Source organism: Dipodomys merriami, unplaced genomic scaffold (genome assembly GCF_024711535.1).
Source record: "Dipodomys merriami isolate MVZ:Mamm:240054 unplaced genomic scaffold, mDipMer1.0.p SCAF_36, whole genome shotgun sequence".
In the NCBI taxonomy this organism is placed as follows: Eukaryota; Metazoa; Chordata; class Mammalia; order Rodentia; family Heteromyidae; genus Dipodomys; species Dipodomys merriami.
This window is the reverse complement of record NW_027205159.1, coordinates 7,401,156-7,689,513: the sequence shown is the minus strand read 5'-3', so window position 1 is coordinate 7,689,513 and position 288,358 is coordinate 7,401,156. Positions and strand designations below refer to the sequence as shown.

The 288,358-nt window shown below is 41.8% G+C and overlaps 1 protein-coding gene across 5 annotated transcripts; it reads right to left on the bottom strand.

The window, feature by feature from the left end:
* Positions 1-114,273: 114,273 nt before the first annotated feature.
* On the bottom strand, positions 114,274-267,964 carry Nck2 (NCK adaptor protein 2). Of its 5 annotated transcripts, none has more exons than XM_069988626.1 (6): positions 267,703-267,963; positions 220,403-220,513; positions 184,056-184,226; positions 155,939-156,180; positions 126,367-127,088; positions 114,274-115,578 (listed from the first exon to the last, which is right to left on the bottom strand). In XM_069988626.1, exons 4-6 carry the CDS (start codon positions 156,162-156,164, stop codon positions 115,384-115,386), a joined length of 1,143 nt encoding a protein of 380 aa, XP_069844727.1. In that variant the 5' UTR covers positions 156,165-156,180; positions 184,056-184,226; positions 220,403-220,513; positions 267,703-267,963; the 3' UTR covers positions 114,274-115,383. The 5 variants fall into 5 exon arrangements, with proteins under 5 accessions (XP_069844727.1, XP_069844726.1, XP_069844729.1 ...); XM_069988625.1 differs by lacking the exon at positions 267,703-267,963 and adding an exon at positions 225,586-225,787; XM_069988628.1 differs by lacking the exon at positions 220,403-220,513 and having other exon boundaries at positions 155,939-156,177; positions 267,703-267,964.
* Between the last annotated feature and the right edge of the window lie 20,394 nt (positions 267,965-288,358).

Here is a 288,358-nt window from a genome sequence, read left to right as displayed (position 1 = left end):
ATAAAGTATGTGTGGGTGCACACATGTGTGTGCACATGCACATACAAGTCCTGGTGCCTGGGCACTGTGCCTGAGCTTTTTATGCTCACAGCTCTACCACTTGAGCCACAGATCCATTTCCAGCTTTTTTGGTGTTTAATTGGAGACAAGAGTCTCACAGACTCTCCTGCCAGCACTGGTTTCAATCTGTGATCCTCAAATCTCAGACTTCTGAGTAGCTAGCATTACAAGTGTGAGCCACCAACCAACATCAGGCAATAAATGAATTTTTTAAACCCTGAATTCATTGTTGTAAGGAAACTGTCACAAGAAACAGACGTGCCACCCACCACTTAAGAGGCTAGTGGATTCTTGTCACAAAGACCAGCAACCTCAAACGCAGCTAGAACAAAGCTTATATAAGCCATGACCACTTAAGGTGTGTGGAATTAATTCTAATAAAACTGTTATACATAAATAAGCAAAGCAAACCAGATGAGGACACTTAAACCTAATAGAAGTGTTAAATAAAACCAAACCATCTAGGGAAATCTAGGGAATAAGGGGAAATCAAGGGCCAATTATCTGTGGGAAGCATAGATCTAGTCTCCCAGTCTCCTTACTTCAACATGAAAGTTTACTCTCTGTGTTGTAAGATTCCATGTGTTTTAATAAAAACATTTGAGTTGTATCTCTACCACTACAGTATTATATGAAACAGTTTCACAGCTCTGGAGAAATTCCTGTGACTTCTCTATTCACTCTCTTCCATCCCAAGGCCCTGCAGGACACTAATCTAGTTTGCTTTCTAAATGGCACATAAATCTACTTCTCTGGTTTGGAAATTATGGGTAAGCTCATAATAATACGCATGTTCATGTAAATGGACTTATGTGGACATATTTTGGTAAATATCTCACAATGCAAAATTGTTGGGTTGTATGGGGAGAGCAGTTCTAGCTTTGTAGAAACAATGACTGTCTTTCAACGTGATTTTGCATTACCACCAGCAAGACAAGAGTCTCTGTTGCTGCAAATCCTTGCCAGAACACATTATTGTCAGATTTTTGGATTTCAGCCATTCCAACAGGTATGTACTCAAGCCCATTGTTACCTGATTCATTTTTATACTCTTATTGGAGCACGGCCAATTTGGAACGTGGAATAGTTTTTCACTAGATAGACCTGGATTTTACATTGTGTTTTAAAGATATGACTTTGGCGAGGTCAAAGGCTGTGGAGAAGCAGCAGTTCTAGAAGTTGTGGAATTTGTTATGGCATTTCCAGAAACATCAGCTCATTAATAAACTGTAAGAGGGGTCTGACACTTAGGTCAGAAAAAGTACAGCGCTCAGAGAATGAAGCAGAATACAAGATCAGCTTTTGTTGCATCAAGGAAAAAGAATTTTTAAATACTTCATTATGATAATGACAGATGAGAAAAATGGAGCTGGGTGCCGGTGTCTCATATCTGTAATCCTGGCTATTTAGGAGGCTGGCGCCTATGGACTGCAGTTCAGGGCCAGCTCATGCAAAAAAGTGCATGAGGCCCTTATCTAAAAAGAAAAAAAGCTATACGTGAAGCTGTGGCTCAAGTGGTGGCCTGCTTGATTTGAGCAAAAGAGCCCAGGGACAGCACTCAGGCCCCAAGTTCAAGCCCCAGGACTGGCACAAAAAGAAAAAGAAAAGGAAAAATGCAGGTAAAGAGGCAAAACATGAAGGCTGATGGGAATATATTAGGATATGCCATTTGATTATGAATAACAATCCAACAGCTAAGATGTCTACCCTCTATCTTTCAGGAAATAGCTCACAATTCTGATGTTGCCTATAAATGCTTGGATGCTGGGAGCAGCTGGTCACAGGGTGGGATGACAGTGGGCACTAGGAGGCACAGACAAAGCTCATGCTGTGCCCATACTCATGCACTAATGATAAGCCCCTCACCCATCTGGGCTTCAGCTTTAACCAGTTTTCCCATCAGCCCATGAAGCACAATTATTATTGACAGCTGCTATTGTCTTTCCTCTGACCCATGCCACCCATTTTCAAGGTTATTTAGGGGAGCACTTAGGCCTGTTAAATACACATATTCAGCACTTGGCCCAGGATAGGTACAGTGACATTGCAGGTGGCCATGGCACGGTGCCAGGAGGGCTCTTGTTCTCAGGTTGTCAGTTTCGCCTGATGAGTTCTCAAGGAGTTCCAGACTGTAGGCCTGCGGCTCCTATTTCAGGCAAGCCTTCCTGTTCTCCAGCAGGCTCTGGCATACTCAGCCCCCGCCCTCCTTCCATACGTTCCAAGCACAGATCTGTTTATACGACTGTGCCTCATCTGCACAGAACACCCTATACCCAAAAATTCAAAGGGAGAGCACATGGCCCTCCCCTCCTTTTGCTTTCCTGACTCACCTTCCCACTCTTTACCCCTTCCTCTTGCTTTGCCTCGGTGTTAATGCTATCTTTGCCTTAGCAACAGAAACACATTCTGTAGCTTGTCTTATGATCATGATCACAGGCCCTTAGCTCACCTAGAAACTCTCTGCTTTCCAAAGAACATCATGCATCCATGTCTGAAAGCTAATAACAACGTTCTGTTCCAAAATGATGAATTTCAAGCCTAACATTCATTGCTGAGGCCTGTAATCCTAGCTGTTCAAGAGGCTGAGACATGAAGGTAATAGTTTGAAGCTAGACTACACAGGAAAGTGTGAGAGACCTTTATCTTCAATTACTAATCAAAAAGCCAGAAATGGGAATATGGTTCAAGTGGTAAAGCACTGGCCTTGATCAAAAAAGCTTAAGGGACAGCACCCAGACTTTGAATTCAAGCCGCCATATTGGCACCAAAAACAAAACATATGAAACAAAAACAGCTAAGCAAGAAGAAAAGTCCCTGAGTTCAAGCTTCAGAAGCCCTGAATTCAAGTTCCAGTACCAGTGCATGTGCACACGCGCATGCGCGCGCGCACACACACACATTATGAATTTCAGCTTTTAAAGATTACCTTTAATGACATGAATAAAAATATTTCATGTTACTATCATCTCCTCATCCATGGGAAATCCTTTTCAAGATCCCTGGTGGGATCCGAAACAGAACAGATCAAATCCTATGTGTATGATGTTTTTTCTATACATTCATCCCTATGATAGAAGTTCATTTTCACACTAGGTCTACAGCAAAAGACTAATGGTAACAACTACTAATCATAAAATAGAACAATCATAATTATACGGTATAATAAAATTACCAGTATCCATACTCTTGCGATTTGGGGGTGGTTATTAAATAAAATAATTCAAGTGGTTACCTGAATCTAAGCCTGTGCAATGACCAGTGGATGAAGATGACCATTAATTGGGTAACATGCAGATAATGTATACAGGGCAGATGCACTCAACAAAAAGATATTCAGGTGGGAAGGAGCAGGACAGCTCAAGAGGTCATTAAATCACTCAGAGCAAAGTTCAACTTAAAACTTATGAAGTCTTAATTTTTTTCTTTTTAGGGTAGCAGGATTTGAACTCAGGGCTTCTTGCTTGACTTTCTTACTGCTTGTGTTCTGCCACGTGAGACATGCCTACAACCCTTCTTTCTGCTGGTTATTTTTTTGGAGGCAGCATCCCATTGACTTTTCTGCCCACGCTAGCTTCAAATCTTGATCTTCTTGAGGAAGCAGAACTCCAGGCTAAATTGTTTATTTCTAAAATTTTATATTTGGTATTTTTGGATCACGGTCAATCATGAGTAACTAAAACCATGGAAATTAAAACTATGGGGAAGGGAAGATCTCTGTGTAGGAAAGAAGCCAATAAAAAGGTACTTTGTCTGATTCTATTGTGTGTGAAGTTCCAGAACAGGAAGAGCTAAACTACATTAGAATAGTAGTTATGTTTTCAGGGTTACTGACTAAGAAAATCACAAAGAAACTTTCTGGATATAAGAATTTTTCTCTCATGACCAGGGTGCTCTGTATGTGTTATTATCTATGTAAAAAGTGCTGAAGCTGTACATTTTATAGTAGGTACTCTATATAATTCAGAGGAAAACAGCTCCCAAAATGAATGGATGAAACTGTGAACGCTGAGTGCACAAAATTAGAATTCTCAGAGCCTTTCATGTAACAAAAGCTCAGAGAGGTTAAGTGGCTTGCTTTTAGACACAAAGCAGGTTAGGGACAGACTGTTTCAAAGGCAGAAGGACATGCTCCTACTTGTTCATAGGTTTGAATGATTTTTCCTAAGTAGAGCTTCCAGAAATTGTCCCAGACCACCCAAACCATAGCTTCTCCCTTGATTTCCTCAGAGTCACACAGCCTTCTTGGTCCCAAGAGGCATGTGAGGGCTCAGGTCTGGCGAGTCTATCTCAGCAGGGTCCATTTGCCCTGAGTCTGAATATCAAACACAATTACATGTGTAGATTCCCTTGGGCCAAGCAACTCCACTTCCAGGAAATAAAAATAGAATAACATATTTGCATGGTTATTCATTATGAGAGCAGAATATTAATAATGACTGAAATATGATGGAATGGTTCCAGTACATCCAGACAAAGGTACACGAACAGCTATAAGTAATGAATGCCAGGGAGCTCTTTTGGACTAATATACAATGATTTTTAAATAGAAGTAAAAAGTAGCCAAGTAAGAAATACCTTGTAGGAAATAAGGGAAAATAAGTCAATAGTTATGTTTTTCATCCCTCCTCCACTTCGTTCTTCTCCTTCTCTTCCTTCTTTCCAAAAAGAATTCCAGCAAGATAAAACCAGTGTGCTAAGTTTGATCCTGAAGTGTCTCCCAAGAGCTGAGCTAAAGGTTTAGTCCTCAGTTTGGTCCTCTTGGAAGGCAGTGGAGCCTTTAAGGTTTGGTCCTCATGGAAGGGAGTTAAGTCATTAGAGGGGTTCCCTTAAAGGAGTTACTGGGATACTGACCCCTTCCTATTACTCTTTTTTTTTTTTTTTTTTTTTTTTGTCGGTTGTGGGGCTTGAACTCTGGGCCTGGGCGCTGTCCCTCAGCTCTTCAGCTCAAGGCGAGCGCTCTACCACTTGAGCTACAGCGCCACTTCCGGTTTTCTGGTGGTTTATTGGAGATAGGAGTCTCACGGTCTTTCCTGCCCGGGCTGGCTTTGAACCGCGATCCTCAGATCTCAGCCTCCTGAGTACCTATTACTCTTTTATCTGGTTGGGCACTATGATGAGCAGCCTCCTCTGCCATGTGGTCCCACCAGGATGGACTGTGCCATCCCAGTTCTGCAGCCAAAACAGACCCTTTTTCTTATCATTAAGTGGAATTCACAATGTCTAAAATATATCCTTTAGCCGTGTCCACTGAGGACGAAGTAAGCAATGAGCACCCTTACTCTTTGATCTTAGTTTCTAGTGTATCATTCACCATCAAAAAGAATGAATATTCCTAAGCATAAAATATGGATGATGGCTGAGCACTGTTGGCTCAAGCCTGTAACCCTAATTACTTAGGTGGCTGAGATCTGAGGATCAGGGTCCAAACCAGCCTATGTGAGATTGTTACTGCAAATGAACTACCAAAAAGCCACAAGAAGAGCAGTGGCTCAAGTGATAGAGTGTTAACCTTGAGCCAGAAACTCAAGGAGAGAGTTTAGGCCCTGAATTCAAGCCCCAGTACTCACACACACACACACACACACACACACACACACACACACTCAGAACACACACACACTCACACACTCTCTCTCTCTCTCACACACAAATACACCTAAAATATATATGGTGATCCAAGAAATGTCCCAAGATCATTGTGATTTGCAAAGTTTCCCAGATAAGAAACAGTCCTAGAAGGAATGGAACCCAGGTCTTTAAATGTCAAATCAGCAATTCTTTTTGTTCCACTTTCCCACCATAAAATTTTTTCTCTGCTTTATAGCATGCATACTTTGTATGTTGGAATTGTGTCAAGATCAAAGTGGGACCTTTTCAATTAAATTTTCTTCTCCTTCAATATGAATAAAGCTTTTATTAAGCCAACCATTTGTTTGCCAGCTTCCAAAACACATCCCCTCTGTATGAGTCCAAGGCCACATAGGCCACTGTGCCACTGTAGGACATGTGTCCTACATCCTGTCCTCCTGTGGATATTTTTCTTTACCTAAGTGACTTTCAGTTTTCTGGAGAAGAGACAATCGAGAAAAGCAACAAGAGGGAGGAGGAGGAGGAGGAGGAGGAGGAGGAGGAGGAGGAGGAGGGGGGGGGAGGAAGAGGGGGGGGAGGAGGAGGAGGAGGAGGAGGAGGAGGAGGAGGAGGAGGAGGAGGAGGAGGAGGAGGAGGGGGGGGAGAGGGAAGGAGAAGACAAAGAGAGGAAAGGAGGAGGAGGAGGAGGAAAACCACATGGATTTCAATGCATATTGATTCAGAGCTTTTGGCAGTATAAATTCAACTGCATCTCTAGAACAGGCCAGAGCAGCTTCTTAATATGCCCCAAGTGCACCAAACCTATCCATGTTACCTCCTACCTTCCTTTCCATCCATAAGATCCTCCCTCAGCCACACCAACAGTTTTCAGTAGGCTGTTTTCTCCACACAGTTACTGTGCAGTGCATTAAAATTTGTTACTACCACACCATTAATTTCCACACACATCTGCTTGAGGATTTTGCCCAGTCTCCATGGCAAATCCATCTCCATCTAATCCACGTTTTATTGCCCTTGTCTTAATGTTAGCAAGTGTGATCAAGTACTATAAGCATTTGGGAGCTGTGCCAAGCAGCCAGCAGGTCCTCAGTCCCACCCCCCTGTGAATTGAAGCTCTGCTTGCAGCCTTAATTTCCAGCCTGCTCCAATTCAGGACCACTGTCGGCCTGAACTGAAACAACGCATTCACTTCCAGACAGCAGCTCCTTGGCAGCTCATGATTTACCAAGTTGAGTGCAATTGGAAGTGACTTCATTGGCTCATGTTGCAAACACCCTGGGTCATTGATTGGGCATATCTGCCCTAGAGGATGGCTGCTCCTATTTGCCAGGGGGACTTGGCAGGGCTCCCAGAAGCAATTTCTCAACCAGACATGGAGGCCCTGAGAACTTCTGCTATGAAAAGTTGCCTGGTGGTAATGGGGGGTATGATTCCAAATATGCCAACTAGTACTTCTCAAATGTGAGAAGTACACAAATCCTTGGGGATTGAACTTAGGGCCTGGGAATTGTCCTTTAGTTTTATGTTTGTTTGTTTGTTTGTTGATTAAGGCTGGTGCTCTACCATTTGAACCAAAGCTCTACTTCTAGCTCTTTGCTGATTAGGTAGAGATTAAGAGTCTGTCAGAGATTTGTCTGCCCAGGCTGGCTTCAAACCATGATCCTCAGACCTCAGCCTCCTGAATAGCTAGGACTACAAGTGTGAGCCACCAGCGCCTGTATGCCAAGACTAATTGAAAGGAGAGCAATTACAAAAGGGGTTGCTTTCCTGATCTCAGCTTCCCTCTTCGCATGATTGGCCGTATTGTATATATGTTTATCTGAATTAGGGAAGGGAAGGAGAACAACAAAATAAACAAAGGACAAAGAGTGAACCAATGAAATGGCGAACCAATGCAACAGCAATATTCACAAGACAATATATTGGAAATGAACTGTGCAACTTGGGAGAGGGGGAACTAAGGGGGAGAGAAAGGGGGAGCAAACTGAGGGAGGGGTAGATAACAAGTTTAACAAGAAATGTACTCATTACCTTATGTATGTAACTATAACCCCTCTGTACATCATCTTGACAAAATTAAATTTAAAAAAAGGAAGAGAAAGGAAGTCTGCACAATTGAGAACTGAACTAAAAAAACTAACATTTTGTTCCATGCAAATATTCTCTACTTTGTAAATCAGTACTGCAGAAGAAATCTGCCTGTAAAACTGGTATAATTTAGAATGAGCCCACCACCCCAGGGCAGCTTGGGAATGAAAAATCTAAATCTTATTTTTAGAATTGTTCTGCAAGGAATCACACACTTCCCTTCTCATTGCACTCCACTTCCTCTTGACTCTAATATTTCATTAAAAACCCTGTGCCCACGTTTCTTTGACCCCCCCAGGGGTCCTGGGAGTCCTGCAGGACTCCTGGGATTCTCAGGAGAGGAGAGAGCTTGACCTAAGTCACAGCAATGATAGCTCTAAGGCTGGACCACAGACATTGCTGTGAGCCAGGTCAGACATGGCTACCCATCATGGAAACTGTCAGATGGTTCCGAATCTGATACGTCTGACTTTCTGTGGAATCATTTTTTCCATTGTGCAGTGATAATTCTAAAACAAAATTAGTTTTGTTAAATAACTCACAGGACACCTTGGGAATAAATTTACAGTTGGGCCTCAGAACCTATGGGTTCTACATCATGGCTTCAACCAACCATAGATTTAAAAAAAATTAGAAAAATACCCTTGCATCAGTATCAAACACATATAGCCTTTTTGCCATTATTCACCAAAGCAAACAGGATAACTACTATCTACATGCTGTTTACATTGTATTAGGTACTTCACCGTGTGCAGGAAGATGTGTATGAGTTCTGTGCTCCAGAAAAGGGTCCTCCCTTCTTTGCCCCGTTGGGCACAGATGTTCATGAAGGAACAGCCAGGTGGCTGTTGTAGAAACTCCATAAAGTACAACATCTTAAACAGATTGGAAGTTTGTTTTTTTTTCCATGAGTTGTTTGGGTGACTGTGCCATTCTCAAAGGATACTCTCAACTCTGAGTCCCAAGCAGTCACATCAACTGTCTCATCTCGTAGACATCTGACCCAAGGAGGAGATAACACTCTTTTTCTTTGATGTGATGACCCTGAATTCATACATGCTCTGGAGCAGGTCAGAGTCTAGTGAAAGTACTAGAACTGTGAGCAAAGAGTGATGAGAAAATGTGAAATACGCTAGAAAATATAATAGAATTGAAATGTGTGTGCATGCCCAGTTACCAAAATGTGATCTGTTCTGTGCTAGAGAGCCTAGATACAAATCAAGGCTCCACAAGGCCCAGCCTCCTCCTAGTCATACACTCAACCAAAGACTTCTGGTCCAGAAACCAAACATATATTTCAAGCACTCAACTACTTTCAGTCCTTCCATTTTAAAAAAAAAAATGCCAGTTGCTCAGCTTGCTTACCTTGCCCGTGCTCTAACACCTGAATCACATCCCCAGCCCTGCTTTTTTCTGGTTATTTGAAGGTGGTGTTTCCTGGACTTTTATGCTTAGACTGGCTTCAAAGAAATGATCCTTCCTATCTTAGCCTCCTGAGTAGATAGATAGTAGAATGATCATCAGAATCCAGCTGTCTCATTCTACAACTTTAACAAGAGGTGCAGTGGATTCTTCCCAGTCATAATGTCTTCTCTTCTACAGTTTTCCCAATTCCTGATCTGTACCAGTGCCCTCATGCCCTCAGGTTCTCACTACTGTCCTGCTCTAAGAACTATATATGCTTCCCTTGCCTTCTATATGACCTAGTCCTGTCTAGAATGAGCACTAGGCCTTCCTCTGCTGGAATCAAGCTGCTGTCAGGCAGCTTCCAACCGTCATGAGGTCTGGATACAATATTATATGTGTTTGTCCCAGTAGTTCATGTGTTAAAAACTGGCTCCCCACTCTGAAGTCATAACAGGATGGAAATGTAATGTCTTCATGGTGTTTATAGGAAAATTGGGAGGTCAACAGGATTATGATCAGGAGCCCCTATGTTTGAGTCCTGAGGGTGTTCTGAGAGGAGAGAGAGACCAACACACACACACACACACACACACACACACACACACACACACACACACACACACACACACACACACACACACACACACACTATCTCTTGCCATATAATACCCTGCATGGCTTTGGGTCACTGCCAGTAAGAAGGTCCATGCCAGATGTCGGATTCTGGACATCTGGAACTGGGAGTTAAATACATACATCTCTTTTCATTTTCAGTTACTCAGGCTCAGATATTTCATCATAGTTATGAGACGCAGACTAATAACGACAGTATAAAGATCTAGAAGAGTCAAATGGCATGATTCCTTTTAGGCAAGATTCTCCACATAGCTATAAAGTATCTACAAAATCCCCTTTCTCTAATGTATTTCTACTCTAAAAGAGAGGCAACAAATATAGAAGCCTTTTAGGGCTGACAATTTTTGTGAAATTGATATATAATTTTCTGCGGATATTCGTGGTGGGCAGAGCCCACACTGCTCCTTTTGCTTACCACCTGGCAGAGACCACTAGGATTACAGCCTTGTAGAAGGCAACCTCTGCTTAGTGCTGCATTGCTGTAGCCTCCTCAGGTTTGGGTCTCTGGAGTTCAAGAATGAACTTTAGGCCAACAGATGCTAAGTGTAAACAACTTTATTCAGAAGTCCCTAACTCTACTGCTACTGTCCATTCTCTTTTCTTCAGCTAATTGTCTCTTTCTCTTTATCTCCATCTCCTTCCCTGTCCCTCCCTCCCTCCCTCTCCCTCTCCCTCCCTCCCTCCCTCTCCCTCTCCCCCCCTCTCTCTCTCTCTCTTTCTCTCTCTCTTTACCTGTGGTGACTCTCAGTCTAGGGGGTTCGTACATCCTGGGAAGTCCTCTGATTGGTTCTTTTGTTGTAATTAGGTGTTTTGGAAGGCATCATTTATTGGTCAAGTTGCATAACACTCTGATTGGTTGTTAATTCCTAATCAGGTACCTTATGCAAACGCTCTCCCTAGGGTCACTGGAAGGTTATTGAAACTAGTAGGGAATAAGGAAGGACAGAGGTAATATATTCTAAAACAATGTCTCTTTTGTATCTTGTTTCAGCTTTCCAGACCAGGTTTCTGTGCAGGACCCTGAGTCCAAACTAGTAACTCCTCTTTCAATACGTTAGTATAAGGAGCATATGGAGATCAAAGACCAGTGCTCATGGGGACTTCTGATTAGAGCTTACCTCTGGGGAGTCAATGGGTAATGCCATATCACTTTGCCGATCATTCCCAGCTAAAGTAGCTTTATTTGCTTCCATCTAGCTCTTCCATCTAGCTTCCATCCTAGCTCTTTGTTGGTCATGGTTACACACTCCTGTCTCGACACAAGTACCAGGTCCCACTCATTAGCCAAACAAACATTAAGTACACTAACTCTCTGATTGGCCAGAATCAAATATTGTTCATTCAGCCCATTGAAAATAGCCTGTCTAACCTGTGCTCCCATAGTTATTGGAACCAGAGGAGGAGGCTACAATGCTTGATAAGAAATGTACTCATTATCTTGCCCATGTAATTGTAACCCCTCTGTACAGTATTTTCACAATAAAAAAAAAAGATAGGGAACCAGCCTGTCTGTCAATGGATGGATGTGACTGATAAACAGAAGTATACACATATGCAAAGTGTTACTGGAGCCTAATAAAAAGGAGGAGATCTTGCCATTCATAATAACCTGTTAAACTAAGCGAATAAGGCAGACACAGAAAGACAAATATTGCCTCCTCCCACATCTGGGTGAAATAGAAGGATCTAAGTACACAGAACAGGAAATAGAAATGGGCTGGATGTGAAGGGATGCTGGTCCAAAGGTACAAAAATTTAGTTATAAAATGAATTGTTCTGGAAGTTGGCTCTACAACATGGTGACCACAGATAGCAAGAATGTAGTATAAATTAGAACTCTGCTAAGATATTAGATCTTATGCATTCTCAGAAATACACAAAACTAACTGTGAAATAAAGAATATGTAATTAGCTTGATTATAATATGATTTCATAAAGTATACATATATCAAACTGAGGGACTGTCAGAAAAGAATTAGGCAGATAGGGACAGACAGTATCTTGCTAGAGACAATGGCTCTTCTTCCTCCTGAAGAGCCTAGAAGACAGAGATAAAAGTCCCTGGTGGAGAGAACATAGCTGACGAGCCTAGAGCAGACTCACAGGGCACAGGTGCTTCTCCCCTTGAGGTAAGGTGGGCAATAACCAACCATATGTAAGAAAACTTGAGATTTGATCAAAGAGATACAAAGGGGGGACGGACCCCAACAGCACTGCAAGCAAACTATTGACTTTCAGAACCCTTTTTCATTTTCTTGCCTTGAGTAGCCTGTGCTCTCCTCTTCTTCCTCCTTGCCTAAGAAGTGGATAGACAAAACCTCACATGATAAAAGGCATCCCTCCCAGCTGAGAGGCCTATTTGGGGGCATATACCAACCCTTGGGTAGCCAAGAGGCCACCCTCATATTTCCTGATACTTTATTCTCACTTTCAGATAAGCTTTGCCTCTGCTCCCACTTTTCCTGCCTCATGATTCTTTATTTGGTGGAGAGAAACCTCTAGATGATATCAAAATCATTATGTTGTGGAAGTGGCACTGTGGCTCAAGTGGTAGAGTGTTAGCCTTGAGCTTAAGAGTTCAGGGACAGTGCCTAGGCCCAGAGTTCAAGCCCCACAACTGACAAAAAAAATCATTATGTTGTATATTTTTAATGCATATAATTTTGCCAAGAATGCCTCAATAAAACTGAAAGGTAATTAAAAATTAAGTTTTAAAAAGTAAACAGCCGCATGGCTTACACCCATAATCCTAGCTACTCAGGAGGCTGAGATCTGAGGATCCCAGTTCAAAGCCAGCCAGGGCAGGAAAGTCTGTGAGACTCTTATTTCCAATAAACCACCAGAAAACTGGAAGTTACGCTGTGGCTCAAGCAGTAGAGTGCTCACCTTGAGCTGAAGAGCACAGGGACAGCACTCAAGCCCAGAGTTCAAGCACCATGACCGACCAAAAAAAAAAAAAAAGTTAAAAAAATAAACAAAAAAGAAAATGGCCTACCTATATGCATTTTATGCTAAGGTGCAGGTTTCTTTTGTTCAAAATACCACATTGCAACACAGTGATGTTTGCAATAAATGGCTGGATGACAGAGCAGATTCTAAACTGCTTTTTGCAATTTAATTATTTTTAATTGTTTTATCTTGAAGTAGTTGTGCAAAGAGGTTACCATTCAACATGTCACTCTATGAGTACAAGGCATCTTAATCAAAATCTTCCCTTGCATCATTCTCCCACATCCCTCTTCAACCATCTCTTCAATTTGCCTAGTTTCATAGGATATGCATTGAATATTATAACTGTATTCTCCTTCACTTCCTTTCTTCATTCATCTATCCTCCCCCCCATGGCCCTCACCCACATTTCAAGTATCAGCTTGGATATCAACTGTGAGTTAATTGTTCTAAGGAGTCAAACCATTTGAATTCTCCCCCCTGCACATGTCATACTTCAATACATTTATTTACATGTGCATACAATCCTGTGCCTATTTATTTGCATATTCACACATTATCTCTAACTCATACACAGGAGAGAGAATACATGTTTGTTTTTTCTGTCTCTCTGGGTCTGACTTCACTCAACATAATTTTTTCCAAGTCCATCCATTTCTTGCAAATGATATAATGTCGTTATTCTTAACTGATCAGTAAAATTCCATTGTGTGTGTGTGTGTGTGTGTGTGTGTGTGTGTGTGTGTATGTGTGTGTGTGTATTGCATTTTCTTCATCCATTTGTCCCTTGAAGGGAATCTGAAGTACTTTTTAAAATTTTTCTGTTCTATCAGTTTTGATGACAATGTGTTACTGAGAAGTTCTTTTCTGATCTTGGTCATTTGGGAATTCTAAAAGCTTCTTATGTGGACAACGTTTCCAAGTCCTGCTGCTAATTCTTCTGAGTGGCTTTTACCTTATCCTTACTAAATAAACTCTAAACCTGAAAAAAGCCCCTTGTAACTAGATGGACTTTTCTTTTTCAAGATCTAGGACATTTTCTGCTATTATCCTGTTAAGTATACTTCCTATACCTTTAGCTATCTGATCTTCTTCCTCAGTATCTATCAGCTGCAAATTTAGTCTTTTGAGTTGTGAAGTTCTCACAGACTCATTTCTTGGATTTTTTTGTTGTTGGTGGTGGTATGTTAATTTCGTTTTTTAAAGATTGTCTTTTACTATTTTTTAACAACTTAGCAAACTTCGTATTTGTAGTTCCTTTTTTATTGTTATTATTAAGGTGATACAGAGAGGGGCTGGATTGCAGTTACCTAAATTAGATAAAGAATACATTTATTTTTTGAACAATGTCATCCCTTTCCTCACTCTCTCCCAGTTTTTCCCTCCCATCCCTATCCACAAGATGGATAGCTCATTTTCACTATAGTATCTAGTAAGTTCTACTGCTGCATTTATTTGTCATTTATCCCTCCATTTCTGTGATCCCCATTCCCCTCCCAAAGACAGATAAATGAACAAATAACAAGACAAAAAGAAAAGAAATAAAAGCAAGAAAGGAAAAGCCTCTTGTTTCCATTTCCTGGAGTTCATTTTGATAAATATTATTTTATATAATCATATACATAGGTAGTATACCTTTGTGTTCCTCTCATAAGAATATCCTCCTGTAGTCTCCTTTAGTGTGTGAATGCCTGGAGTTGTATAATTTATCATGTCCTAGTTTGCTTTTTTTTTTTTTTTTTACCATCCAGTGTATTTACTTGTAGATTTATAAGCACATTCTATCACAAATGATGGAAACCATGCAGCCTATTTTTCTCTAGGTCTGGATTACTTTGCTTAATATAATTTTTTCAAAGCCTTGTCATTTCCTTAGGAATGGTACAATATCATTCTTTCTATTCAATGTGTAGAATTCCATTGTGTATATGTGCCACATTTTCTTGATCATCAATTGAGTGGAATCTGGGCTGAAACTTTCTAAGATCAAAAAATCACCACAAATCAGAGACTGGATAAATGGGATTGCATCAAACTTAAAAAGTTTCTGCATGGCAAACGACATAGGTAGCAAACTCATTAGAAAACTAACAGAATAGGCATTTTTTTTACTAGATATGCATCAGAATTAGAGCTAAAAAATTAGCCTCCCCCCAAATAAAACCTCAAAGGAATAATCCAATTAATAAATGGGCTAATGACTTAGAAAATTCTCAGAGGGAGAAGTGACAATGGCCAATAGATGCATGAAGAAATGTTCAACATCTCTGGCTGTAAATCTAATGCAAATCAAAATAACATTGAGATTCCACCTCACCCACGTTAGAATGGCCATTATCAAGGAACTAACATTAACAAATGCTGGTGGGGATGTAGCCAAAAGGGAACTCTATTACACGGTTGGTAGGAATATAAAATTATTCAATCACTCTGGAAAGCAGTTGGAGGTTCCTCAAAAGACTAAGCATAGAGCTACCATATGACCCAGTAATTCCATTCCTGGGTATTTATCTAATACACCACAAAGAAGGCCACACTAAAGCTACCAACACAAGTTGGTTCATTGCAGCATTATTTTCTATAGCCTTGGTATGTTTACTTCTTATCTCTCTGTCACATAGTGGGTTTAACTAAAAGTTAAAAAAAGAGAAGCCAGAAGGTGGAAAAGAGGACAAGAAATGAGAAGAAAAAACAAAAAAAAGAAAGCAAGAAAAAGTAGAGATAATGCAGTCAAATTTCAATGCATACCCTACAAAATTAAAGAGAAATGAGGGAAGGGGTAGGTTAGGAGAGATGGATGTGGATGTTGAAAGGATTACATCAATCAATATTCATTGTATTCATAAACTTCTTTGTTGAATGGAAACTCCCTTACAACATTTACTAAATATAGTAAAAATAAAAAGTTTAAAATACTGAAAAAGTGTTTTAAAGAGGAAAAAAGTTGAAGTAAGTCTCAACCTTTAAACACGATGAAAACAAACCAAACCAAATAGTGATATTCATACACTTAAATACTCATATCCTCTTTAAGGAGAAGAGTCAGGGGAGTGGGGAGGGAGTCCCCAACTCAGCCAGGATTCTGTCTTTGTAGAGGTTTTGAGGTTGTTTCCCACTAAATCCCCCTTTCAAAATAATGTATGCTCCAAGTCTGAGGACTGGTGCCAGGGACTGGCTTGGATGGATTGTAATCCCTCAGCCTTAGATGTTGGCAGAAGTCTGCAGTCCTTCTTTCTGGCTCTGCAGAGCTTGTGAGTGAGGCACTCACCCACCTTAGCTGGCTGAATTCAGCTCAGGCCAGGAGCCAGTGCTCTGCATTTAGGGAGGGTTACTAAGATTGTTGCAGATCTTCTTGCTGCTTGTGTGGAGCTCAGGAATGATTGCTCATCCATTCTAGATGTTAGATTCCTCTTGTGGAGTAGCTTTTCTATGGTATAGACTGGCTCATGCAGTCACAATGAATTTAATTTGTTTCCTGCTTCCCTGGAACCCTCAGAGAATGGCAGCCACCACCTGCATCATTATTTCTGTCCTTTTCCAAGCCTATAAGCCTTCAGACAGGAGTTTTGTTCCCTTCCACAGCTCCAGTAGGTATGTGGGATTGGGCAGCAAAAAGAAGAAAGAGAAAAAAATTTATAAAGAAGATAACCACAGATTCAGGTCGACTGTTTGGCATTTCTGTTGAGCCATGGGTCTGTTTAGGTAGTTTTCTTTTTAATTACTTTTTCTCCTCCTTTGAAAACATAAGATTTGATACGTCTTGATTGGCACTAAACTCTGACTGCTTATTATTTACCTAGTATCCTTTCTTAAGCTGTATTTCCCTGGTGAAGCCCTGTACCTGGAAATGATCAGAGGAAGCACTGACTTTGTGGTCAAAACATATTGACTCCTTACTTGGGCCCACAAATAAACTAAAAGCAGGATAAAGGCTAGGCATGCCAGCATTTTTGTGCCCATGTCCTTTGTCCTGAGCCATTCTCTTCTGCAGTCACTTTGCAACCATCTTGGAATCCAGAAAGAGCAAGGCCAACCTGCCAGGCATCAGTGAGCGAGATCCCACCTGAGCATTCCTGAGACAGTAGATTGCCTGACCACCTGTCAGCCTCTGACCATCTCTGAACACACCAGTGGCTTGGGACTGCATTAACTATTCATTCCTTTCTTACCCTTGTCCCTAAACTTTCTGTTTAACAGCTAGCCAGTATCTGTATACCCACCCCCAACCCAGGCAGCTGAAAACAGCTGAAGCTGTACTGAAGTGCTGTCTCCTTGTGGCTACCACATAATAAATCTTTCTCTGCCTTTCACCAGATCTGTTTACTTGGCATAGGTTGAATGAATGAGCCTCACATGTGAAACTCCTGGAGATTCAGCCTAGTGCTCTAAAATCCCTGAATTTATAGTTTGTCTATTTTTTTGTGTAATAAATTTTTTTCTTACAAGGTAATGGCATGGTTCTAAGACATTTCTCTAATTAGATCAATGCTTGTTCATTTTGCTTTGCAAGAAGGAATTTGAGATCCAGCAGATGGGTCCTGGTGGGGACGAAGTGCTACACTTTGAGTCAGCATTAGAGGATGTGAGTGGGTAACTGGTAAGGAAGGATTACATGACCCATACTGTTTGGCTCAGGGCCTAGAAGAAGCACTTTTATGTCGGTTTTCTATTTAAGGTTATAGTTATTTTCTTATATGCGATATTTCCATGGGAAAATGGCATTCAGATCATTATAAAGACTTGCAGGGATCATCTCTGTGGTTGTTTATTTTCTTACCTGAAGTGATCATTGCTCCTGTGACATCGTCCTTCCTGCTGCAGAACTGATTTTCCCGTCACCAGCAGAGGATGAAGCCTTCAGGTAAGGGGGAAGCAGCAGGAGCAGATGAGCCCCGGGAAATCACAATTCCCCTTCATGCAAATGTCAGCGTGAGTAAAGATGACAGGAGGAAAGGCTGGTGATTTGAGCTTCACAGAGGAGCTGTTATCCTTACCAAATGGACTCACAATATTCTCCACAAGCTGCAAACTGGTTTTTAATTTCCTCCAACCTAAAAATTGAGTATTAATTAAACAATAGAACACCACACATGTCTTCATTTTCCTTTTACATGGGGAAACAAAGCATGAAGGACAGGATGACATCACTTATGCTTGGCTACCTGGTAGTGGGAAACAAGCCTGGGAAAGACATGACTTTTTAAAACTAATATTCATTTTTTAAACAGACGTATAATCAGCTATATTTAATTTAGGGGATGATTTATAGGGTACCCACTCCCATTCTCTGATCCTCTCATCCACTATATTTAACAGCATTTTTTCTAGACATAAGGAAAGTTTTAAATATTTACTTGAGAGCAATTTTACTAATTACGCTCCTTTCTGAATCATGAAATACAGCACCTATGTTTCTCTTCCTTTGTGTTTATATATTGTTGAAGTCATGGCATATAAAATAAAACTCAGTAATGCAAAGTCAAGCTATGGATTGTAATTAATGAAACATGCCGGCCAGCTGAAAATGAAAATGAAAACACTGATGTTCACTGTGCTGTGGAATATATTTTTAGAAACTGAATTTTACTGCAACTGTCCTTTAGATTAGGCTGAAAGTATTGTTTTCTGCTTGAAAGGTTAGATTGTTAGTAGCTGCAGGAAAGACATAAGACTTGTGAGTGTCACCAAGCTATGGAAAGTACTGTATCAAATGGAGCTAGGGTATGCTAGCCTCTTTTGTGAGACTGTAGATTTTGTAATAGTCCCATTTTCTTTCCTTCACTTTCCAGCAGCTTCTGAAAAGAATTTTACTATTGCCCTTTACACAACTCCTATTCAAAATAAGATTCACAATGTGGTGACTCAAAATTCAGGGGCTTAACATTTAAAGGAATGTATTTTGCCGGGTGCCCATGGCTCATGACTTAGTCCTAGCAACTCAGGAGGTTGAGAGATGAGGTGGTTCAAAGCTAGCCCTGGAAGAAATGTCTGTGAAACTCCTTTTTCAAATTAGCCACCAAAAAGCCAGAAGTATATCTGTGGCTCAAGAAGTAGAGCACCGGCCTTGAGCAAAAAAGCTATGCCTTGAGTTCTAACCCTAGCACCAGCATACACACACACACACACACACACACAGCGGCATGCACACATGTACATGCATAAAAACAAAATCCTATATTGCTCTCTCAAAGTCTCCCATAGATAGCTGTTGTCATTAAAGGACTTCAGGCTTCAGACTTTGTCAAACTCACGTTTTCATGAATCTAAGTCAGAAAAACAACAAAAACAACATACTCAGTCCCTAACTTACATACCATGTCTGTTACATACTAACATACCAAATGCATTTCCAGAAACTTAGTACGGCTAAGTTTGGGTCCTTGGGTCCTTGCATCAGGCAAGAGGAGAATTCAGGCAAGATTCAAACCTAAGTAAAGATGATAAGAGAGTTTATTAGAAGAGAAATATGACTAAGAAACAACATGTGGGCGTAGACATGCCACAGGAAAACAATACTTCAGCCCCATCTCGGCCATCTTATGCCATCCTCCTTGTAACACAGCTTGGCCTTGGGTTAAATAGGGAGAGTTGGAATCCTTGATGATGGATTTCTGACTGATGGGTCACCTTTTCATTTCCTATTAGGTTGTGACACCAAAGATTCACTGCCCACCCTTATTTCCCCATTCTTCAGTCCTTCCTACTTCTTCATTCTTTGTAGCCACCTGCCTCCGTTTCTTTGTCAGGCAGGTTTTGGCTTATCAGCTTATCATGACATCCCAGATTCTATAGTCTACAATTCCCTGACCACTTACTTTTCTACTAATTGATATCAAAACTAGTAGCTCTGCCATGTTCACTCAAGGTCATTATTTTCACCATCAGAGTAGGGAAAGAGATGGGAGAAAAGCCCATGGGCCCATCACGGTGAAGCTCATCCTTCTGCACTGTGCCAGATGTGGCCACATGCTCACAAGGACTCCACATAACCAGTAAATGTACTTTCACGTGTTCGGCTGGAGGAAGAATGTTCCTATCAGGCTTTTGAAGAAAAGGCCTTTTATTGAGGGGGATGGGAACTTGAGAAGCAGAATACTCTACAGGACAAGGTCAAAGACTGCTCTTCAGTCCACCTGTGTAAAGCTATATGTGTGTACCTCAGACAGGCTTTCTGGGGTGGGAACCAAGGAATCTGTATTTTTCCAGCCAGGTCTTCTGTAATTAAACCTTGAAAAATATGATGTTAGATGCTCCTGAAGAAAAGGGGGTTTCCACTGCTAAAGATATTTCATTTTTTTTTTTGGGTCCGGTCGTGGGGCCTGAACTCTGGGCCTGGGCACTGTCCCTCAGCTCTTCAGCTCAAGGCTAGCGCTCTACCACTTGAGCCACAGCGCCACTTCCGGCTTTTTTCTTTTTGCTTATGTGGTGCTGAGGAATCGAACCCAGGGCCTCAGGCATGCAAGGCAAGTGCTCTACCACTGAGCCACCTTCCCAGATATTTCAAAGCACTGCACTTTCAACTTGGTGATTTACAAAATATTTTGATATACTAAGGGTCTGAACAAGGATCCGCAGAGGGACCTCTCATAATGGTACATGAAAAGTCAATTCCTGTCTGGAAAAAAAAAGCATAAAATTAGTCAGCATGTGACTAGTCGTAGTGCTTAAAAGCAAACTAAAACAAATTAAGAAGCATTCTTGGGGGAAAATAATCATTACGAGCTGCGAGCAAGAGTCTGTGATCTTGTGGCTTAGGCTGTTTCATTTTCCCTCACCCACATCTCTGTTGGCAAAAATGGCAGGATGATTAGTAGAAGGCTGACTGGGAGCATTTCTACCAGAGTGGACACTCATTTGGGGGCTGGGATTAAGATGAGTCCCCCTGGTGACTTTGTCATTGAAAGTACTAGAAAAAAAAGTTAGAAAGGAAGAAGGTGATCAAGGCCTTCTCCTTGGCCACTGCGGTCAGGCCGGTCTCATTACCGGGTCTTGTCCTCAGGCCTGAGCATCTCAATTAAGCAAAAATCCTACTAGTCCATTTATAAGGATTCCCCTAACCTCAGTATCTGCTTATCTATATATTTGATCAAATTCTTCAACTTTGTGTGCCACAGATGAGCTCTGGCCACTCTGGCCTGCTTCGGCAAGAATTCTGTTACGTCAGTTTAGCAAGAATTTTCCCTACCATGAATGTCCTCTTTAGTAAATTTCCACTGGCCAATCTGCTTCTGGGATAAAAATCTCCACTTATTTTTCTAGATTTGGAATTGAGCCCAGTTCTATACTAAGGTCTCTTGTCTCCTATTGCAATAGTTCCTGAAGAAAATCTGTTGTTACCTCTTTGACTAAGTTCCAGCTCTGTTTTCTTGAACAAGGAAGAAAAGAAAGCCTGCAGCTCCACGACTCTGTGATTAGTGCTCTGATTAAGGCAAGTAATGGGCCAGCCAGAAAGTTAACAAGGAAATCCAAGGAATGAGAGAACCAGAGAAGGACTAAGTCAGCCCTTCACTTACACCTGGAGCACTGGAAAGCTATTCAGTGCGGGTGGGGAGGAGACTCAAGAGAGCCTGACATAATGTGAAAGCCAGGGAAACTTGTGATGTGGCTTCAAGTTACTAAGCATTCTCCAATTGGCACAGCTAATAGAAGGTTAGAGACCTCAGAAGCCAGGTATTGGAGCTTTGCCTAAAACAGGGCTGATGTGAGGCTGTGCAGAGATATAGGGCAGCCTTTAGGAAAGACAGTGCACAAAACAGGAAAGTAAAAACTTCATCAGAGACATATACCTCATACTACAAAGAGACAGACCCAAGAGTTTAAATTCAGGCAATGATGGACAATAATAATCACCCAAGAAAAATAAAACAGAATCTAGAGTTAGTACAATATGGTACACAGGTTGACTGTCCCTTACCTGAAATGCTTGGGACAAGAGGTCCTCTAGATTTCAGACTTTCCAGATTTGGGAATATGCACATAAACTTTGTCAGTGACTAACCCCTAATCCAAAATTTCCCAAATACAAAATGTCCTGAAATCTTTTTAAGGTTTTTTTCAGATCATCAGATTTTGGATTTCCAGATTTTTTTGTTTTGTTTTGTTTTTGTTGTTTTTTAAAAGCTAGTTTTAGTATAAATTTGCTAGCCAAAAAATTACACAGGACAGTATGACTCATATCCAGCAAAAAAAACTCAGTATATACTGACTTTGAAGAGCCTAGATTTTAGATTTAATAGAGATTTCAAAGAACTTATTATGAATATCTTCAAAGAATTAAAGGAAAACATGAAAATGACTCTGCAGAGAACCTCAAAAATGAGATAGAAAAAGATGAAAGTTACATTAATTCCAAATTTGAAAATAACCAAAAGAAAAATATAGCCAATGGTGAGTGCACAGCAAATTTCAGGTAACAGAAGAAACAATAAGTTGAACATTTGATCAATAGAAACTATCCAATCTGAAGAATGAAGAGAAACAAACCACTGGGTGAAAAATGAACTGGGATTTGAAGTTCTATAAAACAACATCCATTCAGCACGCCAAGGGAAAATGAATAGAAAAATATTTTATTTTATTTTATTTTATTTTATTTGTGAACATACTGTACAGAGGAGTTACAATTACATGGGCAGGATAATGCGTACATTTCTTATCAAGCATTGCAGCCTCCTCCTGTGTTTACCCTTCACATCCCTTCCCAGCCTCCCCCCTCCCCCCAATCCCAATCCTTCTCCTTCCCCCCCTTCCCCCCCCCGCACCGACCTTGTAAAGCTCGTTTTGGACATGACAACTTGTACTTCTCATTGTTGCAACAGGTCCACCTGTATCCTTAAACAACTGGTTTTTCCCCATCTCCTCCTCAAGTTATACTGACATCAAATATAGTGAAAGCAGGGGTTATACTGTGGGGGAGGGACATACAAAGCAACAAAGAAATAATCTTATAAATGCGTTAGAAACACATGCATGAAAGAAAAAAACATTAAAATACACATCTAAGGGTTCATTTTCCTGATATCACATTATCTGACCTTTTCCGCTTGACTCATACATATACTAGATATTACAAATAAGGGAAACCATGGGACCTATGTTTCTTTGGGCCTGGCTTACTTCACTTAATATAATTTTTAGAAAAATATTTGAAAAGTCAATTGTGAAAAAATTTAAAAGTTTGATGAGCTAAGAAGTTTAATAGCTCTGAGCTCTGAGGAAAAGTAAAACATGATCCCACCCAGATACACTACCATCCAGGTGTAAGCAAAAGAAAATAGGGAAAAAAATAAAAGAAGGTAAAAAAAAGTTTCCTCACATATAATGTGTTATTTATTGTCCCATCAGAAATAACGAAGAGCAGAAAGTCTTGCTAGTGCATATACTAAGAGCTACAAGTCAGAGTTCAGCATCCCAGGAAATGTAGATGAAAGCAGGACATTCCCAGGTAACCTCAAACTCAAATAATTTATTTAATAAATATAAGATTATTTGGAGTCATAATTTAAAACATTTTGTTATTGAAAATAGCTAAGAAAGGAGAGATGGCATAGACTCTCACTACAGCAGTTTTGCTTTTATTACTGAAATTTAATCTGTTAGAAACCTGAAGATAATTGTGCTACACTGAAGATGCAGGCCACCACAACCTGATCTTAAGTATCTTCCTTGGGTCCATGTGGTAACAACTTACTTCAGCAGGGCAGTCCTATTTCAAGGTGGCAAAGCCTTTAGAAGGTGGGGCCTACAAGGTGGTCTTTCGGTCATTGGGAGTGTGCACTTGTCCTGGAACTGTGTGACTCTCTTCTCCTTTCTTCTCCCTTTCTTTCCCTTTCCTTCCCCTCTCCTCCCATCTTCTCCTCTCCAACTAGAAAACTATCCAATGTTGTAGAAGACTCAAGAGCCTGAGAAAAAGTGAAAGTCTAAGGACTTAAGATTCTTTCTATTTATCTTTACTCTCTTGTCCCTCCTGCTTCTCCTCCTTCCTCTTCTCACTCATTCTCTCTCTCTCTTTGAATGAGGTGAGTAGTTTTCCTCTATCATGTACTTCTACCATGGTCATGATTTTGAGTTTTATCACAGTCAAACAACACAGAAAACTGATCCTACACTGAAACCTCTAAAACTACCCAAAGTAAAACTGTCTCCTTATAAGCTTGCCATCTCCTGTATTAACTTACAGTCACTGAAGATGAATACCTATATTATAATTCTAAGGCTAACTACCATAAATGAATGTGACCAAAAATATAGCTAAAAATAGAACTACAATGGTGCAACTATAAATATGTGACCTGAAAGAGAACATTAAAAGAAACAAATAAATACTCTTTATTCTCTTTGCACCTTTTCTGAATAGTTCTGTATATTCTATTCTAACATGCACACAAAGTTTATGCTAAAAGAAGTGAAAATAATATTAGACGTGTAGAAAGTAGCAAAATATGGTGTTAAATCAAACTCCAACATTAAAACATGCAATGTTCATGGACTAAACACCCTTATCACAACAGAACTTGGCACAATGAGGCTTAAAAAACTTAATGATCAACCATCTTCCAGAGGTATATTCTGTACCTACAAATACATATATGGAAGAAAAGGAATAGAAAATGGCATATAATAAAGACAGTAACCATAAGAGAGTTGGAGAACCTGTATAAACACCAAACAAGGTTGAATTTAAAAAAATGAATACTGGCCAGGCGCAAGTGGCTCCTGCCTGTGAGCTACTCAGAAGGCTGATATCTGAGGATCACAGTTCAAAGCCAGCCAGGGCAAGAAAGTCCATGAGACTCTTATCTCCAATAAAAACCACTAGAAAACCAGAAGTAGCACTTTGGCTCAAATGGTAGAGTGCTCACCTTGAGCTGAAGAGTGTAGGGACGGTGCTCAAGCCCAGAGTTCAAGCCCCATGACCAACCAAAAAAAACAAAAGAACAAAAAAGCAAGAATACTGCTGGAGCCAAAGAAGAACATGTTATAACGATTCAAGAATCAGCACATCAAGAAGACAAGGCAATGGCAAAAGTATACGCATTTGACAAGAGGTCCTGAAATTGTATGAATCAAAATCTAAATGAAATATGAAAGCAATTCAACATTTATGGTTGAGGAATCCAACACTTCTTTCTCAGTAATTGATAGAACAAACAAATTTAAATATTAGTAAAGATTAAGACAACTTGATACTATAAACACAATAGGCCTATCATGTAAATAATAATACACTGAGTCAGAAGAATACACATTTGTCTCTAGTGTGCATATCTTCTAAATGATAGTCTATATTTAAAAAGTACTTAAGGAAACTCAAAAGGACTGAAATTATATAGTGTATGTCCTTAAGGATTTAAAAGGACCTATGGCTGGTATCTCATGTCTGTGATCCTAGCTATTGAAGAGGCTAAGATCTGAGGATTGTGGTTCAAAGCCAGTCCATGCAGAAAAGTCTATGAGACTCTATTTCTAATAAATCAGCAAAATGCCAGACTATGTTGTAGAGCACTAAATGTGAGCAAGAAAGCTGAGTCAGAGTATGAGCCCGTATGTTATTCCTAACATAGGCACACATACATGCATGCACACACACACACACACACACACACACACACACACACACACACACACACACACACACAAACAGTTTCACTGGGTCATCAAACATTTAGAAATTTTTTAAAAAGCTTTAAAATAATCCATGAGCTAGGCATAACTTACCAGGGACATTGAAAATCTTGAAAATAGACAAACACTTGAGCAAAATTGTAAGATACAAGATGAAGGTACAAAAGGTAAGTTTTAGTTCTATGTACTAGCAAGTACTAATATCAAATTAAGAAATAAATTTTATTTAAAATAGCATAATGAAGAGTAAAAGATTTAAGAATAAAACTAAAGAAAAAAGGCTAACATTTTTACACTGGAACCTATGAAAGTTTGAGCAAGGTTAAAAAAATCTAACTAATGAAGGGTTACATGCTTAGAAATTAGAAGTCTTTATATCATTAAGATGATGGTATGGCTGTGCACTTATGCCTCATTCCTGCAATCCTAGCTACTCTAGATGCTAAGATCTGAGAAGGTTCGAAGCTAACTCAGGCAGGAAAGTCTGTGAGATTCTTATCTCCAATTAACCATCAAAAAAGCAAAAGTGAAGCTGTGACTCAGTGGTAAAGTGCTATCCTTAACCACAAATTCTCAGGAACAGTACCCAGGCCTTGACTTTAAGCCCTGTGACCAGTACACACACACACACACACACACACACACACACACACACACACACACACAGAGTGTTATGCCTTGAATTTTAAATGTTTCTCAAAGGCATTGTACTGAAGACTTGGTCTTATGCCTATGGCACAAGTGGAAAGTTAGGTCATTGAGTTTATGCCTTGGGAAAGTCACTGAGGCCTGACCCCATTCCTACCTTTCTATCCTTGCTTTCTGTACACCATATGGTGAACAGGGAGGCAAACAGTCTCTTCTACCACATGTCCCTGTCATGATATACTGCCTCACCATGGCCCTAAAACATAAAAGCCAACCAGAGATGGACTGAAACATCTGAAGCATGATCCTTTATATACCTTGTTTATGATGGGTATTTTATCAAAGCACCAGAAAGCTGATGATCACAGACAGCAATATCTCCTAAACTGACCTACAAATTCAATGCAATCTCTATCAAAATCCTCATCTTGCAGAAATTGCTAAGCTGATCCTGAACTTAACATGGACATTCAAAAGACCTCATTCAAATGAGGTATTCTTGAAAATGAAGGAAAAGAATGGAGAAGTCAGGACAATTTTGAATCCTGTTACAAAGCTATCATAGTCCTGCATGCTATGAGAAGCCATTAAAGGTTATAAAAATAAAATTGAGACTTCAGAAACAAATGTGAAAATTTATAGTCTACTGATTGCAACTAAGATGCCAAGACAACTCAATGGAGAAAGCATAGTATTTTAAAATGACCCAGGGGTATCTACACACAAACAAATGAAGTTGATCCCTTCACTTCTTACACAAAAAAATCAACTCAAAATGTATCATTAAACTTAAAATAAAAGTTAAAATTGTAAAACTATGAGAAAAGACTGGAATGAATCTCGATGACTCTGTGTTAGCAAAGCCTTCTCCAAAAGATGAATGGCAAAAGAAAAAGTAGAAAAATTGTACTTCTTCCAATTAAAGCTTTGGAACTTCAATAAATCCCACTGAAAAACTAAAAAGACAACACATTGAATAGGAGAAAATAGGAAATACAATAGAAAAAAATTAATCAATAGTGAAAAAGAACCAAGTTTTTCTTTAAAAGAGGACAAAGATCCTAATAGGTATGTCTCCACAGAAAATATATGGATGGCCAAAATAACAAGAAAAGGATCAACATCATCAGCCAGCAGGAAACTGTAAATCCAAGTCTCATCTAAATATTACTGCATACCTACTAGGGTAGCCCTAATCAAAAAGAGAAGTAAGGCCAGGTATTGGAGGCCATACCTGCAATCCTAGCTACTCAGAAGACTGAGCTCTGAGAATCAACATTTGAAACAAGCTCAGACATGAAAGTCTGTGAAAACTCTTATCACCAATTTACCAGCAAAAAATCAATAGTGTAGGTGTGGTTCAAGTGGTAAGAGTGCCAGACCTTGAGTTGAAGCATCAGTATGGGCAAAACCCAAAACAAAACAAACCCTCAAATTTCTCCCATTTGGAGAGCAAAGAGATGCTCAGCCCAGATCATACTCCTGGATGTTATTTCAACTGGCAAGTCTAAAAATGGAAAATAAGCACAATTCCACATGATTTCCTTACTTGGCTTCCCTTTAACTTTATACAGCCTTAGACTAGGATGTAGTTCAAAATCCTCCTGATTATCTCTACCAACTACAGGTTAACTCAGCTTTCCTGGTACTCAAATGTCACAGACTGGCAGTCATCTGTGCCCAGGTGTAGACAATTATATTTCCAGCCCCTGGGAGGATCTTGGCTTCATGATGCTGTTGCCTTATGTATTTTCCAGATTGCACGCGCTATAAATTTCCATCCGCGTGGAGCAGGCTCCAGTCCTCTCTGCAAGCTGCTGATGCATTGCTAAAACTGCCGCCATCCTTTTCCTGCCTTGTAAATGTGCCAGCCTACCCTGCCGCTCACTAGGCCACACGGAAGGCACAACTGCTCCCAGACATGGCCTGGGGCCTTGCACCCATAGTCAGGTGGCCACAGTGGGGTTCAAGCTATTTGTCTTGCCCAAATCAGTTCCTCATCTTGGCTAATTCATGACAGAAGGAGATGTGAGGGCGGCTTGCTCAGACCCTCCCCTAGTCCAAGTCAAGTCTTCAACAACAACCCCCGCCCCTACATATTTATCTCCCCTGAGTTGTCTCTCTGTAGCTTTCTGTATGGGGAGGAGACACTGGAGTTTGAACTTGGGGCCTTATGCTTGCTAGGAAGGCACTCTACATAAGCTAAGTCCCCAGCAATGTTTGTTTTTTAGGTTCTTTTTCCTGCACATTTTTTTTTGCCTGGGTCCAACTTCATACCATGATCCTAATATCTCTGCTTTCCACTATAGTTGGGATGACTGGCAGGTTCTACTATACATGGCTTATTAATTGGAATGGGGTTTGTCTATATTTTTTGCCTAGGCTATCTTGAAGTTTGATCCTCTCAATTTCCACTTCTTGAGTAGCTGGGATTCCATACATGAACAACAGCGCCCAGCTTCCCACAGATATCTTTTTAAAAAAATTAATGTTGTTGTAAAGGGGTTACAGTTATATACATAAGGTAATGAGTACATTTCTTTTCGAACCCACAGATCTTTTATCTCGCCATCAGCAACTCACACTCTCACTAGCCAGAGACTCATAAACAGATTAAACTTCTTCCTGCTATCTTTTCTAGACTAAGAAGGCAAACCAATAGCCAAAAGAACTGTACCAAGAATGAGCCCCTGGTCCATCCCCAACATTACCCCCACCCCTACTCTCTCTCTCATTCACTCACTATTTGCCACATTCTCAGCCATAGGTAATCCTCACCTTCTGTTACTGAAGATGACCTGGCCAGGTGCAGAGGGCCGGGTCAAGTACTCAACCTAGAACAGCAATGAAGGGGGCTGGCGTGAATGAAAAAAATCACTTTTCCAGACAGGGAAGACATAGAGTCCTTTGAAAATAAGACCTTCCTGCCCCTGGTTCTGGAAAGTTCAAAGCTTTTGCATAACACAAGGACTCAATTCCCCAGGTGCTCAAGCAAAGCAAATCTAACTTTCTCACTAGGAGTTCCATTAACAAATTATTTGTATGGCCCTATGGTGGTCCATTGGTCTTTTTTTTAATTTAATTTTATTTTATTTGTGAACATACTGTACAGAGGGGTTACAATTACATGGGCAGGATAATGCGTACATTTCTTACCAAGCATTGCAGCCTCCTCCTTGGTCCGTTGGTCTTTTGAAGAGGTTACTTCTGTTCTTCTCTAAAATGCAGACATAACTGTTCAGTAAACCACATGGGTTGGAGAATGCTGTTAATTCAGTAATTTGGGCCTTTTCCATGGGAAATTGTTCTTAGCTAACAGGTGTAGATGAATTATGGGGTTGGGATTTCATTTGGCAACACTATCAATTACAAAGTGCAGGGGACTAAAAGGGTAAATCTTTCTTGTGAGAACAGATAGTCATGGACTTTCTAGAAGACCAGACCACCTCATGTGCCCAGAATTCCCTTGGCTAAATAGAGGTACCTGTGTCTCAGTGTTTTCTGTGTGTTTCCCTAACTGGACAAGGAAAATCAGTTCAAATCCTGGAAATTAGGGCACTGATGTTTAAGGACAAAAAATGTCCAGACCCAAGATGAGATGATAATTAATTCCTACTTTATTGTGTGTTTTAAAAATATGATTTAACAAGAATCTCTTGAATGCTTTTAGATTCAACTGGCTTAAGTAATACACATATAAAAGAAGTCCTCATCCAAACTTTGAAAGCCAAGCCACTCCAAAATCCAAAATGTTTTTGAGAGTCAATATGACCCCACAGATGGAAAGTCCACACCTGACCTCAGGTGACAGGTTGGTGTCAAATTGTTCATGCCCTAAAAATCTTAGGCAATGCATATAAAGTGACTATGAAGCAGACACAATTTGCTTTTGCATTTTTTTCCCATTCATAAGATATTTCATGATGTATATGTAAATATCCCCAAATGTGACATTTCTGGTCTTAAGTACTTTAGATGAGGTAATTGAACTTATACAAGAAAAACAAATACATGGTAAGCAAACTGGAAATAAAACACGTTATCACTTAGAGATTCTGAAACTGTAAACTTTTTTTTAAAATATTTTATTTTATTTTATTTGAGAACATACTGTACAGAGGGGTTACAATTACTTGGGCGGGATAATGCATACATTTCTTACCAAGCATTGCAGCCTCTTCCTTTGTTTACCCTTCACCTCCCTTCCCAGCCTCCCCCTCCCCCCACCCAATCATACCCCCCTCCCCCCCCAAACTGTAAACTTTTAATTGAACACAAAATCAATTTTCTAGGGCTCTGCTATAGTTTAGATATGCAATGTCCCCTCAGGAGGTTTAAGCATTGAAGGCTTGGCATCCAGCCGGCCGCACTGGAAGGTGTTCTCTTCAGGTTCTACCAGGAGAGTGTTCATGCCATGAATAGGTTAATCCACCGATTTACATGAAGGGGCTCCAAGGAGGTGAGATCTGATTGGAGGAATTCAATCACGGGGGCGTGACTTTGATGGAAATGTCTTGTTCCTGGTCCCTTTCCTCTCATGATGCATCTTGTTTCTCATCCTTAATTGCTTTGTATTAAGGTGAGAGAAAAGAATCTAGTTCCAGTCTTCCCTATATCTACTCAGTTTTCCCAACACCATTTTTTGAAGAGGTTGACTGTTCTCTGACATGTATTTCAGGCACCACTGTTCAGTATTAAATGGTGTAGCTGTATGAGATTATTTCTGGGTTCTTAATTCTGTCCCATTGATCTATCTGGGTGGTGTTGAAGACATAAGGAACATGTGCTTAAGTTCCCCTCCCCCCCAAAAAACCCAACTTCTCCTTAGACAGAGATAAAGGCTTGTATTGCTGGCCATCTAAAGCCTTTGAAGGCCCAAGGCCTAGGCACTGGGCTGGCAGAACCAGAGGCTACCAGTTCCAGACTCTGAGAGGTAGGGGCTCATTTTTCCTGGCTGTAGAAGCTGGACATTGATGGCTCTAAGCACTTGACTTGAAAGCTTATTACTCCTAAGGTTTAACCATCCATGGCCATGACTCTTGGCAGCTGTTATAGTACTTGACTTCCAGTAACAGCAGTAGCAGCAGTGCTGTCAGCTTTGAAACCGGCCCCAGATGCTGGTACCCTAGGCCCTACAGCAACAGATACTAGATGAATCTTGAGGAGCTAGTGTTACAGTCCTCAAGCTAGAGTACTGGGCCATTCACCTCTGACAGAGGCTGGTATTAAGGCTCTTGGGTCTCTAGGGTATCTGAGCCTCTCGGCGCTTAAGGCTTTGCAACAACCACAACCCACGCCTTTTGTTCTTCAGCTTCTCACAGGCTTTACTGTTGTGTCTCCCCTGATCACTCTCTGGAGCTCTTCAGTCACCTTCTCATCACTGATGCTGTTCTTAACTGCTGTCACTTCTGATGACACTTCCAACTGCCTTCTCTTCGTGTAACAATCAGCTTGCTGTATAATGAGAAAGTTCAAAACTAACAAAAAGACCACTCAAGACAAGTGTTTCAAAACAAAAAAAAGATAACTGTTTCATTGCACCTAATATTCTAACACCAGGGGGCAGCACACAAGTTAACCAAGAGCCTGCTTATATAGCCAGAAAGAGGATGCCACAGGAGCCGTTGCACCAATTAAAGGATTGTATTTGAGCAAGTCATAAGCCTTCCTCTGGGCCAGTAAGGGAAGGGCTTTCTCTCTGGCTTTGATTAGAAAAAAAAAAGTGGTTGCAGGGTCATCTAGAGTTCACTGAGACGTATGGCACAAGCTCTTTGAAACAATCGAGACTGGGCTAGTGCCTTCGAGTCTACAATTGTACAGGGGAGCAAAAAGTTGTCGTCTCTCTGTCCACAAACTGCTCAAAATCTCTGGCACTGGCATGGGGGCAGTGAGTTATTTCACTGATATGTCTTTGCTTGAGGCAGCTAGGACATCAGGGAAGGCTAAGAACTGCCAAGTAGTCAGCTGCTGACATTTTAATTAGGGAAAATAAACATTAAAAGGGTTGGTGACATGAGGTTAGAGTGTGGCTCAGTTGATAGACTGCTAGCCAATGAGTATAAGTGGCCACATGTACCCAGTTCCAGGCCCAGTCCCACACCTAGGGGAAAAAGAAAAGAAAAGAAATAACAAGGCAGGTACTGGTGGCTCATGTCTGTAATCCTACCTACTCACAAGGCTGAAATCTGAGGATTGCAGTTCAAAGTCAGCCAGGGAAGGAATGTCCATAAGATTCTTATCTCAAATTTTAACCACCAGAAAAAATGGAAATGGAATTGGTGCCGAGGCTCAAAGTGGTAGAGTATCAGTCTTGAGCAAAAGAGCTCAGTGACAGCACCCATGCCCCGAGTTCAAGTTCCACAACTGATTTTAAAAAAAGAGTTGGTTACAATAAATACTTATCATTAAGATTTACAGTGGTTTAGCAGTATTTATCAGTGGCTCTAGGACAGGTACATGTCTGTAATTCCAGATATTTGGGAGGCTGAGGCAAGAGGATCATAAGGTAAAGGCTAATAACTAACTATAAGTATAGCTATCTTGGCTACAGAGCAAGTTCAAAGCCAGCCTAGGAACTGTGTTTCAAAGTAACAAACTCAAGAGGGCTAGGAATATTTCTCAGTGGTAGAGCACTCGGCTAGCATATGCAAGGCCTTAGGCTTAATCAACGATACAACATAAAGTGCTCTAATGATGCCTAACTCCCAGCTCAGTGCCACAGGTAAGGTAAGTCCCTCTCATGTCTCAGAAAGATCTCCGTGTCTCTTAACTTTCTCAGTGCTCAGTTCTTCCCTTTAACTCATCCTTTCTTTTCCCTCACAGGACTTATGAATCGTTTTTTGCTTTAAAAAGACAAGGAGTCCAAAGGCCTTTTTTCTTTGTGAATCATCTGTGTCAATCCAAGCTGGTGGTGTCTTAAGGGACAGCGTTAAAACACTGTAGGCCTCACAAGCAACTGCTTTGTTAGACAAAAGCCATGCTCATCACTCTCTTCACCTTAGATTTCTGCAGAGCAAACAGTCCCCTGGGCATCTTAAGAGCCCTGTTGCATGATTGAAAAGATCAGTGGGGGATACTTGTAAACCTCTAGAGGCTTTTGTGTCTCACTATATGGTACTTAGAGGCAACATATTTGATCTATTTAAAGTCTCAACAAAGGATTTTTACAATCACACCTCTATGACCTATGCTTCATCTATGGACTATGCCTGAGAGAGTTCTGAATTTGGTCTTTGCTCAGAAGCCATTTCTTGATTTTAGCATCAGTTATCTGAAGAGTTGGAGAGTCATCCAAAACACCGAGTCCCCCTTTCTCAATGTCTCTCTCCTGTCATATTTTACTGTAAAGAAGAAGCCAGCCGGGTACAGGTGGCTCATGCCTGAAATCCTAGCTACTGAGGAGGCTGAGATCTGAGGATCACGGTTCAAAGCCAGCCCAGGCAGGAAAGTCCGTGAGACTCTTATCTCTAATAAACCACTAGAAAACTGGATGTGGCGCTGTGGCTCAGGTGGTAGAACACGCCTTGTGCTGAAGAGCGCAGGGATAGCGCCCAAGCCCAGAGTTCAAGCCCATGACCGACAAAAAGAAAAAGAAAAAGAAAAGAAAAGAAAAGAAGCCAGGAATCTTGTGTCTCCCTGTGACAACCACCTTGGTAGGTCAACCTGTTCATTAAATGTATTTTTTAAAATTTTATTGTTATTATAAAGGTGACATACAGAGGGGTTACAATTACATAAGCCAAGTAAAGAGTACATTCCTTTTTGGACAATATCACCCTTTCCCTAGCTCTCTCCCAGTTTTTCCCTACCATCCCACTCACAAGTTGTATAGTTCATTTTCAGTTTTTATTAAATTTTTGTTTATTTATTAATATATTTTTATTATAAAGATACTGTACAAAGGGGTTACAGTTACATGAGCAAGGTAATGAGTCCATTTCCTATTGAGCATTGTTACACTTTCCTTTATATTTCCCCTACCAATCTTTTCTTCCCCACCTCCCCAACTTCTCCTTCTCCTTTCCAATCTCCTCCCCACCCCAAAGTTGTAAAGCTCATTTTCAACATACTGTCTCATGCATCTCATTGTTATTTCCCTTCCCTTCCCCAAATTAGAAAAATGTCTATACAAGATATAGGGCAGAAGAATCAAATACAGGGGTACCATTGGGAAAGAGCATACAAAAGAAACAAAAAATCACACAGTGCATTATAAGTGCATTAAAAACAACAGCAACAAAGATAAAATTCCTTGTGTCCCTGTCTTGGGGTTCATTTTGCTTAGCATCAGGTTATATGGTCATATGTACATAGCTTTTGACTTCTTCTGCTTGTCCTAGACTTATATTAGTTATTTCAGATAAGGGAAACCCCGGGACCTATGTTCCTTTGAGACTGGCCTACTTACTTAATATAATTTTTTCCAAGTCTTTCCATTTCCTAACAAATGGGGTGATATCATTCTTTCTAATGGAGGCATAGAATTCCATTATATATATATATATATATATATATATATATATATATATATATATATATATATACCACATTTTCTTGATCCATTCATCTACTGAGGGGCATCTGGGTTGGTTCCATATCTTAGCTATGGTAAATAATCCTGCATTAAACATAGTTGTGCTAGTAGCTTTAGTGTGGTCTTGTTTGTGATAATTAGAGTAAATGCCCAAAACTGGGATTGCTGGGTCATAGGGGAGCTCTATGTAGAGTCTTTTGAGGAGCCTCCATACTGCTTTCCAAAGTGGTTGACCAAGTTTACACTCCTACCAACAATGCAGTAGGGTACCCTTCTGTCCACATCCCCTCCAGCATCTGTTATTAGATTTCTTGATTATAGCGATTCTAACTGGGGTTATATTTTTGGGGTGTTGTTTTGATTTGCATTTATTTTATGGCTAGAGAAGATGAGCCTTTCTTCATGTGTCTATTTCCTCTTCAGAGAAGTTTCTCTTTAAGTCTTTAGCCTACTTATTAATCTGGCAGTTGTTTCTTTGAGGATTTATTGTTCGGGATTTAATTTTTTGAGTTCTAAGTATATTTTAGATATGAGACCCTTGTCCGTTGTATGACTAGTGAAGACCTTCTCCCAATCTCTGGGCCTTTTATTCATCTTGCTTGTTTTGTCCCTTGCCATGCAGAAAAACTCTGCAGCTTTGTGGTATCCCATTTGTCCAACCTTTCTTTGATTTGTTGTGTTTCTGGGTCTTTACTGAGAAAATTTTGGCCTGTGCCAGGAAGCCCTAGAGTTTCTCTTATTCTTTCTTGTTATGTTTTCAGGGTGTCTGTTTTGATTTCAAGGTCTTTGATCCCTTTGGAGTTGATTCTGGTGCAGGGTGATATATGGGGTCTAGCTTTAGTTTTCTACAGGTATTTATCAAATTTTGCCAGCATCATTTACTGAAGAGGCTGTCTTTCTTCCATTCTATTTTTTAGCTCCCTTATCGAAGATTAGATGGCTATAGGTCTGTAGGTTCATTTCTGGGTTTTCAAGTCTATTCCATTGGTCCTGAGGTCTGTTCTTGTGCCAGTACCAAGCTGTTTTGATTACTATGGCTTTATAGTAGAGTTTGAAATTTGGTATTGATATTCCTCCAGCACTGTTCTTTCTGCTCAGGATTGTTTTTGCTTTTTGAGGTCTTTTATTGTTCCATATGAATGTGTGGATTGCTTGTTCTATTTCCTTGAAGAATGAGGTTGGGATATTCATAGATATTGCATTGAATTTGTAGATAGCTTTTGGTGAAGTATTGGCATTATCATGATGTTGATCCTCCAAATCCAGGAGCATGGGAGGTTTTTCCACTTCCTTAATTCTGCTTTAATTTTCTTTCTCATGATTTTAAAGTTTTCATCATAGAGGGCCATCACTTATTTAGTTAAGTTAATTCCTAGCTATTTTATTTTTTGTGGGACTATTACAAAAGGAGTTGCTTTCCTGATTTCAGCCTCATACATCTCATTATAGGCATACAGGAATGCCATTGATTTTTGAGGGCTAATTTTGTATCCTCTTAATTTGCCAAAGTTTTGAATCAGCTCTAATAACTTGGGAGTGGAGTCCATGGTGTTCTTTAAATACAAGATCATGTCATCTGCAAAGAGGAAGAGTTTTATGTCATCTTTCCCTATTTGGATCCTTTTTATGCTTGTATCTTGTCTTATTGCTCTTGCTAGGCATTTTAATACTAAATTGAAGAGAAGTGTGTAGAATAGACATCCTTATCTCATTCCTGAGTTTAGAGGAAATAGCTTTAGCTTTTTGCCATTAAATAATGCTAGTTGTAGGTTTGTCATACACAGACTTTATTATATTGAGGAATGTTCCATGGATTCCCAGTTTTTCCAGAGCTTTCGTCATAAAGCTGTGTTGGATCTTGTTGAATGCTTTTTCTGCATCTGTTGAGATAATCATGTGGTTCTTATCCTGATAGGCTAGCACCTGAGAGACTCAATCAGCCCAGCTTGGAGCCAATCTCAGGATTTATGTGTAACAAGTTTGCAATTGCTCAAGGGCTGGAGTTGCTTCTGTGCAGATGCTGGTAGGGTAGCCTCTGGCTCTGTTACGCACAAACGAGAGTCTGCCCTGCCTACATGGAGCTGGCTCCGTGTATATAATACTGTTGCTTAACTTTGTCACTTCACAAAACAGCCCTCCCTTTTTTGTACAGCATTCATTAAGGCTTTCTCCACTTTTGCTTAAGCTCAATCCAACAGCTTTCTCAACTCCAAGTTCTACTATGAGTCTCCTCAGCACCACATAGGCTACCACTACTGCTTCCCTCCCTCCTTTGGCCCACTGCTTGATCCTAAAGATCCTCTTGTTTTCCTGTGTTTTAAGAATCAGCTATGGCAATGCTTGCTTCCATTTACCAAAATATGCAGAAGTGAACAATTGGTATAGAACCATAAAGCTCAGCTGTTGCAGAGGATAGCTTACAGAGTTTCTGAGGTTTGGGAATCTGGGAGGGACTTAGCTGGATAGTGCTGGCTCAGCATCTCCCACAGAGGTGCAGGCAAGCTGTCAGAGGGGCTGCAGCATATGGATGCTTAACTGGGCCAAAACAACATGTCCTTGGTGGCTGAGGACTTCCATTTCCTGCCATGTGGCTACTGCCACACTGTAGTGGTCCATAGACCAACACCAGTACATGTGGGAGATGACACATAAAAACACCACAGCAACTGAGATCCTTGGTGGCCACGTGGCTGTCCACTGACACCTAGTCTTCCAGGAAACCTATTTTAGCAGGCCTGCTTGTTTCAGATATGCTGATAAGGGGCAATGTCCAGCTAGGGGCCACTTCCTGCTGAGCACACCACCTGAGAAGTTTTTGTGTATGTACCAGTACTGGTGCTTGAACTCCACCTGGATGCTTGTCCCTTAGCTTTTTTTGGTCTGAGAACAGGACATGAACTTGGTACCTGACACTTTCATTCATTGGCTGGCACTCTACCAACTGAGCCTCACCTTCCACCCCATCCATTAGCTTTTTTGTTTGAGGCTAGTGCTCTACTATCTGAGCCACAGCTCTATGTCCAGCTTTTTGTGGTTAATTGGGGATAAGAGTCTCATGGACTTTGCTGCCCCAGCTGGCTTTGAAGCAAATCTTTGGGTGTGTGCCTTCTCAGTAGGTAGGATTATAGGTGTGGGCCACTGGCATTCAGCTCACCTGAGATCTTAGTGTACCATCTCAGCCTCTGAACATTGCCATAAGCTGATTTTCCACTTCTCTGGAGAGGTCCATGTCCATGTTCTCTGGGAAGTTGTCAAGGCCAGGTAGTAGCTACCTAAGAGACTCCCATGGCAGAAGCAAACTGAAACTCTTCAGTCCATCTTGTGCTTCTGACAGCTGCATTAAGACTGGCTTGCTGTGGGGAAGAAGCCTGTGGCACTGGGTACACTTGGCATTTCTGAGTGCAGAACTGCTGGTTGCTCTTCGATTGAAGCCTTGCACAGGAACTGGCAAATAGACAAAAGAAGCTTCCAGGAGCCCTAGCCAAGCCCACCTGAATCTTCATGGCATTAATATCCTTAGATACTAGGATTGCTCCAGGAAATGTGTAGACAGACATGCTGCTCCTGCCTCAAACTCTCCCCAAACTCCTGGCTAACCTTGCACTCCTCGGAGCCCAGCTTTCCTTCTGACAGCCACAAGCTATGTACTTCCTAAAGAGATCTACCTGGATCCTGCCTCCTAGCCAGGTATCCCAGGAAGTCACTTCCTGACATGAAAGGAAGACTTCAGGTGCAGTCCCAGTCCTGCTGAAATGTGTCACCTAAACTGTACCAATGGACTGATCACTCTGCCTACTTCAGGACTGTAGTGAGGTCAGATGAGATCAAGGCAGAATTTGGAACCCTCTGGAACTCACAGATACAGGAGCCCCCACTGGGTCACTCAGGTCCAGGTCATCAGCAGCCCTTGCCCAGCACCCCAGTCACCTCTGGCTGCCCACCTGTGGGGCCACCAGCAAGCTCTCTTACCTCTGTATAACCCAAATGGACCTTCTCGCAGTCTATTCAGGATCCAATGTCTTCCCCCACTTGCTATGTATTTGGATGGGGACTCCAAGAAGCAGATTTTTTTCAATTCAAAATCTTTTCATTTAAATCAATTCTAATTTCTTTAAACTGAAATTTCTGCCAGGCAAGGCTTAGGAAAAATCAAACAGAGATAGGGCAGGTGAACTCAGGCACCTTGTAAGCCAGAGGCTACCAGCTCTGGCTGCACACTGGCATCTTCTGAGAAGGTTTTGTTTGCCCAGGCTAGCCTCAAACCACAATCCTTCCCATCACCACCTCTTTCCTGAGAAGTTTGGGTTATGGACCTGAGTCATTTCACCTAGCCCCCAAATAAGCTAAGCATGGTGCTACATGTCTATAATCCCAAGTACTCATTTTAGTGGGGTTTTTTTTGCCAACATTGGAGTTTAAACTCAGTGCCTTATGCTTGCTAGAGAAGCACTCTATCATTTAAGCCACATCTTCCCTCCTGGAAAGCTTTAAAACCACTGATATACCACTGGAAGTATCATGAGGTATACACACTGTGCCCTGCTGACAATGACTAACCATGGTGAGATTTTCTTGGATGGAACTCAGGTTCCCCCAGGCCATTCCAGTGCTGGTCAACCACTCTTGACCATGGAGGAATGTCGGTTTACCTGGCCAGACTCAATGTTGGCCAGGACTCCTCCACTTCTAGCAAGACACAGGCCCAAATTCTTCCAGTCCCTGAAGTTCTGGTGGCACCAGCCACCCCTAACACTTGTCCTCAGGGTTGATTTTTTCTTTTTAAAGTATGATTTATTGTTATTATTAAGATGATGTACATAGGTGTTACTATTTCATAAGCTAGGTAATGAGAATAATTCTTTTGGTCAATGTCACCACTTCCTTTGCTTTCTTGCATTTTCCCCCTACCATCCATGCCCACAAGTTGCGTGGTTCATTTTCCACAAAGCATCGACTGAGTACCATGACTGCATTTGTTCGTGCTTTCTCCTTCCCTTTCTATGCCCCTTTGCCTCTCCCTTAAAAACCCCCAAACAAAAATAAACACCAATACTCCTACCACCAACAACAAAACTCCCCATGTTTCCATTTGTGGAGTTCGTTTGGATAAGCAGTATTTTAAATGCTAGGAGGAGTTAAGGCTTTGGATTCTTTCTCTTCCTCTACTTGCCTGCCAGGACATCTGCATGTTAGCACCGAGGAAGCCAAAGGACCTGTGTCTGTGGTCCCTCTGGTTCTAGGTACAGAAACTGGCTCAAAGTCATGAAGAGACTAAAGCAGGGACTCAATAGGGTATTGGCCTGTTTACCCACACTGAACTTCTGCATCCATAGATAGGTTCCTTATCAACAGGTTTAACCAACTATAGATAAATCAACTAGAAGAACATTCCAGAGATGTCAAAAAAGCAAACTTTGCATTTTCCATGCACTAAGGACTATAAAAACCAAGTGACTTATGGCATCATTCCATTGTGGTTTTATCAGTGTGAAGTTTGCATGTTTGTGTACAAGGTAGTTGGGCTTATGATGCTTGGGTCTCTGCTGACACATACAGATGTTTCTCTTGTCATCATTCCTAAACAATACAGTATAACAATTCATCATATGGCATTTGAATGTACCTGGTTTATATGCAAATATTATGTCATGTCATATAAGGGATTTGAGCATCTAAGGAGAGACCTGGAACCCATCCACTGTTGATACCAAAAGCCAACTCTGCTGCAACCTTTCCAGAACAAACTTGAAAGCCAAAGGTACAAATCTGAGACTCTCTTGAAGGTAGACTTTGGTAGATCTTTCTCTCTGCTCATAAGCACATCCAGTGGTCGACACCATAATGTCTCTGGGATAACATTGCTACAGGACATTGCTATAACAACGGATGACAAAATCCAAACTGAAAAACATTAGAGGCTATACCGGAAGCCCCTTTAGTATGCCATATAAACACAAAATCCTGAAGAGAATGAAATTAAGTTAGACATGTCCATAAGAAAGCTGTAAGTGTTTGCAAGCCTGGGGAGAGCTGCTTAAGCTACTGTCATACTTATGATATTGCTGGGGTTTTTCCTTCCCTCTCTCCTCTTTGGTCCCTTGGTCTCTTGATCCTTCCCACCTTCCTTCTCTTCCTTCCTTCTTTCCTCCTTCCCTCCCTCTATCCATCTTTCCTTTCCTTCTTTCCATCCATCCATCAGTTGAAAACCAACACCTAAATGTGTGGCATTCTGCCAGTGGCATCTAACAATGAACAGGGGAACCAGAACCAACATCAAAGATGCACAGGGAGAAACTCGAGAATGTATGTAGGGAAAGTACAGAACATTGGCAGCAAGTCAAATATAAGGGAACAAAGAACAGGGCATATCATTTGCTAAAGCAGGTATCTCATAGGAGATGCTATATGAACTGAGTTTTAAGAAGTTCGTTGGTTGCCATGGAGATGAGGCTGGTAGGTGAGAGAGCAGAGCATGGAATTTAAAGAGAACTCCAGTGTTTTCAGTACCTTACTTAGTGCTTCACATTAGGAATCAGGGCATTAATTAGCTGCCGCCACATTAAACTTAGTTGTTTTCGTGGTACCCTTTCTGCAAAAGCAGCTAAGAGGCAGGGTCAGGCACTTAGCTAAGGAACTTTTGCTCAGTTCTGTGTATATGTCCTGAGAGCAAATTGTAGTGATCACTGTCAAAAGCCCTAATATTTTCATAGGCTCCTCTTGTCAATATCATCAGGAAGAAGCAAAAGTCAAAAGTGAATTTACAACATTCATTTTTTCCCTATGGTAGCCTTCAGCACTGAAACCTTAGCCGGCTGGGGCCCACAGATCTCTCCGAGCCTACAACAGTGCAGTCTTCCAGTTACAAGAATGTCTTACCCAAGCCAGGCTTAGCCAAGCACAGCACAGCAAAGGTCAAGGACCTTTACGAACTGTTTATATTTTGAATTATTTTTAATCATGCACAGAAGATTCAGGGCTGGAGCTAGAGTGACAGCACAAAGTTGTATGCTGTGATTTTTCCCCCTCTATCATTTTTTCTTCCTTTTTATTCTGAAATATAGACTCAAAGAAAACTGGGAATGCAGTACAAAAAGACATAGGTGCCCCATGCCAGCATCCTCAGTCCGAACTTACATTTACGTAACTACAGACAGCATCAGACCTAGAAGACATCAATACAAACAATAAACTTCACTACAGATCTAGTTCTGGTCTCATCAGTTTTTACATGCACCTGTGTGTATGTGTGTGTGTGTGTGTGTGTGTGTGTGTGTGTGTGTGTGTGTGTATGTGTGTGTGTGTGTGTGTGTGTGTGTGTGTGTGTGTGTGTGTGTGATTCTATGCTACCACAAAGATTGGTGTTCACATATTTTAAAAAAATTTATAGTAAGAATGTATTTGTTTCCTAATAAAGAATAAAGTTTTGTTTTAGACTGTTTTTTGGAAATCTCTTCCAGAAAAAAATCCTAAATATGCAAATGACTAGGCACAAAAACTACTTATTGCTAAATAACTTACCATATGAAAATTTTTATATCACTCAAGTGTACTATTAGCAGTAGTACAGTAGGGTAACTAGAAGAATCCATCTGCTTAAGGGACTATTTTGTAAGTATTTGAAGTATGTCTGAAAAAGTGAGGGGGGACACAGGAAATGCTATGGTGAGTTAAGTGGAAACACTATAAAACTGTACAAAGATGGGAGGGGCACTGGGTAAAAGCAACTTCATGCAAGGGGGGAAAAAGAGGCTAACACTCCTCACTGTCCTTCTCTTAGATATTCCAAAACTGTGGAGAATGGCTTCTCAAGTTTCAATGTGCATTACTGGGTGAACTCATCAATATACCAATTCTGAGGCATGAGGTCCAACACTGAACATTTCTAATGCTTCCAGGTGATGTGGACATTACAGTTCTACAAGCCACATTATTTTTAAACTAAGGTGGTAAGAAATAGACTTTGGACAACAATGAAGCACTTAAGATGCATTCCACTCACAAACTAATTTGTTAATTAGTAACTCCTTTGTTCAATTAAAGATAATAAAATATAATGTAAAATACACTATAAAATAAAATATAATATTGTAAAAGTATTTTATAAAAATCAATTATAAAAATATAATACAAAAAACTACCTTCAAATGCACAGTTTATGAAAGAAAGTCTAATGAATGCCCCTTCTTTCTTGGGTTTTCCAAGCAATGGCAATGGAGTTTTAGTTTTGTCAAGCTGCTCTGGATAGTGAGATATTTTCTTTTATTCTGAGTTATTTTCTTTGGTCAAAGCACGTGATTTCCCAGTGGTTGCTACTAGTAGTCTTCAGTGCAAAGTTGGCAAAGCACGTGATTTCCCAGTGGTTGCTACTAGTAGTCTTCAGTGCAAAGTTGAGGCTTGGACACTCATTGCTCTTCTTAGGAGGCCTGGCTGTTCCCACTGTAGCTCTTCTGATGGGAAGGAACCTACCTAGAGCACATAAATGAGGAAGAGCATCTATTAGGTGCTCTGAGTTGCATAGCCCAGATGATGCTTAGCTACCACCTACTTACGTAGTAAAGTGATGCTAGAAGCTGCACACTTTGTTTGTCTCTTTCTTGGCAGCTGGAACTGTGAAATACTTTATTCTTCTTTTCATCTTTCTTCAGGGGAAGTTTCCATTCTAGCTTTCCCAAGTACATGGCAGCAAAAAATTTGTATTTTTCAAAAACCAAGATGTGTCCTTCTGAACCAGTCAAACAATGCACTACTGCTTTCAGTTCTCTGGTAATGACTAGATATCAGTGCTCTTCTTCAGCAGTTTGATTTTTATGGCATCTTTCTTATTTAAAAAGTAATGCTATTAAATCAGAATTAAATGAATTAGAATCCAAAAAAAATATAGAAAGAATCAACAAAACAAAGAGTTGGTTCTTCAAAAAACTTAACAAAATTGACAGACCATTAGCAAACCTTATCAGAAAAAGGAGAGAACACACCCAAATTAATAAACTCAGAGATGAGAATGGAAACATCACCACGGAAACAACCAAGATTCAGAACATTATAAGGGAATACTTCTCAAAACTTTATGCTATTAAGTTTGAGAACTTGACAGAAATGGACCTTTTCCTAGCAAATATTGACATGCCAAAACTAAACCAAGATGAGTTAAACCAGCTTAACAGGCCCATATCAAGCATTGAAATAGAAACAGCAATAAGAGACCTCCCAGCTAAGAAAAGTCCAGGACCAGATGGTTTTACAGCAGAATTTTACAAGGCCTTCAAAGCAGAGTTCACACCAATACTCCTCCAACTCTTCAATGAAATTGAAAGAGAAAGCTCACTACCGAACACATTCTATGAAGCCATCATAACCCTCATCCCAAAACCAGGCAGGGACTCATCAAAGAGAGAGAACTATAGACCCATTTCTTTGATGAACATTGATGCAAAACTTCTCAACAAAATTTTGGCCAATCGACTTCAACAATTCATCCAAAAAATCATACACCATGATCAAACAGGATTCATTTCAGGGATGCAAAGCTGGTTCAATATACGCAAATCAATTAATATTATTCATCACATCAACAGGAGCAAGAATAAGAACCACATGGTTATCTCAACAGATGCAGAAAAAGCATTTGACAAGATCCAACACCCCTTTATGATGAAGGTTTTGGAAAAATTAGGAATCCATGGAACATTCCTCAATACAATAAAGGCTGTATATGACAAACCTACAGCCAGCATTATACTCAATGGTGAAAAACTAAAGCCATTTCCTCTTAACTCAGGAACAAGACAAGGATGCCCACTCTCTCCACTTCTCTTCAATCTAGTATTAGAATGCCTAGCTACAGCAATAAGACAAGATGCAGACATAAAGGGGATCCAAATAGAGAAAGAAGAAATAAAATTCTCCCTCTTTGCAGATGACATGATCTTGTACTTAAAGAATCCCATAGACTCCACTCCCAAATCACTCAAGCTGATTCAAAACTTTGGCAAAGTAGCAGGTTATAAAATTAACCCCCCAAAATCAATGGCTTTTCTGTATGCCAACAATGAGAAAAGTGTGGCTGAAATTAGGAAAGCAACTCCATTTGTAATAGCCCCACAAAAAATAAAATACCTAGGAATTAACTTAACTAAAGAAGTGAAGGACCTCTATGATGAAAACTTTAAAATCTTGAAAAAGGAAATCAACACAGAACTTAAAAAATGGCAAAACCTCCCATGCTCCTGGATTGGCAAGATTAACATCGTGAAAATGGCAATACTTCCCAAGGCTATCTACAAATTCAACTCAATACCTATCAAAATTCCACCCTCATTCTTCAAGGAAATAGAAGAGGCAATCCAAAAATTCATATGGAACAATAAAAGACCCCGAATAGCAAAAACGCTCCTCAACGGAAAGAACACTCCTGGAGGAATATCAATACCAAATTTCAAACTCTACTATAAAGCCATAGTAATCAAAACAGCTTGGTATTGGCATAAGAACAGACCTCAGGACCAATGGAATAGAATTGAAAACCCAGAAATGAACCTACAGACCTATAGCCATCTAATCTTCGATAAGGAAGCTAAAACAATAGAATGGAAGAAAGACAGCCTCTTCAGTAAATGGTGCTGGCAAAATTGGTTAACTACATGTAGAAAACTAAAGCTAGATCCTTATATATCACCCTGCACCAGAATCAACTCCAAATGGATCAAAGACCTTGAACTCAAAGCAGACACTCTGAAAACATTATAGGATGGAATAGGAGAAACCCTAGGTCTCCTTGGCTCAGGCTGAAATTTTCTGAATAGAGACCCAGAAACACAACAAATCAAAGAAAGGTTGGACAAATGGGATTGCATAAGGTTGCAGAGCTTCTGCAGGGCAAATGACATAGCTAGCAAGATCAATAGAAAGCCCACCGATTGGGAGAAGATCTTTACTAGCCATACAACGGACAAGGGCCTCATATCTAAAATATACTTGGAACTCAAAAAATTAAACCACCCAACAACAAATCCTCAAAGAAACAACTGCCCAATAAATAAGTGGGCGAAAGACTTAAAGAGAAGCTTCTCTGAAGAAGAAAGAAGGATGGCCAATAGACACATGAAGAAATGTTCAACATCCCTAGCCATAAAAGAAATGCAAATCAAACAACATTGAGATATCACCTCACTCCAGTTAGAACAGCAAAAATCAAGAACTCTAACAACAACAGATGCTGGAGGGGATGTGGACAGAAAGGAACCTTACTTCATTGTTGGTGGGAATGTAAACTTGTTCAACCACTTTGGAAAGCAGTATGGAGGTTCCTCAAAAGACTTCACATAGATCTCCCCTATGATCCAGCAATCCCACTTTTGGGCATTTACCCAAATGTTTACAAACAAGACCACACTAAAGCTACCAGCACAACTATGTTTATTGCAGCATTATTTACCATAGCTAAGATATGGAACCAACCCAGATGCCCCTCAGTAGATGAATGGATCAAGAAAATGTGGTATATATACACAATGGAATTCTATGCCTCCATCAGAAAGAATGACATTGCCCCATTTGTTAGGAAATGGAAAGGTTTGGAAAAAATTATATTAAGTGAAGTAAGCCAGGCCCAAAGAAGCATAGGTCCCATGGTTTCCCTTATTTGCAATATCTAGTATAGGTATGAGTCAAGCGGAAAAGGTCAGATAATGTGATGTTAGGAAAATGAACCCTTAAATATGTATTTTAATGTTTTCGTTTCTTTCATGCATGTGTTTCTAACGCATTTATAAGATTATTTCTTTGTTGCTGTGTATGTCCCTCCCCCACAGTTTAACCCCCGCTTTCACTATATTTGATGTCAGTATAACATGTGGAGGAGATGGGGACAAACAAGTCGTTTAAGGATTCAGGTGGACCTGTTGCAACAATGAGAAGTACAAAATGTCATGTCAAAACCAGCTTTACAATGTTGGTGTGAGGGGGAGGGACGGGGGTATGATTGGGTGGGGGGGGGAGGGGGGAGGCTGGGAAGGGAGGTGAAGGGTAAACAAAGGAGGAGGCTGCAATGCTTGGTAAGAAATGTATGCATTATCCTGCCCATGTAATTGTAACCCCTCTGTACAGTATGTTCTCAAATAAAATAAAAAAAAAAGTAATGCTAACTGGATGCTGGTGGCTTATATCTATAATCTTAGCTATTCAAGAGGCTGAGATCTGAGGAGCCAGTCTTGAAGCCAGCCTGGGCAGACAAAACCTTGAGACTCTTATTTCTAATTTTCTAACAAAAAGCCAGAACTGGAAACATGGCATGGTAGGACACCAGCCATGATAAAAAAAAAGAAGGTTAGTGAGAGGGTCTAGCAGACACACACACACACACACACACGTAATGCTACCTGGGCATGATGGTTCATGCCTGTAATCCCAACACTTGGGAGTTTGAGGCAGGACCATTAGTTCCAGGACAGCCTGAACTAAACAATGAGTCCCTGTAGATAGGAAGGAAGGAAGAAGGAAGGAAGGGAGGGAGGGAAGGAGGGAGGGAACAAGATCCCTTGTAGTTTCCCTTACCCCTAAATAGAATACACTTGAATCTATTGTTTATGAAGTTGTCATAGTACTACATTAACAGTTGTGTAATGTCTTCTTTGTCTTATTTGTACCTCAGAGTAACTCTGTAGGGAGGAAAGTAGTTATTACTGGTTCCAATTCACTGGAATCAGTTCATCCATGTTAACATTCCACGATGATTCTTATTAACAGTAGAAATCTTTTCCTAGTTTGCACTCCCACATCATTGCCAATGGTTGCTAGTTTAGAACTGGAATGTCCCCAAATGTCCATGTGGTAAAGGCTTGGTCCTCAGCTTGGCAATATTGTGAGGAGGTGGAACCTTTAAAAGGTAGGGCCTAATGCCGGGCGCTGGTGGCTCACGCCTGTAATCCTAGCTACTCAGGAGGCTGAGATCTGAGGATCGCGGTTCAAAGCCAGCCTGGGCAGGAAAGACCGTGAGACTCCTATCTCCAATAAACCACCAGAAAACCGGAAGTGGTGCTGTAGCTCAAGTGGTAGAGCACTCGCCTGGAGCTGAAGAGCTGAGGGACAGCGCCCAGGCCCAGAGTTCAAGCCCCATGACCAACAAAAAAAATAAATTAAAAAAAAAATAATAAAAGGTAGGGCCTAGTGGGAGGTCTTAGCTCATGGAGGGTATACCTTTGAAGGGAAGAAGGGCACTTGTCTCTTCCCTTCTCTTTTCACCTGCTGGCCACTAGAAGTGAACAGCTCTACCGGAGCTCCTGCCATGTCTTACCATGGACTCAGAAGCAATGGGGCCAAGCAACTTACAAGACCCTGTCTCTTCTTCCTTCCTTCCTTCCTTCCTTCCTTCCTTCCTTCCTTCCTTCCTTCCTTTCTTTCTTTCTTTCTTTCTTTCTTCCTCCTTTCTTCCTTTCTTTCTCCTTTCTTTCTTTCTCTTTCTTTCTTTCTCTCTTTCTTTTTTTCTTTCTCTCTTTCTCCTTTCTTCCTCCCTTTTTTCCCTTCTCTTCCCTTTCATTTCCTTCCCTTTCCTTTCCTTCCTTTTCCTTCTTTCTTTTACTTTCTGGCGCTGATACCAAGGCTTGAATTTATGGCTCCATACTCTTGCTTGACTTTGTTGCTCACAGCTGTGAGCCAACCCTCCAGTTAATTAATTGAAACGGAGTCATGCAGACTTTCTTGCCTGGGCTGTCTTTGAACTGAAATCCTACAAGTCTCAATTTTCTGAGTAGTTAGGTTTAGTTTTGAGTGGCTAGTGCCCATCTCCTTTTCTCTTTCCAAGTCACTTGTCTCAAGAATTTTGTTATAATAATATAAATATGACTAATGCAATAGTGAAGGTCAATTCTAGCCTCAGCTGTTCTACCAACCTATTTGTATGAAATAGATACATAGAAGTGAAAGGAAAACTGAGTCATTAAATGGAACAGAATTGTGGAGGGATCCCATCTTTAAGGAGGTAGCTTCAGTGTATTTATATACTGTACTATACAGATGTAGTTTACTCTATTTGTTTTCTGTCCTGTCTAGAAAATAACACAAACTATAAGTGTGTATTAAAACCAATTCACCATGATCTAAGAGGAGCTAATGTTCTATAATGCTGTGCATAATACAGGTGAGTGGATGAAAGGCACAATAAATACTGGGGAAAAATCCAGGCACAACACTTACAGAGGCAGGATTACCTTCATATAGGTGCAAAGACAGGACCAGAACTTCTAGTAGGGCAGTAGTTACTCTGGTATGACATGACAGATAAAGGGCTTTAGGCCCACGACATATGCACTTTCTGGATCTGAATGGACCATGTATGTTCAGTTTGAGAAACCTTTGAGCTGTATGTACATTTACCATACCTTTTTAGAAGCCTCTTGGTTAATGGTGGAGTGATGAGTGTGACTACTTCTGCAGCTCCACCAGAATCTGTCCGTTGGCTTTTTTTAAAGAGCAGGGCTCAGGGGTTGGGAAGGTGGCTCAGTGGTAAAGTGCTTGCCTTGCATGCATTAGGACCTGGGTTCGATTCCTCAGCACCACATAAATAGATGAAGCTGGAAGTGGCACTGTGGCTCAAGTGGTTGAGCACTAGCCTTGAGCTGAAGAGCTGAGGGACAGCGCCCAGGCACAGGGTTCCGGTCACACGACCGACAAAAAAAAAAAAAAAAAAAAAAAAGGCAAGGGCTCATTCTCCTGTTTTTTATTTTTTCAAGATTCAAACCCACTTGTCTATCTAGGTAGGACTGACCTAACAGGAGAGCAAATCCTGTTCAAGAGGCTCCCCTGCCTCCCATCTGGATAGCATCAGACCACTGGCTGCTTTGATGGATTACCACTCAGAAGGAAAGAAAGCTATGGCTTTCAAGTTTCCTCCAGATCCCAAAACACCCATCGCCACCTGTCCTCCATTAGTAAGAAAAAAAATACCCCTGCTCTTTGATTTGTTGAAGACAGCTCTGGGATTTTGGAACCAGTTGAAAAAATCTGAAGGAAGCTGTGGGGAAGCAAAGGTCAGTAGAAAAGATTCTCTGAGTGAGGACCTTGACTCCAGCCATCAGCTGTTTTTAAACAATGAGGATGACTAAAATAGTCCCAGCGTTTCTGTTAAAATGCACTGTTCTCACTGGTGACAGCCGAACCAAACGGACCTGGGAAAGAGGCCAAGCTCAGCCCCCAAACCAGCTGCATGATTGGAGGCAACTCCCTCCCCTGTGAGCCTGTTTCTACAACTCTTAAAATGGGGATAAGAAATGCTATTTGAAGTGATTCAAGAAGACAGGGTCTGCTATGGAGACTGGCAGACAGTGAGCCACTCAGAAATATCCTTAGAAGTAATGTTTACCTGGGTTGTCCATCATACCGTCACTATGCATAATCCAGGCACCCCATTTGGCACTGTGGTTGCAGAGGATAGAGTGATGGGGAGATGGAAGATGCCCTGCCTCTGGAGCTTACATTAGAATGAGGGTAGGCAGCAAATCAGGACCCAAATATTTAACTACAATCCTCCAGAATGCAATGAGGAGTGGTGACTTGATCAAGAACAACATGGGTGAGGGTAACAAGGAGGCCTCTCTGGGAGGTTAGGAGGTGAGCATGACCTGAAATATACAGACAGGAATACACAGGTCACATGAAATATGAGGGGCTGGAGGTACATGCAAATATAAGAAAAGATGGACAGAATGGTCTGTGTGGCTGGAGTATATAGGGAGGGAGGGAGAAGGTGAGGAGGTGGGCACAAGCCAATTTATGTGGCAACGGGAGAAGTCTGTCAGGCTATTAAAAGGCAGAGAGCAAAGGGAAGCTTCTGATGACTCTCAGCTGCTGGATATGACTTGAATTTTAGAATCTTCACATTAGAGAGCAGAAGCAGAACAGATTATGGAGGGCAAGAGGGAGGGAAAGCAACATGTTGATTGTAAATCTCCAGGTAGATTTGTTGGTGCCATGGTCTAAGGATGGTGGTAATGAAGGGATAGAAACAGGTGAAACAGATATCTTGCTGGCAAAAGAATCAGGAGAGAAGGATAAAAAAGATAGTTTCTGGATTTGGGAGTAGCCAGGAGGCAGGCATTGATGATGTCTGTAATGTGAAAGACAAGCAGGCTTGGGGTGATGGTGAACTAATGGGAATGTAGGTTACACAGCAAGTCTGGGATACTGGTTTGGATCTCTTCTGGGGAGAAAGTAGAGGAACAAGGCCTCTCTGGTGTTTAGAGTCCAGTCAAAGAGACTAAGAATGATGGCCTACGCAGGGGAAAGAGAGGACATGAGAAGTCTCTAGAGCTGGAGGGAGAATTTCCAAAGGAAGGAGAGTGAATGGAGCTGGGAGCCAGAGCAAATGAGAGCAACATGCCTATGTCATTGGGTAACTTGCTTTGAGGGTAACTTGACATGTGCTTTCAGTAGGTAGTAGGCACACAGTTCCTATTGAGGTGGTGAAAGACTGAGCTAGGATGAGGCAGGATACTAAAGACCATACTTGTTAAACTAAATATTCAAATTCTTTAGAAGAGTGTGGCTAAGCCAGGCACCACAGAATCACGCCTGTAATCCGAAAACTACTCAAGAGGTCGATATCTGAGTATCCAGGTTGAATCTCTAACCAGAAAATAAGGCATATGAGGAAGTGTGACTCAAGTGGCAGAGTACTAGCCTTGAGTGGAAAAAGCCAAGTGAGGGAAAGGCCCCAAATTCAAGCCCAGTACGGGACAAGGAGGGAGGAAAAAGCGAATGAAACTATCAGGTGTCACATGGTCTCCCAGATTTCTTGCAAGTGGCATCCGAATACACACAGTTTTATATAGGGATCATTGCTTCAGGGAGCCCATATGGGATTCTAGCCCCTAGACAACTAGGGAATAGAGAACCACTGTTTTCTTCTTGCCTTGTGCCCATTCCCACCCTGGTCATAGCAAAACAGGACAACACAGTGCAGAAGTTGATGTTCTGGGTGCTAAAGGTTTGTAGCTACATTCAGGTTTAGAGAACATCGACCCCCTGCTGGCATAGTGGTAGCCAGGATACTGAGTCGCACAGAGCTGCTATTAACTGGGGTGGGGTGTGTACCAAAAGCTAGCCTTTCCCTTTTGACTATAGCCAAAGGGAAAACTTTCCAGAAGTCATGAATCCTTTGAGTGGATGTGAAAAAAGGGAGGATGTGACTTGAAGCAAGTTTTTCCAGGTGATGGGAAAGAGTTGGGCCTGGAAGAGAAAGCAGAAAAGAAAAGGCAGTGTTATAATGTAACAGGATATGTTTGCCACTGCAGTTGTTTTTATTCATTAGGTGGAAAGTGGAGCAAATGAATGTGAAGGTGTCTTCCAACCTTAACATCTAGTGTTTGCAGACTCTGTGCTTCCAAGTAAGACAAAACACAGAAGTTTCGAAGCACAAAGGCTTACTTATTCAATGAGCTTCACAGAAGACTTTTAATGTAGAAGAAAAACTTAAAGTAAGTGAATAATATTGTAAAGTTTAAAGATATAGTTGATAAATATAAAATCATAATAAACTTTTTGAGAAGGATTAAGGAATGACACGCAGAGAAGCCAGAGTTGTGGCCACAGTTTTCTCCCTCTATACCATGGCTTTGCTTTCTGTAGCTCCATTTATCCATGGTCAAGCACCATCTGAAAATATTAAATGGAAAATTCCAGAAACAAACAAGTCATAGCTTTTAAGTTGCATGCTCTTCTAAGCAACATGATGAAACCTCAAGCCATCCCACTCTGTTCTGGTAGGACATAAATCATCAATTTGTCTACTGTATACACACTGTATATGCTATATACCTGCTACTCACTTAGTTACCACCTAGATTACCAGGTCAATTGTCATGGTATTACAGTGTTGGGTTCAAGTAACAGTTATTTTAGTTGATAATGGTCTCAGAGTACAAAAATAACACCATAAAGAAGGTCCCAGGGCATGTACCACAGAAGGACAGATTAACTCCAATACTATGTGGCAATAGCACAGAACATATATACCAAAAAATAATAGTTTATATGGGATTCAGTACTATGTGAGGTTTTGCTGGGAACCTTGGAACTTGTCTTCCTTAGATACAGGAATCCTATGTAGTAGTATTCCTATGAGCTATACACAAACAAGAACCCTAAGACGTCGCCTAAATGTTACAGAACTTGATCTCTCACACATTAAAAATGTTTGAAGAATGCGAGCCAGTTGAAATATTTTGTGACTCTGAAATTGCCAAAGATTCTGTCATACTCAGGCCTCTGGCCATCTTCATTACTCAGGATAGAACTTGAATCACTTTGACCAGTAGAGAGAGAGAATGGCAGACTGGCTCCCATTGTAAGTCACAGGCATTTCTAAGTGCATCTTAAAAGTTAGAACACCTACCACTGTCACTTGTAGCTGTAAGGGAAGTGAGGCATATCTTTGGGTTGCACAGTAATGTGGATGTGGCTATTCTGAGGGAGTGGTCGACCATGAAGTCTCATATAAAAATCAAAATAGAGTCCAGAGGAAGATGGTGGAGGAGAAGCTGGGGGCTAAACAAGCTCTCGTGCAGAAACCAGTTTTAGTGTTCTAGTGAAAAGTCCAAGGCTAGAGAGTCACACCAAGTATGTCATCATAGTACAGAGAGTTTGGCCAGAGAGGAAAAATTCAGACAGCTTGCTTAAGGAGACAGATTTGAGTACTTGCCAGCGTTCACAGCGGTGGCAGTGGCAGCAGTGGTGGTTGCTGCCACAGCCACCATATCAACAGAGAGAACCTGGGACATAGGTGCCACAGGCGGTGTGTGAGTGGATTCTATTAACTGCCAGTAAGAACTGACAAGAAGTGAAAATCTTCATCCTGCTGACCACTGACAGTCACAGACCATGGACAGCCTGGAACCCAAGGGAAAGGTGTGAGTTCCACACAAGACATCCTCACTCCTCTTCACAGAGCAGCAGTGAGAAGGTAGCTCCTCCCCAACCACTGGAGAAGAACTCCATTTTTGATACTAACAAAGACCTGCCCAGAGCAGCTAGCAAGTAACTTAGGCCTGGATGGGAAGGGGAAACAAAGGAGGAAGCTACAATGCTTGATAAAAAATGTACTCATTATCTTGCCCATGTAATTGTAACCCCTGTGTACAGTATTTTCACAATAAAAAATAAATAAAAATTTAAAAAAAGAAAAAGACAATAGGAGTCATTCAACAGGTCAAAGGAATCTGATCTACATGGCTCAGCATCACCCCAGGGGAAAGTTGCCCTTCCCAGGCAGAAGGAGGTCTGCCCAAGGAGGAGTGACATTCTTCACTGAATAAACAGAGCCAGAGGCTACCCTACCCCACTGTAGCACAGGCAGCAGACCCAGCTGAAGGAGGATGAAAGAAAACAATTGGAAACTCAGTAAACATAAATACTGAAAGCGGCTCCAGGCTGGGCTCTGTGAGTGTCTCAGAGGCTAGCCCCTCAGGGAAAAGCTACTGATTGCTGACAGGCCTCAACCCTACCCACAACCTAGCCCTAGCACAGCAATTCAAAGCTAGAGGAAACAGCCATCTCCCTCTTTTGTGATAATCAAAGCAGATCACCCTCCCACTGAACTAGCCTGGGGGGAGGGTCATTAGGTACCTGGTAAGGCAGAGCATCCTTCTGCCTACTCAATCAAACTCATTTAAGAAAGCAATCAATACACAGGAAACCAAACACCACAAGCAAACAAGAGACTCCACCAAGAGACTAGTTATGGATACAGGGGAGACACAAGATCCTTTCCCCCCTTTTCTTTTCTACATAATTTTTTTATAAAATTGTTTTCTATGTTTTTCATCATTTTTATTTTAGGGTTTTAAAAAAATTCTCTTTTTACTCTTCTCCCTTTTGGTCATTTTTTTTGCTTCACTTAATTGCTGTTCTGTTCATCCCAAAATATATAGCTGTCTTCGATTATTGGACCTTATCCTTCATTGTGTGCATATGTAATTCAGATTTCGATTACTTAATTTACAAACTCTCGGCCTTAACTCCTTTAATTGTAGTATTATTTATTTATACTTATATAATTTTAAATGTTTCATTTTAAAATTTTTTATTTTTCAGTTTTCCCTTTTCTTTATCTCTCTTCTTTCTTTCTATCCTTTTCCTCTCTCTGAATTAAGGCCTTCATTATATTCCCTCTCTCCCTTTCCCACCCCACAATACTCTAATATTACTTTCTTCTCACAATTCTCCCTAAACCTATTAATTTCTGGTCTGCTGCCCCTTCTTTGATCTTCTTAGTCCATTGATCCCTTGTTATTTGTTGTTGAACTAGATTGTATCTGTTGAACTAGATTGTACATGTACTCATTTTGACTGCACCAATCTGTGCAACTACATAGTTCTGGTTAATGATTGCCTTAAATTAGTATTCTAGCACAGAATTGGTTTTGCTTTCATACCCAAATGAGCAGAACAAGCCACAGAAACACAAGAAAAATGGCAAGACCAGGTATCTCAACTCCTGCTCATGATTATCAGGCATTAGAGCAATTATGAATAATCCAGAGGAGAGTTCCCAAAATGCTCTACAAACACTACTGGTAAACATGCTGGATCAAAAGACTGAAAGCATAAGACTCTGTGTGAGCATGATAGGGAAATCTGTGAGTGGGATGAGGCTAAACAAAGATTAATACAGGAATTTTGCCAGCATGAGGAGGCTAATCAAAGATTAATAGAGGAATTGTATGAGCAGGATGAGAGGCATTCATGGAATCTACAAACAGAAAGCTGGAGGAATCAAGAGACCACAAAGAGAATGCTGAATGAAGCCCAACAGAAGGAAAGAGAACCTAATAAAACTATACCCAAATAACTAAAGGATTTGAGTATGAACACTGAAAACCAAATCAAGGAGGTGAAGAAGTCCATACAAATGGGGCAATGTCATGCTTTCTGATGGAGGCATAGAATTCCATTGTGTATATATAACACATTTTCTTGATCCGATCTAAAATAAAGCTCCAATAAAGAATCTGAAGCCATTAAATCTGACCAATTAGAAGGAAAGAAAAATAAGAAACAAAGTAGAAAGTCTTGACAGTAGGTTAGATCATGCAGAAGATTGAATCTCTGGGATTGAAGACAGACAAGCATCTTAACAGAGAACTTCACAAACATGCAAAAAGATAGGCCCATTCAGATAAAAGAATCCTTTAGAACCCCAAATATACCAGACCAGAACAGGACATCCCACCATCACATTGTAATCCACACAGGAACAATGCAGACCAAGGAGAAGATCCTTAAAGCTGTGAGGGAGAGAATATCAATCACTTATACAGAGAAACCAATCAGAATAACTTCTGATTTCTCAGCAGAGAAAATGAAAGCAAGAAGAGCCTGGAATGATGTATGCCATGCCCTAAAGACAAACAACTATCAACCAAGAGTATTGTACCCAGCTAAACTCCCCTTCATAATGGAAGGCCAAATAAAAACCTTCCACAGCAAAGAAAAACTGAAACAATATATCTCCACCAGACCATCTCTACAAAAGATACTTAAAGATGTCCTATACATAGAAAACCAACAAGAGCACAATTAAGGCCAAGAAACAGCCCCCAAACAGAAAATCCAAGAAGCATAGGAAGAACCCAGTTGGCATAGCCCACAAGAAGGTGGATTGGATAACATGGCAGAAACTACCAAACACCTTTCAGTCCTAACTCAATATTAATGGACTTAACTCTCCAATTCAGTGACATAGATTGTCTAGTTGGATCAAAAAGTAAGATTCTTCTATCTTCTGCCTTCAAGAGACACACCTTGCCCACATAAACAAACATATTCTGAAAGTGAAAAGCTGGAATGAAATCTACCAAGTAAATGGCCCCCATAAATAGGCAGGAGTTGCAATTCTAATATCAGATAAAGTAGACTTCAAATTAAAATTAGTGAGCAGAGATAAAGAAGGTCATTACATACTAATTAAGGGGTCTCTCCTTATGGAGAATATTACAATTCTAAATATCAATTCACTAAATAATGGAGCACCCAAATTTATCCAAGAAACACTACTTTCCCTCACATCTCACATAAATCCAAAGCCATTAACTGTTGGAGACTTTAACTCACCACTATCCCCACTGGATAGGTCAACTCGGCAAAAACTCAACAGAGAAACCTTGGATCTAAACAACTGCATAGATCAACTAGACGTAACAGACATCTACCAAATATTTCACCCAGCAGCATCAGAATACACATTCTTCTCAGCAGCATACAGAACAGTCTCCAAAATAGATCACATTTTAGGCCACAAATCAAATTTGTCCATATTCAGAAACATTGAAATTATGGTCTGCATTCTCTCAGACCACAAGGGAATAAAAGTAGAATTCAACATCAAAAGCCATCAAAGAAAATCCTATAACACTTGGAGGCTGAACAACACATTGTTGAAGCACCAGGGGGTGATGGAAGAGATTAGAAAGAAAATTCAAATGTTCATGACACTTAACAAAAATGAACACACAAATCACCAGCTCCTCTGGGACATAAAAGGCAGTACTCAGAGGCAAGTTTATAGCTCTGAGTTCCTACATCAACAAATTGGAGAGATTTGAAACCAACAATTTAACAAGGCATCTGAAGCTCCTTGATATAAAGCAACAAGCTAAATCTCTATCCATTAAACAGAAACAAATATTTAAAATTAAATTAGAATTAAATGAATTAGAGTCCAAAAAAAACACAGAAAGAATCAACAAAACAAATAGTTGGTTCTTTGAAAATATTAACAAAATTGACAGACCCTTAGCAAATCTTATCAGAAAAAGAACACACCCAAATAAACTAACTCAGAAATAAGAATGGAAACATCACCACAGAAACAATCAAGATTCAGAACATTATAAGGGAACACTTCTCAAAATTTTATGCTAATAAATTTAAGAACCTGGAAGAAATGGATGAATTTCTAGCAAATATTGACATGCCCAAACTAAATCAAGATGAGGTAAACCAAATTAACTGACCTATAACAAGCACTGAAATAGAAACAGCAATAAGAGACCTCCCACCCAAGAAAAGCCCAGATGAATTATACAAGGCCTTCAAAGCAGAACTCACACCAATACTCCTCCAACTCTTCAATGAAATTGAAAGTGAAAATTCACTACCAAACTCTTTCTATGAAGCCATCATAACCCTCATCCCCAAATCAGGGGGATTCATTAAAGAAAGAGAATTATAGACCCATTTCTTTGATGAACATCGATACAAAACTTCTCAACAAAAGAAATCATACACCATGATCAAACAGTATTAATTTCAGGGATTCAAAGCTCTTCAATGTGTGCAAGTCAATTAATTCATCACATTAACAAGAGCAAGGATAAGAACCACATGATTTTCTCAATTGATGCAGAAAAAGCATTCGACAAGATCCAACACCCTTTTAATTTGAAGGCTCTGGAAAAACTAGGAATCCATGGAACATTCATCAATACAAAAAAGGCTGTATATGACAAATCTACAGCCAGCATCATACTTAATGGTGAAAACTAAAGCCATTTACTCTAAATTCAAGAATGAGACAAGGATGTCCCCTCCCTCCACTCTTCAATTTAGTATTAGAATGCCTAGCTAGAGCTATAAGACAAGATGCAAACATAAACGGGATCCAAGTAGGGAAAGATGAAGTAAAACTCTCCCTCTTTGGAGATAACATGATGTTGTATTTAAAGCACTCCATGGACTCCACTCCCAAGTTACCTGAGCTGATTTGAATCTTTGGCAAAGTAACAGGGTATAAAATCAGCCCTCAAAAATCAATCGCTTTTCTGTATACCAATAATGAGAAGAGCACACCTGAAATCAGAAAAGCAACTCCTTCTGTAATAGCCTTTGTACAGTATCTTTATATTAAAAATATATTAAAAATCAAAATATACAAGAAGGTGATGATTCACTTTACAAGCGACTTTTCTTTTACCTTCAGAGCAAAAAATACATCTATTGCTTAGAATTTTAGTCCTTTAGCTGAATGCCTTAATGTACCTCTCCCAACTTTGCCCCTCATCCATACCAAAAATCCTTGCTAATTTTTCATTCTGTGTCTATGCTTACATTGTTCAGACTTTAATTCCAATTCATGCACAAAGGACTAGGTACAATCATTATGATAAAATGAATGGGCAGGGTAGGAGCAGTTCCTACAAGGAAAGAGTATACACAGCACACAACACATGCACAAAAATGAATCTATGCTGTGATTTGGAAAGGATTATCATCTGGCACTGGTCCCTTACCACTGGTTAGTGGTAAGGCCTTGAACAGGTGGGCTGTAGTGGGAGGTGACTAGGTCATTGGGTCTCCTGCCATTGGACAGAATCAATGTACTTCTCATTGGCTTTTATTGAGAGATTATCCTTGTCTTTTGTATATTTGTTTCCTTGCCACTGCTATGCCCTGTTTGATGCCCAATGGGACCCCTACCAGAGGCTAAGTATATCTCCTGTCTGCCTTTGGACTTCAAACTGTAAAACTAAGAGTGAAATATACATGTCTTTTTATAAATTACTCAGCCATGACATTTTGTTATCCCAACAGAAAACAGACTCACCCACTCCACTGGAAAGGGGAGTCTACTGTGCATGAGGTCAGAAATGAGATGAAGAACTGGTAGAATTTGACACACAGGAACATGCCCTTTTCTACAGGGAGGAGGGTTCTCAGAGCTCACTCATCCTGAAGAAGTGGTTCCTAGTCAGCCTCATACACCAGCAGAACATGTGATCTTCTAATTGAACTAGAAAACAGTTCCAACCTCACTTCTTTGTGCATGTATTAACTTCTTTAAAGAGAAATGTATTTCTTTGGTTATGGAAGGCCTGCTTGCTTATACACCTAAAAGGAGCAACTCTCACTCTTAGCAAATGTTATTTTTGGAATATTTATTCTAGATTGTTATCCTAATCCATACTGCTACAGCAGAATACTATAGACTGCATTCTTTATGGAAAAGAAATGTATCTCTCATAGCCTAGAAAGTCCAACATCAAAATCCAGCATCTGTTGCAGGTCTTTACACTATATCATAATGTGGAAGGAAGTAGAAGGACAAGAGAATGAAGGCTCCATCCTTACACAGCAGAAGAATGGAGGAGCAAGTCTATTGTATTTTGCTATTTTATTTTATTACTTTCATTTTCCTATTTGGTGTTAGTATTGAGCCTTACACTCTTGCCTGACTTTTTCACTCTAGGCTAGCACTCTCCCACTTGGGCCATGTCTCCACTTTATCTTTTGGCTGATTAATTGAAGATAAAAGTCTCATCGAGTTTTCTGCCTGGGCTGGCTTCAAACCTTGGTCCTGAGATCTCAGCCTTCCGATTACAAGTATAAGCCATTGATATCTGGCTACCTTGATTTTTAAATTGTGGTTCTCCCCTCTTCTTTCTCATCCTGACCCTTCCTCTTCTGTTTCTCTTCCCTTCTTATTCTGCCTTCTTGCCACTACCTTTGGAAGAGAAGTCATTGAAGAAATTAGGTAGGCGGTGTTTATACAGAGAAGGGGTTAAACAGAGAGCTCATTACACTTCCTCTAGGTCCCATAGTAGGAACTCATTTAAAAAAAAAGAAAAGCTTCAGCTGGGGCATCAGTGAGTTATGTTTGTAATCCTAGCTATTCAGGAGGCTGCGATCTGAGAATCACGGTTTGAAGCCAGCCAATGCAGAAAAGTCAATGAGACTCTTATCTCCATCTGCAAACAAACAAACAAAAAAAGCCAGAAGCAGAGCCATGGCTCAAGTGGTAGATTACTAGCCTTGAACTAAAGAAGCTCAGGGACAGCGCCTAGGCCCTGAGTTCAAGCCCCAGGACCTGCACCAAAAGAACAGAAAGGCTTCAACAAGTATCCTGGGGCATACCTGCAGTTCTAGCACTAGGGAGATTTGAGTAGGAGAATCATGAGCTCCAGATTAATATGAACTACGTGTGTGTGTGTGTGTGTGTGTGTGTGTGTGTGTGTGTGTGTGTGTGTGTGTGTGTGTGTAGGATTACAGGTATGAGCCATGATTGCCCAGCTGGCAATCTATATATTCTACATTTATTTTAAATGACTTCAACATTGGCATTCCCTTTAGTAGGTAATTTAAAACAATATCAATATTTTAGTGCCATTTATACAGCTGGTACTAGCAGCCAGCACCTTTGTCCCAAAGCAGCCAGAGATGATGAAGACACTGCTCTGATTTTCTGGATGAAGAGAACAGATTGTTCCCTGGAGCAGAAATTACTCTTCCAGGGCACAGAGGGGCCATTCAGGGCTCAGAAAGAGCTCAATGGTCCCTGACAGCCCTGCCAAGTTAATGCGACTCCCAGAGCGAGTGACTCCCTTTCATCTCACCAATTCATTCAGCCTCATTACCTCCATCATCAAGCCAGGGCCCTCAGTGTGGCACAGAGAGACTTCATTCTTCTCTGACCAGGAAGGAACAGAGGGAAGCTCCAGGCCAAGACTGGACAGAAAGGAAGACCCTAACTCTTGATCTAAACTAGTCTAAAGCTTTAGTGCTCAATAAATACTCAAGAACAGAAAGGGAAAAGCTGAATGTATGCCCTTCCAGTGATACTGAGCCTGGATCCCTCAGTATATCTTGTTCATTCCCAGGCCTCAAAAGGATGTTTCCAAGTGAGCTTTGCTCAGAAAATTCAGGGCTTTCTGGTAGGTAGCCCCAGATCCTAATGGTGAGCCATAGAGGTGAATGAAATACTGCAGAGGGGTGAACCCCACCCCACCCCTGTTTGGAGAGCACTTCATAGCTGGTCAAAATTATTTTCATTACTCCCTTTTCTCTTTTCCCCATGTAACAATGACACTTCCCATAGCTAACAGTCATGCATTATGCATCTCAAAATAGCTAGAGAGAGGAGTTTGAATGGGCTCACCATAAAACAATGATTGAAGTTGAAGGGGAGGGATGATGCCCTGATTCAATCATTACACCACACACATAAGAGTGGAGACATCCCATTGGATGACCCCATAGCTAGGTAAAATTGTGTGTGTGTGTGTGTGTGTGTGTGTGTGTGTGTGTGTTGTGTGTTGCTCTGCAACTTGAGCCACACTTCCATTTCTGGCTTGTGTGTGTGTGTGTTTGATGGTTAATTGGAGATAAGAGTTTCACAGACTTTTCTGCCTGGGCTGGCTTTGGGCCTCAATCATCAGACCTCAAGCTCCTGAGTAGCTAGGATAACAGGTGTGAGCTCCTAGCATCCAGCTAACTAGATATAATTTGTATTTCAGTCTTCCAAGGCAGTGTCTAGACCCATAGACCCATAAAAACAGCAAATCATACAGTTGCTGTATACTCCCAAAGATTTCAGTCCAAGCTCTGACGATTGGGTCAGAGGCATACAAATGTCTGGTGGTCCACAATGCATAGATGACACATTCAAACTACAGTGCATAGGCTGACACATATTATGTTTGACTCTGTGCTGGGAGAGGTACGTGAGAATATGAATGACAGCTCCTGCCCTGTATAATATGTCCATAGTAGCCATCATATGGGGTAGAAAGTGGTCGGTGTTAGTGGTATAGAGGAGAGAGAGAGAGAGACAGAGAGAGAGAGACAGAGAGAGAGAGACAGAGAGAGAGAGAGAGAAAGAGAGAGAGAGAGAGAGAGAGAGAGAGAGAGAGAGAGAGAGAGAGAGAGAGAGCACAAACTTTTATCAAGCCATTACCCATGTGGTCCAGGATTAGAGTACAGAATTGAACACATCATAACAATCAACATGCAGTTTCCAAAGAATCAATGTTTATTGCTTGTCCATCATAGACTCCATGAGGAAAGCACAGATGTTGCTTTCCTTTAACATCTGTGGCAGACGTTGTACCCTTGGATCATAGAGTGCCCCGAGGCTAGTGCTTACATTCTTATGAGCTGGATCCACAATTTCAGCCTGAGCAGAGGCAGAAACAGTCCTCAACCAATGTGTGGTGGTGCCACTTAATAAATACCCAAAGTTCTCTCTCCAGGGCAGGAGGACTCAGGATTCTAAGCTGGCCTGTGCAGTTCCAGAGACACTGTTCCTTTCTATCAAACCTTCCCTTCCATCTCCCATTCCATCTGTCTCCCATTTCCATCCACAAATAAACTTGCTTCACTGCAGTTTCCATTTCAAGGTCTGTTTGTGAGACAGCACAAAGCCTTTATTCCTCACTTCTCCTGCCTTGAGCTTGGTACTTCTTGTTCCAGAGAGCCCCCGAGGAAAACTCACTGGGGACAGATGGTGGTTGAAGGACTTTCTCTGCTCCACAAACTCACACAGAAAACCAGGCTGCTATTGTCCATGGCTTCCCCTTTTATTTAACTTTATTATTTTTAAACGTGATGTGGAGGATCAAACTCAGAGTCTTTTCACATGCTGGGCAATTCTGTACCACTACACTATACCTGAAGCCCTTGGATTTTTGAGACAGTGTTTTGCCATGTAGCCCAGCAAAACCCTGAGTATACAATCCTCCTCCCTTAAAAGGATTGTAATTCCTGCCTGTTGGGATTACAGATGTGCACTGGCTGTCCAGTAGCATCTTCTCTTTACCTATTGTGATGGCAAGGAGAACTAGAACCCCAATCTTGATTCCAGAGTGCTGACTGTACCTGTGACAATACTTCTACCTCAACTAATAGACTGTGACATGGGTTGTTTTTATCACATTTCTTTCTCTTTTATTCTTTTTTGGGGGGAAAAAGTTGTGAGACTTGAACTCAGGACCTAGGCCCTGTCCCTGAGCTTTTTTTTTTCTCAACCATTTTAAGCCACAGTTCCACTTCTGGCTTTAGGTGGTTAATTGGAGATAAGTCTCATGGCCTTTCCTACCTGAGCTGACTTTGAACCACAACCCTCATATCTCAGCTAGGATTACAGGTATGAGACACCAGTGCCTGGCTATATCCAATTTCTTTAACTCCCATATGTATCTGGCCAGAAAGCTTCCACCAAAACCAGTCTATCTTCCCTGTAGAAGAAATGACTGCAATTTCCCATTTGGAAAGGCATTTTGTTAAATTTCCTTTTTTAGAGAGCCTAAAAGCCCTACTGTATCCAAAAAGGGCTCTGCAGAGGGAGGCTGCGACTCAGATGTCTTCTTCTAAATTGACGGGCTCATTATTTTTAAATTACTTCAAGCCCTGCCAAGATTAGAATTCTTCAGAAGGCTGCACCAATGCCAAAAGATGTTGTCTCTGAAGTTACAAGACCCTCATCATCTCTCATTCTGCAGGGGCCCTGGGAGCCTCTAGTTAGCTGAACATCAGCTGCCTGACCTACTTGGATTTTGGACCAGTGCAAAATCGAGCATAGTCTTGTAGAGATGGATTTTGATAAAATTAATAGTCACTGCTGAAGATTGGGGCCCTTTTGCTGTAGCTGCCACAAAGGCAAGTGGCTTAAATTTTGTCTGAGAACAATGGCACCAGGGAACCACAAGGTGTCACAAAATGGAGACACAAAATGGGGCTATTTGTGGAAAAAAAGCAAAGAAAAAGATGAAGAGGCGGTCAGAGAGGAATACTGTATGGAAAGCAAGATTGTAAGAGCAGCTGCCAGAGGTCAGTGCTGGGCTTCTCTGCAGTGTCCCTCTGGCCTGAGATCCTGTCTACACTGGCAAAGCTGAGCCTGCTGGAATGATCAGGATCACAAGAGTATCACAGTTCTGCCTGATGGCTCTGAAATCCCCTCAGAGCAGGATTAGTATGGCTTTTGTCTCCTTGCAGAAACAAACCCCGTGGTTTCTAATCCTGGGTGCTTACTGCTTCCTATACATCCTAAAATATAAGCAAGAATTAATGCATTTTATTTAGTCTTCCTTTGGCTTGCAATGATGTAATCACACATGGAAATGTATGCATATTTCTATAGTCACATGGTTCCCCAGAGAAAGACACTCAATAGGATGGAGATTATAAATATAATATGCAATATACATTTATATACATGCATATATACATATACACTACATATATACATACACACTATATACATACACAATTGTATATATTTATAAACCTATATATATACACTAATACTAGTTCATAAGTACCAATATATAGTATATAGAGAGCATATATTATACATGATGCTATAACAGTTGCTGCTGTATATATCCTAAAGTATACATGCATGGATAGATAGATAGATAGATAGATAGATAGATAGATAGATAGATAGATAGATAGATAGATAGATAGATAGATAGATATAAATGTGAGAGAGAATAAAGAACTAACTTGCCTGATTGTGGTGGTGGAGAAGTCCCATAGTCCAAAGATGGCCAGGAGAACTGATGGAACAGCTCCATGTCAGATCTAACTCAAAGGCAGAAAAAGACAACTGTCTACCTGGAAGATAGTCAGCTGAGAGAACAGTTTCCCTTACTCAACCTTTTTGTTCTATTCAGACCTCTCCCCGCCCCCTCCCCACACACACCCCAGGCCCAGAGTGAGTGAGATCTGTTTCATCAGAGAGGGCAATTCGTTTTACTCAGGTTACGAAATTAAATGACAATGTCCTCCAGAAATATACTACACACATTCCCGGAATAATGTTCAGCCTAATATCTTAGCCACTGCAGAGACTAATGAATCTCCCTCACTTCTCACCCTTACCCCTCATTCTTTCCTTCCTCCTAGTCATTCCTAGCCTGTGATGGGTACAGTGAGGTAAAGCCCAGATTCCACTTCAGGGATGAAGGGTGGTTCTCCCAGATATCTCTGTCCATCAGCCCTTTGGGGGCTACTTTACCTGAAGACAATTCCCTTGCCCAAGTTTCCTTCCCAAATGCATCACCTCCTGCAATCACCCCCTGATAATGGGATTAGGATGCATGACAGCCTGGCCCAACTTTAAAAAAAGTATTGTTATTATAAAGGTGATATACAGTGGGGTTACAGTTACATAAGTCAGGTAAAGAGTTCCTTTCTTTTTGGACAAGGTCACCCTTTCCCTCACTCTCAGTTTTCCCCTCCCATTCCTGCCCTCACCCACAAGTAGTATAGTTTATTCTTAATACAGTGTCTAACGAGTACCACTGCTGCATTTGTTCACCCTTTGTACCTCTTGACCAGCTTTTAATCCCAGGTGGGGTATGCCAGAGATCCATGCTGCTTAGAGCTCCCTGAGACCACCTGGGGTCTTGGGGCATGGCAGCCCAGGTCCTCCTTCCTGGTGGTTTGTTTTCTTCCACAGCTCTGTGTCCTGTTCAGTCGTCTCCAACAAGAATCCAGCCTCCCAACCACAGACTCAGAGCCTCAGCCATTGAGCTGACAGTGTATCATCTCTGCTCTATCCACACTCATGCATGTAAGTTCTCTAGAAGTTGGTCCTGCTCAGTAGAAGCTACAAGTGATAGAATAATATTTGTACAAACAAGTCATTTAGCCATGCTTCTTGTTTTGTTTTGTTTGTTTTTGTCCGTCATGGGGCCTGAACTCTGGGCCTGGGCACTGTCCCTCAGCTCTTCAGCTCAAGGCTAGCGTTCTACCACTTGAGCTACAGCGCCACTTCTAGTTTTCTAGTGGTTTATTGGAGATAAGAGTTTCACAGACTTTCCTGCCCGGGCTGGCTTTGAACCACGATCCTCAGATCTCAGCCTCCTGAGTAGCTAGGATGACAGGCGTGAGCCACCGGCACCCGGCTTAACCATGCTTCTTAAGTACAGAATACTTTTGATTCACTTCTTGTATGCGTGTGTGTGTGTGTGTGTGTGTGTGTGTGTGTGTGTGTGTGTGTGTGTGTGTGTGTGTGTGTGCATGCATGTGCATGCGCTGTTACTGAGACTTGAACTCAAGGATTAGGCTCTGTCTCTTAGCTTTTTCACTCAAGGATGGTGCTCTACCGCTTGAGCCATACTTTACCTCACTTCTCTTTTTTTTGGTGCTTAATTGGCGATAAGTGTCTCACACATATCCCTGCCAAGGCTGGCTTTAAACCAGGGTTCTCAGATCTCAGCCTCCTGGGTAGCTAGGATTATAGACCTGAGCTACTGGTACCCAGCTTGATTTGTATCTTAATCCTGGTTCAGTTGGGCTCTTTCAGATCCTCTGCCATCCAAGATTTTGGCTGTGTCTTGGAAGTCTTCCTTTGATCTTACTTAGAAGCTCCACTTTCTGAGCTGCCAAGAGTTGGCATCATTTCCTGTGTCCCATAACCAATATGGCAGCCTTCTGCTATCAGCTGTCACTCTGGAAATTGAGGCCCTCCCTCTCCCCCTCCCTTTGCCTGTCCTCAACATGTACCATGATGGCAGAATCATGCAGAGGCGGCAACATGTGGCACAGAGAAGCCAACTGTGTCCACATTCCATGTCATGCATTCCTAGCTGTCTCCTCTCCCAACAAGAGAGACGTCTGGGTCCCCTGCAAAGAATAGCCTCCTTGGCAGCAAGCAGATCAGATCTGATACAATTTTTCTCTTTTTACTTCTCTTTAAGAAAGTAATTGCTAAATGAGTTATTATCTCTGTGCATGGCTTCATAGTTGACCTTCTTCCTCCGAAAAATTCATCTTTTATCCATAGAGGGGCAGGCATACCAGAATCAGGGAACATAGTGAACAGCAGGTTTATTGTGAAACCCAACATGATGGGCACTGAGCAAGAGGAAAGGAGTCACGTGTGTGTTGTGTGGTGTGGTGTTTTTGTGGTACTTGGGCATGAATTCATGGTGCTGTGCTTGCCAGCAGGCACTCTACCCCTTGAGTTATGTCCTTTTGGGTCTTTATTTATCTTTTGTTTTTCTTATTTGGTAGGGTCTCATTTTTACCCAGGATTGGCCTGGGACTCAGTTTCTCTAACTTAGGTCACTCTTATAGCTGGAAATTCAAACATGCATCATTACACCCTGTGCATTATTGAGATAGTGTCTTAAGAACTTTTTCCTTCCATGTGCCTTGAACCATAGTCCTTCTGATATCAATCTCCCAAGTAGCCAGCAGGAAAGAAGCCATGATTGGAATCAGGATTACATATGTCAATCATGAAAGAATGGGATCCAACTCAAATCATTCTGCTTACAAGGACCCAGGCCTTTCTGCTCTAAATAAACTGATGCTACCCCAGGATCAGAGAAGTCAAGTGCCCGCCCAGTTTACATAGAGCATTTTTACCCAGGTGTCACTATTTGTGCTCCTCAGCCCCTCATACATTCCCTCAATTATTTGAGACAATTAGACTGACATTAAGAAATGAAAAGAGGGATTGCATGAAACTGCAGAGCTTCTGCATGGCAAAGGACATAGAAAGCAAGATGAATAAAAAGCCCACAGATTGGAAGAAGACCTTCACTAACCATACAACGGACAAGTGTCTCATATCCAAAACATACTTAGAACTCAAAAAATTAGATCGCCCAACAACAAATCCTCAAAGAGATAACTGCCTGATAAATAAGTGGACTAAAGACTTAAAGAGAGACTTCTCTGAAGAGGACATAAGAATGCCCAATGGACACATAAAGAAATGCTCAACTTCTCTAGTCATAAAAGAAATGCAAATCAAAACAACATTGAGATCCCACCTCACCCCAATTAGAATGGCTATAATCAAGAAATCTAATAACAAGATGCTGGAGGGGATGTGGCCAAAGGGACCCCTACTGCATTGTTGATAGGAATGTAAACTTGTTCAATCACTTTGAAAAGCAGTATGGAGGTTCCTCAAAAGACTCCACAAAGAGGGCCCCTATGATCCAGCAATCCCATTTTGGGGCATTTACCCAAAAGATCACAAACAAGACCATACTAAAGCTACCAGCACAGCTATGTATATCACAGCATTATTCATCATAGTTAAGATATGGAACCAACCCAGATGTCCCTCAGTAGATGAATGGATCAAGAAAATGTCACACACACACACACACACAGGAATTCTATGCCTCCATCAGAAAGAATGACATTGCCCCATTTGTTAGGAAATGGAAAAACTTGGAGAAAATTATATTAAGTGAAGTAAGCCAATCCCAAAGAAACATAGGCCCATGGTTTCCCTTATCTGCAATAACTAGTGTATGTCTAGGACAGCAGAAAAGGTGAAAAGCTATGTACATATGACCGTGTAAGATAATGGTAAGTGAAATAAACTCCAAGACAGGGACACAATAAGCTTTATCTTTATTGCTGTTTTTTTTAATGTACTTATAATGTACTATGTGATTTTTTTGTTTCTTTGGTATGTTCCTCCCCCATGGTATAACCCATGTTTTCTCTGTATTTGATTCTGGTGCCCTACAACTTGTATATACAGTTTTTTTAATTTTGAGAGGGGAAGGGAACATTTTTGAAATATTAAAAAATTGTGGTGAATTATACATGATTTAAAATTTACCAATTTAAGCAGGACACTGGTGGCTCATACTTATAATTCTAGATACACAGAGACTGAGATCTGAGGATCACAGTTGGAAGCAGAAAAGTCCTTGACTAGAAAAATGAAAACAAAAAGCAAGCAAGCAAACAAACAAGAGAGAGAGAGAGAGAGAGAGAGAGAGAGAGAGAGAGAGAGAGAGAGAGAGAGAGAGAGAGAGAGAGAGAGAGAGAGAAAGGAAGGAAGAAAGGAAGGAAGGAAGGAAGGAAGGAAGGAAGGAAGGAAGGAAGGAAGGAAGAAAGAAAGAAAGGAAGAAAGGAAGAAAGGAAAGAAGGAAGGAGGGAGGGAGGGAAGGAAGGAAGGAGGGAGGGAAGGAAGGAAGGAAGGAAGGAAGGAAGGAAGGAAGGAAGGAAGGAAGGAAGGAAGGAAGGAAGGAAGGATGAACACAGAAAATAGAGTTTATTGGGACCACCCAAATGGAAGGAGGACAGCAATAAATTCTGAGCTTTATGACAAGGAGCTGGACATTGAGATGTGTCCAGCTTAGAGTCTTAGAAAGGAGCCTGTTCATCAAGTCAACTTACCAAGCCTGCAAACTCAGATAGTTGTGAAGCTGGCCATGTGGAGCTGGGGCAAGACAATAAACCATCACACTGGCTTCTGTGACAATACCAGTGTCCAAATGGAGGCAACATGAGATAGTTACTATAGAACCATACTTGCAGCCAGGGGGGGACAAGGAATTCTAGGACATCACTGAAGTGTCCTGGTGCATTGGCAGTGACAGAAAGGATGCTGGACTTCATGGCTTAGGAAAGTCATGCAAGACCTCCAGGAAAGTGGAATGATTGACAGCTGGAATGGATGAAATCCCTTATAAAGGCCCCAGTTATTTGGTCTTCTCCCTCTGCTTTTGTTCTGGCATCCACCATTTCTGTCTACACCCACACATAGCCACAGGCTTGAGAGAGTTTGATGGAGTAAGGAATCATAACCTCATGCTGAGGCCTGTTTAGAAGAGCTATATCTCATGGAATAATGAATGGAGGCAACAGTGGAGGGCACTGTTAGTGGTGGTGGTAGGTGGTCCAAAAGCACCTCACCCACTGGTCAGTGCTGATATCACCAGGTGTGAGGCTCCTGGATATTATGTGCTTCTCCATGGAACAGAATGTAACACATAGCGCAGACCATGGAGATTCTGAACCTAATTGAGACCATAGCTCTAACTAACACGTTCCTCTAAGTATAGAAGAAAATAAACATATCAATAAACACCAGAGATATGCTATCCACAGGATCCTGAATATGGAAAATGGCATAAATAAGGTGAGTATTAAGCAGCTTAAGCTGCCATAACAAAATGCCACAGGCTGGGTAGCTTAAACTGAAAAAAATGTATTTTCTTATATTTCTCTAGTTCTGGAAGACGAGAGGTCAAGATCAAGGTGCTAGTGCATTCAGTTATGGATTTACTTCCTGTCTTTCAAACCACTGCCTTTTCACTGTGTTCTAAAATGGTGGCTGAGAGGGGAAGGGCTCTGGTGTCTCTTCTTATAAGAACAGTAATCCTATGCCATACCCTTATAATCTCATTTAACTGTAGGCCCTATCTCTGAGTATACAAGAAGCTTTATGTTAAGGCTTTAACATGCTAAGGGGATAGAATTCAGTCCTTAGCATATCATACAAATGACTTTTCGCTCTCACTAAACACAGATCACCTGCATCATGGTGACTGCTTCCACCTCCAGTCCTAATCTTTAGAGGTGAGGCCCTCTGTCCAATCTCTGTTCCCAGCATTTATTCCAAATCTCCATATCAGTGCAAATACCTCCATGTTCCAGACTTGATTTGGGAGCCCTAAGTGCCCATTGCAGAAGTGCCAAAGTGGACACATGCCACCAGGAACAGCCTGGTCTATTAAGAAGGTAAAACATGGAGTTGAATCAGAGTGGAAAAGCATACTGCAATTAAGGGCACAATGACCCATCCTTTGAGGACCATTAAGTACTAATAGAATTACTCTGAGTCTAGGTTATTGTGCTTCTGTATTGTAAGCAATTTTGTGAGCAGATTGGTCAGCATCTATCATTCTCCATAATGCATTTTGAGGAGTGGAAAAGGCTGTAACATAGTGTAATGGGTTATATCCACATTAATACATTTACCAAGTTCACGTTTCTTTCAGCTATTTATAAATCAGATACTGGTAGGTATTGGCCCTTTTTTCTGATACCATTTTCATATTTGGTGATGTCACCACTAATCACCACCACTTTTTTCTTTTTCAATGAAAACTCTTTTCCAGAGCCCAGCTCCCTAAATCTAATGAAAAGAGGGCATTGATGTCTTCAAAGGAGAAACACTGCTAAAGATTTCCAGAGAAATAAACTTGCCTTAATCCATTTTCTGTTACTATGACAAAGCACCCAAGGTGGGTAATTTATTTAAAAAACACAGAAGTTTATCTCTTTCATAGTTGTGTAGTCTAGGAGGCCCAAGAGCATGATGTGGGAATCTGTATAGCATCTGGCGAGGGCTTCATGCTACATTAAATATGGTACATGGCGTTATGTGGGGAAACAGAGCAAGAATGCTACCTCAGACCTCACTTCCTCTTACCATGCGGCCACTAATGCCATCATGGAGGCCCCATCCTCATGATCTCATCGAGCCTTCGCCACTACCCAAAGTCTTCACTTTCTAAAACCATCAATATAAAAAATGATAACTAAGTTTCTAACACATAAATTTTGTAGGAAACTTTCAAACCACAATAGTTCCTAAGTCTAAGGCATTCAGAAATGAAACCAGGTGCTGGAGTCACCTGGTTTTGAATTTCTCCTCTGTCTCTGATACTTTCTCATGGAACTAGAGCTGATGGTGTTATAATTGGGGCATCCCCACACTACTGGAGGCCTGCCTGCTCTAAATCACAGTGCAGTATGGATACGAAAGTTCATGAGAATACACTACTTCTCAGAAACCCTGAAAAGATTACAGGAAGGGACAGGAGAAACTCTAGGGATCTTTGGCACAAGCCAAAATTTTCTTAATAAAGATCCCAAAATACAACAAATCAAAGAAAGATTGGACAAACGGGATTGCATGAAACTGCAGAGCTTCTGCATGGCAAAGGACATAGTTAGCAAGATCAATAGAAAGCCCAGGGATTGGGAGAAGAACGTCACTAGCCATACAATGGACAAGGGTCTCATATCTAAAATATACCTGGAACTCAAAAAATTAAATCCCCCAACAACAAATCCTCAAAGAAACAACTGCCCAATAAATAAGTGGACTAAAGATTTAGAGAGACTTCTCTGAAGAGGACATAAGAATGGCTGAATGGCTAATAGACACATGAAGAAATGCTCAATTTCTCTAGCCATAAAAGAAATGCAAATCAAAACGACATTGAGATTCCACCTTACCCCAGTTAGAATAGTTATAATCAAGAACTCTAATAACAACAGATGCTGGAGGGGATGTGGACAGAAGGGAACCTTACTGCATTGTTGGTGGGAATGTAAACTTGTTCAACCACTTTGGAAAGCAGTATGGAGGGTCCTCAAAAGACTCCACATAGAGTGCCCCTATGACCCAGTAATCCCACTTTTAGGCATTTACCCAAATGATCACAAACAAGGGTATATAAAGCTACCAGCACAGCTATGTTTATTGCAGCATTATTCACCATAGCTGATATGGAACCAACCCAGATGCCCCTCAGTAGATTAATTGATTAAGAAAATGTGATATCTATACATATTCTCTCTCTGTACACACACACACACACACACACACACACACACACACACACACATATAATGGAATTCTATGCCTCCATCAGAAAGAATGACATTGCCCCATTTGTTAGGAAATGGAAAGACTTGGAAAAAATTATATTAACTGAAGTAAGCCAGATCCAAAGAAACATAGGTCCCATGGTTTCCCTTATCTGCAACAAATAGTATATGTCAAGGACAAGCAGAAAAGGTCAAAAGCTATGTACATGTGACCATATAAGCTGATGCTAAGAGAAATGAACCCCAAGATAGGGACACAAGAGATTTTATCTTTCTTGCTGTTCTTTTTAAAGTACTTATAATGTACTATGTAATTTTTTGGTTTCTTTGTATGTTCTTTCCCCATGATATAACCCCTGTTGTCACTGTATTTGATTCTGGTGCCCTGCATCTTGTATATACATTTTTCTAATTTGGGGAGGGGAAGGGAAATAACAAAATGCTGAAATAAGGATACAGAATGTCCCATTGTACAAGACACTGTGTTGAACACGAACTTTACAACTTTGGAGGGGGAGGAGTTCTGGAGGTGGGGAGGAAAGGGATGGTAGGGGGAAAAAAAGGAGGAGGTAAAAACACTTGATAGGAAATGGACGTATTACCTTGCTCATGTAACTATAACCCCTGTGAACAGTATCTTTACAATAAGAAATATATATTTAAAATTAAAACTTAACCCACAAAAATAAGGAGCTTTTCTGTATGTCAACAATGAGAAGAGCAAGACTGAAATCAGGAAAGCAACTCCATTTGAAACAGCCTCAAAAAGAAAATACCTAGGAATTAACCAAAGATGTGAAGGACCTCTATGATGAAAACTTTAAAAGCCTGAAAATGGAAATTAGAGCAGATCTAAGGAAATGGAAAAACCTTCCATGTTCCTAGATTAGAAGGATTAACATCATGAAAATGGCAATATTGCCCAAAGCTATCCACAAATTCATCGCAATATCCATCAAAATACCAACAATGTTCTTCAATGATACAGAAGTAGCAATCCAAAAATTCATATGGAATAATAGAGGACCCTGAATAGCAAATCACAATCCTTAGTAGGAAAAACAGTACTGAAGGAATATCAATGCCAAATTTCAAACTTCAATACAAAACCACAGTAATAAAAACAGCTTGGTACTGGCACAATAATAGGCCTGAGGACCAATGGACTAGAATAGTAGCTGGCTTCACTTAATCTGTAACAACCTGAAGCCTAGAGAATTAAATAACTCAAAGTTGTCCATCCGAAAGTGATAGGCTAGGAAAAATACCTGGCTGAGTTCATTTTCCCTAACCTTGCCTCATCAGTGGAGACTGTGGCTGTTTTGTGGAGCCTTTCGATGTTCGACCAACCCCCTAAACCACACTTCAACTGTGGATACTTGGGAGCCATTGATGGCTGAACAAGGATGCTCAAGGTTTCCAGATGACCCAGTAACCCTCAGCTGGCAGCATCATATAGGGCAGATATCAGTGAACAGAAGCTGGAGGCAGAGACCAGCTCAGATGCCATTAAAAGAGAACTCTAGACATGACCTAGGCACTGACAAGGAACACACAGAGTGACTGTAAGAGAAGTTGCAGGAGAAGGAACAGAAATCAATGACTGGCAGGGAACAGGTGGAAAAACATTGGTGGTGCTGAGCTTCTGTGTGGGCCCTGGAAGACAATGGAGACATGAGGAAGGGGACCCATATCAATGCTAACAGGGAGAAGGTACCTTTACTGCCAGGGTCACAGGACCAACCATCTGGAATCTACATCTCAGCCAAGCTCTTGATCACTGACTCACCCACACATGAAGATGTCCAGGCCACCTTCATTCTTATTCATAGTCAACACAGATGGACAGAGTATGGACTAATTGGAAGATGAGCAATAAAAGCTATATGTTGAAAGGGATATATGTGTACGTGTATAGGTATGGTGTACATGTGAGAATGGATATGTTGAATACAGATGTGAGCATATATGTGAATGTGAGAGGTGAATATGAGTGTGTGATCAGGTATGCATGTTGGGTAAGTGGTTTCAATGTGTAAGAGTCATATGCAAGTTTGTATGAGTTTGCATGTGAACACGTATAAGCTTATCTTTTGGGAAGGCTTGGGCATGTGTGTGTGTGTGTGTGTGTGTGTGTGTGTGTGTGTGTGTGTGTGAATGCTGAGTGCAGTGTCTGAAAAGGGCACTTACTTCAACAGCAAGCATTCCTCAGAAGAGACTGTTCAGAACTAAACATCCCTTTGGTAGCTTAACTTTCCTATTTACAAGGAAAAAGAATGCTAGCATGTGCTGGGACCATAGAGATTTAACTTGGAAGACAGTAGTGAATTAATGATCAGAGAGAGAGCAGGACAAGGAGGTCTGGTTTCCCCACCTTGACTTTCTGCAACTTTCCTGAGCACATGAAATTTGGAGAGTACCGAAGCTGGTGGTGTGCAGTGGGGTATTACAGAAGACTGAAAAGTAGCCCTCAGAGTTTGGATGGTGTCCTCAAAACAGACAGGGAAACCTTAGAAGTTATTTTGAAAAGTTTGCAAATTATATCAAGATCTTAACTATAAATGATTGGGTAGAAATTTTTTTCAGTTTCAAATTCATAGAACTCTTTGGGTTCAAAAGAGCAGATGTATAACCAAGAGTTACACTTAACCATTTTAACTGTCATTTCCTGTGAAATAAACTTATCTGCTTTTAGGTTAGAACTCTGCTACACATTGATTTCAGGAATTAAAATCTGACTCAGATGAGATTCTAAGTTAAAGATCTTTAAGAGATCTAAAGACATTTAAAAATAAGTCCTTCACATCAATTGCCTAAACAACTTCCTAGTTATCCAATTCATTTTGCATAGCCATCTAGCTTTGTACATTTCCAGCCTAATTTAGTTTTTTTTTTAGTCGTTTCTCTTAGCCCCCAAACATCTTTGTTTCTCCAAAGGGGTTTTGTTGGAAGCTGTTCATCCTTGTGGGCTGGCTTCACTTTTGAAACATCTTCAGAGAAACTGTCTCTCTGTGGCTACAAGAACACCTTCACTTACCACCATGTTGATCCTGAAATTGATCTTCCCATCACAAGATTGTACAACTGTGTTCAGTGGGTTTTTCTGTAATAGCAGTTCTCACCACCTGGGCAAAGCACAGTTGTGGTATGAGGAGGCCCAGAACTCACTCACAACTGTTCTTTTTTTTTTTTTTAATATTATTTTATTTTGTTTGAGAACATACTGTACAGAGGGGCTACAATTACATGGGCAGGATAATGCATACATTTCTTACCAAGCATTGCAGCCTCCTCCTTTGTTTACCCTTCACCTCCCTTCCCAGCCTCCCCCCTCCCCCCACCCAATTATACCCCCCTCCCGCCCCCCCCACCGACATTGTAAAGCTGTTTTTGACATGACATTTTGTACTTCTCATTGTTGCAACAGGTCCACCTGAATCCTTTTTTTTTTTTTTTTTTAATTGTATTTTATTTTATTTGAGAACATACTGTACAGAGGGGCTACAATTACATGGGCAGGATAATGCATACATTTCTTACCAAGCATTGCAGCCTCCTCCTTTGTTTACCCTTCACTTCCCTTCCCTGCCTCCCCCCTCCCCCCACCCAATTTTACCCCCCTCCCCCCACCCAATTATACCCCCCTCCCCCCCCACACCGACATTGTAAAGCTGGTTTTGACATGACATTTTGTACTTCTCATTGTTGCAACAGGTCCACCTGAATCCTTAAACGACTTGTTTGTCCCCATCTCCTCCACATGTTATACTGACATCAAATATAGTGAAAGCGGGGGTTACACTGTGGGGGAGGGACATACAAAGCAACAAAGAAATAATCTTATAAATGCGTTAGAAACATATGCATGAAAGAAACGAAAACATTAAAATACATATTTAAGGGTTCATTTTCCTAACATCACATTATCTGACCTTTTCTTCTTGACTCATACCTATACTAGATATTGCAAATAAGGGAAACCATGGGACCTATGCTTCTTTGGGCCTGGCTTACTTCACTTAATATAATTTTTTCCAAGCCTTTCCATTTCCTAACAAATGGGGAAATGTCATTCTTTCTGATGGAGGCATAGAATTCCATTGTGTATATATACCACATTTTCTTGATCCATTCATCTACTGAGGGGCATCTGGGTTGGTTCCATATCTTAGCTATGGTAAATAATGCTGCAATAAACATAGTTGTGCTGGTAGCTTTAGTGTGGTCTTGTTTGTAAACATTTGGGTAAATGCCCAAAAGTGGGATTGCTGGATCATAGGGGAGATCTATGTGAAGTCTTTTGAGGAACCTCCATACTGCTTTCCAAAGTGGTTGAACAAGTTTACATTCCCACCAACAATGAAGTAAGGTTCCTTTCTGTCCACATCCCCTCCAGCATCTGTTCACAACTGTTCTTGAAGGACCTCTGTGCCCTTGAAGATGTCTCCTTAGCTCTAATGTTCCCACATTCTTCTTGGTGCGGCACACCATGGACAAGGTTATCCCTGAGGCCCATCTCTACTGTAAAACTTCCAAAATGCACAGTTAGCACCTACTGAGGTTCTTTGACCCAGTCCTATTACCTTAGGTTTGTGTTGGAGCTTGAACTCAGGACTTCATACTAGTTAGGCAGGAGCTCAATTACTTGTGCCACTATACCAGGCTTTTGTGCATTGGTTATTTTTGAGATAGGATCCCAAAAAGATATGCTTGAGTATGCTTTGACTAAAATTCTCTTATTTGGACTAGGATGGCAAGAGCAAACCAGCCGCAGTATTTCCTCAGTAGCAAGGATAACAAACACGTGCCACCACACTCAACCATTAGTTGAGATGGAGTCTTTTGAACCCTGGTGGCCTCCACTCTCTGTCTCCTGAGGAATAAACTCAGAGCCTAGTATTTGCTAGGCAATCACTCTTCCTCTGAGCTCCATCTCCAATCCCACACCTTTGGTTTTAATGATGGAAAGTTCAGTCCTACAAGGGAACCCCTAGAAGGCAAGACCTGGGGGCCCTCAGGATGATTTCTATATGGAAAAACTATAAATTTATCCTGAGCTATAATTCCTGAATTCATGAAGAATTTGTAAAACAGAAAAGGTTCCATGAGCAAACACAGAGAAGGATGCAATAGAAGCAAAAAATTTGTCCTTTTGCCCCCTTTGCTTTTGCTTCTCTCAGGTCTGGACTGAGATCCAGAGTTTCCAACCAACAGTTCCATGTTGTTCCAAACTGTGACTTCTTCATATTTCTGTCCCCCCTGAAATGTAACTGGGACTCAAAAGTTTTCTACCAGCTTCTTAATGCCAGCTGCCTTGCTCCAAAGGTGCCTTGCCTGGGAATCAAGAACTGCTTCTTTGGGAATTCCCAGAGTCGAGTAGTGAATGTGACACTGACCACCTCTAATCCTAAACTTGGCAAGGGAGGTGCTGAGGTCTTCATGCTTCTGCCATTGCATCCGAGCACCTAGTATCTCACTTACTACATGCCATGCATTCAGTAAGTATCCTAGTATAAGAAATGAAGTCCACTCCTGTTGCAACAATGAGAAGTACAAAATGTCATGTCAAAACCAACTTTACAATGTCGGTGTGGGGGGGGAGGGGGGTATAATTGGGTGGGGGGAGGGGGGAGGCTGGGAAGGGAGGTGAAGGGTAAACAAAGGAGGAGGCTGCAATGCTTGGTAAGAAATGTATGCATTATCCTGCCCATGTAATTGTAGCCCCTCTGTACAGTATGTTCTCAAATAAAATAAAATAAAATTAAAAAAAAAAAAGAAATGAAGTCCACATACTTCTGATGCTCTTCCTTCTCAGACATTTTTCTTTTTCTTTGTGTAGTTGTGATACTGAAGGTTTAAACTCAGGTCCAGGCACTTGCCTTCAGCCCTTTTTGCCTTGTTTTTCTTTTTAATGGAATCCAGACTGGCCTAAATCAATAGCTATCTATTTATGCTTCCCACATCTCTAACCTGACAGGGATACAGCTACTGATTAGATGGGATTTTCCATTTATGCCTAGTCTGGCCTTAAACTGCAATCCACCTGATCTTTACCTCATAGGTGAGTAGGATTACAGGCATGAGCCAGCACCTGGCTCAGACATGGCTCAGACATCTTTCTTCATGTGTGTGTGTGTGTGTGTGTGTGTGTGTGTGTGTGTGTGTGTGTGTGTGTGTGTGTGTGTGTGTGTGCATGCCCACCCACACAATCCTGGGGCATGAACTCAGGGCCTATGCACTGTTCCTGGGCTTTTTTGCTCAAGCCTATTACTGTACCACTTGAGCCTCAGCTCCATTTCAGGATTTTTTAGTGGTTAATTGGAGACAAGAGTCTCACAGACTTTCTGAGCCCAGGCTGGCTTTGAACCACCATCCTCAGATCTCAACCTCCCATATAGCTACTAGTCACATCAGACATCTTTTTAATCTTCATATTATCCAATTCTAAGAATAAAGAAGCTAGTATTTTTGTTGCTATCCAGTGAATCGATCTGTCCTTTCCCCTCATTGTCTGTGCCATCTTGTGTTTTCAAAGTGAGAACGTGGTTCTTTGGTGGCTCTAGAATCTACCTGTCTATATTGAGTCCAGGCAAGGTCAATGTCACACATCTTCTTAATTTCCCCCTGAACAATTCAACCTGGAACAATATTTTTTCATTCTCTTTCAACTTCTTAGAGTCCACTTGACTGTGGCCCCCACGGAACCTCTCATCCTGTACTGACTACCCAGCATTGTTTTTGTCTTCAAAATGCAACGCCTTGAGTTTTCACTTTGTTTTATAGGGTTGGTGACCTTGGCACTACTCTTCAATGACATAATTCCAAAACTTCAGAGATGTACAATTTAGACTGTATACCCCCTTTGGTGACCTCAGTAGTTTGGCTTGTTCTGTGAGATTATCAACTACCATGGATGGCACAGCACCACCCCAAGGAGCAGCATGAAGGAAGACAGGGTGACAGGTGTTAAATCATATACCTGTTCATGGGGAGAGGAACCAAAACACACATTTTTGGCCACATGCTCTTCAAGAACATCAACTTGCGGGAAGAAGGAGGTGGATGTTTGGGGGATATCTGAACAATAAATTGTAGGATCAACCTTTTTACAGGAGAAAGTGACTAGGCTATTATTTTCCACTCTGAGGTTCTAAAAGAAGCTGGATCCCTTAGCCTGTGCACCCTCTTCCTCCTCAAGTCTCCCTCCTCACAGATGAAGACATCTTGAATTATTTTACCTACAAGTCACAAAAACCGCTCCTGGAAGACTCTTTGCATGCCCCAAATTTTGTCTCTATGTCACTATTGGGCCCCGACTTCATCCAAAGCAAAACTAGTGCTTACTGAAAGGAATCCCATATTGCTAAAAAATCTATGTCCTAGTTAAAAAAAAGAAACCATAAAGTCTGGATCACATGCTTGAGGAAACCAGTTTCCTCACAGACAACTGCTTGAAAGTAAGATGATTCACTGGATTAGAAGAAAGGCACAAAATGGCAGCACACATGTTCAGTGCCCTCAGTTCCAACTATGCCTTGCTTCCCACATCCCAGAATCCTGTTCCCAGTCTCCTTCTCCAAGGCCATGATCATGCACAAGTGAGCTGGAGTGCCCCTTCTCAGAGGTCCAGTTTCACTTTACTTCATCTAAGATCACTAGTTCAAAGTAACTTATTAGACATTAATGATAGACTTTTAGCCTGTCAGACAGTATAGGAGTCACTAAGTTTCCGCATCTCTCCCTTTCCTTGCCTTTTTAAAAGGGCATGTGGAATGAATCCTAGGGTCGAGTTGGACCCGATGGGTCTATGTGAGCATCATCTGTTAGCCAGGAACATTCACCTCACTGTAGGGTCATGGACTATAACAGTGGACAAAACAAATCCTCAGTGGGGAAATTGAGGTCTCACAGCAAGTAAAAAGGCAGGCCTTAAGGAAAGCTTGGAACTTTGGGCTCCTAAGCCCTCCTCTTTAGGTTGGTTGAATGTCCAACTTTACCAAGGCAAATATTGTAATTGTTCTATTGTGGATTTCTTCTAGAATCATGGAGAAAGGAGAGTTTGATAGATGTCCTCAGGCCAGACTCCCTTCTTTCTGAGGGTCCATTTTTAAATGCTGTCATATCCCTACATGATGGAAAAATAATTTCTTTTTTTGGGGGGTCGGTCATGGGGCCTGAACTCTGGGCCTGGGCGCTGTCCCTCAGCTCTTCAGCTCAAGGCCAGTGCTCTACCACTTGAGCCACAGCACCACTTCCGGCTTTTTTCTTTTTGCTTATGTGGTGCTGAGGAATCGAACCCAGGGCCTCGTGTATGCAAGGCAAGCGCTCTACCACTGAGCCACCTTCTCAGCCTGGAAAAATAATTTCTTATAGCTGTATCCTCTCACCAAAAAAAATCTGAAGTCTGTAGCAAGCATGCTATCTCATATTTCAAAAGGAAAAGCAGATGAGTTGATTAGAAACTTGATCTTGGAGGAGTTCCCGTCAGGGGAATGAGGGTGAGGAGTGCATCTAGATGCCATGAGGGAAATGGCTGGAAGCTCTGGGTGGTGAGAGGGAGTATGGCTGGGTGACCAAAGCCCCTGAAGGCAATCACAAGGGTCTGCCCAACTTCTCCCCAGACTGCAAGTCCAGCAAACCACACTTGTGTGACCTTCTGTGTGCTAGTCTTTCCCAGACAGGAGGTAGGGTGGGAATACAGAGAAAAGATGAGAGTCAGAACTCCAACAAGCCCACTTTGGAGCCTGTTCAGAGCCCAGCCACAAGCAGCCTCACACTGGTCTATGCCTATAATAGTTTCCCATCTATGTAGATCAAAGTGATTTGGGGGTTAGAGATGCTTTCAGGGGATGTACAAAGCAGAGTTGGGCTGCAAGTAGAATCATGCATTCTTCTCATGAGACTTCTTGAAGACATTGGCATTGCTGGGTAGCTGTGGTTCATGCCTATAACCCTACTTTAGAAGTAGAGATCAGGAAGATCACATTTCAAGGCCAGTACAAGTAGAAAAGTTTAAGAGGCTCCTTACCAACTAATAACTGGAACTGATGATATGTACCTTCATCCCAGCTACATAGGAGGGTAAGATCAGGAGGATTGCAGTTCTTGACTTCAGTCTTGCTGGGCCAAGAGTTCCTCATCTCAACAGGGAAAGCTGGCCATCATGATGCATGCTTGTCATCCCCACTATGATAGGGGGCATTCTAGGATTATGGTCCAGGCTTATTCGTGCAAAAAGTGAGACCCTATCTCAAAGGTAAACAAAACAAAAAGGGCTAGAGGCATGGTTCAAATGGCAGACCACCTGCCTGGCAAACATGAAGTCCAGAGTTCAAACCCTAGTACAACCAATAATAATAATAATAATAATAATAATAATAATAATAATAAATAAAGACACCTGTCAGGTGCCAGTGGCTCATACCTGTAATCCTAGCTACTCAGGAGGCTGAGATCTGAGGATCACAGTTCAAAGACAGCCTGGGTAGGAAAGTCCATGAGATTCTTATCTCCAATTAACAACCAGAAAACCAGAAGTGGCACTGTGGCTCAAGCAGTAGAGCACTCACCTTGAGCTGAAGAGCTGAGAGATAGCTCCCAGGCCCAGAGTTCAAGCCCCACAACTGACAAAAAAACAAAAACAAAAGACACTAGTGTGGGGCTCTCTCAACAGCTATAGTAAAATACCTGAGATAATCAGTTTAAAGAGAAGGAAGGTTTGTTTTTGCTCACAGTTTTGAAGGTTCTACTACACAGCCCAGTGGGTGGTCTTGTTGTTCTAGAAGCTTAAGTAAGGTGGTATATATGATAGAGAGAACTTCTCATTTTATGGTGGCTAGAAAGAAAAGATAAAGAAGAAGGGATTCCAGTCCCAATAATCCTTTCTAAAGCATGCTCCCAATGATCTGACTTCCTCCCAATAAGTCCCACCCCTAAAGGCTCCACCTTTTCCAACAAAAGAAAGCTGAATACTAAGCCTTTAGCACATGACTTTTATGGAACATTCCAGATCCAAATTATAGCAACTGTATGTGTGCTAAGATGCAAGGAATTGATCGAAGAGTAAATTGCCAGCCTACATGGCCATAGACATCATCATAAAATGACTTTTTTGAGTACTCCATCCAAGGATTAATGACAGACTTTATGGTAGCCTCAGGCAGGTCAAAATAGGTTTAATTTACTTAACAAGCCAGTATAACTATGATCTAGAGGTCAAATATTAATTCTGCAAGCCACCTCCGCACTTGGGAAACACTCTTCCCCATTGGTTGTTCCTGGGGAATGACTTAATGTTCCTGAGCCTTTCTCTCCTGCAGTTACTTTGGAGTCCTTTTGGAATCTAGAAAGAATGTTGATTCCAGCCAGACATTGAAGGGTCATGTTGTACCTGACCAATATGACAGTGTTCAGTCACCTCTGAGCCTACCTTTGACTTATGTCTATTTTTAACTATGTGTACCTTCTCACTTCCAACCCCCAATTCTCCCTCTTAATACTAAAGCCAGTCTCTGTAATCTCCCCCTTCAACGCCTACCCTAAAGAGTAAGATGGCTGAGATGGGCTAAAATGCTGTTTTCCTGTGACATGTCTATATCACATATACTCTTTTTCTGCTATATTGCTTTTATAACAAACTTTTCTACCACCTTTACTGTGTTCACTTCTTGCTCGCATACTTCTCTGGCCATACACAAATACCAAGGTCAACTTAGCTGCTATAAATTTCTGGTAACGTTTTGTTAGTGAACTCCTGAAAAGAGTGAGCATAAGATAAAACTTAAGATTAAAAAAAAAACTAAACAAATGAATTTATTTGGTCATCTATGTTTTATTAAAAGCCAATGCTTAGGATCTCATGATAAGTAAGAGTTCTCGTGTTGATTTCCTAGAAGATAGAGGAAAACACAGAAGTAGACCTAATATCTCCATCCAGCAGGGTAAGCCTCTATTAAGGCTCCAAAGACAGTATTTCAAAATATGGAACACCAGGCTAAGCCAAGTACTTCACCTAAAGCCAGGGGTCTCAAAGCCAGGGTCTCTTTTACCTTCTATTCACCATCTCTCACCCTCATCCTGCCCTGAAACTCAAGGAAGAGCTTCCTCTGAAGTTCTCCATCTTTCTAAAGCCCAAATCCTCAGGAGAATTAACTTAAGAGAAATATGATTTGATTTGACTCAATACTCTGATCCCAGATGAACTCTGTCCTAAGCTATTGTATGTGCTATGGCTCCATTCATCTCTCCTAAAAATCACTTAATCTCCTTCTTCAAAACTGCTCCCCCTATAGAAAGAGTTCATGGGCTTCTAAATCTCTTTGAATAACTTTCCTGAAATGCAATCATTTCTAGTTTTTGCCACTTGGAAAACAGCACTTGATGCTGTTATTCAACTGAAAGAGCCATCATTCTCTTGTCTAGATCCAGACCACAGAGAGCTTAGTTGCCCTGTAGATTTGTATGACCATAGGAGATCTCAGTATATTTATTTCTAGAAAAGATGCCTTTTAAAATATATTGACACTTCAAATCCATCAGTATATTTATATAAATACTGGGAATTGAAAAAGGAACTTTATATCAATACCTAACTTTCTTGTGGCTCAGCACTGTAATCTTAGCTACTTAGGAGGCTGAGATCTGGAGGATCTTGGTTTGAACCAGCTTTGGGAGAAAAGTCAAGAGAACCCATTTCTAATCAACCAGCAAAATGCCTAACTAGAGGTGTGTCTCAAGTAGTAGAGTGACAGCCATGCACATGTAAGCGCAAAGCTTGTGCAAGCGCCAAGCCTCAATATTTATACACACCACATACATATACACAAAATTCTCAACAGATGACTTTAGGATTTGCAAGGTGTTAAAAAGCCTTACTTAATAATCAATTTATACCAAGTTCTAGCCATCCCAATGTAAACGTATGTGGGGGGTGGGGAGAGCTTGTCTTTGGTCTGGTATCAGTAAGCAACCAGAAAACTGAGACTGAGTTTAGCTGGAGGGGACCAAGAAACTCATTTGCTTTAATCTGTCTTGCCAGCACTGGCTACTGTTCCATCCCCATCATTTTCCTCCCACTGAATCTCTGAGAGCTATCAAATCACCAATTAAGACTTTAGCTATGCTTACTTCTCTACCACCAGCTCCTGGCTTCAGCTTACTACACCTAGATTTCTGTTAAACACACACACACACACACACACACACACACACACACACACACACACACACACACACACACACACACACACACCATTCAACTATTGGAGGTTGGTCTTGCCAACTAGGCATTGTCTTCCTCTTGTTGACTGTTTCTTCCTAGTACCATCACCAATGATGAATCAGGTGTGGCTTTGCTGTATCAGATTGGGGCTACCTGTGGGCCACTATATGGGTATATACAGTATCCTCCTTATTTGAAGTTTAATTTCCTGAGGTTTCATGGTCAACCACAATCTGAAAAAGCTCAGTAGAAAACTATAGAAATGAACTCTTCATGAGTTTTAATATGTATCTGTTTTGTGTTTTGTTTTGTTTTTTTTGTAGCATGAGACCATCTTAAGCTATGCTGCTGTGTCCCATCTGGGAGGTGAATTGTTCCTTTGTCCAGCAAATCTACACTGTACTATACAAAAAGAATGCATTCTATAAAGAGAGATTAGATACTTCCCATGGTTTCAGACATTCACTGGGCATCTTTGGAAACATTCCACATGGATAAGAGGGGAAAGTGAGGTTTAAAAAGACATTCTGGGCTCGTTTCCTTAAATTCATTATTCCTCTTCATCTTTTGTATTTCATGAGAGCTAAATTAAAGACTGATCCTGACTTGTAGTGGACCACTGCTGCCAACTAGCTGCCTTCAAACCCCACCTCTTTCTTTTCGAATTCACTCTTCATCATCTTTGGAGGAAGGCACTGACCTTTCATGCACTGCATGCCTGCTGTCCTTTAATTACCATATAATTCCCCCATGCCCAGTCCCAAGGCAGCACCTCCTCAGGCTTCTACATCTACGTGTTCAAGCAGGACTAGCATCTTGCAAGAGGCAGCAGAGATTTAGTTTTGGCTGGCCATCTGATACCAAAATGCAGGAAACAAAAAGACAATTCAGTTCTTATGAAAACTTGTCATATTTCCATGCAACCATTTCCTTCTTGAAATCACTTTTTTTCATTTACATCATAGAAAAGAATTCAAAGGAAAATGAATAATTGTTGGCCTACTCAAAATCACTGGTTCCCCACAAGCAGGGTTGTTCAGTGTGAATCTAATAACTTTCATTTCCAGGGCTTTCAAACGTAAAACAAATGTTTGATGTAATCCTCATCAGTACTCTGTGATAATTAAACAGCAAACTACCATCTAAAGGTGCAAAGCACTTCATTGATTGGCAATAAATTTGGGCATTAAGGGATTGCTTTTATGTTTGTTTGACTTATGGGAAAATAGCCACAAGCCTTTTATAAAGTTTTTTTGGTTGCTGCTCTTCTTCAGATTATAATAGTAGTATTGTTATTTCTTGATTGTCTCCAGGTCTCATATCATTGCCCATGAGAATTATGCATGCATGAGTAGGAGATTCCCAATTGTGAAAAAATCTAGTCAATTGGATGAGTATTCCTTGGGCTCTTTGCAACACCAGCATCCTGAGCACAATTTAGGAAGCACCCTGTGTATTTTAAGATCTAGTTGCAGTATTGAAGACAGCTTTCAAATTAAGAGCTCTCATTATTCAAAACATGTCTTGCATCATCCACTTTCCTCTTCTGCAAAATGAGGAAGTTGGGTTCTTTACCCACCCACGTATTGGAAATAGGAGGCTCAGGTGGATTTTTAGCCATATGTCTCCAGCTTGCCCAATTGCCGGGGCTACCGGGTTGCCACATCCAGACAGGTCCTTGCCCCTGATTCTAGAAGCAAGCCTGGAACTGAGGTAGGGGAAAATGGGTTCTCAGTGTTCTACTACCCCAATGGTTAGGCCTCTGAAATTCTACTGTATTTAGGATGTCAAAGTTCCTGCCTGAGTTTTCTGATAAATGTCCCCATGTTGACATTGTAGTCATAATTGATCAATTATTGACAGCAGAATCTACTTGAGCTAGTTTAAGCTGAAAGGAATTTAATCACAGTCCAGAGAATCCTCAGGAAAAATGAAGGAGCCCCCAGAAGCTCTTGCCAATACCATCTTCTTGTTCTGCCATCTAGCAGAATCTGGCTACATTTCCAGCCAAAACATTGTCTGAGAAATCAGCAAATCACCCCAGACCCTTGGCTTCAGAACCAGAACCTGCCTCTGGTCTCTCCACACTGGGAGAAGATCACTTGCCTGGACTACATGTTCTGATGTGCATCAATGCATAACCGTCGGGGATACCTAGAACTTTACTTCCAAGGAACTCAGGGAAATGAAAATCTCATTCTCCCAGCTTCTAGACTAGAAACCCAGATAGGCATTGGCAGAAGGTCTGCTGACTGAGCAGCCCCAAGCTCTGTCGCTATCCCTGCAACCAACATCCTTGCCTGAACCTATCCATTACAAACAAGTCTCTGGAAAAAAAAAAAAAAAAAAAACTATCAACCACAAATTTTATATCTGACAAAAGAATTCTTCAAATGAAGGAAAAATTGAAATATTCTTAGGATAGAAAATCAGATAAAATTTTGGCTAATTTTTTTTTTTACTGTAATCCTAGCTACTCATGAGGCTGAGATCTGAGAATTGCAGTTTGAAGCCAGCCTGGGCCAGGGAAGTTTGTGAGACTCTTATCTCCAATTAACCACCTAAAAACAGGAAGTGGAGCTGTAGTGCAAAGAGGTAGAACATTAGAATTGAGAAAAAAAAAAGCCCAGAGACAGAGCCCAGGCCCTGAGTTCAACTCCCATAACTACCATAACAAAAAATGTTAAAAAAAAAAAAAAAAAAAGAGAAAGAAATGCTAAAAGGCACCACCTGACTAAATAAAAGGGCATTCGAGTTATGAAGAAATAAAGGTCACTGATAGCCTGATATCAGTGGCTCATGCCTGTAATCTCAGCTACTCAGGAGGTTGATATCTGAGATCATGGTTTGATGGCAGCCTGGGCAGAAAAATCCTTGAGACTGTGATCTCCATCTAACCAGCAAAAAACTAGAAACGGACATGTGTGGTTTAATTGGTAGAGTGCCATCCTTGAGTGAAAAAGCAAAGGGAGAGTAAAAGGTCCTGAATTCAAACCCCGGTACTAGCACAATAAAAGAAAACTAGTAAAGGCCACATCATGGATAAACATAAAAGCTTGTCCTATTTTTGGTTGGCTATTCCTCTTTTTATATATATTATTTAAAAGAAGTATATAAAACAATTATAAACTTATGTTAATAGGTACCTGTAAAAACAATGCCATAAAGAAAAGGGATATAGATATGCAGGAGGACAATTTTATACACTATTAAGCTGAGTTGGTATTAATTCAAGCTAGATTGTTTTCCAATTTAAGACATTAATTATGTTCCCAAGGAATAGAATTTAAAACCACACAGAAAAGAAAATTAGCATGGGAAGGTACACAGCAAAAAGCACTTAAACATGAAACAAGTTGTGTTTATTTCAATCGTTTTTTAGCATTCTCTATTTGTCTGTCATTTGCAAATTTGATTATCATATGATATAATATGAATCCTTTGCATTACTGTTTTTAGAGTTTGATACTATTAGAAGCAAAGACACATGTATCTTATGAAAAAAAAAAAGTCTCTATCATCAGCTTAACCATCCAAAGCTCTGAGGACCTATTTTTTTTTCTGTCAGTTGGGGGCCTGAACTTGGCCTGTGGGCTGTCCCTCAGCTCTTCAGCTCAAGGCTAGCACTCTACCATTTGAGCCACAGTGCCACTTCCAGCTTTTTCTGTTTATGTGGTGCTGAGGAATCAAACCAGGGCCTCAGGCATGCAAGGCAAGCGCTCTACCACTGAGCTACCTTCCCAGCCCCTATTTCTACTGGCTGAAAACCCCTACCTGTTAACAAGCTCCAGTCAACATTGTTGGATTTTATTCAGCACATTACTTTTACACAGTTCCTTTTTTTCTCCCACGCACTTTGACACTGATGTTTCTAAGGTTTGGGTTCATTTTCTCTGCTGAATAAACAATTAAAAAGCAGGAAAGTACATGGGCCTGGAAGATTTACACCTGTAATTGTAGCCATTCAGGAGGCTGAGATCTGAGGATCAGGGTTAAATGCCAGCCCAGGTAGCAAAGTTCATAAGGCTTTTATGTTTAATTAACCACCCAAAAGCCTGAAGTGGACATGTGGCTCAGACAGTTAAGTATGTAAAGAATATAGGGAACATTTACTTGAAAGCAAAAGAAAGAGGTAGAAATAGGCAAAAGAACAGCAAATAAAACCACAAAAATTGACTCCTTGTATATGGTGGGGTCCTGGAAACAGGTATCTACAATCTCTTGCCAGGGGGCTGCTATCTATAGGGTAACTTCCTTTTTCCCTCTTCGTGTGTGATCCTGGTCTGATTGGTTGAGGGGCAGACATTGTGATATGGGAGTCTCCTGATTGGTTCCTCCATCTCTGCATGGGTTTTGTTGAGTCACATACACACACACATAGAGGGCACAGCATCTTGCTGGGTCATTTCCTAGCTCTCCAAGTTGGAGCCATCCAGTCTGCCATATTCTACCTAGCCTGTCAGTTACTTTAGTTATTCAGTTACTGCTTTAGTTACTCCCACATGGCCACAACTGACTGAGGGCTACTACATACCCTAGTTAAGCCCATTAGATCTCCTCAACTGGAAGTTAATACAGCTAACTATAACATTCCTTAGTGGCTAAGATTGGGGGGGAAAAGTCTTAGGAGCTTTTAGAAGCCAAGAGTTCTTCTGTTTCAATTGAGCTGTTGACAAAGGAAAGAACCAAGGAAGTTGAAAAACAGACTAAAGAAAGGCTATAGATGGAGAGAGCCACGAAAGCATTTAAAGTCCTAAATTCTAGCCCATCTTCCAGCTCCACATTTCCATTCCTTGTACTGGCCTCTTCTCCTTTTATTTTAGTTTGAGCCATCTTCTTGTTAGTTAAGCTTGGGATGTGGGGATGTCATGCAGGAATAGGGACATCAACTTGAAAAACAACTTGGCAAGCTGAGTTTACTTCTGCAGAAGGATACACCATCAGCTGAAATTCAGCAAGCAAGCACACAGAGCGGGTGGACTAGCCCCTTCCCTTTTTTATCCCTAATTCAGTGAGCCCTACCCCTCTGCACAGATTGGCCAACCTCAGGTTCACAATCTGCACCAAGATGTGACTTAATTAACTGGAGTTCTTAATTAAAATAGTATAAATAAAATACAGTCATCCAGGACCAAGCTACCTACCTGGCCAAAGCAGAAACTTTTCAGAAAAAAAAAACCAACAAAAACAGTTCTCAACAGATTGTCAGAAAAGGAAGTGACACACTCTGATAGAAAAGATGGCTTTCCTTGCATTCTGTAATCTAAAACAAGGATCCCCAAAAGCGTATGTATTCACTGAGTATGTTAAGAGCAATTCTTTGATGGCTTCCCTTTCTTTTGAACTATTCTTACTCTGTTGCCCTGTGATTTCTCCCAATTTTCACACACTTCTCTTGTTCTCATCAGTACTTATGACTTCTGTCTGGCCCTCTTACTCTGCTCCCTTCAAAACAACAACAACAAAGAAAAACCTACCTGTGCTTCTGCATTTCCTCTGCTGTCATTGTCAGTTTTTCACTTATGATAAAATTGACAATTATATTCAGAATGTCAGGCATGGTAGGCCAGAAATCTACTGTTGAGATACCTACCCTTCTCACCTTCTCTTAAGACTCCAGCCAGGATTTTCCTCCCACTCTCCAATGACCTCCCTGTTGCTAAATTCAGTTCTCTCTCTCTCTCTCTCTCTGTCTCCCTCCTTTTCTCTCCCCACCCCCCACTTCTCATAGAAGAAGTTGACCCTGTTGATGGCTCCTAATGGGCTGAGTAACTTTCCTCAGCCATCCTGCCAACATGGCTTCCTTTCCACTTCAGAGTTGTCCTTGACTAGTTTCTCAGTCTTTTCCTGATGCATTCACATCGCTGCTGTTTCTTGGCCTCCTTGGTTTCAACCCCTCTCATCCTTTATCTTCTCTTCTTATCACAAGAGGTTTCATTTCTGGCTTGTGGGAGTTGGCTCTGGCTACATCTGGCCATGTGGAGGTAGCGGTGGCAACAGAAGCCAAGCCCATGTTGGGCAGGCAGAATGCCAACCACTGAAAGCACTGAAAGTTCTGCAAAAGAAAGAGTTTATTCATGAGGTGGCCAAAAATGAGCATGCGGGAATCCCCAGACTCAAAACAGGCATCCCCAGGGTTCAGGCAAATTTACAAGATAAAGAAGTAGGGAAAGGCTGGGCATGGTGGTCTGCATCTGCAATTCCAGCTATATAGTGGACATCAAGAGTATAATGGTCCCAGCCTGGCCCCAGGCAAAAAAAAACTTGAGACATTACTTTAAAGAATAACTAAAACCAAGAGGGTGGGGTCATGGTTCAAGTAGTAGAGCATCTGTCTAGAAAGTGGAAGGCCTGAATTCATATCTCAGTGAAATAAATATACAGATAAATAAATAGAAAAGAAGGAAGCAGAGTGGGAAGGTATTTGGGGAAAGGTGAGTGGAGGTGAGGAAAGATACAGTGTACTGCATGTGTAATGAAACTTCATGCCTCTTTGGGACACGTGTTCAGAAAATGATGGAGTTGGTTGGGCCTAAGGGTGAAGCTTTTGCTCTCTGAAGTCTAAAGGCCTCCCATGAATGCCTGACACGTCCAAGGGTGGGCTTCAACCAATATGAACTAAGCAAAGTCACCTCAAAATCATTAAAAAAAAATTAAAACAATGCATACAGTCACTCCCAAGATGACCATACATCAGCGGTCTTACCATTATAAAGCATATCTACTTTGTTGTTGTTGTTGTTAGTCGTGGGGTCTGAACTCAGCCTGAGCACTGTCCCTCAGTTTCAGCTCCAGGCTAGCACTCTACCCCTTGAGTCACAGCACCACTTCCGGCTTTTTCTGCTTATGTGGTGCTGAGGTATCAAACCCAGGGCCTCATGCAAGAAAGGCACGCACTGTACCACTGAGCCACCTTCCCAGCCTATATCTACTTCTTTATTGCTTAGCGAAATCAGATTTAGTATCAATGGCAAAAGCAAATAACTCAAAGCAAGAGAAGCCAGACAGCTTGTTCAGGTTTTCTCTGGGTTTCTGAATAAAGAATTTCTTTGCTTGGGTTTTAAGCTTTAGGAAAGGAGAATAGCTCAAACCTCTTTCAGAAGAAAACCAAACAGAAACATCTATGGATTCCATTCTGGGGACTTCTTGACAAGGGAGGTTACAGATCCCCTGGAGGGTAATGGCAGCCACAGTAGCCTTTCCTTCTTTCCTCTGAGAAGCCTCATCAGTCTCATTCTGTCAGGTGGACCTAGAGCCTCACCTTACCCCTGCCCCAGATTCCTCCTCCTCTTCCTCCTCCCTCCCTCCCTCCTACCCTCCCTCCCTCCCTCTCTTCCTACCTTCCTACCTTCCTTTCTTCCTCCCTCCCTCCCTCCCTCCATTCCTTCCTTCCTTCCTTCCTTCCTTCCTTCCTTCCTTCCTTCCTTCCTTCCTTCCTTCCTTCCTTCCTTCCTTCTTTCCTTCCTTCCTTCCTTCCTTCCTTCTTCTTTCTCCTTCCCTGTCCTAGAACTTAAACTCAGAGGCTGGTCATGGTCCCTGAGCTTTTATGCTCAAGGCTAACATTCTACCACTTAAGCCACAGCTTAATTAACTGGAGATTGATTAACTGGAGATAAGAGTCTCACTGACTTTCCTGCCCAGGCTGGCTTTGAACCAAGATCCTCAGATCTCAGCCACCAAAGTAGCTAGGATTATAGGTGTGATCCACTACATCTGACAAGCCCTCTTATTTATTCCCAATTTGAAGAATATCTTGTGAAATCTACAAAAAAAATAAACAAGCTATTAGAATTAGTGATTATAATATGGATAATTGCAAATACGTCTTGGTAAAATTTTCAGTAATGGTTTTTCCAATAATACGTTGAGCAAGGAAATAGGCAGTCACAATATCTCAAGGATGAATGCACTCATTGTTGCAAGCGTTACCCTTTAGGAAGATGTGATCACAGCCTCAGAATTGGGTGCAGAAGGCCACCTAACCGTCTGAGCCAAATCCAGTTCAGCCGTGATGCAATTCCATTTTCACACCCACAAGAACAGCACTGCTGTTGTCCTTGCCAAACGTCAGGTTAAATCTTGATTGTCTGATGCAAAAATTAGTATGCAGTCCTTATGCTTCGAGATCAGGATGTCAGTCAGTGTCCACACAAGGACTGTGTGTGGCAGTCTTTCTCAAAGTTCCATCCGCATCACAAATGAGATTTCTCCAGCTCCACCCACATAGTGAGTCAGTAGCTGGAAGTGGGTGGAGATGACAACCCAACATTCTTTATTTCAGGGGATTCTGATGCTGGCTATTACAGATCCAAAATCACTGGTCTGTAGAGCATGACATCTGGAAATACATTCACTTACAATGTCATTTTTCCTGTATGATCTAAGTCTAGTGCCAGAAAGAAAAAGAAAGAGAAAGAAAAGGGAGGGGAAAAACTATTCTTCACTGATCTAAAACTTGAAGTAAAATTAGCAAAATACTCCCCACTTTTAAGATTTTCGACTCCAGATTTTTTGACCCAGGTAATGTTTTCAGTCTGCATATTAAAATCTGGATGGTAACCTATGCTATTCATTTCCAGTAATCAGCAAAGACTTGAGTAGAAATAATAAATGTATTTTTATATGTTAGCACAATTGATTTACTATCAATGAGTGAAATAGATGTACTCACATGTACACACTTGGACTTTTTTTTTTATGGAGAGTGGAAGGAAAGAAGCCAGATGCAAAATAATGCAATACTATTACATAGAAGGTGTTTATACAAAATGTATATGCCAGCTAAACCAAATCATGCTGCTCAGGGACATATATATATGTGCTGAAGCAGGAGAGATTGGAGCAGGACTGTGTTAAAGTTAGAACAATGGTTAGTGCTACAGAGGATTGTGTTATGCAGGAGAAAGAAGAGTTACAGGTGAAGCACCATAAGGAACTGGAATTATGTATTCATCTGGGAGCTACTGAGAAATATGTTAAGTTGTGCACATATGTTTTTATACATATTGTGAAGGTACAAAATATTTCACAATTCAGAATGATGGTTAAAAAAGAGAACGGTAAAGTTGGATTCTGGTGGCTCATGCCTGTAATCCTAGCTACTCAAGAAGCTGAAATCTGATGATTGAGATTCAGCCCAGGCAGGAAAAGTCTGTGAGACTTTTATCTCCAGTTAACCATGTTTTTAAGCCAGAAATGGGGCTGTGGCTCAAGTGGTCATCCTTGAGCAATAACAGGGACAACACCCAGACCTTGAGTTCAAGCTCCAGCACCATCATTGTTAAAAAAGGAAAGAAAGAAAGGAAAGAGAGATGAAAGACAAATTGATATCGCCATACCAACTCAGTTGAAAAATGAGGCGCTTGCACAGTCTAAGGCTGTCTGTCCTCCCCTGCAGACAGCTTCTTTCCTACAACCAAGGTAATTTCTGAATTTATTATTAATCATTTCATTCATTTTGCTTTGGTTGTATACGGGCACATAGATAACCTAATCTAATACAAAGCACTATGCTGTGTAGTTTTAATTTTATATGAATAATTTCAGACCACATATAACTTCTCTGCAAATTTACTTCTCTTCCTCCTCCTCCTCTTCTACTTCCTTCTCTTCCTCCTCTTCTCTTCCCCCTCCCCCTCCTCCTCCCCCTCCCCCTTTCCCCTCCTCCTCTCTCTCCTCTTCCTCCTCCCCCTCCCCCCCTCCTCCTCCCCCCTTCTCCTCCTCCTTCTCCTTCATCTTCCTTCTTCTTTTCTTGATCCTGGAGCACTAGGCATTGTCTCATGGATTTCCCTGCCTGGGCTGGCTTCAAACTGCAATTCTCAGATCTCTGTCTCCTGAATAGCTAGGATTTCTTATTCTAATGGTACATTAGGTACATTTTTATCACTGCAATCATTCACAAAAATAGCTCTGTTGTATGCTTTTGTACAAATGCACCACAATTTTTTGACAACTGTGTTATTGGTGTACATTTTCAGCTTCTGTTATTATAGTTTGCTATGAAAATCCTTTTGTGTTCTGTGTGTCTCTGTTTACAACTATTTGCTGTGCACATACCAGTAAATCCCATCAGTATATGTGGAACACAATACTTTGAATTTCATATATATATATATATGTATGCATATACATATCTATATCTATCTATCTATCTATCTCTCTCTCTATATATATATATTTCAGGTTTGGTCCAGTATCCTCTGGTAGGTAACAAAATCCATGGAGATTCAACTCTCTCATTTATTTTTTTAAATGGTATAGTATTTGCATAAAATCTGCACATCCTACTCTACACTTTAAATCTCCCCTAATACAAATACATATAAATGCTTTGTAAATAGTTGCTAGACTATTTAAAGTGATGGCAATAAAAATAAAGATCTGTATACAAATAAAAGTCTTAAAATATTTTCAATTCATGGTTGACAAAATCTCCATGTGAAATCTATAGGTACAGAGGACGCACTTATTATGGAAGTATGTGTATAGGCATGTGTACATATCTGTTTATCCTCTATCTGTGTTTCTCTCATCTATCTATCTATCTATCTATCTATCCATGGGATTTTCTGATATGTCTAGCTGTGGAGTTCTGCAACATGATGACATTTTACCTGATTACCTATTGCCCATCTGTTACCACCATGCCTACAGTTGTATAATACAAAAGCATAATACCTTTTGAGGAATGGAAATTCTTATATTCCATGGAGTTGTCTTTGTGTATGTTTCCACTGTGGGTTATATATTTTGTGCTTTGCTTATAATTATTTTCTTCTCAAATTTATAAAAAAAATATTGTTCTAAAAGTTTGCCTTTCATCGTCACGTGTTTAGCTCAGGATTGTCTTTCCTGTGGTGTGAAATGGGATTAGAGATCCATGTCTTGGGATAACTAGTCACCCTCCTCTAAGCAGATGTACAATGCCTCTTTCTCCACATATACTGCTTTGAACACTGAATGTTTATTTCCAAACTAGGTATTGAAGGATACAATGATGCTGACATTGCTTAGTTGTTAGGTTGTAGACATTATCTACTGGATTCCTATTATGAGAGATGATGCTCTAGCTTTCTAGCTCTTTCTCTAGCTCTGTATGAAGCCGGTACTTGTGATCATTTCCTTCCCACCATTTTCTCCACTCGTTTTTTTGAAGTTAAGAATTCTTACTAATTGGATTTTTAGTTCTTGTAAGATGCGTTTGTATCTCTTCTCTCCATTGTAGGGACATTTCCTCAAAATTATTTCCTGATCTAGTAAATCTATGAAGGCCACTTTGTTTAAAATTCCCAAGAACTTAATTATATACATACATATATATACACATATATTTACATGTATATACATATATTTCTCTCATTGATGCTGATAACACCCCATTCTTATTTTGGGTATACAATGTTCTGGGCACAATATTTTGTAGAAATCACAGACCCAATGCACAATAGGCAAGCAAACAGCCCAGAGTAGCACTGTCCCATAGAATTATTATGTGATGCAACTATGCCATTTTAGGTTTTCTAGTAGATGTGTTTAAAAGTAAAGTTTAAAAAGTAGATTATGTTGGGCACCAGTGGTTCATATCTCTTTGTACAACTACTTAATGAGAATAAAAGTGGATATCAATATCTCACACCTGTTACCCAGGAGTCTGATACCTGAGAATTGGGGTTTGAAGCCAGCCCAGGCAGGAAAGTCCAGGAGACTTGTTACCTCCAATTAACCACCAAAAAATGCTGTGAGTGGAGCTTTGGCCCAAGTGCTAGAATGCCAGCCTTGAGTGGAAAAAACTAAGACATAGTGCCCAGGCCCTGAGTTCAAGCCCGAGTACCCACACACATAGAAACACATACACAAAGTGCAAGATAACGAAATTAAATTCATACTACATGTAACATTATATATGGTGAAATTTCTAAATAGTTAATACTGGTTTTAATCTACTACAGGTGGCACTATCAGTATTTTGAGAAGGCAGAGGGAGCACTAGCTTGTGTCTGAGAACAGGAAGTTGAAATAATGCACAAGCAGAGATGGAGTGATAAGAACAGCAGAATCAACTTTGTTCAAGACACCAAGCAGCACTGTCTCTTCAAGGGTGCCATCTTTCCATGGGTGCTTTCTAGGTCTTAATGCTTGTCTAACCAAGAGCAATGGGCTTTTGAAACCCTTTCTTGTGTTAAGATACTAAATAACTTCTGTGGTCTCTGTTTTCCTGTGGGCTTCAGGTTGTTACACAAACAAGGAAAAAACTGGATTTTCCAACTTCACCCTTTACCCCAGGTTTCCAGACCCACTTAGGGTCCTACCCAGATACCTCAAAAGATATATGATCAGGTTCACCAGCCCCTTGGTAAACCTCTTGGCCTCTGTGTAGATCCTTTACTCTTCCAGCAAGACCCTTCCCATCAATATGCACAACTTGTCGCATTGCTTATCTAAGGCTGCCATTTTCTTCAGCCTATGTGTCTCCCAGTGGGCTGAGTTGGAGATCTACAACATAAGGGTAGGGACAATTCTCAGAAAGATATGTGGTCTTTAGTTTCTCTCATCTTTCCTATGCCTCCTCTATTTCATTCATTCATGAGGGTCAGGAATTGTCATGCAAATATATTTCTACCTCAGCTCATGTACTCCATTCAGGATAGGTCTGAACCTAAATGACAACTTAAAGATGGGGCCTCTAGTTGTACGTATTGTGTATGAGCCACACAGAAGGAGTTCTGCCAACAGTGTCCATGGAAGCTTTGGAAGTGGTCTTGGAGGAAGAGGTGGAGGGAAGGAATTGAGGGGAAGTGCTTGCTTCCTGTCCCATAACCCAGTGGGTAGGAAGTCTGTCTCTCATCTCAAGCAGAGGAATTTGCCCTTCATAAGGACTATATGAAATCCTAGACATTGTGCATTCTAGAGTTTGGGGACAAGAGGGACTTTGTGATTCCTACTTACTAAGCCTAACAACCACATCATCTCTTTAGTGGGAACAGAATAAGAATAGGTTATTCTGGGAGCAGCATGCTCTCACCTGCAAGGTCATGCAGATACAGTACATTCTGGAAAACTTTATAGAAAAGTCCCACCCTGGGGTCATCTGAGAATATTTCCACCTAGGAGACTGCGAGTTGCTGAGGATGCCTCCACTGAGCAGCTCACAGAATGTGGGTAGAGTCACACAAAACCAGTTGGATGGCAGGGTTGGCTCATGTGACCGGAGAGATCCTTTCCCTGGTGCTCTGGAGGAATAACAGCCAGCAATCAACCATGTCCTGTTAGGACAGAAGCAGTGAGAAAAAGACATTGCTTTTCCATATAGCTCCATTCTTCCCTTTCAGCTCACCATAGTGAGAATGTAGAGGTGGTAAACTGAGGAAGAAGGAGAAGCCACCATTTTGCCCTTTGCCCTGTGGGTCTTTGGATAGTAGCAATCCCAAGCTGAGAAGAGCTATATGCCCCATGCTGTGGTGATCCATTGTGATTATCTATGACCTTCAAAAATGGTCACTTAAAATAATAACAATCATTCATTCTCCTTATGAATATTCAGCTTTCCCAAAGGAGGGCTTGTCTCTGTGCCATGTGGCATCTGTGAATCACTTTGTCAGCAAGTGATCACCAAAGTGGTGTTCTGTTGGGGGAAGGGAATTATGAAAGTTCATCAGACTCAGCTCCTTTCCACCTGAGCCTAGCTTCCTTCTCAGTGTATACAAGACAGTAAGGTAGAGGCTACGTCAGCTTTCTTTTTTACCTTACTTCCAAAGTTAGGTAATATCATTTCTGCATCATTCTACAGTAAAGGTAGTCCCAAAGTCTATCCAGGTTCATCTTTTGGTGGTTGGATGGGATTAGCCAAATTTAGAAAATTCTCTCTCCCATGCAACAACTGTGTGTAGGACAGGAAGAAGGTTGGAACTACAGGCAGTGAGAACTACTGGGAATCTCATTTTGGTGAGAAAGAACAGAAAAGAGAAACAAGCATGTAATTCAGAATCCTTTAGTCTCTGAGAGTCAGAAAGAGAAGCTCAGAAGCTACAGAGCCACCATTGACCATGACCAACCTTACTCAGAATTCTGAACATCTCAGTCCAGGTCCCTGAACTATGCTATATAGAGGGCTCTGGTCTTGGTGCCAACGAGATGTTTTTGCTATCTGTGTATCAGTCACATCAGTCAAAGCCTTTCCCATCATGGTTCTGAGGAAGGCTTGAGTGACCCACCAGAACCTGGCCAATCTTCTGTATTGATGTCATGTACTATGTATGCCATTCCTCCCAGCACTGGGCTCCCCATAGAAACAAATCTTCCTCAGAGACTGCTGCTGAAGGGGAATGTTTGCCTGAGAGAATGACAAGGCCTGATCTACTTTCAAAATGAGTCAACAACAACTGATGTTAGTTGATGAGAAAGGCAGAGAGTCCTCGTTCTGAATGTCTGGCCAGCCATGCAGTTGAGAAGCAAGAGCATTTATAATAACATTCTAGAATATTTCCTTCAAGGCAAGATTGTTCCCTTGAATAAACAGTGGCAACGAATTTGGTGGAACTGTCAGTGGAAGAATGCTGTGGAAGGCAGAGCTTCAGGGTGGTGGACCAGATACTTGGCAGAGCTACTTGACTTCTATTACCAACATATAGTATAAGACAAGAAAGCAGAATAATTTTAAAAGCTGATGTTATCATCCAAAGATAAATAGAAAGCAAGCATTGTATAAGTTTGTGTGTGTGTGTGTGTGTGTGTGTGTGTGTGTGTGTGTGTGTGTGTGTGTGTGTGTGTGTGCATCTGTGCATGTATGGGTATATGTATGAGTTACTGGGGATTGAACTCAGGGCCTGGGCACTGTCCTTTAGTATTTTTTTTGCTCAAGGCTGGTATTCTACCACACTTCCACTTTGAGCTTTTTTCTGGTCAATTGATGATAAGAGTCTCATGGATTTTCTTTCCTTGACTGGTTTAAAACATAATCCTCAGATCTCAGTCTCCTGAGTAGCTAGGATTACAGACATGAGCCACTGATGCCCAGCTTTTATTTTTAAGTAGTTGTATAAGTGGGGTTTCAATCCAACTGGACAGTTTATGAGTATCATGCATCTTGATCAATGTCACCTCTTCCATCAGTCTCCTCCATAACTTCCTAGTCCCACTCATCCCCTCATGTTAATTGGTTCCATTATGGGCAATATGTGCAATGAATATTATGACTGCATTTACCCACCTTTCTATTTCCATTTGTATGCTCCTCTTTCCTTGCCATCATCCCCTCAACACATGTTCCGGCTTCCTGGTATTCATTTTGTTAAACTATAACCTAGTTCCACAAAGAGGTTACACTACTGGAATCTGTTCCAGGTTATACCATACTTTTAATAGTATGTTTCTGACTATATGCACATGACCCTGTAGAAAGTGAACATTTCAAAAACTCTTGTCCTGGCATATTCCTGTGGGTGGATTCCAAGTGTGCATCTAGGTGGCCACACTGGGAAGATTAGTTTGAATAGAAAATTTGAAGCCAGGTACCACACTACTCATCATGGCCCAGGTGACAGGGTAGAGATCTTCAGAGTTCCCCCTGCCATTATAGGCCTAAAGTACTAGAGCCTTCTTGATGCAAGAAGATAGTGGGAGGGTCCACAGACCATGAGGTTCATTCCTTAGGTCACCCTGGGTCTCTGTTTCTTATATTTCCATGGAGAACTCTTCAACTTTCTCTGTGGTATAAGAGGGACAATGTGAAGCTTGGTCTGCTGCTTAGGAAAGTATGAGCAATAAATCTCAGGCCAAAGAGTGCGGATTCTATGGGTTCACAGAGTGTGAGAGCTGAGGAACCATGGCTTTCCTCATCTAGCATTCAAAAACTGTCTCAGACAATGCAAAGGTCTAGATAGAGACTTTATTCAGGGTGAATCCATCCCAGAGAGATCATACTAGGGTAAAACCAAAGAAATTTTTGGGCCAGGGCTACCAAAGTCCCTGTCATGTCAGTATTTAGGTAAGCAGTGGGAAAGGAGTCATCTCCAAGACCCAAGAAATGTAGAGTAGCCAATATGCAGCCCAGGCCTCTGATGGCCACAATTTGGTGAGTTCATGATTGCCAGCAATCTTTGCTGTGCAAAGCATTTGAAGTAGAGCTGTGCAGATTTTGTGGGCACAGCTTTCATCCCAATATCTTCCAAGAATTGATGGGTGGAGTCAACCAAGATCACAATCTTCTTTTCTCTGAAGGCTAGCTTCCTGTTATTTCAGTTACTCATGTTGAAAGATGGCTTGAAAATACAAACTAGAATATGCCAGAAATGAACATTTATGAATTAAAGAGACTATTCAAGATACTTCTTTAAAAAAGAGATTGTTTCCAAATCTAAACTTTCAATGGTCAGAAACTGAAGGGTAGAAAAAAAGTGTAAATTTAATCATGAAAGACGAGAGCTATAATTTAAATGTCCTCAGAACTCATGTTGAAATGGAATCCCAATGATGGTGTATTATGTGGTGGGATATGGTAAGACACTTAAACGTTGATAAGTATTGAGGAATGTTCCATGGATTCCTAATTTTTCCAGAACCTTCATCATAAAGGGGTGTTGGACCTTGTCAAATGCTTTTTCTGCATCTATTGAGATAACCATGTGGTTCTTATCCTTGCTCTTGTTGATGTGATGAATTATATTAATTGATTTGCATATATTGAACCACATTTGCATCCCTGAAATGAATCCTGTTTGATTGTGGGGTATGATTGTTTGGATAAATTGTTGAAGTTGATTGGCCAAAATTTGTTGAGAAGAAATGGGTCTATAGTTCTCCTTCTTTGATGAGTCCCTGCCTGATTTGGGGATGAGGGTTATGATGGCTTCATAGAAAGAGTTTGGTAATGAATTTTCACTTTAAATTTCATTGAAGAGTTGAAGGAGTATTGGTGTGAACTCTGCTTTAAAAAAAAAAAGCCTTGTAGAATTCCGCTGTAAATCCATCTGGTTCTGGGCTTTTCTTAGATTGGAGGTCTCTTATTGCTGTTTCAATTCCAATGCTTGATGTGGCCCTTTTAAGATGACTTAACTCATCTTGGTTTAATTTTGGCATGTCAATATTTGCTAGGGAAAGGTCCATTTCTACCAAGTTCTCAAACTTATTAGCATAAAGGTTTGAGAAATATTCCCTTATAATGTTCTGAATCTTGGTTGTTTCTGTGGTGATGTTTCCATTCTCATCTCTGAGTTGGTTTATTTGGGTGTGTTCACTTCTTTTTCTGATAAGATTTGCAAAGGTTCAGTTTTTTCAAAGAACCAACTCTGTTTTGTTGATTCTTTCTATAGTTTTTTTGGATTCTAATACATTTAATTCTGATTTAATTTTAGTTATTTCTTTCTGTCTACTGGATTGGGGTTTAGCTTGCTGCCATTTTTCAAGGAGGTTCAGGTGTCTCATTAAGTTGTTGGTTTCAGATCTCTCCAATTTGTTGATGTAGGAACTCAGAGCTATAAACTTGCCTCTGAGTACTGTTTTTGCTGTGTCCCAGAGGAGCTAGTAATTTGTGTGTTCATTTTTGTTGAATATCATGAACATTTGAATTTCCTTTTTAATCTCTTCCATGACCCACTGGTGATTCAAAAGTGTGTTGCTCAGTCTCCATGTGTTACAGGGCTTTCTTTGGTGGCTTTTGGTGTTGAGTTCTAATTTTATTCCCTTATGGTCTGAGGATGCAGGGCACAACTTCAATGTTTCTGAATTTGGACAAGTTTGCTTTGTGACATAAAATCTGGTCTATTTTGGAAAATGTTCCTTTGTGCTGCTGAGAAAAACGTGTATTCTGATGCTGCTGGGTGAAATATTCAGTAGATGTTTGTCAAATATAGTTGATTTTTGCAGTTGTTTAGATCTGTGGTTTCTCTGATTAGCTTTTGTTGAGTTGATCTATCTAGTGTGTAAAAGTCCCCAACAATTAATGCCTTTGGATCTGTGTGAGATTTGAGGGAAAGTAATGTTTCTTGGATACATTTGGGTCTCCATTGTTTGGTGAATCGATATTTAGAATTGTAATATCTTCCTGAAGGAGAGATCCCTTAACTAGTATGTAGTGGCCTTCTTTATCTCTTCTCACTAATTTTAATTTGAAGTCTATTTTATTTGATAGTAGAATTGCAACTTCCACCTGTTTATGGGGGCCGTTTGCTTGGTAGATATTATTCCAGCCTTTCACTTTCAGAATATGTTTTTATGGGCAAGGTGTGACTCTTGAAGGCAGCAGATAGAAAGATCTTGCTTTTTAATCCAACTAGAAGGTCTATGTTGCTTAATTGGAGAGTTTAGTCCATTAATGTTGAGAGTTAGGGCTGTGAGGACTGGAAGTTCCTCCCATGTTATCCACCTTCTTTGTGGCTGCAATGGCTGGGTTCTTTCTATGGTTCTTGAGTTCTCAGTTTGGGTGTAGTTTCTTGGCTTTTATTGTGCTCTTGTTGGTTTTCTATGTGTAGGACATTTTTAAGTATCTTTTGTTGGGCTGGTTTTTCTTTGCTAAGGAAGGCTTTTATTTGACCTTCTGTTATGAAGGAGAGTTTAGCTGGGTACAGTATTCTTGGTTGATAGTTGTATTTAGGGCGTGGCATACATAATTACAGGCTATTCTTGCTTAAATTGTCTCTGCTGAGAAATCTGAAGTTATTCCTGTTGGTTTTCCTTTATAGGTGATTGATATTTTCTTCTTGACAGCTTTAAGGATCCTTTCCTTTGTCTGAATTGTTCCTGTGTGGATTATAGTGTGTCAGTGGAATGTCCTATTCTGGTCTGGTCTATTTGGGGTTCTAAAAGCTTCTTGTATCTGAATAGGCCTTTTTTTTGCATGTTTTGGAGGTTCTCTGCTAGGATCCTGTTAAATAAATTTCCTAGACCATTAACTTCTGTCTCTCAGTTCTCCTCTATACCCATTATCCTCAGATTAGGCCTTCTAATGGTGTCTTCCAAATGTTGAATAGATTTATCATATTTCTTGGATTTGTCTTGGATAGTTTATGTTCTTTCTCTATAATATCTAGGCTGTCTTCAATCCCCGAGAGTCAATCTTCTGTATGGTCTAACCTACTGTCAAGACTTTCTACTTTGTTTTTTATTTCCTTTCCTTCTAATTTGTTGGCTTTGATGGCTTCAAATTCTTTGTTGGAGCTTTGTTTTAGATCTTGTATGAACTTCTTTACTTCCTTAATTTGGTGTTCAGTGTTTATTCTCAAATCACTTAGTTGATTAGTTATGGTTTCCTTAGACTCCCTTTCCTTCTGACGGGCTCCATTCAACATTCCCTTTGTGGCCTCCCTGGATTCCTTCAGCTGTCTGTTTATGGATTCCATGAGTGCCTCTATTGATCTTTGTCTATTCTCATCCCGTTCACACAATTCCTGTATTACTTTGATTAGCTTCCTCACACTCACGCAATTCCTGTATTTCTCTTTGACTGTTCTCAGCCTGCTCACACAATTCCCGTTCTTTCTCTTTGTTCTCAGCCTGCTCAGGCAATTTCCGTCTTTCTCTTTGACTGTTCTCAGACTGCTAACGAAATTCCTATATTAATCTTTCAGTACTTTCCTCACGCTCACAAGATTCCTGTAGCAATTTTTGGTTAGCCTCAACATGCTCGTGAAGTTCCTGTATTAATCATTGGTTTGCATCGTCTAGCTCCCTATCATGCTTGCACTGAGTTCTTTGCAGGTTTTCAATCTTTTCATTCACCATGTTTACCAGTATTGTTTGTAGAGCTTTTTGGAAACTCTCTGATTGCTCATTAACTGTTCTGTCACCTGATTAACCTGAGTGGGAGCTGAGACACCTGGACTTGTCATTTAGCAAACACCTTTGAGGTCCAATTAGCTTATTGTTGATGTACAAAGCTTTCAGAGGTAATGGGCCCATGACATGGTGCCCAGGGTGCTAACAGGAGTGACTGCTCAATACCATGGTGATGTCTAGGCACCTGCACACAAAACTCAAGGTAGCTCAAGGTGAGGGATGCAGAATCTGGGCCGGGGTAGTGGGGGGCATCTTCTCTTGTTGAGTGACAACCAAACCTCCCATACCAAGCTCAGAATGCAGCTGTGCTCCCCTAACTGTAGAAGGAACTTTACCTTGCCCACTCCCACCCAGACAATGGGCTCATTTCAGGCCTGGACTTGTGGCCTTGGTCTCTACGCTTATATAATAGTGTGAAAGCTGTATCTCAGATCTTCAGAAGTGCCTTAGGCCCAACAAGACACATTCACAAAAGAAAATCCAGCCGGAATCAGCATTGAAGTCGATGGCAATGCTACCATATGTTCTTTCCTACACCAGCAAGGTTGAGTGTTTAAAACCCCAAGATCTCCTTGCCATGGTAAAAGATGGTCCATCCAGTGACATGTTTGAGGAAGGGCATGGCTGTTCATACTCAGTGCTTCCCATTCACAACCTCTCCTCCTTATAAAAACAAAAGCATGGGTTCAGTCATTTCACAGCTATTGTCTAAGTCAAGATATTCAGGAATGTGCTTCCATACTGTATAGTCACAGCTTTCCAAAAAAGAAAATCAATAGAATATTAAGGTGCATATAAGAAGACAGGGGCTGGGAAGGTGGCTCAGTTGTAGAGCGCTTGCCTTGCATGCATGAGGCCCTGGGTTCGATTCCTCAGCACCACATAAGCAGAAAAAAAAAGCCGGAAGTGGCGCTGTGGCTCAAGTGGTAGAACACTAGCCTTGAGCTGAAGAGCTGAGGGACAGCGCCCAAGCCCTGAGGTCAGGCCCTACGACTGGACCCCCCCCCCAAAAAAAAATAAGAAGAAGACACAAACAATGGAAGTTGGCTTACACAGTTATGGAGGCCAAGATGTTTCATCATTTGCCATCTCTGAATTAGAGAGCTAGGAAAGCTGGTAGTGTAATTCAGTTTTGAGTTTAAAGGCAAGTACACCTGCAAGGGCTGATGGTCTAAGTCCTGGAGGCTAAAGAGCTGAAACCCGATGCTATAATGTGTGAGGACAGAGGATGGACATATCTCCACTCAAGAAGAGACAGAAAATTCAATTCATTCAAGTCTGTCTTTTTGTTATTCGTTCTACTGATTCAAATGCTAATATATACTGGAAACTCTCTGGCTAGTTTTACCAGCTGCATGGGCACCCCAAGGAAGTGGAAGCATAAGATTTATCACCATATACATCTCTCCAGGGAAGCAAAGGGGTAGGGTTTCATGGTGAGTGATCACTGACACGAGTGCAAACCTGTGAAGTAGAATTTTTAAAAGCAAGTCAGCCAAAATTATCCAGATCAATCCAGTTTCTTGCTTTCATTATGCTAATGATACTTTCTTCTCTTCTTCTTGATCACCAACTGCACTACCTCCAAATTTGCATCCGATTTTCCAACCGCAATTGGCCACCTTTCTGGCTTATTTACTTAATCTTTCAATCTTACTAAGACCTCGCAATTCATTGATCCCTGGAATTTCATTTTTCTTTTATCGATTCCCCTTTACTTTTCAGTGATTGTAGGTTTTTGTTGTTGGTGGTGGTGTTTTGGTTTTCATCCACAGTTCCTGGCTTATAACTCCCTATAACAGAAAACTTAATCTTTCAGTCAACCATAAAGACATTCTGTGTCCTACATTGTCTGCCAATGAGTCATAAGACTTTTCTCATTCCCGGTGATCCTGTCCTTACCCCAGAGGAAGAAATGCTGCAATATGAAGGCAGGCCAGACTGGGGTTTTCCATCCTATCTCTAAACCATCATGCAGGTTTCTATATGATGCTTTGCCCAAAGAAGACATGGGAACTCTGCACCACATCCCCAAACTGAAACCTATGCATCCCTTTATCTATACCCTTTATAATGTCTTTTATAATAAACAGTAAATTTGTTCCCCAGTGTTCTCTGAAGTCACTCTAGCAAATCCAAGTCAGGGACATAGGAATGCCAGTTTATAGCCAATTGTTCAGAAGCTCAAGAAAAGAACACCTAGGGCTTACAATTGTCATCTGAAATGAAGTGAGGGAAGTCTGTTGGCTGCATTCCTCCGCAGATGCATAGCATCAGAGGTGAGTTGAATTAGAGGACAACTGCTGGTATATGCTACCAAAATGTCTTGCTTTTTGGTGGGGAGGAATCCATTTTTTTGTGGCCATAGAAACTCTCTGTTGATAGTGTGAAATCAGAAGAAAAACATGTTGTTACTTTTCCTACACACATTTCCCTTTTCTTCAATTTAGGGTCCAGGGTTGATATTTGTAACTACAGTGGTGACTATTTTACCCAATGTAATTTGGTTTGACAATTTAAGTACAAAATAAAATTTACTTCAGTTTGGGAGTTTTAGTTATTTTACTTCATTTTGGGAGTTATGGGGATTAAACTCAAGGCCTGTGTTTGCTGGGCACATGCTCTACCACTTGAGTCACTCCAGCCCTTTCTTCATTGGTTATTTTTGAGGTAGCTTCTCTATGCCCAGGCTGGCCTGGGCTATGATACTCCTACTTGTACTTCTCTGGGTCACTGGGGATGACAAGTATGTGCCACTGTGCCCAGCCACTGTGTCTCCTGTAGCTAAATCATTAATTGAGATGAAGTCTCATGAACTTTTATTTCCAGCTTGCCTTAAACCTAGATCCCTCAATCTCTGCCTCTCAAGTAGCTCAGCTTACAAGCTTGAGACACTGTGTTCAGCTAAATTTGGGAGTTCTAAAAAGGGATCTTATAATTTACAAAATACAAATGAGCATTCACTCGGGAATCTTTTGTTTCCTTGAAGTGCTGGGAATTGAACCCATGGGCTTGTGTGTGCTAGGCAAAAACTCTACCATGGAAGTATATCCCCAGTACATTCACCAGTCTTTTGTTAGACACATGCCTTCCCATTGAAAATGGGTCTGCCAAGTGGAATCCAGCATTGCTCTGCTTGTCTTAAAGCACTAGAATTCCTTTTTACCATTTCCAGTTTAGTTTTCTTTAAAATAGAGTGAACAGCAAATGACATATAAGAACTTGAGTGTAATTATGTCTCACAGCAACATGTAAGCCTGGAGTAGACAGGTGCTAGAACATCTGTAATCACAGAACAAAGCCCTGTTCATATTCCCAAGAAGCAGAGTAGAACCATCTGGTGGTTCCATAAAAGCTCCACGCTTCTGCAAGATGATTCCACAATCTTTCCTTCCCTTGGCTTTCTCAGCCCTTGCCCTCAATTGGTGGTTCTGCCTCTGTGCTTGGAAGGTCCTTAGAACTGGGCAAGGTCACAGAGTTTCAACTTGGTGTTATTTACAAGTGAAATATTTTACTAGGCATTAATGAAATTAAAAAGTATTAAATGCTACGTTCAAAAATAGCTTATAAGTAGATTTCAATGCAAACTTTAAAACTTAATGAAGAACCAGAGTTTGGTAACTGTATCCATCTTTTATTTCCCCTGGGGGACAGAGTCAGGAACTACACCTTCACCTGGTTCCTGTCTACAGGCTAACTATATGCAACATTCCTTCCTTCTTCCAGGTGGCAGCACTCCTGTGCTATAGTGGTTCCATCTTCCAAGTTCTACCCCATCCCACTGGATGTCCTCTTCCAAGATCAGCTCCCCCATCTTGTTTGACATCTCATTAGCATGTGGACAAGCTCTGGGTCTGGTGTCAGTAACTACCCCACATGCCCTTTAGCTGTTCTGTTCCCCAGCTCCAACTCTTCTTCATTCCCTGCTCATTCCTTGGTCTTCTTTGATCCAGATTTCTCCCAGCTCCATTCAAATTGTCCAAGAGGATGTGATATCAAGGACTTCTGCTTGATACCCTAGCCCCCAGGTGGTCTTATTTTACTCAGGATTTCCTCTTTCTCCCTCTGTGCCAGTGATGTAATTTGAACTCAGTGCCTGGGTACTGACCCTTAACTTCGTTGCTCAAGGCTGGCATTCGAGCTGCAGTTCTAACTTTTTACTTGTTAAATGGAAATAAGAGTCTGACAGACATTTCTCCCAGAGCTGGCTTCAAACCAAGATCCTCAGATCTCAGCCTCCTGGTGTAAGGTCCACCCTGGGAAGGCGAAGCAGACTCCTCCCTCCTCTTGGTTAAGTACCTGTGTCACCTAAGTAACCAACACACTTGGAGGCAGTCACATCCTGCCCCCCCCTCCCCCGATCACATCCACATCTGGTGTGGCCACACCTTTTCCTGCCCCTGGCCTTGATAAGTTGTGGCCGGGCTGTGGTTCAACCCTTTTTTATTCCAGCTTCATGGGCCTCCAACTTTACTAGAGGTGGCCTGTAAATAAACTTTTCCCTTGCCTGAATACCTCTTGCTGCTTTCTTTCCTCAGCTACCAATTTAATTTACCTAACACCTGGGTAATAGGATACAGGTGTGAGGTACCAGTGCCTGCCTAGCTCTTTCAACTTCCTCCTGGATAGCAATTTTGGCACAACAATGGCTATTCGTGTCTTAGTCCTCTTAGCTAATTTCTAAGTGTTAGATTCCCTGAGCACTAATTCTTACCTTATTAACTGTATTTAACAAATCTCTTTGATGTTTTTGCATCTTGGATTTATCAAACTCTGGATTTTTTCCTTGCAACTGATTTCTTCTCAGGCTTCAAACCATCCCACCTCATTCCACACATCTGAAGTTCTTCCCCACCTTCTTGAGAGCCCCAGCAGATCATATGCCTGTTTCATGCTACTCTGGTAATAACTGGCCCCTTCTTCCTCTAAGTTTCCACTTACAGGTGAGCTCACCAAAGAAGCCTTTCTTCTTTCAATCACCATGATTAAATTAGGCAAACTCCTCATTTCCCGTCAAAACTTTGCTTACTTTAACAATTCCTTCATCAATCCCAAATTGGCACAAATGTTTCCTGTGTACTGACAGCCACTATTCCTAAAAATGCAAGTTTCCCAGGGGCAGAGATATCCATAGCACTACAGCCCATGATCAGACACTCTGAGCCTGGCATCTAAACCTTAAGGCTTATTTAGATATATGCCTGAAAGTGCCAGGGTATCTGAAGTGTGAGGACACAGGTAAAACCATTCACACTAATCCCAGTGGGGCAGAGTTGCCTGATCCTAATGGATCAAATCTTTCAAAGTCACGTCAAGGGAAGTAGACATATTACTATTATTTTCTAGCATTAACCTTTTTTTTTTTTTTAGAATTCCCAGTTCCATGTTTTTGTTTTTCTATTGTAAACTTTACACACAGATCTTCTAAAGCAGTATTACAGTGCTGCTTTTTTGTTTTTTTGTTTTGCTGGTCCTGGGGCTTGAATTCTGGACATGGGCTCTGTCCCTGAACTTCTTTAGCTCAGGGCAAGCACTCTACTACTTAAGCCACACACACCCCTTTTTTGTAGAGATGAGAGTCTCAGGGACTTTCCTGCCTGGGCTGGCTTCAAACCACAATCCTCAGATCCTACCTCATTTGTAGGTAGGATTACAGGCATGAGCCACTGGCACTGGGCTTCAATGTACTTTTTGTATGTATTGGTACTGAGATTAATAGGCCTTTTATTCTTGGCTTTTTTGCTCACGGCTGGCACTCTATCACTTGAATCACACCTCTACTTCTGGGTTTTTGCTAGTTAATTGGAGATGAATCTTGTGTTTGTCCTTTGTGTTTGTCCTGGGCTGGCTTTGAATCATGATCCTCAGATCTTAGCCTCTTGTGCAGTTGAGTGTACTATTTTTTTTTAATTGGTCATGGGGCCTGAACTCTGGGCCTGGGCACTGTACCTCAGTTCTTCAGCTCAAGGCTAGTGTTCTACCACTTGAGCCACAGCACCACTTCTGGCTTTTTTCTGCTTATGTCATGCTGAGGAATGGAACCCAGGGCCTCATGCATGGAAGGAAAGCGCTCTACCACTGAGCCACCTTCCCAGCCTCTGAGTGTACTTTTTAACATAAAGTTGTGTATGGGTTTAAGACTATGCAGAAACTGAAGTTTGTGGCCCTACATGCAGTTATGGACATAATGAGTTCATGTTTATACTGAATCCTACATACAATGAGAGAATGCAATGTAAAATTTTCCGAGAAAAAACTGGATACATGCATGTATTATATCTAGCCAAATACATATCTTTCCCCCACCAAGGGCAATATAGACTGTTGTTTTATAATAATTCCTAAAGACTTTGTATCAGGGATACCTAAAGGGCACACACCAGAGTAGGGTGGGACCTTGCCCAAGGGTACATTTCAAAAGCACTTTAGCAAAAACAGGATCTCTTGACTCCAACACCTGTAATGACCAGTGATCTGACTGGATGTTTGGATGCTATTTGGACACCTACTCTGGTTGGGCAAATGTTTTAATTGGCGCCATGACTCAGATGAATGGATGTTATGCTTTCCTTTTTGTATCATGGTCTCCTTTTCATGCTAACTCCTTAGCCCCTGTAGAAATAGACTCTGCTGGCATTCATGTGTGACCAGAGAGAAAGTCTTGATAGTACCATCAGCAGATGTAAGTTAGAATATCAAATTACTCATTATCAGCTTCAGATAGGTAACAATTTAGTACATTAACCTTTTTTCATTTTCATTAAGCTTATTTAACAAGCTGAACAAAGATTCTAAACATATTACTTATTAAGTATGTAACAGTTCACCTCATCTAAATGTATAATAATGCCTAACAACTGTGATACCATCTTTAAGTAGCTATAAAATATTCAGCTTGGTGCCAGGGATTTGGAGGCCATGAGGCAGTTTTGGGACTTGCTGGAGGTCAATCCCACAGGGTCTACTGACTTGGCCTTGGGCCAACTGTGGACCAGAATGTAGGCGGGTTCTGCTTCTATGAGAAGCAACTCCTCTGGTACCTAGGAACCAGAGGCTACTGCAGCTACTGACAGGTGACATTGGACCTTAACATCAGTCACATGGCTAGCACCCCTATTTTATTCATGAGCAACCATATCAAGAAAAGCTGGGTCCTTTACTTGAAACCACAGGGCTAGTACTTCCTTTGTGTGGCTCTGGGCAGGTCCTCCAGTGTGTAGATGCCACATTATAGGATAGCAGCTAGCACTCCTCAATATGTTAACATTGAAATAACATTAATAAAACTGGGGAGAGACCTGAGCAAATCACGTGTTAGCGTTGCCACTTTGTCAAAATACCTGTGTGAAAATCAACCTTATTATAAGGAAGGTTTGCTTTGGCTCCTGGTGTCAGAGATTCCAGTCCATGGGTGCTTTGGCCTGAGGGGAGGCAAAACATTAGGGGTAGCGGGGATGTGGCAGAGGAGGACTGTTAACCTTAAGCAGCTGGGAAGCATAGAGATGAGGGTCCCAATATTCCCCTCAAGAGCACACCCCTAATGACTAAACTTCTCCTAAGGTCTCACTTCCAGATCCTACCACTCCCAATAGTGCCATGGACAAAGCTTCAAACACACAGCTTTTGAGGAACATTCAAATATTCTATAAATTCTATATCAAACTATCAGCTCTTAGTTCTTAAGTAAACTTTCTAAACCCATGTACTTTTAGTTACTAGTTTTTAGTTACAACAAACTCCTCTGCATGTGGGCCACAACAGTAACAGTTGATCCAGCTTGATCCACATTAACAGCCCATCAATTAGCCCACACACAATCTAGGCAGGTGGCCGGGGGAGGGGGGGGAGTAAGGCCCCCTCTCCCCATCTCCACAGGCTTGCTTACCTTGTGAATGCTTTTTTTTCAAACAAAATTCAAAGCTAGTGGCCTGTTTCTGTCACTGGTAACCTGCATTGCAGGTAAGACAGACAGACCCAGACGAGTTACATTACATTACAGCATACTGACAGGAAATAAATCTAGGGGAAAGACTAACATGTTTATTTTTAAATGTCATGACATTATATTTTGACACATATAAAATGTATATAATATATAGTATGCATAAGGTATAATTATATAGTGTATATTGTATAATTATACAACATACATATGCATACTATTATATATATATATCTCATGTAATATCCATATAAAATATGGATAGAAATTCAAGCATGGTTGTGTAAGTTCATACCATCCAGTTGCTTGTGGACATACACTATGATGTTCACACAGTTAAACTATCTGACAATTCTTGAAGTGTGTAACTTTCATTAAGTGACACATGACTACCTTATAATGTTTTCCAACTATCCCATAAATCAGTTTTGAACTCTGGGCTTAAATTTTTTGGCATTTTTACATTGAAAAGCAGAGACTGAAGTAAGGAGGTCAGGTCTGGTTGGCACCATATTGGCCACATGGTGGATGATAGGGTCTTCATGTTGGGGAAGGAAACGCCTTGGCCTCCCAGGTGATGGGCGTGCCCAGATCCCTGGAGGCAGGGGCAGGCACTTGGCTGATAGGTTACTGAATCTGTCAGTCCAGTGCCTGGGATTGGGAATTTCCTGTGGACCTGTTCCCTGCGCTGGCCCTACTTAGGCCCAGACCAGTACAGACCCCATTATGCCATGCCACGTGTCTGTGATCATGTCCTGTATGCTGTCTTCTGGCTTGTCTCTGGTCATCACCGCATCCCAATTCAACTGTCCATCAGAGCTGGATTGGTTTGTTGGTATGGTTTTGTTCTTTCTTCCCTCTCTGGCCTGTTTCTTAGCTGCGTTATGTATATTTGGGGGCTGCAGGCCTTTGTAACAACTGGCTGCCTGCAACCTGCTGTGTAATAAAGACTCCAATATTCCATTTTCCAAAATATGGCTTCTGGGATAATTCACCTTACAAGACATAGTTGAATAGTAGATTATGTGCTGGATGCTGGTAGCTCATGCCTGTAATTTTAGCTACTCCTGAGGCTGAGATGCAGAGGATCTCAGTTAAAAGGCAGCCCAGGGGAGAAAAGTTGTGAGATACATCTCTAATCAGCAAAAAGCAGGGCATGAACTGTGGCTCAAGTGGCAGAGCACCAACTAAGAAAACGTGTGAAACCCTGAGTTCATACCTTATCCAAGGAGGAAAAAATTACCAACAACTTAGCACATAGAAGCCTAAACTCAAGTTGTGTCGGCACTATAAATGGTTTGTTGATTCAGTGGGAACCCCTGTAACGCCAAAACACTTTGAATAGCAGTTGGCTGTATGTGACTTGTGAAGGGCTTAGTTATATCACACATAGCAATCCCCCGGGTATCCCAGGGGAGGTTGATGCACAGTGACAACTGTAAATAAGTATTGTGATTACAGGCAGGTATCACCAAGCCTGGCTAACACACACACATACAAAAACAAACAAACAAAAAACCCCCCCTATGTTCCAAGTACCTGTAAAATTATGGTGCTCAGGTCAATGTTCAGAGATTACAGAAGCCACTCTTACCCATAGCCAGTCACCAGTGAGGTTTCTTACACACACATACACACACATACAGAGACACACACATAGTTGTCATAATACTTTTTTTATTACAATATCCAAAAATCTTGAGTATGCAAGTTTAGAGGATCTCAAGACCCCCCTTTTTCAATTGTAGGAATGTGCCATCTCAAGACTCTATATTCAAACTATAAAGAAGTTCAAATGTAAAGAAAAAAGAAAATGCAGTATTTTCATAAACATTCTGTGTCTCTTACTACCAATCACATATTCTTTTGTAAACCCTGAAAAATTTCCCTGTAAAGCAAATAATATATATATAATATACATATATTATATATATATATATAGTGTAGGTATATAAAGTATTGGTAGCTCCCTTTCCCCAAAGATCAGCTGTTTTCCTTAATCATCTGTTATTAGTGTCAACAAAAGGCTACAGATACCTATTACTTTGAGAATTAAATACATAATTGTGAAATTCAAACAAGCCAAAGGGCAAGAGGAAAAAAGCACTATATGGATGGCACATGGTCGAAATCACCAAAACATCTGTCTCTCTGCATCAGGGCTCTCTGTTGCACTCCCATGAAAGTCTTCATTATTGCAATCACAGCCTCAAAGGCACTGGACAGTCTCCTTACTGCCATCTCCCTGTGGTTCCAATATTGCTCTGCAAATGCACCAATTCCCGGTAGGGTCTGGAACCAACTGGGGGCACAGGCCTGGTCCTGGGGGCTGCTGGCCAGCCGGAACCTGTTGTGTGGACACAGGGGAGCCTCAGCCCTCTGATGGGCTTTCTGAGGGGTTGAGGTTCACTCCATTGCTAAGCTAAGTATGGCCTCACGTTTCCAACTGCACCTCTGGCCTTTTACTGGGGATTCTACGACACGAGCAATTTGAGAGGATCACTGACCAATTGTTGTTTCCAACTAAAAAGAAAGTGAACAGGCTCACCTGCCCCTCTACCTGCCACTCTTAGTGGGCGTGCACGAGGCTATAAGGGCCTGGGGTGGCAGATGTGAAACAAACCGAGCTGAATAGAAAGATCAGGCTGTGAGGCTGATCCAGGCTGGACCCTGGATGCTGCAGACCCTCAGTGGGTGGCAGAGCCAGGTGGGCAGCGGCTCTGGTGAGGCCCGGAGCTGGTGTGGCATGGCAAGGTCACTGCACCACTGTCACTGCAGGGCTCTGACGAGGTAGAGCTTCTCCCCATGCTCGCTGGTGAAGATGGGTGCCTTCTTATAGTGCTCCACCAGCTCGTCCATGCTGTGGAATCGCCGCTGCCCAATGCAGTAGACATTGTCCACGAGCTGCACCTTGAAATGCTTGTTCTTCCCTGATGCTTTGAGAGACACGGAGAAGTCGCTGGGCTGGGGAGGAAGCAGAGGGGAGTGAGAACCAGCACCGGCAAGAGAGTGACAAACAGTGCCTTAACTCTGTTGGGGTCAGCAGCCTAGCTCTGCGGCATGGAACCAGACCACCACCTAGCACAGCTCCACTGTCAGTTATTACCCAGAATGCCAAGGAGGCCCAAGGCAGGTCGAGATTCCTGTGCTCTAAGTGTCCTAACTAAGTACATTTTGATCTTTTGACAAGTACAAAGTCGAATAACCGCCCTCACCTGGATATTGAAGAAACTCGAAACTGTCACTTCCCAAACTACTTTTGATAAATTAGGAACAATTCAAAGTGGTTTGCATGAAAGGAGCAGCAGCTACATGTTCCATCTCTTCTTGACTTGTATTAGAAATAGAAAGTGGCAGTTTACAGGTTCTGTTTGGCAGACCTGTTACCTCCCAACTCTTTTGCTGTAGGTGCATTATTAAATAAAGGTTTTGTGAATTTGACACTCAAATTCAAATCTGATGATCTACTAATCAAGATGGTGGTTATTGTGTGGATAGTATATACTGTACAGAGACACTGGACAAAGGGTGACTCATATCCAGCAGGACACAGAGTGGGATAGTGTAAGATTTCACCATGCGATACAGAGCAGTTTGTGATTTAGGATTTAGGACTGTTTATTTCTGCAGTTTTCCATTGAATATGTTTAGACTGTGGTTGACTATGAGTAACCTAAACTGAAGGAAAACTAAGGATTCCACCAAGGGCCATTGTCCCCTGAACAGCCCCAAACCACACTCTTAAGTGATTGAGGGGCTGCACAATTCTGAACCTATCTCTCTTTTGGTAAGATCAAACTACAAGATGGATACAAGTGGGCTCTTTCAAGTTAGTTGTCATTCATGTAGTTTTGAAAGTAAAACACACTGCAAATGAAGCAGTTACTTCTCAGCAGGTTCACCACCAAATATCAAGGCCTGAATATCCACACCATGGTCACTGTGAACAACAGTCACCAATCCTAGCGACTCAGGAGACTCACCAAGGCCAACTGTACAACTGTGTCCAAGTCACAACCCAAAATACCCAACCTTCTTTCTCCCTGGCTTCAGGGATCAGGCTCCTTGTTGTTAATAATATTCATTTCTATGCTAGAAGCAGAGTCTTTAAAAGATAGAGGACAGGCATGGTAGTGAATGACCTTCTAGCTGTGCAGGAAGCATGAAGGATCACATATCTGAGGCCAGCCAGCTCCAGGCAAAAATGGCAGACCCTATCTTAAAAATACAGCAAAAATAATTGAGAGCATGCATCATGTGGTAGGTCACGTGTCTAGCAAGCACAAGGCCCAATACAACCAAGAGAAAAAAATAATGGAGGTGATCGCAGCTTTGCTTACTGTGCTAATTTGATACTCTAATCAGCACACAGACAAAGCAGCCTCATTGTCAGGGAAGGTGAGGAGCAATAAGTAGTAAATGTATGCTATACCTGATGTTAATTAAGTCCAATGATCAGCTGATAATTTTGAGTACAGAAATTTGCTTTTGAGTTTCTTAATTGACCATCTTGAGTTTGTGTGCCTGCATGCGTGCGTGTGTGTGCACACACACACACATGCCACAGTAGTAAAACTATGCAGAAGCTAAGATAATTTTTTAATTCCACAGACTCATGAGCAGAAACTTTAAAATTAAGGGCATAGAACCAACATATGCTGAGCAGAACTGTGGAAAGTTTGGGAGTATTCTTAACTCTGACCAAGTAGACTTTTCATAAGCAATCTCAAAATGAGCAATCTGTACTAGTATACTCCTTTACCTATTATAGGTGGTGGCTATGTCCCATATCCAACATCTGCTTGGGACCAGATGTGTTTTAGATTTGGGATGTTTTGAACTTTTGAACATTTAGCCATTTTGTGGGTCTAAAACACCAAATTCATTTATGATTTTGATTACACAGTTTTTATGTTTATGCTTTTCATTACAGTTTCATGGTATAAACTTTTCTCCTTGTGGCCATACCATAAACACCCCTTCCATGAGCAGCAGGGTCCTGGCAGCATAAAAACTTGCTTGGGGACAACATATTTTGGAAATGTGCAATGAGGACACTGGTGGAGGCTGCAGTCATGGGATGCTCACCAGAACCACGTGAGGTCCGTGTGTGCTGTACAACATGCTGACTGGCTTGTCTCAGGTTGAGTGATTGGAGAGGGAGCAGCTTGAGGCCCATAATGCTGTGTAAGTTACCCACCACTTTTGCCACATTCTACCCATTAGGAGAGAGGATCAAGCTCTACCTTCCAAGAGCAGGACACTGAAGAATATGAGAACATCTTTCTATGTCACCCATAATGTCACACTCATTAGATCTATAGCTGGACTAAGACCTAACTAGGCTCCTTTTTTTTTCTCCTTCCCTTCCTTCCCCCTACCCTTCCCACATCCTCCTCCATTTTAAAATATCCTTCCCGGATTGGGATTGGGGGGAGTGGGGAGGCTGGGAAGGGACGTGAAGGGTAAACAAAGGAGGAGGCTGCAATGCTTGGTAAGAAATGTACGCATTATCCTGCCCACGTAATTGTAACTCCTCTGTACAGTATGTTCACAAATAAAATTAAATTAAATTAAAAAAATAAAATAAAATATCCTTCCCTCTTCAATTCCCTCTTTGGCTTCCTCCACACTGTTCAAGTGTTCTTATTCCTTTCTTCTCCCAATCTAGTTTTGCTAACCACTGGGCTGATTTGTTCATAATCTCTTATGCTAGACCACGTTACTGTCACTTCCTTTTCTGACTACTCCTCGTAAGGAATTAAGTCTGCTATTCTAGTTGCAGTTTTTAAATCAGCAGATCCAAAGAATTAACAATTAATTCACTGATCCTTTTTTTTAGGAAGGCATTTTCCAGGTAGAATCTGAAGATATTTAATGGGTTGGTAGAAAATCAGCCTCTTTGGGGGCCCATGTGATCACAGCTTTGCTGAAGTTTTAAGTCTCCAATTTGAATATAATCCCCTTTAAATCCAAGGGCCTGATTTAATTCCCCACTGGTATCAGGGCTCAAAGTATATGGTGCTGGATAAATGCAATAAGTTAGGAATTCCCAATTTGGGCCACTTTTTTTCTACTATTCATTCTATAAACTTATCTCTGAAGTATATATTCCATAGTCCTAAAGGCAATCCACATATGAAATGATCAAATATTCATTAGTATGAAATAAACAGGAGTATCTTAATAAAGCAAAATTAATCATTAACTAGACAACAATCCTGGCAGTCCCATAAACACATGTCACCTTTCTTATTCTTTTCCAAGTTAGGATATATTCTTCATTTATCCCTTCTCATTCCTTTCTAGTATTATTTTTTAAGTTAAAGGTGCACAGTTCAGTTCAAAGACTCTGAATAATGTCCTTGTAACTTTGTCTTTTCAATATCAATCTGATTGTAACCAAATGACAGCAATTTAGAATAGAATTTTACTGTACATGTAAATACAATGTAATAATGAAAGGGTAAACCAAGTGTATACACCACAACTCAGTGATTCTCAAATTTGAGCAACAGAATCACAGTGTACACACACACACACACACACACACACACATACATGCGCGCGCGTCGCGTGGGAGATTGAAGTTCAACAGGCTGCAGGAAGAGAACTGGTAGTTTGTTCACTGGTGATCTGCCACTCAAGCCATAGTTCCACTTCTGGCTTTTTGTTGGATAACTGGCAATAAGATCCTCCATGGACTTTCTGCTTGGGCTGGTTTCAAACTATGAGTCTCAGATCTTGGCCTTCTGAGTAGCTAGGACTGGAGGCAAGATACTTCTTTTTTTTTTTTTTTTCTTGTATGGTCCTAGGGCTTAAACTCAGGATCTTTTTGCTAAAGCTTTCCCACTTGAGTCCCAGCTCCACTTCTAGATTTTTTTTTTAGTGATTAATTGGAGAGAAGAGTTTCATGGCTGTCCAGGTTGGCTCCAAAACTGTCATCGTCAGATCTCAGCCTCAGATCTGAGTAGTTAGGGCTACAGAGAGACTCCCATTTTAACCAATATAAAGCTGGTAAAGTGGCAAATGCCTGTCATCCCAGCTACATGAGAAGCACAAATAAGAAGACTGCAAGCCAGCCTGGACTAAAGAAAAGCAGCAAGGTACCACTTAAACACAAGGAGAACAAAAAGAAAATTGTAAAAAAAAGCAAAGATGGTTTATTTTATATAAAATATATCTTGATAACAATTTTGTAAATGTTAAGTACTAATCTATAAAGGTTTCTGAAATTCTGATAGAATTTCAGGAAACAAACCCAAATGGCATACTGGGGGAGGAAGCTGTGTTCTTCCTGCCACAGAAGCCTCTGATAGGGCTCATCAGTGTAGTCTATGGCTGGAGGGGATGGAAGCACACAGCAGTGGTGGACTAGGGAGCAGAGTTAGAGGAATGTTCTTGGGCAGCAAGGATCCCTAACTTAGTGAGCACTGAGGCAATCTGGCTGCGGTGTGGGTGCATTCCACTAGAAATCACAGCTTTTCTCCACCAACAAGGACCATACTGCACCTCTGGAGCTGGGAACAAGAAATGTAGAAGCCATCTCTGTGGGGCAACCACCTTCCTACCATGTATCTCAAGATCAAAACAGAAATGTTTCCTGTGGTATTTCTTTGGCAAGTAGCAAAGCACTTTTCAAAGGGCACTCTGGATCTCTCTGCTGGGGGTGGGGGTGGTGTCTGTCACCCAGGGCCACGAAACGCAGGGCTCTCCCACGTTGAGTGTGATGTACAGGCTGGCAGTGGTGGTGGTCTGGGTAGTAGCGGAACCATCTGATAACACACTACCCACTCAAACAGGAAGCACCCCAGAAGGGCCAGGGAGGCCTGCAGCTCCAGAACATCCACTGCATCTGCACGCATGCTTTGCTGAAGAAAAAAATTACTGCTCAAAGAAACCTGAGGCCATTTGATTTCTCCTTATTGCTTATTAAAACTGAGTGATGGTCATATACCTCTTCATAAAATAAGGTGTGACTCTGTTATGTTCTATGGGGGTAGACAAACATATTCATGTTTTCTGTAGCCACAGCCAAGAAGCCAAAACAGAACAAAATCTCCAGAAGGTTTATGTTTATGTTGGTGTTATCCACTTATCAGCCCCATATTTGCTTTGATACCTAAGTGATAAAAGAAGTTAGTGTCAGTGACTCATGCCTATAGTCTTAGCTACTTGGGAGGATTGCAGTTTGAGGCTACTTGGGCAGAAAAGTTAGTGAATGTTTCTCAACTGATGGCTGGGTATAGTTATCCCAGCAATATGGAACATGGTTCCAAGGCCATCCATGAAACACAATAGCCAAAGCAAAAAAGAAGGGCTGAGGGGCACGATTCAGGTGACAAGAGTACTTGCCTAGCAAGCAGGGATGGCAAGGCAAGGTCTCTCTCCAAGAGCTCTGGCTCACCTGAGAATCAGGAGAAGGGAGTCAGGTGATGAAAACTGAATTCTAGGGCTGGGAAGGTGGCTCAGTGGTAGAGTGCTTGCCTTGCAAGCCTGAGGCCTGGGTTCGATTCCTCACCACCACATAAGCAGAAAAAGACAGAAGTGGCACTGTGGACCAAGTGGTAGAGTGCTAGCCTTGAGCTGAAGAGCTGAAGGGCAGTGCCCAGCTCCAGAGTTCAGGCCCCACAACCAACAAAAAACAAACAAAGCAAGCCCTGAATTCTAGGAAAGAGTCCATACTAGACTGTCTTCTAGAGCTTTCTAGGATCAAGAATTAAATAGGATTAAAGTAAGAAATATTATAAAAATCCAGGCTTAAAAGTTCCATTTGGTACTGGGCAAAAAGCCTGGCAATTAAAAGTAACTTATCTTTGAAACAAGACAGATGCACATAGGCACTATTCATGGTAGCCTGCCTTTTCTTAATACTAATGCAGTCAGGAGGAAAGAGGGCAAGCGATGGGAGGAGAGCTGGTCAGTAATCCGTGAAGGCATTCACTCATTCCATTGCTCCTGACCTGGAGGAGTGTGAACTTTGACAAAGAGCTCTTTCCTACTACTCTAGCAGAAACACATGGTTAACTACAGCTTTATTTTTAAACTCAAAAGAGTAAAAACTGTTGACAGCAAAACATTTTAGGAGATGAATGCTAGTTAACAAATGCTAATAGCTTTGTGTAAAATTAAACTTCAGGGTAGAGTTCTAATTTTAATAATAACTGCTGTAAAAATGTATAAAACCGTCAAGAACACATGATAAGGGCTAGGGGTCCAACCCAGTGGGAGGATGTTCTTCTAGGATGTTCTACCTTGAGAGAAGGTCTGAGAAAACTGTGGTTACAGGTGTTTTCTATTATATGTGTGTGTGTGTGTATGCGTGTATGTGTATCACATTAACATTTACACACAAATATCCATACAAATATTTACATACACTCATATACACACACACACACACACACACACACACACACACACACACACACACACACACACACACACACACACACACACACACACACACACACACATATATACACACACACAAACACACACACATATTTTCCAGCCTCAAAGTTTGCCCTCAAGAGCTCAAGCTTGCTTGACATGCTTGTTCAACTGGCACTCTACCCCGTAAGCTATATCTTCAGTTCAGCATTTTGCTGGTTAGTTGGTGATGGAATCTAATGGACCTTTCTGTTCAGGTCAGCTTTAAACTGTGATCTCTTGGTCTCAGCTTAAGCCAGTGGAAGCCAGCAGAAATATTAAAATGTACAATTATTGTAAGGAACTCATAAGTCTTTTATTTCCTGATCAAGTAATATTACTAGTTAAAAAGAAAAAGAAGCTGGATGTGGTGGCTTACACTTGTAGTCCTAGCTACTCAGGAGGCTGAGATCTGAGCATCGTGGTTTGAAACCAGCCGGGTTAGTAAAGTCCTAGAGACTCTTATCTCCAATTAACCCCCAAAAGCTGTAAGTGTGGCTCAAGTGATAGAGTGCTAGCCTTGAGCAAAAAAGCTCAGGAATAGAAACCAGGACCTGAGTTCAAGCCCCAGGACTTGTACACACTCACACACATACAAAAGGAATGTGTACTCACTGACTTTGTGTGTTGGCAATATGCACAGTAAATCGTCCTTAGCAAGATAATTTATCTCTACCTGAAATGAATGTGTTGTCTGCCAAGAAAATAAGAAAATAATAATACACAGGAGGGACCATTTGCTCAGAGATGTCTCCCAGACCTCTGGCTGATGCTACCCTATGTCACCCTAGCCTCTCAGCACCTTTTCAGACCTACCTAACTACTGACTCAGCATCTTCTTAACACCCTATACAAGGACGACAGATGGAGCAACTGAGAAAATAAAATGCTGATAACTTGCACAGCTTGCTCCAAGTATAGCTTCCGGGTCTCCAATCAATCAACATAGGCAGATATGTAAGAACTTCTGAGCATAGAGATATAAGCAGAATTTTTTTACATTACAGAGGTGTGGGTCACTGGTGGTCAGAAAATTAAACATGGAGGACAAGAAACAAATTGTGTTCCTTTAGCTGCTAAGGAAAAATGGCAATGGAAATAACAAGTCTACTTGTATCTTCATCCCTTGGTGACTCGGACAGACAGTTCTGATAATCCCAGATACATGGATATGGCAAGGTTTTAGTGTGCTTTTCCTGCAGTGTACATTTCTTCCATCAAAAAAGAATTCCCAGTGTTCACAGATAGCTCTTTTACTTTTTAATGGAGGAATACGCTTTTCCCACTTTCTTCTCTTTTTTTGCCAACACTCTTGCATACTCAGCTGGCACTCTATCACTTGAGCCATGTCTCAAGTCCAGTTTTTTTGGTATTACATTGAAGATGGAGTCTTGCAGACATCTGCCTGGGCTGGCTTCAAACCATAATCCCCAGATCTCATTAGTTAGGATGACAGGTGTGAGCCATTGGCACCCAATTTGAGCTTGTATACAATCCTGGCTGAAATTTTGCATTGAAATGTTTACTATTTCTAGCCAGGCAGAAAAATCTATGAAGCTCCATTTCTAATTATCCAGCAAAAATGCAGCATTGGGCATGGCTCAAGTGGTAGAGTACTATGCCTTGATATACTCCAGTGCCCTCAGATAAGATGGGAGGTGGGAGGGTTTGTATACCAGCTCATTTATATTACAGCCACTTGGAATATATGTTAAAATGATACCTATTTGAAGACAGGTTTCCTCCTGCCCCCCAGCTGCTATGTTTATTTAAAAAGATTAAAAAAATTCTGTCAGGCTTCTGACAGGATCCTGCAACAAGGGGAAGTCCCAGGCTAGATGATGGAAAGAAAGCAATAGAAAATAAAAAGAAGATATCCACCTCTAAGCCCCATACGAAGACCAAGTGCCTTGTTAACCTTTCTATCTCTACATATTGTGCTGTGTGATTATGTCTGATTACAAACCTAAGGACTCTCGGTGGCTTAAGGATGGTGGTGAAAACCAAGCTCAAATCTAATAAATGCTAACATGAACAGGACGGAAAGGAAAAGAAAGATGGGGGCCTGGGAGCAAGGTAGGAAAAGAGTAAGCAAGGACTTTGCCCGCTTGTCACCCATGGACAAGTTGTCCTCCAGGGCCACACTGCAGAGGAGAACTAAAAACAGATTGGATTATGGAGCCCCATAGGTCCTGGCATACCCTTGCTATAGGCCTGCAACCAACAGCTGAGGACAGCTATGTCACAACCAGTCCATGAGGATCAGCTGCGCAACACAGCCGCGAGCCCCAGGCGAGGCCACTATGCATACAGAGCCAATGGATGTCCCTGTCCTCATGAAGCCTTTTGTGTCCCCTGCACCTGGACTAAGGTCTGGACATGAAGTTAGGGTGTCCTATCTTGGTTTCCTCAATTCAGAGTGTAAACAAATCTGGGATGATATCCATAAAAATGGCCCAAACCATTACTGTTTTATTGATGAAACAGTCACTAGTCTAATGTAAGACAGATGAGTGGTGGTCCTGCCTCTAAGAGGATTTGACCCCAGAGTTCAGACAGCACCAACCACCTCCATGTGTCTCACAGGAAAGCAACAAGACCCCTTGGGTCAGGATTCTGGATGCCACTCTTCTCACTGACTCTCTACCTAAGGAATTTTCTCCCCTAGTCCCAAATATGAAAAAAACCAAATGGAGCAAATTTCTCTCACTATGTCTTTTCTGCCCTTCCCATTCTACCTTCTAAGAAATCTCTTAAAGGCTAACACTTTAAATTGAGCTAAGTACTCTGGATTGGTCACTTTCTACTAAAAGTGGCTTTTGAAGGACTGCTCTCAAGTTTCTGCTCTTCAGAGTTAAAAAGCACTCCTGTGCTCCATTCCCAATAGGTCTCTCACTACTGTGATGGTGAGGAAGTTCACAGAGCTTCTGTCCATAGAACAATTCTATGTGATGTCGTGCCAGCTGCGATAAGCTGGCAGCTTGATAAGCAAACCTCAGAGTTCATGTTTCAGCTGCAGTTTGCTTTCAGTGTGCTACGGGAACCCCACAAAGCTGCTGACATCATAAAGGGGGTCTAGTTTCCATCAGCACAAGGCTCCTTATGCTTCAGAGGATGGGCCACAGTAGGTAGGCCCTCTCTCTCAGGGGCTGGGCATTCTTTTCTGATCAGTCAGAGTGGGGGAAAGTGCGCTTATTATACTGTCCCACTCAAAAGGCAATAATCTAGAGCATGTGCTTACATCTTAAGGAAGAACCTGAACCAGTAAAACTTCAAACACACTGAATGAACTATGTAGAAGGAGTATTTAGGGAGATGTCTACAAAACTGGCTGAGTAGACCTGTAAGGCCCAAACCAAGAGGCTACCTTGTTGTGAAGCTGCCTCGGCATTCCAGACAAGCCCAACCCATACAACCTTCCAATTAGCCGCCTGCTGGAGGAAGATCTGCTGCCCGCCAGACAAGTGGCCTCATCCTTGATTCACTTCACATCCAAAGCCCATCTCAAGCCAGGGCTATAGCTTTCTTTTCAATTCAGCTCGTAAGTGCTTTGACAAGCTGTTCAGAAATGAGCTCCGTAGAGGGGTCTGAAGCTGAAATGACCTCAGGATTATATGATTTAAAAAAAAAAAAGGCAAACCAAGTCACAAAAAAGCTGCATCAGAAACCAGGTGCCATCTTGCTGAGAACCCTCTGTGTGGTTGGGACAGGCAGAGCACAGTAAATCACCCCTGCATGGGACCGGAAAGCAGTGTCTCTAGAGTAAAGGCCGTCAGAGAGAAGAGTTGTACCTCAGAGAGAGATACAACTTTCACGAGTGAAAAAGTCCTTTCTAGATTCTTCCCCCTTCTATGGAGGCTGCCTGCTGACTTTATCCCAAATGCTACTCACCTAACCACTGAGGGTAGGTATCTTCACAGGACCTGGAAGAGGAATGAAGGGCACCCCAAGGTCACACTGTAAAATTGACTTCCTCACTGTATGCCTCCTCCATCCTGGGCATGAACAAGCCCCCAAGTGGCTACTAGAAATCATGGACATACAGAATCCCGGAAATAACATATTTTGTTTCCCCGACATGTTACGGATCCACAACTAATAAAATACAGCAAAGATTACAATGTGGAATAATAAAAGTTAAATGTTAGTTATTCATTGGGGGGGGGGAGATTTTTCATGAAATGTCAGATGTGGGTGGCAGTGGGAAATTGAACCCAGGGATAAAACAAGGGTGGGTTGGGAGAGGGGGAGACCATGGTACATTTCCTTTCCTCCCAGGACCCCCCCACCCCCCAGGCCATGGGCAAGCCGGGCACTTACCGAGGACTCGCTGTCCCTAATGAGGAAGTCGCCCTCGACGCCCCGCTCGTTGAGCGCGCACTCGGCCTGGTGGCGCGTCACGTTGCCATAGTACCACTCCCGGCCCGCGAAGCGCCCGCTAGACGAGGGCCCCGTGTAGCTGATCTGCGGGGCGTGCGCGGGGTGCAGGGCTGGCCCATCACTGAGGACCACCACGTAGTTCTTGGGCACAAGGCCCACCTGGCCCCGGGAGTTTTTGCATTTCCACCACTCGGGATCATTCTCGGGCTTCTCGATCACCTCCATGGTCTCCCCCTTCTCGAAGTTGAGCTCCTCCTCCGTGACGGAGCTGAAGGGGTACAGGGTCTGCACCACGTGCAGCACCCGTGCGCCCTGGCCATTGCTCATGGCGCCGCCCCTGCGCAGGCTCAGGAAGCTCGGGGCCTCCGCCGCCGCCTCGTCCACCTCCTCCAGCACGTAGTTGGAGGGAAACCAGCCAATCTGCCCGTTGAAGCTGCCACGCCACCAGCCATCGCTGCACTTCTCCATGACCGTGACGCGCGAGCCCTTCACCAGGGATAACTCGTCCTCCCGCTCGGCCACGTAGGCGAACTTGACGAAGGCGGGGATGTTGAGGTCATAGATGCGGTCGGCGCCGCTGCCATTGGCGGGGTACTCTGCATCCGTGCTGGGCGTTGGGGATGCGTCCCGTGCGCTCGGCTTCCTGCGTGTCTTGCCCAGGCCTGCGGAGACAGGGCAGGGACTCAGTGGGCACTACGCACTAGTGGGGCACCTACCCAACTTCCACACTACCAGGGCGCCTGGATATGTTACCAAGGGGACAGTAGAATGGTTACAAATGGCAGTGCCCATTGGGAAAACCAGGGTGTCTGTTGGTGGGTGGTGAAGTTACTAAAAACTTAAAGTGAAATTCTCCTTGGCCCCAGCTGGCCTGGGACACAGGATGCAGAGGAAAAGATAAGTTTGCTTCTGAAAGGCTGGTGCAGTTTTAGAAAGCCACAGAAAAAAGCACAGAGAAATATCATCTAAACATTCTAAACAGGAAATTGAACTGAACAAATTCAAAGATCTGGCCCAATTCTGGAGGGGTCATGTCTTAGCAGGATTTGCATCCCTGCCCCTGTACCTCTCTTCTCCCCTCTCCCAGGATGACTGTGCACCACCCTACCTGCCTGGACATAGGCTGGCTCTTCCTGCCAACTTCCATGTCTCTGCCTTTTCTTTCAAAACAGGGGACTAATTTTCCACAACAGATGGTGTATGAGTTAGAAAAAAAAAAAGAGCTAATAAACATTGTGATTGAAAACGCACAAGTGGGTCATCAAATGAGCCGAATGGGCTACGGTCTGCTTGTAGATATGTAAGGGGTTCAGAGGGATAAAACAGACAATCTCAGAAAGCATCGTGGGCAAGATTAGGAAGGGTTCTTTAGCTCCGTGAGAATGAAACACATTCTGCACAAAAGAAAACAAAGTTTGAAAAGTCCAAAAGTGAAAATGCTTTCACCCTGCTAGTATGTACAGATTTCCAGGAAAGCATGTTGGTAGAGAGCTGGGAACCAGCCCTGCAGGGTGGTGGGGGAGGAGGTCACTGGCCTCACTCCTTAGCTTTTCCAGACACAGCTACTTACCAGACAGCTCTGCTTCAGCCTTTAGTCACTGGGTTAAGTTAGGGTGGTACAGGGACAGCAGGTACCAGTAGCTCACACCATAATCCTAGTTACTCAGAAGGCTGAGATGTGAGAATGTGCATTTGGAGCTAGCCCAGGAAGATAAAACCTTGAGTCTTATGTCCAATTAGCCAGGACAAAGCTGGAACTGGAGGGTGGGTTCAAACCATAGAGTGCCAGCTGAATAAGCAAGCAGAACAGCCCGAGGCTCTGAGTTCAAACACATGTATTGGCCAAGAAAGAGGGAAAAGCAAGACTACAATGGTATAGTTTCTTTAAACTCAAGGCCTGGGGCTTGCTCAGGGTTGCTTGCTCGGCTGCTGCTCTACAACTTGAGCCAGGTTTGCAGCCTAGCTTTTTGCTGGTTGTAAGTCTCACAGACTTTAATGCTCAGGCTGGCTTCAACCCATCCTCTGGATCTCTGCCTTTCAAAAAACGAGGATTACAAGTGTGAGCCACTAGCACTAGGCTCATACCTTCCTTCTAGCTTCCTTTCCTGTTTTTATTTTCATTTTTTGCCAGTCCTGGAGTTTGACTTGGGGCCTGGGCACTGTCCCTGAGCTTCTTTTGCTCAAAGCTAGCACTCTACCACTTGAGCCACAGCACCATTTCCGGCCTTTTCTGTTTATGTGGCACTGAGGAATCTAACCCAGGGCTTCACACATGCTAGGCAAGCACTCTACCACTGAGCCACATTCCCAGCCCTCACTTTATTATGTAACCTGCAGTAAGGACAGATTGGCTCTAAGAAATACTTCTGCTTTTTACTGAGCAGGCAGGAGGTCAATGCATTAAAAGCTGCAACACATTGTCCAGTGGGGCTACTGTCCCTAGGACATGTCCAGGCTCAGAGCCTGGAGCAGGTAAAAAGTGGCCACTCCCACAGGACTTAAAGAGAACACTCCAATTCATTTAAGATAATGACACCTACTGTTTCATTTCAGACCACATTTGACTCAAGTGTATGAGAAAGGCAAAAATACAAAGGAATATGATATAAAGTTCAAATTTAGATTTCTACATAGGGCTATCTACCTTTATAGGAAAATAGGATATGCCAGAACTTACAACTCATTTTTTCACATGACTGCAAAATGTAGGATAGTTTAACTATACAATGAGAATACTGTGATAATTTTATAATCCAACAGCATACAGTACAGGTTGAACATCTCCCAGTCCAATAATCTGAAATCCAAAACTGCTCCAAAGTCCAGAACTTTTTGAGCACTCACATAACATTGTAAGTGGGAACTTTCACATTTGACCATGTGTGACAGGCCTACCAAAATATAGATGCATTAGTAAAAATTATTGCCATTTCCCCTAAGCAAATATTGTATAAAATAATCTCCAGGTCATGTGTATGTAAGTCAATTTGTTGGCCAAACTTATAGTTGTAGCTCCAAACAAATCTTATGTAAACAAAAAATACTATAAAATATGAAGAAAAAAAATACCTGAAATCTAAAACACTTCTGGTCCATGGCATTTTGGAGTGGGGATTCTTTTTTTAAAAAAAAAATTGTCAAGGTGATGTACAGAAGGGTTACAGTTATATGTAATGAGTACATTTTATTGACAAACTTTGTTACCCCCTCCTCTATAAGGTAATGCTAAGCAAAATGAACTCCTACATTTGGAATCAAGAGGTTTTTGTTGTTGTGTGAAATTATTTTTTCTTCCATCTTTTGCCCCCTTTGGTTTATCCCCTGTTGTCACTGTTTTTGATTTTGGTACTCTGTGTATTGTATATATGTTTATCTGAATTGGGTAAGGGAAGGAAAACAACAAAATGGTGAGACAAAGGGTGAACCAGTGCAACAGTGATACTCACAAGACATATGTTCAAAATGAACTTTACAACATGGGGCGGGGGGAGAGGGAGAAAAACAACAAGAATAGGGATTCTTAATTTTTGTCCAGAAGGCAGTAGTGTCTGAAGCTTGTCAAATAGGCAGAAAAATCTCTCAGCAAAGAACATGCTGATGTAGCCATGACCAGACAGAGTACCATTTTGATAATGATGATGTCAGGAAATAGTACTAGAAGTATTTTATAGGACTTGTTAAATGTGTGAGTCACCAAAAACTACCTAAGAGGCAGGTCTTACACTCACCAAGACATGAAGACACTGGGGTAGAATCCAACAGAACAGACACAGACATTGGCTATCACAATGAACTGTTGAAGACATTTTGGAATTGTGATTACACTGTTACTACTTTCAAAAACAAGGTAATTTCAGTGAACTCGGGCAGCAACTGAGACTTTACAGAGTGAGATGAATAGACAGATGTACTTGCTGCCCACCTGGAACTCACATTTCCTGCCAAACATGGAGCTCTCTGCACCAAACAAATGATGTAAAATGATGTGAACTGATGCTAACTGGGTCACAGGATGGCTTAGAGCAGGGTCTGAAAGAACTCCAAGTTGCCCATGGCATATCTGCTTACTTAGCATCACTGTATAAAGTTATTTCCTTACTCCTACAATATAAGTAATACCATGCTGGTTTGCTTGGGCTGTCCTAACACAAAGAGTCAGAGACTGGGCACTTAAACAGCAGACATATATGTCCTCAGAGTCTGGAGGTTTGCCTCTTCTGAGAACTATTCCCTTACTTGTATGTGGCTATCTTCTCTCCATGGCTGCTCCCCTGGTCTCTCCTATATACCTTTATCTCTTCTAAGAACACGTCGCACTGGATTGTTTTAACTCAATCAATTACCTTTTTGAACCCCTCTTCTCCAAATACAGTCACAGTTCTGAGATAAGGGAGGACAAGACTTCAACCTGTGACTTTGGGAGGGATACTGTTTCACAGGTCCTAGTTCAAAGGATTTTTTTTTTTTTTTTTTTTTTTTTTGGTCATGGGGCCTGAACTCTGGGCCTGGGCGCTGTCCCTCATTCTTCAGCTAAAAGCTAGTGCTCTACCACTTGAGCCACAGAACCACTTCTGGCTTTTTCTGCTCAAGTGGTGCTGAAGAATTGAACCCAGGGCCTCATGCATATAAAGCAAGCAGTCACCTGAGCCACCTTCCCAGCTCCCTAGTTCAGAGGATTTGTATCATGTACACAAAATATTGCAGGAACAACTGATCTTAACCAAGTGACAGCTTTCAATTCCCTTTTGCATAGAACACAATTTTTCCAAACAATGGCCAAAGTCCTCTTGAAAGATGCATGGCCATGATCCCAGCCATTGCCAGACGGTCACTGAGCTAGAAAGTGTGCTTGCCATGCTTTTGGCACATAGAAGCAGATATCCACCCACCAACAGTAGCAATGACATATGTAGCTGCTGGTGCGGTGAAATTTAAGAGGCAGTCAGTCACCTGGAGGTCAGAAGGGACTCAAGCATTGCTGATGCTAATGTTAACTGTTGTAACAGTCCTTGATGAAACTAGTATTTGTCCTCTGTCAGTAGTCAGGAACTAAGACTGGAAAGGGTTGAAGAACTGAACCTAATGCCCTCAAGCCAGTGAAGTGGGGCAGACCAATTTAATCAACCAAACCCTAGTTAATCCATGATTTTCAAGGTACCAGTTCTGTCAGAGATTGCTTTGTTTTCTAAAGAAAACACCTCTGAGACTTTGAATTGAGTGTCAAGAAATTACCAACTTCCCTTCCCTGATCTTAGGGAATGACATGGTTCCAAGTAGGAGTAAGCCAAGGCCCAAGATCTGGGTTAAGAGATGTGACAAGGGTCATAGACATAGTGCTGTGTGCCGGTGGCTGACACCTGTAATCCTAGCTACTCAGGAAGCTGAGAGGTGAGGATCACCGTTTGAGGCCAGCCTAGAAAGGAAAGTCTGTGAGACTCTTGCCTCTAATAAACTACTCAGAAAAAGCTGGATATGACGCTGTGGCTCGAGTGGTAGAGCTCCAGCCTTGACCAAAAAAAGCACAGGGACGGTGCCGAGGCCCCAAGTTCAAGCTCCAGGACTGGCAAAAAGAAGTTATAGGTAGGGATGTTAGAATAGTAGATAGACAGCTAAAGCAGCCAGACAGTGCTGGGGGTAGGGAAGCACTGTGTGCAGGTGGACAAAGTTACTTGGGCTGCTGAGAAAAGATGTTCTGACTTCCCCTTTCTTCCGTTCTTCTCCTCCTCCTGCTCCTGCCCAATGGCAGAAAACAAGGTCATGTGGCAAGAAGGGATGAAAGACCTTGAAAACAAGGCAAAATCTGATTGTTTTACCATTCCCCACTTCAAAAATAGTCTTCACTTCTGTGAGGAAACTTGTAGACTGCAATCCCAGGGTCAGGCCTGTAGTAGGATTGCTTATGGGTGAGGGGCTGGGGGCCTGATGCTCTCTTCTGGCCTGGACTTCACCTGAGACTGTAACCCAGCTATGAGACAACTACAAAATGTCACAACAGGCAGCCATTCATATGTATGTCAGACAAAGACAGAGCTGCCACACACCTGACTCAGGGCAAGTCCCAAAGGAGCATCATGCCTTGGAATGCCACACACGGCTCAGCAAATGGCCCTTTAATTTGGAGACAAATCAATACCATGACCATGCAGGTAAAGGGAGACAATCAATACCATGACCATGCAGGTAAAGGGGGACCATGAGACTCCAGTGTTCCTGACATTCTCCACATGTACTTTTTCCTATTCATCTTCTACTCATACCACCAGCTTCTTCTCCTTGTGATGGGAACACTCTGAACCCAACATAATAACAGGGTGGCATGCTTTTATTCAAAACTAGAGGCAAGCTCTCAAACCCACTTCTAAACACAGATGCTTCAATAACCAGGGCTTATACTCACTGTTCATACCATACGCTTGGAGAGAACATTTCCTAACACTGTCTCTAGGAGGGGACTATTCATCTGCAGCCCAATAATGATGCCTGGTGCAGGCTGCACAGAGCACCAAAAGCCCTTCCAAAGGGCACTAAGCTGGTGCCCATAGCAGTACCCAATAAGACCCTGTCTCACAGACATATTCTTTTTTAATTGTGAAAATACTGTACAGAGGGGTTACAATTAAATGAGCAAGATAATGAGTACATTTCTTATCAAGCATTGTAGCCTCTTCCTTTGTTTCCCCTTCCTATCCCTTCCCATCCTCCCCCCGCCCCCCCATCCTCCCCTCTATCTTCTCCCCCCCCACACACACAACAAACTTGTAAAGTTCGTTTTCGACATAACAATGTGTACATCTCATTGTTGCAATGGGTCCACCTGTATCCCTATTTAAACAATTTGTTTTTCCCCTTCCACTCCACAAATTATACCGACATCAAATACAGTGAAAGCAGGGGTTATACTGTGGGGGAGGGACATACAAAGCAACAAAGAAATAATCTTATAAATGTGTTAGAAACAATCACAAGAAAGAAAAAAAAACATTTGAGTACATATCTTAGGGTTCATTTCCCTAACATCACCTTATCTGACCTTTTCTGCTTGACTCAGACATATACTAGATATTGCAAATAAGGGAAACCATGGGACCTATGTTTCTTTGGGCCTGGATTACTTCACTTAATATAATTTTTTCCAAGTCTTTCCATTTCCTAACAAACGGGGCAATGTCATCCTTTCTGATGGAGGCATAGAATTCCACTGTGTATATATATCACATTTTCTTGATCCATTCATCTACTGAGGGGCATCTGGGTTGGTCCCATATCTTAGCTATAGTAAATAGTGCTGCAATAAACATAGTCGTGCTGGTAGCTTTAGTGTGATCTTGTTTGTAAACGTTTGGGTAAATGCCCAAAAGTGGGATTGCTGGGTCATAGGGGAACTCTATATGGAGTCTTTTGAGGAACCTCCATACTACTTTCCAAAGTGGTTGAACAAGTTTACACTCCCACCAACAATGCAGTAAGGTTCCCTTCTGTCCACATCCCCTCCAGCATCTGTTGTTATTAGAGTTCTTGATTTTGCTGTTCTAACTGGAGTGAGGTGATATCTCAATGTTGCTTTGATTTGCATTTCTTTTATGGCTAGAGAGGTTGAGCATTTCCTCATGTGTCTATTGGCCATCCTTCTTTCCTTTTCAGAGAAGTTTCTCTTTAAGTCTTTAGCCTACTTATTTATTGGGCAGTTGTTTCTTTGAGGATTTGTTGTTGGGGGATTTAATTTTTTGAGTTCCAGGTATATTTTAGATATGAGACCCTTGTCACAGACATATTCTTTAAGTATGTGAGCTCTTGCTCATACAGGACCCTCAGATGTACCCAGTGCTACCATGTTTTATTTACTCTAGGACATAGTACACTGTGTAGAAGGGTGTTTTAGCCAGGTTTTATATAAATTCAAATGATGTGACCTTGTAATTCTCAGGTTAGTTATAAAATATTACTGCACAGAATTTACTTACTGTGTGAGTATTTTGGTTGAGTCGCTGCAACTTGCTCTGTATTATGGATCAAAATATCTAAAATGTGACCTTAAAAAAAAAGGACTTACCCAATTGCTGGTAAGCTGTTTTTAGGTCAGGTGAAGAACAGTTACTTGCAAAGCACTAACTTTGTAGCCTATCAATAATGTACAAACAGCAACACTTTTGCGTGGGGGGAACAAAGAAAGGAATAAAAACCAAGATGAGCAAAACAAAAGAAAGCAAGATGCCATCTCTTAGGGCCCCTGCTCAGGGTCCAGCAGGATTTTAATGCTGACATTGAAGATTAGGCTTAGAGACAATCTCATTCTCCTTAAATCTCTCATAAAATTCTGAGTATTGGGCTGAGGGTTTGGCTCAGTGATAGAGCACTTGCCCAGCATACCTAGCTTGCTTTGTATTCCATCACCTGCATGAAGAAAAATAATACTTATGTTTAAGATCAATGAGAAACGGAAAATAATCTGCCCTGGCTACTACCATGAAATAGCATAGAATGTATAGCTTAGAAACTACCAAGAATTTATTTGCACAGTTCTGGAGGCTGGAAATAAAAAAATCATAGCACCAACCAATTTCAGGTGCCGTATGGATCCATTTCCTGGCCCCACAGATGGTCCTCACAAAGGGGAGAGGTAAAGGGTCTCGATGGAGCTTCTTTTGTAAGGGCATAGGTCCTCTATTTTCAGGAATTCTGCTTTCATGATGCACTCACCTTCCAGAGGTCCTGCTTTTCTACTGCCATCACATGGGGTTAGGAGTTTGGGGGAAGAAACATGCATTCAGTTCAAAGCTGGTAGGCCAGTGGTTGGTCATCAGTGGGGAAAGGACCAAGGAGTCCTGTGTGTATACTGCCAAGGAGAGCTGAATAAGGCAGGAGGTTCTGCCATTCATTCCTACCTCTTCCTGTCCCCCTGCTCAGAACAGGTGCAGCTGTAATGCTGTTTGCTCTAGGGTCTCCAGCAGGAGAGCCCTCAACAATGTACTCTGTAGATGAGACAGCCTACAGTCTTAGAAGGAGAGCCAGCTGGGAGATGCCCAAGGATGGTAGAGTTTTCAGCCATGGAACAATGTCACCACGCTCTCTGATGAAGCTACCTCTGTGGGTGTCATATGGAAGACCAGCCACCATTGTGCAATGGCCTAATCTGCATTTAATAATAACAATAATGAAACACAGACACTACAATGCTTCTTGCTTTGTGAGTGGAAGAATGGCACCATGTTAAGTGGCAAACAGCTGAGTTGAATTTAAGGGTATACTACATCTTTCCACTTTGGTGACAGTTTTTCTAGCTGTTAGATCTCTGATCCTGAGCTCCATTTTTATTGACAATAATAGGCACATTTTAACTTTCCTGAATAAAATTACATATATTGAAGATAGAGTTCTAATAAAAGCTTGAAATGTGTCATACATTATTAATGTTGGTGATTTAAAAGTCAAAATCTTTTATATACTCTTCTTAAGATGAAGGGATATTATAAGAGACTCCTTTAAAACATGTTCTCACTGTCATCTTCCAGCTGGAGTTCTGGAGACATAAGATAAAACATCAAATGAATTTGATAGCTCAGAAATATATTCAAGGCAATTCATTAAAAGATCTATGAAAAAGTCACTTAATTTTTGCTATGAAGCCAGATTTATCCGAAAGATTCCTGGTACTTATAATACTATTTATATAAAGTTAGAATTAGAGGTTATTAACTTGTGGTTATTTCCTCTACAAGAGTGAGGACCAACCATCAACTAAAAATGATGAAGGGCTTTTTATCACTAAAGGCCACCACATGCCAAGGAGCTGTGACAAGATCTGATTAAGAAGCACAGTAACCACAGTACATTTTTATGGAAGAGTTAGTACGCACTTGCTGTCTGGTTGCTAACAGCTTTTCATGTGCTGGGTGATGATTCAATTCATATCTAGTTATTCAGATGTGCTGATAAGATCAGTTTGCACTTATTCGGAATACCCAGTATAAAAGTTCATCATCAATCAGGAAAGATAAAATTCAAATTTACTAAACTTAAGCATGCTTGGACAAGGTGACAGGTAACAATGAATGCATGGACTGTTGTTTTCATTTGACTAGCAATTTTTAAACTCTTCTCTTATTTAAAGGTCCCTGCCACCCATGCTAGGCCATGGAAGAACCACCTATGTCCCTGGTCTTATATTCACTAGACAGCAAGTTTAGTCACATATAACCCCAACCCACCTCCAAGTCTCTGTCATGCTGTCATCAGGGCCAAGTTCCGTGAGGTCCCAATAGTAAGAGAGAAAACTATCCCCTCTTTTGACAGCGAGAATATGCTAGAAACAAAGGAGATTAAAGACTGGATGAAAGTTGGCCCTGGAGCCTTTGTTCCTTTCAATGGGAGAACTCTATTTAAAAAATAAAAGCCAGTATCTCTTTTAAAGCTGAATCATTCCCTGGATCTCCCTAAGCAAGTCACAGGCAACACAGCCATGGGAAAATGCCCTGGATACATGGGCAGGTGATAGTTTATAAGGGACTAGTGTGTTGTGGGCCATCCCTCACAGTCAAGAGCTATCTCAAAGATGGCTAGCACCTAGATTCGGAAGAGCACTACAATGCTGCGATAGGTATCCATGAGGGATCTGGCTCATAACCGCTCCTCCCCACACAGGTCTTACAGAACCCACCACACCAAGGTGTCTCCCTGGGAATGACCATGTGTAGTCTCTAGTGTGACCTCAAGGCCTGGCACAGGCAGACGTTCAACCATGGTTGGCTCAGCTGATAAACTCTTGATTACTGAAGCTACATCCACACAGTCAGTACCTATACTGCCAGAAGGTTCATCAGGGGATTACCCAGGAAGACCTATTCTCAGATCACAGAGCACATATCCCACGAACCCTTCCCTACAGTGAGTGTTTCTTCCTCTGTCAGCAAAGCTTCAGGAGCATACTCTACACAACGGAGGCTGAACTGTCTGATAGTTTCGCATTATACTACTTCCTGATCCACCCCAACGTTCTTCTTTTTCCACAGTGGAATTACCCAGATTATTTCATATACCACATAATAAAACAATACCACTGAGTGCCATAGAAAATTCCTCCAAGTCCAGGGAGCAGGCACTATACAGGATAAAAGTGAGGGGAGAGGAAAAGATTTCTAGGGAAGATGGAAGCTGTCACCCAAGGCAAACCCATGTGGGGGGCTGTCACTGCTCCCTGTGTGTGCAGGGGGTCTTTCTTCCAGTGGGAGGCTTGCCAGTATCCAGTTGGTAATGAAGTGTTGAACAAGGAGCTTAACAACCTACTCTCTTTCCCTATCATCGCACAGAAGGACCTTGTGCACAGGGCTTTGAATGTGAACTCCCATGTGTGGTCTTAACAAAGAAATATCTTTATGAGCAGGCAGGTGAAAAACATGACTGAATATATAAGCTTCAAAATATAAAGTTTTGAAGTATATGGATTTTCTAAGAATGTGAAAGTCAAATGGCAACACAGATGTCAATGAAAATAACTTTTTTTTAATTGTAATTTTCAATTAAAAATACATATTTAGTACCTCTCAACACATACACCCGATCCAGGAGCTGGAGTACTTTTGAATATGCAAAAGAGTGTATGAAATGTGGCACCGACTACATGTGACATTCTGGAGTGTGATTTGAAATATCACTGCATGGTCCAAAGTTCAGCACTCACACCCAACTTTTCAAAGCCACACCTGTTCCCTGAGATGAAATATGATAAATGAGTGAAGGGGAATGTACAGGTGGTGAATGGCAGGTGAACTATGGCATGGTTGAGCCATCCTTCAATCTTGGCATCCCATCTCTTAGCTTTTGGCCTCCAGAATTCCACAGCATCTCCATCTGTACCCGGATGTGGATGCCACTGAGCAGCGAATGGTGTACATACAAGTCCAAGTGACAGCTGACGCTGTCAGCAGTGACAGAGGCGAATCAAGCACAGAATGGAAGAAGTGGGGCTTTCTCAAGATAGATGAATGAACCTGCTTTTCTCTTAAGAGGCTTCTGAGAGGACCAGGTCTACCTCCCCTGGCTTCTCCTCTTCCTGTGGGAAAGGGTAGAAGCAATTGAGACATGAAGATATCTATGCATCGTCATAAAAAGGACATGCAGTCAACACAAAATGGGTCAATGGAAAGAAGAAAAGAGCAGCCTGTATCTCAAGTAAGAGTGTTAGAAGATCTCCACAAACCAGAGTCCTGGGTGTTCTCTCTTTACTTCCACTCAGGAGAAGGGTTTGGAGGGGCCTATCATCCACTGATAGCCTACAGTGGACAGTGCCTAGCTTGGTTTTGCAGGTTAACATGTTAGCAATGCTGGTTAAACCCCAAATGCCTGACCATCAGAGAAAACTACTGATTCAAGTAGACTGAACCATGGAGCACAGTTCATTTTTAAATTATATCCGAGGGTGAAGAAAGCTCATTTTTTAAAACATTTGAGGGGGGAAAACCATGGGGAAAGACACAAAAGGATCCAGTGGTCCTTTTGGGCATCTCATAGATAATTTTTTTTTGGTTGGTCGTGGGCCTGAACTCTGGGCCTGGGCACTGTCCCTGAGCTCTTCAGCTCAAGGTGAGCGCTTTACCACTTGAACCCACAGCACCATTTCTGGGTTTTTCTGCTTTTGTGGCACTGAGGGATCGAACCCCGCCACATTCCCATAGCTAACTTTTGTCATTGCTGTATTTTTCTTATTAGCACAGTAGGTTAAACACTATAGATCTGATCAATACATTAGTAAATGTATTCATTCATGCTCTGCTTACAAACACCCACTTGTAAATTTTACAAGTTAGCCAATCAACTGTCATGTCCTTTAAAGAAACCAAAACACACAAGCAAGCAGGATTTTCTGCCAATACCACTACAGCCTGTCCTGCTTCCTTGAAGAAATATAGCTGTCCCTAGCCTCAAAAAACAGAGCTACCCCCCTGGTGGCTTCCACAGCTGTGAGAACCACTGAAGGCAACCTGAGTATACTCACAAAACCCACAAACTTAGATGTAGAGATGGAAAGCAACAGTAGCTTAGACAGACAGAGCTCTGGACGAAACATGACACTTGAAAACATGTAGGTTGATGTGCAGAAAAACATCTAGTCCCATCTGCTCTGCTAGCATATGCAGGAGCTCTCCCAACGTCTACTCTACTACAGGGAGCAGTGGACCATGTTAGAAAGGGGACAGATAGAAAGAGGTTATGATCAGCAGGAGTTATGATCAGCCTTGCTCTAGTACAAGAGGCTTGGCAATCAGCACTACACATCCATCCAGTTAATAATGCATCTAGGTAGCCTTGTGGCCACCCCCTGGAACAGACACTAAAATGGAGTAGAGGAAAAGGAATATTTTAGACAGAAAGATAGGAGTTAAAAAAAAGTTGTGCAGGCCATATGGAGAAATATGGTCCTAAACCTGTTAAGAAGACTATTCTCATCTCTAGGCATATTTAATTCATGCCTTGATTCCATGTCAGTAACTCTTTAGCTAGGAAGGGGTGTTCATTTCATTCTTTAGAAAACTGTGGCACAATGAGATAATAAGAAGTGATCAACATGTCATCACTGGGGATACTCCCACAGATTCCACAATCTACAGTTAGCCCAACTCCCTTATATAAAAAGGCTATATATACTGTTTACACAGAACCTACATATATCTAAACCATCTCGAGATAACTTACATCACTCGATCATATAAGGGCTATGTAAATAGTTGTGAGATATATCAGTACTGGGCTAGAACTCAGGGCCCTGGGCTCTGTCCCTTAGTTTTTCCACTCAAGGCTAGTAATCTACCACTTGGGCCACAGCTCCACTTCTACAGACTCATCTTTCCCCCCAACTATTTTAATCTACTTGTGGTTGGTAGTACCCATAGACATGGAACCTACAGACAGATTTGATACCTATCTTTCATCAGGACACAAGGGGTTGTCAACCAGCCCACTTCCCAGTGGGGAGAGCAATTTGGGTTTCACATACCCCGCGAGCAGCTCCACATCCGCTTCTCCATTAGTTTTCTAAGGTTCAGACCCTACCTACCACCACACACGTCTCTCAGTCTCTCCTGGCTTTTGTCCTATTAGTAATTTTTTCAAAACAATCTGCCTCTATTTATTCTCTAATTATCTTCCCAATAATCCTTTGTGAGTTGTTTTATGTATTTGGTTCCAAATACTTAGAAGCTTATGAAATACAAAAACAAAGCCTGAGTTTGAGTGTCTGGCACCATACTACTGTCGAAGTTTCCATAGTACTCGGGCAGTATACGTGACAGCCCATTTCTATTGTAAATGATCTGGCAAGAAAGCATTGCAATGAATGCTAAATTACAATATGAGATGTATAATGCATGCTCATACAGTGATGCATGGTATAACAAAGAAGGAAAAGTAAACCTGAAGTGTTCAGTGCAACTCTGAGCACCCACAGTTCCTGGCTAAACATGGTGAAGAGATGATTCACAAATTATTGGAGAAGCTGATCATTCACAATAGAACTGAGACATCTTTATTTTCTTTTTTTCCCTTTTTAAGCATTTTTTAATTTTTTATTGTGAAAAAACTGTACAGAGGGGTTACAATTACATGGGCAAGATAATTAATACATTTCTTATCAAGCATTGTAGCCTCCTCCTTTGTTTCCCTTTCCCATCCCTTCCAAGCCTCCCCTCCCCATCCTCCCCCCCCACCACCAAAGTTGTAAAGTTCGTTTTCGACATGACAACTTGTACTTGTACTTAATTTTCTTCCTTAGCTTACACGCATACTTCCCTGGGAGGTAGCTTGGCTTTATCCTATTTTTACAATGAAGAGGTGGTTTCACCAAGAATGGCTTAGTTTGGGAAGCACGTTTCAATGATATGCAGGATGACTAACAGGAATTTTCTTATCACAAAGAACACTGGATGCAGAAAAATAAATGACTTCTAAGACAGATGTATAGGTCAAACATCTACTGAAAAGAGCCTGATTATATCTAGCGTAACTGCATGATGACAGTGAATCTTGAGAACAGCCTGATTTATAAAACCTTATCCTGACAATACATGTATATAAACACTGGGAAAGTACGCATAAATTCTGTTTATTATGGAATTATGAAAACACAGGATTCATTCTCTGGCTTAAACTTCTTCTCCCTATATTCCAACTTAAAAAAAAATATGCCTGACTTTAAGACTAGGGTCACCTTGGAAGTAAATGTGTGGGTCAAGTGGTAGAGTGCCAGCATTGAGCAAAAAAGCCAAGTATGAATATGAGGCCCTGAGTTCAAGTCCCAGTAGTGGTGAGTGCATGCACACGCATACACACGCGCGCGCGCACACACACACACAACTCTGTTAGACTTTAGCTGGGAACTGTGGCTCATGCCTGTAATTTCTAATTAACCTGCAAAAAAAGCTGGAAGTGGAGATGTGACTCAAGTGGTAGAGCATCAGCCTCGAGTAAAAAATCAAGTGGGAGTATGAGGCCTTGAATCCAAGCCCTAGTACATGTGTGCACTCTTTTCTCTCATTCACAATTTCTCTCCTTCTCTCTCTTTCCAAAAAGAGTGAGAGCAACTGACTAATGACTTTATAACTACAATTCTAGGAAGATCTGTTTCACCTGTATCACGCAAAGATCCATAAAGGACAAGGACGGCTGAAATAGTATTGCATGCCTTACCAGTACAATGTAACAGGCCCAAGTCTATATCCAAATTACAAATCCATTTCAAGAAAACATATCCCTGCCATACTGAACCTCTGAACCACTTGAATGAATAGATGAATGAATGAATGAATGACTCTTATTTTTGACATTAAAGAACCAGGCACAGTTACTAAAAAATGAATCCTTTGGGGCTAGGGCCATGTTCATTGAAGTAACTGTTGGTTAGCATTTTAGGGCCAATAGCAAATAACCAAAACAGCTGTAGGACTAGTGGCCAGGGAGCGGCTGAGTTCACTATCACCACACCACCAGACAGGCATCTTAATCTCCTACCCTAATCTGAGTCTCTAATTCCTAACACTGAATAGCCTAGCAGAGACTAAAGTCAGCCTGATCTGTGTTTGAATTTGAATCCCATTAGTACTGTGTGTTCTTAGTGTATCATTTAACTTCCAGCGTTAGAAAAAATAAGGTATTGTTACTCCCCTCTTAGGGCCATAGAGATGAAAGATGGATGTGCCACCTGGAGTGCTGTCTGATGCTGTATGGCACAAACTGCTGGCCATTCAACATATGGGTGTATCAGTTGGGGACTTGGTTTGGGTTTTCTGTTGCATGCATCTCTGCTTGGTTTGGTGTATAGGCTGTGCACTACTAAGCAGGGAGGGCAGGAAACACAGAATATAGCACAGCACATTCCTGGACACCAACTATCACACGCTGTCACAAGGTGTCTTTGAACTGGCCTTTCTGACAGGAAGGGATATGGGGATGGTATCTGGGGGGATGTTTCTTCCTGTTTCTCTCTTCACTTCTCTTTAGTATTATTCAAGCTGTGTTAATGGTTCAGAACTATCTGCATGCAAAGAAAAGGAGGCTGAGTACTACTGGTGACTGAAGCCAATAATCCTAACTACTCAGAAGGCTGAGACCTAAAGGACTGTAGGTTGAAGCAAATCCAAGAAGGAAAGAAATACTAAGACACCATCTCTAATCAACAAAATACCAAATTAGGCACATGACTCAAACTGTAGAGCATGAGCAATGAGTAAGGCTCTGAGTACATTTCTTAACAAGCATTGTTTCCTCCTCCTTTGTTTCCCCTTCCCATCCCTTTCCGCCTCCCCGCCTCCCCCCCCCCCCCAGAGCTGTAAAGATCGTTTTTCGACATAAAGTTTTCTACATCTCATTGTTGCAATGGGTCCACCACCTGTATCCCTATTTAAACAATTTGTTTTTTCCCTTCCCCTCCACAAAGTATCCCAACATCAAATACAGTGAAAACAGGGGTTATATCACGGGGAAGGGACATACAAAAAAACAAAGAAATCATCTTATAAATACGTTAGAAACAATCGCAAGTAAGAAAAAACATTTGAACCCTTTGGCTATAATCAACTCTGGTAACAACAGATGCTGGAGTGGATATGGACAGAAGGGAACCTTACTGCATTGTTGGTAGGAGTGTAAACTTGTTCAACCACTTTGGAAAGCAGTATGGAGGTTTCTCAAAAGACTCCACATAGAGCACCCCTATGACCCAGCAATCCCACATTTGGGCATTTACCAAATGATCACAAAACAAGACCATACTAAAGCTACCAGCACAACTATGTTTATTGCAGCATTATTTACCATAGCTAAGATATGGAACCAACCCAGGTGCCCCTTAGTAAATGAATGGATCAAGAAAATGTGGTATATATACACAATGGAATTCTATGCCTCCATCAGAAAGAATGACATTGCCACCAGGTAATTTCTATGACACAAAAACCTGAAATCCATGGAGACAGGATGTGCTCTGGTTTTCAAATTTTCAAAACAGCAGTGTGAAGTAATGAGATCTTTCCAAAGTGGGCAAAGAATGGGTTAACGCCACTGAGTGGATTATTAGCACAACAGTGGGCTTGTTCTAAACATAGCCCCTTCTTGCTCTCTCATGGTGCTCCCAGCCCTTCTGCCTTCAGCCATGAGATGATGTAACAATAGAAGCTTTCAGCCTCCAAAATGAAATAATTTCATTTTCTTTACCAATCACTTAGTCTTTGATGTTGTTGTAGAAGAAGAAAATAAACCAAGACAATTTGAGAAATGGAAGGGAAAAAACAAATTGTTTAAATAGGGATATAGGTGGACCCATTGCAACAATGAGATGTACAAGACGGTATGTGGAAAAATGAACTTGACAATTCAGGCTGGGGGGGGGGGGCGGGGGGAGTGATGTAGTTGTGGAGGTGGGAGGGAAGGCATGGTAGGGGAAAAACAAAGGAGGAGGCAACAATGCTTGATAACAAATGTACTCATTTTACAACTTTGGTGGAGGGGGGATCGGGTGGGGGGAGTATGAGAAGGGAGGAGAAGGGGAAACAAAGAGGAGGCAACAATGCTTGATAAGAAATGTACTCGTTAAAGGGTTGGAAAAGGATCTACCAGTCAAATGCCCCCAGTAAGAAAGCAGGTGTAACAATCCTGATATCTGACAAAATAAACTTTTCATTAAAATCAATACAAAAAGACAAGGACGGACACTACATAATAATACAGGGAACAATCCAAGAGGAGGATATTACCCTCATCAAGTTATATTCCCCAAACATTGGTGGCACCAAGATATGTTAAGCAAATACTCTCAAACTTACACAATAAAATAGATCCCAATACGATAATACTAGGAGACTTTAACACCCCACTCTCACCAAAAGACAGATCTACCAACCAGAGGATTGGCAAAGAAGCTACCGAATTAAGTGAGGCCATACTTCAATCGGAATGAACTGACATCTACCGAGTATTTCACCCTAAAATAACACAGTACACATTCTTCTCAGCAGCTCATGAACTTTCTCCAAAATAGACCATATCATAGTTCATGCAAGGAACTTAAGCAAATACAAGGGGATCAACATAATCCCCTGTATCCTGTCTGACCACAGTGAAATCAAGCTAGTTCTCAATAACAAAGCATACCACAAAAATTACTCTAATACATGGAAATTGAACAGCACACTTCTTAGCAATGCCTGGGTAATGGAAGAGATCAAAGAAGAAATAAAAAATTTCCTACAACTCAATGAAAATGAAAACACCTAGCAAAGAAACTTGGGACACAGCAAAAACAGTCCTGAGGGGCAAATTTATTGCCCTCAGTGCCCACATCAAGAGAATGGAGACAGACCAAGTAAATAATCTCATGTTGCAATTAAAACAGCTAGAAAAACATGAAAAAATGGAACCTAAAGTTACTAATGGAGCCAGATAACCAAACTAAGAGCGGAGATTAATGAATTAGAGAATCGGAGAACCATAGCCAAAATTAACCAAACAAAAAGCTGGTTCTTTGAATAAATAAATAAAATTGATGGACCATTGGTAAAATTAATAAAAAAAAAGAAGAGAGGAAACCCATATTAACAGGATTAGGGATGCCACGGGAAAAATCACAACACGTACTCAAGATATCCAGACAATCTTAACGGACTAATTTCAAAAGTTATACTCTCTAAAGGAAGAAAACCTGGCAGAAATGGATGCATTTTTAGAGAAATACAAGTTGCCCAACCTGAGCAAAGAAGTAAAACAAATAAGCCAATATCCTACAACAAGATACAGGAAGCAATCAGAAGTCTTCCAACAAAAAAAAAAGCCCAGGACCAGATGGATTCACAGCAGAATTCTATAAGACCTTTAAAGAAGAACTAATACCCATACTCCTCAAGCTCTTCAGAGAAACAGACAAGGAGGGAGCTATCCCAAACTCATTCTACGAAGCCAATATCACACTCATCCCCAAACCAGGCAAAGACCCAACCAAAAAAGAGAATTACAGGCCAATTTCCTTGATGAACACAGATGCAAAGCTCTTTAACAAGATTCTAGCTAACAGAATCCAGAAACACATAAAAAAAATCATACACTATGACCAAGTAGGCTTCATCCCAGAGATGCAGGGATGGTTTAACATACGTAAGTCAATAAATGTAATCCAATACATCAACAGAGCCAAGGTCAAGAATCACATGATTATCTCCACAGATGCAGAAAAGGCCTTTGATAAAATTCAACATTCATTCACGCTGGCGGGGATGCGGAGAAAGAGGAACCCTATTACACTGCTAGTGGGAATGTACACTTATCCAACCACTTTGGAAAGCAGTCTAGAGGGTCCTCAGAAAGCTATATATTGACCTCCCTTATGACCCAGTTATACCACTTCTAGGCATCTACCCTGAACAATAACCAGTATACAAGGACACATGCACCTCCATGTTTATTGCAGCACTGTTCACAATAGCTAGGATATGGAAACAACCCAGATGCCCCACCACAGATGAATGGATTCAAAAATTGTGGTATCTATACACAATGGAATATTATGCAGCCATTAGAAATGATAAAATAATGATATTTGCAGGGAAATGGATGGAGCTAGAAGAAATCATGTTGAGCGAGGTAAGCCAAGAGCAAAGAGACAAACAGTGCATGTCTCCCTGATAAGTGAATGTTAAATCCAAAATGTTAGGTGATACCACAAAATTAACAGGACTTAAGAAACAAAGAACTTCCACTCATCTGGTCAAACTACTACTAAATAACCCCATGCTGCTGATCACATGTATGGTGGATATGTGTACACCGTTATATGTTATAGACTGGGATAGACAATTTGCTCCAAGAAAGTTAGAATGAGTTTGTGACTTTAAATGAGTATCACTATCCCACAATACTGTGAAATTTGGGAAATTATGTAATCACTTAATCACAATAAAAAAAAACAATCAGAAAACTAGAAGTGACGCTATGGCTCAAGGGGTAGAGCATGAGCCTTGAGCTGAATTGTTCAGGGACAGCTCCCAGGCCTAGAGCTCAAGCCCCACAACTGACAAGAAAAAAAAGAGAGAGATCTTTCATGCGATTGTTTCTAATATATTTATAAGTTTATGTCGTTGTTGCTTTGTATGTCCCTCCTCCACGGTATAACCCCTGCTTTCACTATGTATGATGTTGGTATAGGTGGAGGGGAAGGGAAAAAACAAATTGTTAAAACAGGGATACAGGAGAACCCATTGCAACAATGAGATGTACAAGTCGTTATGTTGAAAAATGAACTTTACAACTTTGGGGGGGGCACGGGGGGAAAATGTGAAGAGATGGGAAGGGGAAACAAAGGAGGAGGCTACAATGCTTGATAAGAAATATGTTCACTATCTTGCCCATGTAATTGTAACCCCTCTGTACAGTATTTTCACAATAAAAAAATTAGTTTATTAAAAAAAAAAAGAAATGTACTCGTTATCTTGCCCATGTAATTGTAACTCCTCTGTATAGTATTCTCACAATAAAAAAAGAAAGAACTGTACTCATTACCTTGCTTGTGTAACTGTAAACCCTCTGTACAGTATTTTCACAATAAAAAACTTATTTAAAAAAAAACCTAAAAATTAAAAGAAAAAGAAAGTACACTAAGACAGTTGTGACAAAACTCAGAATGATTTTGAATCCTCTATGCTGGAGTCATGCCTGAAGCATCTGACTTGCCAAATCCTCTAGACATCCTGCCCTCGGCACAGATCACATGGTTTGCTCAGCTCAGTTTCTCTTCCTGCTTTCCTAATTCCCTATTTCTGTGGATTATTCAGGCTCAAAGCACTCAAGTCATCTGTGATTAATACTTCTATCATCCTAGATCAAATAGCGTCTAGCGGTTTCCCTCCCAAACTCCCTTCTTTCTTCCCATGCTCACTGCTGAGCTCGGGGCTTGGGACATCAACCACGGCTCTGAGGCCTTGTGCTCAGTCTCTGCTCAGTCTAGGTTTGGTCTTCGAATCTCATTGTGAAGAGCAGGATCTGTATTCTGCCATATTCCACCATATTCCACCAGCCATGCAGGAATACTTAGGATTCTCTTTTCACATGGAGTCACTTCTGCTGTTTATGAGGTGGAACACCCTAGCATCAAGGCCTCCTGGCAGCTCCTGCCCACCTTGGCCACTGACTTTCAACATCCTTTCATAGGCATAGGATAGCTGGCCATACAGATAGCTGGAGCCCAGGTGTAGACACCTAGCCAACCTCTTACTTGCTCTCCGAGTCACCTCAACTGAGAGCCCTCTCCTCTTGTCCTGGCCTTGGCCTAGACCAGAATCACCTTTATGATGACTTCACTTAATTCTCAGAACTTTGGTGACAAAGAAAGACCTATCCCCTTATGCAGCTGATGCAAATGAGGCTCAAAGAGGAGAGAAACCCCAAGAAACCACTCATCTGGCAGGTGGCAAAGGCTGAACTTGAAGGCAGGCATTCTTCGACTTCTGAGTCCTCCCGCTCCTGACCCCTATATGACGCTTTCTGAATGTCCAGTGGCTAAACTACAATTCAGCCCTGGCATCCACTGAGGCAGGAAGGACACTGTAGCAGTATTATTCCCCCCACCAGATGAAATAACATCTGACCATGCTCCCTTATCTGATCTGTACATACCCTATTACACGGGGACAATCCCCACATAATGTTTAACACATCCCTATTTCAGAGCCTTTGGTTATTACTTGCAAAAGCCACTCAACAGAGAATGCAGTAGCATAGAAGAGATTTCTTGGGCATCAAGGAAAGGACAGCCCTAGCTCACACTCAGCTTCCACAGTAATGAGGCTGTAGGATTCATTACTCAGGTCTGAAACCTGTGTGTTTGTTCATAAGCAGAGGACAGATCCATCATCTCATAATGCCTAAATGAGAATTCCTGACAATTAGCAACCAGTGAGTCTGGGAGCCTAGGAGTCCACATATGCCTCTTGCCTCTATTATAATCAAAGAAAGACAACTGAACTGCTCAGAATCCAACTGGGAAATACAGCAGGGGTTTCCTCACTTGTGCCCTACAGATAGGAAGAGAGCAGTGAAACTTTCTGTAAACCAATGAAGCTCTCAGTTCTTAGAGGAACTACTGTGAACAATCAGCTGATCGTGTGGGCATGCTGTTTCCCTTACATTTCAGGTCTAATTGAATCAGACACTCAGTGATGTACTCTAGTGTCTGAAGGATGTGGACCAACTGGAAGTCACTGTAGCAACTGTAAATGCTTAAGAGAGCTCAGAGCCTAATCACAGCATGTTCTAGGTGGATATCTGACTTTCTGGCCTAGTATAGTCTCTAGGCCACTCCTGGGTTTGTAAAGTTTACTGTGACTGCACAAAAAAGTCACAAGAACAGCAGAATTAACGTATTTTCCCTGACCCATCTGACGCAAGACCACTATTCCCTCCAACACTGTTATTTCCACAAACAAGAACCTTCATCAAATTCACAAAATTTACACTGTAGCCATCTACCTCAGGTACCTCACTCAAATTCTGCTATTGCAGACCTACTTTTTCATGTCTAGAATGAACATGGTATTGCTGAAATGTCTGCAATGTTTCATATTGCTGACTCTGGGGCTGTGTCCCATTTCAAATGCACAAAGATGTTTACCACTAAATCTAGATAGTCACTCTGGTACAAGAAAAGTATTGAATTTAGAGCTGAAGTCCTCTCCATGCCTCCTATCTGTGACTAGGGTATTTCTAGGAAGATCAAAGGATTACTAGGACTTAAGTTTTCCCATCTGGAATTAGCAACACTATCAAGGCAAGCCTGTGGTAGTGTGTTATCTACTTTAATATCAATCGATATTTCCTTACATTTATGCCCTGTAACAAAACACATCTCACTTAACTATTCTTCCACACTATACCTTCCAATTTAAGTCAAATCAACATTCTTAATATGGGCACAAATTGTCTGGAGTTCCTGAGTTCTGGAATATTAACTTTTTGGTTGTATTTATTATTTTTTTTGTGGGTACTGGTAATGGGGCTTAATCTCAGGGCATGAGTGCTATCCCTGAACTTTTGTGTTCAAGGCTAATGCTCTACAATTTGAGCAACAGCTTCAGTTCTGGCCTTTTGCTAGTTAATTAGAGATAGGAATCTGACAGACTTTCCTGCCTAGGCTGGCTTCAAACTATGATCCTCAGATCTCAGCCTGAGTAGCTAGGATGAAAAATACAAGTAGGGTACACTGCTTAGAAAGAGGAAATGTGTGGTATATAGTGTAAGCAGGTGGTCTTTTCATGGTTATTTTACAGGGATTTGCTACAGGCATTTATTGATCCCAGTCAAAGCAATCTTTTGTTCTACTTTGGTCCTGAAGCCTGGCTACTGCCTCCGGTTTCTTATAGACTATACATTAAGTCAAAGAAAATTACAGGACAGGCTGAACATAGGATAAATCACTGTGTATGACTAAGCACACGTAGTGTCTTTTGTGATACACAAGTGTGCTCTAAAATGAGAAAGACCTAAATGACACTAACTGTCATTCAGGCCCTGGGGAAGGAAAATGCTTGGCTCTGTGGGGCACATAGCTTCTACAGGCAGGCATTGGCTTATTTCCTTTCACAAGAACATAGCGCCCTGAAACTTCTTGATGTTTAAAAATGTTAAGAATGCCAGTTATTGAAACTAGGTAGATGTCTATATTTTATACAAAGAAAGAATTCATGGAGTTCACTCAAAACCCAAAGTTGGACTTGAGGAAAGAGTAAAAGAGTGACATAAGAGAAATTCAAATCTCCTTAATAAAGATATGTATGTCCTTAACTCATTTGAAAGTGGTCCAAGGTTTTCTATACACATTCATCTAGTCCCTGCTTGCATCCAGTGGGCTCCCAGGCCAAACTAGACCTGCCTTAGTTGCTTGGCTTACGCTCCTTCCTTTCTTCCTCCACAGTGCAGCAAAGGAGCCCTGGGGTCTTATCTGGGAGCTCTCCCTGAGTGGACACATAGAGAAAAATTCAGCATTCTGTTTACCTCACAAGTTAGAGGGGAGGGAATGGTTACTAGATTGAGAGAAGTAAACATCCTGATAATGCCAACTCTCTCCAATGTTCCCTCTCGCTCATGGCTCCTCTCTCTCTACCTGCCACTCCCCTGTGTGTTCTCTGTTTCAGGCCTCTAGGCCTTCTGTCTGTACAGTGTATGCTTGCCTCCTTCTCTTCCAGTTTTTTTTACCCCTAATTATCCTCAACTCTGCAGAGGACCTCAGAACACCTCTGTTCAAATATTCAACTGCTCATGAGCATCCAGACACGCAGTTTAACTCCTGTGCATGGATCTACAACCTCATTATCTGTCTCTCCACTGTGAACTTTATGTTCCAGCAAGAGGATGCTACTCCCTATTCTGAGATAAATCAGGCTTCACAAGACCCTGAACCTGAACAAAACAAATGAACTCTCAAGAACAGAGGCTCTGTATATCTATTTGATTTCCAGGACAAAGATTGGCACTTGGTAGATGCACTCAACAAAGACTAGTTTCAGGAAGCCAACATTGTCCCCGCTGGTTTGTATGTAGGAGGGGACTCCCATCACTCCTGGAGTCTGGGTTTGTAAATCTCTTGTAGGGGGAGAGACTTCTGTGAACCGTGTCAATTTCACCAATAGGAGCCATTCCCACATCCTTATCAAAAGCATAGATCAAAATAGGGTCCAGCCTATTTCTAGACAGATACTGGAAAGTTACCATCAGAAGCCTCTCTGGGCGTGCAGGTCTGGAAGGAATCACGAGGAGGGTGTTCTGAGGGACGTGGTCACACTGGGACAGGTGCCGGAGGAACAACCCGAGGGACAAGTAATTATGGCTAGAGATGCCCAAGGAGGTGGTAAGCAATGGGCACGTGTGAAGAACAGCCCACTAGAGGGGAATAGTAATAAATGATAAAAGAAACTTTTGGGATTCATGGACCTAAGTGAGCCATTAAAAGGAGAATTTGATTCTGGGGGACTTTGGTGAATTCCAGCTGTTATCAGAGTGGCAGGTAGAACTGTTCCTCAGTAACTTGCAAGAAATCTTTGAAAAAATACCACCCGGGGAGCAGATTCTCTGTTTCAAAAGCTTTTCAGCACAGTGCTTTTCTAATGCTTCACCCACATGGTTTTTAAGTCAGGTTTGCAAGGTCAAGTCCAGATGGAAGCCTGGAACCTCTCACTGCTGAGTTCAGAACTGTGAAGTCTGAGCCCTTCAAACTATCAAGTGCATTTTGCTGGCTGAAATCATTGCTGACAATTGTTCCTTGTTATCTGTGGAAAAGTTCTCTTGACTATTCATGGTAATATGCAGAACATGAAAGAAGATCCACTGCCACGTGAGAGAATAAGAGCTTATATCATTCTATTCAGTGACAAATTATTAAAGGAAAAGAACATTAACACTTTCAGAATAAATGGCATGGCTCTCAAGTGGTAGAACGCCTGCCTAACAAATGTGAGGCCCTAGGTTCAAATCTCAGTACTTCCCCAAAGCAGAGCAAAACAAACAACAGAAAACACCAGTAAGGTTAATACTTTCATAAGAGAAGAGAGAAAATAGAGCAAAGAAAAAGGAGAGAGAAAAGAAAAATGCTTTCTTCAAGTTGCCTAAACAAACTATTGTGTGTGACAAAGTTAAGTTCACTACCAACCTTAGCACCACAAAGAAGTCTAAGAAAACAGGAGGGAAACATACAGCTAGGCACCTGTGGTTAGGTGTAAGCTCACATTTTCAAACACTGTACCCCAGTGGAGGAGTCCAGAACAATCTATTCCCAACAAGGCAATTTCCAGGAAAATCCTACTGTGCACATTAGAAGCGAGAGGATGTACACAGAAGTACAAATGACATGTTTCAATGCTGCGTTCACTCATAACACACAGCAGAGAGCTTTTCTGCAGTCTCCACTATCAGTTGAAAAACCATGCTGTGATTATAAGGACACACAGGTGACAGTAACTAAACAGGAAGCTATAAACACTTTGGCGCCCATCTTCTTAGCAAAAGAGACTACTAGGAGATAGCAGGGGCTACTGGGCCCTCCCACCTTCCTTCTTGTCTATGTGCTCTGCATAGAAGTCAGGTTACAGAGAAAGATGCTACTCCACAGGGAGGTTTCCTATCAGGGGCGTTATCCTTGCTCCTCAATAACGCTTCAAATAGTACAATACAAAATTCATGCAAAACTCAAGCTGAGGTAACAAGGAACCTGTCTGTCCAATGCATAGCCAGCCTTCAAGTGGGCATGATAAATACAACCAAACAAAAAGATAGACTAAAAATGGGAGCCGTTTCTCTGATGCCTAAGTACTCATCTCCAAGGGCTATATGAAACACACTCTAAGTATTTTTGCAGAATATCATACTTCATGCAAATGTTTCCAAAGAAACACATGCTTGAACAAAGTCTGAAGCCCACGGGAGAGCTGCCAGTCTACAAAAGAGAAGATTTGCTCAGCACAGCCCTAGAGGGCAAAATGAGAGCCAAGGAGAGGAAGTGGAAGAAATGCAAAAATTTTATTCTATTTAAGGAAGTGCTTTCTAACAATCTGTGTTCTCCAAAAATGGAACTGGCCCACTCTAGATGCAAACGTGTTCCTGCAGAGCTGGATGGCCATCTGTCAGGGACACAGTAGCAGCCCAGAGTGGAATATGTGGGTGCACTTAAGAGAAGGGACTATGTGAACTTGCCACACTGATGTCAGCTCAGGGAAAAAGCCAATAAACCCACTGGCCAGAAGACCAGCTCATACTTTCACTTTGAGGCTTTGTCTTTTCTCATTCTAAGGAAATGAAGAAGTGAAAGGAGAAGTCATTCCAAGGAATTTCTACATAATCTAGAGGGTCATTTTGCCTTCTTCTACTTCCTACCAGTTTGGAAGCATTTCATACTTTAATTGAATCCTGAAGATAATAGTTTGTTATATTTTTGGTGGTTTTTTTAAAGGCAGACAAACAAGCCAACATTGTTTAATATGCTCAAAAGGAAGGTAGTTTGGGGTAAGAGGTTGAAATTGGAAAGGATAAATATGACTACTTTCAGGAAATTCTAATGTTTATCCATTCATGCTTTCCTCATTTTCTTACCAGTGGAAAGGATAGGAAAAGAGTATTCCTTTCTCATGACATGTGTATATAAGGGGGTGGGGAAGGAGACTAAGGAAAGCTTCTGTGGAAAGAGAATCAGAATGCCAATGGGACACGGAATTTCTAAATCAGCCTCAGAATCCAAGATACACACTGACCTGGTGTAATCTACCCAAAGTATCTGCCAAAAAACTATCTCACTTCTTTTTCCCAATCATGGGGAAGAAACCGCAATCATAACACAAAAATACCACCCAACAAATAAAGGCTTTCAATGATTTTGAACAGATAGTTTAGACTTCCCAGGGTTGTAGAAAATGAAAGATGTACATTTTCCAACACCCACCACATTTGGCATAGAATTTTTTCAAGTTTTCTCCATGTATTCCTCTCCCTCCCCCATAAATGAGACAAAATCTCTCTCAAGTCATAAAAAGCAAAACCTATGTAAATAAAGTACAGGTGATAACATTGGCTTACTTTAACACAACCTGGAAGTAATAACCCAGCAGTACCTGCTATATACAATTTTATACTCACATAAGAAGGTAATAATTGCTAAAATGTCAGCTCAGATCAGTCACTTATTTAAAGGGGTCATCTCACTTATGTTCTCAGACAATCTGAAGTGAGCCCAATGCACACTACCCAAAGGAAAGCGGGGCACCATTCACGTCACAGGACATGGCAGTCTACATGTCTGGCACAAGTGTTACATTTCAGATGTAGTTTGAGCACATCCTCCTACGGTCCCTTGTGTTGGAATTTAACTTTCAGTTTAGAGGTGTTAGCAAGGTGGAAACTTAATCCTAGTAGGGTGTTTAGAGGTTAGGATTTCAAGGTGGTCACGAGGGTTAAATAAAAGCATCAGAAAAAAAAACTCAGCAGAATTGAATGCTGGTAGTTTTAAAGGAGAGAGATACTGAACCAGGCATGGTGATGCATGCATTTAATCCTAGTGCTAGGATGGTAGAAGCAGGAGGAACCTAAGTTTGAGATCCGCCTGTGTTACATGAGATTCTTTTCTCAAAAACAAAACATAACGGAGATAGAGATAAATAAACAGAGAAAGAGAGAGAGAGAGAGACTTCATGAGCACAAAAGGCACGTATACAGTGACCTGAGGAAGAAAACTAAGGGAGAAAACAAGACATCATGATGACTGAACACAGGTAATGGGAGATAATCTAATGCCAGGCCCTAATGACTACTAATGCCACTGATTCCAGCTGCCAGCTGATGAACAGTGCCTGGAACTGTGGCATGAAATATTGTTAACTCAGGGGGAAATGTTCTGTGCATGAAAGCCAAATCAATGAGATTATATGGGAGAGTGAAAGAGTTGATGGGAGGACACAGAGGGACACTTTCAGGTAGTACTTCTATCTCAGGGTCCTCTGGAATTTTGACACAGGAGACTGACACTTGTGCAGGAATCCAAAGCATATATATGAGCCCAAATTCTACAATCTCCAGAAAATGAGAAACAACATATTTCTGTTTCTTGATCTCTTAATTCTCATGGACTGTAGAAAAGACAACTAGGAGGAAGTCAACATTTAAATAGATCTTAAAACTACAACAACAACAAAACAAAGAAGCCTAGCATTGGTGGTGCACGCCTGTAATTACAGCTGCTCAGGAGGCTGAGATCTGAGGATCTCAGTCCAAAGCCAAGCAGAGCAGAAAAGTCTCCAGTTAGCCAGTGGAGGTGTAGCTCAAGAAGAGCACCAGCCTTGAACAAAAAAGCTTATGAAGAGCTCCCTGGCCCTGAATTCAATCCCCAGTATAGACACAAAACAAAAACAAAATCCAAGAACTGGAAAAAGGATCCATCCTGCCTGGAGACCAAGGCTTCCCTCTCCAGGTCAGGCAGAGGGCTGGCTGTAGACCCTGGGTGGGCACTTACCTAGTGTGTCCTTGAGGTTTTTTACCAGGGATCCCTTCTTCAGGCTGTTCTTGCGCTCCACATAGTTGGATGGCACATAGCCCGTCCTGTTGGCTGCATTCCTCACCCGCCACCACGTCTTGGAGTCATCCAGCAGCCATAGACGCTCATTCTTCTTGATGTCAAGCTCCTGGTCCTGCTGGGCCGTGTAGTCCCACTTGGCTATGACAATAACTTCTTCTGTCATCTTTCATGGAGTCCTTCTGCCAGCAAAACATTTGGAGACACTCATTAGAGAATCACCTAACCACTGTATCCTTTGACCAACTCGAACAATTAGAGAATGGCAGAGCTCTGCTTACAACTCTGCAGAATCTTGAAAGGTTCACGCTTGAAATGACCTTCTTTAAACCAGCATTTGTGTTTTCCTTAGAAATAGCAACTTTATAAAAGAAATCTTGTGTTACTATTCCTGGTGTATTAGGAATCCCATGTATTCTACCAAAATCAAACAAACTTGCAACACACTCTAGACAATGATATGTGAATGTGCTCATTTGATTTAGTAACAATGGCTCCTTTGCAGCCAAACAGGGTCACACTCATTTTCTCAGTCTATGCTGAAGTTTAAGAATATGTTTGGGCTGGGAAGGTGGCACGGTGGTAGAGTGCTTGCCTTGCAGGAAGCCCTGAGTTCGATTACTCAGCACCACAGAAGCAGAAAAAGCCAGAAGTGGCACTGTGGCTTAAGTGGTAGAACTAAAGAACTGAGGGATAGCGCCCAAGCCCAGAGTTCAGGCCCCACGACCAACCAAAAAAAAAAAGAATACGTTTTAAAAATACAACACATACAAACAACTCTCACAAATTCATATTAGAATTAATGTGCAACTAACACAATGACATCTCCTGGGTTTGGATCATGAAACAGAGAAAAGAAATTGTTGGAAACACTGGTGAAATAGGAATTAAGGATGTTAAAAGGGGTGTCATTGATCAAGATATATTGTATTCATAAACTTCTTTGTTAAGTGGCATCTCCTTTGTACAACTACTTAAATAATAAGAAAATTAAAAAGAGTACCAAATCAATGCCAACGCCTTAGTTTTTTAAAAAAAATATACTTTTAAAATTGTCTTTAAGTAATTGTACAGGGGTTTTAACTCAACAAATCAGTTTATGAGTACAATGAATCTTCATCAGTGTCACCGCTTTCATCATTGTCTCCTATATCTCCCAACCCTATCCATCCCCTCAAATTCCCTGGGTTTATTTTCACATCTGTGCCTTGTTTAATCCCTGCATTCATCCACACTCATTTACCTTCCTCCTGGTATTTATTTTAAGATGCTCATTAGTTGTTCAGAGAAGTTACACCACTGAAATCCTTCCCCAAGTATATCATATTATACTCAATTTGTTCATGTTTATATGCATATGGCCCTGTATATATTTTCATGTATGTTTATAATTTTGATCTACTAGCTTAGCTTATTAAAACAACTACTAAGTAATCATGGTATATAACACGTGGCCCAAGTCAACTTGGGAATTAGTAAGCAATAAATATGTCAAAAAAGTTAATATATTTCAGCAACTCCATACTTCCTAGATATAACATGGGTAAGCACTCTTTTAGCAAAAACAAAACAACCCACATTTAGCAAGGTGCTGCTAGTGGTTCACACTTGTAATTGCTGTTATTTGGGAGACAGAATTCAAGAGAATCACAATTCCAGTCCAGTCCAGTCTGGGCAGAAAGTTAGTAAGAGCTCAGACAGAGAGCTGGGTGTGGTGGCACTGTCGTCACAGCTACAGTGGGAAGTATAAACAGGAGGATCAAGGTACAGACTACCAGAAGCAAGAGAAGTGAGACTCTACCTTAAAAATAATCAGAACATCTTGGCACTGGTAGCTCTCACCTGCAATCCTAGCTACTCTGGAGGCTGAGAGCTGAGAATCACAGTTCAAAGTCAACCTGGGCAGAAAGTCTATATGTCTCTTAACTGCAATTAACCAGCGAAAAATCTGGAAGTAGAGGTACGGCTCAAGTGGTTAGGGCATTAGCCATGAGCAAAAGAGCTAAGGGACAGAGTGCCCAGGTCCTGAGTTGAAGCCTCAGTGCTGGTGTGCACATGTGCATGTGTGTGCGTGTACACACACACACACACACACACACACACACACACACACACACACACACACACACACACACACACACACACACACACACCCCAGAACAAAAAGTGCTAGAGTCATAACTCATATAGTAGGGATGATGAGAAGCCACCCTTTCCTTTGGAGTTTTGGTCACCTTATAGGGAAGAAGCCAAAATACCAGTGATTTCACGAAAGCATGAATACCCAAATACTAGACAGTAAAACACAAACAATAAATATTCTTCGCATTGATCCACTTTTACAGATTAAATCTTTTAGGAAAGACAAACTTCTTGTAAGCCTTGTATATAATGTACACAATGTCCAAGAGGGTAGAATTTACACAAAGCTCATTTCAAAAGTAGAGACAATCTGTTACCGACATTCAGACCTAGATTCAGTTCTATACTATGAAGCTCACACATCTTACCATCCTACCGGATTGGACTTTTGAAAGGAGATTTTCATTTTAAATAATGGACAAAGATAATAGCAGTAACCAAAATGGGGCTCAGAGAGAGAACTGCATTTAAATACCAGGTTTATTTCTTAATTACACAATTTCTAAATTTTAATAAAAACCATTCATCACTTAGGCCAATCAAGATCTAGCCAACCAAAACTTATCTAACGATTTTCTTCTGCCTGAAGAGCAGTTAAGGAAGGCTCTGGCCATGCAGACGCATTTCAGTGCACACTGGACAACATGAAAATACCATTGTCTGAGCTCTGCCTCTAAACAATCATACTAAAATCTCTACAAATGAGGTCCGGGGACCAACTTCCCACCCTTCTCTCCCACTTTCCAAGTGATTCAGACAGGCCTTAGACTACAAAAACCAAGAAAAGAACTCAATTCACTGCCTCTTCATGATGCTTCTCTGGGTCTGTGAGCATGTAAGAATGAAGGCACAATAGAGGAACAAGAAAGTAAACTTAGATCTTATGATGAGCACATGATTCTCATCAACTGGTTTAATTCTGAGAGCACTCACTTTTCAGGGAAGTGTTATCTTTCAGGAGACTGAGGATCACAGTGATTAAACTGTGTAATAACGGCATGAGGATCCATTTGAGCCCAGGTTTGTGGCTCCCAAATCAGTGCTCAGGAGCTACTTCTGGATGATAGGGTGACTGGGGTATAATAATGTGGTCTATATGTTGATAGGCTAACTTCAATCCAAGAAATTTAGCTCCTGTACACCTAGAAAATGTCTGGTTGTTTCTTGACCATCACAATGGGTTTTAACCCTATTCTAATTAATTAATGGCCTCCACTCTTCAATAAAAATGGTTTCAACTGGGTATAGTGGTTCACACACCTATAATCTTGGTGTTAGGGAGGCTGAGAAAGGAAAATACTAAGTTGTAGGCTGCACAGTGGGATCGTCTTAAAAAAAATAGGAGAAAAAAACAAAAAAAGAAGGCCCATCAACTACATCACAACAGAGAAATCTACTAATCACCAACTACCTGGTTCCCAGTGAGGTTGCTATAGAGGGAGAACCTATCAAAAACTACCTCACTCCAGTAAGACTGCTTCAGATAGCCAATTACAACTATCATTCCAGTGAGAGTGTTTCAGAGGACCAGCCAATCAACAACTGCCTTACTCAACAGCTTCTCCCAAATAATCAGCTTCTGCAGACCAGGTGTTTACATTTAAGAACAACCAATCCCTAAACACCTTCTTGAAACTGTGTTTTTCCAAAACTTTTTATGTAGCCCAGCTTTCTGAATAGAAATTAGTATTCTGCCTTTTCTGAAGTGAACTATGGATCCATTCAGTTTATTATTTTGATGCCAAGCAGTAGCTAAGCATAGATAAGACAAAATAAATCAGCCTGTATTTCTGTAATGTCAGAGCTTTCTACTCTTTGCCAAAAAGGTTGCAAAGGCCAGATAAAGTCCATTCTCTTGCCCAGACGTGGTTCCTCCCAGCCTTCCTTTAGGTAACTGATGTTTAGGAGCTCAACAATAACACATGGTTATTGCCAGAATGATCTGCTATAATGCAAAGCAGAATGGACTAGAACAGAAAGGGACTGGAGGTGAATCACTGTTCCACAATAATGTGAGCTATGCACACTGACTTAAACGTAAAAAATCAAAAAGCCTGTTTGTAAACAGAAAATAGGTCCGAAATGGTACATATTCTAACCATTGAAATTTTAACCCAGTGATGGTATACTGATTTAGGCTAAGGAATAGAAGTATAGAGATCAATATCAAAGCATAAGTCACATTTCTCTCTCCAGCTAAGGTAATTAAAGGAACTTTAACTTTTGCCTTTGTTGAGTATAGCTAATAAAGGTCACCATGTTGATCTATCCTCCAGGGAGAAAACTGAACAACTCTAATATTCTAAAACCTGATTACATCTTGCATGTCACATGACTTCTCTAAAACAGAGTTTGGCAAATCCCCAAAAGTTATGATGAAAAACAGCAGCTCTCAAAGATTTTCACAAGTGAGGCTAATTTTGCAAGTCTTCAACGGGAGAAGATTCAGAAACTGAATAAAAGAGCTATAAAATGTTTACTGGCTTAATAGTTCTAAATAAAATAAACTTCTAAAATAACACTGATCCTATATTCTTAGACTCTACATCATAAAAAACAATTCCATTACTCATATTATGCATAAATGTCAGTGTTCCCACAACACTCCAAACAGGCACAGGTGTTTCCAAAATGTTGAAGGGGGCCAACTAGGTAAGGGTCTGGGGCATTGAGCATCTTCTTAGAAACCCCCTTCTTTGAACTCCTTACCAGTGTCAGTACAACTGTCCTGGTCTCAATTAACTTCCTTCAGAGCCTTTGCTTACCACAGTGCTATCTGAGATGAGCTGTCCACGTGTTGTCTGTGGCCCCATTATATGTTATATGTTGACAGTGGTTATTTTGGCTCATCATCTGGCTTAATGAAAACTCAAATACAAGGCATACTGATGATTAAAAGTTAACATTTTTAAAAAGTTAACATTTATCTACCTCATTTATACATCTATTGACTAAAAACCCTGGCCTGCTACAAAGAAGACCACAGTCACAGACCTTAAAGCTCTGTTTACCTCAGTTTGCAGAAGAAACATCAGGCCAATGAGAAAGCATAGGGATTTCCAAAACTCAATTCAAAATACATGTAAAGACTGATTGGCAAAATAAGGTCTTTTAATATTCTAAGTCCAGGACAGTGACTTGAAATTTCAGAAAAATACTATGTGGACATACTGATTTAGAGAGGTAAAGGCAGCTGTTGAGATTTTCCTTTTTCAACCTGACACATTGTGAGAATTATTCAAATAATATCATTTTCTCTCCTAAAAGACTCACGTTTGCATTATATCATGCCTTCGGGGAGGAAATGTAATCAACTAGTTTACAGAAATGCATTGAAATGCAAGGCTCTAGTAAATGTGTAGGCAGATGTCCATGTTCTAACCCCAGCACCTGGGCCCATGACATTGCAGAGACAAGGTGAATTCAAGGTTGCTGACTACTTTCCCTCAAAGTAAAGAGATGACCACAGATTATCCGGGAGGGCTGCATGCAACCACCAAAGTCCTTGTAGATAGGAGACAGAGGTAGAAGCCTCAGAGAGATTTAGAGGTACTACACTGCTGCCAAATGATGAAAGAAATCTCTAGAAGGTTCCAAAATGAATCTAACCCATATGACCCCCCCAATTTTCATCTGCTGAGACTGAAAGAGAACAGAGTATTTGTGACAAGGCTGTGAAAGAGGTCAGAAAATGATGTATTACGCCAATGTCAGTCTAAAGAAAGAGACAATTTTTGTTTATCTTCTCCCACAGTATGTATTTGCAAATATTTAAAAATAGTGAGTTTGGATTAAGGAGACTGATTCATGAGAATGCCTTCGAAGCAACTAAAAACTCTTGATTAAAATTTCAAGTTGTGTGGTAGACCAGCCTTGTCAGATGGCCAACTAATGTGACCAGAGTTGGCAGAAGCCTGTGGTCTCCTGTAGGGAAACAGAGAGGACAGTTGGTGGCCTTTTATAGCAAGTATCACTAATTACAGCTCACGCACTGCATCTCTAACTAGGACACAACATGGAATCTCATGGCTGTTCCAACTCTCTGTAAGTTAATTACGTTGTGACACAAGTCAAGGACTTATCAACGTCCTATGACACAAAAACAAACTACATGTACATGAGAATAAAATCAATAGTCCTTCACCAAGCACTAAGGATGTTGCTCAATGCCTAAATGTCTAAGGTCTTCAGTGTTCGCATAAGTGACCATGGCTCATGTGAGTGGTTCCACATGAATGAGCTCATCAGGTGTTCATCATGGATGAAATACATATTGCCTATAGATACACTTCATAAATAAGGCAACTGGGGTGGGAAGATATTAAGTAAGTCACCCAAATCCACGAAGCCAGGGAGCTGGGTAGGATGAGCTTACTAGGAGCGTCTGTCTCCTCACTAGTTCTAGCTAATATTCTTACCATCCCATAGAGTTACTTGGAGGCAGAATTTTGTTGCACAGATTAAAAAACAAATCCCAAGGGGAAGATGGATGCTAATAAACACTGAATTTCAATTTCTTTCAACAAATGAATCAGTGAAATTACTAAGGGAGAAGCAGCAATAGTTCCTCATCTTCCAGGCATGACTCAGGAGACTCGGATTTGTTTTTGAATATTTTACTGGAGAGAGCTAACGGGAAGCTCTCAGAGGAGTTACAAGGTAAAAGTGTCCTGGCTGCAAAGCACAGAACTAAATGGTAGGGTTCCTCTCATTGTCCCTCTCCTCCAGACAGTGAGAAACAAGCCCTGATCCTCCCACATACCGCTATTTAAGGACAAGCAAGTTCTGGCTCCTGAAAGCTATAGAGTGGAACTTGGAGCCAGAAAGCCCTCATTAGCCTTCTTGGGGGTGATCTTGGAGAGGGTCTTTTCATGATTTGTTCTAGGCTTTGTTGGATCAAGGTGAAATGTTATGACCGACACAGTCTACTCTGAAATGGGCACATTTCTCTCCATCTGAAAGCCAGCCTTGCAGCACCTAGCTGAGTGGCCCTGGGGGGGAAGGTACCAGGGCACTCTGACCTCCATTTGTCTTTGCAGAGTTGCTCTGCACATTTATAAGGACTAAGTAAGACATCGTGGGAAGCAGCCAATGCCTGTTCTCACTTTATTCATGTCCAATTATGTGAGATAGATAATATGGGCCAGTAGGCTTGCATATATCATCTTGTCAGGGACTCCCAAGGGTATTTGCATTAGCTTATGTCTATCAGTGCAAAGGAGAGAAACTTTTATTCATTTTTCTCAGCCACTATTTTGTTGTTGTTGTTGGTATTGAAGCTTGAAGTCAGGGCCTCACATTTGCTAGGCAGGCGCTCGACCACGTGAGCCACAACTCCAGCTCTGAGGAAACCTAGCAATGCTCAGAGACAGTGCTCTTAAACCGGCATGTCACAGTATTGTGGACCCAACTTCGAAAGTTTTGCAGAGGGGCAGTGACAGGTTTGCATCCTGGGGGGAGTTTCCATGGCCTCACATTACCTTCTAAGATGCATTTTAACCCAAGCAGATATAGCCAACCTTTTATTTAAAAAGCACATTTAAGAGGTAGGCACCAGTGACTCATATCTGTAATCCTATTTAGAAGGCTGAGATCTGAGGATAATAAGTTTGAAGCCAGCTTGAGAAGGAAAATCCGACTATCTCCAATTAACTACCAAAAAGCCTTGAGTAAAAATAAAAAGAAAGAAAAGAAGAGCTAATGGACAGCACCAGGCACTGTGTTCAAGCCCTAGTACTGTGGCACGCACATGCACACACATGCATGTATACACACAATTACATGTTAAATTATTGCAGACAATCAGCCAGTAAACACAGACCCTTATAAATTTGGGATGGTGCCCTGATGTATTCAAGTGTCACTCTCCCCCTCCAACTCCTCTGCATCCACCCAACGAGTCCCTGTGGGCTCATCTATTCCTAGGGCCATTACTCTGTCCTCTAGGGCACACTCACAAAGTCATAGCCACAGTGACTCCCCTGTGAATGGTGATACGGTATTACTCTGTAGAATTCTGAGTGCACAATACACCAGGCAATTTTTTAAAATCATAATACATCATACATTATTCTAAGTTCAGTGAGTGGGATGACGCCTGTCCACATTGTGCTACCATTACCAGCACCTATCTCTAGAATGCTTCCCTTCATTTCCCTTCTCCCTGTGCCAGCCTCCTACCCAGTCTACTTCCTGTCTAGGACCTTGTGTAAGTGGATACGGTATTTGTCCTATTTGTATCTAGTTCATTTACTATGATGTTCTCAAAGTTCATCACTTTTGGCTTTGATATAAAAGCCAAGTTTTCCTGCTTCTTGGCTGTTCTGAAGCAAGCAGTGTCCTCTGCCAGTCACTTCTATCATGAACTGCTGCCTCCACACAGGTATTGAAATCACACACCTGTATGTTCTACATTTGGGGTATTTAAAAGTACAGAGTTTCACTTAAAAAGTGTTCTAAGTAAGCAGGGCACCATTGACTCATGCCTGAGATCTGAGGAACACAGTTCAAAACCAGCCTGGACAGTAAAGTCCATGAGACTCCTAACTCCAATCAACTACCAGAAACATGGAAGTGGTGCTGGGGCTCAAAGTGGTAAAGCACTAGCATGGAGCAAAAAAGCTTAAGACAGTGTTCAGGCCCCGAGTTCAAGCCGTACAACTGACCAAAAAAAAAAAAAAAAAGTGCTCTAAGAGGGTAAAAGTATCCTAAAAATTATTTTCAGTATTTTGGGATTTCTTCTACATTTACAATCAGACACAAGCCAAATAAAATAAAACTCAGTAAGACAAAAACCCTCGTAAATATTTCCTTCCCCTATATCTAGCTCCAATCAAATCTCTCACTTACTATTCTCTGCCTACTGCTGGCCCAGGGCCTCAGAAGCAACTGCTCCCTTAGCCCTACGGGCCTATTCATACCTCCCAGACCCCCTTTTCCCCTTCTTGCAAGCCTCATCTCAGGTGACAATTGGAAGCTTCCCCTCCGCTACACCAATGAATCTTCTTCAGTCCCTTGTGTTACAGGGATGAGCTGTCAAAGCGCTCCATCCATCTCAGCATTCCCAGCCATCTGAGTTTCTGGAACATCTCATCTGGCATAAAGCATGAAGCAGTATCTCCTCCTCAAAAGCTCTCTCCCTGTCATTTTTCAACATCACCCTCAGTTATGGCCTCTGAGCATCCTCACAGCAAGTTGTCTGCTATGCTGCTCCGCTCCCTCCACCATTGTGTGGTGTGGTTTTTACCCCTTCCACAGTCCTCACGTTACCTGCACAGTCAGCAGCAGCCCTCCTGTCAGTGTAGGAGTCACTGGGCTGCCCTGCAGCGTCTCCTTCCTGGTTGACTAGTTCTTAGTCCAGCTGACTCTGCCTGCTTCTGTGCTTGAAATAAGAGGCCACCTCTCCTCTCTACCCATGCTGCACCCCAAAACAGCCCAAGTCATATCTACCCAACTACCTACAGAACATCTCATGGGGATATCCAGTGAGTACTCCAAATCTCCTACATCCACAACAGATCTCTTGATTCTACAATGCAATGAACAGCAACAACCGAACACTAAATCATGTAGCAGAAAACCACTCAGCATACTGCCTGGAGATTCTTGATCCCTCTCCTTCTCCCCCACCCCCTCCCCCTTTCCCTCTCTCTCTCTTTCTCCCTCTCTCTCTCTTTCTCTCAACTCCAACCACTTCCTACCCCCCTCCACTGCACAGTCCTGACCAGGGATCTAGATTGTGCTTTCTCCTAGTCCAACTTGTTTCTACCTCTCCCAGCAAATGATTAAGGTGGCAACATATCTAGGAGGAATAAAGTTTAACAAAGGGCATGAGATTGCCAGGAAGGCAGCATGACACTACATTATTTACCTGATGAAATGTTACCAGCTTCTTAAAAAATTCCAGCCTTCAGGGCTGGGAAGCTGGCTCAGTGGTAGAGTGCTTACCTTGCATGCATGAGGCCCTGGGTTCGATTCCTCAGCACCACATAAGCAGAAAAAGCCAGAATTGGCACTGTGGCTCAAGCAGTAGAGTGTTAGTTTTGAGCTGAATAGCTGAGGGACAGCACCCAGGCCCAGAGTTCAGGCCCCATGACCAACAAAATAATAAATAAATGCATAAGTTAATTAATTAATTCCAGCCTTCAAAATTTGGTACTTACATCTATCCATTCCAGCCTCTAATCAAAAAAAAAAATAGGCCATTGAACCCTGAAACATCACAAAATACAGTATGGCCCTTTTGGCAGAGCTGTGAATACAAAAGTATCTTGTTACATGAAAATATTGATGTTTATAAACAGTGGTAATCACCATTACCATAGTGAAAGACAAAGTATGGTATGACAGTGGGTTAGTGTAGAAATTTAACAGATTTTCCATGATCAAAAAACAGTTAAATAAGCCTGGCTCCAGTGGCTCACAACTGTACTCCTAGCTTACTCAGGAGGCTGAGACCTGAGGATTGCAGTTCAAAGCCTGCCTGGACAGGAAAGTCTGTGAGACTCTTATCTCCAATAAACCATCAGAAAACTGGAAGTGGTGCTGTGGCAGAGTGCTCTCGCCTTGAGCTGAAGGCTCAGGGACAGTGCCCAGGCCCATGACCAACCAAAAAAACAAAAAAAAAAGGTTAAATATATTTGTTTAAAAATGTTGCAAGCCACATTACGTATTACAAAAACTCCTACAATTCAAAGAAAAAAAGACCAACAAAGTAGGCAAAAGACACAGACGTTTGAACAGGCATCACAAATGTTGCCTAAAAAAAAAAAACATTCTGCCTCATTCATCATCTGAAACCAGATTTTAACACTAGCTGAGTAAAGAATGGAAAAACGTTGATATATAAGTATTTGGAAGGCCATAAAACAACCTGAGTCATGTGTTCCTTTGGACAGAGGAAAATAGAGTGACTACTTGGGAAAACAAGTAGGATTATTCTCCAAAGCCAAACACCAATCTAAGTACAATGCCATGATTTCATTCCTACTTAGATTCCAGATCCCTTCTCATATGACAGGAAACTTGCACAGTGAGACTCACAGTGGTCCAGTGAACAGTGGAAGAAGAGAATGAAGAGAAACATCAATCACCCCATCAACAGCAAGGAGAAAGGCAGGTAGAACAGACACACAGTCCAGAACTCTACAGCAGGGAGAATGAAGCATCTGGCACATCCTATAACCATGTAGGTAATTGTGACAAACAATATAGAACCCAGGGAAATATCCAAAGACCATGTGCTGCATGGTTCTATTTTCAGATCCCCACAACAAACATTGTTGTTCAGGCTTACACATATTCTAGGTGAAATTCATTTCCAAAGGAAAGCAGTAAGTGATAGTGTAAATAAATGGGGAAGAAGAGACAAACCTCACGGGCAGAAGCATTTTAGATAACTTTGGCCAAGTGCACTCAGGGAGCATCACAGCCTGCCTTCAGGTGTAGCTGTGCTTAGATGTCCTTCCAAGAGCACGGTATGGAAAAGAAGGGGTGACTGGAATGGACAGACTTGTGAGTTCTCAAGGTCAACACTAGCAGGGATAGTCACAATGACAATGTCCACCTTTGAAAATAATGTGAATAAGAAAGGTGCTTCACCTCTGTGGTCTTCCTCTAAACAATCTACAGTTCCTGTCTGCATATGAGAAAAACCATCATGTAACTCTCAGAGGGACTTCCTACAAAATATCCAACCTCTCAAAACCATCAAGTTCATCAAATAGACAGGGAGACTAAATATCATGTGATATCCAAGCATCCCTGGAAAAAGAAAAAATAAAAAAGAAAGGATATTTGGTAAAGATTTTAAACTTCCAAGGAGGTATAGGCGTTAGTTCATAATAATGTGGTGGCCACACTGGCTCTTTAGTTGGGTGCAGTGTGACACAGTGAGTGATATACTAACATGAGGAACAGGAGGGAAAAGTAGACACTGGGCATCTGTGAGGACTCCACACTGTCTTCCCCATGTAACCTGGGAGCAATGGGACAGGATGGGGCAGAGAATACCACAGTTCCCACAGTCCAGCAATACATGAGCATTTAAGTTGAGACATGGCCAGTAAATACTGTCATTATGCCCCCAAGCGAAAAAACGGCAACCTGTGCGTTTTGTTCCAATCAAATACACTGAATCTTACAAAGGCAGTGTAGAGGCTTCAAAACAACATGGGCACTTAGAGTTAGCATTTCACTAACTGGCATTTTCTGACACCCCCAGGCACAGGAGTCAGGTAGCTGTACCCTTAAGTTTGTACTTTAGCGCCACTGGTGGCTGGGCCATGAATGAAGGGATCAGTTCTTTGGGGTTTGATAAAAATGATACCTACATCTAAACCACAGAGAGATGGAGTATATGAGCTCACATCCAGAGTTATGGTTTCTATTAAAGATGACATTTGGGCAGTAGCCATGATCTTTCTGCAGGCACAGCTGAAAAGAGAAGTGAGCACCAGCCCTTTTCTCCACACAGTGTGCTGCAGTTCACTAGGAAGACACACAAAGCAAGGACATTTGCACCACAGCCTAAGGGATGAACCGGTTCTGTAAAGTCAGGAACAAGGATATGGAGGCCATGCACATGGGTCACTAGTTCAAGATGCAGTCAAAGACAAGCTGAGACTTCAGCTTGAGTCCTTGGCCCACGTTTAGTACTAGTATGAACACAACCATGAAAATAGGCACTTCATTTCCAACATCTGGCATGACTTACAAAGCTGTCTATTGGTTTTTGGACTTGTTTCTTAAGACTTAGCCAAAACAGAGCTTAAATACTGCATTCTACATTGTTTTGGTTATGTGTGATATGGATACACATGTGTAATTGTGTGTGGCACTGTGTATGGAAGACTGTGTGTAGATGAGATTATATGTGTGTATAAACAAGACTAATGTGGGTAACTATGTATAGGATCTTGTGTTATTGTGGGGAGGCGCTATATGTATATGTATGTAACTGGGTATATGAAACTATGTGTGTGTGGTTGTAGTATATACATACATATATGATGGCATGTATACAACACTATATGTGTGTGGCTTTATGGGTATGTGTATAACTAGATTATGTGTATGAGACTGTAACTGTGTATATTACTAGATGTATACATGTGATTATATCATATAATTATATGAGTATGTATATAACTGTGTGGCTGTATATGACTGTGTATATCTGGCTGCATGTAACTATGTGTGCATTATGGGTATGTGTGCACATGTACATCTGTGTGGGGACTATCATGGGATTTTTAACGGCAGTAATCTTAGTCAATGCACCCAGCTTATGTTTTATTTTCATATGATAGACATTAAATACAGTGTACATTTTGTGGATTATAATTGTGTGTGAACACAAAAAGGTATGGTTAAGATCTCAAGAAAGCAGGGAAATCTCTTGATGAGGAAAATATATTCTACAACAACATTCAACTTCCTCCTTTCCATCCTATTCTTTTCCTTTTATGAATATCAACTGCTACACAAAGTTAGAAATGTCCTAGATTTCCAACTATAGCCTACTGCAAAAAGAGGAAATAAGTTGTCCTTTAAAAATGTTTGCCTTATAGAAAGCCCACCGATTGGGAGAAGATCTTTACTAGCCATACAACGGACAAGGGCCTCATATCTAAAATATACTTGGAACTCAAAAAATTAAACCACCCAACAACAAATCCTCAAAGAAACAACTGCCCAATAAATAAGTGGGTGAAAGACTTAAAGAGAAGCTTCTCTGAAGAAGAAAGAAGGATGGCCAATAGACACATGAAGAAATGTTCAACATCCCTAGCCATAAAAGAAATGCAAATCAAAACAACATTGAGATATCACCTCACTCCAGTTAGAACACCAAAAATCAAGAACTCTAACAACAACAGATGCTGGAGGGGATGTGGACAGAAAGGAACCTTACTTCATTGTTGGTGGGAATGTAAACTTGTTCAACCACTTTGGAAAGCAGTATGGAGGTTCCTCAAAAGACTTCACATAGATCTCCCCTATGATCCAGCAATCCCACTTTTGGGCATTTACCCAAATGTATACAAACAAGACCACACTAAAGCTACCAGCACAACTATGTTTATTGCAGCATTATTTACCATAGCTAAGATATGGAACCAACCCAGATGCCCCTCAGTAGATGAATGGATCAAGAAAATGTGGTATATATACACAATGGAATTCTATGCCTCCATCAGAAAGAATGACATTGCCCCATTTGTTAGGAAATGGAAAGGCTTGGAAAAAATTATATTAAGTGAAGTAAGCCAGGCCCAAAGAAACATAGGTCCCATGGTTTCCCTTATTTGCAATATCTAGTATAGGTATGAGTCAAGTGGAAAAGGTCAGATAATGTGATGTTAGGAAAACGAACCCTTAAATATGTATTTTAATGTTTTCGTTTCTTTCATGCATGTGTTTCTAACGCATTTATAAGATTATTTCTTTGTTGCTTTGTATGTCCCTCCCCCACAGTGTAACCCCCGCTTTCACTATATTTGATGTCAGTATAACATGTGGAGGAGATGGGGACAAACAAGTCGTTTAAGGATTCAGGTGGACCTCTTGCAACAAGGAGAATTACAAAATGTCATGTCAAAGCAAGCTTTACAATGTCGGTGTGGGGGGGGAAGGGGGGTATGATTGGGTGGGGGGGAGGGGGGAGGCTGGGAAGGGAGGTGAAGGGTAAACAAAGGAGGAGGCTGCAATGCTTGGTAAGAAATGTACGCATTATCCTGCCCATGTAATTGTAACTCCTCTGTACAGTATGTTCACAAATAAAATAAAATAAAATTTTAAAAAAATAAAAAAAAATAAAGCTACCAGCACAACTATGTTTATTGCAGCATTATTTATCATATCTAAGACATGGAACCAACTCAGATACCCCTCAGTAGATGAATGGATCAAGAAAATGTGGTATATATACACAATGGAATTCTATGCCTCCATCAGAAAGAATGACATTGCCCCATTTGTTAGGAAATGGAAAGGCTTGGAAAAAATTATATTAAGTGAAGTAAGCCAAGCCCAAAGAAACAAAGGTCCCATGGTTTCCCTTATTTGCAATATCTAGTGTATGTATGAGTCAAGCAGAAAAGCTCAGATAAGGTGATGTTAGGAAAATGAACCCTAAGATATGTATTTAAATGTTTTTTTCTTTCATGAATTTGTTTCTAACACATTTATAAGATTATTTCTTTGTTGCTTTGTATGTCCCTCCCCCACAGTATAACCCCTGCTTTCACTGTATTTGATGTCGGTATAATTTGTGGAGGGGAAGGGGAAAAACAAGTCGTTTAAGGATACAGGTGGACCCGTTGCAACAATGAGAAGTACACGTTGTCATGTCGAAAACGAACTTTACAACTTTGGTGGGGGGGGGGGGAGGATTGGGTGGGGGTGGGGTGGGGGTTTGGGGGAGGCTGGGAAGGGATGGGAAGGGGAAACAAAGGAGGAGGCTACAATGCTTGATAAGAAATGTACTCATTATCTTGCCCATGTAATTGTAACCCCTCTGTACAGTATTTTCACAATAAAAAAATAAATTAAAAAAAGAAATACTAAGGAAAAAAAAAAGACACAGACACTAAAAAAAAAACAAGTGACAACAGGGTACAAACCAAAGGGAGAATGCTTTCACTGTATTTGATGTTGGTATAACTTGTGGAGGGGAAGGGAAAAAATAGTTTAATTAGGGATACAGGTGGACCCATTGCAACAATGAGATGTACAAGTCGTTATGTCAAAAAATGAACTTTACAACTTTGGCTGGGAGGGGGGATAGGAGGGGAGGATCAGGCTGGGGGAGGGGGGAAGTATGGGAAGGGGAAACAAAGAGGAGGCAACAATGCTTGATAAGAAATGTACTCGTTATCTTGCCCATGTAATTGTAACCCCTCTGTACGGTATTCTCACAATAAAAAAAAATTTTTTTTAATGATCAGGCAAAAAAAAAAAAGAAAACATAAACAAAACAAAAACAAAGAAACAACAGAAACCCTCTTGTATCCTTATCTTGGAGTTCATCTCAATTAGCATCATTTTATATGGTCATATGTACATTGAGTTATTATGATCCTATGCTAGGACTACTCTAGGCATATACTAATTATTACAAGTGAGGGAAAACATGGAGCCTATGTTTCTTTGGGTCTGGCTTACTTCACTTAAAATGATTTTTTCCAAGTCTTTCCATTTATGTCATTCTTTTTGATAGCATAGAATTCTATTGTGTGTGTGTGTGTGTGTGTGTGTGTGTGTGTGTGTGTGTGTGTGTGTGTGTGTGTGTGTGTGTGTGTGTGTGTGTGTGTGTGTGTGTGTGTGTGTGTGTGTGTGTGTGTGTGTGTGTGTGTGTGTGTATCACATTTCTTGATCCATTCATCTGCTAAGGAGCATATTGGTTGGTTCCATATCTTAGCTATGGTAAACAATGCTGTAATGAACATAGTAGTACTAGTAACTAGAGTGTGGCCTGTGATTGGGTAAATGCCCAGGAGTTTAGCCTTTTCAGGAACCTCCACACTGCTTTCCAGAGTGGCTGAACCAGTTTACCTTCCCACCAACAGTGTAGTAGCATTCCCTTTTGGCCACATCCCTGCCAATATCTACTACTATTTGTTTTCCTGATAAAAGCCATTCTAAACTGGGGTGAGGTAGAATCTCTCTTTCTTTTATGGCCAGAAATCGTGAACATTCTTCATGTGTCTATTGGCTATTCTTATTTCCTCTCCAGAGAAGTTTCTTTTTAATTCTTTAGCCCACTTTATTAATGGGGTGGTTGCTTCTTTGAGGATTTGTTATTGGGGGTTTAATTTTTTGAGCTGTAGGCATATTTTTGATATGAGGCCCTTGTCCGTTGTATGGCTAGTGAAGATCTTCTCCCAATCTGTGGACTTTCTAAAATAGTGTGGCTCATAATTTAGAGGTTTCAGTCCACAGCTCACTTGCTCCACAGCAGTGAGTTTGTGGTGAAAGAGAGCCTCATAAAGACAGAAGTGTGCCCAGGCTCCTCACTTCACAGTAGCCAGGAAGCAGAGATAGGAAAGCACACAGTCTCCAAAGGCCTAAAGTAACCTACTTCCTCCCACCAGACCGCGCCTCCTGAAGTGTCCAGTACCTCCAAAAATAGCACTATCAGCTGGGGAACTGAGCCTTCAACACACAAGCCTGTGGAGACATTTCATAGACACACAAAAGCACGACGACGTAACCATTCTGCTTTATTTTGTGAACATTCACACTGAGCACTTTTCTCAGTCTTTTTTTTTAATATACATACAGATAACTAAAATGTTTTTAAAGTGTGCCAAGTTCAGACAAGGCAGAGAAGGAAGCTCGCTCTCAGGGGAAAGGAAACTTAATGTTGAGAAAAGTCAGAATAGGGCCAAACCTAGAAAGGGTCCAGGACTATACAAAAGAGTTCAAGTCCTTTACCACGTAGTCTGTCTAGTATGTGGTTCTGATTTGGGAATAAAATTCTTAATGGTTTATTGTTATGATTTTGTAGAGAAAAACAAGTGAACATGGATTCTATGTGTCAGTCTCTTTATATTTTCCATTCCTACAAACTGTCCATACTAGATGCCAACTGCCTGACAGAAGATGCCCAGAATTCTCCAGGATATGAAATATAATTATTTTGTATAACCAGAATCTCTATCAAAATCATATTACCATATTTTTTCAGTACTGGAGTTTGAACTCAGAGCTACCATCTTGTTTAAGGCAAGTGCTCTACTGTTTGATCCAGGACTTCGGTCCTTTTTTGCTCTGGTTATTTTAGGGATATTTTTTGTTTTCTGTTTATGCCAGCCTGTACAATGATCATGCTATGCATCTATGCTTCTTTTCTGCCATAGCTGCGATGACAAATGTGCATTACCACATCCAGTGTTTGTTGTTGCTGTTGTCTGGAGAAGCTTTTGCCCGGGCTAACACTGAAATGCTGTATTCCCAATCTTAGCCTCCTGAGTAGGTAGAATTACAGGCTTGAGCCACTGTGCTTAGCTTCCATCAAGACCTTACACAGATGGGAACACCAGTCTTAAAGATCAGCCAGTACAACATAAAGAATCCAATCCTGAGGACAGGAAGTTCTGACAAGGTAACAGTATATGCAAATGATCTGGGGAAGAGAGAGGGTCTGTACTGACAGAGCAAAGTTTGCACATACTTTGTTCTGAAGTTTAAGTATTTCCCTTCCTGAGATGCTCTGAAGTAGTCTAATGTCTCCCACTAAGAAAAACAAAGTCCCCATGAAAGTCCCTGGGAGGAGAGAAATAACCCTGTTCTGCTGTGCGATTTCTCTGGCGACTTACTCCAGGATCTCACCAGTCCTCAAGCTAGGACCTCAAAAGTGAAAAATACAAGAGTTGGAAGAACTTTAGAGCTCCCATTTCTGGCATGTTCCCTAGAGCTACAGTGTCTGATGGTATTTTATTCTGAAAAAGATACATCCCACTGAGAGCTAACTCACTATCAGGGTCGAAGATCAGAATCTCTAACAAACTCATACCAGTCATGGATCACCCAAAGGAAGATTTTTGGAACAACACAGAAGTCCAGACCCATTCGCCCACTCCAGGCTGATCTGGAAAGGACCATCCTAGAAAGGACCTGAGCATCTCCAGATGGCCCTAGGCTTCCTGCCTAGGAGCAGGCTTCCAAAGGCCTAGGGCGATACATCATCTGTCTTATCTCCACTCTATCCCCAAGCATGAATCCTGTTTCAGTTATCTCCTATCTAAGTCTAACCCTCTGAAAGTAAGGCCAAAAGTTAACACATAGTAATGGGTGCACTCAAACCTAGAATATGCATGCTGCATATACACACATATACACACGTGTATACAGAGACTCTGTTCTGAGTACACGCAGAAGAGGCTTGATATCTATCCACTGGAAAAAAATCTAGCCAGCATGGTATGAAACTCTTAAAATTTGAGTTCTCAAGTCTAAGATGTGGTCCCTTGAAGACAGCCTGTATGATCTTCTTACACATGTAATGAGAAGAGGCCCCTCCAGTCCCAGACTTTGCACAGGGAGGACAATTATCCCCAGCTCTTAGAATCAATGGCTGTCTCTAGTGCTTCCTCTTGCTGAGCACAAAATCTTAACTCAAAAACCTCTGGGTAAGTTGTCATCTTGGATCCTCTAAGAAAGCAAGCCTCATTGAGGGCTGGGTTTTCAGGTCTGCTGTATTCCCCACTCATTCCCCCAGGTCAGCAGTGCGGCTTGAGGCAGAAGCCAGCAGAGGAGTCCCATTATCCTATATTTTGTGTTCGAAGATCACACAACTTATGTCAGCCATGAGACTGCTATCACAATGAAGAAATGAACATACTAAAGACACCACACTCATGTAGCCTCTACAACAGTATACTGCCATTATTGCTCCACTATCAGCCATGATTGTTATTTGCTTCTGGTGCCTGATTTATAAATTATAAACTTCACCAAAGATACATATGTACAGGAGAATACAGAGTATCTATATGGATCTGGAAGTACCCACAGGACTAGGATTCCACTGAGGTCCTAGGATGCACCTCGCAGGTATGGAAGGATTACTGTCTATGCAGATGTAATACTAAACATTCCTCGATATGATCAGTGGGAGTTAAGAAGAAGGGGAGGCCGTCACTCACACATGAAATGAGAAGAGAACAACTGAAAAACAGAACCCAAAGTGGAATGTTGGCAGCAGAAGAGACAAGCTATTTAGAAAAAAGAAGAAAAAAAAACTACTAAAAATGCCAAGTCTAGAGACTCCTTCCACCCCATGTCCCCAGAGGGGATAAGCTGTCTGGGTACTTGGGAGGGATGTCACCACTTAAAGAGCCCTCTGGCTTGAAGTCCATGCTGGCAGGGGGCTGGTGCTGACAGTGACTTGGGCAAGCTGTGACCTTTAGACAAGAAGGTCACAAAGCAAGGGCCATGGTCAGGAAATAGGCATAGCCTTTTCAAAATTACAAGCATGCTTACTTCATGCAGAGCAATCACACTCACAGCATATCAATGAATCTGTGTTGTGTCTCTGAGAGGCCTGGAGGGCACATGTCAACACATAAGGAGATGCAGTGCTGGCCTCCAGGATCACAGATATGGCAGAAGACATAGCTAGCTACCTGTTCCCACAAGCACTGAGGGTCCTTCACTTTAATTCAAAACATGCATTTTGTTTCTAGCTTGCTCCTTCATTCATCTAGCACCAAGAATCATGCCTCACAAACTGTGATCTCATATGGTCCAATTGATTCATGTTTTTAATATCCAATTTAATGTCTTGGAGCCAGTAATATTTCCAAAGAAAATATTTACAACAATATAATAAAAGTCAAGGGAAAACAAGTTCTTAGTGGAGGAAATCTGAAACGTGGCTGCTTGGTCTCCCTGCAGTGAGGCCTTCTAGTGGCAGAAGTCCCACGTCCAGAGACCTGTATACTCCAGTGCCCCAGGACATAAAAGACATATGTGCCCTGCAGGTCAGCACACTTTAGTGGTATCCCATATGGCATTCTTACACTGACACGTATGTGCCACATGTGTGTCTCAAGGCAGGGGTTGTGGGCTTTTAGCAAAGTGGACAATGTAAAAGTTTATTAAAACTCAAACTGCTGTCAGGAGGTAGAGGTAGGAGGATACAGTCTGAGGTTAGTCAAGGCAAAGTGCAAGACCCTATCTGTAAAACAAACTAAACAAAATAAAAAGCTGGGGCATGGCTCAAGCAGCAGAACACTTATCTAGGAAGTCTGAAGCTCTGAGTGGTCCCCAGTACTGTCAAAAAATAAAAATTAAATAAAAATAAAGCTCTGTATGATATCCTTCTTTTACTATTATCTTCTCATGTCCTTATCATCTATGTGCCTCATCTGGAGATTCTTCAAGTAAAAGAAAGTACTATTAGGCCAGCGTACCTGTCGTTCAACCTTTAGGTGTTAAGACCGGGTCATCATCCAACCCTGTACAAGGTAAGAAAAATACCTGTAGAGGCAAGAGGGCTGTGTATTTCATGGCCATTTCCTGTGTAGGGCTGTCTATGGACTCTCATACTTCCCAAGGAGCCTGCATGGAGCAGTACTCAGCATTGGGATTTAACATCTTTATACTTGGTCAGTGAGTTTGTCATTTTCTCATGGTTGAACTGTGTAACCATGAACTAGTGAAGCCGTGAAGTTTTATTTTTTTTCCCTTCTGTGCTTTTGCAGTATGTCTTCCAAAAAAATAGAGGAACAAACAAACAAATTATATTTATTTATTTTTTGGGGGGTCCGGTCGTGGGGCCTGAACTCTGGGCCTGGGCGCTGTCCCTCAGCTCTTCAGCTCAAGGCTAGCACTCTACCACTTGAGCCACAGCGCCACTTCTGGCTTTTTTCTTTTTTCTTTGTGGTGCTGAGGAATTGAACCCAGGGCTTCATGCATGAAAGGCAAGCGCTCTACCACTGAGCCACCTTCCCAGCCCCAAACAAACAAATTATAAATAAATAAAATTCCTGCCTTCCTGTCCTATCTCCTTTTCTTATGACTGATTGTAGATGCTGGATATATAATACTCTGGTTACTTGTTAACTAAAGTAGTCCTCTCTTATCTGAAGTTTCCTTTTCTGTAGTTACAGTTCCTTGTAGTCAGGTATTCTGGAAGTATAAAATGGAAAAAATTAGAAACAAAAAACGTGTGGTTTTAAATTACATGCAGTTCTGAGTGTGCTGACATCTTCCTGCCCCATCCAGCCAGGCTGTGAGTTGTCCCCTTGGGCAGTGTACCTGTGTGTACACTACCCTTCCGTCAGTCATTGACTGTCAGGCTTTTACACCATTGGCATATAGGATTTGGTGTGATTCATAGTCCCAGGCCTCCACTGAGTGTCTTGGAGTGTATCCTCCATGGATTAAAGAAGTCTGTAATAGTTTGTGAGTGTCTTGGAGTATATCCTCCATGGATTAACAAGGTCTGTAATAGATTCTGAATTTGTACCTTAGAGTTTACAAAAACATTCCATGAGTTTTCTTTGAAATAATATTATGTAGATTTTATTTTTCACCATCTATTATATGCAAGAAGAGAATGAACCCAATATATATGAGAAGAGAGGTTCTTTTTCTTTTTTTTTTGGGGGGGGGGTCTGGTTGGAGGGTCTGAACTCTGGGCCTGGGTGCTGTCCCTCAGCTCTTCAGCTCAAGGCTAGCGCTCTACCACTTGAGCCACAGTGCCTGATGTAGGTCAGGAATCCCTGGCCCCGGATGACCCTTAGCACAACTCAGGAATAGCACTCCTGTAGCTGGAAGACCAGTGCCCTCCTAGCCTCAGCCCAGCCTAGAAGGGCCACTACAGTCCCTCCCGGCCTGGAAAGGCCACAGGAGTCCCTGTATCCTCCCTGGCAACCCGCTCACAGCCTTCCCTCACTATCCCAAAGTGACTTCCTTTACTTTCCAAAATCAGTATTACTGGCTGAAATTTGTATTGCATTAAGAAGGAAAGGCTTTGAGTTAGGAAGAAGTGGGTTCCTAGCCTCCTCTGCCTCCCATTACGTGCGGCTTTGACCAGCTGTTTGATTTCGCAGAGCCTTATCCAGGTTCAAGATAAGCATTCTGGGAATGGATGGTCAATGTGTCATTTTCAGGTACATCAAGAATGACAGGGAATAGACCAGCAAGAACATGGGCTTACAATCAACAAAGTCAGTAATATTTTTGTCTTCCATGCCATGCATGGGGTAAAATATCTGCACCGGAGGCCAGAAAAGATCCACAGAGGCAACAGGCCCTACACCAGGTGTTTGCAAATGCAGGGGCTGCTTCCAATGAGTGGACAACTGTTTCATCAATTAGTACAGACTACCGCAGAACCTGGAGTACCAAAAGTTGGAACCATCTTGTGAAACTCTGAACCCACCTGTGGAGGAAGAAGCAATCAGTCCAAGTAGGCTATCTCTTTGGACCTCCAGGGCCTCAGCTGAGGATAAGGGGCCAGAGGTTCATTCCTACTTGCACAGAAGCCATCTTGAGGCGCAGAAGTCACTTTTAGGTACCAGAGCATCTCTAGCCCTATACCTCCAACAGCAGCTACAGCCCTGAAAACTTAAGGACTGACCAATAGCCTTGTCTATACAAAGTCTTTCTCAATAATTCTTGAAGAGTGGCCATCTCTGAGACTGCCACCAGCCAAGAGCTGGAGTGTAATATAAGGAGCCGATTTTAGGCAATTTTTCTAAAACTATTGTTACCATTTGGATATAGTTTGAGGTTCCCAAAGGAATGGTGTGTTGAAATTTGATCTCCATTGTGAGGTACTGAAGGGAGTAGAAACTTGAGCTGAGTAGTTTTTAACCAGTTGATTAGATCCAATCATCGGGGTGGGTCTCCATGATTGAATCCTAGAGGCTTTGTGTGGAGAGGGAAGAGACTAAAAGCCAAGCACAGGTTATCCAGCTCTTCCCATGTGATGCCCTGCACAACCTCAGGGCTCTGCCAGCAAGGTCATAACCAGATGAACTTTAAGAACCTCCAGAACTGTAAGCTTAAACCAGTTTCTTTTCTTTAAAAAGTTACTCATGCCCAGGCATTTCATTACAGTAATAAAAACAGACTGACAACATTTATAAAGTCTAGGAAAATGGTTCCTATGTAAATCCAGGTTCCTATGAATATATTTAAAAAGACATAGTACTGGATACATTCTTAGGAAGATCAGATATGACCTGCCTGGCTTTTCATTTTCCCCTGCTGAATTAAGCAAAGCCACTGTTGTTTCTGTGGAGGATGGAAAGGATGTATACAAGATTGTGGCTGATATTTACACTTTGGCTATTCCTGTGAGCAACTGAGAAGTTTGTGAAATCCAGGTCTTGTTTACTTAGCTTAGAAGTCTTCCTGCCTAAGCCACTGTCTTTTCTCCCTGGGAAACCAACATCCTTCCATACATTAAAGTGCTTTTCTTCTGAACTAGCCTCCAATAGCTTTTCAAAACCTCAAAGCCCACAGCATAGTGTACAAAGCTCTTCACGTCCTTCAACCACAGCAAGCAAGCAACAGCCAACCCCTAACAACAGGAAATGGCAGTCAGTTTTCAAAATTGGGAGCAAGAATAATGAATAGCTTGTGCATTTGTAAACAACCATCTGTTATTGAAAGAGGTGTGTGCTCCCATCCTCTTCCCATGGTCAACACTCCCCAAAATGAGCATGGCAGAGGCAGGGAGTCTCCCGTGGCTTAAATGGTGAGATGAGATTCTAGGCCAAAGAAATCTAAGCCCCAACTCCTCAAATTGCTCCCTCAGTTTTACGTCAAGGGCAGATCTAGTAGCAGGTCATACACCTTGAGTACCTGTAACTTGGAAAAACATTCAAGGCTGACATTCCACTTACCGTCTTTCCTGGCCAGCATAGCTTTCCCATCTTCTGACACATCAGATGGTAGAGTTTTTCAAAGACCAATCAGCATATGCCTGGCCTCCAACTTAATGCTATATGCCTCAGTCTTCAGAATCCATTAGACAGCTAGTCCATACAGCCTGCACTCTCTGCCCAGGTATCTTCTCATGCTCTTAAACTTATTCTAATTGTAACTTCCTCCAGCTTCTTTAGAGCCCTTCCCACAGGGTCTGTGCAGCCCCACCTCTGGCACCAGGGATGGCTATGTATTCTATTCTTATAGCAGTCAGATAGGCCTATAACAGCAGGCTGTGACAAAGAACAACACTTTACCTGGTTTTGTAGGTACTAAAATGCAGTACTAAAACAGCACTGTTGTTTTATGATTGGTATTTGCAATAAGTAATACAAGTAAATGTATCTCATGATTTTCTTAGAGAGTATCTTTCAAAAAACAAAAGTGAATTTGAGTAGGCAAACAAGGTTGTTGGTGTAGATGTCAAAAACTTTTGAAATATACACAGTCCTTTAAAATGATGTGAGTGTAGACATTTTGTTGTTTTTGTTGTTGTTGTTGTTTGTTTGTTTTTGTCGGTCGTGGGGACTGAACTCTGGGCCTGGACACTGTCCCTCAGCTCTTCAGCTCAAGGCGAGCGCTCTACCACTTGAGCTACAGTGCCACTTCCAAGTGTAGACATTTTGATTAGTACACATGCACTGATAATGTGTGTGGCTCTCTGACACTGCCCTGACATGTATTAATGCACCTTACTGGGTGCTTAGGCCCAGTGAGCACAGTAATCCTCACTTTTCTTGCCATTTCTCCCCTAAATTCCAGAAGAGGGCTAGCAATTCCAAGTTTGCTCATGCCACTGATGATTAAGAACTTCAGGAAGTAGCATCAGAACCTAGCACATGTTCCCTACATTCTGACAGATTGACAAGTGACTGCATTTACAAATGGCAAAATCCAGAGAGGTTCCAATAACTATTTTTAAAAAATTTAGAATCACCAGGAGTCTGAGAGCTTTCTTATATAATTAAATCTCAGGACTGGTATAGGAACACTCCCCCTCCCCCTACGCCCACCCAGGTCTTGGTCTTGCATAAAGTCTGGGAAGCTCCAGAAAGGCAGGCAGGGACTAGTAGCTCAATGGCACCCCTGGTGGCAAAACCTAGAATATCAAGTATAAAGGGAAGGCCTGGGAATCAATCAACCAGCTACTCAAACTCATTTCCACACCAAGCATGCTCTGATAATTAACAATGTCCTAATAAGTGGACAATATACCATTTTCTCTATAAAGAATATCACAAGGATAACAATATGGAAGCATTGGGATACTTAATCCTACCCTCATGAAATATTACATGCTCTCATGATATACCACATACTCAATTTATAGCCTTCTGAATGTGATACATCCAAAGAGGCATAATTGAAATTAAGAAAGTTCCACAAACATTTTAAATGTGTTGAGAGCAAAGTGCTGGTGGCTTATGTCTGTAATCCTATCTACTCAGAAGGCTGAGATCTGAGGATCTGGTCTGAAGCCAGCCTGGGCATGAAAATCCATGAGATGCTTAAATCCAATTAAGTATGCTCTCCTTCCCCAAAAAGCTGGATATGGATCTGTGGATCAAGTAGTAGAGTGACATCCTTGAGCAATAAAGCTCAAGAACAGTGTCCAGGCCCTGAGTTCAATCCCTAGGAGTGGTGGATACACACACACACACACACACGCACGCATGCACGCACGCACGCACGCACACACACACACACACACACACACACACACACACAAATGAGGAGAGACAGCATATTAAAAAAATGCCTTAATAATCACTGCAGACTAATTTAAAAGAAAATTCAAACCTAAGGTAGCAAACTGATGGAAACAGTTATACCAAGAGATTTCAGTCTGTAAATTCAACAATATCACAGAAATCTAAATAGTAGAAGCAAAAGATGGTTTTCAAGGAAAGATGAAGTAGGTGTTATTGTGGGTGTTATCCCACAATCTGAGACATAATCTGACTACCCAGCTTGATTTGGGCATCTAATGAACTGGATTGCCCAACCACCAATAACTCACAGGAAAAATGTTTCCAACTATGGTTTAACGGATAATTTTTGTGGGCTGAGGACATAGCTCAGTGGTTGTTTGCCTGGCATGCATGAGAACCTGGGTTCACTCTTCAGTGAAACACATACATGCATATACCCATGTACACAGTGTATGTGTATCTATTCATGCATGTGAACATACACAAGTTTTGCCACACAGCCATGTTTTTGTCTACAAGTTTTTGTCTACCTGCTACAGGATACGATGGAACTTCTGAGTGCCAGAATCCACGAGAAGTATAATTACAATTTTATCAGAATACATTTGGAGTAGATCTCTCACACAACAGAACCTTCCTAAGAATTTTTATTGTTTATATTTTCCTTTAATGGAGACTTATTTTCTCAGAATCAAAGCTGGAGTGAAGGATTTGCTAGGGAAAAAAGGTGCTTAGCAGTCCTAATACAGTACACAGCAGGCTCCAGTTCAGAACATGTTCTAGAAACATGTGCTGACCCAGGTGAGTGGATGCACTATCCTGTCCTACAAGTGCTGTATGTCTACTGTTCTACATCTTTCCTGTCTACAGCCATAACTCATCAATTTAAAGTTGGAAAAGGGAGATTGTCTATTTTGTTATTGTTTGTTTGGTACTAGAGATTCAAGCCAGAGCTTCATGCATGCCAGGCAAGTGTTCTGCCGCTTGAGCAACACCCCAGAATTTTTGCCCTTCTGTGAACTCAGGGCCCAGGTACTACTGTTCCTTAGCTTTTTCCACTCAAGGCTGGCATGCTACCACTTGAGACATACCTCCTCTTTTTAGTTTATGCTGGTTAACTGGAGACAAGACTTTCCTGCTTGGGCTACCTTTGAACTGCAATTCTCAGATCTCAGCTTCCCAAGTAGCTAGTATTATAGCCATGAGCTACCAGCACCTGGCTTATAAATTTGGTTTTTTTTTTTTTGGTTTTTTTTTTTTTGGTTTTTTTTTTTTTTTTGGGTCCGGTTGTGGGGCCTGAACTCTGGGCCTGGGCGCTGTCCCTCAGCTCTTCAGCTCAAGGCTAGCGCTCTACCACTTGAGCCACAGCACCACTTCCGGCTTTTTTCTTTTTGCTTATATGGTGCTGAGGAATCGAACCCAAGGCCTCAGGCTTGCAAGGCAAGCGCTCTACCACTGAGCCACCTTCCCAGCCCCTATAAATTTGTTTTTGACATAAGGTATCTATACCCTTTCCCAAAATGGCCTCAGTCCTACTTCCCAAGGAGATGGAATCACAGACATGTGCTACCACCTCCAGCAGTAATCCAATTTTTGAACTGGGTCCCTTAGAAGCTTAATTCAAGGCACTTTAACAAATATGAACTGTGTTTAATGGTCACATTCCTAGTTTAAAAATTACTGGGCAAATTAAGCATTTAAAACACGAATAGCAAATTCATCTGCTTGTTTTATGAAGAAAACAGAAGACTTACCTTTGGCACAAAGCAACAAGAGGTGACCGGCAAACACAGATGAGGTTTTTAGCTGATGATGTCACCACTGAACTTACAAAGATGTGGAGATCTGACAAACTCTCGAATCCAACTCAAATCTCAGTGAATCTTCATCTGGGACATCACTTGCATTAAAGGAATCTATGAAACCTATAAAGAAGTAGAGAGGAACATGCATTAGATGTGCATGTTTGATCAGGTCTGTCTTTTATCTACACAGGAGGGTCCCTTCCAAAGCCAGCCTGGAGAGGACAGTCCATAAAACTCTTATCTCCAATTAACCATCAAAAAGCTGGTATGGGCTGGGAAGGTGGCTCAGTGGTAGAGCACTTGCCTTGCATGCTCGAGGCCCTGGGTTCGATTCCTCAGCACCACATAAGCAAAAAATAAAAAGTGGGAAATGGCACTGTGGCTCAAGTGGTAGAGTGCTAGCCTTGAGCTGAAGAACTGAGGGACAGTGCCCAGGCCCAGAGTTCAGGCCCCACGACCGGACCCCTTCCCCCCCCCAAAAAAAGCTGGTATGGAATTGTAGTTCAAGTGGTAGTGTGCCAACCTTGAGCAAAAAAGCTAAGGGTCAACACTCAGGCCCTGAGTTCAAGCTTCACACAAGTGTGCATGTGTGCCTGCACACATTCTCTCTCACACACACAAATGTGCATGTTTGATTGAATTTTACCACTTTAAATAAATAAAAGTACCCAGTGATTTGCTTGAACCCAATATTTTTGAGCATATTCTAGAGGAACATTCCATCTTTGCTTCCCTGCACTAGTTCCGCAGCAGGAGTCATGGAGGGCTGAACCACACATCCTATGGCCAGCAGATGGAGGAGGGATAGGAAAGAGGGGCGGGTGGCAACCATGGAGGGGCCAACTTAGGCTCCTCAGTGCCTTCCAGCACTCTTATCCACAGCCCAAAGGCAGGTTCAGGAACCCTAAGAAAAAAGGTCTGCAAAGCATGAAACTGTGGGAAAATCTGGTTCTCTCTTGGAGTCCCTAACACTGACTATTTGCTGAGAGGAGACACCAAGTGGATCCCTGATCTTGGGTTAAAAACATCAAGAATACCACTCTAACTTAAAGGGAGATGGAGCTGATAACAGGGACTACAACTCCTCCCTTTTTGTACTGAGTCCAATATTGCTTTGCCTTGCCAATTCTTAAACACCCCTGCCCTTGACCAGCATTTTTGAGGAGACCCCCAAGGGCTATATAGACTTCTGAGTGAGTTCACTGGCATCTTTAATTACATTTCAAACCCAAAGGGGATCTGCCTTGACAGTTCACTCAGAGGCGATCTATTAATTCATCTTGAGCATGATTATGATCCAAAATGTTAAATACCCTGCAGAAAAAAAATCGAATTCTGTTTCAGTCAGACAGGAAAAGATAATTCAAGTAGGGCTATCATAAAAATGCTAAAAGGCAAGTTCATAAATTTTGACATAAGTATCCTTCTTTATGTATTCTCCTGTATTATCATGAAATCATCATGAGTTTTAAAAATACATATGATTCAATGCAAGACAAGGTGATCAGTAAACAGTAGGAGTCTAACTATGGTCAAGATTACAGTGCATACTACAAAAATTATTGCTCCCAGGGCTGGGAAGGTGGCTCAGTGGTAGAGCACTTGCCTTGCATGCATGAGGCCCTAGGTTCGATTCCTCAGCACCACATAAGCAAAAAGAAAAAAGCTGGAAGTGGCGCTGTGGCTCTAATGGTAGAGCGCTAGCCTTGAGCTGAAGACCTGAGGGACAGCGCCCAGGCCCAGAGTTCAGGCCCCATGACTGGACCCAAAAAAAAAAATTATTGCTCCTCACCCCATGCTTACGATCATGTGATGGGTCCCTAAAAGTGGAAGTTCTAGTATGTGGACTTGGGTCTTGAGCCAAGGTTTCTATTTCCTCTTGCTGACATCAATGGTTTTATTATCTATGCCACTTACCAAGGAAACACAATACACAGCAGTGCATTAGGCATCCATCCTCCCTGAACCACTTCCAATTCATATTTTCATGAGCTATTTTAGAAATAGGCAACATTTCTAAGATTTGAATTGAAAGGAATAATACTTCCCCAGGCCAATGCTTGGTTAAGTTCATAATCCGACAAGTGATATTACTGAACCTTCCTAACATTTTTTTTCTGATAAGATATTAATACCCAAATTTACTTAGGAGTTAACTTTCTTAGGCTCCATGTCAGTTGGCTTACCATCACTATACCAAATACCTGAGATTACTGACTTATAAGGAAGAACGGATTATTTGGGTTCAGAGTTTTAAGGTTTCTAGTCCTTTGTCAGCTGACTCGGCTGTTTGTGGCCTGTGATGAAGCAAAGCTAATACACTCAGTTCATAGCAACTAGGAAAGATAGAAGTCCCAAAAATCCCCTTCAGGACACGCCTCCAATAACCTAACTTCCTCCTTCAGCCCCACCTCCCAACAGCACCATGAACCAGTATCCAAGTCTTTATCACATGATGTTTTGGAGAAGTTTAAGGTCCTAAATATGACAAGGTCATTAAATATTTTCCATAATAGATTTTAGAGTTAGAAATTCTCTTGGTTCTTAAAAACCCAAGTCCAGTGAGCTGTACACTCACCCAAACAGAAAACCAAATGCTAGCAAGTTAGGTCTAGACCAAAGCAAAAGAACAATGAAATGGGGGGAGATGGGAAGAGATGGGAAGGGGAAACAAAGGAGGAGGCAACAATGCTTGATAAGAAATGTACTCATTACCTTGCCCATGTAATTGTAACCCCTCTGTACGGTATATTCATAATAGAAAAAAAGAACAATGAAATGGGTTTGAGATGCTGAATCTTTTGTTAATAGGCCAAGTCAAACCACAATGTCTCTGATCATTGTCCAACAGAAAGAGAACATGATTTGATAAGTAGTTGCAATGCAAGTTAAACAATGTAAAATTCACTTCAAGGTGCCAAGTGCCACCTTGGATTCAAGTGTGAGAAATGAAGGTTGCAGTGTTTCTTTGAGAAAAGCACTGCATTGGCAAATTGTCAGTGCCCTGCATGCCTCAGAATCAGAAACAAACACAGTGACCAAAACTGCACTGTTTTTTTGTTTGTTTGTTTGTTTGTTTTGGGGGGGGGGTCCGGTCGTGGGGCCTGAACTCTGGGCCTGGGCGCTGTCCCTCAGCTCTTCAGCTCAAGGCTAGCACTCTACCACTTGAGCCACAGCGCCACTTCTGGCTTTTTTCTTTTTGCTTATGTGGTGCTAAGGAATTGAACCCAGGACCTCAGGCATGCAAGGCAAGCGCCCTACCACTGAGCCACCTTCCCAGCCCACTGTCTATGGTTTAAATGAAGTTCTCCACTACTTCTGTCCATGGGGTGGGCGGGGGAGGGGGGTGCTCACTCAAAACTTTTGTTAAGGGAAGTTTTCATTACAAACTGTAATCTACACCCATCAGAAAAGCCAACACTGAAGCCAAACTAACACACCACCAAATAGTATCACGTGCATGCTCAAGTTCAGAGTAGAAGCCCTCACAATAGAATTTACTCAAGGATTTTCTGAACAGCCAGGCTAGATACGAATATATGAAAGTGTGTGTGTGTGTGTGTGTGTGTGTGTGTGTGTGTGTGCGTGCGTGCGTGTGTGTGTGTGTGTGTGTGTGTGTGTGTGTGTGTGTATGTTTAAAACAAATTCCACTAACACATGCATACTTCCCTTTAGGAATAAAAAGACGAATTAACATGGGTATCATGTGTACCTTTACTATAATTTGGAGCCCTGACAATACAAAATTTGACCACTAAAAAATCTAAAGGAGTGCCTGACTTCTCTGTAACACTGGGATTTTCTTTCTTTCAACTTAAAGCCATCCCCTAGAGCTTCACACCTTCTATTGGGAGGGCCTTCCCTCCAAACAGTATAGATTAACTCTAAAAGCAAGATGATGCCTTGGCCTGGTGTACATCCCAGCAGTTTAGCTGTCTGAGGTGCACAGGTGGGAACCAGAAACTCCTGAGCCAGTTATCACAATCCATTCTACTCCTAGGACCTATTATAGTGTCTGTATGGTCTGAACCCCTTCCTTCCAATCCCAACGTTCGTAAGAAGGCTCTGAGCTTTATTCTGATGACAGCCAAAGATCTGTACCTTCTGGGCATGATACTGGCAAATACTACGACTCTCTATGCTTCAGACCTTCCTATCTGCCCATGTGGTTGATGTCATCAATATGTAGAAGTTCCATGTAGAAAACTTAAAAAGTGGCCCTGTTTGTCCTTTCCCCAAGGAACAGAAATCCTAAAAATCAGAGGTGTCCACTGACCCTCCTGTGACACTCACTGTGACTTCAATTTAACTCCAGCCTCACCAACCTGCACAATGCTCATCATAAGTCAGGAACAGCTCACCAGACACCCTACCACCAGCATGGAACATATGCATGTCTGATTTCAAAGCCAGCATGCCCTTGCCTTGTAAAAATCTCCAGGAAAGAGCCAGCAGACAGTGTCAGTTGCTGCCATGTATCTAAAATACCTGCCTCCCTAGGCAGCCAACTTTAACCTCTCAAACCAAGTAGTGTCAGTGTTGGGCAGTGTCAAAAATCAAACTCAAGAATGCACAGGACTTTCAAGACCTTCATTTTCAAAGGCACCGCTTGTCTTAGATGTCTGCACAGAAAAAAAAAAAAAAAAAAAGACTTGTCGAATAACATTATCTGGCTGTAAAGTAATGCACAGCCTAAAAACCTAGGTATCTGGTCAGGTACCTTGCAGCAGCTCAAAAAAGAGCTCTGAAGAGCCAATGTTGGCAAGCGAATCCTAAAATCTCTTTATTTGCAATTAACCAGCAAAAAGCCTGACAAATAAATTGTAGAATTTGTAAATTGTCAGCCTTGAGAAAAAAAAAGCTAAGGGATAGCACCTTGGTCCTGAGTTCAAGCACCAATACCAGTATTAAAAAAAAAAAAAAGTCTACTAAAGAAATGGAAACAACTCAAGCGTCCACCGAGGGATGGAAAGATTACAAAAATAAGTGATATATGCAGAAATTAAAATATGATTCAGCCCAACAAAGAAAACGCTGCTGCTGCTACAAAATGGATGAGAACACTATTCCTAGTGAAGTAAGATAGGTACCAAAGATGAACACCACACAATTTCACTTATGTGTGAAATCTGAAGATGTTGAACTCACACAAAAAAAGAGAATAGAGAGTTAGTAGCCAGTGACTTTGAGGTGGTAAAAACTGAAAGATTTAACAGGTACAACATTCCAGTCAAAAGATGAGTACATTCTATAAATCTAATTTATCTTTGTGTTTAAAAATTAACAATTTTAAAAGCTGATAGTTATAAAATCTTACCCTCTACAGACTTACACTTACTCTAATTGTACAAAAAGAATTTAATATTGTCATGCTTTTGAGACAGATTTAGCTGTTCTCAAATATTCCTAAAATTGTCAGAGCACAATCACCCACTCTCTCTCCACACACAGCTGTGTGCCTTTGGGTCTTTATTTTTCCCTTCTTTTGGGAATGCTTCTGTGCCCTTGGGGTACATAAAGTCCCTTCCCTGCCAAATCCCACTCATGGTTCATGCGTGAATTTAAATGTACTCCCTTCAGGGATGGTGACCTCCCTACCTTATTAAATAGTACTTGATAAAATCCCAGATTGTCATGGATATGGTAGGCCTCCTATGCATACATGCAGGGTCTCAGAGCAGGCTCACATCTGCATGACTCTTAGCAGCTTGCTAGTGGCCAGCCCTCTCTTCCGTATTGTGCCTCTATGACTTGGAATTTCCCAACTCTGCAGCATCTGGTGTCACACTAGCCTCACAATGTTCCCTCAGATTCCAATTCGAGACACCAATCTCTTACATAACTATGCCTTTGAGCCAGCTCATAAACACCAAAATGGAATCCTAAACACAGATAATAATGTCAATATGCCCACATTAACTGACAGTTCCACTTACAAACCATAGTTCTTAATCTCAGGGCTATTTTTGCTTAGGTATTTCATTTATTCAATGAATTATCAATGAGCCAATGAAAGGGACTCAATCCAAATGTACTCCTAAATTCTAAAGCTCAAAAGCATATAGATGACTTCCTTTGGCAGCCACCCAACTAATGCCATCCACACACAAAGTCATTCAAATACTGTCTGGGCTGAAATCCAATTAAGCCACTGCTGTCTGAGTATCCCCCAAAGAACTGCCTGCTGAGCTGGAAGTAGAAATAATCAGAAATGCCAATTTAGCTGTGAAAGCACTTTCAAGGCTGAAGCCAAGCAACAGCAGAGGGATCTACAGGCTGCCCCTTTTAACTGGCTACAAAGAAACAAGAGACTACACTGGCTTCGTGGCAGAAAGCCACTCCCATTTCTTGTCCAGCCAGGTCTTGCAGACAACCCTCAGTGAGCACAAATGTCAATGGAAACCTGTGGTCTATTCATCCACACCCATGTTTACAAGGAGCAGCTTTGGCTCCATAATGTGAGTCTGTACACCAAATAAACACTGTCAAGAAGAGATGTTTAAGCTTTCTTGGGATTTTATAATTCTATCAATGCCTTATAAAATACATCCACAAAATCAGCAAATGTTCTCTACAATGTGACCCACAAAAGTGAGCAAGTAAAAGAAATTAAAATGAGCTAAATTATCCTCCTTTTCCTTGCAGTGATGAACCAGCTCACAAAACAGGATGTCCAGGTTAAACTATGAGTGCTCCTGGCCTGGCTATTCAGGCCTACAGAATTAGGATAGGTGCAGTTTATAAATGCTCTCAGGTGGTTAGGATGCCCAGTGGTCAGGACTGCAGAGAAGAAACAAACAACACAGGGCTAAATCAAGAAACACTCAAGACACAAATACAGGGCTGCCTGAGAGACCCAGGTAAGGAAGTGAGCAAGGCTCCTGTATGAAATACTAAGGACACAGGCTTTCTTTTAAACTGGAAAAACATCCTACCCAAGTCTACATTGTCTGTATTGTGTTGAAGTGGCCACTGAACCTCATAGACTATGCTTCCTTACCAGTGATATTTGTCATGATGATGGTAAGCTAAATGAGTCACACTCAATGCATTTTTTCTGTTTTTATAGTAGATACTGTACAGAGGGGTTACAGTTACATGAGCAAGGTAATGAACATATTTCCTATCAAGCATTGTTACCCCCTCCTGTGTTTATTCCCTACTATACCTTCTCTCCCCACCTTCCCACCTCCTCACTCCTCCTCCCTTCCCCCATCCCACCCAAGTTGTAAAGTTCATTTTCAACATAGTGTCTTGTACATCTCATTGTTACAATGGGTCAACCTGTATCCTTGTTTCAGCATTTTGTTATCTCCCTTCCCCTCCCCAAATTAGAAAAATGCATATACAAGATGAGGGGCACCAGAAGCAAATACAGTGACTATTGTCATATGGGGAAGAACATACAAAAGAAACAAAAAAAATCATATAGTGCATTAAAAACAACAGCAACAACAACAACAAAAACATCTTATGTCCACATCTCGGGATTCATTTCACTTAGCATCATCCTATACAGTCATATGTACATAGCTTTTTGTAAGCATTATGCCCACCTTTGGTCCTCTGCTCCACCCAGACCTGAGCTCCTCCCTGCCCTGGAGTTCCTACCATACAGCTGGCCCCTCCCTCTCTCTGCCCAGACCCACTAGAACTCCCATCTACCTCACTTCCTAACCCCAGACCCTGCTGCTATCTAGATAGCGGAAGCAGCCATGTGCTCTCTCTCCGGGAGAAATCTGTCTCCCCTAATAAACCTTGTAATAATCTTTCTCCTGTGCCTGCCTGCTTCTGCATGGTCCCCTGGCATGGGTGTGAAGGATCCTTTCATTAATCCTTTCACTTTTGACCTTTTCTGCTTGTCTGATACGATTATCCTAGATGTATACTAGTTATTGCAAATAAGGGAAACCATGTTTCTTTGGGTCTGGCTTACCTCACTTAATATAATTTTTTTCCAAGTCTTTCTATTCCCTAACAAAGGAGGAGATACCATTCTTTCTGATGGAGGCATAGAATTCGTGTGTGTGTGTGTGTGTGTGTGTGTGTGTGTGTGTGTGTGTGTGTGTGTGTGTGTGTGTGTGTGTGTGTGTGTGTGTGTGTGTGTGTGTGTGTGTGTGTGTTACATTTTCTTGATCCATTCATCTGCTGAGGGGCATCTGGGTTGGTTCCATCTCTGAGCTATGGTGAAAAATGCTATGATAAACATAGTTGTGCTGGTAGCTTTAGTGTGGTCTTGTTTGTGATCATCTGGGTAATTGCCCAGAAGTGGAACTGCTGGGTCCTAGGGGAGCTCTATGTGTGGTCTTTCTTTTTCTTTTGATAGTACGGGGTCTGAACTCAGGGCCTTGCATTTGCCAGGTTCATGGTGCCCCATGTGAACCACATCACATTGGACCTGCAAGGGATGCACAGCCAGAGAGGAGCACGTGGCTATAACACAGGATCTTCGTGTATCCTGAACATCCTGTTTTTTTAACTGGATCATCTGCAAGGTGTATAACTTTTTTTTTTTTTTTTTGGTCAGTCGTGGGGCTTGAACTCTCAGCCTGAGCATGGTCAGCTCAAGGCTAGTGCTCTACCACTTGAGCCACAGTGCCACTTCTGGTTTTCTGAGTAGTTGATTGGAGATAGGAGTCTCACAGACTTTCCTGCCTGGGCTGGCTTTGAACTGTGATCTTCAGATCTCAGCCTCCTGAGTAGCTAGGATTACAAGCATGAACCACCAATGCCCAGCTGTCTTGGTTGTTTTAAGACTTCCTTTTTGCTCAGGCTACTCAGGACTATTGACACTTCCCATCATAGCTAAAATTCTAGGCATGTGCCCCCACACCCAGCTTTTTCTTTTCTTTTTTTTATTGTGAGAATACCATACAGAGGAGTTACAATTACATGCGTAAAATAACAAGTACATTTCTTTTTCTTTTTTTTTTTTTCTTTTTTTTGGGTCTGGTCATGGGGCCTGAACTCTGGGCCTGGGCGCTGTCCCTCAGCTCTTCAGCTCAAGGCTAGCGCTCTACCACTTGCCCCACAGCACCACTTCCGGTTTTTTTTTCTTTTTGCTTATGTGGTGCTGAGGAATCAAACCCAGGGCCTCAGGCATGCAAGGCAAGCTATCTACCACTGAGCCACCTTCCCAGCCCAACAAGTACATTTCTTATTAAGCATTATTGCCTCCTCTTTGTTTCCCCTTTCCATATTCCCCCCTCCCCTCACCTGATCCTCCCTCCAAACCCCCACCAAAGTTGTAAAGTTCGTTTTTCGACATAACGACTTGTACATCTCATTGTTGCAATGGGTCCACCTGTATCTCTAGCTAAAAGATTTGTTTTTTCCCTTCCCCTCCACAAATTATACCAACATCAAATACAGTATACCATGGGGGAGGGACATACAAAGCAACAAAGAAATCATCTTATAAATATGTTAGAAACAATTGCATGAAAGGAAAAAAAACATGTGAATACTTATCTTGGGGTTCATTCCCCTAACATCAACTTATCTGACCTTTTCTGCTTGACTCAGACATATACTAGTTATTGCAAATAAGGGAAACCATGGGACCTATGTTTCTTTGGACCTGGCTTACTTCACTTAATATAATTTTTCCAAGTCTTTCCATTTCCTAACAAATGGGGCAATGTCATTCTTTCTGATGGAGGCATAAAATTCCATAGTGAATATATACCACATTTTCTTGATCCATTCATCTACTGAGGGGCATTGACATGAAGTCTCATGAACTTTCGAGTGCTGGACTTGAACGGCAATCCTGCTGATCTCCACCTCCAGAGTGGAATAGCTTACTATGCTATGCAAATGTATCAGATATGTGTCATGTGCAAACACTACATGGGGAAGGCACAGCATATACACTAAACTTAGGGGGTTCACACTAGGGGGGATAAAAGTCAAACATGAGAGGTCGATGCTGGTGAGGGCTCATGCCTGTAAATCCCTACTCAGGAGGCTAAAAGCTGAGGACTGCTATTTCAAAGCCTGGTCAGGAAAATCTGTAAGACTTGTATTTCAAAAAAAAATCCATACACACACACACACACACACACACACACACACACACACACACACACACACACACACACACACACACACACACACACACACACACACACACACACACACACACACACAACTGGAAGTGGAGCTATGGCACAAGTGGTAGAGAACCAGCCTTGAGTAGAAAAGCTAAGGGATAACGCTAAGGCCCTGAATTCAAGCCACAGTATCACCACTAACCCCCAGAATAAAAGTTAAACACAGGACCACACAGCAGGAATTCTTCATATGTTCTAACAAAATGCACCTTAAAAAAAAAAATCACCTAAACTTTTCCAGGTAGCTCCTTAAACATAGAGGTGGTGCTGTCCAAAATACCTACCTTGGAAGAAAATATTCTAAGGAAATAAGCTAAATGAGAGTTAATGTTCACAGGACTGTTGCAGATAAAAACGAATTTAAGAGACTTTCATTTTGCCTCCTGGAGACTGACCTTCAAAGCTAAAGGAATGATGACATTTCTTTAAGTACAAAAATGAAACAAAATGAAAAACCTCCCTAACTTCACAAGTGAAAACAAGCCATCCCAAACCTTACCATCCTACCACTATGCTTGTAGACGTATTTCAAGTTAATTCACCCAACAGTATTTCCTAAACCCTCACTCATACTGAGATGGGTGTCAGACACACAACAGATGAGACAGATACTTCCTCATCCCCACAGGCATCTGAATTCAGGTGTCACTGGTCAGTATACTTGGCTGGAATGTGTGATACACTTATCCCATAGGGATGTTTACCACAGAACGTGGGCAACACTGATGCTACAGGCATGTTCATGTCACTGGTACCCTTGCAAGCAGCAGAAGCTGGCCCAGCTGGGCTGGCCTCTTCAGCTACCTTTGGGATGTGGCTTCTGAGTGGAAATAGAGGGTCTGTGCAGGTTCCATGGGCCCATCCTACTTTATGTAGTCAGCCTTCATCTATAGCTGAGATCCTCAATGGATGACCCACCATCCATTCACTCATCAACTGCCCAGCTGGTGAGCATGTTTCTGTGTTTGTATCCAAACTGTTGTACAATTCATGGTCATGGTTATTGCATATTTGAGGTTTTCTAAAGAGCAATGGAGCAAAAAAAAAGAGTATAAGGAAGCCCTTGTGTCTGCTCAATCACTGCAAATCCACATAACAGTCCTATAGGCAGGGAGGTGAGGCTATTCACTGATACATTAAAAACAAAAAACAAAAACAGTGGCTTAAGAATTTATCACTACTCCAAATCTGGAGTAGTGATATATACCCAAGACCCCAGCCCTTGGAAGACTAAGGGAGGAGGATGATAAATATGAAATATGAAGCCAATCAGGATAACCTGGTGTAGTCTTTTCTTTGTACCAGTACCGGGACTTGAACTTGGAGCCTTGAGTGCTGTCCCTTAACTTTTTGCTCAAGTCTGGCACTCTACCACTTGAACCACACCTCCACTTCCAGCTTTTTGCTAGGTAATTAGAGGAGTCTCACAGGTTTGTTTTCCCAGGCTGATTTTGAACTGCAATCCTTAGCTCTCAGCTTCCTAAGTAGCTAAGATAATAGGCATGAACCACCAGCACCACATTATAGTTTTATGTAGCCAGGGTTACAAAGCAAGACCCAGTCTCAAAGCAAACAGCAAATGAGCTCTATCACTTAACTGGTGACAAAACTTACTGCCTCAGCTGAAATTTCTAATTTGCTAACTAGAAGATAAAGAGGAAGAATTATCTTGGGGATTGGTTACACACACTAAGTAGCATCAACAGCAGTAAGTTCATGAAGAAAACACGACCCTGTTCCCCCAACTAGACATTATAAATGGGGCTCAGCTCAGGAGTCACTTGGCCCTTGAACATCCACCTCTTGAGTCCAGTCTTCAAGGAAGAACAAGTTCAATTCCCAGCCGCTATGAAGGAGAGGGAACAGGAAAGCAGAGGTGGGGCCCTGAGCCTCTCTTCCATCACTTGGTACTGGCACTCTCTCTTCCTTTTGCCTCATGGATCATTATCCTTTTCTCTACTCAGCTTATAACCACCACATGAAAAGGTCTCTCCCATGCTTTTTCCTCAGTTTTTCTCTTTTTCTGTTAATATTTCTTACCTAGTATATGATGACAGTTAAGAGTTAAAGGAGAAAGTATCCCCAGTCATGTATGCTGTGCACAGGATGCTATATAGCCCTGGAAGGCAGGTTGTGCTATGTTGATGGATATAGGGAAGGACCAGAGCAGAAGTTCTCTGTAGATGATCACAGCCTTGTCTGTGATGGCCCGGAAGGCCTCCGAGGGACAAGGGAGAGAAAGGTCCAGGGTGAAAAGAGATTTTCATGTTAAAGATTAAAGGGTGCATGCAGAGGGAGTCTCTGTCAATAGCAAGCCACACTGCATCCATGTGAGGAAAAAGCTGAGGCTCATTGCTGCTAGCTTATAACTCCTTCCATAATCTGGTCCAGTGTCTCTCTCTCTCCTACCTCTGTCCTGTTCTCTGTGTAGAAAATAACACTCACAAAGTTATAACCTTTGGATACTTCTCTCCTGAAAGAAGCCTGGGGAACACTCAGGGAAGCTGCCATCCACATGGAGAGGCACATAATGCCTAGGAACCTTGGGCTCTGAATGCAAGGCATCTTCCTCTGATACCTCCCAACTCCCCATGGTGAACTCGGGTTCCTTCTTCATGATACTTGTTATGCAGGATGTGACTGAAGATTCTTCCTGACAAACAGCACAACCCCCCACTAGATGAACACGAAAGATAATCAACTATAATCCTGCAGCTGGTCGTATCACACCCCAAGCACTGAGTCTCTTCTCCACATCCATCTATCTTAAGCAGACTGTGCTGCCTAGCTTTTCACCACTATGACAAAACACCTGAAGGAAGAACTTAAAAAGTGAAAAGGTTTATGCTGGCTCAAGATTTCACAAGTTCCAATCCACGGTCAATTGGCCTACTGCTACTGGGCCTATGATGAGACAGATAGGTCAACATGGTAGGAGCACATGCTGTGGCAAGGCTTCTCATCCCATGGTGGTCAGGAAGTAAAAAAAGAATGGTAGGGTCTCCCAAATCCCTTTCTAGGCACACCTCCTAAAGGCTCTCCAACCTACCAACAGTGCCAAAGACTGGGACCAACCAAGCCTTTAACACATGAGCCTTTGAGGGGGAATGGCAAACCATAGCAAAGGCCAAAAACAGAGGAAAACTTTTTATTCCTTAGAACATCACAGCTAACTTCATCTGGGTCTCAGCTTTCTATGGGTTCATCACAGATCTCTCCCCTCTCTTTCTTCAGGATGAAGATACAGCCAACAGGGTTTCATGCATGACCACTCTCTCCATACTCTTAAACCACAACAGTCCTCGTCTGAGATCTCACTCTGTGCTTTCAGTAACAAAAGGTTAACCAGGGTGAGAAAACATTCCTACTCCTCTGGGGGCACAGACACTTCACATTTATTACAGTAAATGGCTGTCCTTGCACTACTTTCTTATTAGCTGCTCTTGCTAATCTCTTACTGTACTGATTTGTAAGGTAAGCCTTACCATTGGTGTGGATGTATAAGAAAGCACAGTATATAGGGTTTGGTGATATTAGAAGATACAGGCCATCCTAATACCACACACCCTAGTTTCCATTGCCTTCAACATTCAAGTTCCTCGCATGTGTCTTGGAGCTGCATATACTAAAGAGGAATGGAGACAGACCAATAATAACAATCTTTTGCCAGGTGCCATAGACAATGTTACATACTTACCATGCAATGTTACATTCAGTCATTCCTACTAGAAGAATGATACCACATTCCCCCATTCACAGCAGTATGTGGAAACATGCCTGGGCAAACAGAACCTAAGTAGCACACTCTGAACTGCAAAGCTGCTGGCTTTAGAGTCATGGCCTTGGCCTGTGTCTCCTATCCCTTGTGTTGGGCTAAAGACCAAGAAGGACCAGATCACACAGCATGCAGGGCTGATAAGCGGCACTGGCTTCTCCTGCCTGTGGAGCATACGCTGAGAGGAAATAAGTAGTAAACCCCATTAAATGCTGGTGCAGAGATCTAAGGAAAGCATGTGAAGAGTGTTTCCAAGTAAGAGATTTCCTTGTCATCCAAAGCTGCATTTATTTAAAAAAAGAAAACAACTTTGGGGAATGCTTATATATTTCTAAAAGAACGTCTGGGAATTCTTATATACTTTTTAAAATGCATTTTTCTTTTTCTCTCTCCCGCTCAAAAAATATTATGCCATTCATGGTTTTCAGTCAAATTATCTCCGATAGCCAAGGGTAAGAGGGGCAGTCAAGGTAGAGTCCTTTTACAGTGGTGGAATTTGAACTCAGGACCTTATACTTGCTGGGAAGTCCTCTATTACTAACTATGCCCCCAACTCTTATGTTGTTTTGCTTTAGTTTATGTCTCATGTAGTCTCATACTTTTCCCTAGAGCTGGCCTCCTAACCCATAATCCTCCTATCTCTGCCTCTTACAACTGGGATTTTGACATAGGGCCTCCCATCTCTGTTGAATGCATAGGTGGGATTATAAATTTTTCCTAGGACCAGTGACTTCTTTCAATAGATAGTGCAGATCCTTTTTTTTTTTTTTTTTTTGGTGCCAGTCTCACAGACTTTCCTACCCAAGCTGGCTTCAAACTATAGTCCTCAGATCTCAGCCTACTGAGTGGTTAGGATTACAGGGGTAAGCCATGGGCACGCAGCTCTATAGCCTCTTTGGACCAAGAAATGGAGAAAAATGATATGCCCTCTTCCTCTTGCTGAAACTACTATAAGTGGCTTTTTAGTGCTACTGTCTCATTTTCTTCTGTTAATCATACTTCTTGGTAACTATGAAGATACTCCCTGGCTACCAAATTGGCAGATGCTTCAAATTCCTTATATAAAATGATACAGTATTTGCTTACCTTCCCATAAACTTTAAATCACCTCTAGATCATTTATATAATACCTAACACTATGTAAATGCTATGTAAATGCTTGTTATATTGTATTATTTACAGAAAAATATTAGAAAAATAAGTTAGTTCAGTACAGATGCAATCTTTTTCCAAATAGTTTCCATCTGAGGTTGGAGAATCTTAAGTTGGGTGAGTCTAAGTATGCAGAATATGAAATTGTTTTTTTTTTCCTAGATTTTTGACACAGTGTTTCATTTTATTTGCTTTAAAATAGCAAGAAGTTATCAAAGGATTCATCTGATCCATCATGGAATGGAATAGGAGGGGCTAAATATAAGCAAACAGTAACCCAGAAAGCAGTCCAAGTGCACAAGGTAGGAAGCAATGAAGGCTGCTACCTCCTGTCACTGGGGAAAAGAACAAACAAATGGCAATGAGCTATTCTGATAACCCACTCAAGAAAACCTGGGGATACCTAAACTCTGCAACAGGATGTTAAACACAGCTACAATTATACACACAGCTACAATTTACAGTAGAAAAAAATGCCAGCACAGAAGGAATATGAAAGGCATCTTTTAAACCCCAAAGAACTTAACAACAACAACAAAATCTATGACTCCCAAACTAGCTGGACAACAGTGGCTCACACCTGTAATCCTAGCTACTTGGGAGGCTGACATCTGAGGATCACAGTTCAACTAAGCCAGCTTGGGGGGGGGGGAGGGGCAGGGTGAATTCATGACTTCCTTATCTCCAATTAACCAGCAAAAAGCTAGAGAGGAACGACGTCTCAAGTAGTAGAGAAAAAGCAGTGAGATGAAAAAAAAAAGAAAAAGCTACAGTTAAGGGACAGTATCTAGGCCTTGGTTTAAGCCCTCATTGGCCCCAAAGCAAAACAAAACAAATGACAACGAAGACTCCAACCAAAAAGAAAGATGACTTTAACTACAGAAAACCCAAGACGACGAGGACTTCTTCTTCTTCTTCCTCTTCTTCTTCTTCCTCTTCCTCTTCTTCCTCTTCTTCTTCTTCTTCTTCTTCTTCTTCTTCTTCTTCTTTTTGTTGATCATGAGGCCTGAACTCGGACTGGGCACTGTCCCTCAGCTCTTCAGCTCAAGGCTAGCGCTCTACCACTTGAGCCACAGCACCACTTCGGGTTTCTTCTGCTTATATGGTGCTGAAGAATCAATCCCAGGGCCTCATGCATGCAAGCACTTTATCATTGAGCCATCTCCCACACCCTCTCCCCCTCACCGACTTTTTAACGTAACAAAATACACCACAGGCAGATTCAAACAACAAAAAGCCAGAAAACAACATACCCAACTTATGGAATGAAGGACAAATCTAATAGTCTGAATTTCCTTACAATTGATTCTAAGAAAAGACCAACAAGCCAAGAAAACGAAGGGCAAAGCAAACAGAAAACAAGCATTACGTTTCCCAGTGTGTGAGACAGTACCGGACATCATAATAAAATAAACGTAAACTACAACACTAAGACATCACTTCTCACCTGTCAGACCGTGAGAGATGAGAAAACAAAAAATCCCAGCACACAGGAAGGTGACTTCTAGATTTTAATAGCTGAACACTGCTGCTATTTAAGCTGAACTGCTATTTATTTCACATTGGAGAAAGTCAAGTGAGGGCTAGATAGGACTGCTGGCATTACTTTTACATGCTTTTGAAGGCCTGTATTTATTTCAAAATTTAATGTTAAAAAAATGAACAAATTTCATGGTGAGAGAAGACAAAACTGTCAGACTGTGGTGGGGCAGGTCTCCTCAGGCCTGTGGTAGGAATGTAGAATGGTGCAGTCCAGGTAGGGCAAATTAGTGAGACAGAGCAGAAGAGAAACAGCTTGAATGTCCATCAGTAACTAAGCACATAGACCAAGTGCACCTGTATACTAATAGGCAATTCTCAGGTAAAACTGTGATCTCTTTTTTAAATTAGGGAAGATTTCAAAGACAAATTAACTCAGAAAAATAAGGTAAGAAGACTGTATGATTATCCCCCAAATTTATCTGTCTACAAAGAAAAGAAAGGTCTGCTGCTTGATTAAGCAGTTTCACAGTATGCACAAACTGTCTGTTCTCATTACTCTGAGATTCATTTTCCTACACTGATTTAATTACCATAAACTTGGTGGGTTCACTCCAGGCTTCCCCATCTAAGTGATCCATAAAAACATTTTAAATTCTAAGCTAAACAGGTCTTTTGGGAACCTCAGTATTCACAGATAATGATATAAAGATTGTGTGTGACTATGTCTTCGTGTGTGTGTGTGTGTGCGCGTGCGTGCGTGCGTGCGCATGCTGGCACTGAGGCTTGACTGAACTCAGGGCTAGGCACTTAGCTTTTTCACTCAAGGCTGATGCTCTACCACTTGAGCCATGGCTACACTTCTTGCTTTTTGGTGGGTAATTGTAGACTAAGAGTCTCATGAACTTTCCTGCCTGGGCTGGCTTGGAACGTCAATCCTCAATCTCAGCCGTTCTGAGTAGCTAAGTCATAAGCCATTAGCACTAAGCCTAAGATTTTCAAAACTTAATTATTTTATTTTTGAATCATCATATGTTAGAGTTTTCTATTCTGATTACATACCAGTGCACTTTGGACAAATTTACCCCCTCCACCATATTCCAATTCTAGCACTTGAAACATTCTACCCCTGAGCCACATTCCCAGCCCTCTAAAGAGACTTTTTGTTGGTGGTGGTGGTTGTGGGGAAATTTTTTTAATGTATATTTCTTCTTCTTATAACCAATCCCCAAATCCTGAGGTCATTTTTTTATTAAATTTAAGGATAATTCACATACCATCAACATCTGCCATTTGAAAAAAGGCACACTCCAGTAATTCTATCTGCTTTTAAAATGTAGACTTTAGGAGAGAGCTATCTTTATTATATAAAAAGAAACAGGGAGAGCACTGGAAAGAGACAAAATGACTGAGGTAAAATCAGCAGTTAAATGTTTCTAGAAAATTCTGAACTTATACATAACAAACTGGGAACCCTGCCCCTGATGAGGTTCTGAGTACTGGAAATAGGAGAAAAGCTTCTCTTCAAGTGTAGTTTAAACTATATGCTATTCATTTTTTGTTGTTGTTTCAAGTGTTTGTGTGTCAATAACTATAGTAAAATTAATTTTATAACAAGCTAACATTAGCTCCTATGCTTTTTATAGATTAAACTCTAAAGGTACTTATTTTCAAAAATGCATCTTCTCCAGGTAGGAGATAATTTAATATTGGCTCTGAAATAGATGGATCACAACTGTAAATTAATGAAAATGTAGTTATAATTTTGTTCTCTGAGGAAATGAACTGAATCAGATTAATACAACACATCACCCTACAGCCAGACTTTACTTGAGATGATTAAACTGCTAAATATGCAGATAGTGCCTCAAGATTAGAAACCATAAATTAATAAGCAAATGTCCACACCAAATTACTTAAAGAGTTTTTGAGTGCTAAACATACAAACTGGTTTTCTTTTCTAGGCACATCCTGTTTCTAGAGGAAGGCCATAATGACAGACTGCAGGCTGCCTTGTGGGCACTTTCTTCTTTGAGCATGGATAAGAGAGATCTTGCATCTAATCTCACTGGGGGAGAATCACAATATTGCTTAGGAATCCTGCAAGCCAAGGAACTCAAAGTTCACTAGTAGTCCACTCCATTCCCAAGGGTAATATAAGAAGCACAACAAGCCCTTACCCCTCCTCACCCATCCTGACCCTAGGATGTCATCAGGAGTCTGGCTTTCCTTGAGCATGAACAGAACATTGGGGAACCCCTCCCACTTGTTCACGCAGCCTGGCAGCTAGCTGCTTGGCCAAGCCAACTCTTGCTCTTTAGAACAGCCTGGAAGTCATCTTTGTATTTGCACTGCACAATATGGAAATACATGGCTGCCAGTTCCTTCTAGGTCATGACATGACATTTACTATCCAGACACGGCACAAACTGGCTTTTATCTCCTATGTGGCAAAGATAACTGAGCCAAAGCTTCAGAATTTTCAATATTTGAAAATTTTGTCAAAATACAAATAGAAGGGTTAAGATAGAGCTGAGTTCTGTTCAAGAGTGTGAATGTGACCAGAAACTTTAGAAATCACTATTTTGGAGGAGGAAACAGATGAGGAAAAATAATGAAAGAATCATGGAGATAAACTGAGAGCCCAGTACCTACGAAAAATAATCCACTTTTGTCTTATAGACATAAAGTTAAAATCAAGGAAGAAGTCTAATGACCAAATCCACCTCTGAAAGACTACCCTTGTAAACACCATTGTAAGCACCCACAGGGGTGTTGAACCAACCAGAGACTTCTCAGAGCTGAAGTTTACAAGTCAAATACTTCACAAAATTTATTCTATACAACCAGCTCTTAAGAGAGATGAAAACCTGTGAATTGTCACCACTAATATCCATAACTACTCTAATTATATACAGTCCCTTCTCAGGGAGTAAAATTTATCTCATTTACTTGTGTCAAAGAGAAATGTTCATTTTTGTTTTCCCCATTCATTGAATTCACCTAATAGAGGTGTTGGGAAACTACAAAGGAAAAGAAGATAAATAATGCTGAGAATTTTGGAATAACAAACCACCAGGCATTCTTCTTCTTACTAAATGGAAGGGAAACTTTACCCTGAAACCATCATCCCAAAAGAACACCAGCTATGCCTACCTAAAACATCACATACATACACTCCCAGATCTATACACGTTCCTGAGTCATCTCTCTGCCAACGAAGCACATCTCCAATCCTTCATGAGAGTTGGTATATATATGACCTTTAAAAGGACAAAGAGACTGACTCCTCCGATTACATGAAATTGACAAAAGTCATGAATCACTTAACAATGGAGACAGGATGGGAGAGATGCATTCATTAGCAGGTGATTACATCACTGCAGGAATATCATAGACTAAGACCGCCACCATGTCACTAGGCAATATAATCTTATGAGTCCACCATCATATCTATGGTCTTCCATTGGCTGTAACTAGCTTAAGTGACTCTTAAGTGACTCTCATAAGCTAGTAAAGAAGTAACAGGAAATACTGAGGCATGAAAAGGTTACAATGACCATCAGAGTTCTTCGTATCTATTAGTGGCAAGTCACTTCAAAAGAGCAGCAGCAAAGCTGCCTACCTTCCCACCAATCACCAGACCTGTCTTTGAATGAGCACCTTTCTATCACAAAGGGAGACATCACAATAAGCTCTAAAGCTGAAATGCCTAGAACAATACCAGTGCATGAGGATGACTGTAATCGCTTCGCAACATCCAGTCGGTTTTCCATGTGCAAACACCTAACAAGCAAGCCTGCTTCCCTGAGACCTGTAATAAACCAAAATTAGTTTTCAGAAAAGTACTTGGTTGCATACATGACTTATACCAGAGTAAGCATAACAGAGCTCTGAAGGGCTAAATTAGGTTTGCACTGTATGCCTGCCTGGTAAGAAAAAATTAAATAAAAAACACACTGGTGTTCTTTTGTCTTTCCATTTTATTTTTAATTTTTATTTTTTATTGTGGAAATACTGTACAGAGGGGTTACATGGGCAAGATAATGAGTACATTTCTTATCAAGCATTGTAGCCTCCTCCTTTGTTTCCCCTTCCCATCCCTGTCTTTCCATTTTAAATGACTGTTTTTTCTCAAGTCCTGCATTTAAGTGTCCAGTTTTCCTCTAAGAGCAGAGAAGAAGGTGAAGGAAGGAGACAGGAAGGAAGGGGAAAGAGAAGATGAGTGGAGAAGGAGGGACCCAAACTCTCAATGCCTGGTTGAAATTAGACAGGAGAGTAGCATTCTTTCCTTTGGGGACAGGTAATTCTTGATTATGGGGCTGTTTTAAACATAGTAGGATGTTCAGTAGCAGGCCCTACCCTGACTACCTTGAGAGGGGCAACCAAAACTGTCTCTAGGCATTTCCAAATGTCTCTTGAGGAATAAGGGATACAGCAATCCTGGTTGGGGATCACTGAACAACTACATGTAAATCACATAAACAGCAAGAATAACACAGGAATATTCATGTATTCTCTAGTTTGGCATATGATTTAAATATTTAAGCACCAGTTGCTATAATTACCCTTTCTAAAATAACTGAATAGACATATTGAATGTGATTCAATGTCATGATTATCTAAAGTTATAATATGCCACAGAATTAGGAGATAATCTTAGGATCCCACCTTGGGAAAAGTACAGAGAATAGGCTGTTGCTTTTTAAAGGAAAAAATATTAAAAATATAAGTGTATGTATATTATGTTTCTGTTCACATTAAAAGTAATAAATAGCAAAATAAATAGCAAATATTTATTGGACAATGACAGGACAAATTCTGTACATGTTCAGTACAGAAGTGCCAGTCAGGAGCAACAACACAGTGTAACATTTTCCATCCAGTATTTACTGAACTGTGGATCCAGTACCCTGGGGATCCCAACAGATCCCAACGCACAGATTTTAGAAGGACGAATTCGATGCAAAACCAGCTTGCTCTGAATAAACCTTGTTTGGCTTGGAAACTATGTAAATAGTTTACATCATAATTGCTTAGTGCTAGTTTTTTAATGTCAAAAATTAAAAGCTGCCTAAAACAAGTAACTAAATTACATACTAAGTTGGTGGTATAAACACAGAGAAGAATTTGAACTTGAACTGCAATAATTTGATAGTATTTCCCTACTAAGACAAACCTCAAAGACAAAACATTTTCAGCTATTTCAGCACCCATATTGTTAGTAATATGTGTACTGAATATGTTCATATATACAATATGTCCAAGCCCCTACCAGTACTGGGGCTTGAACTTAGGGCTTCACATACTCACTCGACTTTTTTGTTCATGACAGGTTCTCTACCACTTAAGTCACACCTCCAGTAGTGGTTAATTGGAGACAAGAGCCTTGAGGATGTTTCTGCCCAGTCTATCTTTGAATGCTGATCCTCAGATCTCTCAGCCTCTTGAGTAGCTAAGGATTATAGATGTGAGCCACTGATGCCCCACTATGGTAGTTGTTTTAAACATTAACGTGTTAAAAATGAATAATCAAACAAATGTATAGATATATCCAGGGACAAAGGTTTTCAGCAGAAGACTGATATAAATGTAAAGCTTTCATAATTCTAATTTTGGATAAAAAAATAGAGTGTAAATTTACAATTGATTATGTTTGAAAACAAAACAACAAAACAAGCAAAGAAAAACAACAAAAACCCTTTGTCTGCTGGAGAGGCCATGAAACAATGGCCAATCCAAGCCATGTGCATCCTTAATCCCACAGTGTGATCTCAGGTTCCACTTCCTATTAAAAGACCATAAAGAAACACAAACGGAAGGGGTGATACTGATCGAGATGCACTCTACTTATAAATGATATGTTTAATTAAGACCCCTTTGTACATCTACTTAAATATAAGCAAAAGAAGGGAAAGGGAAAGAGAAAGGAGGCAACTCCAAGCCGTGACAGGCTCCATCTGGGGGAATCTGCAGCCTACAACTCCCTGGTTCTGATGTGACCTCACAAATGTGAATAAGTGGCAAAACAAAAACACAGGCAGCCATGTCAGGCAGTTCTCACTGGCGAAAGCCAGGGCAATCTGGCTGTCAACTACCTCAGATGAAAATATCTCAAGAGATATGTGAAGTCATAGGTTCATAGATACTCATTGCTGTATGATGAAGCTACATGCCCATAACCATTGTATGTGTTGACAACACATTATTAAGACTGCTTTAGGGGCTGGGAAGGTGGCTCAGTGGTAGAGCGTTTGCCTTGCATGCTCAAGGCCCTGGGTTCGATTCCTCAGCACCACATAAGCAAAAAGAAAAGCCCGAAGTGGCGTTGTGGCTCAAGTGGTAGAGCGCTAGCCTTGAGCTGAAGAGCTGAGGGACAGCGCCCAGGCCCAGAGTTCAGGCCCCACGACCAGACCCCCCCCCCAAAAAAAAGACTGCTTTAACTATATCTAGCCCACAGAACACCCTAGCCTCAGAAGCACAACAGCATACTGTGGACTGTTTGTTCTCCTGTAATTGTGGTTCCTGCTATTGTCCAGCAGGGCAATAGAGTGTCATACAGCTCATTGCTAGCCCCAAAATGATACAAATTCCAAACTCCAAGTACAGTTCCTTTCTGCCTATCACTTTCAAACCATCCTAAAGTCAAAAAAAAAGTCAAACTATCATTAAGTAGAGCCTATGTTCTCTTAAAAAGCAAACTCATTAGCTGGTTTTGGAGATGCTAAGGACCCCAAACTATTTACTTTGAAAACTTACAAAAACAGGGAAAGCCTTCCTTGCACTAATTGGACTTTCGGTTAAGAGTTGAGTGTGCCTTTTATCTAGCTGGTAAAAGTGGAATGAACCACTGACCAGTTACCATTTTGCAACCCTCACAAACAACACATGGAGATCATGACCACCAGGCTGTTCACAGGTGCCTGCCCAGACAGAAGCATTCATACCACAGAAAATACAACCCTTCCAGAAAATCAAGGCAGATGGCCTTAAGATCTGACCATCACAGGAAAAATTCAGATCTGATCCAGGAATCAGAGCTACAGCCAGGAAAATGTATGCTCTCCCCAATAAAAAAAAAAATCTGCAATAGAAAGAGGGGGTGGAAAATGGGGGTAAATAAATCAATAGACTATCCAACTTACAGATCTTATTTGCATCTTCTTGGCTTGTCAAAAAAGAATCACTTTTAAAGAAAATGGCTTTCTATTTGTTGGAAATCTGAGCACTTGAATATATGTTTTTAAAGGAATTATTGTTACTGAAATAACATGAATAAATATCTGGAATTCACATTAGAAATAATCAAACGAGGGATTAGATGAAACAAGACTGGTCATCAATTGAGAAATGCTAATGGAGGCAATTCATTCTATAATTCTCTCCACCTTAATAACCAACATTGAATATGATTAACCTGGCAACTAAGAAATCACATCTTACAATTGTCAAGATCATAATGAAATGTGACAATCTGAAGGACCTTTAGGAACAAACAGGCTGAAAACTACCTGCCATGTGTGAAGTCCAGCAAACTATACCCCTCCCAGGGTTACAGTGAGTGATGTGGCCAAGACCCATAATCTCACCCATCTCCAATCACCCAGATTAAGGGTGGTCAAGCCCTACCAAGGTCCAGGAAAAGGCTGGGGAAGGTCTTGGATGAACTGTGCAAAGCCCACTCAGAATTTGTCACCTTGTTCCTTAGAACTAATTTGCTAAGTAAGCAAGGCTCTTAAATGCACTCTCCTGTCCCTGCCCTGAAAAAGAAATAACTGGAACTCCAATAACCCAAGATAGAATAACCACTTCATTCTTAAGAATTAACTCAGATATACAATACACAACAGATATCCAAACATTTAGTGACACAAAGCATTAACTACCAATAGCAACAAGAGCACAGAGGAAACTGCATCTGCCTCTCATAGCTGTAAGGAGAATGTGCATCACTGGTTTGTCAGAGTTATCATAGTAGAAATGTTAAACCCTATATCAGCACTAGGTTATTGTGATCATTTCTATTGTGAGTCAATCAAAATGCTCCCTACTCTAGAGAAGTTTATCACATAAAATGAATGAACGTATACTGTGTAATAAACTTATCTGGAATGAAGTCAACAGAAAGAATAAGGACATTGGAAGGGAGGTGGGCAAAGCTAAAGCTTCTGGCCTACAATGGTTGATGATGATGGTGAGAATGTTAAGAGGGGAGAAGATATGTTCTCCATATTGATGGTTTTAAGCTCCACCTATTTCCTGCTCCTATCTGCCCCAAATAGCAGAGAAAGTCCCAACTTTCCTGCTCACCAAGTTAATAATTTTCCATACCAAGAAGAACTGAAAAGCAGGCTCTAGAAGTTACTTAGGAGGGATGAAATACAGGACCCACTGCTTATCAGTGAGGTTGTAATTTATACTACTTCTCTAGATGAATGAACTTTCTTCATCTTTCCCTATTTGGATCCCCTTTATGTTTGCATCTTGTGCTCTTGCTAGGCTTTCTAATACTAAATTGAAGAGAAGTGGAGAGAATGGACTTCCTTATCTCATTCCTAAATTCAGATGAAATGGCTTTAGCTTTTCGCCATTAAGTATAATGCTGGCTGTAGGTTTGTCATACACAGCCTTTATTATATTGAGGAATGTTCCATGGATTACTAGTTTTTCCAGAGCTTTCAAATTAAAAGGTTGTTGGATCTTGTCGAAATGCTTTTCTGCATCAATTGAGAAAATCATGTGGTTCTTATCCTTGCTGATGAATTATATTAATTGATTTGCCTATATTGAGGCCAGTTTTGCATCCCTGAAATGAATCCTGTTTGATCGTGGTGTATGATTTTTTTGATGAGTTGAAGTCGATTGGCCAAAATTTTGTTGAGAAGTTTTGTATCAATGTTCATCAAAGAAATGGGTCTATAGTTCTCTTTCATTGATGAGTCCCTGCTTGGTTTTGGGATGAGGGTTGTGATGGCTTCATAGAAGTAGTAGTGAATTTTCACTTCCAGTTTCATTGAACAGTTGGAAGAGTATTGGTGTGAGTTCTGCTGTGAAGGCCTTGTAGAATTCAGCTGTAAATCCATCTGGTCCTGAGCTTCTCTTGGGTGGGAGGTCTCTTATTGCTGTTTCTATTTCAATGCTTGATATGGGTCTGTTAAGTTGGTTTACCTCATCTTGGTTTAGTTTGGGCATGTCAATATTTGCAAGAAATTCATCCATTTCTTCCAGATTCCCAAGCTTATTGGCATAAAGGTTTGAGAAGTATTCCCTTATACTGTTCTGAATCTTGGTTGTTTCTGTGGTGATATTTCCATTCTCTTCTCCGATTTTGTTTATTTGAGTGTTGTTTATTTGAGTGTGTTCTCCTTTTTGTGGGAAGATTTCCTAAGGGTCTGTCAATTTTGTTATTTTTTTCAAAGAACCAACTCCTTCTTGTTTGTTGATCTTTCTATGAGTTTTTTGGACTCTAATTCATTTAATTCTGATTTAATTTCAATTATTTGTTTTCTTCTATTGGATTGGGGTTTGTCTTGTTGCTCTTTTTCAAGGAGCTTCAGGTGCATCATTAAATTGTTGATTTGAGATCTCTCCAATTTGTTGATGTAAAAACTCAGAGCTATAAATTTGCCTCTGAGTACTGCCTTTGCTGTGTCCCAGGAGCTGGTGATTTGTGTGTTCATTTTTGTTAAATATCATGAACATTTGAATTTCCTTTCTAATCTCTTCTATGACCAACTGGTTTATTGCAGCATTATTCACCATAGCTAAGATATGGAACCAACCCAGATGCACCTCAGTAGATGAATGGATCTAGAAAATGTGGCCGGCCGTGGTGGCACATGCTGGTAATCAACGAGGAGGTTGAAGCAGGAGGATCATGAGTTTGAGACCATCTTAGGCTACCCCTTTATGAATTTTACAACTTTGCAGGGGTGGGGGGGAGGGAGGAGTTGGGGAGGTGGGGTGAGAAGGTATGGTAGGGGAAAAATAAAGGAGGGTATAACAATGCTCCATAGGAAATAGACTCATTACCTTGTTCATGTAACTGTAACCTCTCTGTACAGATCTTTACAATAAAAAATATATATTAAAAAAAGAAAAAGCAATAAAAGGAATCGATATGATCGAAGTATATCAGATGCATGTATAAAAATGTCACAATAAAATTCTTCTATACATGTTAAGGAAAAAATTTTTAAAATTAAAAATGAACTTTCTCTTAGAAATAACCAGAACTTAAATCCTAAATGGGAAGAATTGAAGAGCTTCAGCTACAACCCCTTACATTTAACAAGCAAGAAAACAGAGGTGCAGAAACAGCAGAGCCCAGGCTACCCAGTTTCAGGATGCTTCCCTCATGCATTAATAACCACTCTCAGTGACATTCCTCAAGGGTATTTTGACAGCCCTAACATTTCTTTCCTGAGCTGTGGTCAAAAACACCCACATGGTGCTGTCTAATTCTTATGAAGCTCTAATGCCAAAAGCACAAGCCTAGTTTCTCTTTATGGCTGATGAACACTGAGGGCAAAGAAACTTAGGAATAGAGGTCATACTGACCAACTAGGCCTCCCTCTGGAACCATGCAGAGGCCTAACATTTCAGTTGGTATCCCTCATGGGCTTGCTGGAGGCAAGACACTCACTCAGCCAGCAGCCTTAAAGACAGAGGCCAAGTGGCATCAGGACACATTCCACCTATTCATACATCTCTCCCCCAGTGCTGAGAATGGAAGCAAGGGTTCAGGAACTCCAACAGCCCACTCTTCGTGAGAAGCACCTCCACCTAAGAAAAGAACAGGTGCATGAGATGTCCTATTAGCACTAAGACACCTTAGGACTGCTTGGCCCAGTTTACAAAAGGCAAGGTAGAGAAAGCCCAAATGTGGCTTTTCTCAGATACCAGTGGCCTGGCTCCCCCTCACATGTCCACCATCCCTCTCAGTGCCAGGGTACAGGATGGGACCTGTCCTGACAGCCTGACCACCTGCAAACCTCAAAGCACCAAGAAGCCCACATTTACTACCAGTTCCCACTTTGAGTCAATCATGCAGTATGGACTATAAATAGATAGTCGGCAATTACACGTGCTGCAGGAAGTCAAGAAATGAGACTGTCAGTTTAATCTGATCAAAAAATTCTAATGACAAGAGCACTGTTTCTTAATGGTTTACTTTCATGTCTGCAAGTTCAGGTTTATTTATAGGCTTTGAGGAAGAAGCAGTTTACCATATTTTTAGCTCACTTCAACTTCTAATTCTTCCTCCTTTACAAACAAGAAACAACACTGTACACAGAAGAGGCAATAAAAATCCAGATGTTTTGAAGATAAGTCAGTGCTGCCTCTTTGCAGTCAATATATGAATATGCTACAATGATTCATGTGCATCTACTCCAAGAAGTTAGTGAAGCCAAACTTCAACCTCTGTGTGTGGGATTTAGTTGAGGACTGCTCACATCAAATCTGTATAATCCTCTGTATCTGATGGACAGCAGTCATGCCTCAAGTTTCAGAAATGCAAACTCTTGAGGCCCACTGCAGACAACTGAAGCAGAAACTAGTAAGTATATGGGCAGCAACCTAAGTCTGTGTGCAGGTGTGTGTGTGTGTGTGTGTGTGTGTGTGTGTGTGTGTGTGTGTGTGTGTGTGTGTGTGTGTGTGTGTGTGTGTGTGTGTGTGTGTGTGTGTATACACACATGTGCATGTATGTGTGTGTTCACATCCATGCACGAGTGCTACTACTGAGGCTTGAACTCAGGGCTTGAGCACTGTCTTGCTTTTTGTTCAAGGATAGCACTCTAACACTTGATTCACAGCTGCAGGTCCAGGTTTTGCTGGTTAATTGTAGGTAAGAGCTTCATGAACTTTCCTGTCTAGACTGGCTTCAAACTCTGATGCTCAGATCTCAGCCTCCTTAGTAGCTCAGAATACAGGCTTGAGTTACCTGTGTTCTGAAGTCCAGGTCTTTATGAAACTATGCAGCAAACCTAAATTTGAGAATACTAAACAAGGTATATCCTTCTCACTAGCACATCATGATGGACAATAAGGGCTTTGTAACGACCCTCCAGCATAAACTCTTTCCCTCTTAAACCATGATCTACACAAATGTTTCCAACAGAAGGACTCATCAGGAAACTTTCTTCAGTTGAAAAAATATCTAGATACAAAGAAGGTGGATATACACTGTGAAACACCTAGAGATACAAGTGCCACATCTGAGACTTTGGCCTCTCCCTGACTACCAGAAAGCTAAGGAGCAGAAGCCAAACGTCTGGTCAGACAGTTAAGGCAGGCAGGTGGGCCATCTACACTCATGTGAATAGTTCAGCAAAGATCCACAGGAGCATCTTGTATAGTGGCCTAAAGATGACTGCAGATGGGTGGAATACTAAGAGTTTGTCAAGAGGAGGTGAAGATAAGTGATTTCAAAAATATCAATCCCTATTAACGGTAGATGACTACCAAATTAATCGTGGTCATCCATCTTGCAAATTTCTGATCAAAGGACAGTCTGAAAACAGCATATGTTGAGCAGAAACCATTCTTCCCATTTGGATCTTTTTCCAGAATAACCATAAGCAGTTGTATCCTCTCTAAGGATTCTGGGCAGAGGTAGCAACCACAGGTCTCAGTCAGCTCCACCATCACAAGGGGAAAAACCCATGCTCCTCAGTGTGCTGTGTGGTCACCATTTTTCATATAGGTATTCAATAAATGGCATGAGATAATGAACACTTTATTGTAAAACAGGCTTTGTGCGGGACGGTTCTGCTCAGTGAAGGCTAACATTAAGTATTGTGGGCAAGCTCAAGGTAGGCTGGGATGCTTTGTATGTTAGATTGCTAAATGTATTTTCTACTTACGTATTGTCTGCCAACTTATGATGGCACCTATATACAGAACAAAAGAAAAAAATAAACAAGAAGGAAGAAGAATAAAAAAAATCCATCTTGATGTGGCTGACAGATATAAAGAAGTGAACTCTAACAGCAACCCAATGGCTTTACTCCATCAAAGAGCAAACTAGAAGCTTCCAGGGCCCAAACATCTTTTAAGCTAATAACAGCAATAGCATCTACATTTTCTATCTTTTCCTTCCAATTCATATAACTTAACTGCTTTGAAAGACTCATTTTATCCCAAATTGGTCTCCTTCTTTCTTCCCAACCTCCCACTTCTAACCCTTTCCAATAATTCAAATACATAAAAATGAAGTGAAAAGAAACTTTCCCAAAGCAAGCATCCTCATTTCTGTTAGAAGCAAGATGACCTAGAAAGGAGGTGCATTCCCACTGTGATCTGCCACTGGCTAGAGGAAAGTGGAGGTGAAGAAGGGAGGGAGACCAGCAGGAAGCCCCAGGTCCACATGGTACCTGAAATAGGCTCAGTGGTCTAGATGTGCGATTCTCATGAGTTCCGCTTAGGCAAAATTACAAGAGAGCAATGGACTTCACGTCCCATTCTACTCCACTATCATCAGGGAAAGAGCAGAGTCTTGTTTCCAAGCCTGAGGGAGCCCAGCCAGTAAGCATACCTTTGTCAGGTGAGGAGTACACCAGTATGAATAGTGCTGAGCAGCTCTCTAACACAGCCAGGGTCCAAGTGAAGCAATAGCATTGCTTAGTTGCTCTAACAAAATGTCTTAGACCTTTATGTCTCACAGTCCTAGGAGGCTGCAAGTCCAAAGTCCAAGATGCAGGCAGGTCCTGGTGAAGATTCTTTTCCTGGCTTACAGAGTCAACTTCTTACTGTGCCCTTCCATGTGGCACAGAGGCAACAATCTCTCTGCTGTCTCTTCTTAAAGGGCACTAATCCCCTTAACTCTTTTCTTAAAAGCCCAGTCTACAAATATAGCCAACCTGGATGTTGCCACATTTACTTCACTGCACTCTCACGCAGTTCCAGGTGGAACTGCATCACAGTTGAAGTCGGATCCTCATTTTCCACTGTGCTGAGCTGAGGGCCCATCAGTGTAAGGTAATAGGGGCACCAACCAAATAGGCAGACCCAGGAGATACAGTACTGAGAATGAGGTGAGGAGAACCTTCATGGCGCCAAAGGCAGAACTGAGGAATACCCTAAGCAAAGAGCAAGGAAGAGGAAAGCAGAGGACACCCCTCTACCACTACCATCATCCCTAGAAGACACCAAAACTCACCTCCTGCAAATCTAACCACTGTCCTATGAACCTGATATTGGCATCACCATGGAGACGAGTACTGAGTAGCAGAAGAAAGGTCCTGCTCAAGGATAGCAGCCCTAATGAGGGGGCAGAAGTGTCAAGAGGCCATGAAAGGAGGAAAGAAAAGGAATTCAGGAATAGGGAGGGAGAGGCCAGAACAAAGCTAAAGAGAAGAGGCTAAGTATGGAGGAGATTAAAGGGATAGAAGGGGGAAAACAAAGGAGGAGGTAACAATGCACCTAACTTATGTAACTGTAACCCCTCTGTACAGTATCTTTACAATTAAAAATATTTTAAAAAACATATTAACAGTAGTGGAGATGAGGGCCACACCCTAGATTCCCACAGGAAGGCAGGCAAGGATATAGCCATATGGGCTGACATAGCCCATGCTGACTGATGCTCACTCACAAGCCCTGCAAAACACCTCCTTCTTCCTTCTTGGCCTAAATGTATGGACAAGACTCTCAGCTAAATGATCTGCTTGGTGTTTTGTGCCTAAGGAGGAGCCAAGAGCCCTGTGGAGACCAGGGTTGATTTTAAGACTAGAGACTGAGGCTCCCATACAGAAATGTGTCCAATCAACCCAGTCTTTCAAACCTCAGGCTGCATACACTGGGCTTCATGGCTGTTCCACAGTTCTCAGAGCAACAAGCACACAGCAGAGTGCTCTATGCAGACTCGGGGCAAGTGTTATCTGTCTGCTCCCAGAGTTGTCTGTATATGGATTCCCCACCTAAACTGGGTGCTTCAATACCCTCAATTAACCATTCCATCCATAGCACTGAGTATGGGGCCCTTAGCAGAACCAAGAATCAATAAAAGGTTGGCTGGATGAATGGACTCATTAACTGACCATTCGCATCAGTGAAAAGGATCCAAGTATAAGGCAAATAAGGCAGAAGGCAAGTGAGAAAATCTACACGTGGATGAAGATTAGCCACATGCATGTCTAAAAACAGCTCTGTGTGTGTGTGTGTGTGTGTGTGTGTGTGTGTGTGTGTGTGTGTGTGTGTGTGTGTGTGTGTGTGTGTGTGTGTGTGTGTGTGTGTATGCAAATGTAGTAGATACAGGAGCAGGTACTGCCTGAGTAATTTGTATTTCCTCAGAGTCACCTGAACCAAAACTACTGCACCACTACCACCAGCCATAATATTTATTCTCTTCAGCAAACCAGGTAAGAGCCAATAAATAAATAGACATAGCACTTACTAGGAATTGCACATCTTTCATCCGGCCTCCTGTTAAGCTCTAGGGTGACATTTGTGTGTGACAGAGTTCTCCCAGGCCTTTGTTCACTAAGCACAAAGGCAAACATGACCGTGCTGGGAGGAGCTGGACACACTACTGAGCAGAGCCACCCAAGACCATGCTGGAGCTACACAGCTCCCACTCGCTGGTGAGACAGACCCTCTCCCTGCGTTCAGGGCATGAGTACTGTCTGTGGGTACTCCTGGGCTCTCAGAAGAGTGTACAAGGAAGCATAAACCTAGGATTTTTTTAACTTTAATTTTTATTGTGAAAATACTGTACAGAGGGGTTACAGTTACATGAGCAAGGTAATGAGTACATTTCTTATCCAGCATTGTTGCCTCCTCCTTTGTTTTTCCCCTGCCATCCCTTCCCTTCCACCTACTTAGCTACATGCCCCCCCACCCTCCCTGCCTAAATTGTAAAGTTCATTTTTTGGTTCTTCTGGTGGAGACACTCAGGATGCTGTTTCAACTTCATGGATTTGAATAAGAATAATTATACTTATGACGCCTTCCCCCCCCCACCCCCACCAGCAACAGCCTCATCACTATAATATAAAATGTCTACAGACATTTCAAGGGAAGACACCTTCCAACTAGGTTCACAAATGCCAAAGTCACCTAAGCTTCTAAGCAATACTACAAGAACCACTGCCTGCTTCAAAAATCATTTTTAAAGCCAGGTGTGGTAGTTTATACCTGGAATCTCAGCTACATGGAAAATAGTGGTAGGAAGACCATACTGAAGCCAGCCCTAGGTTAAAAAGCAAACAAACAAAAGAAAAAAAAAAACCCTTCAAGGTCCTGTCTGAAAAATAACTAAAGGAAAAAGGCATGGGAGTGTGAGTCAAGTAGTAGAGTACCTACTTAGTTCAAAATACCACTAAAAGAGATTTAAAAATCATTTTAAATTAGAAGGTCATACGTGTGACCTTTTTCTCAGCTCCATCCATGTATCCCATGATGCCAGTACCTCTACATACTGTAAGAAGGTTGAAAGGGTATACATCACAATCACCTGGGATCACTCACAGTCAGGAACAGTGGCTGGATAACATATCTGACATACCATATGTCCAGACAAAGCCTCTGCCCCTTGGTTCACAGCTTCACTGGATAAGTGAGAATGCTATATGGAAAGCATCTGTATCTTCTGACTTACCAACACTCTTGACTTAAATGACCACAATTAGCCAGGTGCTGGTGGCTCATGACTGTTAGGCATTTGGGCTCATGCCTAGCTATTCATGAGGCTGAGACAGGAAGATCTCAGTTTGAAGCCAGACTGGTCAGAAAGTCCACAAAATTCTTACCTCCAATTAACCAGCAAAAAGCCAGAAAGCAGAGCTGTGGCTCAAGTGGTAGAGCGCCAGCTTTGAATGTAAAAGCTAAGCAACAGTGCCCAAGGCAAGCCCTGAGTTCAAATCTCAGTACCAGCACGTGTGCAGGTAAACATGTGCACATACACACAATGACCTCAATTATAATACAACAATTATAAAAACCTATTTATTCTTAGCTCATAGTAAAGACCCACAAACAGCCAGGTGCCAGTGGCTCACGCCTGTAATCCTACTCAGGAGGCTGAGATCTGAAGATCATGGTTCAAAGCCAGCCTGAGCAGGAAAGTCCCTGAGACTTCTCCAATAAACGACTCAGAAAATTGGAAGTGGCACTGTGGCTCAAGTGGTAGAGCACTGGCCTTGAGCTGAAGAGCTGAGGGACAGCGCCCAGGCCCAGAGTACAAGCCCCACAACCGACAAAAAAAAGACCCACAAACATTTCCAGGTTGTATCTCCTTTACCTCTTCCCTAGTGGGACAAGGAAAGAAAAGGATGAATGCCACTGTATTCTTTTTTTTTTAATTGTGAAAATACTGAAAAGAGGGATTATAATTACATGGGCAAGATAATGAGTACATTTCTTATCAAGCATGTAGCCTCCTCCTTTGTTTCCCCTTCCCATCCCTTCCCATCCCCCCCCCACCAAAGTTGTAAAGTTTGTTTTTGACATAACGACTTGTACTTCTCATTATTGCAACGGGTCCACCTGTATCCCTATTTAAAAGATTTGTTTTTCCCCTTCCCCTCCACAAATTATCATGCCACTGTATTCTGAGCAGAGTTTCTGGCAGATAGTAGAAATCAAAGACATTTCTGAAATGTAGCATGCCCCTTTGCTTTGATAAAGCCAACACTAACACGTATTAGCCCCAAAAGGCTGCCTGAAACAGCCTGCCACATACTCAATAGACCCTTGCTTCCTGGCTCTTCTCAAACCCCTGCCCTCACTGAGACAACGCTAGGATGGGAACAGGACAGCAATATTGCAGTATGTGCTTTCTTGGCTATCAAGGAATGTCATGCCCATCAAATGCCATGCCCCAAGTTCAGGGTGTCGGTGGCATGCCATCGCGAACAGAGAACTGCCCACTGTGACCCAGGGTTCCCAATACAACAAGGTGACCTGAAAAGACAAATGACACTCTATGTTTGGCAGGCAAAAGTGTTTCATTTTGCCCTGAAAATTCCAAATGTATCTACATCACTCACAAGGCAATCACACACAGAGAGGAGGAAAAGGCTCCTCCTCCCGTTTCTAAGAGTCTCCAGTGGCAAATCCCCCACTGAGTGAAAGGGCATCAGAGGTCGCTTGGGGACCGAGGACCCTAGCACTTCCCTTGAAAGGCATGTGGTCTTCATTTTTTATCTTTTTCTAGAGAAAAAAAAAGATATATAATCTATTTACGTAAGGTTACTTCCCTGCATATTATTGAGTTTCTTCCTGCTAATATATTTTACAATCCTCAAAGACATAAGCTCAATCAAATTCACCATTGTTCCCCACTAACGGCCTCCTCCTCAGTAATTGGACTCACCTTTAGTAGCGGCCAATATGTGCCAAGTCTATACCGCAGGTACCTCGATGCCCAGGTATCCAGGTGCTCAGGGAACACCAAATCTGCCTCCAGCTATTCTTACTCCAAGTATAAAGCATGTTGGTCACAGCCCTGGATGAATGTGGGCATAACTTTACAACTAGCTTTGCTTTTCACCTTCATGAGGACCAAAAGTAACACAAATCTACCTGCACAATAGCTACTGTCAATATCTCAACAGAACAAAACTGACAGAGGCTCGAGAGTCCTTTATCCTGTCCTCTGCCTTCCCTGGGCTGGAATAAGTTCATTTGAAACTTTTCCTTCTCCCAGTGCTGGCCTATCCAATTCCATCATTACAGCTGCTTAGTGGGCTGGGAAATGTGGCTTAGTGGTAGAGTACTTGCCTAGCATGCATAAAGCCCTAGGTTTGATTCCTCCGTACCACATAGACAGAAAAATCCAGAAGTGTCGCTGTGGTAGAGTGCTCGCCTTAAGCAAAAGAAGCCTAGGGACAATGCCTGGACTGGCAAAAAAAAAATATATATATATATATATATATATATATATATATTCCTTAGTTCCTCTCTTACACTATCTTTTGGTGACTTGCTCTTTTCCTTCCATTCCTGTTGCCAACCTCACTTACTCAGTAGATAAGCCCATGGCTTCCAGGAATGAGGACAGCAGCCAGCCTTGGTGTGCTAAACCAGTGTCATGTCCGCTCATAGAATCATTCTTCCTGTCTGCTTCTCTTTGTGCCATTACTGGGGCTCGAACTCAAGGCTTGGGTGCTGTCCTGTCCACTTCCCACTTTCTGGACATTACTTGGAGATAACTGTCTCATGGATGTTCCTGCCTGGGCTAGTTTTAAACTTTTGATCATGAAATCTGTCTCCTGGGTACGTAGGATTACAAGCATGAGCCACCAGCACCTGGCTTACCTACTGTCTTGACAAGGAAACTGGGTTTGAATGGAAACATGCCATGGTATGTGAGGATGGCTCATGAGCACTGCCCTCAAGTCACCTGAGTTCAATCCCTTCCCAGACCAGCACCCACAAAGTCAAGGCCTGTAAGCTATGTGCTGGCTCCCCCAAACCTCTACTTTATCATCCCCTGCACCTCTCCACTGAGAAGCCACACTTCTTCATCAGGGGCTGGAGACAGGTCTGTGCTCCCAAGAGCCTTCTGCTGACTTGGCTCCCTGCCACCACATGTGCTGAAGAGTTTCCTGCACTCACCTCGAGGCTTCTCCTATATGACTAATGAGAAGGGACAAATGGTGTGCACATGCCATGGGCATCCAGACTTATGGTGATCACATGGAAAGAGTACAATCATTACTCTATATCTGTCCAGGATGGATGTGTTCCAGAACCCTGCTTGGATTTCAGTATCTGTGTATGGTTTAGTCCCTTATATAAAATAGTACAGTATTTGCAGAGAAGATACGTACCTTCTTCCATAGACTTTAACTCATCTCCACGCCGTACCGTCCTCAATGCAGATGCTATGTAAATTGTTGCTGTGCTCTGTTGTTCAGAGAATGATGGCAAGAATCAAAAGCCTGTGCATGTTCAAAACAGATATAATTTTGTTCACTGTATTTTCTATCCACAGATGTGAAACCTGCAGAGAGCTTGACTGTATGCACCTGGCCAACCATTTATTCCTAGAAAATCCCTCAGATCTGAACCAGCTGAAGCCTGCCTCTGCTCCGCGGGAGCCCCCAGCAGGGCTGCTGTGACATCTCCTAAGACAAGTTTCAGCGGCTCCCAACTCTTCCCTTCTGTTTCATAAGAAACAGCATTGTCCACAAATGTTCAGGGTGGCTTTACATGTCATCCATCCAAGGCCTCTTGGCATGTCTCCTCCTTGGCCTGGGCTCAGTAGGCCCCTCTGTGGCAGGTAATGGTAGCAGTGACATAGGAGGACCAGCATGTGACCAAGATTCAGGATTATCAGGTTCCACAGCACAGAAACGTTTTGTTGACTCAACTACTCTTAACAAGAATGCTCACAAAAACTGAAGCTTTGAAGAGCTGAAGACTAAACAGTGTCTCCGCAGCTGTCACCTTTGTGTCACTGGCTGAGTGGCCAGGAAGCCGGCATGTGAGTTAAGTGGGACTGGGCACACCGAGCACATTGCAGTCAGCATCTTATTACAAACATTATCACTGTCACCATCACCCCAGAGTCCCTTTGACAGAAATGGATAAATATCAGCATCTTTATGGGCTCAGCCTCAAGAAACTAAGGACTGAGCAGAACCAAGTTTGTCCCTCATGTAAAAGAACAAGGGTCCACAAAGAGTAGAGAAGGCAAACAGGGCCAGGGTGAAGCATCACCCAGAGAGGAAGAAGCAGGCCATGCACTTAAGAGCCCAGGACTGTCAGAAACCTTTGTAGATAAACACAGTAACCCTTGATACCTCAGCACAGCCTATGGGAGTCATGCAGAGCCACAGGGAGGGAGGGGCTTGGCCTGTCCACTGTTGCCTACATAGCCCAGGAAATGTGTCAGAGAGAGAGGCTAGACCAGGCAGGGACAGGAGACAGGAAGCAGCAGGCAGGAGATTCAGAAGCAAAGCAAGCCAGGCCCAGCATGAGGATGGCATGAGCAGCAACAATCACTCAGCCCAATATCAAGGCAGGTCATCCTTGTGTCCTAGGCCTGGGATGACTTTGTAAAGAGCCAGGCACGGCGGCTCACACTTCTAAACTTAGCTACTTAGGAGGCTGAGATTGGGAGGATCACAGTTTGAAGCAAGTCTAGGCAAAAAGTATACAAGACTATCTCAGTGGAAGAAGCTAGGTAGTATGGAGTGCGCCTGTCAAGCCAGCAACCATCAGAAGCCTAAAACAGGTGAATCACAGAAAAGGAAATACCTAAAGATAAGGCTCAGCATTACAATACCTACTGAGCAAGCACAAGGCTCTAAGTTCAAACCTCAACACAGAAAAAAAAAAGTATAATCCTTGACAATTGAAAACAGAAAAGCAAAGAACCAAATGAATCATCCTCAAGTTCCCTTTAGGCTCCTAAATAATCCTTTAGCACACATGACTTAGAACTCCAGGCAGGGAAGTCTGACATCACCCAAGAAGTCTGAGAAGAGACCTGCTTCCTCTATAAGCAGAGTCTTGGCCCTTTCAACAAACCAATTATTATCAAAAGCTCTAATTCACACATAATTGGCTTTTTCAAAAACTGTAAACAAATGTGTTTTCAGCTCTTTTCATGCATGGATGAGTACATGTGTTTCTCTTACTTACTGAAAACTCAAGAACAGCCAATGCTCTGGTCACATGGCCTTCCAGCTTTTCTTATGAGAACTAGCAATATTCATGTTACAAGGACACACCATCCAAGGCCGTGAGTAGAGGAATGAAAACCTACTCTCACACCAGGAAAGCTAAACAAACTAGACTATCTTTTGCTCGTTTTTATCTACAGCAAAGGAACTTATCTACAATGAATACAGCATTGCTGCCAATATATTCATGAATTTGCAAATGTTTTCTCTATCAGACAAAGGCTGATCTTTGTCTCAAAGATCACACCCTCCAACTGAAGTGACTCTGTGGAGGGATGGTCTCCTTCAAATGTCTCTTTCTACCAGAGTAGTTGAGCTAGCCCATTCCACAAACAAGCCAGCATCTAAGAGTGAACCAAGGTAAGACCAGCAAGCCCATCAAGAAACATTTAATAAATGTTCTTTCCATTATAGCTAGACAACATGAGGCGGGCTCTTCATCCAATGTGACATGTGAAGACAGACACACAGGGCATACACCAAGTGACGACAAAGGCGGAGACTGCAGTGATCAGCTGAGAGCTAAGAAATAAGAAAGACTGTCAACAACCCCAGAAGCTGGAAGAGACAGGAAGGACATCCCCATGGGCTTTCAAGCAAAGCTCTGCCCACACTCTGGCCGCCTCCAGGACTCTGAGGCAATAAACTTTTGTTGTTCTAAACTTCGTGGTTTATGTAAGTAAGGACTATTTCCAAGGCAATATTGTGACTATCCTTCTGAAAGATTCATGGCCAGACTGCCAGCAGCCTCACTGCCAGCAGCTATGGATGGATCCTACAGACATCATCCAGGGGCTCAAGTAGGAACAAAGATCCAATCTATTTTCTCTTCAATTGTGAAACAATATGGGAAGCTTTCAAAATGACCACAAGTTCAAACATGGAGCCTTCGGAAGTCTATAATTTAAGTATACTCAATAAAATTCAAATACTGGTGATCAGACAAGGAGAAAGATACAGCAATCACTGCTGGACCCAGTAACCAAAGATGTTCTGTGGCCTTCCAAATGTTCTGAAGAACATGAAGAAATGACTCAAGCACTTAGACCAAATTAAAAGCTATGAGAGGGGAGAATCAATAGACCGTCATCTCCAAGGAGCAGACGGGCTTCTTACTGTGACAAACTATGGTAAGTCATATGAGATGCTGCCGCCTTAGCTTTCTAGCACTGTAACCAATGCCCAAGACATTCAACTTACAAAGAAGAAAGGTTAATCCGAGCTTTCGGCTCATGGTCAGTTGGCCCCATCGCTTTGGATCAGTGGCAACACCTGGTAAGAATGAACACTGGAGCAAAACCATTCACCTGATGGCCAGGATTCGAGAATGGAAGGAAGAGAAAAGAGCTGGGGTTCCACCATCACCACCACGAGCATGCCCCTAGTGACCGCAGAACCTCCTAATGCTTCCTCTCCTCCAAACAGAGCCAAGCCAAGACTGTATCTTTAGGATATGTGCAAGATACAAATGACAGCAAATGCTATCACTAGGAAACTTGGGTGTGTGCTGTCATCAAGACTTTTCTGTAAACCTGAAACTATTCTAAAGTTTATTATTTTTAAAAGCCAAATGTCAACACAAGTAAGAACAACATCAGTAACAGTAACAATTACTAAAGCAAAGCATGGTGGTTCACACCTGTAATTCCAGTTAGGAGGAGGCATAAGTAAGAAGAGCATAGTCAGAGACTGCCTTGGGCAAAAAAACAGACCCTATCTGAAAAACAACTGAAGTAAAAAAGGGTGAAGGCATGACCAATGGCTAAGTGTAAAGCCCTGAGTCCAAACCTCATTAATGATAAAAGAACATTCAAGAACACATTATTTTATACTTCAAACAGATACAATATATAGAAGAACATGGCTGGGGATAGGCAAACACATCACATCTTAATTTGTCCTGATAGGTCCTAAAGTGTCACTAGAGAACAATGGCTTCATGTCAGATTCTGCCCTGCACCATCCAATGTCCATCTACCTGTGAGGAGAGGAAGGTTTGTGGGGAAGACATGGTCTAGAATGGCTGTCAACTTCATTTCACTGTCTAGAAATCACTAAGGACATAGCTGGTACCTACTATAATCAACTCACTCTGTGAAGTTCAAACCCAGAACCTTAATTTCCAAGGAGGTCTGAGAGTCCTGGCTACAGTTTAGGTATGTGGGGCTCCATGGGATTTGTGAGTTAGAAGCCCATCCCTAATGCAGATGTTGGGAGGTGGTGGGACCTTTAAGAGGCAGGCCTCAGTTAGAGGTGACTGGAGTAAGGAGGTGCTGCTCTCAGAAGGAGTAGTTCTTGAGAAACTCCAATTAGTTCTGCCAGAGACCTGGTTTAAAAGAATGAACCTGGTCCCTCCCCAGGCTCTAGTTTCCAGTCTCACCTGTAGCCTCTCCCTAGCACACACCCCTTGCCTGCCTTGAAGTGCTCACCAGAGGACAAACACACATGACACTGTCAATATTAAGACTTTTGGCCTCCAGAATTGTGAGATAAATAAACCCTTCTCCTTAATAAAGTATCTGGCCTCAGATATTTCATTATAGTAATGGGAAGGAGATTAATGCAACCCCTCCCCCAGTTTAATCTCCAAAGCTCCCATCACAGTTTCTGAGCACATTTTATGGGGTACAGGACTGACTCAATTGCCAGCTCAGGTCTGTGGGGGATACCATCGATCTTCCTAATTTCGGATAACTGGATCCATCAGAGAGGGGGAAGGAGGAGAGAAATAAGAGAGAGGAGAGAGAAAGAGAGGAGAGAGGAGGAAGGAGGGGGGAGGAAGCGAGGAAAGAAGGGAGGGAAGAAGGGAAGAAAGGAGAAGAAATCATCCATCTTCCCTTATTTGGGATCTTTCAAACACATGGGGGAGGGGGAGAAAAGGAGAGAAGAGAAACAGGAAGAGAGAGGGAAGAGAAATAAGGAGGGAGGGAGGGAGGGAGGGAGGGAGGGAGGGAGGGAGGGAGGGAGGGAGGAAGGGAGGGAGGGAGGGAGGGAGGGAGGGAGGGAGGGAGGGAGGAGGGAGGAGGGAGGGAGGGAGGGAGGGAGGGAGGGAGGAGAGAGAGGACAGAGAGGAGAAATACCCAGGTAAGTATCACCCCAAAACAGTGTAAGACAAGCTCATTCTGGGCACTAACAGCATTCAACACCATTGCATTGCAGTTTCTTACTATTTCCCTCCATTTTTACATATTTCTTCGGGAAACCTAAAGTTAGAGTCTGCCACCTTTTCAATGCTAATTCTGTGACAGCTGAGACACAAGCTCATTCTGCTGGTCCAGCTGTTTTGGCAGAAACAAAGTAGAGTGCAAAAGACTGAGAAATACCTTTCCGGCTTTTGTAACTTGCTTAAGTCTCCAGGCAAGCAGCTTCCTGGTCTACTTTGTTCCCCAACTGCTTCCCTCAGGCAACAGCAGGAATGTGTTATTGGAGCCTCTTCTGAAATTCAGGGCAGTCCTGCTCAGGAGTCCACCCAGTCCACCAAAACAAAAGGCCACAGATGGTAGGGCTTGTCAGCAACAGAACATCTGAAGTCATTTCTGACAGTTTTGCAGGCTAAAGTCCAAGATGGAAGCAGGGGAAAGTTTGGTGACTGGTGAAGATTTGTTTCCTGGTTCACAGACAGTACCTCTGTCTGCGTCCTCGCATGGGAAGGGGCAAGGGTCTCTCTATTCTCTTTTAGAAGGACACCAATCCCATTTATGAAGACTTCCACTCATGATCTAATGACCACATAACCCCAGAACCCTGGGGGTGGAATCATAGCATATGAATTCTGTAGGAACACAAAGATTCAGACCAAGCAATGGTCACACTCTGACATATGACTGCTTTTTTACCATTCACAATGGTGTCCAGGTGAAGGTTACAAAAAGCATGAGTTTCATTTAAGACAATACCCACTTGAACAAGACCCAGGCCATGAAGGAGAAAAAAGATGAGGATGAACATAATTTAAACTCAGACACTAAATGAAAAAAAAAGAGCACGTACATGCATACATGCATGTAACTGTCAAAATGAAATTCATTCTTTTTTTTTTTTAAGTTGTGGGGCTTGAACTCAGGGCCTGAGTACTGTCCCTGAGCTCTTTTTTTTTTTTGGGGGGGGGGGGGGGTGGGGGGTCTGGTCATGGGGCCTGAACTCTGGGCCTGGGCACTGTCCCTCAGCTCTTCAGCTCAAGGCTAGCACTCTACCACTTGAGCCACAGCACCACTTCCGGCTTTTTTCTTTTTTCTTATTGGTGCTGAGGAATCAAACCCAGGGCCTCAGGCAAGCAAAGGAAGCGCTCTACCACTGAGCCACCTTCCCAGCCCCTCCCTGAGCTCTTTTGCTCAAGGCTAGTGCTCTACCACTTTGAGCAACAGCCCCACTTCCGGTTTTTGAGTGGTCATGTGGAGGTCAGAGTCTCAAAAGGACTTTTCTGTCCTGGCTGACTTTGAACTGCAATCCTCAGATCTCAGCTTCCTGAGTAGTTAGGATTACCAGCATGAGCCACCAGGGCCTGAAGCATAAAACTCCTTCTTTTGTACAATTAACATATGCTAAAATAAACAGGTTAGATGGATATTTCATTTAGGTAAATTTACAAATATGCAAACCAAAACATAGACATGAATATCTGGTAGATAGCTAAATATTTGCGACAATCAGGCCCTAAATAAATCAAGATCCTGAAAGCAAAGGTTGTCAGATTGGTTTTTTGCCAATACCTGGGTTTGAACTCAGGGGCCTTAGGCTTGCAAGATTGCAAACCAAATCATAGACATGAATATATGGTAGATATCTAAATATTTGCGATAATCAGGCTTTAAATAAATCAAGATCCTGAAAGCAAAGGTTGTCTGGTTTTTTGCCAATACCAGGGTTTGAATTCAGGGGCCTTAAGCTTGCAAGGCTGGCACTATACTACTGAATCATACTTCCAGCCTGGCTTTTTGCTGGTTATTTGGGATATTGAGTCTTTCAAACTTTTCTGCCTAGATTGACTTTGAACTGCCATCCTCCTCCAAGTCTCAGCCTCCTGAGTAGCTAGGATTATAGAAAGAGTGAGCAACTGACACCCACCTACAGCAAAAGTTTTAGTATTGTAATTTTCATTTGAAAAACAACTCTGCATTCTTGATTAATCTTAGAACCAGAAATTTAAAGGAAAAGTATACTTCATTTTTAATGCATGCAAGATATGCTTGGTTAAGATAATGTCACATGTACAGAAAAGTGAGAAGTAACCGGATAGGAAGAAAGAGAGGCAGTTTGTGAAGCACAGAAGCAAACTACAGAAGTGAGGGAGGGAAAACACAGGAAGTGCCCGGTTCACTCCATGGTGAAGTAGGTGGGTACACTTAGGACAGCACCAGGAAGCTGGCAGGAGGCTTAGCACACACAGGTTTCACCAATCCAGTGATACTCTCAGGCTATTTTCCCCAGGTCAGTTCTGCCTGTTCTACAGCTAAGGAAATTAATCCTGTCATACAGAATAGATGACTCCACAAAGCAAAATCTTTGCTAGGGAATTGTTGTGCCTGTATCTGGGAGTGTGCACTTTGAGCTACAGGCTAACGAAGAGGCCCAATTCAAAGGCTGCAATATAAGCGGAATGAGCGTATATAGGTCTTTCTTCTCCTCCTCCCTGTGCCACATTCAGGATTGGAAAAGCAAGTTCCCTCCTGCATCTGCCCACAAGGTCAGGCATGCAGTAGAGTATGGGTCCACACCCAGGGGCTACAGTCTGCCCTTGGAAACCAGAGTCAGCTGGAATGCTGCAACCTATGTCATTTGTCAGGGGGTAAATGGGAACAGTGCCACATTCTGCTAGGTAAGTGCTCTATATGATAATCAGATGGCAATCAACTTAATGCATCCCTTTGGCTATGGGTTTAATCTCACCATGAAATACTCAAAAGGGTGAAAATTTAATCTAACCATGGGAGTTAGAAGTAGGGTCTCTGGGAAGTGATTAAGATTAGACAGGATCACGAAGATGTAGCCCCTGTGACTGTATACCGTATACTGGTGGATTTCTAAGAGAAGGGACAAAGACCATAATACACACACACACACACACTCTGTTGCTATGGGATATCCTGTATACTGGTGGATTTCTAAGAGAAGGGACAAAGACCAGAATACACACACACACACACACACTCACACTCACACTCATACACACACAGAGTCTGTTGCTATGGGATATCCTGACCATAATTAGTAAGAAGTCATCACCAGACACAGTCCCTTGACCTGAGCCTCCTAGTACCATGAGCCAAAATAAAACTTAAGTACAAAGCAGATCAAGAAACCTTTCAAATTAATAGAAGTCCCTGAGTTGGGGTCTTTAGGGATAATTCTAACAAATACATCTTACTATTGATTCTCAATAAAAATTGTTTTCACTTATTTCTCAAAGTTAGTATTTTAAGGACATGGACTGTCTGAGCTTAAAAGAGTTAATGTTCTTAGAGCACATTCATAAAGTGATTTCTGTAATAGCCATGATCTTGCCGTACATCATTACCCAGTAGCAACAAGGACCTGAACTCCCAGCCTATGGAGAAATGTGCAGAAACTCCAGGTAATGATGACCATGATTGGTACCATCACTGCATTCTGTATTACTTGTGACAGACTGCCCTGCTGGCAAATCCCACTTGACTCTGACTGAAACTAATGGCTTCCTTCTGGGCCACTGCTGCCTATCCCCTGGTCCCATGAGGTGGTAATCAGGGCAGGTGTGTTCTTACACAACACTATCTCCTTCTCCACAGAGCATAGTCAGCTAATTGCCTAGGTGGGCAGCTGGCTGAACTGGGCCAAACATGCCCTTTCTTGAGGGCTGGAATACTGAGCAGATCAGACCAGTCTGCTGGACACACACACCCGGTGCTGGGGAGGAATGGCAAGTCTATATAAAGTGTGGATAGGGAAGGGCTGAGGGGCAGCAAGCTTTCTAGGTTCTTCCCAGTTTCCTTCAAGCCCTCAGACCCTGACCCAGGGGCCTGTTGACTTTCCCTCACCTTCTCTTTACTTACCCTAAATTCCTCTCAATTCAAGTAGCTCAGGGGATTCTGACATCTACCCAAAGCTCCTGTGAGCATGGCTCAAAAAGACAGGAGGAAATGGCCCACAGAGACCAGAGAGCTATAAGCCTCACAAAACCTAGATCTACAGCAAAGGACTTTTCCTTGATTCAAAGACAAGCACGAGCTGAATTAATAAGCAAAATCAATTCACTGTTGGAGGACTCTTGTTATCTGTCATTGCAGCACACAACAGCACAGAAAAGCACAGGGCTTTCAAGATCACTTGTGTTCTTCCCCTACAACAGGAGTAACTAACTGCACCTAGGCTTCAAAGAGTGATTCTTTCCCTGTACCTACAAGAACCAGGGTACACATTTGCATTCAATACCTGGTAGGGGAGGGACACAGGCACAGAGGTATCCAGTCCCTATTCCCTGAAACCTAGCTGCACATGAATAATTTATAGCCATTCCCACTGGTTAAAGTGGGTCATGTCAATTTTGTTTCAGATTTTCCCATCTAGGTGGGTGTGCACATCGCATCATTAGCATATTTTCCATACTCCACTTCCCCTGACCCACACAGAAAAGATGAACACAATCTTCCATGATCCACCCACTCCATACCAGGTGGCCAAGCACTGGGTCATTAATTCTGCCCACACTCTTGGAGTCTGTGTGCTAGCCATGACCTGCTGGTATCAAGGCTACACATGCCCTACTCTGCATAGCTGGGGCTAGAAAGCTGAAAGCTACATTTTTACAGGTCCTTGCCAGCTGGATTGTGGCTAGGGTCTGCTAGGTTGACACTGGAAGGCAGGAGGACGGACAAAGACTTACCTATTCCCCACTTCTACTCTCAGCCGAATTTCTAATCTGTTCTAGCTCTTCATACTCATTTGTAACCATTCTCCCTGGTCTAGACTGTGGCCATAGGAAAGACCTATGAGGCTTCTATTTACTAACAGAGGCCAGCAGAGCGACGCAGAGGCCATCCAAACAATGAAGCCAGAAGTGATGACTAGTGGTTGAGTCAAAACAGAAAGAAATCAGAGGGATGTGTCATCCCTCTATCACCTGTGGTATGGTTCCAAATCATCACCAAAACCTGGGCACAGATTAGCCCTGCTGGGCTGGCTGAGCTAGAACCAGCAAGGACAGCTGGAGGAGGAAGGCACCTACCTGGTTAGTCCATCTGACTGCCACTAGATGAGCCCTAAGAAGTCTCAAAGTTCCCATTTACAGAGATCCTCAGGTGGGCCAAGGGACCAGCCATGGCAGTCAGTGTGCAGTAGCTCTCCATGGGAAAGTGCCAGGCCATCGGGAAGCAGCCTGACCACAGCTGGAGGACTGCAGGCCCTGGAGGGCAGCCAGGACTAGACTGTCAGAGGCTCAGTAATAAAGTCAACAGGCGTTTCCAGAAGCTGTTGAAATTTCAAGACATTAAAGTACTTCTAGAAATAGGGGTAAAAAGTTGAAGGATGTTCACAGAAAGCCAAGAGTATATAACTGCCACAGCTGGAACAAAAACTGAGGTGTTCCCAGAAAGGGCATGTAGCAGTGCACAGGAAGTAAGAGCTGATGATGACCCTGAACAGTAGAACACACCCAAGGGGTTCCCTGGGGAAGGCCCAGGCATGAGTGGCCCACACACCTGCTTCTCCCAAGAAATACCTGCAATCACGGATGCTCAATATCACAGCCAAAGAGGCCACACCAGAAACACAGTAGGGCACCCTTTCCAGATATTTCCTATGTGGAAGACATTAATTCCCTAAGCCAATGACGGTCAGTTATACCTTGTGCTATTTATTGTTTGGATTTGGGTAAATACAGGGAACCTTGACAACCAGCTTTCTAACCCTCTCATTTCCTGATGAGGAGATGAGAAGTATGATTTGTATGTAAGAAAACAAAAAGTCAAAGCACCAGGGCTCAAGTGACTCAATGTAGGTCTGACAACCTATGCCCTACTACTCATTATGACAGCCAGGCACTAAGGGCGAGAAGGTAACAAGGTGGGAAGTCAATCTCCAAACAGCCATAATTAGCTGATTGCTTCTCACTTGAAAAGAAGCATGAAACAGCTCTTGGTCTACAGCAGAAACTAATCCACGAAATTGTAAATAATGTGTAGAACCCAAAGACAAGAAAGAACCTATCAAAGGATTACAAGATGACAACTGAGAAAAATACACAAATCAAAGGCAAAATAATTATGCTCAAGCAAAAACAATTTACAATTTTTAAAATTCCATTCAAGTTAAAAATAATATCAATGTTAGCTATTAGTGGCTCACTCCTGTAATCCTAGCTACTCAAGAGATCTGAGAAATGCAGTTAGAAACCAGCCCAAGCAAGAAGTCTATGACTCTTATCTCCAATTAACTACCAAAAAAGACAGAAATAATGAGCTGTGGCTCAAGTGGTAGAACACCAGCCCTGCACACAAAAAGCTAAACAACAGCACGGAGGCCCCGAGTTCAAGCCCCAGTACAAATACACACACACCAAAAAATAAATAATAAAATCAAAAGCTGAGCATAGTGGCTCATATGGAAATAAGAGATGAGAGGAGTATAATCCAAGGCCAGCCAGGGCATAAAGGTTTGTAAGACTTGATCTCAACCAATAGCTAACAGGATATATAGCACATGCCTATGACCCCAGCTACAGCGGAAGCACATTGGTTGGCACAGTGGCACGTGCCTGTTTATCCCAAGGAAGAGCAAGTAGGAGAATCACAGCTATGGCAATCCAGCGTATAAAGTGAGTCTCTACCTTAAAAATAACCTATGCAAAGCCAGGTCCTAGTAGCTCATGCCTGTAATCCTAGGTACTCGGGAGATCTGAGAATTGTGGTTCAAAGCCAGCCTGGGCAAGAAATGTCTGTGATATTCTTATCTCCAATTAACCACAAAAAGCATTCCCTGCTTCTTAGCATATAAAACACTCTGTTCCTTAAAATTGCTATGCTAATAACTTTTAATTCTTAAATCCAAACTCCAGCATTTTGAAATAAGCTAATAAAAACTGTTCTTCCCCTGATGAGGTTAAAGTTGAAGGTGTTATATTTACAGGTCCTGTAAACAACTTGTTAAGACTCTTTTTGTTTCATTGTTGTGGTTTTTTTTTTTGGGGGGGGTCCGGTCGTGGGGTCTGAACTCTGGGCCTGGGCACTGTCCCTCAGATCTTCAGCTCAAGGCTAGCGCTGACCACTTGAGCCACAGCACCACTTCCGGCTTTTTTTCTTTTTGCTTATGTGGTGCTGAGGAATCGAACCCAGGGCCTCGAGCATGCAAGGCAAGCGCTCTACCACTGAGCCACCTTCCCTGCCCCTTGTTAAGACTCTTGATATGTAATGTTTTAAGACTATCTTAAGCTTTGGTCAAATTTTTATTATTACCTAAGATGCCTTAAACTTATTAACATTGCCATTATAAGAATAAAATACACTGTTGTATCTTAATGGAATTATTAAATACTGTTTCACTGGGGAAAAAAAGCTGGAAGTGAAACTGTGACTCAAGTGGTAGAGCACTAATCTTGAGCAAAGAGTTCAGGGACCACACCCAAGCCTGGAGTTCAAGCCCCAGGGCGCGCACGCACGCGCACACACACACACACACACACACACACACACACACACACACACACACACCATGCAAACAACAGCAGCTAAAGGCATAGCTTAAATGATAAAGGGCCTTCTTAATAAGTGTGAGGCTGAGTTCAATCTGCAGTACCACCAACAATAATCATATCAAGAAATTATGAGCCAGGCAGGGGTGGCTCATGCCTATAATCCTAGCTACTCAGGAAACAGAGATGCGAGGACTGTGGTTTAAAGCCAGCCCAGGCAAGAAAATTTGTGAGACTCTTATCTCCAATTAATCACCAAAAGCTGGAAATGAAGCTGTAGTTCAAGGGGTAGAGCAAAACAGCCTTGAATGAAAAAGCTTAGGGAGAGCGCCCAGGTCCAAAATTCAAGTTCCAGTATTAGCACAAAAGGAAGGAAGGAGGGAGGGAGGGAGGGGAGTGGGATGGGAAGGAGGGAGGGAAGATTACATGGCATACAGATGTTATTTGCTTTAAGTAACTCAGTAGGGAACACAAGAAAGTGACTGGATGGGGAGGTGAAGACGAAGCTAGTTTGGCACTGAGTTCATGCATACTCACACCTCGTGATGGGCACATAGGCTTTGGAAAACTGTAATTTAAAAATCCCCATCTTGAAAAGTTAGAAATTCACATAGAAACAGCAAAGTTCTCATCAGGGAAGCACACACATGCCACACATAGTGCAGATTACTTAGAGCAGGCCTAGCACATAAACACCACCCCTCATCAACTGTCACATTTGTAATGACTTTTTCACAAAATCGAGTTAGCATCAGATGACAAGGTACTCAAATGACATGGCATGACTTGATTTCTAAATGACTCATCTGGTAATGATTCTGGGAAGCATTTTTTCAACTGGAATCCATGTAAAATTTCCCTGGCTATATTTACTTAGCTAGACATACAATTCAAAAAGAGACTTTAGACACTGTTGTCCCTTGATCTCCACAGAAGTTTTTTTCCAGGGAACCCCTGCTCTTCCCAATTACCAAAACATCAGACCAAGTCTTCTATATAAGATGATGTAGTAGCTGGGTGCCAGTGGCTCACACCTGTAATCCTAGCTACTCAGGAGGCTGAGATATGAGAATCGAGGTTCAAAGCCAGCCCGGGCAAGAAAATCTGTGAGATTCTTATCTCTAATAAACCACTAGAAAACAGGAAGTGGTGCTGTGGCTCAAGTGGTAGAGCGCTCGCCTTGAGCTGAAGAGCACAGGGACAGCGCCCAAGCCCAGAGTTCAAACCCCACAACTGACAAAAAAAAAAAAAAAAAAAGATGATGTAGTGTTTGCACATCTCCTACATACTTCCAATCATCTCTAGATGACTTAGAAGACCTAACACAATGTAAATGCCATGTGGATAAGAGCTATACTGGATCGTTTATGGGGATAAACACAAGAAAAAAGTCTGTGTATGTTCCATACACACAATCATGGGACACATTACACAACAGCAACAACATGACATTTTCAGTCTCAGATTAATTGGATGTATAGAAAGTGATGGCCACAGCTTCTATTAAGTGCTACAGTAGGACTTGGGAAATGGGAAGAAAAGATTTCCTTACTTGAAGATGCACAGATGACAAGTAAGCATGGGTGTCTTTCTGCTGAAGGTTACCTGCCCAGTAGGTTCCTAGATTCCAAAGGCAGCACAAATGGAAATGCCCAGAGGATGTGGGAAATGAGGAGGCATTCCACACTGCAGCACGGCTGTGAGGAAAGGTGCAGAAGACAGATCAAACCTTCACACTCAACTGAAAGGGAGAAGACAGATGGGCAGTTAGAAACCAGAGGGACAGAGAGGGACCCAGTGTCAAAGGAACCAAGAAACAACTGTATTTGTTCATGTGGAAAGGACAGATGAAAGCTCCTGGCAGTATCTAAAAGGAAGGAAAGCACCAGGCAGGACATGTGGGCGGAGGGACCAGGAAGGTGGGCACGGCCACCCAGGATGCAGAGTGGGTGGGGAGAACTCTGGCTCCAAGGTCACTGTCAGAGGCCATGTATTTTTGCCATTGTGCTCTCTGTATCTGCTACATTCATGGTGATAAGCTGAGCTAATAGGAGTGACATGCAAGTCTTGACTCAACTATGTAACCAAAACATAAGGCAAAGCCCAGTGCTGAGCAGGAGGAGGAAGGAGCTACCATGAAGCCCAGAACAAAGCCTATGTTCCCAGGAAGGAAAGAAAGGAGTATTCATTCTCCTTTCTCTAGGCTTTATACTAACTAAACACACAGCAGATGGCAGGATGCTCAGTTCTAGTCACTGCAAGGGCTGGAAGTGCTCCTTTGGGACCAAGTAAATAAGCACCTGTTTCACTGAGCCTTGAGAAAGTCAAAGTCAACTGTCTAAGTTTAAAGACCGTGCTTCTCAAATTGAGGGCCAGGGATCAAGCACTCCCATGCGAGAATGCTGGGAAGATATGGAAAGAAATCACTTCAACCTCCCCCAGACCCCATCCTGTCCACCCTTGAGATTATTCACCGAGGCCAAGTCACAAGCCCTGCCCCAAGCCCTGCCCCTTCAGCCCCAGCAGGGTCCCGGAAGGAGGCAGGCTATAGGCTAGAGTGGTAGTTAACATTATGGGAGATCCAGGCCATTTCCACAGAAAATTACTTCCTTCTTGTGAGGGAGGAAGTCAGCCTGGGGAAGCTCCGGGAAATAGCTGTAGGGAAAATACACAGGGCTTCATCAAGGAAAGAAAGGCTTTAAGAGCAGAAGAGCTTTTGTGTCAACAAGAAAAGATCAGGAACCACTTTCAGTGGCCCATAAGCTTATTCTAGAAAAATATATGGACTCAACCTCTATTGAACATTAGCCTTAAATAAAAAATGTCTTTTGGTTATAAGAAACAAAGATTAGTTTCTACTGAAAGAACATAGTAAGAATGGGAAATACTCCTAAAATATTTGTCCAAATTAGCTGGCAAGCTTCTTGCAAGAAACCCAGAATAAAAAAGGTGTGAGACAGTGCTACTGGTGACTCACACCTAATATCCTACCTACTCAGGAGGTTGAGATCTAGAGATCAAAAGTTGATGCTGGACCAGGCAGGAAAGTCCCTGATTCTTACCACCCACTAACAAGCAAAAAAAAAAAAAAAAAGCCAGAAAAACAAGTGGTAGTGTGACTTAAGTGGTTGAGTGCCAGCCTTAAGCAAAAAAAAAAGCTAAGGGACAGCTCCTAGACCCTGAATTCAAGCCCCAGTACCTGCTCAGGTAAGCATATATGTATACAGTGAAAGAGAAAGACAGAGAGACAGAGAGACAGAGAGACAGAGAGAGAGAGAGAGAGAGAGAGAGCAGAAGGGAGGGAGGGAGGGAGGGAGGGAGGGAGGGAGGGAGGGAGGGAGGAAGGAAGGGAGGAAGGAAGGAGAAATAAAGAAAAAAATGGGAAGAACAGAGAGCTATTGATTGTAACATGAAAATCAACACTAGAGACTAAGGTTGTGACCTCACCTATTACCTAAAGCAACTTAAGTTAAACCACATTTTTGACATTATCTTTCTAAACCCACTAGAATCCTAAGTATAAGATAATAAAAAAAACAATTTGAGTTACTATCAATGTCCACATAATAGACTCTAAAATCTGGTGTGCCATCACATATAGACGCTGAATTGTGATCTAATCATGTTACAGACAAATTGCCTTGCTAGAGCAAATGTACACCTAAAAAATGACAGATACTACAGAGTCCTCCTGCTAATGAAATTGCTTTAAATATGATCATTTATATAAACATACCCACATTAAGTATGATCGCTTACTTTAAGTTCCAGGTCTTCTTACAAAAGAGTACTGTTTTATCAGAGACATGTGTATCTTACCTATCTATCTGAAAGACAAAAACCAGATGCAACTGGGCACAGGTAGCTCACACCTGTAATCCTAGCCATTCAAAAGGCTGAGATCTGAGGACTACAGTTCAAAGCCAGCCTACGCAGCAAAGTCCATGAGACTCTTATCTACAGTTAACTACCAAAAAGCCAAAAGTAAAGGTGTGGCTCAAGTGGTAGAGCACCAGACTTGAGTGAAAAAAAAAGAAAGTGCCGAGCCCTGGAGTTCACCCCCCAGTACTAGCAAAAACAAAATTAAAAACAAAGGCCAGATGTAAACATCAACCTTTAAGATCTTTGCATTAGATACAGCCAGTAAGGGTGTCTCTAACTGAAGTCACATGGGCATTTCAATCATGTTCTTCAACTTTAAATCAATTTTAACATACTCTATATAAAGCCATGTTCAGCCATGTTCAGAATATTAAAACTTATTTTAAAACCTCTTGGCCTTAGAAGTCCTGTAGCAACCATGCTCTACTTACACAGATTCATGAAGATTCTCTTCCACCTTTCTCTCTTAAAATACTCCTTTCCTTTACTTGTCAATGCTATACATTATAAGATCAAAAGCAAAAATGCCTAAGTAATGCCATTTGCCAGGTCCTGTTTCTCACATTTGCTTGGGTGTTTTGTTTTGCTTCATGATGCTAAAGATGGAAACCAGGGTTTCACAGTACTAAGGTGAGTGTGAGCCTTCCTAGTCCTAGCTTGCCTGCCTTTTTAACTCATTTTAATCTATGTAAGTAATTTCCAGTGAAGACAACTCAGGTATCAAGAGGTAATCAACCCTCGTAAAAAGAGAATGGCAAAGTCGAGATCTGATACACACACACTCCAGAATCTGTGAAGATTCCAGAACCTGTAAATACCACAAACCCCAAGACTGGGGGTTTATTTCAATGTTCTCAGGGCCCTGGTTCCATCCCCAGAGCCAGGAGAGGAGTGAAAGTAGAAGGGAGGACTAGTATCATACAAGGAAGAACATAGCCACACTGAGGACTTGAGAACTAAAATCCTATTTTTTCCCCCTCTGGCTTCTCTCCTACAGTAATGTTACCAACAGTGCATTGATACACACATTTCATGCCATGGGCTCCCTCCATAACCCACAGGTACCTCATACCAAGAGTGGTGTAAATCTCTGGAACCTGCTTGGCATGCCAACTCTGATTCATCCAGGGGGCAGTGAACAGGGTGGTGGGTTTACCTCCACACTCCAATGCACAGAAAACCTACAGCCTATCTCCCACAACCCAGTTATTCTGTAAATTATTGTAAGCAGAGTCACAATTTGTGTGCCGCCTTGAAGACATCTTTTATCTCTTAAGCTTTCCTAGAAATGTTACTATATTTTCCCTCCATTTGCTTCCTGCTAACCAAGAACTGGGGGAGTTACCAGCACAGTGATAGTCATGATTACTCAGCCAGAGGGCAGAGAATGTAAAAATAAGAAGACCTCTGCTCACTCAAGAGACATGTTTTAAATAGGACTCTACCAGCTGGGGATAGAGAACTGGCAAGCTGCACACTAGAACTGCCTTGTCATAGCACAAGAAAAACTGTCTTTGGACTTTGTTCCTGATTTCTGGTACTGAGTTCCTAAACCCCTTGGGATTTCTTGAGTGATAATAAGTGTCTTTTGTTGTTCACGATGAGCCCCCATTTTGTACCCTTAAGAGAACACTGGGTAGGTCCCTAGGCAGCCTAACAATAAAGCATGATCACCAGAAAGCCCTGCCCTGTGCTCAACCATTTAATGATACAACTCAAAAAATTGGACTTGGGAAGTTCCAGGGTTGCTGAGCCTGGTGGAATGCACCTCCCTTCCCCAGCCTCCTCCCACCCACCCCCCACACTCTGCACGCTGTTCTTGAGTTTTTAGGTTGCCTAACAAACTAGTAATAGAATATGGGTTGTTTTTCTAAGTTCAGAAAGTTGTCCCAGCAAATTATTGAACATGGGTTAGCTGTGGGAATCACCAACTTACAGAAAATAGGTCAGAAATATAGGAGATTCCCAGAACCTGCAACTGTCATCTCCGATGGGCACAACCTTGCGAAAATGGTTCCAACTCTGAAAAGCTAATGTCAGAAATGAACTGCAAGACATTGGCTGCTACCAGAGTCTCCAAGACTGTCCAGTGTGGTCATTGTCCACTGGCCATAAATGGCTTCCAAGTACTCAGAATGTGGCCTGTCAAGTTATGCTGTGTGACTAGATACAATACACACACACACACACACACACACACACACACACACACACACACACACACACACACACACACACACACACACACACACACACACACACACACACACACACACACACACACACACACACACACACGGGACCAAAAAATAAAATTAGTAATTTCTTGCATTACATATATGTTGGCATAATATTTGGGTTATGTTGGGCTGATCAAAACATCACTAAAACAAATCTATTTTTCCTTTTAAAAAAATGTGGTTACTAAGAAACTGAAAGCCACCTATCTTGCTCATATTTGTAGCTGGCATTCTAATCCCACCAGATAATATGCTAAGATGTTTTCATTTCTAAAAATCTAAGCAATAAAACTATTTTATATCTCAAACATTCACGTGGATTACAGCCAGCTTGGGGACAGGGGGAGGGGAAAAGGGAGTGGGGGCAATGAACATTTCTGAAAGGCTGTTATCATGCCAAAAACTACCCAGAATCTCCCATGACTTCACCTGACTGAACCCTCAGCAAAGGGCAGCCTCCCCATCCTGCCCTAGAAAATGACACAGAGACCTTATGGGAGCAAAGGCTAGGCAAGGCCTCAAATTAAGCAGCTTCCAACTGCACCCCTGCACCTCCCCGAACACCAGGGTCAGCATACTTCCTCCATGAAGAGCCTGGTAAGTATAGTATTTCAGCACTTGCCAGCCACACAGTCACAACTCCTCAAATCAGCTATGAAACCATAAAGGCAGCTACAGACACAACACACACACACACACACACACACACACACACACACACACACACACACACACACACACACACACACACACACACACACACACACACACACACACACACACACACACACACACACACACACACACACACACACACACACCTCTGTCTGTGTTTTAGTGAAGCCAAATCCACAAGGTAGACAGGGAGCAGGATATAACCTGTGGGAGGTGGTTTGCCAGCCCCTGCTCTACACCCTAGAGAGAAACAGGCATACTAAAATAAATGAGTGTATCAATCATCAGTATACCAAAATATAACATTTATTCAAGAGACCTTTTACAAAACACTGATTAGGTTACTGTTAAAGGAAGATCCAATGAAGAACATAAAATTCTCCAAGTTAACTCACTGTCAGGCTTCTTCTTTTATCAGACATCACAAATAAGAGCTACTAGGATAATGTCACTGGAGATACTAAGTGAATGATAAATGACATTTGGGTCAATAATGTATGTGACATAAACAAAATTTAAAGGGAATAGAATGGAACCCATGATTAAACAGAGAAGGGCCAGAACTATCTGCGGAGGGGAAGAAACTCACTTGAATGCCACCCAGCACCATGTGTGTGACATGGCCTGTCTGACCACACTATGCAGGTATCACACACCTGGTGACTGAAGTCAGTCACACTTGAGCATGTCCCATTCTCTCTTGGACCAACTTTACCTCCCCCTTCCTTAGTCCAACATTCAGAAGACAGCAGACAGATGGATTACGCTAGTAAGCCATCATTACGCTAGTCTGAAGGTCTTCAGAATATTCATTCATATGGATCAAGAAAATGTGGTATATATACACAATGGAATTCTATGCCTCCATCAGAAAGAATGGCATTGCCCAATTTGTTAGGAAATGGAAAAACTTGGAAAAAATTATATTAAGTGAAGTAAGCCAGGCCCAAAGAAACATAGGTCCCATGGTTTCCCTTATTTGCAATATCTAGTATATGTATGAGTCAAGCGGAAAAGGTCAGATAATGTGATGTCAGGAAAATGAACCCTTAGATGTGTATTTTAATGTTTTTTTCTTTCATGCATGTGTTTCTAACGCATTTATAAGATTATCTCTTTGTTGCTTTGTATGTCCCTCCCCCACAGTATAACCCCTGCTTTCACTATATTTTATGTCAGTATAACTTGTGGAGGAGATGGGGAAAAACGAGTTGTTTAAGGATACAGGTGGACCTGTTGCAACAATGAGAAGTACAAGTTGTCATGTCCAAAACGAGCTTTACAACGTCGGTGCGGGGAGGGGGGGGGAGGGGAAGGGGGGGGAAGGAGAAGGATTGGGATTGGGGGGGAGGGGGGAGGCTGGGAAGGGAGGTGAAGGGTAAACAAAGGAGGAGGCTGCAATGCTTGGTAAGAAATGTACGCATTATCCTGCCCATGTAATTGTAACTCCTCTGTACAGTATGTTCACAAATAAAATTAAATTAAATTAAAAAAAAAAGAATATTCATTCCTAAAGCTGACTACAGAGAGAAATGGTACAGAAGAAACAAAATGTTGGTATACACTCCTTGTGGAAACATTTGCAAACAAAAGGCAAAGCACCTGGAGAGACACTTCTCACTGGATTTTCCTGCACATCTATACAGGAGTCTGAAGTGTATTTGGCAAGCAATATGAAGGGGAAGGTAGTACTTGAGAAAATAATCTCTAAGTAAGAAAGGGAAAAATTAACACATCAAGTTCTTCTCACCTTATTGTTCCTCCCAGACTTCCCACAGCCCACCACACTTGCCAGGTAGCATGGGATTGCCCACATTCCCATATTCATGTTGTGAGTGAGCACTGTGGCTTTTCACATGTACTTTTCCTCTTCAACACACTTACACTCTCCCTCTTCATTCGCTCAGGTCCTCTACAGATCTTTTTTTAAAGTTACACTGCAAAAAAGTAGCATAGTAGCTTCAGCTATGACAGAACTAGCTATGCCTAAGGAGTTCTGCTTTGTAGAAACAAATTCTGAACACAGAGCAAGAGGAACAAGTTTGTTGTATGCACTGTGTTACTCCCCTGCTGCTGAGTAACAAATCAATACAAATTTAGCAGTTGAAAGATACACAAATTATTGCTAAGTCTCCTGTGAGTCTATAGTTTGGGATGGATCCTGTGGGTTCTTAATTATACAAGAAGTAACAACTGTAAGTACCTATGCAAGACATACACATAGACATTTCTAAACAGCATTCTCAACAAGTTATTAAGCCTGTTACAGGCAAGTTGAACTGACCAAAAAAACAACAGGTGTGGGCCACATATATATGTATATGTGGGTCACATATACATTGGTAATTGCAATCGATTACAATGTAGCTATTGACTATATCCTGACTGCCTCTTGTTCTCCTGTGCTTAATTTCATGACCCATGGATGGATGGATGGATGGATGGATGGATGGATGGATGGACAGGTGCATTCATACATACATATAATTCCCTATTACCTAGGTGTGCACCACAGATATCTGGTATTTCTTTTTTTTTTTTTTTTTTGTCGGTCGTGGGGCTTGAACTCTGGGCCTGGGCGCTGTCCCTCCGCTCTTCAGCTCAAGGCGAGCGCTCTACCACTTGAGCTACAGCGCCACTTCCGGTTTTCTGGTGGTTTATTGGAGATAGGAGTCTCACAGTCTCTCCTGCCCGGGCTGGCTTTGAACCGCGATCCTCAGATCTCAGCCTCCTGAGTAGCTAGGATTACAGGCGTGAGCCACCAGCGCCCGGCGATATCTGGTATTTCTATACTGTAGCTGTTTGTGCAAACATAACTAAATCACCTAATGATGAATTTCTCAGAAATTATCCTATCATTAGGTGACACTTGGAAGAAATGGGAACTCTAAGTGTCTTTAGAGAACAGATTAACAATTAAAATAGTAATTAATCCAGCTGGATGCCAGTGGTTCATACCGATAATCCTAACAACTCAGGAGGCTGAGATCCATAGGATTGTAATTCAATGAAGAAAAGCCTTCAAGACTCCATCTTCAGAATAACCAGCAGAAAACCAAGCTGGAGGTGTGGCTCAAGTGGTAGAGTCTCAGCCAAACAAGCAAACTGAGGAAGCAAACTCTGGTACCAACAATAATAATAACAATAACAACAATAATAATAGCACTAAAAATAATAATGATAATAATGAATTCCTAGGTAGATTTGACCAGTGATTTAAAACATGGTAATTAAAATCACTGCCAACTTTATATCTCAAGCAAGGTTTCTGAGAAAAGTTTCCTAACAAAACAGAAAAGAAAAAAGAAATGCTACAACCATAGACATTCAGTCTGCTGTCAGGAAATCCCTTAGAAGCATAGGCCAAGACTGCTCCAAAGCAGTGGGGTAGGTCTTAGTCCCACCCTGAGGTAGTACTAGGTCAGTGACTGGAGCCCTGTTCCTGAAACCTGAGGACTGTTTCTGAGGAAGCCAATTTCAAAGGACACAGTAGTCACAGTGTGTTCAAATTCTAGACACTTTGTTTAAAAACAGCAGCAACACTGTTTTCTAACCACTCAGGGTTCTCTGGAATAGATGAACTCAAAGAATAGTTTGGAGGCATTTATATTCTCACTTCCAGAGGCAACAGTTTGGGTAAAATGATACTTCTATGCTCCTGAAAATTGGCACAACCTTTTGGAGGGACATTAGGGAAAGACAAATCAAAAGCCATAGGATGTTCATATCATGAACTGGTCAGTCATCTCTGAGGAGTTTATGTCAAGGAAATAATTCTATCGGAGAATAGAAAATGCCCACAGATACCTTATCTGCTGCAGAAAAGATTTAAATGACAAATCAACAGACATTCTGCAAGGGATGAACTTTCTACTTTTTGGCACGAGATTAAAAATGGTAAGATGGGGCTGGGAAGGTGGCTCAGTGGTAGAGTGCTTGCCTTGCATGCCTGAGGCCCTGGGTTCGATTCCTCAGCACCACATAAGCAGGAAAAATGCCGGAAGTGGGGCTGTGGCTCAAGTGGTAGAGCACTAGCCTTGAGCTGAAGAGCTAAGGGACAGTGCCCAGGCCCAGAGTTCAGGCCCCACGACCAGACCCCCCCAAAAAAAATGGTAAAGATTATTAATAAAGTGTAGAAAAGGATCCAATTGACAAGAATATGAAATTATATAACATGGTTATAAACACAAGACAAACATGAAATGTGGGGTTTTTTCATTTTGTTTTGTTGATACTGGGGCTTCAACTCAGGGCCTCACACTCTTGCTCAGCTTGTTTGCTCAAGGTTGTCACTCTACCACCTAAACCACTCCTTCAGTCCAGCTTTTGGCTAATTAATTAGAGATGGGTTCTCAAAGACTTTCCTACCTGAGCCGACTTTCTACCTCAATCCTCAGATCTCTGCCTCATAAATAGCTAGGATTACAGGTGTGAGGCATTAGAGCCCAACTCAAAATTACAAAGAATCTTCTTTTGCAAAAGCCTCTGAAGAGTTAGTCTAGTGTGCTTGCTTTGACAGCACATACACTAAAACATACATTAAAACACTGGAACAATACATAGATTAAAATGGTCTTGTGGCTAGGATCACATACTATCCCTGACGGATTCCATATGATTAAAAAAAAAATCCTTACCATTACAAGAAAAGCCACACTCATACAAATCAAATAAATAGGTAGCACTGCCAGGAAGATGTGTCTCAGCAATCTGAGCGCTGACAAAACTGCACTCTGTTTATACTTTCAGCTACACAGCCTATTGAGAAGACCAAACCAAAAGACAAGGACCCTTCTGCTCCTTCCACCTTTCTCAGTCAGATAAAACAGACTGACACATTTTGAGTCAAGTCCATCATGTTTTGTTAGGGGCTGAATTCTGACGCACTAGAGCAAGCTGCAGGTTCATGCAAGAATGCATCTGGAACAGTGATCACTGATAACCATGAAGTGTTCAGATGGTCACAGAGAAGGTCACAGAGATGCTTTGGTATAATGAAAAGGATGAAGGATGCCTGCCTACATGTTCCCATTAACCTGCACACCACAGGGACAAAAGCAGCCATGGTCAGGACGGAGCAATACAGGGATCTTCTACACACACACATGGAAACTCTCCAAAGCAAAACTGTGCTTGGATAAGATGCTTAGCTTCTTCAAGTTGGTCAATTCATCTGTTCAACTGGGCAGAGGGCAGCCACATAAGACTGTAGAGTAAAATTGAATTAGACAGCATATGAAATGCTCAGCTACATGAAGTGCCCAATAAATATCAGCTATTACTCCTGCCACATTAATCCTTTGAAAATGCACCTTCTCCATTCTGTTATTGTAAGTGAACATTTCTGACAGCTGGTATTCTCTGTTCCACACACAGGGAACCATCATGAATCAAGTCTTTTTTCCCAATTTTCTTTCTATTTTATAGCAAGCATGCTCAAACTCACTAAGGGCCACTTTTCCCTAATACTCCTGAGAACTAAAAAGCCAAATTCTTTAATGTGTGAGTTTTTTTTTAAGTCCCTGACATTTTCCTGATAGTGGAAGTCATTACAAACCTCTAAACCACAATCCACAACCCAACCCAACTGCCATTATATTAAATAACCATAGATCCCAAAACACAAATTTATATTAGGGTTTCTGTTAGCTAATAAACAGAATATGCATTTTCATGCCACAACATTGTAAATAATTAAAATTTACAAAGACAATAACTGGGCTTTCATCCAACTTTAACAGAGTTCTTATTTGATTCTCTTTTGGAGAAGGGATTTTTCTCTTCTTATGGTGGACAAAATACTGCAGCACACGAATGAGTTTTGCTGGGCAAACAGTTTTGAGTTACTTTTCTGCAGAGCCTGTGTAGACTGTCTCGGGGGGGGTGAGGGGGGAGGTCATAGGTACACTTGTGTCACTGGAAGACACTGCAGTGTACCTTTGAAAAAAAAACATCTTTAGAGGACCTGAAAGAATGAAAAGGGAGGGTGTTACGCAGGTTGATGAGGAAAGGGACATGTGAATACCCACAGTGCTAGTTTGCAACATGAATATGGGAATATGGGCATCCCACCCCACAAACGTTTGGGTTGTGGGAAGTCTGGGAGGGACAACATGGTCTAGGCTAGGCCCTGCCATCCTCTGCCGTGCCTCCTTTCCCCCAAAGCAAAATAAGAACTTCTTGAGGCTCCTTCTCAGACACACCCCACTGCCACGTTTTAAATGAACTTTACTTTTAGACAATTTAAGATTTAAGTTATTAATATAACATAAAAAAGAAATATCTGAGGAGTCAATGGTGGCTCACACCCATATTTCTAGCTACTCAGAAGGCTGAGATCTAGAGACGCACAATTTAAAGTCACCTAAGCAGAAATGTTTGTGAGATTACACCTCCTATTAACCAGTAAAAAGTAGGGCTGGAGGTGTGGCTTGAGTGCCAGCCTGGCAAGCTCAAGGACATGGGAACAAACCCTAGTACCATCAACAAAAAAGAAAACATACATATGCATAATCAGCTTTGTCCAGCCCAAGTCTATGGACTCCCATCAAGTCTACCCACTCTCCACTAGAAAGGTTCCTTAGGTTAAGGGCTCCCTCTTTAAGGAATTATTCAGTACTTCTTGTCCCTCCACCCACTACCTTCCTACCACTACTCTCAAGAAGTACCATTACTGAAGGGTGACAGGAAATAGGAATTAGCTACCAGCCTTAACTATGACCTTTTATGCACTCCAGATGATCAACTAATCAATCCCCTCAATACATACTTTCTCCCTTCCCCCCTCTCCCTCCCCCTCTCCCCCTCCCTCTCTCTCTCCCCCTCCCCATCTCTCTTCTCTGAAAAGAGGCCTTCAAGACTCTTCTCCAAACAGCTTTGAAACATTTCTCTATACCTGAAGCACATCACAGAACTTGGGGTAAGGCTCTGGCCCATATCTACAGATGGGAGTTCTGTATCCAATGATGTCAGATCTCTTGGCACTGGGTTGAAACCACTGTGCCAACCCTATTATCCTCTAGAGTCCACAGGGAGCACCAAGACAAAGGTTATTAGCCAGGTCCCAGGCCACAAAAGCCACTTAAGGCCATTGCCCTCCTACTCCAACCAAGAATTTTGATTGAGTTGCATGATTGTCTCAAAGCATAATGCATCAGACATATTGTAAATCATGAAGATCTGCTGGAGGATTCTGACCTGCTCCAACTTGCAGACAAGCCTGGTATTTAGGGGCTTCCCTACCCTGGCTCAGGCATTTCCATAATAGAGCTCCCAGCTGTCTACTGAGAGTATGACACCATCAACTGGGGATGTGGTGGTGTCTACAAGGTATGGGAAAGTCTGGGATCACTCCAAGGATTGGTTGCCGAGAGCCGGTGAAAACCATGGGAGGAGAGGCAAGACTTGGCACGGGAGTTGTTGGCCTGTACACCACATAAAAAAGAGGTGTTCATAGCAAGCACCAGTGACCCCACAGGTAGGAGCAAAGAGTTGGAGGGTCTCAAATGTTAATGCATGACTGAGGCTCTCAACTTTACACAGACAATAGATCCACCTGTGGAACGTGTTCAACAGAGAGAATTCCTGGCCCAGGAGACCAATCAGTAGTCCCAAGCAGGTCTCAGGAATTTTGGTCTTCGCATATCCCAGGGCCATATTCTAGAAGCACCATGCTCAACCCCATCTTATCTCCTCACCCACTGGAGTGCCACTGGTCTATGCTGCCGTGCCTTTTAACCTCCATGGAAAACTTTCCTCCCCTACCAGGGAGGAAATCCTCCTATGAGGAATCTTCCACATAGAATTCCAAGGATCAACAGCAGAAAATAACCCCTCCATGGGATGAAGCCTAACTCCAGGCAGCCTAAATGACTTTCCTCAATGACCACAAAGGAGGGAAGAAAGGAAAAGATGAAATTCATTGTAGAGAAGCATTGCAAATACTACCTCGATTCACAGGGACATGGTCAACATTGGCAGTGACAAGTCATGCTGACATTCTGTATCCTTGATGTGAAAAGAATGGAACTTTGCCTCTATGGTCATAACCCTCCTTTGGTCATGAGAAAGTATCTGATGACTTAAGAGATAGCCTACCAAACACCTGGCCAATATCCCAAACAACCAAGGTTAGCAAATCTTGAGAAACTGTCACAGACCAGATGAGTTTAGGAGATCGGGATAAATGAAATGTGAGGTCCTGGATAGGATCCTAGAACAGAAAAAAGAAATTATGTAGCTACTAAGTAAGGCCACTAACACACGGGCCTTAGTTAATAATGGTACATTCATATTAGTCAGGATTATGATTAATGCCCTGCATCTGTCAGATGACAAAGTTATGGGAACCTTCTAGACTATCTCTGGAACTTTTTGATAAATAAATTACACTCTTATTTTAAATATATGAGTGTATATATATATATATATATATATATATATATATATATACACACACACATACACACACACATCTATATAACAGATGTTATAAAAATACACATATACACAGTATACTACCACCAATTTTAACTACGGCAAACTGAAGTTTAGAAAGACTGGGAAACCACCAAACTCAAGAAAAGGAGAGGGCCAGTCATGGTGATGCAAACCTGTTAATTGCAGCTATTTAGGAGGTAGAGACATGAGAATCAGGAGTTAAAAGAGGCCAACCAAGTTAGCCAGGAAATACTATGTCAAAAATGAAATATAAAACCAAAGGACTGGTGACACAGCTCAAGTATTTAATTACTAGAGTGTTTGCTGGCATGTGAGGCCCTGGGTTTGACCTCCAATACTGTACAAAAAGAGAGAGAGAGAGAGAGAGAGAGAGAGAGAGAGAGAGAGAGAGAGAAAGCGCATGCGCACCTGGGCTCAAGGCCTTGAGTTTGATCCCTAACACTTTAGTTAATCAATCTCTCAATTAATAAACAGGAAGGGGTGAGGGGAAATAGATAAAGACACCTACTGATTAGCTTAATAATAGCGTGCAGTTACACAGCTGAAGTACATACATTATCTATATTTAAGTATGTAAAATGGTATACTGCATGAATTTGCAAATGAAAAAAAAATTGTTATCTTAAATGATACTGAACAAGGACTTATTTAAGGCATTATGTTTTTTCCTGAAGACCTAAGAACCAGGAATCCAAGTATTGAATCTACCTCTAAAATTACATCCCAAAATTGCTAGCTCAAAATAAACTTGTCTTATTCTCAAGTTAAGCTCACAAGAAATACCAAGTATTGTAGCCTACCATTAATTATAGTTATTGCACAAACAATATTTTACACTAATCCACATCATAAAAAGCTAAAGGAAATGCAGACTGATTCATCATAAGTTCGAAGAAGAACCACTAATAATGACTCTATTTGTTTTGAAGGCCAGCATTATTTTCAGATGATAAATGGAGCTTAAAAGTAAACACTGTCACCTATCCACCTTTAGAAAATAGTTGTGTAATGCCTTACTATCAAAATAGCTTGTGTTCAGTGTGAGCAGACCACAATCAACAATCTGAAGTACTGCATCCAAAATATATACAAAAGGTTTTCTTGGTTCAACCCCAACAGACAGCCAGACACTCACACACACACACAAGCATGCATGCACAAACACAATCTATAGTAAGGTGAGAAACAGCTTAAATTTCAAAGGAAACATACTCCCAATTAGACCATCAGGAGAATAAACTTGTGAAATGTCTGAACAGGATTGATCTGCATTATTCATCGCAATGCAGGGTGGTAATCTGATTAACTAAATTTTCACTTGGTTAAAATGACATTGCTACCTACAAGCCAGTATCAGTATTAACTGGTCAAATAATCTTTTGCTACCTGATGCCAACATTCTATTAAAAACAGCAAAACAGTCTTACCAATTTTGAAGAGTTTAAGGTGTTAAGCACAGAGCCAGTATAAGAGTTTACATTATCTAGGCAGTAAAGACTAGTTGCTCAGTATCCAGTGTTCATCATATGTAAACATAAGTTCTCACTGCCCCATTCAGCCTCTGAAACAGCAAATGTGGCAAGAGAATGATTACATTTGCCTTAAGTGCAGCAACTACCAAGGTGACAACTCCAGCCTCCAGGAGGTATTTTTGCCTCAGAGTTTCTGGGAACTTGCAGAAAACACAATCATTTCCTAAACATGCTCAAAATAAATTCTACCTGGACTTTAGTGGGAGAATGCCCTGGTGGCTCCCCACACACATAAAGGTAAAGAACTATCATTTATACACTCATTAATTAAGATTAGAATTGATTGTGAACTTATAAACTCTCAAGCACTGGTTTTATAGGTCTTTTGAGGGCTTGAGGGTTTTGGCTGGTTCCCATAGCCCTTGGCACATAGCAGGGATCAACAAGAATTAATCAATTTAGTTGAACATATCCTGAAAGCAAACCAATAGTCCAATCTATAGGTGGAATAATGATAAATATATCTATGTCTATAGAGATATCGCTATAACTACATATGTAACATATATGCACAATTAGCATGGATAATTCAAATGGGCTTCATTGTATTTCAATACACATTCACAATGTACTTTGATCAAACCCACCCACTCTAATACTTTTTCTCATTCATTTCCTCCATTTTAAACAATTTTAAACAGGTTTTTAAACGGGTTTCACTAGTCTACTTTTGTATATCTATATAAAGTACTTGGCTTAAATTTATACCTGTTCACACTCACTCATAAACAAAAATGTTTTACATTATTATCTTTCATTTTTCAGGGCTAGATTCCATGTATGGGAGAGAACATGTGATATTTGTCTTCCTCAATCTGGCTAACTTTTGCTTAATTTGATGTTTCAACCATTTTCAACCATTTTCCTACAAATGACATAATCTCAATTCTTCTTTATGGTTGAATAATATGTCATTACATATGTGTGTATGTATACCACAAAATAATGCCATTTTTTTCTATCTTTACCCTCATTCCCCTCCAACCTCAAATATACTCAGAAAAATGTACCAGCAACATAGATTTAAGTCATTCATTGTGAGCTGATTTTAAGGGGAAAAAAAAAAGCTCTTGGCAAACGTTAGCAGCAACAACAAACACTAGTTTCATAAAAGACAATGACAGGTGTCAAGCAGATAAAATGAATTGGGTAACTTAGCCAAATCAGTACCAAAGGAAAAGGAGCCTCTGCGTCTCTACTTATATGAATCAATATTGTTGAAGTTCAAATTTAAAAGAGCTATTCATCAAGTTCAGCATGATATAATTTAATCTAGCTCCTCTTAAAATGGAAAGTCAGAAGAAACTGCTAAAGGCTATGTTTTATTGGAAGGAGGATAAAGTCACAATAGAGCACAGTTTGCAGCTTTAGATTTGGGGTACTCCTTAGCCTATCTGCATCTAAGCCCAGATCATTGGCTAAATCCTCTCCAAAGCCTTAGAATTGGGATGCCTACGAACCAGCAACAGTGACCTATAATTTTCTCACCTACAAAACAGCTGATTCAGAACAATCCCTCTCCACACAAGCAGGAGGAATCCATGATACAAAGCCCAGTGTTAGAAACAAAGATACATTTAACAAAAATACTTGCTGCTGTTTTGCAGCAATAACATCAGAATGTTATGTTCCTTTCAGTCCAAAGAATTACTATTAATCTTTAGTGAGTTTTCTCTATCTACAAGAGATTAAATAAAGATGGATTGGACATCTAAGGATCTCAGGAAGTTGGCACATTTGCAAAAGTGCTGATTCTGTGTTTACCCTGGTAACAGAACAGGAAGAGGGTGATAAGAAACAACAAAGTCAAAAGGAAGAGCACAAGAACAGGAAATAATTTACACAACCCACCCAAGGAACTGTCCAGTTGACAGGCCTCTTGATTTTCTAGACTTTTACTACTTGATCAGGTAAGAATTCATTTATAAAGAAAAAGAAAAGGTTCAGACAGCAACATCATATCTCAGGCTGGCTAATAGGCAGCTTTGCAGACGCTGAAAGTCAGCAACTAACAACCAAATTAGAACTCTCCCTTTCCTTTTCCTCCACAGGGTTTAATTTGTGGTATTTTTGTTCTCTCCCCTGAAGAGTTTTAAAACCATATCCCCCTTTAAAAAAATCTAAACATTCAAAAGCTAACACATGACCAGCTCAAAAATGATCAGACTGAATCAAGAACCCTATGAGCTTTACTAATAACAAAACAAAAAGGATTCTGAACTAAAATGGCATACATCTTTGACTAGCCCAAACTCAACAAAGCCATTCTTTCTTTTTGACCAGGCTGCTGTACCTGGGCTTTTGTGCTCAAGGCTAGCGCTCTATCACTTGAGCCACAGTTCTATTTTCAGCTCCTTGGTGGCTAATTGGAGATAAGAGACATGAATTTTTCTGCCTAGGCTAGCTTTGAACCATGATCTTCAGATCTCAGCCTCCGGAGCAACTAGGATTACCAGTGTAAGCCACCAGCACCAACCAGGCTATAGTGACTGATAAAGTCTCTCCAATACTCTCAGAGTCATGGGGCATCCTAAGGCTCTAATCGCATCCTACCCAGCTTATCCAGACATTTCCAGCAAAAATTATCTTGTCCTACATGTATAATTAAAAAAAATGCTGAATTATAAATATTTTTAAAAAACAGTTTTCACCGGGCTTTAATACTAACATTACAAAGAAAACTCAGTTAAGTCAATTATAATTAAGATTCTCTTTTACATATTTAACTGCACAGATGTACAAATGGTGTTCAGGTCTCTACAGATGTATTGCTTTTCACTCTGTTGGTTAAAACAGAAGAATGAAATTCTTCTGGTGTAAGAGAGTATATATGTCACTGATTTAAGACATCTAACAGAGCAGAGAAGCTTCACTTTTATCTCTAGACTGCTTAAATATTGGCATTTTGAACCAGCTAATTCATCCTTGTGGGCTGCCTCATTCATTTATTATGAAATGTTCAGTACATACTGGTCCTGTACCCACTGAATTCCTCCCAGTAGCATCCCTGGGCACAACAATTAAAAATGTCTTCAGAGAGGGCCAAATGTTCCCATGGGAAAAAAAATGCCCCAATGGAGAACCAATAGTTTACATACACAAACAGAAGTGGTTCATGTTTCGGTCAACTTTTCCAAAATATTGACCTTGAAAAAATAACTGTGGACTGGCGAAAGTGACCTGTCTATATTTTATAATCCAAATCTAATAGCTAACCCAGCCCACTAACAAGAATCTACATGTATTCACATATAGTGTGTTGAAACTGCATTTTCCTGAGGCTTGTTTTTTTTTTTTTTTGAGGGGGGGGGGGTTCCTGTCGTTGTTCAGTTTTGTTTTTTTCCCCAGCAGTGGGGCTTAAATTCAGGACTATGGGCACTTGGTTTCTCTACCACAACCACTCCTCTTGCCTGAAAATATGATTTCTTCCTAAGTGTTAAAAATGTGTTTCTTTCCTTAGACCTGGAACCCTAGACCACACACAATAGGCAATCATGAAAAGACATGCTTTAACAGAACATGAATTCAAATTCTCTGCCCATGGTGGCTGAGCACCTTAAGTACATGGCTGAATCCAACTTAAGAAGCAACTCTACCAAGCTCTTGATCTATAGGTGGTCCAATCACATGAGCTTTAGTTCCTTCCAGGAAAGCTCTAAAATCAAAGTGACCACAACAGAGTCACACACCCTTCCTTTATTTTTTACACAATAATGCCATTTCTTCATAGCTGCCACTGGGTCTTGTCTCCTGCACCCCACATATAAGACTTCTAACTCCAAGCTATCTAGGTTCTAAGAAAACAATAACTGAAACAAGGAAAGGGAAAACCACAAGTGTCACTCAACAGACCAGATGGCAAACATACCAACTTCAAGATAAATGGCCAAATGCAGAGATGTCAGAGACACATATAACTGTGAAAATGTTAAGGGAGAAAACCAAAAGCATGGAAACAGTGGAAATGAGTGGGTCTAATTTCCTTCAAATTTCTTGCTAGATACTGCTAAATGTGTTTCTTTTTTTTTTTTGAAAAAAGTCAAAAACCAAGTCCCAGTGACTCATATCTATAATCCTAGCTACTACTCAGAAGGCTGAGATCTGAGGACTGGTGTTTGAGGACTGCCAGGGTAAACAATTCCTCAGACTCTTGTCTCCAAATAACTAGCAAACAAACAAACAGAAGTAAGGGTGCTGCTCAAGTTGTAGAACTCCATCTCTAGAGAAAAAAAAAAAAAAAAAAAGCCAAGGCCTAGATGTCAAACCCCAGAACTGGCAACAACAACAACAACAACAACAAAGAAAGAACATTGTAACTTTCTGAATCCTTTTCTTGGTTTTTGAGGGAAAATAATAATAATTAATAATAATAATGACTCAAGGAGCTTGTGGTTTATGTCAATTCCCCAAGAGGGTTTCCCTCACTCAGAGCAGAAAGAAAGAGCCATTTCCAGCTTTTAACCACCCCCTCCTCACACTGTCTTGAAAACAGGAATACAAGCTTTTAAAATGATTGTCCTTCAAATGAACACAGCTGTTGAGGAGAGAAACACAGCAAATGTTCTTGTCTTTCACAGTCAGGCTCTTAAGTGACATAATTAAAATACTTGTTGGCTGGCAGACATCCTTACATATTCAACCAAAATTCATGAAGCATGTCCTTGAAGGAAAACCAATGGAGACATCAGTGGACTTTGTCCTTTCAGATGGCCAGGACACCTTTCTAGGCATTTCACTCTGGTCCTGCTGCTTGCTAACTTATTTCTCCCTGGCTAGCTGCACCCATCCCGGCCTGATTATTACAACTAAATAAATCTCTTTGCTGTTACCCATTCTACAGCATGCTCTAGACAGAGCTGGCTCCATAGGTAGCAAGATGATTGCAAATCTAAACTTGTGAATGAAAAGATCTTGCCCAAGTTGGAGTCTCTCTGACACCTAGGGCAACAGGTAGTTATATCTCAATATACTTCAGACTCCTGGCTGTACTGCAAGCCCATCTGCTCAGGAAGAAAGTTGACCAACCCTCTGATAGCCCCAGGAGCCTTTGAAACAAGGAAGGGTAGGTTTAGGATGGCTTGGCATGTACAAAACTAATTTGGAATGGCAGCCAATATCACAGTTCCTATAGGGACCTGGTAGCAGCTGCTTGTAAGAATCTAGATTAAGACATGATGACAAGGAGACCCAAAACCAGTGCCATCTTGGAATTCTTCAAGACCTTTACAGATGTCATAAGGTATCAAGGAAAAGCATGTAGTACCATCAGCTCTCACTACTGGCAACAAACACTCTATTCACCTACACATGGATAATAGCAACTCATTAAAAAAAAATCACACAGCCAGAAAGAGACATTTCAGCCCTTCAGAGGTGAGAAATCAAGAAAGTACCAGAAGACACTGGCACCAGCTTCCCCCACTAGGGGGGAAATTGAATAGCACCCACCATATAGACCTTTATGACACACACTAGTGGCATGGTATCTACAAGGCAGGCTACAAACTTACCTGATGAGCACTTCTAATATGCAAGAGTGAAATCTGAACTAATTCAAACTCCAGTACTTTTTGAGCCACAAATGGAAAATTCCACCTTAGTCTCATATGACAAAATGCAGTCAAAACACAGACACACTAAAAATACTATTTAAAATAAACTTTAAGCTAAGTTAAGGTATATGGGAATCATAAATAAATCTCCTGATTAGATTTAGCTTCCACCCTCAAGTTATCACACTATGTATTTTCAAATATTCCAGACTCTAGAAAAAGAATCCCATGTCTGAAACATTTCTAGTCTCAAGCACTTTAGAGAGGGAATACCCAAAGTGTACTAAAATGGAAATGCCTCCCTACCCACCTAGTGGTTGTACAGATTCCTCCAGTGGAACTTTTCAAAGTGTGATGCCCATCCCATACCACCTGAGAATTGATTAAAACAGCAAATTTCCAGGTCCCACCACAAACCACAGCATCAATGGTCTTCTAGGGAGCTGGTGCTCACCTACATTGGAAAGTTGGTCAGTTAGCTTACAGGAGAGTGCAGTGTGGCCAGAGAAAAGAAGCCAGAGAAGAGGAGCCAAGTCAATGTAACCCTTCACAGCTACCACCTGCTCATGACCACCTGAGCAGGTATTAATTATTCATTTCATTCATCCAAAGTCCAGGACCTCCTCCATAGCATGGCTGATTAGAAGTTGCCAGCATGAAATCTTTATATCCAAGTTCTACGCCCTACCAACAATTCTCTGTCAGTGTTCCTCAAATCCTATGTAATCGTAAAAGTTTATGGCTCTGTTTTATGTTCAGATAGATCTATATCTTAAGAGGGGATGGTGGCCCGGAGGGTGAGTGTGAATTCCATGGGCCATGGAGCCAAAGGCTACTCACAATTCTTTTCTAACCTTTCCATAAGGATAGAAACAAAGTTTCTGACTCAGTTCTGATGAGGATGTAATGAGTTACTACATGCAAAATGCAGTAATTACAGTGTCTGCTTTGTGGTGTGTACATGTCTATGTGTGAGGAAGAAGTTAATGATACCTTTTTTTAAAAAAGGTATGATTTCAGCTACTGTACTTAATGGACTAAATACTTAACATGTATCAGAAATAGGGTAAAGACTGATTCCTTCAAAAGATATTTTACACTAACAAGTTAACCTCTAGAATTAAAACACACCTGAAAAAGATTTGTAGGACTGGAAACATGACTTTTGGAAGCCCTGGGTTCGATTCCTCAGTACTACATAAACAGAAAAGGCTGGAAGCAGGGCTGTGGCTTAAGTGGTAGAGTACTAACCTTGATCACAGAGAGGCTCAGAGACAGTGCCCAGGCCCTGAGTTCAAGCCTCAGGACCAGAAAAAAAAAAAAAAAAGATTTGTAAAATACACAAGATATGTTGATTATATGCATTCACATTCAACCAAATATGACTTTTAGTATTCTACAACTGAATGTACAAAATATCGCATTATTCTTTAAAACTCCACAGGTTATACCTTTCCCAATAGAGCACAATGATAATGACCACTATTATTTATTCTAAGTTATTTCCACTATGTCTTTTTAGCTATCTTAATTTTGAAAATGTGGAACAAATGAGGCATAAATCATGAAAAGAACCTCCCCATCCACTCTCCAGTGCAGTGGCTCCAGCCATAGGTGCCAAATGACCAGCCAAGCTGTATCAAGAAAAAAATCAAGTTATGCTGTAAAAATGTAATACATACTGGATTTTGAAGACTTCACACACACACACACACACACACACACACACACACACACACACACACACACACACACACACACACACAGAGAGAATGATCCTTTTCCTATTATGTTTTAGATTAATGATCTGTAGAAATGAAAATATTTTAGATATATTAGGTAAGCCTTTAATCAAGCCTTTAATCCTAACTACATGGGAGGTAAAGATGGGGGGAGGGGAGAGATCATGGTTCAAAGCCAGCCAGGGCCAAAAAGTACTGAAGACTCCCGCTAAGACTCCATCTCAACCAGTGGCTGGGTATTGTGGAGTGAACCTGTTAATCCAGCTACAAGGGATGCACAACAGTCAGGCTCAGTGGCAGTGCTTGTCATCTATATTGACATAGGAAAACACAAGTAAGAGGACTGAGTCCAGGCCAGCCAGGGGACAAAGTGAGACCCTACCTTAAAAATAACCAATGTAAGACAAGGCTGTAGGCAGGGCTCACCTGGCAAAGCACTTGCCTCGCAAGTTCAAGATCTTAAGTTCAAACCAGTACTGCTATAAAGTATGTGTGTATGTGTGTGTGTATATATAACTAATATTGTTTCTTTTTACATTTTTAATCTTACAAGAACATTTAAATTATATCTGGAAGCCAAGCACTCAGGAACTGAGACAAGAAGAGCTTGAGTGTGAGGCCTGCCTGGATTACATTATGATGGCTTATCTCAATTAACATACATACATACACACACACACACACAAGTGGAGCTCACATCTGGAGTTCACATGGCATTTCAATGGGACAGCACTGTTCCTGCAAAGATGGCTTTTACCCATCATTAGCAGATACAGCCCATTTTCCAAGGTCAATCTCTCCTCCCATGAGGGAAAGCCAGGCTCATGGAGAATTTTATGCAAAGCAGTAGCTGTGCAACTAGGCCCTTGCTACAAGGGATAACTCTGAACCAGTCCTAAAACACAGAAGTCTTTAAAAGCCAGAACAGATTATAAACTTTGTTGTTTTGCTGTTACTGTTAACAAACAACTTGGGTGGGAGGCAAGCATTATTAGATTTTCTAGGAATAGTGGGGAGGAGTGAAGCCATAGGCCCATTCCTTTTGTGCACTTGGGACATAGAACTGAGGATAATCAAAAGTCACTAAACACATATGGTGAGCAGACTGAAAGAATTCAACAGGCGGCAGACTCACAGGAGTGGTGGGAATGCTGTTTTGATGTCCAAATGAAAGAGAAAAAGAAGCAAGCACAGAAAGATTCAGCTGTAAGAGATCTTTCGGAGGAAGAATCAATTGGGGTTGTTAACTGGATTGGGGAGATAAGGGGAATCCAAGAATGAATGGGTAAATCAATGATAAGGAAAATAACCAAGAAGTACAGCTAGACAGTTTGGGACACTTAGTTTTAAAAGTGCCCAGTGATAGCCAGGCACTGGTGGCTCAAGCCTGCAATCCTAGTTACTCAGGAAGTTGAGATCTAACTCTGAGTTTGAAGCCAGTCGGTCAGGAAAATCCAGAAGACTCAACTCCAGTTAACCACCAAAAAGTTGGAAGTGGAGGTGTGGCTCAAGTGGTAGAGAGTTATCCTTAAGCAAAAAAAAGCTCAGGTACAACACCCAGGCCATGAGTTCAAGTCCCACAACTGGTACACATGCAAGCACACATGTACACACACGCGTGCGCACGCACCCACCTCCCCACACACACACACAGGACCAGTGACGATTCATGTGAATAGAGGAAAGAAGGAAGAAGGGAGGGAAGGAAGGAGGAGGGCAGGAAGGGAAAACTTTATCTAGAGCTGCAAAGTAGCCAGTCTAGTAGGCACTTCCTGTGTCATCTCCAACAAGAACATCAGAAACAAGACCACAGGGCTCAAGATGCACCTCACCAGTACTACCACACAGACACCAGCAAGGGTACTAGCTTACCAGGCCCTGTCACCGGGGTGGCAGCCCATGCTAGACAAGCTCTTCACCCAGGCCTCATCCAGAGCTAGATAATGCCTTCTTTCCTATACGAAACTCAACAACTCAGATGTTTCTGGCATTTTATCATGGTTACCATAAAGAAAAAGGAACAACGAACAAACCAGTGCTCCCAGCTGAATCCACACATGTGGAGAGGAAGGAAGGAAGGAAACACCCATAAATGGAACAAGTCAAGATTCTCTCTAATCAATCTGCTTAAAACCTGACTAGCCTTTAGGAGGCCAGCACCAAGGCTTCTTGCCTATTATGGGGATCTCTGACTACTTAATAAGCTGACAGTCCCTGCGTGCCTCTGACTGTTCTGAAACCATCCCTGGCAGGTGGCCCTGGATAAACAAACTCCAGATCTGGACTGGTGGGAGGAATGGCACATTCTAGGATCAACCCTGTTTGAGAATAGTCACACTTAAAGGCGCAACAACCATGTGCCCTTCCCCCCCCCCCGCTTTACACCTGTTAAAGCCTTAACACCCCCCCACCCCCCACCCCTCGCCAGGTAATAATACAATGGTCCCTTGGTATTGTGGACAATTGGTTCCAGGCCCCCTCAAGTCTTCAATGCTCAGTTCCCTTATACAAAATAATATCGCATTTGCACCACCTCCACACAGCACATCCTCCTGGTCATTTCAAAATCTCTTATCTCTAATACAATGTTATTGTACTAAGAGAAATTACACTACCCTTACCTCTCAAAAAGCCTTGTACCTATTCAGAGCAGCTACAACTTTTTTCCCAAATATTTTATCTGTGGCTGGTTAAATGTCCTGGGATGAAGAGCCCACAGTGGATATTTGGAGACAGGACATTTACTAAGGAAATAAAGTAATGAGGATGGAGCCCAGATCCAACAGGGCTGATGTCCTTATGGGAAGAAGAAAAGACACCAGAAGCATGCCTGTGTCTACAGAGAAGGTCATGTAAGGTCAAGTATAAAGGTGAGCCAGGGGAGAGGCCTCACAGACACCAGCCCTGCCAGCACGGTGATCTTGGACTTCCAGCCATAGAACCATGGGAAGGCAAATCATGTTGCTTCCACCTCCTAGTCTGTGAAATTCTTTCCTGGAAGCCCAAGCAGACTAATGCAGGAATAAACACTCCAGAGGAGTGTGGCTCTCCAGACCAACTGTGGTCCCTAACAGGGACACAAAGACATGGACACGGCTTCTGTCTGCCCTCAGCTCATCTTCCAAGAGTCAGCTCTCATACAGGACCCCCTCCCATCAACATTTGCACATACCCGTAATATGGCATGGCACTCTCTCAAAGGCCCAGGACACTCTGTTCCAACTGGGCCTTCAATGAAAACACCTTCACCCAGTGAATTGGTGTCTTATCTACTGCCTGCTTAGTTAGCTTACACCTCAATCTCCTCACATAGAAATATGGATGAGAGCCAATTCTGCTGTGCTATTCAGAACACAAACTCAGATAGCACATATGAGAATTCTGTAAGTTATAAATTACCATACAATCATTAGTGTATATTACTTTTCTCTCATTATTGCACCTTAGGCTTTCATTAACAACTGACCAGTAAAAGCATCCACTCTTCCAAAACTGTCTTAAGACAGGCACTGGTGACTCATGCCTATAATCCTAGCTATTTAAGAGGCTGAGATCTCAGAACTGCAGTATGAAGCCAGCCAGAGCAGGAAAATCCATGAGACTCTTACCTTCAAGTAAACAACAACAAAAAAAAAAAAAAAAAACAGAAGTAATGATATGGTTCAAGTGGAAAAGCACCAGTATTGAATAAAAATGCTAAGTAACAGTTTGAGGCCCTGAATTCAAGCCCAGTGCCAGCATGCACACACACACACACACACACACACACACACACACACACACACACACACACACACACACACACACACACACACACACACACACACACACACGTGGGGGGGGAGTGTTTCAGATTCTGAAATTCGGAAAATGGATTTCTTACTTATAGAATGAGATCTTTATGCAACTGGAAACCCCAGGCAAAGCACTGCTTATCCAGCTGGTAAGATATTGGCTCCCAGCCCACTTCTTTCTCCATTTGTTATCTATACTTTTAAGAAGAGAAGAGTCAGGTAAGTCTAAATACACTTTGGACCCAAGATAAATTTACTTGCTTCTTTTTTACCTTATACATTCAACCTCACAGTAACTATACAGTGTTTTAAGTGCCCCTGCATTTGGATTACAACCTGTCACACCAAGTCAGGAATTCTTCACCTGGAGTACCATGTTTGTATTCAGAAGGCTTTTGATTTAGGGGCTTTTCAGCTGTTCAGATAAGAGATCCTGAACTTGTATTTAAATTCCTAGTGGGCTTAAGGCTTCTTTCCTTAAAAATACTAATAATAAGAAGAAGTGGGGGTGACCCTAAGTAACTAATTTACAGCTACAGAATCAATGCCTTTTCAAATTCCAGTTTGAAATGCCAGTGAGACTCAGTTACTGATGAATCTTGTCAGCCTACCAGCTGGTTATGAAACTTGGTTTGGCTGGTTTGTTAAGGTTAAAATATACAAGCACAAAAGAAGGGGGAAGCTGATATAAAATTACCCACATTCTATATGTCAGATGTATATGAAAGAAACAAATGAGTTTTGTGGTTCTGTTTTATAAGTTCAACTTGAGAATGATAAATTATATGTCTGGCAGAGAAATTATCAAATAGAAACCATAACAAATAATCCCACTATCTACTAGACATCCTTGGGACCAGGCAATCTAATAAGTGGCAGAAGTTCTGGGCAGAGGTACAAGAATTCTGGAGTTATCCAACCCCCCTTTATGATGAAGGTTTTGGAAAAATTAGGAATCCATGGAACATTCCTCAATACAATAAAGGCTGTATATGACAAACCTACAGCCAGCATTATACTCAATGGTGAAAAACTAAAGCCATTTCCTCTTAACTCAGGAACAAGACAAGGATGCCCACTCTCTCCACTTCTCTTCAATCTAGTATTAGAATGCCTAGCTACAGCAATAAGACAAGATGCAGACATAAAGGGGATCCAAATAGGGAAAGAAGAAATAAAACTCTCCCTCTTTGCAGATGACATGATCTTGTATTTAAAGAATCCCATAGACTCCACTCCCAAATTACTCAAGCTGATTCAAAACTTTGGCAAAGTAGCAGGTTATAAAATTAACCCCCAAAAATCAATGGCTTTTCTGTATGCCAACAATGAGAAAAGTGTGGCTGAAATTAGGAAAGCAACTCCATTTGTAATAGCCCCACAAAAAATAAAATACCTAGGAATTAACTTAACTAAAGAAGTGAAGGACCTCTACGACGAAAACTTTAAAATCTTGAAAAAGGAAATCAACACAGAACTTAACAAATGGCAAAACCTCCCATGCTCCTGGATTGGCAAGATTAACATCGTGAAAATGGCAATACTTCCCAAGGCTATCTACAAATTCAATACCTATCAAAATTCCACCCTCATTCTTCAAGGAAATAGAAGAGGCAATCCAAAAATTCATATGGAACAATAAAAGACCCCGAATAGCAAAAACGCTCCTCAACGGAAAGAACACTGCTGGAGGAATATCAATACCAAATTTCAAACTCTACTATAAAGCCATAGTAATCAAAACAGCTTGGTATTGGCATAAGAACAGACCTCAGAACCAATGGAATAGAATTGAAAACCCAGAAATGAACCTACAGACCTATAGCCATCTAATCTTCGATAAGGAAGCTAAAACAATAGAATGGAAGAAAGACAGCCTCTTCAGTAAATGGTGCTGGCAAAATTGGTTAACTACATGTAGAAAACTAAAGCTAGATCCTTATATATCACCCTGCACCAGAATCAACTCCAAATGGATCAAAGACCTTGAACTCAAAGCAGACACTCTGAAAACATTATAGGATGGAATAGGAGAAACCCTAGGTCTCCTTGGCTCAGGCCGAAATTTTCTGAATAGAGACCCAGAAGCACAACAAATCAAAGAAAGGTTGGACAAATGGGATTGCATAAGGTTGCAGAGCTTCTGCAGGGCAAATGACATAGCTAGCAAGATCAATAGAAAGCCCACTGATTGGGAGAAGATCTTTACTAGCCATACACCGGACAAGGGTCTCATATCTAAAATATACTTGGAACTCAAAAAATTAAACCACCCAACAACAAATCCTCAAAGAAACAACTGCCCAATAAATAAGTGGGCAAAAGACTTAAAGGAAGCTTCTCTGAAGAAGAAAGAAGGATGGCCAATAGACACATGAAGAAATGTTCAACATCCCTAGCCATACAAGAAATGCAAATCAAAACAACATTGAGATATCACCTCACTCCAGTTAGAACAGCAAAAATCAAGAACTCTAACAACAACAGATGCTGGAGGGGATGTGGACAGAAAGGAACCTTACTTCATTGTTGGTGGGAATGTAAACTTGTTCAACCACTTTGGAAAGCAGTATGGAGGTTCCTCAAAAGACTTCACATAGATCTCCCCTATGATTCAGCAATCCCACTTTTGGGCATTTACCCAAATGTTTACAAACAAAACCACACTAAAGCTACCAGCACAACTATGTTTACTGCAGCATTATTTACCATAGCTAAGATATGGAACCAACCCAGATGCCCCTCAGTAGATGAATGGATCAAGAAAATGTGGTATATATACACAATGGAATTCTATGCCTCCATCAGAAAGAATGACATTGCCCCATTTGTTAGGAAATGGAAAAACTTGGAAAAAATTATATTAAGTGAAGTAAGCCAGGCCCAAAGAAACATAGGTCCCATGGTTTCCCTTATTTGCAATATCTAGTATAGGTATGAGTCAAGCGGAAAAGGTCAGATAATGGGATGTTAGGAAAACGAACCCTTAAATATGTATTTTAATGTTTTCGTTTCTTTCATGCATGTGTTTCTAACGCATTTATAAGATTATTTCTTTGTTGCTTTGTATGTCCCTCCCCCACAGTGTAACCCCCGCTTTCACTATATTTGATGTCAGTATAACATGTGGAGGAGATGGGGACAAACAAGTCGTTTAAGGATTCAGGTGGACCTGTTGCAACAATGAGAAGTACAAAATGTCATGTCAAAACCAGCTTTACAATGTCGGTGGGGGGGGGGTATGATTGGGTGGGGGGGAGGGGGGAGGCTGGGAAGGGAGGTGAAGGGTAAACAAAGGAGGAGGCTGCAATGCTTGGTAAGAAATGTACGCATTATCCTGCCCATGTAATTGTAACCCCTCTGTACAGTATGTTCTCAAATAAAATAAAATAAAATTTTAAAAAAAAAAAATTCTGGAGTTCCCTTACTTCTAACACTTCCATGAGAACCTAGCACCCCATTAATACAGGCCTAAACTCAGTATTTCTGCAGTCAACAAGTGTATCATGTACATAAAGTGTGCATATGTTATATATGTAAGATGACTGGGGACCATTAAAAAAAAGATGAAGACAAAACACAGGGAAGAATGTCACAAATGCCAAGTGAAAGACACAAAGAAAATACTATAGAAGTAAAAAAAAGAAAGAAAAGAAAGAGAAAGAAAGAAAGAAAGGAAGGAAGGAAGGAAGGAAGGAAGGAAGGAAGGAAGGGAAAGAAAGAAAGAAAGAAAGAAAGAAAGAAAGAAAGAAAGAAAGAAAGAAAGAAAGAAAGAAAGAAAGGAAGGAAGGAAGGAAGGAAGGGAAAGAAAGAAAGAAAGAAAGAAAAAAAAAGAAAGAAAGAAAGAAAGAAAGAAAGAAAGAAAGAAAGAAAGAAAGAAAGAAAGAAAGTCATCACCACTATGAAGACAGTTGGGAAGATGTGGAAAGAAAGGGCACTGGGAAGGATAAGAACCTGAGACACCCGGAGGTTGAGCAAAGTAAGAGCAAACACAGAGGCTAGTCAGTATACTCTTACCCCAATCATGACACTGAATGTCAATCAAAGAACTTTTTCATTTCCATGAACTGGCAATCTGAAAGTCTTAAGGTAGGAAAGCATGGGCCATCCTGGCTGTGCGTTTATACCAACTGGAGTGGGATTTGTTCAAAGTAAAATGAAGAAAAGGTCTAATTCTTTCTCACTGGAGCTGCTTACTTATGGTAAATGTTAAAAGATTGCTTGACCTCCTCAGCTGCCTTAATTACGCATTTTGGCTGCAAAAATGGTACCAATTTTTAGTTAAGGCACTTTGAAAACATGCCCTGAAGTATTTCCAAACCTCATTTTAGGAAAGAGAAACATTGTAGAAGTTCCATTTGCAGTCACTGGTAATAGGAAAACTAATTTCCTAAGCCTCTGGGGGGAGTTGTTGGGAGTTTCCAGTTCATTTGTGAGAAAAGTTAGCTTACTAGTTTTCCCAAACTCTCCCCTGCAGTTCTAGCCAAGAATTCCTGAGCTCTTCCTTTAAGAAACCCCATGTTTTAATGTCAGAACACCATTTGCATAAGCCTTGTTACCTCGGGGGCACACGGCTAGCCAGTTTGAGCAGTTAGAAGCATTTGTATCCCATAGAGCAACACAATCTGATCTTGCCAGGACAAATTAAGCTAATGCAAGTGATTCAGTAAAGGACTCCAGGTCATTCTGTGCAAGCTGGGAGTCTTAGGGCATTTTAAAGGGTTATCCAGTCCTCAGGTATGTTTAATATGGATGGCAATGCCTTTCCCTGGCTGTTTATATAGGATCTACTATTTGTTGAAAAAGTTCTGTCACCTTTGTAAATGACAGAGGTTGGGAATATGACACAGTCATGTAAGAAAGCAAAACTCAAAGCCTGGAAACGGACCTCAGCTACTTGAAAAAGTCATTCATTCGCAAGCCCCACCTATTTTTATGGGGTCATTGTCTCCACCACTGGGCAAGGGGTATGGAGAACCAATTAATTCTCAGATGGCAATTCACCCTTCAGTTCCACCCTATAGGCCACCATTCAGCCCCGTGGTTCAGGAAGCAGCTGAGCTCAGAACACAGGAAAACAGCCAGACTCTCCACAGCTTCTCAGTGTTCTCAATTTCAGCCTTAGGTAGCTGCCAGACCCAAAGGGTAGGCCTCTTTCTTCAACCAAAATAAAACTGACATCTACCTACTACTTGGAGGAGAGTGACATTAAGGTAGAATTTTCCTTAGTGGTCACATTCTCACAAATTGAGTTAATACCAATTCTTAGGAAATCCCTACTTCAAACGTCTAAAACCCATATCCAGGGCCTCTGACTGAGAGAGGTACACTTTGTGATTCCTCACCGTCCATTCTTTATTTTTTCTGGCTTCCTAACTATTTTTGTGCATGAAGTTTTTATTGTTTTACTTGTACAAAAGAGTAAGCTTCAAACACATGCTTGAAAACCCTGTTAGTAATTCATTCATTTTATCTACAAACACTTGGTAAGTGAATCAAGGGAGTGCTACAAGCATGGTTTAGATTCATTTTTCTTTTCAGTTACTTTTAAGACTTAAAACACAGTTTGATAACTGTACCAAAACCCCTGGCGTGGAACACACCTCGAATTAACTTTCATTTCTACACCAAATAAATCTATCCAAAGAAACATGGATGGAATAGGCTGATTAGGTAGGCAAAGGACTTTCCCATCAGTGGGTCCCTGGCAAGCCACGCCCACTAGCCTCTGGGGTTCCTTTTCTCTTTGAGTCAAAGTAAGCAGCAGTCTGGGCCCCTCCAGCCCACACGGGGGCCTACTCCCACAACACAGATGCAAACAGGGCAGAATCAGCCTTTAAACCTACTGGGAAAATAAACAAAGCCAAATAAAGGGGAAACTGGCCACCTCAAGGGCCCATAAGCCAAAGCCTGCTCCACTTAGGGTCCTGCTTTGTCTCTACAGCTACTTACAATACTAATCTAAATCAGGTGCCCAAGAGCCAGTGACTCCTTCAGCCGGCGCAGACCTTCCAGGAGAATCATTATTGTCTACAAATTCAACCGTTGTGTGAATTTAAAATCCCTCCACACAATGCCACAATAACTGCACCACCGGAAGGGAGTTGAAAGCGTCAGTGCCTTCGAAGTCACAGATCAAATTCTTCCAGAGCCACTGGGTGGTTAAATCGCCCTGAATAAACCGAAAAGGGCAGAGCGATTGGGAGAAACTTTGGTTCAGGTGGCTGCAAGTCTTGGCAACCCCGGGCACGGCGCAGAGGCTGAAGCCGGCACAAAAGCGCCCTTCGCCGAGGCAAGGACTTCCTTTATGCGATGTGACAGCAGCTTTGTGCGGAATCATAAATAGTTCGAATACACACAGTAAGTTCTCCCAGCCCAGCGCGGCCTCCCGCGCGCCCCGGCCCTGGGCCCCGCGGATCCTCAGCTTACCCTTCCCTGGCACACACGCCCGGCGACCCGGGCACGGCACGGTCCCACGCCCGCCCTGAGCTTCGAGTCCACCGCTGGCATGCAAGGCCGAGCGCTTGCTTGCCCGTCCGGGGTCTCCAGTGCGCGAGTTAGGGGGCTCCTGACGCCCGCGCCCCGGCGCCCGACTCTCCACCCGCGCCCTTGGAGGGCGCCCCGCCCCCACGCGGGCCCGGGGAGGGGGGAATCCGGGAGCGCGGGCAGGAAGGTGTGCGGTGTGGAGGTGCCAGACGGTCAGCGGCTGGGGACGCCCAGGCCGCGGCGGGGCCGAGGGCGTGGGGGTAGCGAGGCGGAGAGGACTCGCCTCCCCCGCCCCCCCCCCCACCCCAGCCCTTCTCTCCGCGCGCCACGGCCCGCGAGCCCCACCGCGCTCCCAACTCCACCGACCGGCCTCAAGTTTGCAGCCCCCGCACCCGGCGCCTGCCCGGCCGCGCTCACCTCGCCGAGGGCCGCCCGCCGAGGCCGGAGGGCAGCGGCGCGGGTCCCGGGGCGGCGGCCGCACAGCGCCCGGCCAGGCGCCGCTCTTTGTCTGCGCCGCTCCCTCCTCCTGCCGCCGGGCGGACGATGCCGGCCCCGGCGGACCCCGCCGGTCCGGGTGTCCAGAGCCTCCCGGCCGCTGAGCCCGGCTTGCCTCCCGCCGCCCGCTCGGCCGCGCAGCTCCGGCCTGAAGATCCCGGCGGCGGCGGAGGAGCGGCGGCGGCGGCGGCGACCCTCCCCTGGCGCGCAGCGCCCGCCTCCTCCACGCTCAGCCTCCTCCTCCGCGCTCCTCCCCGGCCGCGCCTTGACGCCGCCCAGGGGCCGGCCCAGGACCAGCGCGCGCGCGGGGCGGGGGCCGAGACCCACCTGGGGGCGCCCGGACCCCGCGGAGAACCGGCCCGGCTCCCGAAGGCGCGCGCAAGCGCGGGCGGGATTGCCATTCGGCTGCGGAACGCAGCACCTGGGGCGCGGGGAACCGGGAAGAGGGGTGAGGAAGGGGGCTGTGCGCCCAGCAGAGGAAGGGTCCCCACCTTGAACTAACCGGCGCCGGGGTGGGGGACTCGGTGGATGAAGACCAGAGGGGAGGTGCTAGCCACAACTTCCAGGGTGACGGGGTGGTCTGGGCATCTTCTGTTTTGTTTGATTTTCTTATCAAGGCGCCCGGGGTTGTTTGGCGACTGCCCCCCTCCCGGAAGCATTCCCACGGCACTGTCAGCCAAGCAGGCCTGGTGTCCATCAGAAAAGTGACTTACCTAAAAATGTCACTTCCTCCCTGTAATTGCTTGTGGGCATTTTTATTTATTTGCCTTGCTTCTGTTTACTTTCCCAACCAGACACGTTTTCACTCCATCCTCCCTGACCCTGCCACTTCCTAAGGGGAGGAGAGGAAGCCAGACCTCCACTGCCTCAAAGGCAGCTAAAACCCAGGAACAAGCGCGTGGATCCAGATGTTTCTTCTCCAAATGCTTTCCCATATGGTTTCCCAAAGGCTATCCTAATGTTGAAAATTATTCTGATTCCCTGGCGGGCTAGCCTGCAATCCATGATAGTGAAAATATTTCCTTACTCTTCTGCCTTCTCCTTATTCGATTAACAAGGGAGAACTCACCCATGGTAACCAGAAGTTACTATTTGATGCATTCCTCCTTTGCCTCCTTCCCCAAAGGAAGTACCTAAATGTGGCTGACTAGAAATGGTGTGTGACAGGCTCTCCGCAGACAAAGTGTTTGGCAGCCGGCTTCCTCAACTGTGTCACCTTACACAGGTGCTTGTTAACCTTTCTAAAATTTATCAAATGAGATAATATTTGCTTAGCACCTATGTAAAGTGCCTGGCAGGTTGCCTGGTAGTAGGGCAGGCTCAGCAGCTCTAGATGTGGAAAGAGGTACCAGCCTCTGCGAGGAATCAGGGGAAGGATCAGGAAATGTGACAGCCACTTCCTTCGTTTTGACTTTGGGCTGGGGGCGGGGGGGGGGGGGGGGGGAAGCTGCCACTGGTCAAAAATCTCATCTTACTTACCACTAGCTACCCACCCATAAGGAATGCAAGATTCTAAACAATATAGACCGACCCCGTTTTAAATTAATACACTCAAGAAATAAATATAACAGCCTTGAAACAGTCTTTTACTTTCATGGAATCGTGGTTTAGGCTCCTTTTTGTTTTCTGTTTCTTTATAAAGTTCTCCAATCAATGACATTCTCTATCCAAACTCAATGGTCCATTCTCAAACTCTATCCCATCCAAACTTTTGGTGCATGGCATTTCAGCTGTTTCCTAAAAAAGTCCTTTATCTTTTTGTTTATCTAATACCTCTGTTCTGATTCTGCTATGGTTCTTATCTGTTTTGTTTATCTGTCTCCTTTTAGCTTACCTCCCAGGTTATTACAGCAGATGTGGCTCATTGTTTTTATTTTAAAATACTGTTTTTTAAGGAGTTGGTCCTGGTATGGCCTTTCATTGTTTAACTTCCAGTGCTGTGATTTTAGAGCCTGCAGCTTACTGGACCTCCTTGCAGATGGCTTGTTGTCTCTCCTAGATGGGAAGAGTTCAAAATGAAACTGATCTTCAGAAATGAACTCTTCTTCTGTCAGCTTCCAGCTTGACCCAAAGTCCACTTTGGATCCCAGGAGAAAGCTCAATGTGGTCTTGACCTCCTCTATTCTTCTCTTTTCATTCCATACAGTGGAATCGAGTAAAGGACACTTGAGGACCCCAGGGCCCCATTCAATCCACTCCATGATTCTAGTTCCTTTTGAGTCCCAAACATCTCTCTTGCTGCACCTTCTTTTTTATATCCAATGTAGCATTGAAACATATCATTCCCAGCAACATTTTGGAATGAATCTGGACTGAATTCTTGACATTTGCAAGCTGGAATCCATAAACAATAGTGTTATTCCCATTTTACAAATGCAAAGCCTGAAATAGGGAAAGCGCTAGGATCAGAGCGGCACATACATATCTCCAAATCTCTTGTTCCTTTCCCTACACCCATTGTTTCATGACTGGTCTATCATTAGTTACAACTTCTGTTCTTCACATTCTTACTCAAAGTCAGTGCCATCCTAACCTTCCTAATTGCTCCCACCTGTGCTTTCATTAGCAAAAGTCCTCCCATTTTAGAAGACTGGAGCATTTACTCTGGAAGGCTGAAGTACTTAGCCCTAAATTGCTACATTAGTGTCTTGGGGGCTTAACAAATTAAGACTATGTGAGTTAAACCATTTTATTCTCTCAAAGGCCTGGAAATCAGAAATAGGAGAATCAAGAACACCAGCCTCTCTGCAAAGGCTGGAGAGAGTCCTTCTTAGCATCTTCCAGGTTCTAATGGGTCCTGGTTTTCCTTGACATATAACAGCATTGCTCCAGACCCTACCTCTATCTTCATATGCCTGATCCCTGTTTGTCCCCTCCCCCTTTTTTTTTCTGTGAATACACTTGTCCATAGATTGAAGTCTCTTTCTAATTTAGGATGGTCTCATTTCAAAATCCTTAGCTTACAGTGTCTACAAAGACTTCTTTTCTAAAACAGACCACATTTGAGCTTCCAGATGAACACATCTTTGGGGCCACTATTCAATGTACTACAGGCCCCACATGGTGGACACTTTTTCTGAAGCCTATGTTTCATTTAAAAATGTATTTATTTCTGCTTTCTACTGTATCCCTGTGTCCACTGTTTTACAGTTAAAAGTGTCTTCCATAACACAGTATTAAAAGCAAAAAGTGTAAATGTTTTCCTAAGATCATACCAGCATTAATCCCTATGATCTCTTCTCTAGAGGCTTTTCATACATAAGCCTGCCCTGACAAATTCTTTTTTTTTTTAACTCTGCCCAATATAAGCTATCTGCTTCAGTCACTCTGTCCTTCAAACAGGGCCCTACCAAGTAAAATTTCTGCCTCCTAGAGTATAGAGGCAGCTGGTAATTCTGTCCCTCTTCTTCCTGGAGATTTCCAACAAGCGTTGTTCTAACTCCATCCTTAGACTTCTTGAAAACACAAGGTAAGGTTGGAAATGCAATCCAAGACAGACTTCAGAGACTCAAGACCTCCCTAATGAGCCTGTGACTTGGGGCTCATTTACCCTCCTGGGCCTCAAATAATACAGTTGTCCCCCAGTATCTACAAAAGATCACTTCTAAGACTTCCCTCCCTCTGGCAGTGTCCAAGTTCAGAGATTTGAGACCCTTATATGAAATGATGTAATATTTGCATATCATTTACCCACATCCTCCCTGTGCTTTAAATCATCTCTAGATGACTTATAATACTAATATTATGTAAATAAAATGCTGTGCAAATAATTGTACTTTATTACCTAGGGAATAACAACAAGGAAAACAGCTGTACAGACTCAGTACAGATACATTTGTTTTCCAGAACATTTTTTCAGTGCATGGAGGGTTGACTGGCTGATTCAAGATCTGACTCTGCTAGTACTCTTGCAAAGAGCCCTTCTAATTAAATGTGATAAACATGGCTCAAGTCAACAATGTGCTGGCTAGGGTAAACATTTAGGCCAGCATTTCCATGACCTTTTGTCTGAACCCTCACTTCAATTAAGCATGTCTGGTAAGTTTCCACTTGGAAGGCATTCTGAGATTCAGTCCAGGATTCATTCATTGGGTTTACATACCAAAAAAATGCCAAGGATAGGAATAGCAGGTGTAAATTTGCATTACTCAAAATGATAAAGAGCCCAGAGTGGAGTGAGTCGGCTTTGAAAACTATCTGGGTTCCAGTGGCTCAGGCCTGTAATCCTAGCTACTCAGGAAGCTGAGATCTATGAGACTATTATCTCCAGTTAACCACCAAAAACCCAGGAGTAGAGCTGTGGCTCAAGTAGTAAAACATCAGACTTGAGCAAAAAAATCTAAGGTATAGGGCCCAGGCCCAGAGTTCAAGCCCTAGTACTGACACCAAAGGGGGAAAAAAGGTTTAGGAAACAATTGAGAGCAAAGACTCAAAAACAAAAAAAAAGAATAAAACCACACAGCAGGGAATAGAGCATCAGCCAATGAGCGAAAGCTTCAGAAGCATCAAGAGTTTCAATCTTGCTCTTGGACAAAAAAGAAGAAGAAAAATACCACACACCAATAATTATACTACATAGCTAAATATGAAAGCATTTCATGTCCTGGGAATCAGGAGAAGCTTTCAGCTTTATGAAGGATGCTAGCATTAGAAATAGGCCTGGAGAGAGTTGGAAGACAGAATTTGGCTGCCCCCATCCAGATTCCTTTGTCATTTTAGGAAGGCAGGTGAACTCCTCCCTCTCTCTGTTCAACCCCTGAGGAGGCCTGTCAGATGGAAGAACCTGGGATTGCTCAATAGAACTTCCCATTCAAACTTTGAAACTGGAGAGAGTGACAAGGACAAGGGAAATGGATTCAATTTGCTGTGGCCAAAATGGTACCAGCACCTCCCTCTAGCAGCCATTAACTCACTCGGTTCTCACTCATTCTCTTACTTCACTGGTGTTACTTGATATGCTTCCAGTAAATTCTGTTCTGCTTAGGGTAGCACAAGGCACTTTCTCTTACAGCTCAAACACCTGAATGAAATAAAATATACAATTTTGAAATGTTAGGACAGAGAAATTCCCAGTGGAAAGCATCATAGAATTTTTCAGAGAAGGGGATTATATTAGGACCCCATGGAAACTAGAATGGCTGTTTTGTCTACATGGAGCAGAGGATTCTGGGAACAGAGGCCAGGAAATGAATTAATCAGTGTTGGACATCTTGAGCTTCTTGGTGCGTGCACCCAAGAACACCTGGAGCTAGGAAGAGTAGGTATGAGTTTGCACTACTTATAGAATTAATAACTCAAACAAGGTGTACCATATATCATCAATGACCTGTATCTGTTACCTATAACTAGCTCTCAGTCAGGAAATGGATGGGAACATGGTTTAGGAAATTGGAGAAGTACTCAAAAGGATTTGACAGCCATTGGATGTAGGCACCAAAGAGAATAAGAATTAGATAAATCTGAGCTTTTGGATATAGATAACTATAAAGATGATGGTACCAACAACAAAAATAGGAAATTAACTAGGTGTCAATAGATCATGCCTGTAATCTTACCTATTCAGGAGGCTGAGATATGAGGATTGCATTCAAAGCCAGCCTGGGCAGGAGATTCTTATCCAATAAACTACCAAAGGGGCTGGAAGTAGAGCTGTGACTCAAGTGATAGAGGGCTAGCCTTGAGCAAAAGAAGCTAAAGAGTAGCACCCAGGCCCTGAGGTCAAACCTTAGGACGGGGACAAAAAGGATGGGAGGGGAGGGAGTTAGGGAAACTGATTTGTGACAGATGAGCGGGTTTTAGTTTTGTATATATGGTTATATTTACTTAATGTATATGGCCAGCTTCCTATATGGAGAAGGCACTACAGAAAGTTCATAATCAAGTCAAAAGTTCTTGTCCTCAAGTGACTTTTTTGCTAGAAAATGAACCATCACTCCTGTCAAAATCCTTTGAACTAACAAACCTTTTTTGCTCTTTAATTGTACCTTTTGTTCTCTCTCTCTCTCTCTCTCTCTCTCTCTCTCTCTCTCTCTCTCTCTCTCTCTCTCTCTCTCTCTCTCTCTCTCTCTCTCTCTCTCTCTCTCTCTTTCTCTGTGCGCATGCACATGCCTGTGCTACATGGGGCTTAAACTGAGAGTCTGGTGCTCTCATATGGCTTTTTCACTAAAGGTACTCCACTTCTGACTTTTTGCTGGTTGACTCAAGAGTCTCCACTGACATTTTTGTCCAGACTGGCTTCAAGCTATGATCCCCAGATCTCAGCCACATGAGCTGTTAGTATTCCCTTTGGAATACCAACATTGGGGGGAAGGAAGAGACACACACATCTTCAGATGGCATGGGGATTTCTTACCCAAACTACTAAATACATTCTATTTCTTGTGACTCAAGAGGGATCAAACAAGGAAACCCTGTCGGCGACTGACAGCATTTAACATTTGCAAAACTCACTATTGTAGGGATGGGAGGTATAGCTCACTGGTAGAGTACTTGACTAGTATGCCTGGGTGATGAGGTTCTATCTCCAGCATGGCAAACAAGCAGAAGCAGGCACATGTGTGCATGTGCATACGCACACATGTGCACACGCGCGCGCACACACAATTGCAAAAGGCTACATTTGTAAACATCCCCCAAAGTGAGATGTATTCATATAGGATCAATATGATTCTCCTGCTTGTAGCTTTGAAATATGATCTGGGTTCTAGGAAACAACTATATACTTATTAATTGTTTAAATGAGGAAGAAAGAAGATAAAGCAACACTATAAAGTTGAATGTAACTCAGAGTAAAAAGAAAAGTGTGTTCATATGCTAACTAATCTTTCAGTATGTATTTGGTCAGACTACTATTGTGGTGGCAGATGCCAGACATCCTAACTTAAAACCTTTAAGGCTGACTTGCTCTGAAACATATAAAAGATCAAACTTGAAATGGGGGTGATTGCTACCAGCAGGGCAGAATTCATTTCACCTAGGAAAAATCTGAAGAGAATTCTTCAATTGTAGAGAAGCTAAGATTATTTCACTTAGATTTCCATTTTGAAATCTGCCTTGAGGTGATCATCAATGTTAGAGACATTTCGGTTACACAATCAGCTTTCAATTAATCAGAACACCACAGGAAGACACTATTCTACTAAATTACTTTTCTGTGTTGGTTAAAGATTAATCAGAATGTCCCTTTATCTGGAACTTAAGTTGAAATTTAAAAGTATTCCTATATTTCCAACTGGTATCAATGGGACTATACAACTCTTACAGTAAAAGGGTTGAGTGTCTGAGTGTCAATATCCTAAACACACACCTTCATCATACAAAGTGAAGTGAATAACTGAATAGGTGGCAACTGTGTAAATCAGAGCCATGTGTTGATTACCTTTTTAAAAGATCAACAAAATTTACTTGTTTTGCTGTAGTTATTACTGTCTTTTTTTTTTTTTGAAAAGCAAAGTGTTGAGAGATTTCCATTGAGTGAGGGTCCTACTTAGTCAATGTCTAATTCTTCAATGTCTAGTTAATCAGTCCTTAGATACACATTTTAAGAGGACAGATTTCAAAGCTACAAGGCAGACCCCAACCTAGGTACTGATGAATAAACTGGTTTCTTTATTAATTCCGTTCTTTGCTAAACAACAAATGAGTAGGCTGGTGCCAGTAGCTCATGCCTGTAATCCTTGTTACCTGGGAGGCTGAGAATGGAAAGATCAGCCCAGGTAGGAAACTTGGTGACACTCATTCTAGCTAGGCATGGTGACATGCCCCATGAGATACTGGAATTAGAAGGATTTTGGTGCCTGAGCAGGAAAGTCCTGTGACTGTCTCCGTGGAAGGAAACTGGATGTGGTGGCATACAACCATGAAGCCTAAAGTATACGGATTACAGGTAGGAAGTGAGACCCAAGTTCTAAAATAACCAGTAAAAAGAAGAATTGGATGTGTGGCCTACCGCTATTTCAACAGCCTAATATACATGAGGATCTGAGTTCAAACCCCAGCACTGCCAAAAGAAAAAGCGAACAGAATTAGTACGAAGGCATGCTTAGAGATACTGTTACGTACCCTCTTTTTAATAGTAGCGCCCTATGCAATGTAGCTTCATTGAACCTGATGGAAATTTTCTGACTGGAAATTGGCTATGTTGGAGAATCTTCTGTAGTTTCATTCCTGGTGGTCCAGGCCCTTCTGCCTGACAGCATTCTCTACTCATGATTCAGAAGCTCTTTTTCCTTAGAGCTCCTCTTACTCTCTGAACCTCTGCAGGGCACCTCGCCAAAGCTGCCTTGTTTTCTAGTAATTTATGTCCAGATGATATTACAAGATGATACACTGATTAAAGGCAAGAAGGATTGGTTTGAACCTCCCACAGGATCTCATTGACATCCCACACGAAGTTGGAAAGTCAATAATGCTTTGGGAAGGATAGGTAAGAAATAATAATCAGCCGCTTAGGAAAATATTCGTTTGAAATGCAACTGTTTGAAATGCAACCGTGTTTCTCTTTGTACTCTCAGTTGAACATCCCTAGTCTGAAAATCCAAAATTAGATATGTGCCAAATTCCAAATTTTTATCAGCATCATATCAGCCTGATATCAAGTGGAAAAATTCTCACTTGACACCACTTTACAGGTCATAGACAGATGCATATTTCTGATCATGCATCAGTCACTCTCCCTTCCTCCAGCTGGATGAAGCTATGTTTCTTTAGGATTTGTGGGTACAGTGGTCTCCCTGTGGAGAATCCAAGGTTACCTTCCAAATCCAATGTTCATACCTAGCTCACCTCTGTAAATCCCTTTGCCATTTGTACTGACATAGTCATAGGTCCTGGGAATTAGGGTGAGGATGCTTTGCATTATTCCAGGGCTAAATCCTGGAGGGACTTCCAGAAAGACTTGGGGGACAGGGAGAATAGGGCAAGAATGCCACATGCTGAGTTAAGAAGAAAGGATTGATGTGCTGGCCTCAGGAACATGGGGAGAGAATGTGCCAGGTATGTGGAAATGAGACCTTCTTTCTGGTAGTGCATCCTGGAGTCCCTTGCCCCAGAGCATCATGGGTGAGGTTGCTTTCTTCACCCTGTTAGGTGAAGAAGTATGAACCCCACCTAAGAACCTCTCAGAGGCGTTCAGAGAAGCTTGTGGTTTCTTGAGCGAGGAAGTGACACAATTAAAAAGATATTTTGGATTCAACCATAAAATTACAGGAAATCCAGAGGATATGCCCCACTATATTAGGAATGCAATTAGCAAAATACAGACTGTGAGGACCTTCAAGATAAAAGACCTGCACCAATATTGTCAAGAAAGAAAGAGAGACAGACATTGGACCAATAGTATAAAAGACTCAACACTTAGATTAGCTCTAGTTGAGGGAAAAATTAAAAGAACAGAGTGTTCTAATAAGGAGAAGAAGGAATTTGGAAGGGTCTTTTAGACTATAAGGGTATTTATGCATCTACTTCTCATTATCATTGAAATATGAGAGACTGGGTATGTTTGAAGACAAAGGGTTTCTTTTTTAATAATTTTTATTGAGATTAAGTGATTACATACATTTCACAAATTTCACAGTATTGTAGGATAGCGATATTTAGTTTAGTTAAAGTCACAAACACATTTTAACCTTCACAAGGCAAATTGTCTTTATCTTGGTCTATAAAGTTTGTGAATTCTATAAGTTTTGACAATACAACTACTTCTTCCATGTTGGGTGATATGTACATTTCTATCCTTTTGCTTAGTATTATTAGTTGTTCTAAGAGGTTTCTTTTACCTCATGGTTGTGGTCCAAGGCTGAGTGGCCATAGGATAATGGGCTTTTGTTCCTGCAGAATCCCAATGTGTCCTAGGATATAACATGACAAGAAGCAGGTAGCATGTGTGTTTTTTGTTCTCTCTCCCTTTCTATAAAGCCACAATTCAATTCAATCCCGGGGACTTCACCCTGGTTACTTTATCTAATTTTAATCACCCCCCAAAGTTATCTAATCCTCATAGGATTAAATTTCAACACAGAAACCTTGGGGGACACATCTAAACCATAGCTACTATTTGACTTATAAGAGTCATTGGACCACTCGTTTAGGGAGATGTCCTCTAGCTATCAAGGACACATATATTGCATTGGGAGGTGATTAGTCTGAGTGGAATACAAGTAGAGGCAGGGACAGACAAGAAACTGTGGAGGTTGTGGTGTTGATGAGAATAGAATAAAGAACCTGGCTAGGCAATTTGGACAAAGGCCTCCTCTAGTTCTGTATACAGGCCCCTAGACACTACATCAGCACGGCCTTAACTGGACCTGTGTATGCCCCCTGGCATCTTGTCATGGCTCTGGAAGACTTGCAGGTGAACAATTATCTAGTTGGAGCCTAGAAGTGTGGGGCCAGAATGCTCTCCAAAGGATGAATGGAGAGCTCATGCAACCTATGTGTAGCCTATGATTGGGTCTGGGAACTGATGTGACCTTCAGACTGACCAATGATCTTGAGACTCGTCTAGCTTTCTCCTAGAGATACTCATTGTTCAATTTACCCCAGATGCTATGTCTGAGGAAGAGGAGCCTGCTCTAACCTACTGACATCTGGCTTCTTGCTTGGCTACCTGAGTCCCATCTGTTTCCATAAGACTATCAGCAGTTTAACCATATATTCCCTAAACAGAGAACCTTAGACAAGACCTTTACTTGTTTAAGGAGTAAAGAGGTGGGAAATGTGTAATGGGGATGGAAAGCCAGAAAAGAAAATCTCCTCCCAGACAGTGGTCTTGCTGTTTCTTGCTGAATTCATAGTTCCTAATACCTTCAAATGGAAGCTCCAATATTTATCTTTTTCTCTCCTCTTTCTGGTTCTTATTGTGGTGCAGGTAGAGAAACAATCCAAGCATCAGTTTGGAAGTGAAGAGAGAATGTACCAATGTATCTTCTTCAGCAAAGGAAAACTGTGCTTGTGTCTGTCAAATTTGCAGATGAACTTTCCGTGCTATTCATAACTATGGGAGGAAGGAATACTGAATTGGCAGGAGGTGATGACTCCCCTGTCCAGTGTGTGTGTGTGTGTGTGTGTGTGTGTGTGTGTGTGTGTGTGTGTCTGTCTGTCTGTCTGTCTGTCTGTCTGTCTGTCTCTGTGTGCACCTGCACACACACTACTAGTGGGGCTTGACTATCTCTTAGTTCTTTCACTCAAGGCCAGCACATTACCACATGAATCATACCTCTGTTCCAGCTTTTTGGTAGTTAATTGGAGATTAGAGTCTCACAGACTTTCCTGCCCATGCTAGCTTTAAACTGGGATCCTCTGATCTCAGCCTCCTGAGTAGCTAGGGTTACAGGTGTGAGCCGCCAAAGCTCCTCTGATTTTTGAGGGAGGCCCCTGCAGAAGCTCCCTTGGCGTCGGTCATTTGGAGTGTTTTTACCATGCTCACATTGCCCATGCGGGCATCTGGAAAGCAGCAGCCAGCTGGAGATCCTTACAGAAGCCCCGCCATCCTGCAGGGTAGCTCACTGTGGGGGACCCTCCACCAGTCCTCGAGGGCACTCAGACTCCATTCCACCTTCTCTGTGTATATGGCTTACTCTTTGTAGTCAAGGCCACCCTGAGGAACGTCTCTCCTGTTACCCTTGGATTCATTCAAACACGAGGCACACATATTCCCAGCATGATTTCGACTTAGACCCTGAAACCTTCAAATTCCTATGTCCTTTATAGATGGAGTCTCAAAATAACATAGAAACTGGCAGGGGGCTTGCCAGTAAATTCCCTTTCCTATCCAGTTAGAGTAGAGGGCAAAAAATGTGATACTGCTAAAGGAAATGTTTAAAACCCATACTAATTTTTAAAACCCTACAGTAAATCTAAAGTAGATGCTATTGTTTAATTCAGAGTATTGTAGCAGATTCTGTGAGCAGCCATCAACCTACCCTACATCCACCCTAGGGATCATTAGCAGTATTAGTAGACAGGCCACCCATTCCCTTCCGGGCCATGGCCTCCTACCTTAGGACTTGGTTGCTCTTGCCTGGGCCTTCTCTGGCTATGAGAATATGCCTGGTCCTGGGGGGGGGTGGAAGGCAGAGTACTAGGGGAATAAGAACTCATAGAGAACCTGGAGAAGTGTGTCTGCCTGTAAATGACTCTGTTTCCTCATTCCAGTGAGGTAATTCTGAGCATCTGTTACAGTCTCCTCCCCAGCAGAACTGAGCCCCACCTGACTACAGATGGGATCTACTCCTGCCTGCCTGCCTGCCTGCCTGCCTGCCTTGGTTCCTTCCTTCGTTCCTTCCTTCCTTCCTTGCTTCTTCACCTTATCTCTTTACCATCTCCTATAATTCCTAGGACACTTGAAGTATTAAATTTTCAGGGAGGTCCTAACAAAGTACCATGGACTTTAACCACTCATTGTCTCATAGTTATAGAAGCTAGAAGTTCAAGACCAAGGTGTTGGAAGAGGTTGGCTTCTCTGAGGCTTTTCTCCTTGATAAAGGAGAACATCTTTTTTTCTCTGTCCTCTTATGGCCTTTTTATTTGGCATAATCAATCCAGGTATCTCTTCCACTTCTTGTGAGGACAACAATCTTATCGGAGTAGGGCCCAACCTTATGATTTCATTTAACTTCAATCACCTCTTTAAAGTATAGTCACATTGTAATGTATAGTCACATTGGAGGTAAGAACTTCAAGAAATGAATTTCATTGGAAACACAAACTAGTTCACAATACCTACTTATCAGTAAATTATTTGCACCCAAATCCTTATCTCTAGGTTAGAATCCAAATTAAGACAATTACTTATCAACCCCAAGTTGTTAGGGCAACTCCTTTGTGCAACTAAAGATAATAAAAATATTAAATAAAAAAGAATGCACACACATTGATGTGACAAAGCCAAGAGTCTTTTCACCACTGAATCAGAAATTACCACTGAATATTTCAAGCCAGGTTCTCTGAACTCTTGAATCATAACACCCCAAAGTAAGAGCTGGAGCTGGTAGTAGGGCCTTTCTCCTAAAGAGAATACAAGTGGGGCCAGGCTATATGATCCTAGCTGTGATCCTAATTGTTTAGGAGGCTGAGATCTGAGGATCCCAGTTCAGTGCCATACTAGGCAGAAAAATGCATGAGGCTCTTATGTCCAATTAACTAGCAAAAAGCCAGAAGTAGAGGTATGGCTCAAGTGTTAGAGTGCCAGCCTTGAGTGCAAAAGAAAAGCAATAATAAGAGTCCCTGAATTTCAATTCCTAGTGCTAGTACCAAAAAAATGCAAATATAGATACAAACGTTTTTTTCCCCTCTGTACTCTATTTCTTTTTTGCTTTCCTGTTACCACTGTTCTATATAATTTCAGCTGGTATGCAACTAATGTTGATTGATGGGGAAGCTTGGAAGATGGATCACCCAGGGAATTTTCTTCTCTGGAGACCTCTGCTAATGTATTTTCTTGGCAGGGATCTAAAGCACCGTAGACAGATCTCTCAGGTTCCTCCCATCATGGCTACCTTCAGACCAGGGCCCAGCTAAGACACTGTGGTGAGTCTGGGAACCAATCAATCTTTTGACATGGGGTCTTAAGTCTCATGCAAATATCTAAGTTGCTGTTTTTAAAATGTATATGTAATGCTGTAGACTAAAACCAAAGCTTACTTTGTAGGACTACTAGATTCATTGTAGTTTTTATTTTATTTTAATCAGTAAATATTTAAATTTTAACCATTAATACATGAAAAACTTGGAAAATATTACCGATATACCAATATACAAGATTTGAGTCTGTGTGTGTGTATGTGTGTGTGTGTGTGTGTGTGTGTGTGTGTGTGTGTGTGTGTGTGTGTGTGTGTGTGTGTGTGTGTGTATGGGGGGGGTGTGCACCGCACGCATGCCAGTACTGGGGCTTGAAATCACATAGCTTGTGCATTGTCATTTAAGGTTAACACTCTAACACTTTAGCCACAGCTCCACTTCTGGCTTTTTGGGTGCCTAATTGGAGATAAGAGTCTCAGGGCCTTTCCTGCCCAGGCTGAGATCTCAGCCTCCTAAATAGGATTACAGGCATGAGCCATTGGCACTTATCTTTTGAAGGATTTTGGAGTCATTGCTGTTCTTTGTAATAAAAAAAAATATGTGTATCTCAGCCGAGTCTCCATGGATGACCTACACAGAATCTGCCACCTGCTTCCTGTTTTAGTCCCTTCAGCCCTGCATAGTTTATTTTGGTGAAATTTGCTGAGACAATGCCTCTTTTCTTTTAACTCTGCTTGTCTTCTGCGGCTTCTTCTCTGTCTTATCCTATTCAGCTAATGTTCTTCATTGCATTCTGGTAGGTTTCCCACCTCACTGTGATTACATCTTTCTGTATTCTTTACCCTTTCTTGTAATCACCATTTCATTATAAAGCTACCTCAATTCCATCTGCCTGTCTGAACTGTATCACTATCACTATCAGGTTTTCAGACACATCACCTAAATGCAGAGGTTCAAAATAAGACTGGAGAAGATTCACTCAAAGTTATGGTGCTATACCCAGTGTATTGGAAGCAACCACTACCCAGATATGCCTATGGAAATACCCCATTCACTACACAAAGGCCTGTCTTCCAGAAGTATTTTTTTGGCCAACACAGTCTGATCTGCCTGCATGTGTAGCAGAAAGTTGGGATATTTAGAGCTACCAGAGTCACCTCAACTGGTATTTGATACATTCTCCAGTTCCGATCTCCCTCGGGTACCTTGAGATGTATATTCCACACTGGTCCACAGCTCCCAGTTCAAGTAAGCACCAGGTGTCCTGAGCAGTCTCCCAGTTCACAACAAACCTTATATTGTCTCCCCTGTCCCTCTCCTTCACTGCTGATGTTTCCTGGGATCTCTTCCTAAATGACCTTCTTGCAATCTAATCTTTGTCTCAGGTTGCTTGTGGGAAAGCTTGCATTATGATATGCTGGAAAGTCCTTTAGCCTTATGTATTCAAAAGCATCATTTCCTTAATTAAAAGGGGATGTTTTCCCTATTGTCTCATACCACTTGAATTTCTAATTCCATTGCTTGAAGTGTATGCTTAAATAGAGGGGACCTGGATAGGCCATTTCTTAGTGGATACATTTCTCATTATAAAGTAAGGATTTGTACTAGAGAAGTAATTTTTCAAGCCCTGAGATTCCTCTGAACTACTTGAAGGATTCTCCAGACAAAAGTGCAATGTGAAAATGAAAGACATTTATAAAATCATTCAAATTAAATGACAAAACTGCAGGAGAAGGCTAAAGACTGCTCCCTTGGCTTTTGAGAGACAGCTCTCCGCAGAGTTCTCATGTTTCTGCACATCTTGCAGACAGAGGCACTAGCAACTTTTCTTCCAGATTGTCTTTTCAAAAGGAAAATAGAGGTAGTGTCTCCCAAAAGCTCATTGGGAGGCTTATTTACTGTCCAGTCAGAAAGAAAGTGTTTCTCTCCAGTGAAGTGGTTGTATAGGCTCAAGTTCCCTGAGCTCTGGGGTACTCAGTAGTGATTAGACCCTATGCTACCTGGGCCACTCTGTGTCATATCATCATAGGACCGTGAAGACAGGGGAGTTAAACAACTGTGAAGTTCTTGCTACTGGCTGTCCTGAGTGCAGATCTAAGAAAGATGATAACCTGAGCTTGATAGCATTTTTACATCTCCAATAGACAAGTATGTAGGTATCAGTGATTTTTTTTCCCTTTTCATTGTTTCTATCTATATCCTTTAGGAAAAAAGGATAATTATCACTATACAAAATATTTACCATTGAAAGATCTAGTAGGAGAAGATAATAAAAGGATTAAGACATAAATAACACACCACAAATAGCTGTGTTACAATAAGCAGTGTTTGCAGAGCATTGGTAGCTCACATCTGTATCCTAGCTACTCAGGAGGTTGAAATCTGAGGATCATGGTTTGAAGCCAGTGTGGGAAGGAAAACCCATGAGACTGGTATCTCCAATGAACCAAAAATCCAGATATGGAGATAGGGCTCAAGTGGTAGAGCACCAGCCTTGAACAAAAAGCTAAGCAAGAGTTTGAGCCCCTGAGTTCAAGTCCCAGCACCACTCCCCCCAAAAATGTATAACAATGTCTATATAATGAATGACAGCAGTGGTTTTAAAAAAAACTTCTTATAAATATCAATGCCAGAATGTGCAAAAGCAGCATATTTGCATAACAAGCACTGTTTCTTGGATAAAACCAGAGAAAGGCAACTGTGATTTTGAAGCAATGAGTGATGTCACAGAAATGGATAACTTTATTAAGGGACTGGCTTCACATTTCAAGTCGTTCAGTGATAAATGTGGTGAGTTAACAGAATCTCCTTTCCTGTTGAAATTCACTGGCTGTACTGAAGCTAAGGCATCCGTGTGGTGACTACAAGTGAGATGAAAATGTACTATTGTGTAATAGAAGTGTTTTTAGTGAAAACTCTTTCATATACCTAGTTACATTGATTTACATATATGGGTGATATTTTTTAAATAACTAAAATTTCAGTGTAAGGACTCTATAATATTGAGAATAAAATTACAACTAAAATGTCAGCATGAAACATAGAGCTATAGATTGGAGTCAATATGCCAAACAAAGAAAATTACTGCTTAGAAACATCAAATTATAGCTGGGTGCCAGTGGCTCACGCCTGTAATCCTAGCTACTCAGGAGGCTGAGATCTGAGGATAACGGTTCAAAGCTAGCCCGGGCAGGAAACTCTGTGAGACTCTTTTTTTTTTTTTTTTTTTTTTGTGAAAATACTGTACAGAGGGGTTACAATTACATGGTCAAGATAGTGAGTACATTTCTTATCATGCATTGTAGCCTCCTACTTTGTTTACCCTTCCCATCCCTTCCCAGCCTCCCTCCCCTCCCACCCAATCCTCCCCCCCCCCCCCCCCGCCCCAAGTTGTAAAGTTTGTTTTCAACATAACAACTTGTACTTCTCATTGTTGCAACAGGTCCACCTGTACCCTTATTTAAACGACTTGTTTTCCCCCTTCCTCTCCACAAATTATACCGACATCAAATACAGTGAAAGCAGGGGTTATACTGTGGGGGAGGGACATACAAAGCAACAAAGAAATAATCTTATAATTGCGTTAGAAACAAATGCATGAAAGACAGAAAACATTTAAAATACATATCTTAGGGTTCATTTTCCTAACATCACCTTATCTGACCTTTTCTGCTTGACTCATACATATACTAGATATTGCAAATAAGGGAAATCATGGGACCTATGTTTCTTTGGGCTTGGCTTACTTCACTTAATATAATTTTTGTGAGACTCTTATCTCCAATAAACCACTAGAAAACTGGAAGTGGTGCTGTGGCTCAAGCAGTAGAGTGCTCACCTTGAGCTGAAGAGCACAGGGACAGTGTCCAAGCCCAGAGTTCAAGTCCCACAATGACAAAAAAGAAAGAAACATCAGATTATGATTTGGCCACACACTATTGATTATTGAAAAAGCCATATGGTACTGGGGTTTGAAAGGACCTGGTCCTTTTCTTTGGCTTTTTCACTCCAGAGTGGCACTCTATCATCTGAAGCACACCTCCACTTCTAGAGTTTTGTTGGTTAACTGGAGATATGAGTTTCATGGGCTTGTCTGCCTGGACTTTTTTGGAACCACAATCCTAAAATCTCAGCCTCCTGAATAGCTAGGATTACAGACATGAGCCACTAGTGTTCAGCTTACGCTTTTTATATTATACAAAGATATTGAAAGTGGTATCTGCCCAGTGGTAAAGTTTGCTACTAGACTTCAACGTTAGCCACTTTCAAGTAAGAATTGTTGGGTTTTATAAGAATTATGAAACATGCCTAAAATCACTATTACTCTATAAGGTATCTAAATTATTATAACTAGCATACATATTAAATTATAAGATGAGCTATTTTCAAATTCCTTACTATTTGAGACTATTTGTCTTTGTGAATGACAATTGTGTCAATAATCTACAACCATATCAAACGGGGCCTAAGGCATACACATTTATAAAGTCTGTGATTTCCACTTCCTAAATTGTACATTCACATTAATGTTTTCAATGAATTTCACTGTGATTAATGTTATGAATTTGAATGTATAAAACATATGTATGGTAACAAAATGCCATATTTTCCATTACTGCTACTTGTAAAAAGCTTCTGTGGATTAAAAATATTATGAAAATCCTTAAGTCATTGATGTTTAAGGTTCTTTTATTTCTAAAGATAGACACCTCTGATTTGATTTTGACCACATTTTTATAATTTCCCAAAGACTGAGATGTTATTCAACTTATACATTCAAGTGAAGTATCTCTAATTTAAAAAAAAATCCCAAATCCCATATTCTTCAGAATGGGAGACTTTCTAAGCATCAACTTGGGAGCAGCACAAGTAGAATGCACAGGCATGCAAAAAAGGTATAAAATCACTTCTGGGATGAATATGAAATATAAGAAAACATTTAGACCCATGAGTCCCATTTCCAGGATACCTCAGTATGCACATGGAAATATTCTAACATCTAAGACATCAAAAATCTTCTAGTCTCACCAGGCACTGGTGATTCACATCTATAATACTAGCTATTGAGGAGTCTCGAATCTGAGTACTGAAGCCAGCCCAGGCAAGAAAATGCATGAAACTCATCTCCAATTAACCACAAAAAAAAAAGCCAGAAGTTGAGCTGTGGCTCAAGCAGTAGAGCACTAGCTTTGAGCAGCAAGAGCTCAGGAATAGTGCCCAAGCCATGAGTTCAAGACACAGGAGAAGCGCATGTGTGCACACACATACACACACACACACACACACACACACACACACACACACACACACACACACACACACACACACTGCAATCAGCTCTTTATTGGTTGAGATGGGAGGTCTTGAATTTCTTTCCTGGGCTGACCTCAAACTCCAATCCCCCTGATCTCAGCCTCCTGAGTAGCTAGGATTGCAAGTAGGTCTGAAATTTTTAATGAGGTAAATGTTTACAATTATTGACTGGGGTAATATTTTAGTCTTTCAAGCAAAAAATATGAGGATATGTGAAAGATTAAAAATCTTCACCCTGTTGAATTACTCAATATCCCTGATCATGGTCTTATGCCTGCGTGGTACATATTATTCCTGACTGCATAGCATATTTCTCCAGAATTCAGGGCTTCAAGAAATTCATATGTATTATCTCACAACCTGTGCAGGTCAGAATTTGTTGTACAATTTAGTAGAGGGCCTCCTATGAAGAGGCATGGTTGTGCTTATGACTGTAGATATGGTCTTCACACCCACAGGCTGCCCTGGTACCTGCATGTGTGATCACCCACAGGCTTGTTTACAGATTCCATTTCACATGGGCTCTTGAACTGACCTCAGATCCTCAGTATCTGCTCAGTTTTTAATCCATGTGGGCCTCTCTACCACAGATGAGATCAAAGATGGCAGGTGCCCTCTCAGAGTGAATAAAAAAGAAGACCATAAGAGAGTGCTCATTATAGAAGCTACAGATTATTGTAACTTGATAGCAAATGTACATCACTTTTCCCATTTCTGCTCTACTTAGAAGCAAGGCTCAAGGGTAAGCCCATTCTCATGGGATGGGTATTACATGAGAGCATTGATACCAGGGGGTGTGGATTATCAGAGGTCAACTCAGAGCTCACCCCCACAGGGTGTTAGGAAGAAACTTGATGTCTTTCCTGCAGCCCCACTGTCCTGTCTGTCCAGTTGCCGATGTAGCAGATATCAACCCAAGTCAACTTTAAATCTCATAGTAGGTCTCTGTTGTTTGAGTGGCCCTTTATAGGTCATACTGACATTTAATACTATTAAGGTCACCAAGTCTTTTGGCGACCTTGGTTTTGTTGCAGAAGGAATTCAAGGAGAAACACAGAAGGGTAAGCAGGAACAGGTTTATTAACTCAAATTACAGCAAAAGGGGAGCAAAAGTGGACTTTCCAGACAGGAGAGCAGGCAGACTTGAGAAGAACCACTACTCTGGGGACACCAAGACCTCAAGCTTTTGTTGAGGTCTGTAGCTATACTGGTGAGCTGTCCTAAAAAATCTCCTACAAGTCAGACAGGTGAGTTCTTGAGCTTAAATGATCAGATCAGGTCTATCATTTTCCATAGGCTGTCGAGGCTGTAGGCACCAAAAATCCTTTCCTATATAAATTGTCCTATTAATGATGGCAATCCATCCTGTGGTTCTTGATCAATATCCAAGCCAAAGTTCACTGCCATCACTTTCCCTCCTTCCCTGCCAAACTCCTAAATCATTAGAAGATGGGACCAGGCAGGAAACTTGAAAGGTGAATGACTTAGGAGAGCTCTGCACTAGCAAATGGATGGATCCATTGGTGGATTAATGGATTAGTGGACCAATGAATTACCTTGCTATGAAATTCAGCTCTCTCTGGCATGATTGCTCTGTCTCCTCATATAATACTTTCTACCGAGTTACAACCCAGTAGGAGGCCCTCATCTCATTCTGAGAAGATGAAGGTGCCAGCTGCTTGGATTGCCTAGTCTTCAGAACTATGAACTACATAAACTTGTATTCTTTATAAATTTTCTGGCCTGG

What these genes read in the sequence shown, in the direction of transcription:
- Nck2 (XM_069988628.1), bottom strand. Translation starts at nt 156,164, where the DNA reads ATGACAGAAGAAGTTATTGTCATAGCCAAGTGGGACTACACGGCCCAG. An exon ending in AAACCTCAAGGACACACTAG is followed by an intron (nt 127,089 to 155,938) that starts GTAAGTGCCCAC and finishes CTGTCTCCGCAG; the next exon opens with GCCTGGGCAAGACACGCAGG. An exon ending in TTAGGGACAGCGAGTCCTCG is followed by an intron (nt 115,579 to 126,366) that starts GTAAGTGCCCGG and finishes CTTCCTCCCCAG; the next exon opens with CCCAGCGACTTCTCCGTGTC.